The 288358-nt window shown below is 38.7% G+C and overlaps 2 protein-coding genes across 2 annotated transcripts; both read right to left on the bottom strand.

Annotated features, from left to right (window-relative positions):
• Positions 1–22756: 22756 nt before the first annotated feature.
• AUH (AU RNA binding methylglutaconyl-CoA hydratase) lies at positions 22757–185091 on the bottom strand. Its single transcript, XM_082841990.1, has 10 exons — positions 184818–185091; positions 165725–165792; positions 165528–165615; positions 129001–129087; positions 99727–99819; positions 97995–98051; positions 32616–32803; positions 29280–29330; positions 27679–27726; positions 22757–23478 (listed from the first exon to the last, which is right to left on the bottom strand). The coding sequence occupies exons 1-10, from the start codon at positions 185077–185079 to the stop codon at positions 23401–23403; spliced, it is 1020 nt and encodes a 339-aa protein (XP_082698116.1). The 5' UTR covers positions 185080–185091; the 3' UTR covers positions 22757–23400.
• A 52381-nt stretch (positions 185092–237472) lies between these two features.
• On the bottom strand, positions 237473–250749 carry NFIL3 (nuclear factor, interleukin 3 regulated). The gene is made up of 2 exons (XM_082842984.1): positions 250523–250749; positions 237473–239280 (listed from the first exon to the last, which is right to left on the bottom strand). The coding sequence occupies exon 2, from the start codon at positions 239102–239104 to the stop codon at positions 237716–237718; it is 1389 nt and encodes a 462-aa protein (XP_082699110.1). The 5' UTR covers positions 239105–239280; positions 250523–250749; the 3' UTR covers positions 237473–237715.
• Between the last annotated feature and the right edge of the window lie 37609 nt (positions 250750–288358).

Here is a 288358-nt window from a genome sequence, read left to right on the forward strand (position 1 = left end):
AAGCCTCTGTCTGGCTCAGCAACTTTATATACATGTATTTAATGTCTGCAAAGCCTGAGTGTCTCCAAAGAAAAGCCATTTCTTCCCTTCAGAGGCAGGGCTTTCTGTTAGTAAGAGTTTGAAATGAATTTAGGAGCAGCCTTGTACCCCCTCCAACAGAGAAATCATACTTTAAGGACTAGAGTTCCATCGATGAAGTGAGAAATGAGAAAACACAGCTTCTCTGGTCGAGAAGATGACCCGGGGTCATGGTCAGTGTCCCATCTTGGAAGTGCTAAGTTGAGCCAGATGCTGGGACTTTATTCACGGAATGATCTCCAGCAGCCTGAGGTGATGTGTCCTCACCCCACCAAGGTGAAGAGCCATTAGGGACCAGGCAGGTATGCCCTGGTCTGGATGTGCACCTGTTCTCTGATTACCTGGACCCCAGACCCATTTTCTGTCCTGCTTTGTGTCCCCAGAGGCTGTCCCATGGGAGTCTTGTGTTTTTGTGACCCCCGGCAGGGTGCATCAGTAAGTGGCATGAGCAGGAGATCGGAGGGCCAAACACGGCGTTCTAAGGAGCCCTTTGACCACGGAAGAGTCACAGCTCTGCTAAACCCTCAGCGTCCTCTGCCCTTTCCTCCTCGGGCTAGGAAGGGAGTGAGAGTAGTGGGTGCAGCCCAGAAACCCACCGGGGGCCATGAAGCTCTAAGGAGGGGAGGCCTCATCTCGCCCTGAAATGGTGCACACTTTGAATTCCTCAACCCAGCTTGGCATTGACTGGGCGGAGACAGAGGGGCGTCTCTAACAATGTGCTGGTTTTGTTTTCTAGTGCAATGCTCTGAGGGGCTTATGATGACACCTCTGCGGAAGGCCTGCTGGGGGGTCTGAACAGCATCTTACCAGCAGCGTTTACTGCCACTAGCAGAAGAAACTCTCCTGGAGGATACAAGAGGGAAACGGGTGTGCCCAGGAACTGTAGACCCAGTTAAGTCATCACTCTAGTCAAACTCAATAGACATACATTTCAACCTCGCCCGGTTTCAGGAAATACAGAACCTTTTAGGAAAACAAAAATAAAATAAAACTGCCTGACCAATCAAGAAGCTAGAAATGGAAAAGCCATGATATGAAATGAATGATGATGAGATCGAATTAATGTCCATTTAGAACTAGAGCTGAGAACCATAGGATTTATGGTTACAGAAATGAAAGTGAATCTTTAAAACTGGGAGGAAAACTAATACAAAGTGCCCAGAGCCTCCTGCTTTTCTGGGCTCTTCTTGGCTAATTACAGTAAAGTACACGTGTTGTGGTGAGCAGAATACCGGTATCTGCTCTAATCTCGGGAAGATGTCTGTGCCCTAATCTATGGAACCTGTAAATACATTAGGTTATGTGGTAAAGGGGGTAGGGTAGCAGATGAAATGAAGGAAATTAAGATGAAGGATGCTAATCAGCTGACCTTAAAATAGGGAGGTTTTCCTGGACAGCCTGGGTGTGTCCAACTTGGTCCCAGGTCCCAGCTGTGGGTGAGGAGGACAGGAGAGACCACAGGTGCAGGAAAAGAACTTGACCTGCTGTTGCTACTCTGCAGAGACGGGTAAGGATGCGAGCCCAGGAGTGCAGGCAGCCACCAGCAGCTCGAAAGGCAACGAAGACAGCCTCCCCTGGAGCCTCCAGACAGAACAGCCATACTGACGCTATGATCTCAGCTCCGGGAGACCCATGTCAGCCTTTGGAACCACCGAACCGTAAGATAACAAATGTGTGTTGTCTGAAGCCACCAAGTTTGTGATGATTTGTTACAGCAGCAATAGAAAACTAATACAACTGTAAAAAATTTGGAAAAGGTACATGTATCGTTATGTGAAAACTGGATTATACTGTGCCAACTGAATTGTAACTGTTTTTTTCAACGTAACAGCACACAGTAAACATTTTTCCGTGACAGTTATATACATACTTCTACAACACGATCTTCAGTACAGGGAGTGCAAGTGCTAGAATGTATTTGCCCCATCTTCCTATTGTTGAGGGTTGTTTCAGAGATTAACATTCTATGCGCACATCCTTGATTAGTTTCTCAGGACGAATCCCCAGGACTTCAACTGCTTTGCCAGAGCACAGGATCTTCTTTTTTTTTTTAACATCTTTATTGGGGTATAATTGCTTTACAATGGTGTGTTAGTTTCTGCTTTATAACAGAGTGAATCAGTTATACATATACACATGTTCCCATAACTCTTTCCTCTTGCGTCTCCCTCCCTCCCACTCTCCCTATCCCACCCCTCCAGGCGGTCACAAAGCACCGAGCCGATATCCCTGTGCCATGCGGCTGCTCCCCACTAGTTGTCTACCTTATGTTTGTTAGTGTATATATGTCCATGCCTCTCTCTCACCCTGTCACAGCTCACCCTTCCCCCTCCCCATATCCTCAAGTCCGTTCTCCAGCAGGTCTGTGTCTTTATTCCTGTCTTACCAAATACCGTATGCTAACACATATATATGGAATTTAAGAAAAAAAAAATGTCATGAAGAACCTAGGGGTAAGACAGGATCTTCTTTTCTAAACGTGTGGCTTTAGATATCTAACATCATTGCTATGCAACCACTCCCTCAACCCTGGATCCTCGCTGACACAGGGTGGTGACCATATACTTACATGACTTTTTAGGGGGCTCAGCGAGATGCTTTCTTCTGAGAGGTCCTCCTCCCATGCCTCCTTGTTTCATTGCCAGATACTTTCTCTTGGGGATCCCATTGCTGGGGGCACAGCTGGGTGAGCTGGGGTGCAGAGCTCTCTGGACCCCAGGAAGCAGCCCAAGGGTAAGACAGTCCTTCTTCCAAGGTTTAAAGGCCATTAAGTTTCATCCGTCTGTTCCACTTAATTTTTGAAGGACTGCATCCTTCCTATTCCCTTTAAAACTTCATTCCCTTTCCAGACAATGCATCTGGGCCCTAGACTTGTCACTAGCACCCTTTCAAATTATTTTGAAACAGTCAAAACCTTTGATTCTCCAAAGTGCTTTTGGCCAGAAGAAAGTGCTGTAAGAATTGTCATGCAGGGTCAGAAACACACACGCAAGTTCACCATGGTCTTTCTTAGAGTCCCCTGCTAAAAGCCGGGGAGTGCACCCCTTAGTGTCCTCAGGAATCTGGAGCCTCTGGTTGGCAAATGGACTGATGCTCCCTTTGAAAAAGTGTGCGCACAGTGGAGAGGCGGGGCAGTTGCGAGGGCTTCCGTCCCAGCTCAGCCTTTGGGGAAAGTGCTAGTGGGAGTCTAGCCTCCCCCCTTAGCACACACAGGCTACATTAATTCATGGGCTATTGAGATCGTTTCATCAAACAGAAACAGGCCGGAAAGTTTCCCAGAGCCTCCAACAGTGTCCTGGCCTGACCATCCCCTGCACCCTCTGTGACAGCCTGATGGAGCCGGGCTGGAGGTTCTTAGAGCCCCTGCAGTCCTCTGACACTGGCCTGCCCAGGCTCGCTCTCTCCATGCCCTCCCGCCCCTGGGGAATCTCGCTTGTCTTCCTTTTTCTCCTCTGATACGTCACCATCCCCATCCCCAGAGAAAGCACTCTTCTCCTCAGCACAGAGTGTGTGTGCGTGCATGTGTGTGTATATCTAGAGTGTGTGTTTGTGGTGCGTGTGTGTTTGGTTTGTGTATGTGTGATGTTTGTGTACAGGGGGTATGTGTATGTTTGTGGTGTGTGGGGGGCACTTGTGAGGTAAGAACTGGGAGATGTTTCCCTTATTTCGAGAAAGCACGTGCAGGTTAAAATACAGTGAAGACTGAGCAGAGAAAGTTTCTAAGCAGCAGAATCCCAAATCCTATTGGTGAGTAGTCTGGATTTGGGGGAAAACCGTTTAAAAAACTGCTTGGCATTGGGAAGTGCGTGCTCAGTGAGCAGAGGCCGAGAGGGCTTCCTGGAGGTGTCCATTCCCTTCCTGCGCTGGCAGAGCCTGCTCCCTGGCTGGGTACCACTCCCTGGGGACCACAGCGAGCGCTCAGCGGGGATGCACAGCCCCAAGAGCCTGCGCTTGCTTGGACCTAAACCGAGTCTGGGGACCACCAGCACAGTTCTCCACCAGGAGAGGTGCCGTTTCCAGCTTCATTTTATTTCTCAGATTCAAGCCAGTCCCTCCCAGGACGAGCAAGGGCTCCATCCACCCCCTGACTTCTCTAGGTTTTACATCACCCTGTTAGCGTGGGAGTCATTTTACAGACAACAGTGCTGCACAGGGGCGTGGAGAGCCTCTACAGGCCTGGCGCACATCGCCCACCAGGCAAGGCAGCACCAGGTACTTTGTGAGGGAGGCTGAGTGCTTGGCGTATCCCCTCAAAGTCCAGTGCTCTGGCCATTTCTCCCTAAATCACGACAGGCATCAGGCCTCCCCAGCCGGGACCTCACTGCCACCTCATCTCCAAGCCCAGTGTCTTCACCGAGGGGGCGACTGCTCCCAGCATCAGGCTTCAAGGGTTCTGGCTGACCTCGAGATCCTGCAACCAGCCCCGCCAGGGGCACAGCGCTGGTCCCCGTCCTCAGGCCCCATTTCTCAGAGGGGCAAACGCCTGCCCCCAGCTTCAAGCTAGGAGCAGGACTCATCATCTTGAAAGTCTCCAGAACAACAGATGGTAATTTGTTGAAACTGAGAGATTTAAGGGGACTCAATTGCAGTCCTACTGAAAAAGCTTTCTCTAAAATAAGAAAGCACACAGATTCCTCAATGCACAGAAATTGCTGACAGCTTTGTTTTCAACCCAGCAGGAGTAAAAAGAAGCTGACAACTTATTTTTGCAGGTTATACTCATTCAAGTCTATTTTTAGATCTTTTTCCTAAGTAAGTGCACCAGAATAGCATTCCGTTTGAAAAATCACCATCTGTTCCGAGCAGTAAGCCCCGTCTCATGGGGTCTGGGGTGGGCATGCCTGGCTGATCAGGGCCGTCCCCGTGGACAAGAACAAAGGGTATTTTTTGTCCCCAGAGTGGTGCGGAGAGAGCGCCCTGGCAAGAGTCACTGGCAGTCGGCATCGTAAATGTCCATCAAACAACCCCTAATCTATTTTATTTATAAATTGAGCACCACAAAAAATGCCCTTGGCTTTTAAAAAGAAGTTCAAATAATCCTTTGTATTTAAATAGATTTCTTATGAAAAGACCATCCAACCTTATCTTGGTTGTTAAGATAAAAATTAACCTATGGAAAAAGAGCCAACGCTTTATGCTATAAAAGGCCCCTTCCCTGCCTTTTTCCGGTTTATGAGAGCCGTTCCCTGCCTCTCTAGCCGAGTTCTTTCTCGAAGCCCCACTTGGGAGTGACTCACGCTTTTCTGTGGAAATGCAGTTGGTGCATGCAATAACATCACGACAGTGGGAATCTGACATATGAGTAACGGGCTCTGGAACCAGTATTGGCATGTGGCACGTCCAGGGAGGGCCAGGGTGACAGCAGGCAGTCCCCAGGCCCACAGGTCTGACCAGGCCGGCTGGTCTCTGGCTATTTTTAGCCTCCACTGGACTTAGCTCACTCCACCCTCTGGAATAACCTAGATCTAAATGCCATTTTTCTCCTACAAGCCAGAAGACATCTGCAAGGACTGTAGATATAGGTGGTCAGTACAGGCGTGGAAGGCGTGACAGCAAAGATGATAAACCCATCCCAGCGAGCCCACCCCGTGGGTTCGGGGATCCCGTGGTCACCATGCAGTGGCTCTTGTGGTTTCTCAGCAGGACTGCCCATGTGCCCAGCACTGAGGGTGCTGTCTGTCTGCACAGAGACCCCGAGACCCGCACAGAGCACAGCGAGGAAGCCCCCTGGCTGGTCATTATTTTTGGCCTCTCTGAACGTTTTCCAAAATAAATACTGAAAGGAAGTCATGCTTGCTCACATACACTCCCTTTCTCTCTCTCTCTCTCTCCAAATACAGAGTCCTTCTTGGGGAAACCAGCACTCAAAATCCTAAGTGCAGTAGTTATGACATAGGATTTCCTTACCCACAGTGGAGTTCAACTGAAACTTAAGCACAGCAAGTTGCCTCTTATCAGCACCTTGTTCCAGGAAGCAGCTCTGTCCTTGTCACCGCCCTCTCCAGAGACGCCGGGCACGTAGGCAGCATCAAGGCAGTCCGGGGACCTGCTTCTTGTACCTTTGCACTGGCTCCGGGATGACTCCTAAGTCAATGTTTACCCACCCTCTCGGCTTTCGATGAAGCCAGAGTGTGGGAAGTCGCATGGACTGGAACCTCTCCGAAGCTCGATTGGTGGACAAATGCGTCCCCTTAGCAATGAAGCTAAAACTAGAACATGCCAGGCTCCCCAGTTGAAGTGGAAAGAAAGGGCCATGAGAGTAGGGCTGTAGCCTGAATTTCACACAGCTCGGGTCCTGTCTGCATTAAAACACTTGCCTGCCACCGCCATCCCGTGAAGCGAAGAGAACAAGGTTATTGTACCAACTGCTCTTCGCAGAGAAGGGAATCAGGGCTTTGGAGGAGAGTGTATGGACAGTGGGGAGGCTGCTAGATTCCTGTTTCACCTCCCTTTCCCTTTTCTCATTTTTCTCATGAGAACATGTGGCTGCACTGTAGGCTAACTAATCTTACATCCCTTCTAAGTGTCTCATCAAACATGCAGGCACTGTGTAAATTGTTCAGGAGAAAGAAAACCAAGCATTCTCTTCTTTAGAAGTTTTATTTACAGAACAGGACGTGTGATTTATTTATTTATTTAGTTCTCTCTCTCTCTTTTAAATTGAAGTACAGTTGATTTACAATGTTGTGTTAATTTCAGGTGAACAGCAAAGTGATTCAATTATACATTTATATATATCTGTTCTTTTTCAGATTCTTTTCCCTTGTAGATTATTACAAAATATTGAGTATAGTTCCCTGTGCTATACAATAGGTCCTTGTTGGTTATCTATTTTATATATAGTAGTATGTGTATATTAGGACGTGTTATTTAGAAAAAATCCACTGGTGTTGCCTAGTCATCCTGCAGCAGAAAATTGTAGAACTGCTCCAAGTGCAATAAAAAACCGGGGCTCCTGTGTCTCTGAGTGTGGACATCATCATATTTTGAGGAGCCCTACATGAAAGTAACTGGACATTTATCATCCTCTTAGAAAACAAATAAAATGACGAATAATAAATGTGGATTAAGTGGTGACTTAAGATGAACCAACTTAAGATGAACCAGCACTTTGTTAAACACAACAACTCTTGAAACACTGGGGAAGCATTGGCATATCTGTGCCAAGCATATTTACCCAGTTGGTGGCAACATGGATTTGTAGACCCTTGTAATAACCAAGTGGTTTCCTGGGTATTTGACCACAGTGCAAGTGCAGAGGTGAACAAAAAAATGCATTAATAATTGGAGACATAGTCATAGGGACCTGCCCAATGATACTCCACATGGCCGTCTGCTGTCATTAAAACCAAGTGTGGTGGGGTTCTCCTGCTTTGTCTCCCCGACTCCAAGCATGGAGTCCTAATGAGGGCTCAAGTCCTTCCCAAAATATCTTCCCAAAATATGGAGGTAAGATCACCCTCCGCTTTGGTAGAAAGGCTGGGAAGATGCAAGCTGGAGACCACCAGGGGCACATCCTCTCCTGCATGGAGAACCAGTTGGTATGGGAGAGGGAGAGACCAGAAGAGACTGAGACTACAGGTCTAGTCGTCACAGAAGCTGTCTGGTCAGCAGATTCTCTTTTCCTGTCTAGTTTAGTTCAAGCTGTGTTTGTGTTTCTTGCCACCAAAAGAGTTCTGACACAGGCCTGGGTGTCTTATCCCGACTGAGCCCCCTCTGTCACCTGACCCCTTTGCCTGCCAGTAGATTGTGTTCTTTACCTACCCGGCTAATTTAGGTCCTTGCTGACAGGGCCACACGCTGGAGCTCGTTATCATCATCACCCTCTCCCAAGCCTTTGATATGCTGTTGGTCTAAAGCAGATGTCGTTAAGCTGAGGTCTAGAGAGAGCAGAATCCCCAAGCACACAGCTTAGGAGGAAAAGTCCTTAGATTCCACCCAGTCCAGGTCCCAAACTAGTCATTTGACCAGGATTATGTTATGAGTTATTAGATAATGGACTGCCTCCCCTGCATTCAATCTATGAAAAGCCAGACACAGTCTTCAGGGGTCTATCCCCAGCCCGTGACAACCTCCAGGACTCTCTACAACAGCACTGACAAAAGTGAATCAGTGAGGGATAAAGACCCCCATGATGTTCTCTCCAATCACCCTTCAGGAGAAAAGCCTATCAGCAGGAACCTGGTGGGAAGATTGCCTAAGGGGTTTAATCTACTGTCAGGGAAGGGGGTCAGAAAATGGACGTCTGAGACCTGCCAGCCCTGTTATGTCCCCCCTGTGACATAGATATTGTGGGGATAGAGAGCTCAGTGTGCTTTGTCCCCATTTGTAAATGGGTTCCCTCTCTCACTGGGTACAGTGTGCTGAGGTGACTGAACAGTATGGAGGCCACAGGCTACCTGGTTCTGTGGAGCCAAACCTCGAGAGCAATGGACGTGAGGTAAGAGGTTAGAGCTGGGCGCAGCTGCTGGGCAGAACCTGGGGTTGCTGTTAGCAAGACACCTGCATTTGTGGACATACAAGGAGGAATGCTTTAATATAAATTGTAGATGTAAAGGAGAAAATGCTTTAAGGCAAGTTGTGGATTGACAAGGAGGAAATGCTTTAAGGTGATTTGGGGGCATCATGGTGAACGGATGACCAGTTGGGTCAAGGTTGACCCTCGGTGGCTGCTGTGATCTTTTGGGCCAGACAGCAGCCCTCCCTTCTGTTGGAGAGGTCCCCCTCACCCACTCATAATGCCCACTTCTGTGGCCATAGGGAGTACATGTGATCTGTGAGGCCCAGCAGAGGCCACTCCTGGGAGATTTTGAGTTGGAACTGAGCAAAGAGGGTTCCTCTTCCTCCCTGGTGGTAAGGTCAGCAGCCTGGAGCTGAAGTCAGGCCCAGAGGATGAAGCCACATGCCTGAGGACACTTGATGAGAAATGGAGAGTGTCCCTGCAGCTCTGAGACCCTGGCTCCCCTGTCCTGTCCACGCTGAGAGCCACGAAGCTCCCTTGTGCCTAAGCAACTTCGGTTGATTTCCTGCCACTCACATCAAAGAGTCCTAATACACCAAGCATGTCATACTGTACTCAACCAAGATTCGAAAATCTTTAACAAAATGTAAAATTTTAATGTACCATTTTAGTCATATGAAATCAATAACAACCATCAGAGTAGCACTCCATCATGCATGGGGATATAAGAGGCATAGCTTTGTGGCCCAAAAATGTTGAATAAAAGCAACTATATATTCATACTACTATATGTAAAATAGATAATCAACAAGGACCTACTGTATAGCACAGGGAACTCTACTCAGTACACTGTAATAACTTATATGGGAAAATAAGCTGAAAAAGAATAAATATGTGTATATTTATAACTGAATCACTTTGCTGTACACCTGAAACTAACACAATATTGTAAATAAAGTACACGCCAATATAAAAAATAAAGAAAAATAAAAGTAACCTTATGTTCAATATTGAGCTCACAGGATGGAGTACTATAAAATAGATCTGACTTTTTCCACAGCCAACTAGAATACATAAAGTTAAAATTAAAATATGGTAGAAGAGTATTCACACATGAACCAATCTCACGAAACCCCCAATCCAAACAAAAATCCCAAATAGGTTTCTCTGTTTTACTCAGTGGCTTTAAAGCAGTTGTTAATCATGGACCCATTAAGGAGCCAAAACACATTTGGTTATTTCTGAAGCACATGATCTTGGAGCTCTGTTAGAATCTTCCATAGTTGTATGATGAGAGTTATGTCACAAAGTTAATCATTCCCAGGATGCTTGCATTCAGGGTAATGAAAAACTTCTTGTGCAAGCGACCATGAATCAGTGAGCATCACATTGCATAATGGGCTCTGAATCATGTGTCAGGGGATCCGAGCCCACGGCTGCACAACGCAGGCCAGGGTTTGTGCCTCTTATTGACATTTTCTGAAGCAGAACTGGAACCACGTGATGCAGGCTTCCTGCCAACCGTCACTTATTGCCAATAATTAAGTTGGATGATATGGAGAAACAGCGCTTCAGTTCCTTCAGAGTTCTAAAAAGAAGACTCTTTGAAGTCCCTGGTTTCTAGCACAGTGTTGTGGCTGGCTGGGATGTGTTACACTTGATCATTGTAAAAACTACCCAATAAAATGAAAATCAAATATTTTGCTCAAATAGTTCCTGGCATTTGTGTTAGAAACAATAGACATAGCCCCACCATAAAATTATTTTACATGTGAGAAAAGTAAAAGGTCAGAGATGCCAGGAGCCAAAGACATACCCGTAATACATCAAATCTCAATCCAACATGTCTGATGTTCTTGAGAAATACTGTTAGCGAGAAACTATTACTTAATCTTGCCAGTATTATCCAAAGAGAACACTTGTGAAATACTCAAGACAAATAAGCTGTAATTACTACATGAATAAAGAGTCTGTGTAGCCTAAACTGTTTTTGTAACATCAATGCAGACTCCAGTGGAGCACACCAGTAATTAGCCACATTAACAACATTGGCCAATGCGTTTGAGGAGCTCTGAGAGTTAACAGTGCCAGTGGAGGTGTGAGGACTCCGTGAAATGACCTGTTGTTCTCAACAACACTGTAACTGAAAAATTCTTCTGAAACTTAACTGAGGGCCAATTATGCATTCTAGGAACCAGCTAGAATATATCTGGCTCCCTAGCCTATATTAGAAATAGTCAATCATCAAATTTAATCTTGATTGTTTTCATTTTACTTTTTTCTTTTTAAGAAAAGAACTCTTGGATTCCATCACTAGTAAACTCTTACTGTATTTGAAATCCTGCCCAAGATCTCTAACAAGTTCAAATTAATAAACTGTTTTGTCATCATTGTCTTCATGTCTAGCAATGGAACATTAATTTAACAGCATGGAAGAAAAGTTTATACTTCTCCTAAAACATAAAACACTTATAAATGCTAGGACTATAATAATTAACTTCTGATTTTTACTCCTTCAATTCTGCATTTATGGATTGATTTGCTTTGATCTATGGCTTTCAGTTTAGCCACTGGTGGTTGAATGAACACAAATCCTCCACAGACCAAGACAACCTTATGACTAGGCAGGGGCAGCCTCAGCTGGAGCAGCAAATTTCTGTTTCCTGGGTCCACCCTCAGAGAACACATTTAAAAGACAACACAGCAGTAAAGCCTATTCTTTTTGGACTAAAAATAAACTTTACATTTTGACTGAAAATATTTGCGGCTGTAATAATAATAAATTTTATATTAATAATAATTATTAATATATTATTTATATTAACAATTAATGATCTCTCTATATATTTTTGGCTATACTGTGCAGCTTGTGGGATCTCAGTTCCCCAACCAGGGATTGAACCCAGGCCACAGCAGTGAAAGCTCAGAATCCTAACCACTAGGCCACCAGGGAACTCCCTGGTAGAATAATAATAATAAATATTATATTAATAATAATGATAAATATATTAGTAATAATTAATGATCAATATATTATCATTGTTCTATTATTACCATTACTCAACAAACATCAGTTTATTCAATAGACATCAGTTCTGATGTACCAGAAGTCACAAAGCCACTCTGAATACCTTATTTATCAATAACATCCCATGATACACATGGTTGCACTAGAATCAGCTGGGTGTGTGTCATCAGTGGGAATGGTGCAAGGAGAATCTCCAAAAATCTGCTCCTCTATGTAAGCAATAATTGTCAAAATCAACTTTTACAGAACGCTGGAATTCAACCAAAAGCTTGTAACAATCTAAGGAGCATTTATTCAAGAAAAATGACTGAATCTCAATAAGAACATCAAGCTCTGTGGTTTTTTAAATTGCTGTATATCCAGCCTCCTTTCCAAACTCCTTGTACAGCTTGAAATCCAACAGCCTCAAAGTCAGTGTAGCCATGACCAGACTACCACCATGACAGAGCTCCCCACAGCTCTATTCCTAGGAATTTGTCATTATCTGACCTGTCTGGCAGCTCCTTGGAGAATCAACTAGTGGGAAAACCCCATTTAAATCAAAGGTCTTGCCTTTATCTGACCTGACTCAGAGCTCCCTCACTGTGAACAGATTTGTCTCTAGAGTATTTGTGGAAAACAACCATTGACAATTGTTTAGCATCCAAATTGTCTGAGGCAGTGATTACAATTGGCATAAACAAGAAGCTGACCAAAACACTGAAAAGGAGAAAATGGGGAATGAGATGTCCACAGGGGCTATGAAAAGCTCTAACATATTCCTAGGAATCTAGAAGGCAATATGCATGTGCAGGGCTGTATGTACACTCAGGAAAGAACTGAAAAGGCCCTAACTCTTACCTCTTGTTGACCTTGAGGCTCTGAACAAATAGGAAGTGAAGACTAAACCAAGGTTGCCAATTCCCTGACAAAGCATTGATGACATGCCCCAACATGCACACAGAGCCCTTCTGCAAGAGCTGGAGACTTATTGGTTCAAGGAATTTAAAGGAATATCAGTCCAGCTAATAGCTGACCACTGAACTAACCAAGCAGAGATTTCAGTGACCACACATAACAAAGAATACATTATTATTTCAGTCAAATCTATAAATAAACAAATAACAACAATAATGGATAGCAACTATAAATACAGGAAGGGGATACAAGGACCTGATTTTCAGAGTTGGACATTATATGATTTTAAATGTCCATAATTCAACAAGATATTATGACATGCAAAGAAATAAGAAAGTGTGACCAATACAAGGAAAAGAAGCAACAAATAGGAAGTGTCCCTGAAAAAGCCAAGACTCTGAACTTACTAGAAAAGATTTTAGATCAGCTCTTTTAAATATGTTCAAAGAACGGAAGTATGAGAACAATGTCTCACCAATCAAGGACAGTTAATAAAGAGATATTGTAAAAAGGGAACTAAAGAACCGTTCTAAAGTCAAAAATATAAACTGAAACAAAAAATTCCCTACACAGTCTCAAGAGCAGTTTTGACACAGCAGAGGAATCAGTAAGCTTGAAAACATATCAATAGAAATCATCAAATTTGAAAAGTAGAGAGAAAAATATCAAAGAAAAATGAACAGACTCTCAAAGACCTGTGGGATATCATCAAATGTACTAATATATATATAATGAGAGTTCCAGAAGGAGAGGACAGAAAGGGATAGAAAGAATATTTAAAGAGATAATGACCAAAAACTTCTCAAATTTGACAAAAGACATGAACTACACATCCAAAAAGCTCCATGAAATCCAGTTAGGATCAACTCAAAGAGATCCACACCAAAACACATTATAATATGTGCCAAAGCCGGAGAATCCTGAAAGTAGCAAGAGAGAAGGAACTTGCCATTTACAAGCGGTTCTCAATAAGATTAACAGCTAATTTCTCATCAGAAACCATAAAGACCAAACGGCAGTGGCATGACATATTCAAAGTGCCGAAAAAAAAGACTGTCAACCAATAACCCTATGTCTAACAAAATTACACTTCAAAAATGAAGGAAAAAATTAAGATATTCCAAGACAAACAAAAACATAGAGAATTTGTCACTAGCAGAACTTCTTATAATAAATATTATAAAGGGAGTCCCTCAGGTTGAAATGAAAGGACACTAGAGAGTAATTCAAATCCACATGAAAAAAAATGAGGTATACTGATAAAGTTAATTACATACATAAAAGACAGTAGAAATGTATTTTTATTTGTAACTTTTTCCCTCCAATTGGAATTCAAAGACAACTGCATAAATTAATCATTATAAAGATATTCTCACAGATTTATAATGCATAAAGATTTAATTTATATGATGATAATAGCACAGAGGGAGGGAAGGGTACAAAGCTACATTAGAGCAAAGTTTTTATGTACTGTTGGAATTAAGTCGGTATCAATCCAAAATAGATTTATAAGTTAAGATGGTAATTGTACTTCCCCAAAAAACCATTAAGAAAACAATTCCAAAGATATATACAGCAAATGAAATGACCAGGGAATTAAAATGGTACACTAGAAAGTATCTGTTAAACACAAAGAAGTAAGAGAGAAAAAAGAGACGTGACATGTAGAAAACAAATAGCAAAATGGCAGATGTAAATACTACCTTATCAATAATTACATTAAATGTAAATGGTTAAACTCCATCAAAAGGCAGAAGGAGCAGAATGAATTAAAATAATATAATCCAACTTTGTGCTGTCTACAAGAGACATGCTTTAGATTCAAAGATATAAGTAGGTTGAAAGCAAAATGATAGGAAAAATATGCCATGCAAAGAACAACCAAAAGAAAGTTGGAGTGTCTACACTAGTACCAGACAAACCAGATTTTAAGATAAAAACAGTTACTATAGATAAAGAAGAACATCTTATTATGATAAAAGTGTTAATCCACCAAGACATAATAATTATAAATATATACGCATAACAGCAGAGTCCAAAATAAATGAAGCAAAACTAACAGAATTGAAGGGAGAAATACACAATTCAACAATAATAGTTGCAGATGTGAATACCTCAGGGGAGCTATTAACATCTGACAGGAGGGGGAGGAGGGGGAGGAAGAGAGGAGGAAGAAGGGAACACTTTCACACTTTCTAAATCATTCTATGAAGCCAGTATTATGCTGACATCCAAATCAGTCAAAGTCAAAGACATCACAAGAAAAGAAAACTACACAATAATATTCCTTATTAACATAGACCCCAAAATCCTGAACAAAATACTAGCAAGCCACATCCAGCAACATAAAAAAAAAAAAAAAAAAAGGGGGTATACACCATGACCAAGCAATTTATCCCAGGAATGCAAGGTTGGTTTAACATCTGAAAATAAGTCAATATAATAGCCATATCAATAGAATAAAAAACTGTAACCACATGATCAAATGAATAGATGATGGCATAAGGAGAGACAATGAAATAGAATTGAGAGTTTAGAAATAAACCCTTACATTACAGTTAACTTATTTTTGGCAAGGTTACCAAGATAATACAATGGAGGAAAGAACAGTCTTTTCAACAAGAGTGTTGGGACAACTGGATATCAATATACAAAAAAGGAAGTTGGGTATACAAAAATTAACCAATGTGGAACAAAAATCTAAATGTAAAAGCTAAAACTATAAAAGTCTTAGACAAAAACTTAGATCTTCACCACCTTGTATTGGCAATGGTTTCTTAGATATGATACCACAAGCACAGACAAAAGGAAAAATTGATAAACAAAACTTCATCAAAATTTAAAACTTTGCAATGTTAAAGGACACCATCAAGAAAGTGAAAAGGCAACCCACAGAAGAAAGACTTACTTACAAATCACATATCCAATAAGGGCCTTATATCCAGAATATATAAAGAACACTTACAACTCAATAATAAAATGACACATAACCCCATTAAATATGGGTAAAGGGTTTGAATGGACATTTCTCCAAAGAAGATATATAAATGGCCAACAAACACATGAAAAGATGTTCAATATCATTAGTCCCTAGGGAAATGCAAATCAAAAGCACAATGAGAGACTACTTCACACCCACTAGGATGGCTATAAACAAAAAGGCCGATAACAAGTGTTGGTGGAATGTAGAGAAATTAGAACCCTCATATATGCTGGTAGGATTGTAAAATCATGCAGCCACTCTGGAAACCAGTTTTGTAGTTCCTCAAAAAGTTAAACGTAAAGTTGTTTTATGCCCTAGTTAAACATAAAGTTGTAAACAAAAAGTTAAACATAAAGTTGTTTTATTCCACTTCTAGGTATATACCCAAGAGAAGTGATAATATATATCCCTACAAATAGTTGTACAGATAGGCTCGTAACAGCATTATTTATAATAGCCCCAAAGTGGAAGCAACCCAAATATTCACCAATTGATGAATGGATAAAAAAAATGTGGTATATACATAAAGTGGAGTATTTTCAGCCATAAGGAGAAATGAAGTACTGATACATGTTACACCATGGATATGCCTTGAAAATATTATGCTGAGTGAAAAAAGCAAGACATTAGAAGGCTATATCTTGTATAATTCTATTTATATGAAATATTTAAAGTAGGCAAATCCAGAGACAGAAAGTAGATTAGTGATTGCTAGGGGCTAGGGGGAGGGGCAATCAGGGTTGACTGGTAATGGGTACAGAGCTTCTTTTTGGCGTGATGAAAATATCTACAATTAGATAGTGGTCATGGTTGTACAACTCTGTGAATATACTAAAACCACTGACTTGTACAGTAGAAAGGGTGACTTTTTTTTTATTTTTTGAAAGGGTGACTTTTATTGTACGTGAATTATAGCTCAAAAAAAAAAAAATTTACCAAGGTGGCTTTTATCTCAATAGCAATTTTAAGGCCCCAAACACAGAATCAATTCAGAAGTTATGGAATGGAGTCCCAAAATATATCTTGAGTACTTTTTCCAGGTGCCAGCAGCTTTGAGAATCCCTGCCCTCAGGTTAATGAATAGACAAGATGAGGTCTTTTTTTTCTTATAGATGTGGCCTCCCTCCATTCTGCGTCATGGTCAGGTAGGACTGGTCCAGGCCAGGACTTGGCTGACTCCTTTCCCTGGTTCTCTTAAACACCACACTCCTCCTCACATTCACTTTCTAAGACTAGCTTATCCTGGGGTAGATTAAAAATGTCAAGTCTATCGAGTTTTTCAGGAAATTCAACATATATTTTCAGATCTACACAGGTGAACTTTTTTGTTTTAATACACACATAGCGAATGAGAGCTCACGCACTCTACCTGAACTCAGGAGTACCAGGCCTGCGGATGGTCAGTCTTTTTAGAAGAGTGGTTGGACAATCACAAATCACGTACACATTCCCACAAAGACCAGAGCAAAAGAAAGTACCTTTCATGTTATGTGCAGACTTCTGTTCGTGTTCTGCAAACATCTCATAGTCACTGACAGGTAATACGAATAAATATACCAATTACACCTTTCCAATAATTACAATTTCTTTCCACCAAGTCAGATGTGAGCTGTCATTTCCTGTGTTTTGTGGCGCATCACACATTTCTTGTATTTTTAAAGCACTCAAATTAGGGCCACTCATGAGCAAGTTCTAGGCTTCGTAAAAAGTCTGTTTCAGAACAGTGTTAATAGACAACTCAAAAGAAATGTTACTCAGTGTAGGAGAGGCTGAGGAGTTGGAACTTTTCTAGGTTGCCAAACTGCTCTTCACTTTCTGTAAACTGCACAAAGGATTCATTTAACGTGCTTTGGAGGCTGAAAGTGAAAGTGACTCAGACTATTTTCAGAAAGGTCAAGAAGTACATTTGCCCATCTTCCAATTCCTCCGAAACCTTGGCCTGTGAACATCACAACTAAAAGAACACAGTTCCCTCCTGAGCTGTCACTCAGTGCCATGGTGATTTTACTGTTTCTCTCAGAAGAGTTCAGGCCCCACTCTGTGAAATGGGTTCACGAGTGTGTGATGTGAATGTGTTTGGAAAATGTGTTGGAAAACATCGGACGGGCAGTCTTTGGAAATGTATTAGGACCGAAACTTGGCAGTGAGATGTGGGGAGCGGATGGTGCAGGCAGCCCACCTTGTTCCTGGCCTGGTCACGGCTCACTTGCCACAGGGGCTGCATCCTCCAGCATCTCCTCTGGGACAGGGAGGCCACCAGGCAGCCATGTGAAAGCCAACAGGGTGATGAGAAAATGGGCAATCCTTTCTTCCCACCCCTCAAAATTGGTACCATAACCGTGGCATTCAGGCCTAAGGATAATTTTTCTTAAAATATTAAAAGAACTACTGCTTAAACTATGGATTATCCCAAGGACCAGAGCTGTTATTAACCACAGTCCCACTTAAGCAGATTACTGCTTTCTGCGCTTCTTTATGACCCAGCCCAACAAGTGAGCTGCCTCTGCAACCATGTATTTCCCATCTATTCAGCCCGTGTGGGAACTGAAGGGGTGCAATCTGGATGACTTCAGAGACCGAGATGAGTTAGAGGAACTGTCCTCTGTCCCACCCCCTTGCCCACTTTCTGTTTCAACCTCAGTGTCAGGGAGCTGCTCCTGGTCCTGGGAGAGTGGAAGCAGCTTCCCCTACTGACCATAGCCCTCATCTCTGTTTGTGGACAGACGCAGAGCAGAGCAGAAGAGGGGTTTTGGGAGTGGGGGGGCCTGTGTGGCTTCTTCTGGACCCTGGCAGCCTCGAAGTTTCCAGTTTCACACTGTGGTCCTAAAAAAGACAGCCACCAGGTTTCCCCTGACCTCTTGTCTCCTGAGTGAATGCCCAGGTTCCTGAACATGGCCCCAAACTGGATGTGGTTGTGAGACCCACCTCCCTGTCCCAACAGTTCTCTCCCGAAACATGAAACAAGTAAAACATCACCACCACTTCTGTAGAAGGCGACCTTACTGATTCCAAAGCCCTTTTGCCTGGACACATCCAGTCTGTCTTTGCAGTTGTCACAAATGACTACGATCCCTTTACAGATGAAGAAACAAGGCTCAGAGGGAGGAGATGCTTTACCTGGTCTCATCACTGGTTTCGGAAGAGATGAAACTTGGGCAAAGAACACCTGTGTGACTGGAGAGAAGCCCGAGCGCTGCAACTAGAGAGAAACCTGAACAGACCCCCAGCTGACCTCGCACTCTAACGAAAAAGGATCCCGCATGCTTCAACAAAGATCCTGTGTGCCGCAATGAAGACCCAACGCAGCCAAAAAATATAACGAAAAAAAAAAAAAGAACTCCTGCGTGCTTTCCAGAAAAGCACAGAGGGAATCTACAGCTACCTGGAACTGTGACATTGAGAAGTGAATACAAGACTCTCGGTGAGCCTGACCAGTGCAGAATAGAGCAAGATGCACATTATGCTTCCCCAAAAGAAGCATGGGGTGCTCTTCACCCACACATGTTTCCTTTCTGATGGATATCCCTATCAAACATGAGTCCTCAGACTCACTGCTCACAGCTGCCAAGATTGGCTCTGTATTCTCCAGGTGTCGTGATGAACGTCGGGGCTCTGAATTCAGAATGCCTGACACAAATCCAACTCTGGCCTCAGCTTCTTAAGCTAGAAAATGACAAACCCATTTCCTAAGTTTTTTGAGTATTGGATGTGAACATGCAGGCAAAGGGCTTGGTTTAAAGGAGACGCTAAGCAGGCATCGCTGTAACTGTCACACTGCCTGCCCATCATCAGATCATTCCATACGCACACTATCTCTTGCCAAGTCATGAGAAAACTAGAACCAATCTGGGCAAAGGTTGACATACACATGTATCGGTAGCCTTTGGCTGTGTTGTTCAGTTGTTTTCAGGCTTAAGAGTAATGACAGGTCAACAGCTCCAGGTTCAATTCCTGACTCCACCACCCACCTGTAATCAGGCTATGCTCCAGCCTCCTGCTCTAGATCCCAGGAATAACCAGTGCCTCTTCTCTCCTGGATGCTATGAAGAAGAGTAAATACAACAGCGCATGGAAACACCTGGAAGTATTTAGGGCTTCATAAATGGTAGTCATTATCATCATAACAATACCCGACCCTGATTCTCTCATTGTATTCACATTAGTATCTTCAATGATATTGTCAAAATGTTCTCGTGATCAAAACTTATAATACTGTGTTTTCTATACTTTTAAGATAGGATTGACATGCTGGTGGCTATGAGCTCACTTTGCTGGTTCCAGGGAATTGTCAGCTGAGGAAGGGCTGTATTCCTACCTTGCCTCCTTTAAGCTGGTGTGTGGACGACTGTCATGAGGGCTGGCTCTGACCACTCGAGAGGTGCATATCTTGGTCTGTTCCTGGGGTCCTTTATTCTATCAGGTGCCCAGCTGGCTCACACTGCCCTGAGGATTGGTTTGAGAAATATGGCACACCACATTGTTTGATTAGGAGCTAACCCTCTGAGGGGTAACTGAATTTTGGGAGGCATTTCAAACAGTGAGTTTTTAGGGCTTGAGACCCACAAATATTTTGAGCAGAGTGTTTGATCCCCCTATCTGCCAAAATACCCCCAACCACAATCTGTAGCATCTCATCTATGCAGAAGAGTGGCTCTCATTTTACCAAAATATTACCAAGTAACTTTAAACTGCTCTATTTTTTCTTTTGTGACACATGTACACATTCTTGTTAAATATAAGAAAATTTCTACTGTCTTTTGATAAAGCCCAATAAATGCTGACATACATTATTTAACTAGGTAAGTAAACAAATAATAACGGCAGGATTAAACATTTAAGAAGTCTGCCTGCCTGCCAGGATTTTTGGACCCCAAATCAGAGCAAATGCAGGGCCTCACTTAACCAGAAGAGAGAGTTAAGATTAAGTGAGGAAAAGGGTCAATGGGTAGCCAGCTATGAGTCCATATGAAAATTAAGCATTTTCTGTAAGTATGGTATACATGAAATGAGACCCCACTACCCTAGTCCATGTCCAGAGTGCTATTCTAAGTATCGTCAGAAAAGTAACACTGTGTGACAAGCCAGATTTCTTGACAGCTAGAGGGGAAAAAAACCCCAGGGAAACCATGTCTATTTTTTATTGAAAACAACACAAACTGGAAATGACCCTTTAAATCACAGAAAATGAATCACAGGAAATCTGAGTCTTCTTTTGGCCATGATTACAAGTCCTCTTGACTCAGAGTCTCTGTCACTTGGAGACCTCTCTTTCTTTCAGAGATAAGTTATAAATTAACCAGCACTACATTACCTCAAGACTAGTAGGTCTCCTGCTCTGAGGTAACATGAAATATTTTTCCCCTGAACTGTAAGTGTGCCCGGTTAATCATCCTCCCTCTTGGTCGCCTTTAACTCATCTGAACATATGGATACATCCACTGTGTTACCAGCTTGCATCATGTGGTTTCAGTGTGAGGACTCAAAAACACTCCAAGCCCGGGAGGAAAACAAAAGGAGCTGCTGGCCCACGTGCTGGTGCAGGCAATCCCTCAGGGATGAGCACCCTCCCCACCCCCGCCAGCACTCAGTCACTGGGCTTCGACCCATGGGGTGTGTTAGGACCACCCCCCAGCAAGACTGCCCTGCTGAAGAGAAAACCAAGGGAAAGGCAAACATCTATACAGACAGCTGGGCAGACACGTTGAAGTGACTACAGGACGAGGTCTTTGCTTTCAGATACACTCCATTGACTTAATCACTCCAGGGACTTAATCAGAACTTGTTAGGAAATTAAATGGCGTTCAATCAGCAGCAGACTCCGAATCCAAGTTAGGAGAGACGAGTCACTCAGCACACTCAATATTTTTCCCCATGAACATAATTATTTCCTACTCAGAATGGAAGTGGAATTTGCACATGTCACGGACAGAGCCAAGGGGTCCTGAAACGTCTGAAGGATCATGAAAACGAGGACCAGCACTTTATTTGCAAATTATCCTGCAGGAAATGAATGGTACAAGTTTATCAGCAAAGTGTACACACCACCAGATACAATCACCACAGAGCCCAATGTAAATTTTAATAAGCTCCTTTCATATGATGGCGATCAGCTGAGCAAACATCATAGTCTGCACAGTGTCAGCAGCAAAGGTGACAAAGAGCACAGCACTTGCTGTAGTACAAGGACACACATAGTAAGCAGGCCCGCCCCCTGGCACGGTGCCCATCAGCTGAGGTTAAGTCCACGCTTACCTCTTTCAAGGATTTTAGAATTGAGATTAAGAGTTCAATTTCTCAAATTAAAAAACAAAAGTTTCGGTGATTTAACAAATTCCAAGTCTATATCCTTTAAAGAGCAAGGAGGCTGTGGTGCAGAGCATGGGAATGCAGGAAACAGGCAGTCACCCATGTGTCGAACTTGACTTCACTGCAATGAAGCACAGCTGCAGCGTTTGGGGACAGTGGGGGACCCCTGGAGCTGGAAAATAACAGGCGCGGGTCCTGGAAAAGGGGGACTTCTCCAGCACTGCTGGACTCAGCCCTGGATGCAGCCTCAAAAGGCAGTGTGGTTTGATCAAATGAACACAAAATAAAGCTAGCCCAAATTCGTTCAGGGAGCTGTACTGTTCCGCTCCCTTTTGCACACTGAATTCTACAGCTATTTCCCACACACTTCCTATCTGTCCCGCAGGCAAGGCTATATAAACTCACATACCCCTGGAGCGCCTCCATTTCTAGTTGCTTGCCTGGCCAGGGGTAGAAAGGCATGATGTTTGTTAGAACGGGGAGAGAGGGGTGATGTGTTCACCTCCTTTCCTTACTGAAATCAGCTGCAAACAGCTTGGGAGAAGGAAGCAGAAAACAGGCTTCACTTCACCCTTAATCCAGGACGAAGCCACTTCTAAGGGCCAACCTTGGATGCACCATTTTTTTTTTTTTTTTTTTTTTTTTGCAGTATGCGGGCCTCTCACTGTTGTGGCCTCTCCCGTTGCGGAGCACAGGCTCCGGATGCGCAGGCTCAGCGGCCATGGCTCACGGGCCCAGCCGTTCCGCGGCGTGTGGGATCTTCCGGGACTGGGGCACGAACCCGCGCCCCCTGCATCGGCAGGCGGACTGTCAACCACTGCACCACCAAGGAAGCCCAGCTGCACCATTTTATTTCTGGGTTAGGCCAGGGGGCCAGGCCACTTGCTAGGAGGGCTTACAGGTACAACAGTTCCAGGCCTCCAGCTGGCCTCCACAAGGCCTTTGGCCCCAGTCTCTGACTGGATTAATTCTCCACCATCCATACTGTATTCTAAGACTGACTACGTAAAGAGGTCACCTGACAGAATCAGCAATGGAAAGGTGGTTTCTTCTAAAATCCAACATGCAATGATTTACTCAATACAAAAAGAACGGGGTAAGAGAAAAATTTCCACGTTTCCTTTTCACTAATTTTACTTATATTTGATAATTTTCACTCAGAATTCTATCAGCTCCTTTTTCAGTATGAGATGTATGTGTGTGGGTGCATGTGTACAATCCCTTGAAAACTTTATTTGGTATAACTTCACATTTTTGGTACATGGAAATAATTTTATTTTCATACGGTAGCACAGGAGACATACAATCAATATTTTTTCCTAGCGTGTGCAATATATAAATTATTCACATTAAGAAAAATTAAGAACAGAAAGCTTCATATGCAGGAGGTATTTAAAAATGTATACCTAATTTTGAATTGGCGTTTTTGACAGTATACACTATTAGCTTTATAAATCTGAATGAAAATGACGATATACATTTGAACAAGTACACACAGGGGTCCACTCCAGATACTTAATTCAGTATATGGCTAACTCGCTCTTCACTTTGGTCGCTGGGATTCCAGATGCTGAGGCATACGTGAATCTGAAAGATACTTCCAGAAGTATATTTATTACACTGGCATTTTGAAGATTTCTCTTTCTTCTACTCTCCTTTATAACGAGGGGTCCTTTTCTCTTTAAAAGCAAGAAGACCTTCAAGTCTGTCTTTTGTTGGAATAGTCTAAGAGAAGCAAAACATTGTTATCTATGCCAAACAATAAAAACAATTGTAAAAGTTTAATAAGCTTTAACTAAGGAAACTACCTGGAAGACAATCTAAAATTTTGAAATCATTTGAACAATTTAAATTATGTGACCAAATTTATCATTCTAACTCTAAGATGCTTTTTTTCCCATTTCAAATATACTTGAATAAAATTGACTTTACTTTTTTTAGACAATTTTAGGTCTACCAAAAAACTGAGCAGAAAGTTCAGAGTTCCCATATACTCCCTCAAGCCCCCCCACTGCTTCCCCTATTATTAACATCCTGCATTAATGTGATACATTTGTTACAACTAATGAGCCAATATTAACACAATATTATTAACTAGTCCATAGTTTACATTAGGGATATTCCATGGGTTTTGACAAATGCATAATGTCATGTATCCACCATTACATTATCACAAAGAATAGTTTCATTACCCTCAACATCCCTAATGTGCCGCCTAGTCATACCTTATCCCCCACCCCACTGTCTTTTCCAGAATGTCATATAGTTGGAATCATATAGTATGCAGGCTTTTAAGACTGAAATCCTTCATTTAGTAATATGTATTTAAGGTTCCTTCCTGTCTCTTCCTGGTAGGATAGCTCATTTCCTTTCATTGCTGAATAACACCCCACTTATACATGTACTACAGTTTATCCATTCACCTACTGAAGGACATCTTGGTTGTTTCCAAGTTTTGCCATTAGGAATAAAGCTGCTATAAACACCGGTGTGTAGGATCTTGCGTGGACACAAGTTTTCAACTCATTTGGATAAATATGTAACAACATGATGGCTAGATCATGTAGTAAGACTATGTTAGAAATGGCCAAACAGCGGTATCTTGTTTTTATTTGCATTTCTTAATGACATATGATGTGAAGCATATTTACCTACGCTTATTTGCCATCTGTACATCTAATTTGGTGAGGTATCTCTTCAGACCTTATACCCAGTTTTTAATGGGTTATTTTCTTACTGTTGAGTTTTAAAAACTCTTTGTATGTCTTGGATACATGTCCTTTATCAGATATATGTTTTGCAAAGATATTTTTCCCAGTCTGTGGCTTGTCTTTTCATTCTCTTCACAGTGTCTCTTGCAGAGTAGAAGTTAATCTTAATAAAGTCAAACATCAATTTTTTCTTTCATGAATTACACTTTTGGTGTTATATCTAAAAAGCCATGGCCAAACTCAAGGTCTAGAATTTCTACTATATTATCTTCGAGAAGTTTTATAGTTTTTCACTTTACATGTAGGTCTATGGCCCATTTTGAGTTAATTTTTGTGAAGGGTGTAAGGTCAGTGTCTAGATTTTTTGTTTTGTTTTTTTTTTTGTAGTTGAATGTCCAGATGCTTCAGTACTATTCCTTTTTAAGACTATCTTTTCTTCATTGAATTGCCTTTCCTCTTTTGTCAAAGATCAGTTGACTATATTTGTATGAATCTACTTCTGGGCTCCCTATTCTGTTCCATTGATCTATGTGTCTTTTCTTTTGCTAGTACCACACTATTTTGATTATTGTAGCTTTACTGTAAGTCTTGCAGTCAAGTAGTGTCATTCCTCCAACCTTGTTCTTTAATAGTGTGTTGGCCAATCTGGGTCTTTGGACTTTCCATATAAACTTTAGAACTGGTTTGCCAATATTAAGAAAATAACTTTCTGGAATTTTTATTGGGATTGCATTGAATCTATGATCAAGTTGGGAAGAAGTGACATCTTAATAATATTGAGTCTTACTATTCATGAATATGGGATATCTTTTTTTTTTTTTTTTTTTTTGCGGTACGTGGGCCTCTCACTGTTGTGGCCTTTCCTGTTGTGGAGGACAGGCTCCGGATGCGCAGGCTCAGTGGCCATGGCTCATGGGCCCAGCTGCTCCGCAGCATGTGGGATCTTCCCAGACTGGGGCACGAACCCGTGTCCCCGGCATTGGCAGGCGGACTCTCAACCACTGAACCACCAGGGAAGCCCCTGGGATATCTATTTGTTTAAATTGTGATTTCTTTCACCAGAGTTCCCTCTTTAGCCTGTTGATATGATGAATTATATTAACTGACTTTTGAGTGTTGAACAAGCCTTGCATATCTGGGAAAAAATCTCACTTGGTTGTGGCATATAATTCCTTTTATATATTGTTGGAGGCAGCTTGCTAATATTTTGTTGAGGATTTCTATATGTATGTTCATGAGAGAAAATGGTGTGTAGTTTTCCTTTCTTGTAATGTCTTTAGTTTTGTTATCAGGCTAATACCGTCCTCATGGAATGAGTTAGGAAGTATTCCTTCTGCTTCTATTTTCTGGAAAAGATTGTAGATAATTGGTGTAATTTCTTCCTTAAATGGTTGGCAGAATTCACCAGTGAAACCATCTGCGCCCGGTGCTTCCTATTTCGGAAGTTTGTTAATTATTGATTTAATCTCTACAACAAACATAGGACTATTCATATTATATTTCTCCTTGGATAAATTTTGGTATATTTTGTCTTTCAAGGAATTGGTCCATTTCATCTAGGTTATCAGATTTGTGGGCATATATAGTTCACAGTATTCCTTTATCCTTTCAATGTCCATAGAATCAGCAGTAATAATCTTTCTTGCATTTCTGATATAATTTTTATCTTCCTTTTTCATTAATTATCCTGACTAGAAGTCTGTCAATTTTATAGATCTTTACAAAGAACCAACTTTTGGTTTTGTTTTCTATCTATTGTTTCCCCTTTTTCAATTTCACTGATTTCTGCTCTAAAGTATTATTTGTATTCTTCTGATTTGGGATTTAATTTGATCTTCTTTTTCCACTTTTGAAAAGTGCAAAGTTATTATTGATTTTAGATCCTTCTTCTTTTCTAATATACATATTTAATGCTATAAATTTCTCTCTAAACATTGTTTTTCATATAGTCCCACAAATTTTGATAAGTTGTATTTTCATTTTGATTTAGTTCAAAATATATTTTAATTCCTCTTGAGACTTTCTCTTTGACAAATGTTATTTAGAAGTATATTGCTTAACCTTATTAAAAAGATTACATCTCACCATTAATAGGTGGGGTTCCATCTATCTTTCTGTGATTGACTTCTAGTTTAATTCCATTGTGGTCTGATGGAATACTTTGTATGATTCCTGTTACATTTGATAAGATGTGGCCAAATATGCTTTTAAATATTTTCTTCAGACTCTGAGGTTGTCCATTTGTAAGAGGTTTGTAATTTAGTTCATTAATGGTATGTGTTCATCAATGACAGGTGGTAATTTATATATACAGACCAGGCGCAGAGTAACACTCTAGCTGTTGCTCCTAATTCATGATACTGCCATGCTTAAATGGGAGCTGACACAGTTTCCAATTCTCAGAAAAGGTAGAACAAAACTCTTTTGCTACTTTAGATGCCTTAAAACAAGCACCTAAAGTATCTTTCATTTTAAAAAGGATGGAAGGGGCTTCCCTGGTGGTGCAGTGGTTGAGAGTCCGCCTGCCGATGCAGGGGACACGGGTTCCTGCCCTGGTCCGGGAAGATCCCACATGCCGCGGAGCGGCTGGGCCCGTGAGCCATGGCCGCTGAGCCTGCGCGTCCGGAGCCTGTGCTCCACAACCACAACAGTGAGGGGCCCGTGTACAGCAAAAAAAAAAAAAAAAAAAAAGGATGGAAGAAAGGAAGGGAGGAAGGAAGATTTGTTCCTCTATAAAAAGCCCTATTAATTTGTGAACAAAAAAGAAAACTGTATATGTAATCAAACTAGTGAACTTTCAGTGGGTAGGAGGAAAGGCTCAGAACATCAGGAAAAGCCAATGAGTCTCAAATACTGATGTTTCCTGGAGGCACGTGCTCACAGCTGCCGTCTTCACACCTCTCTACCCTGGAGTGAGGGTTCAAGACCACACCCAGAAAACACAACATGAGCCAGAGAGACAGCTATAGCACAAATGGTACTAACTTAACTATTCTAAGCATTTTCTAAATTACATAGACAGGAGTCATTAGTATGTGGAACAGAATCAGTCATAAGAGCTGGTAACAGTCAAACAGCAGAAATAAATAATTTCAACCCATCTGTATGATTTTTTTAATAGTGTATATATATCATGGTTCAGTGATATATAATTTAGTTGACTTATACAGAAGGTAAAGGGTATCTGCATTGAATTTGTAGTTGTATTACATACCTGAGCATAACAAGCTTCTTCTATGGCTAATCCTGTTACTAAATCGACCTGAGGATAAAAATATAATTCATTTCAGCAAGAATTACTTTTAAAAATATGGTATACTCATAAATATAAATTCAAATTTAATAACTTTATTCCAAAAGAACAGAATTCTTTGATGTAATACAGCAAATAAGAAGTATGACCAGCACGAGAAACTCTGGAACCAGGTTGCCTGGGTTCAAATTCTGACTCTACCATATGGGAGCTGTGTAACCTTGGTTACCCAGGTTATTTAACCTCTCTTGCCTCGGAGAAGTGTATCTGAACAGGGAGTTAATTACAGTATGTATCAAATGGGGTTATTGTGAGGATCACATGAGTTAATCTAGGTGAAGTCTTTATAAACTACATAAGCTATACATTGGGTTGGCACATAGTTAGGGTCATATAAGGTTTTTGCTATTAGCATTGTTACTATTTTCTCTTTTTAGAGAAGTTTTTTTAATTAATTCATTTTATTTATTTTATTTTTGGCTGTGTTGAGTCTTCGTTGCTGCGCGTGGGCCTTCTCTAGCTGCGGCGAGCGGGGGTTACTCTTCGTTGTGGTGCGCGGGCTTCTCATTGCCGATGGCTTCTCTTGTTGCGGAGCACGGGCTCTAGGCGCGTGGGCTTCAGTAGTTGTGGCACGCAGGTTTAGTTGTCGTGGCTCGCGGGCTCTAGAGCGCACGCTCAGTAGTTGTGGTGCACAGGCTTAGTTGCTCCACGGCATGTGGGATCTTCCCGGACCAGGGCTCGAACCCGTGTTCCCTGCATTGGCAGGCGGATTCTTAACCTCTGCACCACCAGGGAAGTCCCAGCATTGTTATTACTATGTAAGAATTTTTAAAAACCAAATACTTTGTAAATTTTTAAAAATGTATTTATTACTAACATATTTAACCTCTTTTTACTGCTGTGAAGGCCAGGAAAATATAGTGGCTCTGGGTCTGCAAGGAAGAAATATCTTTCTTCAAAATTCCTGTAGTTAATTTATCCAAAATACAACTGCTGCAATGAAAAGCCCAATGTAAATGGGTACCTGCATTGCTCCCTTGCCCTGCTTACTTCTCCCCTGTCCTGGGGCCTCCACTCCTTTGGAGCTATCTCTCCAGAGTAACCCCAGGGCCCCCTGCAGGGTTTATGTGTGTCTCACTGCAGAAAGCACATCAAGAAGTTAAAGATGGTCTCCATCTTTAGGAGGAGCTTTGAGCCAGGAAGTTCTCCTTAGAACATTTTTTTATAATATGATACTGGTGCTGAGAATACACAGAATGCCCTTTTCCTTTGGTTTTCTATGAACTACTAGCCAATAAATCTATTAACTCAATGGCATAAATAATAAGCATGTCATATGCTGCAGCGCATCAGTGAAATTACTGAATTCTGTGATTATGATACTGAAGCAACAACAGATATAAGCAGAATGCAATCGCTGATGTAGCTAAAAAGAACCTCAGTAGCTTTCAGTAATCATAGCAGTGAAACAGCTATATTTTAGAATATTAAAAAATAATGGTTCATTTAAGTTAAATCTCCACTACCTATTCCAACAAGAAACTCAAACTTAAGGCACTCACCTCCATCCCTTGATTAATTGCTAATTTTGCCACTCTCATTGCAACAGGTCCCTAAAATTCAAATTAAAGAAACATATTTTAATTATTTATGCAAATCATGTTGTACATCTCAGTCAAATTCAGAAATTCCCTTTGCTGGATCCATGGCATAGAGGCAACAACGGCTGTAAGATAGTTGACGGAAAATTTATTTTAGGAGTCTTGCAAGGCCTTAATTAAACAGCAATTGTAATAATCTATTGCACCACCATGTTACACAGATTTCATAGCATGCTGTAGCACAGCAAACTATATGCTTGGAGGTCAGCAGGTGGTATGTGTCCAGTAGAGGGCTTTTAATTGTTCAGCAAATTTCCCTACAAGTTAAGTAGGAAAAAGAAAAGGAGATAAAGTGTTTGGCACAATAATATACCCATGAGTGGTTCGACAGAACCCTGGGCTTGAGATGAGGCTGACACTATTGATTAACATGGGATTCAGATATCATCTGTTTCAGGCAGTGGAGCTGTATCTTTCTTCCCTGAGCATCAATAACTAACCACGATGATGATGTATTAGTAAAGATGCGTCCTCCAGGCAGTGCTCCCACATCACACAAAAGCTTCAAGTCCAAATAAGTCCTTCAGGATCTGTGAGGGTCACAGAGGAAAGAATTGGGAGTCCTCTGCGAGAAGGGACACATAACTTTGTCTTAGAAACCATAATCCTCCAGATGGAATTTGATTATTTGATCACATTTTAAATCCCTGAAAATTGTTTATTGGGTGATGAATTAGAACTTAATGGCATGTTTTTTTTCGTTTTTTTTGCGGTACGCGGGCCTCTCACTGTTGTGGCCTCTCCCATTGCGGAGCACAGGCTCCGGACGCGCAGGTTCAGCGGCCATGGCTCACGGGCTCAGCCGCTCCGCGGCATGTGGGATCTTCCCGAACCGGGTCACGAACCCGCGTCCCCTGCATTGGCAGGTGGACTCCCAACCCCTGCGCCACCAGGGAAGCCCCAATGGCATGTTTTAAAGCATCTTTTGAATTAAAATGCAAGAGGCTCTAAATAACAGGCACAACAGAGGACTCCAATAAGTAAATGGATAAATGTACGATGGCATGAAAAATGCCATTTTTCGGTTATCTACTTTAACCTATCTAAATTCTCTTCCTAAATCACATGATGAAAAATCTTTTTCAGAGACTGCAATTTTCCGAGGCTTAGGCCTCGGATTCTTAGTTAGAATCCTTCCAGATGTGATTTGTATGTATGTTACACATACTAGTTTTTTTAATTTCTTTCAAGATCATCAATTCTTTTTTTTTTTTTTTAACAGAGTGCTCCTCTCAACAAGATACTTATCCATTCACTTTTATTACCAGTTGACCCAGACAAGTGCTAGTCAAACTTCCATATGCACACAACTCCCCAAGCCCCTGGTTAAAATGGAGATGCAGATTCAGGGGTCTGGCATGGGCCGGGGATTCTGCAAGTCTAACATGTTCCCAGCGGACGCCTGGACTGCTAGTCCACAGATCACACTTTGGGCAGCAAGGTTTATAAAACTGGAGAAACAGGAAAATGAAAATGCTATTAGATATAATGCTTAATTAGTTTCTCTTTTAAAATAAAAAACCAGTGCCTCTTCTTTATATACAAACTTTTTTCCTAAGATAGAAAAATGGAAGTAACATATAATACAGAAATCACCTAGAAATACTAATTTTATAGAAGCTTTCTAATTATTTAGAAGACTAATCATTTAGTAACAAGGTCTGTAAAAATGAAGATTATTCCACCTCAAATTCTGTTTTGTAACTTTTGTATACAGTTTCACAGTTACACATTTTCCAAAGTCATTTGACATCTCCCTTCACCTGGGGAAAAATTAATTTCAGCAATTAATGTTCTCAGAGGCATGTCCTTCAGATGAAAGAGACGATGAGTTCTGCCTGGTTTACCACGTGGTAGGGTGCAGCCAGATGTCAGGTTGGAGGTGGGGAGAAGGGGGCTCTCGGGCGGGGTTGAGCTGTGGGCAGTGATGGCATTAACAGCACTGCAGTCACAGGAGAAAGAGCCAGTTCCCAGGAGTGAGATAAGGAACCTGAACCACAGAGGTGCCAAGGGGCTAATGAGCCACCTGGGCAGAGCTCTGGAATAGGGAGCTGAACGCTCCCATCCAAGGATCAGGAGAGGCTGTGAATCTCAGAACTCGGGAGCTGTTTTTTTTTTTAAAAAAACTAGTAAAAATCTTTTCTACTTGATCTCTCTCCATCAATTCAGAGTATAAGACTCTGTGTTACCTCATATGGGGAATAAACTATATAAGGTCCCTGCCCTGAAAGAGCTTATAGCTCATAACTTAACTGAGAAGGACTGAGGTAGCATCAACAGCAGGCAGTGTGGTTTTAGAAACCAACTCAAATGAGAGGACCCGTCTGACAGCTCTCAGGGGACAGGTACATCACAGCAGACCTGGGCCTTGTCTTACAACAAAGAACTCCAAGGATGTCTCCCGAAACTGGATGCGAAACTCCAGACAAATGTGGAGGGTGCATGCATTTTTCTAGAGAGAGATTTCATGAGATTTCCCAAAAGGACCCATGGCCTTTGGTTACAAATACTGAGAGGTTACAAATACTGTTTGAGTTAGAGAGGAAGTAATTTTGACTCCAGAAGTTATAAAACTTTACACGCCATTAGGAATAAAGACAAGTCACTAATTGTTTACATAACAAAAATCCTTTAATCCATGATTTCAGAAGAAAGGAATATTTGAAAAATACTCCTAAAAGAGTGAGAGAACCAAGAAACCCCTAATACAGGTCCCTAGATGCGCTGTTGTTAATATTACTCATGAGGATTATGATCTGTGAGTAAATGTGCAGTGAGTCCCAGATTTGAAGTGTGATTGTGAGGAAGCATATTGTGCACAAAGGAGTTAAAACAATGCCTACATCACCATAAAAACAAACACAATAAGACACACAACTGGTGCTGTTCAAGCAGGTTATCTCAGGTTATGGGATCTCAATGAAAGCTCACTTGGCATAATCGACTCTGGGCTCCTTACTTGTGTTTCAGTTTGGGGGCGATCCAGTGTGACAGCCCATCCGTCACTGTTTCTCTTCATGTGTACAGTTCAGGTCAGAAGGGCTAACTTAAGTTGCTGGCAAGTTCTGTCCCACGTGATAAACATGTATGTGATATATTATCAACGTATGGCTACAATAGGGGCCTCAGATTATCTTCAAATCTTAATTTTAATTCTGAAGGCTCTTAATATTAATCTAGTCAATTTGTTATAAAGTTATCTAAAAAGAGTAAAAGAAGGAAATGCAATTAAAGTACCTGAGGTAAAAACTCTCTTGCTAGGTCCAAGGCCTTTCTATAGGCAGCATCACCCTCCTGGTTCTGTTCCAGAACATGGCTGATCAAGCCCACTGCTTTGGCTGCTTGGCCATCGAGCACACGTGCAGAGAAGATGAGCTCTTTGGCCAGGGACATCCCAATGGCACGTGGCAGTCGCTGCGTGCCCCCTGCACAGGGGATGAGACAGAAAATGCAGGCAATGATTTGTCACCCTTTCCTTTTAACACTTCAATGTTTCATTTCTTCTTTTATAAAAACAAACCAGGGCCAGAAGTTTATATGTCAAAATTAGTAACTGGAAAACTACTTCAAGACAGAACCTAATTTCTTAATTAGTTTATAAAATTATTAATATCCCCAAAGTACTTAAGAACCTTATATCATTATTAAGTGATCCTGACACTGACCATTACTTGCACCATGGCTGGTGTGTTTCTGAATCCAATCCACAATCATTACCAAGTCAGGAACCACAGGGTGCACCGCAGTTGAGGGGGTCAGGGGCTGGTTGGGGAAGGAGTTTTCTCTCCCTCAGAAGGTTCACCAGAGGAATGACAGGTCCATCAAGCTTGGTATTTCGCTTTCAGTTTAGATAAAACATCAAATTCTGAGCAATTCAACTCATGTGCTTTTGAAGACTCATTTACAATTTACAGTAAATGAACCATAAACTAATTTTAATTTAACGAAAATAAAAACAGATAATTACTCATGAAAATAGGCTTCGTCCCGGGGTTTTATTTTTCCGTGCAAGTACTAATCATCCCCTGATGCATTAATCCATTAGATCCATCTATCTGCTCACCCCAATATCTTTGAGTGAAGAGACAGGGATCTCATTAAATAGAAAGCTGGACAAAAGCAGGTAATATTCTGACTCGGAGCTTCAATTTCTACCAATAAGAATATGAAAATAGCTGCAAATCCTAAATCTTATCTTATAAGTCTTATCCTTAAAGTGGCGGCTGGACTGCCCAGGAGGCCAAGGAAAAGCTGACTGCGAAGGTTCAGAAGACAAAAAGCAAACTGATGGCCAAACATCGGAACAAGCTCACTGTGTTTCTCTGGCCCATAAAGTTTAAACTTTTTTTTTTCTGCACTAGTTACCAACATTTATAAACTGGATGGGTAATTTCATATAAAAGCTAACTTGTACCTGGAAGTTAACTGCAGCTGCACCTTTTAGATGCAAATGCACTCGAGTCTGCCACAGCCTCCACCACTTCCTGCTACTCCAGTACTACAGACTGAGAAGTTTTGATTTTCTTTAAGCAACATTAAAAGGCAGGCAAAATATACTCTTATTCACATCTCAACCAAAAGTGGGGGGGAGACAAGTTTCAAGAAAGCATATTTCCCTTCAATAATTAAGTACATTCCTACATGTTTAACAAACAAAGCACACCAGCATTGGAAGAACATAGCTTATGATGCTATTATTAAGCAACCATGTTGAGAACGATGACCATGTTTTGAAAATATAGGTGATTAGAAAAAAAAAAAGAAACAAAAATAAACCTCAAAAGGATTGACATTTTCAGTAGGGATTGTTTTTGAACATTAAATGAGTACTGCTTCTGTAAATTGCAGTTACTTACTGCTCACACAGCCCAAGCAGTTATAGATGGTAAGTTTAAAGGTATTTTACACAACGTGGCAACAAACACGTGTGAAAAAATGAAGCACTGACAAATTTAAATCTAACTGTAAACAATGATGTTGCTCAGTGTAGTAAAGATAGGTCTGAAAACTTACGGAACAAGCTATATGGAACAGACAAGTTATTTACGGTGTTTCCAATGGCAGCTGATTAGAACAGAGATGTAAATAATACAACCCAGATAGCTACATTTACTCATGGAGCTGATGAGGATTTTCATGAGACTAAAGTACATACGGATATAGTATTCATGATAAGCACATGTTAGGAAATGATTCTCTGTTGTGTTCTGTGAAAAGTTTAATGTAGATTGGTCGAAATCAACAAATGTGACCCTCAACAGTCATTGTTAGTGCTGCACTTTTTATTCAAAGGAAATTCAATATTTTGCAAGTCCACTTAAGCCCATTCATCATATTATTTTGTTTATGGAATGATTCTCCAGGAATAAAGATTTTATAAATATTTAACAAAGGAACAGTCATGAAACTAACACCATGAAACAGAGCTGAATGGCACTGAACTCTAAGCTTTGATGGATGAAATGGATGCAAACCTAACTGTCTGCTGCAGGGCATGATGTGAGTGTGAGAGGCTTGGTGCTGAAGAGACCTTTCTGTTCTGTTGAAAACACTGCATCATAGGATCCAAGGAAAAATCCTCAACTTGGCTCACCAACTAACACCGCATCCAAGATTTGGCTTTTTTGGTTGACATCACAAGCTATCTACTCTAGGAACCTCATGTAAGTGCAATCATACAGTATTTGTCCTTCTGTATGATGGACAGAAGTATGTGTCAGAACTCCATTCCTTTGTAAGGCTGAATAGTACTCCGTTACATGAATATGTTTTGTTTATTCTTTCATCTACTGAGGAACACTTGGGCTGCTTCCATCTTTGGCTATAAGGAATAATACTGCTATGAATACGTGTACACAAACATCTCTTCAAGACCCTGCTTTCAATTCTTTTGAGTAGATACCCAGAAGTGGAATTGCTGGAACATAGAGTAAATGCGTGTTTAATTTTTTTGAGAAACAGCCACACTGTTTTCCATAGCAGCTTCACCATTTTATACTCCCACCAATAGGGTACAAGTGTTCTAACTTCCCCACATTCTTACCAACACTTGTTACTTTGTGTTTGTTTTTCGATGGTAGCCATCCTAATGGGTGTGAAGTGGAATCTCATTGTGGTTTTTGATTTGCATTTCCCTAACAACTAGTGATACTGAGCATCTTTTCATGTGCTTATTGGCCATTTGTATATCTTCTTTTTAATTGGGTTGTTCTGCTGTGGTTGAGTTGAAAGAGTTCTTTATATATTCTGGATATCAATTCCTTATCAGATACATGACTTGCAAATATTTTCTCCCAATTCATGGGTTGCTTTTTCACTGTTGACAGTATCCTTTGAGGCATGCAAGTTTTTAATTTTGATGAAATCCAATTTATCTATTTTTTCTTTTGCTGCCTTTGCTTTTGGTGTCACAGCCAAGAAATAATTGCCAAATCCAATGTCATAAGTTTTTCCACTGTTTTCTTCTAAGTTTTGTACTTTCAACTCTTACATTAAGGTATCTGATCCATTTCGAGGTAATTTTTGTATATAGTATAAGGTAAGGGTCCAACTTCACTCTTTTGCGGGCAGAAATCCAGTTTCCCTAACCCTACTTGTCAAAAGGGACATTCTTAAATAGTTACACAAATATGTGATTTAATTTGCTCATTCTTACCAAAACTTTATCTTTAGGAAACCTGTTTGGTAAGAAATTATCTGGCCCACTTTCATATGCTGCATTCAGTTTGCAGAAATCAAAGACTGATAGTTTGAACTATATTTTTACTTTATGGAATTAAAGGTAACTGACCCTTCACTGGCTCCAGGTATATAATTTCAACCTTTATAAAAATGATATGACCTGTTCAGTTTGCCTTTGTCAATTAATACTGATAGTGTGAGCAACGAGCCGTACAAATGGAAGTTACTGAACTGCAGTACAATACGACACAAAAAACTGAATATGATTGATGTGGAATCTCAAACTTCTACAACCATCTCAGGAATAGTTACTCCAAACAGAAAATATTTTTATGCCAACATTCTAGTCCAGTTTGGAAGTACTTCTGCTTATGAACAGCTATTTTCTATTATGAAATAAAGCAATTAGCTCATTAGGGAAGCAAGGTTCACTATAGCATTGCATCCTGCAACTCGAGAGACAAGATGTGCCACTGAGACCTGGTGTGGAAGAAAAGGCATCAGATATTTTAAGTTCCAAATACAAAAGAAGTACTAGAGAGAATTTATTTCAATTCATCTATTATTAATTCTGAATACTAAATTCCAATATTAGCTTAGAGTTAGGTAGAAGAGAAGACAGTGTGCTGTATTTCTGTTAGTTGATTTTCTTACACCAGGCCTGCTTCTATAGATCACACAACCTGCTTAGTTCCAATAGGGATTTGAGTTCAGGATCACTAAAGTGCCATCTCTAGATACAGTCTTGATGATTGGAGAAATTAAACAGTAGAACTAAAAATAGGGTTTTCCCCAGTGGAATTAAAATCATTCCACTCTGACAGCCACCCTAATGTATTCAAAATCACACAGGTCTGAGACTCTATTCCAACTTACACTAGTGTCCATCCCAAGAGCTTCCAGCATGGAGCCCTGACTCCTAGTTGGGCCCTGCTCTGAGACTCACAGAGTTTTAGTAACTTGCCCAAAGTCACAAAGTTAGGTTGTAGAAATAGGATCCAAACCTACCTCTGCCTGATTCTTATCTACTACGTGGTAAGACAGTAAAGAGCAACTTATGAAATAAGTTTGTAAGCTGCTTGATAAAAGGTATGGTATATATAAGTAGGTACATAATATAAGTAGGCATATACATATACCAAATGTATCTAGAAAGTTGTCTCTGTGGGATCAGCTGATAGATAATGATCACTTTTTATTCATTTTGCCTGACTGTATTTCAAAACTGTTCTGCAACAGTAATATGACACTGTAATAGGAATAAAAGTGCTACACTAATTTTGAAGAGCACAGTACAAGGAGACAAAGAGCCAACCACCTGGCAAAAGCCTCTCAAGCCACTTCCTGCCTGTGTCCCCAAGAAGTTCTCCAGGATCTGGGAAGCCTCAGCTCTCCTGGGTTGCAATGTTAACACTAAGGGACCATGGTGTCAGGAGGTCATACACTCCCGTGACACTCTTGGCAGGTACCCCACAGTACTACCAAATACGAGAAGTATGAACGGAAGCTGAATCAGCTGTATTTCTGTCAGTTTTCACAATAACTCACAAGGCTCCTGCTAAAATACAAGTAATTTAACCCTTTCCAGGGGCAGTAAATTCAGAGCATGTTTTGCTTCCACAAAAAACAACTACTGTTGAGTCACTTCATCATCTACCAGAAAAAGGCGTTCTGTGGTGGCCCATGAATCCTCATGAAGATCCATCAGAGTAATAAGCAGAAACAGCGTGCCAAAGCCACATTACTATGAAGAGGAAGCATCTTGGACACTGACCCTTCCCTTGCTACTGTGGGAATGCTCAGAAAATGCCAGTTGTTTTCTAAGGCTTTTTGCTTTGGCTCTGTCATCAAGGAGATTCTGATTCCGTGGGTGCTGCTGACCCACTGCTATAAAACATGAGGTAGGAGATGATTCATTTTTAATGAGGCAACAGAATTTACATAACCAAGTGAATATGCACCATTTCAGAATAGTCACCCCAAATGCTGTATACTTGTTATTCAGGACCATTTTAGAATTCCTCTTTTGGAACTCATTTCCAAAATGACACATTTATTCACTCATTCAAGTGGTTATTGCAGCTTCCTGTTCTGGGAAGATGGATACAGCTGTGAACTAAACAAACCCCAGCTCCCAGGAGCTGACACTCCTGTGGGGAAGCCCACAATAAGCAAATAAATACATACTGTTAGTTGGAGAGTAGAGTGTATCAGGGTGTGGGGTGTATACAGTTTAGACAGGATGGCCAAGGAGGGGCTCGGAGGAGGTGACACTAGAGCCAAGAACAAAAGGAACCAAGGAGTGGATACTGCACAGGTCTTGTGGGGACCATGTCTGACTCACAGAGCAGCACAGGGAGACCAGAATGGCTGGAGCAGGCCCAGATCCCATAGGTCCCCTGGGCCTGGAAGGACCTATGGACTACTGTGAGGATGACAGAAAGCCACGGGGCATCTGAGAGCATCTTCTGAAAACAGTGGTGTGGGAACATCAATCACTAGTGGAGATTTGGGTTTGAGGACAAGCTATGGTCATTATGAGCCACGAAGATGGAGGAGGTAGGTAGATGTTCATACTACTTGTGGCAGGGCTCCAACAGGCTCAAAGAGAAATTTCAGAACAACTACCCACATGCTTTCGATGTCTGTCATGTTTCGGCTACCCAACACCCACTGCCCCCCATTAAAATCCTGGTCTTGCTTTTGGAGAACACTCCGCCACATATACCCTGCTGTATTCAACCTGGGACAGTAAAGAATCCCTCCAGTGGAAACCAAGATCCTCCTTCTCTCTGCCCTGGAACAGCAGGGCAGGCATCCGAGTCACGTTTGGTCCACTGGATGTTACTTCTCAGGACTAGGAGTCCTGAATGGGTGATCTTGTAACATGGAGACTTTCTATGCTTACAGGCAATGCAGGGGCAGAGATGTGCCAACCTGGTGATTCTTGTATTGTGTTCTTGCAATGGTGCAGACTGTGTGTTTCCAGGGCCACTAAGGTCTAGTTTGGGCTCTAAGCCTTATTCTCTAGCCAGCTATTGATTCTGGGAACCTTGCAATAAATTTCCTCTTCATGTAGGGTAGCCAAAGTCAATTTCTACTGTGTGCTTTCCAATATCATGAATGATACAGTGACATACCAGGAGTTTTGTTTTTCTCTCTCTTTCAAAAATAGTTAGATGAAGCTGGATGGGAGCTTATTTGTTCTGCTTTTCCCAGGTAAAATCCATTCGTTCAATCTCTTAATTTATTGGTCAAGTGACCCAGTATGTGCCAGACGCTGTCTCAGGTGCTGAACAAACAGTAGTGAACCAGATAGGCCGTCCTAGATCTTACAAAGCTTACATCTTACATAAAGAAAGGGAAGAACAAGACCAATAAACAAGCACATGGACAAGAGAGAACTGAGGTTGTGGCGAGTGTTACGAAGAGAATTTAAGGCCGGGAAAAAGGTTCTGAGATAATCATAAGATGACTAATTTAGATTGGGTGGTTGGGGAGGCCCACGTCTGAATGCTAACAGGGCAGCGACATGATCAGACAGAATACCCAATGATGAGATCAGCCATGCAAGGGCCCTAAGGGGAAGCCAAGCTCAGCACTGAGGAAGAGAAGGAGGCCACTGTTGCTATGGCGAGAAGGCTGTGAGGGAAGTGGCAGCAGTGAAGTTGGACAAGCAGGGTTCAGATCACACAGACGCAGTGTAGTTTTACATCTTACTCTATGTGTTATGTAAAGACACCGGAGCATTTTGAGTGGAAAGTGACATAATTCGATTTGTGTTTTAAAAGATCCTTTGTAAGGCTGGCAGAGAACAGACTGTAGGGGCAAGATCAAAGTGGGGTGCCCAGTTGGAGACTACTGCTGTCCTCCGAGTGAGGTATGATAGCAGCTTGGACTGAACTAGGGTAGCATAGGCAGGGAGAGGGGGAGGTATTTGGGGTGAGTGTCCAAAACTGCCAGTAAAATGGATGTAGGGAGAAAAGGAAATCAATCTAATGCCTACATTTCTGGTTAGAGTGTAATTAGTAAGCAGTGCCGTTTACTGACACTGGGAAAAAGGAGGCAGCAGGGGTGTACTCTGGCCATGTTAAGTGTGGGGTGTCTTTTACATACATAAATGGAGCAGTCGAGCATGTGACTGGATGTTCATTAATGTTCATTAATAATCACTATCATACAGATGGCATTCAAAGCCAGGGGCCTGGATGTCACCTAGGGAGACTGTTTAGATAGAAAGGAGCAGAGGAGGAGTCAGCAAGACGCTGAGAAGTGCCCACTGAAGTGAGTGAGGTAGCAGAAATGCAGGAGGAAGGTGGTGCTCTGCTGGACACCTACCCCCACCACTACTCCCCCAGCCTTCTTCCAGTGAAGTCAAGTCTGTAGGGGTCTTCTAGGAAAGACTTTCCTCACTGAAATAAAGACTCCCAGGAATAAACAGGCTTTCTCCCAGTATGCTTCCATGTCTACATGTGACACCTGGAGCAATGACAGCCACCTTGTGACCATAATGGAAGCCAGCAAGGGCAGAATCATCAAACTAAAGATGGCACAGCAGAAAGACGTCACTAAGCTGCTGAACTTACCAATCCGGAGACTGCCCTATGCTGTGACTTCTTGTGATATTACACTGTATTTTCTTATTGTTTAGGCCTCCTGAAATACGGTTTCCTGTTATCTGTACCAAAAAATGTCTGCAAGTGTAGATGGATTAAGGAAAGAGATCTGAACACACATTTTGGAGAGTAGAAAGCAAACACACTAGGGAAGTAATGGCAAGACTGCTAGGCAAAACCAATTACACACTGGAGATTTGTGGCCATGAGATGACTAGCATGTTTTTTTCTAGAAACTCCTAGCCGACTGGGGGCAGGCACAGAGCAGGCATGTAAGCTGGAGCTTCACGAGACAAGTACAAGAAAAGACGAGCTAGGCCATAGCAATAGTTGACATGTACTGTGCAGACACTATGTAATAATACCAGGTCAACTGTCCTAAGCACTTCATAGGTATTTAATTAGCTCATTTAATCCTTATAATTCCCCTATGAGGTGGGTGCAAAGGTAGTTAAGGTCATTTGTAAGTAAGTCATGCCACAAAAGACCATGAAATCTAAACTGGATGAGGAGAGGAAGGACTTGGCTGAGAGTGAAAATGTCCATGGACGTGATGATTCAATGAGATCCAAAAAGAACTGGAAAGTTAGGATGTTGCAGAGTGACATGCAGGGATCTAGATTCAGAATGGAGCCATTACTGATGATGCTGAAATCTAGGGTACAACCATGAGGGTACTGGGCTAATAAGATAGATGGTAGGAGGTGAGTTAAGAGGTAAGTTGGGTCGTGACAGGAGGAATAGCGAGAGTCACTGCTGCCACCTGATGAGCGTGGAAGTCAACAACAGCGTGCTGATGACAGCAAGCAGACCTGCAAATGCCTGGGGTTTGTTCACATGCAAATCTAATTCTCTTTTTGGCACTCAAACTTGGGAAGCAGGTAGCTCTGAACCACTGTCTGAAGCCACAGACAAACTAACAGGATGAAAACACTCAAAATGGTGTCTGTCATATCTTTTGCATGTGACCTATCAATACAAAAATGAGTTTTCAAGATCAAAAGGCGGTTCCCTAGCATCCTCCAAAGGTGACCAAGAAATTTTTAATCTTTGAAACCACCACAAAACTGACAACTTTTAACACAGTTGAAGTATTAGACTCCACTGCAGTTTTTAATCTTTACTGATGCTCAAACTACCCCATCTTTGGTCAGTGGGAACTTACTTAGATTGGCTCTAGGGTCCTACTGACATGACCTTAATAGTCTTTGATAACTTGTTACTTGGTATCACAAAAATGTTCTAAGCTCAACTTGAACATCTCCTCCCCAGACCTTGAATCAGTCACTTTCCCAGAGCCCTGATTCCTTTCAGTGGAGCTGCATTTAAAAATTTAACACTTCTACTCATATCGTGACCAAGCTTACCTAAAAGAGCCATGATTTCATATGCATGTTCTGTATATTCTTTTAATGATTTTGCATTGAGTTTCAAGATTCTGCTTCTTCAAACAAATGAGCATCAAGGATGAGCATTAACAAATGAACACGGGAGTGAGTTCTTTGGTAGTCAGGAATTCGCTATGAATGCTAACAGATCTTTAACATTTTCACTGTCCACTTTATTAAAGACAGCCTCTTTAAAAAGAGCTTTAATTTTATTACTTTGATCTAACCACTTCCTTGATACCATTAGAAGTCAACCACAAAACCTGGGGGCCAGTTTTCTCAAGGCTGCACTTCTTGCGGAGTGTTTGCCATTGCATAGGGAATAAAACTGGGGCTCTATTATAATGAAAAAATGAAAATGGGTGCTAACTCAAGTGGTCAAACTGTTTTAATCATGTAACAAAATATTTTCATCTCTATGTATTATTTAGACAGAATGAAAATATATTTGAAATATCACATTCCTTTTAAAAAAATTTCCATCATTTTAATCTATCATTTTGAGAAGGCATCAAGAACCATCGCTCCCCCCCAACCCCGCCCCAGGCAAGGTAATCCTCTCCTGGGATTATAGCACTTTTATTAAAATAAGCTTAAAGTAGCAACCTCTATATCAGCAGTGGCTTAAACACAGAAAGCCTGTCTTTGCAGAGAAGACAAGAAAGGAAAACTATCTGGTCTCCTCCCACTCCTCTGTATTCCCTGCTGGCAACAATCTGGGACTGCCACCCTTTTCCTCCCAGACCAAAGTCCTAACCTGATTAAGCCAAGTACAGATGCTATTTTCCTTCTGCATATTTACATGTATTTAAATAATTTAAAGCAAGCTTTGACATTTCACAATCAATTACAATGTAATATGTAAATAACTGAACATAATTTATAGTTTTGGATTATAAATTATGTTTTAGTAATATGTACAAGGTAGAAAATTCCAAGTTTTTTTGTTTTTGTTTCTGGGTTTCCTTTTAGCCTTTGTATTTCCCTCCTCTTACGACTTCATGGAGAAAGAAGCCATGCTAATAAAGGGGGATGCTTACAACAAATACTTTAAGTTGAAAAGTTATATAGATACTGCATTCAGGGCATTTTGTTGATACAATTGGAAGTGATCTCTGACTCTTACTTCTTAAGTAAATATCGCTTTTGATTTATTTCTAAATCCCCTCTCATAAATAGGAAGTTCCACTTAAGGTTGTATTTTCCTTCAACTGTGGAGGAAACATTACAGTAAAATGTTAACTTTGGATTAAAATGCCTGTTTCAACTGATTACTGTGCAACTCTGTCAGAGGGCTTTAGGCAAGAGCTTTCTTGACAGATCTGGGCTAGATGCTTTACAAAACTGACTTCCTCTCACTTTTACAAAGAAAGAGAAGTGTGCTATGTGAACAAACATGGCATGATTACTGGTCTCATAATAGATCATGTCACAATCTTAAAAAAGCATAAAAATATCTATTCTTCAATTTGTGACCAATGTTTAAAGTGTTGTAATACTTTCTGTTTCCTGAGGCTTTTTACTTTTTACCATGTTGCAAAACAATAAGAACACACACACACACGCACACACACACACAGAAACAAACAAGACAGGAATAAATGAGAAGGAAAACCTGACTGGCTAGACCCAGCAGAACCTACCTAAAATACATCGGCTTGAGCTCTGCTTGGCTTATGCTAAAGGAGCACTTATGCTAAAGGAGCAAAATCTTAAAAACTTTTTAAGAACTGGGGCACAGAAAGAAAAATTGTACATCAAATATTTTTTTTTCCAGAGCAAATTAAGCTGACTAGCAACAAATTAAAACCTTTGTGATACAGCTTTCATTAATATTTATTCTAGAAAGTTTTCTTGACTATTATCCCATTCACTGTTAGAGAGACAGATTAAGAACAAAACTTTATTTTTAAATGTTTATATATACTCTTTTTTTTTTTTTGCGGTACGCGGGCCTCTCACTGTTGTGGCCTCTCCCGTTGGAGAGCACAGGCTCCGGACGCCCAGGCTCAGCGGCCATGGTTCACGGTCCCAGCCGCTCCACGGCATATGGGATCTTCCCGGACCGGGGCACGAACCTGTGTCCCCTGCATCAGCAGGCAGACTCTCAACCACTGCGCCACCAGGGAAGCCCTACGTATACTTCTTACATCAAGTATCTGAAGCATTATTATATATTTTTTAACTTCCAAATAATATATTGTTATATACTGCATGAAACAAAGTACCTTACTTTTTAAAATGACTTGTCCATTTTGGGCCATGCAGTGTCCACCAACAGTGCTGCATGCTCCTCTGCCACTCTCTGCAGCTGCGGAGGTTCTGAACTCAGGTCCCCTGGTGGCTCCAAGGGGGTTGCCAGAGCCTTCCTTTACAGGAACCTGTCTCCCACCCCGGCACAGACAAGGGGTAGGCAAATGACTTAAGTCAGGCCAATCAAATTATCTCTCGCAACTTGGATCACAAATGGAGCCATGGAAGAATGGAGGAAATGGTTGGATACATCAACTCAAGCAAAGGCTTCCAGGCAAGCTTATCTAAAGTTGTGCTGCCAGATATAACTTTCTGTGATGATTCTGGGCTGTCCAACATGGGAGTCACTAGCCACACATGGCTACTGAGCATCTGAAACGTGACTAGCTTCAATTTTAAGTTTTAATTTTAGTTCATTTTAATCAATTGAAATTTAAATAGCACATGTGGTCAGCAGCCACAGTACTGGAGAGCCCAAGTATAGAGTTTCCTGCCCTTTAGCTTCTCCTGAGCTCATTTTTGGTTGCAATATTTGTTTCTGTTGCAAAACCAAAGGAACTTTGATACAATCTACGGTTCATTGCAACATGTACAGAGTCTTAGTGACTGCAGCTAAGGTGCAACGTCTGCAGACTTCCCCACAGCTCACCTTTCCCACAGGAAGAGAAGAGGCAGCACATGGCTAGTGAAAGACGTGTGTTCTACAGTCTAGGTAACCTCTGTCATGCCAAAATGAGCCAGAAACCAAATGATTCATCTGTTCTTACAATGCTGTTGAGCCGTATGCAAGAAAAGTGGGTATCACAAATGAGACTGAAACAGATATATTGCTAACAGCCTTCAACATAAACCTATCCTAGGCTTGATTAAAGTTAAATATAGTAATTGCTCAGAGAAAATAAAACTAAAAGAAAGAAGTGATCCAATGAACTCTTCCGTATTTTGATTTCCATCTCGTGGCATACATTTATTAGACAATTTACTGTTGCCATAGTAACAGAAATTTCCTACCTATAGTAAAAATTTTGTGCCATAATATGCCACTTATGCATGACTGTTCTATATGTAATATATTTTCTATTTTATCCCTAGTTATTTATATAAGTATGCTTTATATATTATATATGACAAATATATTCTATTTGGTTTAGCCATAATAGTTATTTACAAGTATATCACAAGGATTATGACCAGGCTGGATATCTCCTCCCTCTTGAGATTACTTATAAATATATGTATATAATCGTGGTGTCAAATGAATATAAATACATATACATATATGTATATATGTGACAGCCTTAAAGAAAATTCTTGATTAACTTTCTTTAATACAGTGATATTTACTAAAAATACAATGTTTCACATTTACTTCAGTGGATGAATCATGTAATATAAATTAAATCAAGTATAAACAAAATCAAATTTAACAGCTTGATATCTCTCAAACACTGAAAACAAACCAATTACGCAGTAATGTTCCCTAACCCAAATGGATGGTGACTATGGTAAAGCATAAACCAGGTAGTCTGCATTTAAGAAGACAGAGTTTCATCATCTCTAATGATTAAATATAGACTATATTAGTTATTTCACGTGCATTGCAAGTCACCTCAAAACTCAGTGGCTTAAAACTACAAACATTTACTCTTTCTATGGGTTAGGACTGGCTCTGGGTCCCTCGTGAGGCCGCAGTTCTCTGTTTCCAGGCTCATTCACGTGGTTGTTGACAGATTCCCTTGGTTCCCTCTACATGAGCCACTCCACAGGGCTACCTTTTGACAAGGCAGGTGGCTCCACCCAAAGTGAGTAATTCAAGAGAGAGAATGCACAAGATAGAAGCCACAGACTTCTAATAACCTACCTGAGAGGTGATTTCCCACCTCTTCTGCCATATTCTATTAGACAGAAGTGAGTCGAAATGCCCAGCCTTCACGAGGAGAGGAATCACACACGACATGAACATTTAGAGGCTGCCTACCACAGGGTCTAAGATTGATTGAGCAACACACACTGTAAAAAGGTCATCTTTTCTTCTGCCCATCTTTCCTTTACCAAAAAGCAGTTTTTTTCCCAGAGCACATTCAGACCATTTCCCAAAACTTTAAAATCATCTTTCATTATTTCAAAATCAAGGAGATGAACAGAACATGTTAACCATTATCTTGAAAAAAATAATGGGGGGGTGGGGAATAAGGAGAGTATAAAATGGAAGATGTTCGTTCTGTAAAGCTCACTCCATTAAAAACAGTCTCTGCCAACTACGATCAACAAAGAAAGTGACACCCACATATCAAAGGTATTTCTAGACTTTCTAAAATGCACTGATTTATTAACTGATCAGCAAAAAGAGTGGACACTCTGTACTTCATAAAAATTGGACCCTGACATTTTCATTAAATGGGGGGGGGAATCTAATAAATGGCTTAAGATCTTCAATATCCAGATGTTTTCTCTCTGGATAACAGAAAACTTCTGGACAAGTAAAGTAGAAACTTATTGATAAAAGAAACAATATGTATAAATATTTGACTAAATGACTAAACAATGGAGTGAACATGAAGATCTGAATACTTTTGATTTTTCTTATCAAAAGCAGGTCACATGATAAAAATTTGAAGATTCTGGCACAGCAGCACCATTATTTACTGAGAATTTACTACGTACTATGTAATTTAACAAATTGTTTCTCATAATTTTTGCAAGAATCCTAAGAGGCTACTACTATTACTATTCTTATTTGATAAATCAGGAAATCAGAGGATCAGAGAGGTAAAGTAACCAGCTCATGCCCACTAGTAAACCAGCGGGTGTGAGTGAATTAGGTATGTCTGATTCTGCAGCCCACCTGCTTTTCCTAATGGCAAGCTACCTCCCCCTGGAAGAGACCAGATGCACAGCTCCTCAAATAGTTATCCTTTGGTAACTGCAAGGCCTTGGTGGGAGTTAGTCAGCATAACAATATAACTGGGTAACTGGAACAAAAGGAAAAATGAACCCACTGGGTCTGGTATCAGAGGCAATGAACAATGGCAGAAAGCTTCAAATCAAAAGCACCACACAGTGGTCAATTCCCAGTGGGAAAATGTGGCTGAAGAGAAACTAATTACAACACAAGGCCCACAGGACGGAAGGCACACACACTTCTGCCATCCTTCCATTTTGGTGGCAGATCTTCCTCCCCCTCACTCTCTGCTCTCTGATACTGGCCTGTCTCTACTTTATCCTGTGTTTTTTAGGGCTAGTGTTACATAGGAAAAGGCCAGAGGCATAAAAGATGTGGAACTGACCACAAGGCACAAACCCTGAGATGAAGGTGCCTCGGCCAGTGTGGCCATGCCTCCACCCTGGCCCTTTCTGAGGTCTCCTGTAGGGAACAGCCCACTTTTTCTTTTTTTTTTTTTTTTTTTTTTGTTAAACTGAACAGAAAAAAAGCATAATGAGCAAAATAAATTAAAAAAAAAGATATTTCATAGTGGCTAAAACTATAAAGATGAACTAACTAGCATTATTCCTCACTGGGAGAACCACGAAACATTTTGTGAAATGACAGTATAAGATTTTATTATTTAGAGAACTAGTCAACAACTGTTTCATATTAAGAAAGTGGGATGAACCATTCTTCAGAGCATATCCAAGCAAGATGAAGCAACTCTAACTTACTGGAAACAAATTACTTTTACAAAATATATCCAACATCTAGTCAGTTTTTCATAATTCTAAGTCATGTCGCAAGAAAAACAGAAAACCTGTAAAAATATAAATAATCTTCTCCCCACACCCGAAACAAAATAAAACAAACATATGCTATAAAACAACTAAAATCCCTCCCTAAATGAGGGACAGAAACTACCCACAACATATTGTAATAACAGATATGTATTCACTCACATCTATTGCTTTTTCATGTCCAGTAGGCTGATTTACAATTATCTGATATGTACTTTTTAAATGGTCACTATATAGGATCAATAGAACATCAATTAAAATAACAAATCTGTCATAATAAAATACTGGGGAAACCCCCAAACACTGGCCACCTGTAGACTTCTTGGTTACCCATCTTGCTCGTAGTTCCTCAGCTCTTTCATAAATGAACAAAAACCACAGCTGCAGTTTTAATAAACATGTTTTTTACATATTAAAAACATATTAAGTTTCATATTTCAAACTACACTAAGGCACTGCTGGGTGTAAAATATATGTGAAATTAACTTGTCTAAAGGCTGACACTCCTTTCCTTCTTACCTGCATCTCACAACTAGCTTCTTATGTGCACTGCTGAGTATGTGGGCAAATGACCAGGATGAGACAGGTTGGCCACTGCCCTTTACTCCCTCTGGCATGTCCTGATTACATGCCCACACATGGGAGGCTCCAGAGGTAACCTCTGTCCTCTCCCTGTTCCAGGAGAATATTTGAAGGGAACTTTCAGACAAAACAGGTATTAACTGTTGCCATCCCAGCAAGAACAATAAAAGTTCTGTCACAACCACTCTACAATACGTGGCTTATGTCAACAATGGATTGACACAGGTGTTGTTCTGAAAAACTAAGTTTGAGATACAAATATTAAAATTAAGCCATACTGTCAGTATTTTAAATGAAAAATTCTATACACACTGGAGATATAATATGCATTGATTACAAATTAATATACATTGCAGATTTTTCTAGGGTAGATATTTGGCTAGCTCAGAGCTAATTCCTCAACTCTCTTTAAAAAGCAACAAAAACAGTTGAAAACCAGTGAGAGAGGGAATGAGAAGTGGGAATGGAAAGACCAATGAGAGAGAGGAAGTGGCACAGTCACCGAAAAGCAGAGGCCAGGCAATGCACACTACAGATTTCAAGTATGGCCGCAGCATGGTGGGACTCTGAACAAATCTCAACATAGAAGCCATGTGGGGCAATGACGGCAAATGGGCAAAACCTTGTGTCAATACTACCACAAACCCCTTTCCCATTAGAAGAAAAAGCACCCCAAGAAAATTTTAAAAATCTAATAAGCACTTTTTGAGGGACAGGGTCCCTCTTCTCATCAGGCTATCCTACAGAATAGGGAGATAGCCATTTTGGTTTTTATCTGATAAGAGGAAAGCTGGAGAAAGAAGGCAGGAATTATCATGCTCATCTAACCATTAATCATCTTCAACAATTAGCAAGGATTTAGTAAAAAGGAAGGCAAAAGTGAAAATAAGATCAGAGAGATCAGGATAACTGAGTAGGAAAAGTGCCGAAGTGAGAAATCTATGAGATATCAATTTCAGGTTTACTGGCTATCCAGAAGTAGAGTGTTCCCATGAGACCTCTCATAGCCAAAATGGCTTCATAAAGCAAAGAAGCAGTTACCTTAGGACACATTATGCTAACGGATGCACAAAATCAATCAAGATAAAGCACAGATGCTCACAGACACAGCTGAAAGCTATGGCAGCTTGATGCTGAGTGAGGTTCCTGAGGAAGGAACTTGGCGGGGCCACTGTCGCTGCTCGGGGTACACGCCACCTCTGTCACGGCTGCTGCAAAACAAACCCTGAACGCTATTTTCATTTTTCACCTTTTTTCACAAAAGTGAAAACCCTCTTCAGATTTCTTTTTGGTGAGCGAAAACAGGTACTAATGTAGGTCTTTCATAAAAGTGAAGTGGCATAAATGGAACTTTCAAAAAGTGGGGTATACCTGTACTTGGAGTTGACACCTGCTCAGAGCAGCAAACTCTGCTGTTTAGTGACTTACAGGTATTATCTCATTTAATCCTTCCAACCTCCTTATGGAGTAGGACTATCATTATCCTCCATGTAGACAGGATAACAGAGGACCCAAGTCAGGGCTAGTAAGGCAGGAGTCAGAAAGTAAACCTGGGCAGCTGTTCCACCTACAACCCTCTCACTCCATGTTATCTCACTCCATGTGCACATGTGTGGTTTTTACCCAACCTCTCTATCTCAAGCTGGAAAGAGAGTACACACAGGGTCTGGGGGTGGAGAATGGGGATAGGAGCAGAGCTGGTGTACACCCGGGACCTGCTGTCCTAAGATTCCAAGGCCCCTGTCTCTAGCTGGGGAACAAAGGGCGTATCTCATGGGAAACAGTATGGCCCTGAGTAGGTGGAGGGAGCCCTGGGAAAGGACTTTTATAAAGCTGCATAATGGACTGCCTCCAGCCCCTGGTGGGTGATTCCTGCCACCCCTCATCTTCTCCTTTCATTCTCTGAGATGAAAGGAAAACACAAGCAATACTCAGCCCTCAACCCACTGTGTAACCGAACAACAATCCTGATAGAGACTCATGATAAAAAAACATGTGGAGATGAAAAAGACATGTCATTCTAACAATACAAAAACATACCAGCATCCTCACTGCCCAAAGGAAACCAAACAAGCCACCTGTGGAAGACAGCAAAAGCACACAGCATGCTTAAAGACACAGTCTTTAAGGAAGCCCGATGCAAGCACTAACGGAAAGTTTAGATAATTTAGAGAAGACATGAAATCAACAGATGAGACTCAAAGAGCGATGATAAATCAAGAGACTGGAAATGAAAAGTGAGATTGCAGAGCTAAGAAAAATACTGAGGAACAAAATTAACATTATTACAGAACAAATGCATTAGAAATAGCATCATAAAAGAATTAAGGCTAAAGACATATAGCTAAAGGCAAAATGCTTGCAAAAAAGGTAGTATATGCACAAGAAGAAGTTAGAAGCTAAACAAATAAATGTAGACAAATATAATAGTGTCTAAACAAATAGACAGTATTTAACAAAGAAAAATTTGTTCCTAACACAACATAAGACAACGAGGCTATGGATGAAAAGCCACATGATGGTGGCAAAATAGAAAGCTGGAACAAATGTGGAACCTCAAAGTCATCCATAAGCAGCTAAACGATGCCACCAACCGCCTCCCCCAAACTTCTTACATGAAAACATCTAAGCCCTCATTTAAACCAGGTTCTCTATCACCTGACTCCTCCTCTCAGCCCTCCCCACTCCTTCAGCCCCCTCACACTGTTCTTCCTTTCCATGCGGCTACTCTTCCCATTGCCAGAACCCTTCAGACACATTCTTGCCAGGATCCTTAATCTTACTGTAAATATTCTCTTTAATCTTGCCATTCCCTTAATCTTTCATTGTATCCAACTGGCAACTCTCAACTGTGCTCTAAGCCACCCCGTTACCTTCTCTGATTCTGCATCTGAACAGTACAACACCCTGCATGGAATCATGAGATCTATGGAATGGTACTCAGAGTTCAGTCCCCAGTGCCAGAGAACAACCCTGGTCAAGGGAAGTCCTGGTGGGCAGCTAACTCTCTTGTTCCTGTACAGATGGACCCACATAGCACCACTCCCTTACCCCGCCTCAGCACAGGCAAGCATCTCTCATCTCTTCTCTCTGGTCACACACACACCCCGAAGGATTTCCTCCCTCCCCCTTGGTCACACACACACACACATGCAGGCAATACCTCAATTCCCGGCTTCTCCATCTCCTGCCCCTTTCCTCATCCACCGATACCACTGGTCTCAGAAGGAGGAAGTACTCCTTCTCCAGTCTAAAAGGAATCCCTCTATTTCCTCCAGGATCGGAGACCTAGGGTCACCATACTGGAATTATTCTCTCTGTATTATCGACCCCTCCTGCTTACTGTGTCTTCCTTCTCTGACAGTAAGCACGGTCCCTTCATTTCCATAGATGAAAGATTTGCTAAAGCACTGTCCTTCAGTTACAGGAAACCTGATACTTAAAACATAATGGCACAAATCAACATTTCAAGAATGATTTTTGCTTGTCTACCTGACAGCAATATCACACATTTTCCTTTAAGTAAGCTAATTTACTAAACGCTAAATTCACGTGTTTTAAATGTTGATTTTAATATATGATCTGTCATGATAACAAGAAACATGAAATATCTCAGGTTGAAAGAAAGCACCTGTTTCAGGGACAGGAAAATGTTGGCTAAAAAAAAAGTTTGTTTTTTTGTTTGTTTGTTTTTTGCAGTACATGGGCCTCTCACTGTCGTGGCCTCTCCCGTTGCGGAGCACAGGGTCCGGATGCGCAGGCTCAGCGGCCACGGCTCACGGGCCCAGCCGCTCTGCGGCATGTGGGATCTTCCCGGACCGGGGAACGAACCCGTGTCCCCTGCATCGGCAGGCAGACTCTCAACCACTGTGCCACCAGGGAAGCCCCCGTTTGTTTGTTTTTTTAAATTAGATTTCTCAAATAATTCTGAAAAGTTTTCCCTCAAAACAAAGAAGTATACCAACAATTAACTCTGGATTAAAAGCAAGAATGGTGTAAAAGAAATGTTTAATAAGGAGTGTCCAAGTAAAAGAAGTAAAGTAAAAGAACTTCGGCTGCTATCCTGAGGGTCTGAGTCCAAGCGCCACACCTTCCCCACCTACCCCCTCTGCCCTCCACCCCAGGCAGGGCCAGTCCTGTGACCTACATTGGCCAGTGGTGCAGAAAGCAGGGGATTCACGAGCACCTGCAGGTCTCCGCCTACACTCAGAACATGCTGGAACCAGCCAGCCTGCGGAGGATGGAAGACGAAGGATGGAGGGGAAAGACTGAGTCACCCTAGTCATCCCAGGGGGGCCATTCTGGACCAAATAAGTGGGCTAGCTACCAGGCATGTGGGAGGGCCTGCAGGATCAGACATGCCCAAGTCTCCCAACCTAAATCACTCATGCGCATGGGCACATGAGCTAAATAAATGGTTATTGTTCTGAGCCACTTACTTTCCAAGTGGATTGTTACACAGCATTATTGTGGCAAAAGACAGCTGGAACACAGATAAAATCTCTTGGAGGAACAATTGCTAGATATAAAGAGAGGCACAACTGTATTTAATTTTTCTGAAACGTACTGAGAATATAGAGAGTAAATCCACAGTAAGCAAGGGAAGTTTTGATCCATCCTATCAGAAGCCAATAGATGAAGAAGACAAAACACTGGTAAGGACATAGACAGAGTCCCGATCTTCACTGCCACCTGCTTTCAACACTTTAGTCTTACTGGGACACAGTCACCATTAGCAGCTGAGACAGAGACTGCATGGCCTGCAAGGCTTGACGAATTTACCACCTGGTCCTTCACAGAAAAAGTCTCTCCACCCGTGATATACATTATTGGAAAAAATACAAATAACAAGTTTGATCCAAAGAACACTGCACCCCATTTATTACTTTCCAATGTATAGGCAATATGTATGAAAACTAACTGTATGCTAGGTCACAGAGAAAATCTTATAAAATACAAAGCAATTCATACTAGACAGTCTGTATTCTTTCAGAGATCAGATATCAAACAAAAATAGCCTCCAAAGTCATCTACAAAGCATACAGATACACTAAATGACAGCTAAGTATAATAAATAAGACAGTTAAAAGCCATATAAAACTTCTAAACAACTGACTTACGTACGAGAAAGTACCTAATATGGTGATATCTCAATCCTTCTAAAATTTATCTATAAATTTAATAAAAAAAACAAATTTAAAAAGTATAACAGGTTGACTATAGCTCTGAGATAGGAACTAGGTTATTTGGATCAGACAATTTTCCCAACGAAAACAAACACACAAAGATGTTAGGTTTCCGGTTAAAAAAAAAAAAAAAGATTATCAAGTTAAAAGCACTGGAGAGCCAAAAGAACAGCAATGAACTTTCAGGCCATTTTAGGGATGAAAACCAGGAATCACAGAAGTGAGCAGAATACAGGAGCCCCCAAGTCACGTCTGTCTCAGGTAACTTACAGCTATTACAGTTCAGGCTCTGGTCCCAAGGTTCCAGGGCCACAGGGATGGGGAAGAAGAGAAGTCAGGGCTCAGAGCCTGAACAAGGAGGCTAGAGGAGACCCACCCACTACAGAGGTGGGACTTCAGAGGGTACTGTTCCAAGGGGAAGGTAAACCAGATCTCTATCCTTATAACCACCAAGGACTGCATAAAGGGCTGCCTTGGTGCTGAACGGAGCAAGAGAGGGAGGGGAAAAAGAAAGAGAGAAAAAACTCCCTGCCACTGTGTAGTTCTGTACACCAGTGCCACAGAACTTGGATACTTGTGTACCCTGAAGAACTGAATGTGATCTGAGGGATCTAACTGGCATTGTCCTAGGGCAAATGGCAGAACAGATGCAAACCTCTGGGAGGAGGGGAGGACAGGGAGACACACATTCATTCTCCATCAGAGAGCCTATGAGTAATTTTTCAAGGGGAATGGTCAGCAAGCAGTATAAAATATTCAGACACAGAAAGAAAAAGATATGAATAAGAACCAATAGAAACAATAAACGGAGTAAAAAGACTAACACACACTTCAGAAACTCAATGATCAGATACATACTTTAAAGCAACTACATTTAGCATATGTAAATAAATGACAAACTTGAACATATTCTTAGGGAACAGAAAACTAGAAAAAGTGACATGGCAGATTTAAAAATGAACCAAACAGAATTTCTAGAAAGTGGAAACTTAGGAACCAAAATGAAAAACTTGACAGATGTATTAGGCAGCAGACAGAACACAGCAAAACAAAGCATAAATAAACTGGAAAATGGATCTGAAGAATTATCTAAAATGCAGCATAAAGAGAAGAAAGAAAAACAGTGATTAGGTCTAACATAAATTTGATCAGAGTATAGGAAGAAATGAAAGAAGGAATAGGCAGAGACAATAATTCAAGAGATAATGGCTGGCTATTTCCAAAACACTGAAGGATACCAATTCGCAGCAAGAGTGCCAGTGAATTAGAAGCAAGATAAATAAAATGAAAATCCACACCTTAATAAATAAAATGGAACTCCAGGAAGGCAGACATGAAGAAAAAAATTGTTAAAACAGCTAGGCAAAAAAAAAAAAAAAAAAAAAAAAAGGTAGATTATCTTCAAAGGAACAAAAGCTAGACCAGAGCCAACTTCTCTGGTATGGTAGGAGCCAAAGGAGAGTGGGATATCTTCACTGTGCTGAAAGAAAATAAATGCCAACCTAGAAGCCTATACTCCATGAACACATTCTTCAAGAATGAAGGCAAAAACATGAGAAGAAAAGACAAAACTGCATTGATTTCTCTCAACATGTATCAGGTTAAATTCCAAATAGATTGAGATCTAGAAGTAAAACATGAAGCCAACAAAGGGCTAAAAAAATAGGATGAATTATTAATAACCTGAGGCTATATCTCAATATCTGTAGGTAATAAAAAACATTACCGCGTTAAAAAAAAAGAACTTCATAAGGAAAAAAAGAAAAGAGAAAAATCCTAAGGAAAGTTAAGAGACAAATGGCAAAAAGGGAAAAATAATATTTGCAATTGGAAAAAAAATCACAGCTAAAGAGCTAATTCTTAATAAAAATCGAGACTGATAATTTAATAAAGGAAAAAGGCAAAAGTTAGACAACTGAAAATTCAAATGGCCTGAAGGAAACCAGAATATACTACTCCAAAATATGTCTCTTTGACATAAGGATTATTCTGAGCTGAAGGCAACTGAGGAACAGCAGACGTAAGAAAGATCTAAAAATAAAGCGCACGTTTTTCTTTTGCAAAGGAAATGTATAGTTATAAAGGAAATTTCCATTTGTAAAGATGTTTCCCTCTCCAGTACCAGGAAAAGGAGGACCACCTTTAACAACGCTTACCAGTGGAGAAGGCACAGACTTAAATATGCATTATGAACCTGACCAAACAACCTCTGTTTACCACGCATTTCCTGATCACTTTCCATAACCTAACCCCAGCCCCCACCAGAAACCCCAATCCCCTTTTCCTTTTCCTAGGAAATAAAACGAAAATCCACACCTTAAGAAATAAAATGGAACTCCAGGAAGCCAGACATGAAGAAAAAAATTGTTAAAACAACAAGGCAAAAAAAAAAAAAGTACCATCTTTAGGCTAAGATGGTACATATGTCCCCAAATTCTAACTGCCTCCCTGAGTTACTCATCACTGAGTTTCTCCTACATGTATGTGTGCTGCACATGTTAACAAACTGTTTATTATTATTAGAACTGTTTATTCTTATTAATCTTTTATTAATTTCCAGGACCCTAGCCAGAGAACCTAGAGGGTAGAGGAAAAGTGTTTCTCCTCCCCCACAGGCCCTTAAACATGTGAAAACTACCAACCCTGCTTATAAAGAGAAATGCAAGTTACACAGCCTCAAAATGCCCTACCTCACCTGTCTGACTGGCAAATATCCCAAAGACCAACAATTCCGTTAGTGAGGGGGGGTTGCTATCCTGCAAACTGTTATAACCCCTATGACAGGAAGGTTTGGCAATATCTATGAGTAGCTACCCTTAGCTCCAGCTACTATCTCACTTCTAGGATTTTACTCAAAGACAGTCTAATAAAAATGGGAAATGGCATGACATATGCATGAGGTTTTTCATTGTGACATTATTTGTAATTACAAAAGAACAAAAACAAGCTAAATGTTTATCAATAAGGCACAGGCTGAATGGATTACAGTACACATACACAATGGTGGGGAAAACAGAAAGACATCAATGCAGCTGCAAAAATAACAGATATATATATATATATAAACTGCTATCATGTCTTACCATATGGGTCATATGGTAGGTGTATACTTAACCTTTTAAGAAAATGCCAAACTGTTTTCTAAATTGACTGTACCATTTTTTTACATTCCTATGTGTGGTGTATAAGAGTTCCAGATGCTCCTCAACCTTGTCAACACTTGGTATAGTTAGTCTTTTTAATTTTAGCCATTCTACTAGGTATTTAATGGTGTCCCATTATGGCTTTAATTTGCATTTCCCTTATGACTTTGAACATCTCTTCATGTGTTTATTTGCCATTCATACATCTTTGGTGAAGAGCCTTCTCAAATAACTTGACTATTTTTTAATTAGGGTGTTTTGTTTTCTCACTATTGAGTTCTGAGAGTTTTTTTACATATTTTAGATACAGGTCCTTTATCAGATATATGATTTGCACATATTTTCTCCCAGTCTGGGACTGGACTATCTATGCTATTAATGGTGTCTTTTGACAACTAATACTCTTAATTTTGATCAAGTCTAATATTTCTTTTTTTTTCTCATATGGATTGTGCTTTTGGTAACTTCCCTAAGAAATCTTAGATATTTAACCAAGAGCATAAACCTTCTTTTCCTAAATTTGTTTTTGAAGTTTTATATGTTTAGTTTTCATATTTTGGTCTATGATCCATTTTGAGTTCATTTTTATATATGGCAAGAGATATGGATTGGAGTTAATTTTTTGCATATGGACAGTCAATAGTTGAAAGACCATTCTTTCCTTCGATGAACTGCCTTTATACCAAGCCTTATTTTTAAAGGTTTAAATTTGTATTATTTATTATTTTTGTCTTTAAGGGGCCTACTGAGAATGTCTCAAATACATATCTCCTTCCTAAAAATGTGTAGAAATATAGTAATATAAGAAAGAAAAACTACAAGCATAACTTCTTAACAATGTTGGATTTTTGACAAAGGACACCCTAGCCTAAAAGCTATAATAAAAAGGACACCTGTGGGAGTTGGGAACTGCTCCAGAGGTAGTAGATATGTAGCCTAGGACACTGTCAGGACTATGGGTTAGGACACAGGAATTTCAAGAGCTGCCAGGTAAGCCTTACGTTTTGACCGCCTCTCACACAATACTAGTTATTGTCTTCATTGCTTCACATTAAAATGTAGCTATACATTTGTACACACATGTTATAATTAGCAGGCTAGCATGGCATTTTTTTGCTCATGGTCAATAGTGTAACAAAGCTCTATGCCTGTAGTGGAGAGCTCCATGTAACTGATGAAAGAGAGAAAAATAGAAATAAGTAAAGAACGCAATACTTCTGAACACAGGCCTAGAGTTCTGTAAGAGCTCTGGTGGCTCTGGGAAGACTAAAGCCACAGTGGCTCTGTGACACAACTAAGGAAACAATATCTCACAAACCATCATGTCAATCCCCCTCTTCCTGTTACCTTACCCCTGAGGCTATTCTTTCAGCTGACTACACAAAAGCTGTTTGTTCAGTAGATTTTTTTCCCTAGCAGTAACATAAAATCAGCAATGTAACAAATATATTAATATATACTTAATGCTCAAATATCTTTTATATCTTTGCTCATGATTATGAATGTGACAGATAAAAGTATACTTAATGACCATGTTCAAAATATGTTTATCAACCACTCTTTTTCTTAATTTTAAACAAGAAAGTTATTTAAATTTAAAAAAAAATCAGGGGTTCCTTGGGAGTTGCAGTCCCCACTAACCTCTTCTTTCAAAAAGTGGGGAAATAAAAATATTGTCTCCCTGAGAAGGTAGGCAATACATGGCCACCCCACCACGCGGTGACCCAGGGCACCCTTCAAAATTCAACCTCCCCAATGTGCCCCACCCCCTCCTCAGGACTGGCCTAGCTCAGCCTGTCATGGTGTACAGGTTTTCTCACTCCTCTGTAAAATTGTTTTAATACCACAATCATATCAAAGCATTCTACAAAGGGACATAAAGGTTACTGTATCACTTAGCGAACATTTATTAAGTTTTTAAAGTTCTTTCTCTGCCAGGTCTGGTGTAAGGATCAGAAACAACAGGAGAACTTTCTCCTCACTCTTTCCACACACAGATGCAGTCGAATCTCCTGATAACCAACCCCCGCTCTCCCCCACTCCCCTCTCTTCCCCCCCGAGCTGCCAGATGCCTGACCCATGCTTAAAGAGTATGTGATTTTAAATCACTAATAATCTAAAAGAGAATGTTGATAGCATACTCATTATGCTTTTTTCTCTCTGGAAAACAGTATCTGTAACTTTAATCGCATTAAACAGGATACAATTTCAAGTTTCCAGTATCTAATGAATCACTGATTTTCTCCTCGATGGCAGACTGACAGTCACCCCCTAAGACAAGCCTATCAGACTGTGGACTGACTGTGGACTGACTGTGGACTGAGATGTGCTAACATGCCACCCAAGAGCTCTTTGTTTCCGTCAACTCAGAAAGGGATACAGATTTCAGTTCTAGAGGACTCCTAATATGATACATCAACATGCTCCTCTGGGTGAAGGCCAAGCTGTGTCTCATAAAAAGAAGAAATCACTAGTAAACAAAATGATGATTTTCCTCAGTATATGGAGAAGCTGTGAGCTCATCAACGTGTCTGCAATGACCTAAGTGAAAGGGCACTGTCCTGGGGTCTGGGGACAGGGGGTTGCAGGGTCCCCGAAGGGATGGCATTTTACTTTAGTGAATCTCAGTTTCATCATCTTTAGGGGAAGAAGATGGATGACCCTGCTGCTGTAAATATTTTGCAAGATCAAACACATCGGCTCCTGGCCAGTCACCCTAAGTGTAGCAGTGGTGTTCCAAGGCCCCACAGCAACAGGAAGGGTCTCGCAAAGTTTGGGGTGCACCAACACACGTGTAAGTGCTGGGCTCTCAGCCAAAACATGAAAGTGAGTTCTTCTAATTCCATCTCCAGTACAGAACTTTCTCCTCCTCTCATAGGTCCTTCTATAATGCAGAGGCTGCCAAGGTGTCATGCTTTTTGGAGTATGAATACTCATAGATATACTCATGTTGGATCTTTACTACTTACAAAGTAGCTGGGTTTCTGAGAGGAGTCACTGGAGAATGGGAAATACAAGTCAGTCACTGGCTGATCGTGTATTCACTATAAAAGCCAGAAGCTGTGGTTTCCACTGATATAAGCTCCCAATGAGCCTGTAAAAGAAAAAGGAAAAGGGAGCCAAATGTCGACTGCAGGCCAGGATAGAGTCAACTTTCCCTGTGTTTCTGCGCCTCCTCAACATTCGACTTCTTCCCTGATAATCCTACAACCCCCGCATACATTCCATTCAGTAAATCTTTTGATAAATTCTTATACTGCTCAAGCAAAGAATATTTCACACTACCCCGCTAAGTGCCATGATTATGCAACTGTAATTGGTAAGGGGTTATATAAATATTGTCACTATTCCAGTTCCTTCAAAGTCCTCTGTGCTCTTACTTAAATGGTTCTCTGATGGCTAGGGGCTATTTCCCTATCTCTTTTGTGTCTCTGATGGCCACAAAGACTGGGCAGCTGTCCTCGCTGGCCCGATGGGCTGCAGGAGCACAAAGGATAGAGGACACCTGAGGTACCAAGGAGGTCACATACTGGAAATAAAAAGCAAAAGAATACTTGAAGTCAACATTATCAGGAATAAGATACCACTGGATATGGATATAATACATGTTTTGACTAAATTGGAACAAAGGTATCATAAAACCCTAAAGGCAAAGAAATAAAGCCATTAATATTGACCTTTTAATATGGAGGTAGCAAAACAATCTTTCACTTTTCACATTTTTACTACAGGACTATACTTTAATCACACATGGTACAGATGAATATTTAATGAGAACAGTCAAACTTTTTGTTTCTATACCAGTTTTTATTACTAGTCGTTTTTTGTTATTTATTTTTTTCCTTTAAATCCACTGTACGATTTATAATTTTTAAAAGTATACCAGGGTCTATTACTCTTCAGAAAATAATTCATCATACAATTCCTTAAACAAGGTCCTTTTCATTGCTTGAAATTATTAAGTTTACAAAGACTACAACAGACCTTCAGAAATACAGAATGAAAAGCAAGCCTGTACTGAATGAACATTTCAACCTCAGGTTACATGTAAGTGATTTCTTCTCCAAGAGAAATTTGGAAAAATGAATTTGGCAGGCACCATTCTCATGTTCCACAGAATGCACACGTTAGGGCTCTCCACATGGTATAATGTGAAGTGAGCAAACTACAACTCTCAGAATTTATCAGCTATTTTGATTTCAGATATTCATACTTATCAATAAATCATGACTTATACCTCCTAAAAACTAAGTCTGTAAATAATATCTTCCTCTGTATTATGTTAAGTTTATAAACACATTTCACAGAACATCTGTCAAAGCAGAAATAAATTATGGGGTATGATCAAAGATGCAGTAAGACGGAAATCCGTGAAATAATTATTAACGGGATGGAGATGGCCCTGTATGCCTTATCACAGTGCCTCCTCACCCAGAGCAGGTATCTCTCTGCTTCAGTTGAACCAGATTCTTGTCAAGTATGGTGAGGAGTTGGCTTTCGGGACTTTGTGGCTCTTCTGTGATCCTAAATCTTGGTGCTGGAGAGCCAAGGAGGACTGCAGGCAGCAGGCAGCTTTGTAAGCTGCTTACTAAAGCAGTTTCCTTATCCCCATCCGAGCTGTGTGTGAATTAACACTCAGAACCTCTTTTCTGACCAGCCCATCAAGGTTGTCTAAATACATCACTATACACTGGATAATCTTTGTATTCCTTAAAGTTAAGTACGACAAGCAATTCTCCTGCATATCAATCACATTTTAATAGTATTAAATAAAGCATAATTCAGAGAAACAAACTATAAAGATGTAAAAATATTAGCATAAGAAAGTCAAGAAGCTAAAGAGTGAAAAGAATTACATTTCAAACTAATTAAAATGGAAATAAAACTAATGTCCTTTTTGGTATTCTTAAAGGTCCATACACAAATAAATTAGTGGAAAGGAGGTAACAAAAGAAATGTGGTTTGCCTTAAGTGCACAGGCCTACAGTAGAAACCAGACAAGAAAAAAGTGCAGAAGTGTGAAGAAGGTAATCTCTGGATGGTGTGCACACACTTATTCTGTTTACCTTAATTTCCTAGATTTTGTGATTTGGAGCTAAAATTATTAGGTACTCTAAGAGGTATAAATCAAGCGCTATGTCAGGGAGCAGGGAAAATCTTCCGGGAGGAGGGGGTAAAGGGGCTGCGCTGAGATGGGGAGCAAGGAGGGAGGTCATCCACCTGTAGCTCAACTCAAGGCCCTCCCAACAACAGGTGAGGTTTCACATGGGGCACAGATATGGGATGGGAAGGGCAAAACTGAGAAGCAAAATTCAAGTCTTCAGTGCCAGGATGAGTTTCTGCTTCCTTTGATTAAGCAATGTGAGGTACTGAAGGTTTTGGAGTAAAATTAATCTGCCAAACGTCATATGGACATAAACATACCAAAGAGAGGCTAGAAACCCAGAGACTAATTACAAAATGCTGGATTAGCTCAGGTGGCAGGTAATGGAAATCTGAATTAACAGAGCAGCAGCAGAAACAAAAATGAATTAAAAGATGGTTAATCTAAAATAGCAAATTGTTCAAGTATCTCTTCAGTTAATACAAAAAGTAAAGACCTGTCTATATTGATGACCATTTATGTGCTGTCAATGCAGTATGTTTCCACTGTGAAGATTATTTCCTGAATATCGGAGAACTTCTCTTAACTAACAACAATCCTAAATGACGGAGTGAGGTAATCAATACATTTACTAGGATCAAATATCCTTAATTAGCTATGTGACCCTGGAGAAGGTTCTGAGATTCAGTTTCCACATCTATGATATAGGAGTAATTTACCTCTTAGGCTTGATGGAGAAATACGAGACAATGGGATAATGCCTATCCCATTTGTAGATGCCACAAATGGACCTGGAATCTAGCACAAACTCAAAGGTCAACTAAATCTGATGTTTATGCAAACAGTAATGTTTCAAACTGTCACACAAAAGTTGCCGTGAGATTTTAAGTTTAGGCTTATAAAGAGTTTATATATTCTAAAAGTTCCCATTTGGGCCAAAGGTTTGGAATTTTAGACTTCTGACAGTCTTATAAATTCACTAAATGTATAAACTAATATGTATACATTTCTCAGTATCAGAGCAAACTAATTAAATGTTGGCATGCTATTAACTCTCAGAATAGTAAATACAGTCATAGTTAAACCCAGCATAAGACGTTTCATGGTGGAAAGCACCTAAGAGTGATAATACAAAATCCTGAGTATATCTTTTGTTATGATTAAAAAAAAAAATATTATCTTCAACTTAACTGGCCTGAAAGAGTAGTTTTTCCAGGAAGGTATGAATTATACTGACATCATGTATTTCATCTAGTTCTACAGTTTACTTGCCTTTAATTTGCTGCCCAAATGTGTAATATGAGTGATGGCAGCACTACAAAAGAATGTAGTTTTTAAAAGAAAAAGCTTTACACAGCTGCTTGTAATAAAATAACAAAACCTCCCAGCAAGGGCTGATTAGATAAAGATAAATATAGTAACACATGCATAAGTCCGAAATAGATCTGAGAAAAACTGTTACAGAGGACATTTCCATGACTATCCTGACAAGCAATTTTTAATGATTAAATATGCCTATGCATGTATATGTACATGTTTTGTATCTAAAAGCTATTTATAATGCTCCCTTACAGAATCATAAAGTAGAATTTCTTATTTTAAACTATCAAATGCTAACTTGATACATGTTGAAGTTATCATTTAGAAATAACCTTTAGTATTTAAAACCAAAAGTATAATGTGACAACTTAGAAAATGTCCTTTTTTAATTTCCCAAAACAAGTTAACTGCTCATGAATTAAAGCACTATAAATTATGCAGCTCTATTTAAAAAATAAATGAAAGACCAGTTCTAAGATCTGGCATTTTATCTGCTGTTTTACAGAAACTAAATATAATTAAATTTAAGTAATGTCATATATACATTTTATTTCACTTTCATCTTATTTTAGAAACAATAAGGATTGATCATTTGTAATATATGGAAGTATTTGAAATTGCTTTTGGCTAGTCTATTAAGTCAGTTAGTGAGGCTTAAACTGTAAAACAAATATACATCTACCCAGACTGCAGCAATTAAGCTTATGATTTATTTAGTGGAATAAAATAACACTTCATAAAATCCATCCTAAAATAACATTTGCTAATAAAACTATGACCAAGATTATTCTGAAATTCTACACTTCTTATAATGAGATGACAAGTGGAACTTCTATCGCTGCCCCTCCCCACTTCTGTTCCCTGACCATGTATGTGTGAGTCTATTTCTGGAATTTCTATTCTGTATGTCTGTTCTCATACCAGTATCATGCTGTCTTGATTTCTTTATAGTAAGTCTTGAAATCAGGCAGTGTAATTCAGCCAACTTTGTTCTTTGCCTTTCCATATAAATTTTAGAATCACCTTGCCATTTTATTAAAAAAAACAAAAAAGCTGCTAGGATTTTAGCTAAGATTGACCTAAGTCTACAGATCAATTTGTGGAGAAGCGACATCAAAACAATACTGCATCTTCTGATACATGAACATGTTATGTCTCTCCATTTACTCGTCTTCTTTCATTTCTCTCTACCATATAGTTTTGAGTGTACAGATCTTACATATACTTTGTTAAATTTATTCCTAAATACTTCATGTTTTTTGATGCTACTATAAATGGGAGTGATTCTTAAATTTCATTTCCCAATTGTTCATTGCTAGTATATAGCACAACTGATGTTTATATGTTGATCTTATATTCAGCAACTCTGCTCAATTCGATTACTAGTTCTAATAATGTTTTTGGTAAACTTCTTAGGATTCTCTCTGAACATGATCATACGGCACCTCTGAATAGAGAGTTCTTCTTTCCAATCTGTATGCCTTTTATTTCTTCTTCTTTTCTTACTGTACTGGCTAGAACCTATAAGTACAATGTTGAATAGAAGTGACGAGACTGGACATTCTTGCCTTGTTTTCATTATTTGTGGGAAGGGGTTCAGCTTCTCATCATTGAATATGTTAGCTATAGGTATTTTACAAAGGCCGTTTTTCAGAATGAGGAAGAACCCTGCTATTCTAATTTACTAAGAGTTTTTTTTTAAATAATGAATCAATATTGAATTCTATCAAATGCTTTTTCTGCAAATATTGAGATGATCACAGAATTTTTCTTTTATTCTGTTAATATGAGGAATTGTATTGTTTTATAAATCAGATTAAATTCCACTTAGTTACATTATCTTTTCTAAATTAAAAACAATTTTAATTAATGTTTATTGACTACTGACTGAGGACTGGATCCATGTAGAACAATCCATGTCACTTAGTTCAATATAATGTTATACAATTTAATCAGGGTGGGTAAGCGATGAAGCTACAGTTCATACAACAAAAAAGTGGCAGAGCAGGGCGGATAGGAGGTCTTCAAGCTCCTGTAGCATTACATCAGAGTTGCTCAAGTCAGAGTCATATCCCCCTACTCCCGCACCTTTCCCCCAGCCTCTTGGCATTTCAGACACAGGAAAGCAAAAGATAGAACAAACACAACCATAGATTCCTGACTCCGAGAAGCAGAAGTCCTTCTTCCCAGCATTCGCAGTAACATTCCTGAATGGAACATCCATCAGGGGCTTGCTTCTGTAACAGGCAGTTTACCTCCTATACCCAACTTACCTTTTTATATATTATTGGGTTTAATGTGCTAAAAATTTGTTAAGAATTTCTAAGTCTGTGTTACTATACATAGAAAAAGATGCCACCAGAAAACTACTAGAGCTAATCAATGAATTTGGTAAAGTTGCAGGATACAAAATTAATACACAGAAATCTCTTGCATTCTTATACACTAACAATGAAAGATCAGAAAGAGAAATTAGGGAAACAATCCCATTCACCACTGCAACAAAAAGAACAGAATAAACCTACCTAAGGAGGCAAAAGACCTGTATGCAGAAAAATATAAGACACTGATGAAAGAAATCAAAGATGACACAAACACATGGAGAGATATACCATGTTCTTGGATTGGAAGCATCAATGTTGTGAAAATGACTATACTACCTAAAGCAATCTACAGATTCAATGCAATCCCTATCAAATTACCAATGGCATTTTTCACAGAATTAGAACAAAAAATTTTACTATTTGTATGGAAAAACAAAAGACCCCGAATAACCAAAGCAATCTTAAGAAAGAAAAACGGAGCTGGAGGAATCAGGCTCCCTGACTTCAGACTACACTACAAAGCTACAGTAACCAAGATAGTATGTTACTGGAACAAAAACAGAAATATAGATCAATGGAACAGTACAGAAAGCCCAGAGATAAACCCATGCACCTAAGGTCAGCTAATTTATGACAAAGAAGGCATGAATATACAATGGAGAAACGACAGTCTCTTAAATAAGTGGTGCTGGGAAAACTGGACAGCTACATGTAGAAGAATGAAATTAGAACATTCCCTAACACCATACACAAAAATAAACTCAAAATGGATTAAAGACCTAAATGTAAGGCCGGACACTATAAAACTCTTAGAGGAAAACATAGGCAGAAGATTCTTTGGCAGAAATCACAGCAAGATCTTTTTTGACCCACCTCCTAGAGTAATAAAAATAAAAACAAAAATAAACAAATGGGACCTAATGAAACTTAAAAGCTTTTATACAGCAAAGGAAACCATAAACAAAATGAAAAGACAACCCTCAGAATAGGAGAAAATATTTGCAAATGAAGCAACTGACAAGGGATTAATCTCCAAAATATACAAACAGCTCATGCAGCTCAATATCAAAAAAAAAAACCCAATCAAAAAATGGGCAGAAGAACTAAATAGACATTTCTCCAAAGAAGACATATAGATGGACAACAAGCACATGAAAAGCTGTTCAATATCACTAATTATTAGAGAAATACAAATCAAATACAAATGTGTCACCTCACACCAGTCAGAATGGCTATCATCAAAAAATCTACAAACAATAAATGCTGGAGAGGGTACGGAGAAAAGGGAACCCTCCTACACTGTTGGTGGGAATGTAAACTGATACAGCCACTATGGAGAACGGTATGGATGGAGCTTCCTTAAAAAACTAAAAATAGAACTACCGTATGACCCAGCAATCCCACTCCTGGGCATATACCTAGAGAAAACCATAATTCCTAAAGATACATGCACCCCAATGTTCACTGCAGCACTATTTATCATAGCCAGGACATGGAAGCAATCTAGATGTCCACAACAGAGGAATGGATGAAGAAGATACGGTACATATATACAATGGAATATTACTCAACCATAAAAAGGAACGAAACTGGGTCATTTGTAGAGACGTGGATGGATCTAGAGACTGTCATACAGAGTGAAGTTAAGTCAGAAAAACAAGTATCGTGTAATATCGCTTACATGTGGAATCTAGAAAAATGATACAGATGAATGTATTTGCAAAACAGAAATAGAGACACATAGAGAACAAATGTAGGGATACCAAGGGGAAGGGGGGGTAGAATGAATTGGGAGACTAGGATTGACATATATACACTACTCTGTATAAAATAGATAACTAATGAGAACCTACTGTATAGCACAGGGAACTCTACTCAGTGCTCTGTGGTGACCTAAATGGGAAGGAAATCTAAAAAAGAGGGGATATATATATACGTATAGCTGTTTCACTCTGCCATACAGCAGAAACTAACATAACATTGTAAAGCAACTATGCTCCAATAAAAATTAATTAAGAAAAAAAAAAGAATTTTATGTCTGTTTTCATGAGGGATACTCGTCTATAGATCCCTTTCAATACCTTTGTTTGGTCTGGCAGGAAAGTAATGCGGGCCTCATAAAATGAGTTGGGACCTGTTCTCTCCTTCTCTATTTTCTGAAAGAACTTAGGTAGGATTGGTAATCATTCTTCAACAAATGGTCGATAGATTTCGCCAGTGAAGCCATCATGCCCAGAGTTTTCTTCCTGGAAAAAATTTTCATTACAAATTTAATTTCTTTAAAAAAAAAAAAAAAGTAGAGGTATTCAGATTTTCTATTTCTTCTAGTGATAGTTTTGGTGTGTTTCCTGCTATAAAGTTGTTTATAATATTCTCTTATAATCTTTTAATATCTGTAGGATTTGTAGGGATGACCTATCTTTTAATCCTGATATTGGTAATTTGTGTCTTCCTTTTTTTGTTTCTTTGTTTCTTGATTATCAGATTAGCTAGCAGTGTTACTGGCTTTTGGTTTTACTGATTTTTCTCTGTTGTTTGCACAAAGTCTTTTTCACTAATTTCCTCTCTTTATTAGAAGTAGATGTTCAGTTCACTGATTCTAGATCTTTCTTTTTGCTTTCTAATATAAGCTTTTAAAACTGTATTTTCTCTCTAAGCATTGCTTTAGCTACATCTCACAAAATTTAATGTTTTCATTTTCTTTAAGTTCAAACGATTTTCTGATTTTCTCTTGTGATTTCTTCTTTGACCCATGGATTTACTTCGTATGCTTTTAATTTCCAAGCATCTAGAGGCTTTTCTCATATTTTTCAGTTACTGATTTCTAATTTAACTCTGTTGAGGTCAGAAAATATAGCCTGTATTATTTCAATCCTTTAAAATTTATTTTATGGTCCACGTTTCTGTCTATTTTGATGAATATTCCATGTACAACTTTAAAAAAGGATGTGAATTTTAGAATTGTTGGGGGGAGTACTCCGAAAAGAACAATTAGGCCTAGCTGTTTCATAGCATAGTTCAAGGTTTCTATATACTCACTGATTTTCTTTCCATTTGCTTCATTAATTATGGAATCTCCAGCTAAAAATAGTGGGTTTCTTTACTCTCCTTTCTGTTTTGAGGATTTCCGCTTCAATTATTTTGAAGTTTTGTTATTATAAAATGTCCCTCTTTGTCACTAGTAAGATTTTTCACTCTGCAAACTATTAATATAGCTATTCCAGCTTTCTTATCTATTGTTAGCATATATCTTCTTCCATTCTTTTAGTTTTAACCTATCTGTATCTTTATAGTTAAAGCATGGTTCTTATAAACAGCATATAATTGAATCTTACTTTTTTAACCAATCTGTTTTTAATGACAATATAAAGAAAATTTTACATTTAATATAAGTATCAATATGGTTAGGTTTAAATTTACCGCCTTGATATTTGCTTTCTATTTTTCTCATCTGACCTTTATTACGTATTCTTATCTTCAAGATTGAGCATTTTAGTATTCCATTCTATCTTCAGTACTAGTTTATTAACATTTAATTTTTTTTTAAGTGGGTGGTAGCCTTTCTCAAGTAGGGTTTTGTGAGAGAACAAAGCTAACAGGAAGTGACATGAATGAGTGTTTTTAAATGTCCCAATGACAGTACACTGCTCTTAGATGCAGAGGATAGAGGTTAATTCATTATGTACAATACACTTTTCTCTGCCCTTCCACAACTCACCTTGGGTCAGCTATACTTTTTCTTTAACGAAATAAAGACTGTACATTCATATCTTGAAGTAAACAGTAACCAAACCTTCTTTACCACAGATTGGTTCTAAAAGTTGAAAATCAACAACCAGCATCTACATTATGATGTATAAATATTATTTAATGTCAAGCCAAGAGGTCAGCTAAAATTACACTTCATTCTTTATAAATCCAATGTCATGATCTCCTGACCACACCAAGAAATTTAAAAAATTCTAGTTTTAAAATTAAATAGACCCATTTTTCTCACTGATTGCTTAAAAGCATGGCCTTCCCTCCCATATTTAGGCCACAAGAGGAGTTTTACCCCGGGGTTTCTAATTGTTTTCTTTCTGGGAGGGTTGATTTGGTGGGGGCAGGAGAAGGGGGGCAGTGACAGAGGCTTTCCCCAAGCTATCAATCCTTGCTTTCCCTCATGTGTCTTATATTCCTCTAATTTGTAATGGTTGTTGTCTGGACCTATTTTATTGCCATTATTTGTGGATTTGCTTTGATGCCCAATTAGGTTGATTCCTCTATCTCCTGAAGGCCAAGTTATTTCTTAATAAGGGTACTTGGGAAGCTAATTTTTCTAGTCCTTGTACATCTGAAAATGTCTTTATTCTGCTGTTACAACTGAATGGTAGTTTGTCAGGTACAGAATTTGGGGTTAAAAGCGTGTTTGCCTTTGGATTTTGTTGGCAATACTTACAGCATCTAGCGTTGAGACTGATAAAACGTTGATGCGAGTTTGACACTTCTTCATACTTGGACAATCTGTTTTTCCTCCTCTCTGAAAATTTTTACAATCCTCTCTTAATCCTTGAAGCACTGAAACTTCACAAACATATACCCATGGGTGACTTGTTTTCATTATTTGTGCTGGCTCTCAATGGGTCCCTTTAATTTAAAGACGTGTCTTTTCTGCCTCTGGGATTATCTTCCCTTCCTTTTTTGATAATTTCCTCCCCTCTTTTTCCTTTTTTCTTACTTCTATTAAGCCAAATGTCAAACCTCAAAGATTAATTTCCCATGCATCTCTTCTTACAGTTTTTTGGTCTTTGCTCTACATTTTGGAAGATTACTTCAACTTTATTTTCTTAGATTTTCATTTCAGCAATCCTTTTTAAAAATAAATACATAAATCTAATAGCCCTTTCTTGTAATATCATTGCTTGTGTATTAGCTGCTTCCTTAAGGCTCCATTTTTTTTCCTTTCAAATTTTCCTCATAAACCCAATGACCCTTTGGTTGTCTGTTCACTTAAGATGGAAATACAGAAAGATGGGAACTGCTCTCCTCTTCTCTGTCAGTTGGTCTATTTTCTTCTTTTAGAAAGGCTTCTTCGCTAATTGGAAATTCTAACTCTATGCTTAACCAGGATAGACAGGCTTTACTTGATGTGAACAGAAAAGAACCTGACTGCTGAGCAGAAAACCCCCCCAAAATACGGAGAGCTTTACTGTGGTAGAATCCTTATCAGAAGTCTTAGTTTTCTGAATTTAGTTTCATATCTGAAGCAGAATCAGTTTTTGCCTCTTTTGCCTAATAGTACATGCCAGCTGTTTTAAGTGTGTGTGCACACGCGTGTGAACATGTGCACGTGAGCGTGTGCACTGTGCATTGGGAGAGTGGGGCAGGGGACTGATCTGTACTACAATTTAACAAACAGCCCTTCAATTGTATGCTGTTTGTGGAAATCTCATATCTAAGTTACAACCTCTGAAACAGCTGCTGACTCTCAGCCCCTCTGGGATTCCCTTAGAAAGACTGCCTTCCACTTCTTTGGAGGCACCCCTGTAGTACATCTAGGTTAGAGTTTTTCAATCTGTCTCATCTCCTACATTACAAAAAAGTTGTTAAAATCTCTTTGTTTGTTGATGACCCCTCTCTCTTTGCTTTGCTATTTATTGGTTAATGATTAAACGTTTTTTTCTCTTTTACAGTTGTGCTTTCATTTTGATGAGGCCTTAAAATGGGCAGATGGCAAATGATAGTGCTCAGTGCCTAGTCTACCTTCTTGACCAGAAGGCTTAAACATTTTTAAGCTTATGTGGAAAGTTATACTCACATACAAAAGTAGAGAGACCAGCATAATGAAATGCCATGCACTGATGACTAACTTTCAAGGATATTTTAAGCAAGTAAAATTTGATCATTTGCAGCTTCTATAATAATAAATTTCTGTTGAGCAAAGTCCTCTGTGACTGGCCTATATGGATAAGAATTACACAATATCTAAAAACCATTTTGAAGAATGAGTTTGTCATATAATTTGATTTTGTAACCAGGGCAAGAGTTCCTTACAATATCTGCTACACAGGATTTCACAGAATAATTGCCCAGAAGGGGACATAGGCCCCACAGAGTCAATCCTCTTCTTTTTCTTTTTTTAAATAAATTTATTTACTTATTTATTTTTGGCTGTGTTGGGTCTTCATTGCTGCACGCGGGCTTTCTCTAGTTGCGGCGAGTGGGGGCTACTCTTTGTTGCGGTGCACAGGCTTCTCATTGCGGTGGCTTCTCTTGTTGCAGAGCACGGGCTCTAGGCGCGCGGGCTTCAGTAGTTGTGGCATGTGGGCTCTAGAGCGCAGGCTCAGTAGTTGTGGTGCACAGGCTTAGTTGCTCCGCAGCATGTGGGATCTTCCCGGACCAGGGCTTGAACCCGTGTCCCCTGCACTGGCAGGAGTATTCTTAACCATTGCGCCACCAGCGAAGTCCCAATCCTTTTCCTTAACAAGTAAGAGGAACCCAAGAGTTGGGTATGTGTGCTATGTCTGGGGACACGCAAGTCACAGGCTGGGGCAACCCCATCTTGCCCACAATTAATAGAACAGGAAGGACCCCCTCCCTCTTCTTAACATCTTATTCATAGGTAACTTAAAAGGTATATCTAGTTTCATATATTGTATAGGCTAAACTGCAAACTTTACATAAAACTGTAAAATAAAATGAGATTTTAGAGAAACTATGAGCATGTGACAGACTGTTTGGGAGCCCTGAGTGCATGTGTTCCCTTTTAGGTCCACTTTGGTGGGAAGTTTTAGAAGCACAAAGCTAGTCAGGAGTAAAACCAGCTCTCCAGCATCACGACGCAGGTCTCTTTAGTATCAGTCCAGATAGCAGAAAAGGAAGTGCCCCCCTAACCCACTGCTGTATCACTAAGACTCAGAGTTAGCAATGCATGTGCTACAAAGGTACCCCAACTTCCAAATGTAAAACTCCATGGAACAACTAGCATTTGCATGGCACTTCGCAGTGTACAAAGCAAAGGTAAAAAGGTAACAAATATACTAAACCTTACAACAGCTTTGTAATAGAGATTTATCATCACTCTCATTCACAAAAGAAGAAAAGCTCAGAGATCTAAGTAACCTGCCATAATTAATAACCTGCCACACAATTAGTAAATGACTTAACCCAGTCTCCTTTAACTCCAAACCTTCACAATGTAGAACATAGCCTCTCTTTCCCTTGACTGTTCACCTGCTCCCTTTTCGTGGTGTCTGGTTGTTGTTTAATGGCTGTAATAGCCAAGTAGAATAATCCGAGGTTTTCAGATGTATATTTTCAGTTGTCTGCATTTTTTATTCCTTTGGCCCTCGTCTACTTGCCCCACACAGTCCTCCACAAGTGGAAAGTGTATGTGAAGCTAATGCTAGGAGCACACACCCTCCTCCCTTGGTCGTGGCTTCAACTGAAGTGATCAGCACCTTCAACTGCCATGTCCCATTCCTGCTCTCAGTGGTTCAAGGGAGCCCGAGTCTCACATGGGTGATATTTGGTCACCCCTTCTCTGGTGCAATGGGTACTCCAGGCAGGCAAGATAGAGGAGTGATAAAAGAAATCACATCCCCCTTCCTAGTCTCTTTTCCCTACTCTATAAATGCTTTCCTCCCCTAAGGTTACTACCACCTTTTCCATACTAGTTCTCAGAAGACAGACAATAGGGTAGTTTGGCTGGTTCTGACCCTCCACCCACAAATATCACATTCCTGCCCGAACCCCTATTCCTGGACTCACAAGTCTGCCCACTAACTGCCAGCTTTAGCTACGAAAGTTCTGGTCACCAAACATCAACTCCAGATGACTCTGAGGATGCCCTCCAGGAAGGTAAAATGAAGACTAAGTCCATGGAGTCAACCTCCTCTTGACAACATTACCATTGAAAGTTTACTCACAGAACACTGTTTTCTTTTATACTTGAAAGCACAAAGTACTTCATCCAAACTTTGAATTAAATTAGGCTTTAACACTATACCATGGGCCTCCTCATCCCATGTAACATTTCTACAAAAAGAACATCCTCTGGGTTAAAGTCATTCCAACATAACTCACTCTTGTATCAGGAAGGGGACAAAATGTAAAGTGTGTGCAAAACCTATGAATATGCAAAGAACAGTGCACTTACACTGAGAAAAAAATGACGCTCCATATACATATTTTTTAAAACCCCAAGCTTCTATTTTTATGCTAATATACCAGTTGCAACTATTTCGGTTTTCTTTTGAAAGCTGGGATACCTTTCTAGCATATGCATTGCTAAATCTAGGTCTTTTGAGGTAAATCCATACATATTCAGTTGTGATGAGTCTATATTCAAAGCTATTGTGCATAATACATCTAAGCATAGAGAAGAGAAGAGAAGCATATATTTAATAAACAAGAGTACAAAACAAGATGCTGGTCTGACTACCCTTTCACCAGGTTTATCCTATTAAGGTGATATCATTCAGATAATTAACCCTTTCCAAATGCTGAGAAACTTCCCTCCTAAGAGATGGATTAGCTACAGAAATGCTTGAATATCCAGAAGGCCTAATGTGAAAGGATGTGACAGAGTCAGAGAGTGATCTAATACAAAAACCATGTAGTGACAGATCTAAATATAAGTGCTCAAATCTTCCATTTCACTAGTTCACAGTGAATGAAAAAAGTTCAATTTCTTTTCAATACATAATTCACCCAGCAATATTTTAATTTTTATAGAAAACAAATGTCTTCAATGATAAAAGTATATTTTATTCTATATGAGTGAATTTGAAAATGTAATGCTTCAAGTTTAGCCATCTTCTAACCCTGAAACTGTCACTTTAAAATTACAAGAGAGAAAATGAAGTACTTATTTTGCTTATCTTTTTTAAAAACCTACATTATATAAAAATCAGTTGAGGAAACATTTTTTTCCGGCTGCCCTTTTACGACATACACCATCCAGTAACTAACTGGCTTTAAACACTAGGGCACTGGGTAGCATTCCTACGATTTTAAATACAATTCAGCAAACAGAAAAATACTGCCAAATACCGTTATAGCCTGCTATCCAGACCTGTGCAAACCATGCCTTCAAACACTAACTAAAAAGAGACAAAAAGTGATCACCTGGCAGGGTCTACAGGGCAAGTGTTAGGACTGTCTCTGAGCAATGGAGTCTGAAACTGCCACCAACTGTATAATATGAGAGAATGGGACACATTTACTAAAATTAAAATAGCACTTTAGACTTGCAAAGGATATGCTTCTTTAGCCAATTAAAATTCTGGTGAAGGTGATAAGGAACTAAAATTGACTCTGATTAGCATAAGGAAAAGGGGATTTCCGGAAGGCTCTCAAGGGAGGCTCTGAAAGATAACAGGCAGACAGCAGTCAAGACCAACTGCAATGCCACAGTCAGGGTCATGCTGCGGGAGCTCCACCTCCCCCTGGAGGCTCCTGTGGGAGGGAACCCATGCTGCAGGAGCTCAAGGTTCCCTGCCCAAGGGAGAGGAGGGGGGACTCTGGCTCCCTCCCTAGTGGGAACAGGCCCAGTGATCTCCTCATGGAAACTGGAGTGTTTCAGAAAGGAGAATGGATGCTAGGCAGCCAAAAAGCAACAACAGTCTACTTGCAGATCATCAACAGTCTAGCAATACTGAAATATTTCTCAGTGATATTTGATGAATTTAAGCCATATTCACATGGTTATGGCTCTCGGAGGATTCACACTCAATGTTCCCTATAGGGCAATAAAGGAATAAACACCTTCTGTTTGGGCTGTACATAGAATTTTTGTTCAATTCAGATTATGATCAATGTAAATAAAGAATCAACCTGTGACAGACCCTAGTGAGGCCTATCTGGTGCCATATATGGTACCTGTCAAATCAAACACTGTAGCTCTTCAGCAGGAAAATATACTTGTAATTTCCAAATAAATACGCAAACTATTCATCACTTTGATATAGAAAATAGGTGTGCCTCAACACTTTTCAAAAGACCTAAACTTTATGAAGATTAAATGTTAGTATTTATAGAAAACTCAATTGAAGGTTGCTACCTTCCAACTAAAAAGGATAAAAAAGAAAGTAAAAGTAAACATTCTAACATTCTAAAGTAAACTACCTTAGTAAAAACATATTAATGTATTGGGCTTCCCTGGTGGCACAGTGGTTGAGAGTCCGCCTGCCGATGCAGGGGCCACGGGTTCGTGCCCCGGTCTGGGAAGATCCCACATGCCGCGGAGCGGCTAGGCCCGTGAGCCATGGCCGCTGAGCCTGCGCGTCCGGAGCCTGTGCCCCGCAACGGGAGAGGCCACAACAGTGAGAGGTCCGTGTACCGCAAAATAAAAAAAATAATAATGTATAAATTGGATTTCATATATCTAGAAAAAGTTAAATATTAATAGTTCAAAAAGGGTAGATACATAAATCTTTATTAGAAAAATGTTTCAAAACACTTCTTTAAAATAATAATATTTATAAGTTCCCCTTCTCTAAATACCCAGTATTATGAAATTTGGAAACACCACTTCATAGAGTACTTAGAATTTAACTGAAAGAACTTCTGTTTGTTTGTTTGTTGGAAATGATGCAAAAAATAAATCAGAAGTTACAGCAGCATTCACCCAAACTCAATCATGAAATACTTTACAACAAATTAAATACCAAAAAGGATGCTCCCAAATGGTGGCTGTGTTATGTGCATTTGCTCAGACACAATTAATGCATGCAGCTGGTGCTAACCTTCAGTAAGTTTCAATCAAAGCTTGACAGCTACCAGTTATATTTCACACAGGGTAATTATAGCAAATGGCATTTAGGCTTAATGTTCTGCCATTTCTTCTTCTTTCCGGAATGTAATCAACAAGATATTAAGATTGCTTCTGCTTAGCTTTTCTTTAATCTTCACACTGACAAAAATAAATATTCAATCATAAGGCATTTAGTGAAAGTATAGGTGGGGAAAAAGACCTGACATTCAGTAAAATTTTCCTATGATAATCACTTCAACAAATGATATATTTATAGCTTTTCTGCATAATAAAATATATTAGTCCTTTCAAAATGAAATATATCTTCACTATGCTTCTCATTTTCTACAATGCCCAGACTTTTCAACATATATTGTACTAGCATATAAGCATCAGTGTGAAATACTTTTATATGTTCACTAAGGAAAAACTATAGCAGCTCCTCCGGAGGTTATGCTATTCTAAAACCCCATGCTCCTACACATTCTTTGTGTGTGGTAGGACAGCTAAAAAGACACTAGGATGATGGGCATATGGTCTAGATTTAATAGAACAGGTGCTTAAATTTTTATAGTAAAGTATTTCAAATGCTAACTCATATCTGAATGTACTTTTAAAACAATATTCTACAAAAAACTGCATATATATATAATCTCATTACGCATATACTTGCTGAAATGAATTTAGACTGCTCTTTAAAAATTCTGCCTATCTGCTATCTGTGCATCTGCCATAACTGTCCTGGACCAACCAGTACATCTCAAGAATCAAAGTGGTCCAGAAGCTATGAGTGCTCTGAGTTGAGTCTTGCTCTCTCCTGGGCCTCCAAATTGTTCCACCAGAAATGGAGCTGGGGTGCCAGCACTCTCCCTACCTCAGTTGGTAAGACCAACCAGGACATCTCATTGTAATGGCCTTTTGGTTCAGAGCTCCTTCTCTCCTCTCTTGCTTAACTTTGTCATCACATTTATCACCATCTACATAACTACATATTTTATTTATTCAACAGTCTCCTCAAATGTAAACTCCATGAAGGCAGGGGTTTGGTCTCTTTTACTTACTGCTATATTTTTTCAGCCACTACAAACACCTGGGACATAATAAGCACTCAATAAAATATTAAAAAGATAAATAAATGAATACGTCTCACAGACCTATAAACCAAAAAGAATACTTACTGGAAAAATCAGGTCAGACATACTAGCCATAGAATATATTCTGAAGAAAAAAGAGAACAAAATTCTGAGTACATTAACACTTGCACTTGACCATCAACTATACCTCACTGATGTGGAGGCAGATGGATAGAATAGGGTAAACTGTATCAGTCAGACTTCTTAGCTGTTGGCAATGGAAATGAACTTTGGCTGATTTGCACACAATAGAAATTTACAGAAAGCTTTCTGGACCACTCCAAGAATTACTAAGAACGCTAATGAACTATGTTTAATAAACAGAACCAAGAGTCACCGTTAGCCAGGATGGCAGCCCCAGCCCACACCAGAGAGGCTTGCAACTAGTAAGGACACTGTCTCCCAGGACTTGGACAAAGCCCCCACCATTGCCAAAAGGAAACCTTCACTGTCCCTACCTCTGAAGGTCAAATTTCAACTTCAAACTCCTCGGCAGAAACCTCTGCTAGCAGGGACCCACAGACTTCGAAAGAAGGGTTCGTACGCTGGGAAGGCCAAAAAAAAACAGATAAAAAGGTACATTAAAATAGTGGTGTAAAACAAACTTCACTTGGTATAAATACCAAAGGAGAAAGTTCTTCTCTGGAACGCATGTATATCCTAATATCTGCGTTAAAAAGGACTCTACTATACTGGTGTGAACATGTGAGGTGGCTGTTCATTAACACTGTGTGTGGCAAAAGTTTAAAACGAATATGCTAAACTTCACATATTTGAACAATTTAGATTTCTGCAATATCAACTGGCATTAGAAATGTTACACTTACTTAAAAGTGCACAAAATAAAGGCACCAAACTCAAGTCTTTTAAATCCTCTACATCCCTATAACTCAACTGAAATGTTTTTTAAGGCAGCAAAAATAACATGCATGTGTGTACGTTCATGAGGCAAATTAGCAAAAAATAATTGCACAGTGACCCAAATAACAGGGATTGGGAGGGGCTGACTGCTCTAGTTACAGAGCAACCACTGACTCATGAAAATTCAGTTGTTTGCATTTTAAAAGGGTCTTAGCTCTGACTAACACTCTGGTTTTTTTCTGCAGCTTTATTTTGTGCAGCCACATTTTTTAAAACTCCTGAATCTTAATCTACTTTCTTTTCTCTCTTCTCAAAGGTGTGAAAGTGCTGGCCAGGTATGCTTGAGTTTTAGAAAGACAATCTGTTCCTTTCTTCTTCAGCCTCCTTAGGCTCAAATGATAGGCATTTGAAGCCCCTCTCACGGTCTGCTATTCAGAGCAGGGAAACAGTTTTTACAAACTCCCTGGAATCTGAAGAATTTGTCCCCAAAGTGCACTGAAACACGCTTAGTTAAAAACAAACTACAATAAGGAAAGCAACAGAAGCCAAAAACAAATGTACTAAACACACTGTTAACCAGCAGAAACACATCCAAAAAACATATAAACATAATTTCTGGGTATACTGCCTAGAAATAAAACATTCAAAGAAAACCAATTTATTTCATTCAAGGAATATTTACTAAGCACCTATCATTCCACAAACACTGAGCTAGATAGCTGTTGCTGACACAAGTCAACAAAATCGAACAGTTCCTTCCCTGGTAGCAGTCGGTGCTGAAGATGCACGGAGTACATAATCAAACCAGCAAAGAGATATAACTTGTTAAATTAAGTAAACAAGGAGCCCATTAGACTAGGTGGCTGTAAATGCCTTGGTAGCCTATGTAAGCAAACCAAAATCTAAGTCGTAAGTGCCTCAAAGTTACAAAATCAAAAGGCTAAGAAGAACTAATCACAAAAAGCCAACTAGGCTTTCAGCTATATAGCCAATCAATAATTTCCTTCCACCTTTTCTCTATAAAAGTCTCTCCCTAACCTCCTGTTGGTGGAGCACTCCTAACCACTTCTGGCTTGGTGCTGCCCAATTCAAATTGATTTCTGCGCAAATAGACTCTTAAAATTTTAATATGCCTCAGTTTATCTTTTAAAAATTATAAACTGGAAGAAGACAGGATATTATAAAGTTCTTATTTCAATACCTAATGATGTGATTGTATACAGGTTATATAAAAACATTCAAATCCTTTCGGATTTTATAACTTATTTTTCACTGAATTCTCAAAGTTGTGAAATTTATGAATAAAAAATTAACAAAACTTTTATAATTGCAAAGTGTATGAAAACGAAGGGAGAATGAAGTAAATATCAGATTGGCAACTCTTCATGTTTCTGAAAAATAAAGAACTTAAACTCATATTAAATAAATCTACGTAAATTAACAATAAGATGAAAGTGGATTTTAAATAATGCAGAGAAGAAAAACATCTACTAAACAAATAATGAAACTGAAGCACAGAAAATACCCTAAATCTGCAAACTTCCTTACCAAGCTTTACCCTTTAATTCTACAGTTTGGAAAAGCTCCTGCTCAATTAAGCTAGGCTATATAGAAAATCCTACTGGAATACATTTCCTGAGCAGGTCAAATGACGCTACTCCCAAGACTTGCTCTCTTGGCAGAATTAAAGTGAAGCAGGTACCCCTCCCTAACCACACGGAACAGAGTGACAATATATCTGGCAAAGAAGGGGCAGGGGTAGCAAGAGAAAAAAGGACATTTATAAACACAAACACATTAAAAGGATACTGATGAAAATGAATGTATTGCATGCTCATTATCTACCAGAACACTTTTAATGCATGTCCATTTACTGTTTTCATCCCCATAATGCCGTTATAAAATACCCATGACTATTATCACACTTTATGCATTAGGAGATGAAAGCACAGAGAAGCAAGCCATAAACCCACTCCAGAGTCCACACTCAGTGAGGTTTTCCTCAATCTCTTTCTCAAACACTGAACTGATACATAACTGACTTCAAAGTAGCTCATTTTAAATTTCAGAACCTATAGATAATTAATTTTAGAGGAGTCCTATGGTTACCCCTTATTTTTCAAGTACTTGCTCCTGTCCAGTGAATGGAACAAGGAACTTCCCCAATTATGTTTAAAGTTGGTCAAGGTAAAACAGAGTTCAAAAATACATACATTAGATGAGTTTTCTCAACCCCTGGAGCCGGCAAATCCTACATGGCATCAGGGAAAAGTTTGTTTAATAAATAGCTCCTTGTTTTTCATAAGATATCAACTACTTCAACAAGCCAAACCTTCAAGCTGAACAGAAACCCCATAATTTATCACCTAACAGGGTGACTATGACCATTTCCAGATACTTCCTCTGCCTCTGAAATGCTCATGACCAAGTGTAACTATAAACAGGTCAAGAAATAAATTAATTCCAGGGCACTGGAAATTATGTTCATGAAATGAAAAGTGGCCTTGCTGACATTGCATCACTATTTCTAGACAGTGCACTTCAACATCAAATAAATATCACATCATGGAGATGTGCCAAAAGCCAGTGACCTAGTTTCATTAGGGTGGGAAAGGAATAGCAATCTGTCCTTTGAGACTAGTACGAAAATAGCTTCCTTAAAGCACAGCTTCGTGCTTTTTAAAAGTTTTAAATAATCTTTTCATACAAGGGCAAAAATAATAGACAGAGCCAATATCAAATATGAATTTCCTTTATGTACCCCCATAAGTTAATGCTAGCTCTCATAATGTTATCAATATTTTCAAAGCTTGGAAAAAATTAAGGATCAGAAAAATTAAGTCAGAAGTTGTTTCAACATCTAATAATTGCCTAATATAGGCAATCATACCACACCAGTAGAGTAAGATTATTTTTGAGAAACTCCATAAAGATAATTGGCTGACTCTGCCAATGCCACACCCAAAGAAAAATGCAAGTAATAAAACACAAAACTTTTTTTAAAAGAAGTATCTTTGTATTATATGTATTTAAAAATATAAAGAAATACTGAACTTATGCACAGTACCATAGAAACAAAATCTGGCACAATATACACTGGCAAAAATGAAGAACAATTACTTTAAGAAGGGCTGGGCACGAAACAAGTCTGAAAGACGCTGGGCCTATGAAACCTATTTACTATGGGATTTTCTTCCTGAAATAAAGAATGAGTTAGGGGTTCACAGTATCACAACCAGGTAAAACAGAATTCAATGTAAAAACATTTAATGGGAAAATAGGGGTATGTCATACTGAAGAAGTGGTATAAACCATAATGAAGATACACATGACCTCTTTAGGCACCAAAAATGGAACTGAAATATATATAATACAGTTGACCCTTGAATAATACAGTTGACCCTTGAATTGTATGGGTCCACTTACATAAGGATATTTTTTCAATAAATGTGTAATACAGTATTACACGATCCGTGGTTGGTTGAATCTCTGGATACGGAACTGTGGATATGGAGGGCCAACTATAAAGTTATACGCAGATTTCTGACTGCATGGGGGGTTGGCACCCCTAACCCCTGAGCAGTTCAAGGGTCAAGTGTTCAAGAAAATCTGAGAAAAAAACAAGAAACTGACAGAAATACAATAGCAGTGGATACATTAACATAACCTCTCTCCAATCTGACAGACAAAATACAGAAAAACTAGAAAAGAATGTAATTAATAAATATATTACATAAAACGATGTCTAAACCCTACAATCAAAAAGGATACTTTCTTTTCAAAGGCCATGCAATATATTTACAAATACTGGCCAACATAATTGTTATATACAAAATGAAACTGCAAGCACTTCCTAAAAGTAGTACTACAGAAAACATTATCTGAATATGTTATAATGAAACTAGAAAGTGTTAATAGAAAACACCAAAAATAACTTGGAAACTAAAAAAAAAAAAAACAAAAAACACACACACAAGCAAACAAAAACCCTACTCTTAGGTTAATATTTAATAAGAATAAAATACAAATCTAGAAAATAATATGTGCTATATGAAAATGAATGTTAAACATCTAAAATTAGCTTTAAAATACAAACTTTTTCATCACTAAAAATGAAGATAAACAAACTAAATTTTTAAGTTAAAAAAGAGCAATGAAAGCACTGAGACAAAGAAAAGGTAGAAATATCACAAAAGCAGGAAGTCATACATCAGAAAAGAAAAAAACAGTAAAAGGGGGGGAAAAAACAGTAAAAGGGGGAGAAAAAACCCATAAACCTAAAAGCTGGTTCTTTCTGTGGAAAAACAAATCATGAAAAAGAGAAGAGAACAAAAATATAAATTAAGGAATTAATAAGGGCAAACACCCAAATATGAAAGAAAATTAAAAGAATTATAGGAACACATGATATACAAGTCTATGTCAGTATATCTGAAAATCTGGGTAACTATATTTCCCAAGAATTGTGAATTATTAAAAGGGAATTTTAAAATCTCAAAATATATCAGGACACAAAAGTAAAATTAATATAAAATTTCAAGGGTATTATTTAATTCCAGTATTATTTCAAGTATCCCAGAAAGCAGAAAATTAATAAGGCTTACAAATCATTTTTAAGATGCTAATATTTAACTGCTACCAAAGTCTCACAAGATAACATATGAAACAAAACTTCAAACTAATCTCTTCTATAAAAATGGATGCAAAAAGTACCATTTCAATATAGGTATACAGAATCCAGAAGAATCATTAAGCATGAAAGAATAATATACCATTACCAGAGTAGTTCATTCTAAGAAAACCAGAATCTCTCTATAATAGAAAATCTATCTAAATAATTCAAGTATCAAAAAATTCAACACTATCAATATGTCAAGATATTTCCTTCATAGGATTATGGATACATATCTCAGTTAAAGCCAGGAGAATGCTTTATAGTGAAACATCAGAAGTTTCTCTGTACTAGTTATAAATAAGACAGGAAGGAGCGATTATCTAAAATATACCATTAAATCAAAAATAGCAAGTCACAGAACAAAATGTATAATATGATCATACTTTTAGGGGAAAAAAATCTACGCAGATCTGTATTAATACATTGGTAGATGCACTTTTAAAAGTCTGAAATGACAGGCAACAAACCATTAATAATAATTACTTATTGGGACCAATATTTCCCTATTGTTTTCATCAAAATTATGTGACATGAGACAACAAAAGCAACTGCTTTTAAGAAATCTGTCAACTGCAAAAAGATTAATTCAACTTTGAAACTGCCCCAAACTGCTTCCCATTATTATTTTTATTTCTAATCATACATTATTAGTGATTATATGTTTTCCTTTTAAAAAAATAGCAATATTACTTTTGTGTTCAAATGCTCTAGGAGTTAAATTTTAAAGTAATACCATTACTTTCTTATTGACTGAGGTTATACCACCTCTCACAGAAGACTTCCCCAAAGGGACATGGGCTCTGAGGATGGGGTAGTTCAAGATTTCTCAACTGGAGGAGGCATGGTGGAAGGAGTAGGTGATTTTCTAATGGTGAGATATCAGGAAAGAGACAGCAGAAGGTAGAAGGGGAAAAAAGAGTAGGAAAAGAACAAACCTGGCTGCTGGCAATTGGCTACACGTAATAGGATCAACAAAAGAGATGCCACTAAAGGTTGCCATAAATAGTGATCAAAAGGGTCAAAAGGGTATATTCACAAAGTGCCACGGTAAAATGAAAAAGAAAAAGCACAAAGTGAGACATGTGATTGTGAAAACACATCCTAGTTTAGCAGTGTAATCCTACATGCAAAAAGCTTATTTAATAACAGCCAATTTTACAAAGATAAGACATCTGAATGTTAACAGGACGTTTTTCAGTTCAACCACAATCATGACAGATGGTGCACATCTCCGAGTAACAAATAACTATAAACATTGGTGAATCTGTTTCACCATTTTCACCATAACAACAATCATTCTGGGTGTATAGAACTTTTCTGATTATGCTTTCAGTCGTTCGACCAAAATAATGCAACTGAGTTCCAGTTCAAGATGACAACATAGGAGGATCCTGAAACCACCCCTTCCCATAGACACACCAAATCTACAGCTAAATAAGGAACAATGTCCTCTTAACAGAAACCCCAAAACTACCTGAGCAATTAATTCCTCCACATTTGGCAAATTAGGAAAAAACCCACATTGAAACAGGTAGAAGAGGCTGCGGCACAATCTCACCATTAACCCCACCCCCAGTGCGGTGATACACAATCCGGAGGGAGCTCAAAAATCCAAGCTTCTCCCTGAGGAGCAAAGCGTTAGAATCCCACATCAGGCACACCAACTTTTAAGCCCTGCACCTGAGAAATGAAACACAAAATATCTAGCTTTGAAAGTCAACAGGCTCATATCAACGAGAGTGACAGCTACAGCAAACTGAGAAACAGTTCTGAGCTCACACAGACTCACCTGGCTACCCCCTACCAAAGCCAGCACAGAAGCAGCTGCCTGAAAAGTGCCCAGTCTTTCTGTGAAGGAGGCCGATTTAAGGAACAAGCATCTAATTCAATACACATCTAGAGGCCTACTGAAATACTATCCAAAGACAGCTGAGACCACTGGGCACCATCTTTGCACTCTCCCTCTGCCTCACTCCAAGTCACCAGAATCTCCTAAAAATGAGTTTGTAGACACAAATCTGGCCCCCTAATTTTTGCTGCCCAGGAGATACCCCTTGATCACTAGGCTCTGGAGGCCAATGAAGCTTATATTCACGGGTCCCACGAGACTATAACAAATGGAGAAAGAGTTTTTAACCAGCTATATACCCCATGGCACAATGGAGACGTAGCTGAATAAAAGGCCTAGTATTTCTGTGAAAGAAGCCAATTAGCTTACCTTCATAGCTGGGCTCCGAGGGGCAGCTTCTAATTAAACACACATCAAAGGACCTACTACAATCTTCTCTAGAGATAAGAAAGCTGCATACCTTCCCACCCTCCATCTGCCCTGCCCCAAGTAGCTGCTGTCCCTGAGAAAGAACCTTGTGCGCACATCCGTCACCCCAGCTTTTGTAGCTGCTGCCTAGAGGACACATCCCTTGATAGCCTGGATGTGCTGACCAGCTGGTCTTGTGTTAATGGTTGAAAAGGACAACAGCAAACAAAGAAACATTTCTTAACTGGCTATCACCGAAGGGTCAGTGTAGAGGGAACAAACAGAAATGCCCATCTCCCAGTCTTCCCCTGAAAGAAATATGTTTGCATACCTTAAAAGCTGCTGCCTAAGGGTCTGGCTTCCAATCAGCCTGAATCCAGATGCTGAGGTCCTCCCCTCTGAGACACAGACAGGTCCTGGCACACCCTCAACTATTGACAGCCACTTAGAATAAAGCAGGATACTTGCACAAAACCAAAGGTTTGACAGACAATAAAGAGCTAGGGCAAGGCTGAACAATAAGGTTCATCTCCAAGACTGGGAGAGTTAGCTGTTTTAGCTAATGCATAAAAACTAACACAGAATCAGGAAAATAAAGAAACATAGAAATATATTCCCCAAAAAAGGTCAAGATAAAACCTCAGAAAAAGACCTTAACAAAACAAAAACAAATGATTTATATGAAAAAAAGTTCAAAATAACAGTCATAAAAATGCTCACTGAGGACAGGAAAAGAATGCATGAACAAAAAGGAATTTCCACAAAGAGACATTTAAGACAGTGCAAACAAAAGTGACAATGTTAAAGAATACAATAACTGGACTGAAAAATACAATAGAGGGGTTCAACAACATGCTAGATGAAGTAGAAAAAAGAATCAGGGAACTCAGAGACAAGACAGTGGAACTCAACCAATCAAAGCAACAAAAAAGGGCTTCCCTGGTGGCGCAGTGGTTGAGAGTCCGCCTGCCGATGCAGGGGACATGGGTTCGTGCCCCGGTCCGGGAAGATTCCACATGCCGCAGAGCGGCTGGGCCCGTGAGCCATGGCCGCTGAGCCTGCGCATCTGGAGCCTGTGCTCCGCAACAGGAGAGGCCACAACAGTGAGAGGCCGCATACTGCAAAAAAAAAAAAAAAAAAAAAAAAGAATGGAAAAGAGTGAAGCTTAAGAGACTTATGGGACAACATTAAGTGTACCGATATTCCCATTATAGGGGTCCCAGAAGAAGAAGAGAATGAAAAAGGGCAGAAAACTTGTTTGAAAAAATAATGGCTAAAAATGTCCCTAACCTAGAGGATAAAAAGACATCAAGATCCAGGAAGCCCAGAGAATTCTGATAAAGATAAACCAAGAAAGACTCACACTAAGACACATTATAATTAAAGTGGCAAAAGTTAAAAAGATCTTTTTAGGAGTCTCTTCAGAGAATCTCAAAAGCAGCAAAAGAAAAACAACTTGCTGCATACAAGGGAACCCCCATCAAGACGCTGAGCAGATTTTGTAGCATGCAAATAAGGCTACCTTGAGTACAGCTGGACAACAGGAAAGTAACATGCTGCTCACAAAATACCAAGTTACTAGTTATTAAAAAAAAAAAAAAGAAAAAAGAAAACAAAAATGAGAACGACAGACATCAATCTGAGGTCAGTCAAAATCACTGATTAATTCAATCCCATTACTTATACAATTTGGATATATAAAGCAATAAGGTGAATTTTAATGAAGAAAAGCATGCAGTACAAGTAAACAAAATATTCCTGTAATAGTTAATCTCTAATTTACTTTGTGTAACCCATCTTTGAAGTTAATTTCATTCTATCTCCTCCAGGAGCAGTACAACGGGCCCTCCAAATCCACGGATTCATCCAACCTTCTCCAAACAAAAGTATTCAGAAAAAACAAATTCCAGAAAGTTCCAAAGAGCAAGACTTGAATTTGCCTCATGCCGCCAACTACAGTCATCCCTTGGTATGCAGGAGGTATTGGTTCCAGGAGCTCTCACATACACCAGAATCTGCAGATGCTCAAGTTCCTTATATAAAATGGCATAGTACAATGAATACAGTTGGCCCTCTGTATCCGTGGGTTTCACATCCTCGGATTCAACCTACTTCGGGCAGAAATTTCCATACATAGTTGTTGAATCCATGGATGCAAAACCCACGAATACAGAGGGCCAACTGTATATTTATTGAAAAATATCTGCATATAAGTGGACCCGTGCAGTTCAAATCCATGTTATTCAAGGGCCAACTGTCTTTACATAGCCCTTACATTGTATTTATAACTATTTACTTAGCATTTACATTGTATTAGGTATTATAAGTAATCTAGAGACGATCTAAAATATATGGAAGGATGTGCAGAGGTTATATGCAAATACTACACCATTTTATAAGGTGTACCATGCCATTTTGAGCATCCATGGATTTTGGTATCCACAGGGGGTTCTGGAACCAATCCCCCTTGATACCAAGGAACAACTATAATTTACACATTTAGTAATACTCGATGGATGACTACCGGACCTGTGGTTTCAAACTGTGGAAATGAGAGAGACAGTCTCTGGCTTTATGAAGCTTCAAAGATTTGTCCGTTTTATATTTTACATTTAAATTTATGATTTGAGTTCATTTTGTACAAATTGTGAGATTTAGGTTGAAGTGGTTTTCTCTTTTCTTTTGCATATGGATATACAACTTTTCCACCACCATACTTTCTCCACTGAATTGCTTGTGTGAATTATCAATTATCAACCAGCCATATTTGCACAGGTCTATTTCTGGATTCTGTTGTGTTCCACAGATCAAAGTGTCTATCTTTTCCCCAATACCATACTGGGTCTGCAGGCCATAAATTCTCTTAGTTTTCCTTAATCTGAGAATATCCTTATTTCACCTTCATTCCTAAAAGACACTTTATCTTGATACAGAATTATGGGTTGACAGTTCTTTCCTTTTAGCAATTTAGAAATACCATTCCACTTATTTCTGGAATCCATTGTTTCTGATAAGGAATCTAAACACTCAAATCATTGTTTTCCTATAAATAATGTTATTTTCCTTTGACTTTAAGTATCATTATTAGTAGTAGTAGTATTTGGTCTTTAGTTTTAAGCATTTTGGTTATGACGTGTCTGGTCCTGGATTTCTCTGGAGTTATCTTGTTTGGGTTCACTCAGTTTCTTAAACCCTTAGTTTATGTCTTTCACCAAATTTATGAAATCTTCAGCCATTATTTCTTCAAATATTTTTTTTCTGAACCACACTCTTTCTCCTTTCCTTCTGAGACTCTTGTGACACAAATGTTAAACATTTCAGTATTGTCCTATAGGTCCCTGAGGTTCAGTTCATTTATTCAGGTTTTTTGTTTGTTTCTCTGTTACTTAGATTGAGTAACTCCTATTCATTAATCACAAAGTTCACTCACTCTTTCTTCTGTCGTCTCTATTCTGAAACTTTCTATATTTCCATTTGTTCATGTGGGTAAGGCCTAAAATTTTGAAGTCCCAATATCATGTGTTGCCTAACACCTAGGGATATCAGGTGAACCACAAATGGCCGGACTACAAGTTCTCCTCTCAACTCTGCTCCAATAAATTAAGTTCCCTAGACAAACAACCTACCTCTCATCAGGAAAACTAGACATGGTTCCTACTTATTCCTGGGGAGAGGGTTCCAGGTTCCTGCCAGATTGTGAAATTATTCAAACAAAACCAATCACATCCTCCCTAAGGAAACAGGGGGCACACCACCCTCTCATCACTACAAAGCCTGCCTCCCACACTCTGTTTTTTCACTGTTCCCAAGCACAACCTCCATGTGGTCCTGTGTGCCATGTGGTGGCTTCCTCTGAGCTGTGAGTACATGTGACTAACAAACTGCTATCAATCACATCTGTCTAGTGTCAGGCATCATGTCATGTGTTTGGCCATCCCCAGAGTCTCCAGTGATCTTTCCATGTTTGTTTATGACTACATACCCAGTGTCTACACCAGTGCATGGGTCAACAAGTATTTGCAAATTAACTGAATAAATATATCTGGAACCCAGCGTGTGAGCAAAGGGGGCAGCAATAGGAGAAGGTTAGAGAAGTGCTGGGGACCCACATTGCATGTCTTATAAACTGAGGCTTATAGCTGACAGAATCCACACTATTTTCTCAAACTCACAATTCCCAGTTTCAACTGCTTTATTCATGTTTGATTCCAACAACTTTATAATAGAGCAGTTATGATACTTGTACACATGTTTAATATCTCCTACCAGATTTCAGATGGGCATTTTAAAGGAACACTGCTGAGTCATCTATATCTGTACCTGTATCTACATCTATTGATATATCTGTTTCCTCTACAACAACTAACAATATGTCCTGTCGACAAATAACTTCCGAAATCCCCTAATTAGAAAAAAGTAAAGTGGTCACTGAATACATTTTAAAAGTACAAAGAAATGAGACTGCATGAGACTGTATGAGGTGTGTTCGTAAATGTACTAGACTTCACAGAGCAGAACGAGTGCTGGCCTTTAGAGGTCACTTAGGAATCAGTCCATTAAATCCAGCAGTGCTATCCATTGCTCACAACACTGGTAAATGTTTGACATTATATAAGCCTCTTAAGAAAAGCAGTCTTATTTTTATTGTTATACTTTTCTTCTTCCGGAAATAGTATGACCTTATTAATCAGATTTGGCACCGAAAGGTCTCTTGCTATTTATGAAAATCAAATTCACCCTCACAGGATCAAGATGAGTCATGCTGAAGATAGTCAAAAGAATAAGCTCAGATTCTGATGTATGTTCTAAGAAGATTTCAACAAAAGTTATAAACAAAACTTTCCAAAATGACTACTGTGTTCAGGACAACACACACACTGGATTTAAAAATCTGTCATTACTTCACAGACGCACCTTAAAATAGAGTTCCTGGACACCATGCCAAGATACTGCCTTATTGCTAAACACAGCCTACAGTGAGACATGCAGTGATGTCCCAAACCCCTCACCCTGGGGAGGAGAAAAAGACAAGACTGGGGACTCTCATTCTGGTCCTGTGAAAACTGAGTGCTCTCATTTCCTTCCTTCCTTTTTTCTTTTCATAAAAAACTCATTTTTCTTTCTTCCTTTCCTTTTTAATTTGGGAAATAGTCAATACCAATGATAATTATTAAAGATTCTTTTCCTGAAAACTTTCCAAGAAGAGAATACTAAAAGTATACCCACAGTTAGTCACCACTTTAACCAAATGATCAAAGTTATTGTCACCCAAAATGGGACAACCTAACTTTAAGTGCCATCAAATGAAAAGAAAATATAGAGTGTGGCCCATTTAGTATTCTTGGCAAAAATTTTTTATCATAAACTTAAACGTGAGGAAATACCTCAGTCAAATCCAGAATGCGCAAACTTCAATAATTTGCTTGACTTCTTTTAAAAAAGATTAGTGTTAAAAAAAAAAAAAGAGATGGAAAACTTACTGAGATTAAAAGAACAAACAAACAAAATTGCAATGTGTGACACTTAAATGAATCCTGAATTGGAAAAGCAAACCAAAAAGACCACTACAAACATTTTGAACCTGAGGTAATCTGAATATTAATAATAATGTTAATATGTTAGGTGTTATAACAGTGTTGTGGTTATATGAGTCCTTTCTTATTCTTAGGAAAAGCATACTGAAATATTTAAAGGTTCACCTTGTTATTTTGAAAGGGTTCGGCAAGAACACAATGGATGTACATATGAGAGAGGGAGGTGGAGAGTGGAAGGAGAGGGAAATGGGCGGGGACAGATCTTGGCAAAGGGTATAAAGAGTTTCCTTTTACTGCCTTTCACATTTCCTGAAGTTTGAATATTTCCGAAATAAAAAGCTAGAGAGAATGAAAGAGAACCACAGAGCAATGGAAATACTAGACATCTTGTCCACAGTGATGTATACCCAAGCAAGAAGCCTTAACAGTTTTCTTAGATATAATAAGGTTTCTTGACATATACCCCAAATCCTCTAGCAGAAGATGTAAGAAACAGAGGCCAGGAATAAAAGAATCTGCCACCATTTTCTGTGCAAACTTACAGAAATTTCCTAAACTGTCAAATAACAGAATTCTAATCCTCTGAACTTGTTTTTATTGCATTCTTATAAATGTGTTAAAGGGTGGTATTGTTTGGGGAGCTATTTCCAAAAGAGAATTTTATTTTCTAGTACTGGAGCATTCTCTCAGTTGGGAAGAAGATAGGAAGTTTAGCTGCTTTCTTAAAGGTGAAAATAATAAAGAACAGAGTAGGGCTATTTAGTGTATAAAAATCCTTAATATAATTTAAGAATATTACAGGAAGGTCCTAGGGTAACAATATTAAGGATTTTTAAACTGGCTTTAAACCATTAACATGGTATTTTATATTTTATAATATCTGTCTATACTTAAATATATATATATTACAAATAAAAGTACTGGTTTAAGTATATGACAGTCAATTACATTCTATTTTTATTTTACCTGATATAATACAACTTAAGGAAGTTCAATTTGGCTTTAGTATGTTTCCACCTTCCTTCACATCTTACTTTTCATAAACTATGTAACTTTAATGATCAAGTAAAAACTGAAATTTAGAACACTAATCTAAAACTTGCATTATAGTAACGGTCCATTAATACGCTCATTAGGACTATTATTATATCTGCAAAATAATCGCTTTACAATTTAACTTTTTTATTTTAAGAAAATTTACAAAATATACCTTTAAAATAATCACATTGTTATTCAGACTCAAGTTCAAGTAAAAAAAAAAAAAAGAAAGAAAGAAAGAAAACTAAATGCCAGGTTTTGATTACATTTTCCCAGTAAACTGTTATCACAAAAGTGCAGAAGTGATAATAATATGACAACTAAGAGCATCAGGTTAACTCTTTTGTGGCTGATCAAACATACAGTAAATCCAAATGGGGAGATAGTTTCACTTGGATTAACATACGGAACCATGAGCCTGTAATGACTTAGAAGAGCATTCTTTGTTAGACTTACAGACATATGTCTTCTAGACTGGATGGAGTTCACACATTTTCCCCGAAAATATTTATTTCATCCATAGTATTAAAAAGGAAAGCAAAGCATTATTTTTTCCACAATACTCTCCCTGTATTTGAATTCTCCCCACTTACATTCTACCCATCTTCTATTCGCAACCACCCTTGTCTGAAATAGATGAAAGACTGGGACCACTGACAGTGAAGAAAGGCTCACTGATGGGGGTCATGAGCACCTGGCTGCTCAATGAGCATCTACAACAGGAAGCAAGTTAGGCACCACCAAGAAGGGAGAAAAAAAATCAGTGTAGTCTACTACGTCTATTATAGTAAGCTCTTCATAACACTTAACAGCAATGTTTACAGTCAAAAAAAAAAAAAAAAAGAGGACATCTCAGAGATCATTTTAGACATAGCAAATTCACCAATTTAAAAACAGTTTTAAAAAAAAAAATAAGCAGTATTTTCATATGAGGATCATCTAAGACAGCAGTCCCCAACCTTTCTGGCACCAAGGACTGGTTTCGTGGAAGACAATTTTTCCACGGACCGGGGATGGGGGGGATGATTTCAGGATGATTCAAGCACATTACATCTATTGTGCAGCTTTATTTCTATTATTATTACATTGTAATATACAATGAAGTTATTATACAACTCACCATAATGCAGAATCAGTGGGAGCCCTGAGCCTGTTTTCCTAACACTAGATGGTCCCATCTGGAGGTGATGGGAGACAGGGACACCCAAAGTGTGTTGCTTATGCCCAATCTACTCCGTAATCTCTTTTTGGTTGCTGTCACTGCAGAAAACCCTGCTTCACAAAGATAGGTTGTTGGAAATGGAAGCAGGGTTTTCAATGTTTTTGTGGCAATCTCAGGATATTCCGCCTTGACTTTAATCCAGAATGTATGGAGATTTGAAGTTGTCTCAAACATACTTTTGAGGCCACCCTCATTTGTGACCTCAAGCAGCTGATCCTCTCCTAGCACGCACAAAGTCAATTCACCTGGCTTATTCACAAATCGTTCGCGGATCTATTCCTTCCCAGTTCGGGGGTCTTCTGTGGTTGGGAAGTAATGCTCAAACTCTTGTGAAAGGTGAGATAGGTGATCATGCACCAGCTGGGAGAAAGAAGGCCCTGGCTCAGTCTCTTTCAAAATCTCTGCTAATGTATGAAACATGTCAAAAATCCCAAAGTGCACTCGTTGCCCCCATAATTCCAGTTCGGCTTTGAGTGCAGCCACTTTATCTGCTGACTTGAACACAATTGTCATTCTCCCCTGAAGTGACAGATTGAGTTTGTTGAGGAGGTTGAATATGTCACACAAGTAAGCAAGTTTTGCGACGCATTCTGTGTCACTGAAATGTGCCGCCAGTGGTGACTGTTTTTCTAAAAGAAATCTCTGGAGCGGCTCTCGTAACTCAGAAACTCTGGCCAGTGATCTACCTTCAGAAAGCCATCTCACTTCCGTGTATAAGAGAAGATGTGTGTGCTCTGCGTCCATCTCCTCACAGAGCTGCATGAACAGACGTGAGTTAAGGGCACGTACTTTAATGTGGTCGATAATTTTAATCACATTCTGCAAAACATTGTTAACTTCAGGTGACATTTTTTGGCTAGCCAGCATTTCTCTGTGGATGACACTGTGCGTAGACTCACATTCAGAAGTGACCTCTTTGACCCGAGCAGTAAAACCAGAAAGCTGTCCAGTCACGGCAGCCACTCCGTCCGTACATATACCAACACAAAATGACCAATTCAGTTTTCCTGATATGTAATCATTCGAAGACATAGTTCTGCAGCTGTGGTGTTGGTTGGCAACAAAAGTGCACATAACATATCTTTATGCACATCCTCCTGAAAAATATGTCACATAAAAACAAGCATTGTTGCCTTGTTATCAACATTAGTAGACTTGTCAACCTGGACTGCATACCATGGTGACTCATTAATCCTAACTATTGTGCTTCAATATCCTCTGCTATTTCATCAATTCATCTAGTTATGGTGCTAGCCAAAAGAGGAACATGTGTCACCTTTTGAAATGCAGCCTCTCCTGAAAGTTCATGACAAATGTCCTCAGCAGCAGGCAGGATCAACTCTTCACCAATAGTAAAGGGCTTCTTAGCTTTACCAATGCAGTTAGCCACTAAGAATGGTGCTCTCAGAGCAGACACATTTGATGAAGTGGTGGCCTTCAATAATTGCTTCTGTCCTTCGTGTTCACATTTTTTTTTTCTTTTGAAAAATTCCAAAGGCTTGTCTTCTGATGCAGGGTGCTTGGTCTCCATGTGGCGAAGCAGTTTTGAAGGTTTCATGGCTTTGCTGGATAGCCAGTCACCACATATTATACAAAGCGGGCTTGGAGAATGTGAATCACCTGTTGCAATGAACCCATAATTTAAGGACTCTTGGTATTTTCTTTTAAATGCAGCTTTCTTTTTGTTGGCAGTCTTAGGCTCTTCTGCTGTCTCCTCATTAGGTCTCTCCCCCTTTTCAAAGAAGCTCTCCAGTGATGTTTGTTTTTTACTCATTTTGGCTAGGGTTAGCTTGTGGGCTTACATGTGACTGAGACAAGTGCACAATGTGGCAAAGAGGCGCAGATGGAAGTGGTAAATAAAATAATGGGCGGGCCACACACAGACTAAAATAAGTATCAGATTCGACTTCAAGCCTGCCACCAGATACAGCTGAAGTACATCAACTCACTTGCCACTATAAAGCCTGCTACCAGATGCAGCTTGATTGTCACTTGCCACTCACTGATAGGGTTTTGATATAAGTCTGCAAGCAACTGATTTATTATGGTCTCTGTGTAGTCAAACCTCTCTGTTAATGATAATCTGTATTTGCAGCCGCTCCCCAGTACTAGCATCACCGCCTCAGCTCCACCTCAGATCATCAGGCATTAGATTCTCATAAGGAGCGCGCAGCCTAGATCCCTCACATGTGCAGTCACAGAAGGGTTTGCGCTCCTATGAGAATCTAATGCCGTCGCTGAGGCTGTATGCGAGCAATGGGGAGTGGCTGTAAATACAGATGGAGCTTCGCTCGGTTGCCCACTGTTCACCTCCTGCTGTATGGACTGGTTCCTAACAGGCCATGGACCAGTGACAGTTCATGGCCTGGGGTTTGGGGACCCCTGATCTAAGAGAAAGGGGAGGAGAGAAATGAAATTGGAGAAAATATCTGTGGATCAAAAAAATTCTTCTATGCATAGGACAGAAGAGGATTTTCTCCATAAAATTTTCAGAAATAGCTCCTTTAGATACAATTAAAAAAAAATCCTTACTTAAAACAAACTGTTCTGCTATTATTTAAAAAAACAAAAAAAAAACAGGCTTTACTTGGGGTACTTTGATAGCCATAATGCTAATATAAAACTGAAGCAAAAATTGTGCATGCACCTCTTATTATCTAAATGTGAGTATGTGGCCTTATACAAAATTAGATTCATTTTCAATAAAAAATTCAGTACTACATAATTACATGCACTATGAGCTATAAACTTGAAAACTTCATTATATTAAAGGAGCAACCAATATTCCTTCAGACTCACTTAGAAAAAAAGGAAAGAAAACAAAAAGACAGAAAACTATCTTTTATAAACAAATGGAAAATGTTAAAGCGTTCTGAGTTTTATAACAAATAAATTTGTTAAGGACCCCAGAGAACTTAAGTACACTGTGAAGAAAATGCTAACTTCTAGACCTAATATGACACAGGCAGCTCCCAAGGGAAGATGGAAGGAGCTAAAGCTACCACCCTCATTTCTTAGTATAATCAATTAAGCTTTTTGCATCTAATCAAACCCAACTATACTCTCACACAACAGTATTATCTTCTGGTGGTTTTAATACAAAACATTTCATATCCGGGACTTGGTAAATATTCAAATTATCAAGTTCATTTTCCTTCTATCCCCTATCTCTGCCACCTACTAATTCCCTTTCCAAGAAACTTACTTAAACATTAAAAACCACTGTATTAGTTTCCTAGGGCTGCTGTAACAAAATTACCAAACTTGGTGGCTTAAAACAACCGAAATTTATTCTCTCATAGTTCTGGAGGCCAGAAGTCCAAAATTAAGATGATGGCAGGGTTGGTTCCTCCTGGAGGCTCTGAGGAAGAATCCCCTAGCTTCTGATGGCTGCCAGCAATCCTTTTTCTTCCTTGACTTGCAAATGCATCTCTCCAATCTCTGCTGTCTTTGTCTTCACAAGACCTTCTTCTCTTTGTTTTTTCTCTTTTTTGAATCTTCTCCTCTTCTTATAAAGATACTTGTCATTGAATCTGAGGTTCATTCAGACAATCCAGGATGAAATCATCTCAAGATCCTTAAGTTAATTACATCTGCAAAGACCCCTTTTCCAAATAAGGTCACATTCATAGGTTCCAGATTGACATATCTCTCAGGGGGCCCACCATTCAACTACAGTCACTATCTTTCTAGGCTCAGTCATATCCTAATTATGAATAAATGCTTACTTCTTTAAAAGAATTTCAGAAACACATCATATCATCCTTTTTCTAAACCTTGTATTATTTCACATATTTTTATCTGATAATTCTTTTCAATTGGGTCTATTTTCTTATAAATCCTTTTAGGGTTTTCATGAGTCACTGTGAAGAAGATTGGCATGGTAAAACAGGTAGATTAGTAAATGCTTTTACCTACAAGAATATTATTTTTGCGGATTACCAAAGTAGAAAACTCAGTGAGTCTTATATATTGATCTGGGTAGTCTTCAGTTTCACTGAATTATGTTTTTATCTCTACCTATACACCTTAACCAGGATAAATATTCTTATAATGATAAGGTTAAACATATAATTTTAACCTAGGTACAAAGGAAGTATTCAAACACTGCCTTTAATTTTTACATTATTACTGTTATTTCATTCATAAACTAATGTTATCAATGTGCACATCCTTAGGTGAAGTCAACTTTTTGAAAGAATGACTTCACAGAATGGGAATGTCTCCAAATTCTCTGCATCAGATGAAAGAACAAAAATGTCAGATTTATCTGGTGATGCAGATTTCATTATCAATGGTGGAAAAGTACTTTCTTAAATGAGTCTTCCAACAGAAGCTGCTCACCTGTTTTGTAGTAACAGAAGAAACAACACCTCCTCAGCTCAAAATTCAGGCTACCCACCAACCCTAACCTTTGTCCAGCTGCAGAGAAACACAGTAAGCTGGCACGAAGCCTGGGAAGCCCTGCCCCCTCCTCCACTGGGGTCTGACTGTGTGTATAAAGCTCTCTGAGGATGCACACATTTACATACTGACATAAAAGTTTCAAAATATCGGTGTTATCCTTCAAGAATAATGTGACTGATGCAATAATTTTAAAGTTCAGAAATCTAACAGAAAAGCACAGGACACAGCACAAAAAGAGAGCAACAGGCAAGAGGTCTGCAATCTTCACACCTACGGAAGCTAAAGAATGCATTCTGAATAAGGACTCTGCTACAGAAGCAAACAACACAGCATTAGTCTCTTTACCCAAAATGTTGCCTTTTCAACTAACACCTTTTTGCCTTATGCTCTGTTTTGAGGAACAAATCAAGATGGGCGTGAACAATCCATACCTCCACCAGGAATAATTGCCAACTTTGTTTCAACCAGGCCCATTTTTGCAGAAGAAGCTAAAAAGGAAAGAAGAAAATTAAGTAACATCCACATCATCAAATTCAAATATGATGACCTGAAAAAGTTAGGAAAATAAGCTACAAATATTGTTTACTAATTAAATTTGTGTCACAAATCTTTTTAAAAATCACTTCAGAAGGCATTTAGTTATGGAAATAAGTAAACATTCTAAATGATATATATTAAGAGATTCACACAACATTTTCTGTTAAAAACTGCTTGGCAGAGAATTAATTTTTGATGCAGAAAGACCAGGGTTGTGACTACATAATTTGACCTGATACTGCCAAGTCATGTTTGAAGGCTTAGATCTCATTAATTATTCAGGATGAGGAGAGAGGCTGTGTTTGACAAGTATGAATTCTTTAGCTGCCTGAACAGCCCTCCAGATCAAACAGCTTAATATATCATATCAGATATGGCAACTTTTCAAGACCAAATCTCTAGTTACTTTTGACAAATGGCTTTGCTGTTCTGACAGCTGGACAGGGTTCCTCTTTCCATGTTTGTTTTCACGGCTACTTTAAAACATCTTAATTATTTCTTTATTTGCATATCCAAATGTACTTGGACTACTTCCCATATCCTGATTCCCAGAACTTGCATTCTTTCAAAAATGGATTGCATGTAACTTGGCTTTTCAGTATAAAACCCAAAAATCTCAGTCAAGAAAACAGAGATCTAAAATAAAGTGAAATGGGGGAAAAGTACACATGGATTAGCAAATGCAAATTCCAAGAGCCAGTTACCATAAAATTAGTAAAAACATAATTATATTGACTCTACATTTAACAGGCAGCTCCATCAGAAGAGACAGTGGGAACCAGGGGAAGAACCATGACAAATACTTGCTGCCTACCTCGCCCAGTCCTTGATCCCAGAGCCCCTGTATGTCACCCCTATAAGGGACAAGGATACAGACAACACTGTGACCATACAGAAGATAGTGTTGAGGACAGCACTGGCAGCATGCAGTACGTTGGCAGGATAACAGAAGTGAGAGCCGTGACGCCAGACTGCCTGGGTTCAAATCCAGCTCATCACTGATCTGGGTCTTGTTTCTTTACCTGTCTCTGCACTAGCTTCCTCAAGCACCACAGTATGTACCTATCTCACAGGGATGTTAGGCAGATTAAGTGAGCTAATATGTGTCAAGTATTAGCTGAACACCAAGTCAATACTCAGCACATGGTTAGCACTAATTGTTTCCTTCATTATTTTCATAAACACTTCATCCAGTCTCCAGAAAACCATGCAGGAAGAAAGTGTGCCTCAAAGAGATTAAGCTATTACTACTATAGCTAACAATAATTATGTGCTTAGACTAGTCACATGCTGTACACAAACTCATTTAATCTTCACAACAGTAACCGTCATTTCTCCCATTTCAGAGGAGGAAACTGATCTAAAAAGGGCAGGACCTAAGATCCAAATTCAGTCTGTCTGACCCAATTCCTGTTCTCCTTTCCTCCTGCTAAGACTGAACAAGATACTACAAAAGACTGTTTTCTTAACTGGGAATTTTAAATACTTCATTAAGCCCAACAGGTGATTTTTTTCTACATGTTCTATTCAGCAACAGGAAAAAAATAAAATATTTGGAACAATCTGAAGAGTAAGCACAAACCTCATTTTTAAAAAGTTATGTTTTTATATAGGATTAATTCTCACCTGCTACTCTTATATCACATGCTAAAGCCAGTTCAAGTCCACCACCTAAAGCGAGTCCATCTATTGCTGCAATGGTTGGCACTGGAAGATTAGCTGAAATAGAAAGAAAGATTTTATGCTCCTTCAGTAAGAGTGTTACCTTACTATGCAATTTATTTTACATTTTTTTCTGTGAATATAATTTTAAACGAAATATCGTCTATAGACTTTTGTATCCCTTTTACTTTTAACTAAATAAGCATTTCATTCTTCGTTATTCTAGAAAATGTAATGATTGTATAGGGTTTCATCACATAAATATGCAGTAATATCTTTAAATCTTACCATATTATTGAAATACATTCATAAACATTTTCTGTTGAATTAAAAGAATCATAGTTCTGATTCTGTATTCTTCAAGCCTGAAGTCTTTTATGAGATGTCTGGTTCACACAAATTTCAAGTTCAAATGACTTAGGTATAATGCAAAATTCATGACCCTTTATAGGTTACCCTGGTACTCAGAATGATAGAGCCTCATTTAAAGAAGTAATACATCTACTCAAACAAGACAGAAGCAGTCCAAGTGGCTGCTGGACGTCAACCCACTAGTTCTACCATTTGGCAATGAGTATGATGAACAGTAGCTAGAAAGTGATCAGGCTCTATCAAATACCACACACTTCAGATGGAAGAGATACTGAGAACCTGCCCAAAGGCATGACTGGGAAGGGGTCAGCCAATCACAGAACTCAAAGCCAGATTTTCTTTAGTCCAGAAACACTATTATTTTAATGAAACTTCTGTAAATATACAGATTTCATTTTTTACAAGTAGTTCCAAAACTAACTGGTTAATTATTCCGTGAAGCAGAATCCTTTCTATAAATTTTATTTTGACTATGGGAATGTGAAGTAGGCTGAACAAGCTTAACATATGAATAAAATGTGGATATTAAAAAGGTACCATCTCCTAATTTGTTCTCACCACAAAAAAGAAATAATAATTGTGTGACATGATGGAGGTGTTAGCTAATGCTACAGTGGTAATCATATTACAATATGTAAATACATCAAATCAACACATTCACCTTAAACTTACACAAGTTATATGCCAATTATATATCAATTTAAAATAAATAAATATATAAAATAAAAATGAATAAATAAAAATAAAATTTAAAAATACCATCTCTAGAAGTCTCTCTTCCATAGGTATTCTGATATGTGAAATTCCTCAGATAGAGAGCTTTATTCAAATTTGTTGAAGTACACTGAGTTTTCTTCATACATGAAGAAATTTATTAAATTTATTCTAAGAGCAAAGCTGAAATGGCTGAGATAGAGCACATATAGATGCTGCCACCTGAGGCAAAAGCACTACTGATAGAGCAGGGATGAACGGGGCTTGGGAACAGGGCATATTTCACTATTTGCACCTGTCTGAGCATTTTGCGGGGAGGTGGAAGCTTGAAAGGACAGAACAAATTCAAAGGTGCTCCACACAATGTGCTTTACAGCACACCTGGTAAAAAAATGAATAGACAGCTATGTCAGTGTTTACAGTCAGGAAATGAGTTTAATGAAAAAATAAAATCTAGTTATTTTATCTGACAAAAAAGAAAAATTAATAAAGTAATATAATGGCAAATAATCCAACTGGCTCCCAAGGTCACCTCAAGCCACTACAAGTACAATGGAATTACTGTTACACAGCTCCCAATCCTCCTTCCTTTCTACAAAGCTAGCTATAGAAATTATCATATTTCTAGACTCCTTCAATCTGCTACCTCCCCATTCTCAAGTCTCTCCCATCAAAATTTTTCCCTAGGCCTCACTATGGCCTTGGCTCACCTCCATCTAAGACAAGCGTCTAGAGGGAACAGAGTAAACGCGTTTCATCACTCCCACTCATCTCCACCTCACAGCTCTAGTCCCACTCATCTCACCGAGACCGTTCTTGCTCCGCTTACCAGTGACACTATGATATTGTCCCATAACCAATGGGCACCAGTCCCTATTAAACTCGTTGCCTCTGAATATCAGAGACATAAATCCTGAACACTCCTCCTCCTTGAATTCCTCTCTTCATTTGCCTTCTGGATTCCTCCCCCTCATTTTTCCTGCCTTTCTTTCTGCCTCTGGTTATATCTCAGCCTTCTTCCTCTCTAAATAGAAGCTCTGCCCAGTAGGTCTCTTTCCTATCCTTAACTTTTCCCATCTGTAATACCAATGATATACAAATCACCACTTCAAACCCAAACTTCTCTCTAAACTGTATCTCTACAGTTACCTGTCTGTTGGACATCTCTACTTAAATACTTTATCATGTTCAAATCAACTTCCTGTCAATCCTTCTTCTAGATTCTATCTCACATTCACCAAGCATCTCCATTCACCAAGTTACTCAAGACAGAAACCCAGAAGTCATCCCAGATGTCCTCTTTTCCAATGATCTTACATCTAATTGTTTTCTAAGTCCTGTCTAACAGGTCACAATTTGGCAAATCTCCCTCCCTTTCATACAGCCAAAGTTCTGGGCCCCCTCATTTTGCACCAGCAGGAGATCTCTAATTGACCTCCTTCACCTGCAATGTGCCCCTTCCAATGCAACTTCCATATTTCTTGCAGGATAATCTTTCTAAAGTGCAAACAGTGTCATGCTCTTCCCCTACTTAAAACAGTACAATGATTTATTCCACATTCAGGGTAAAATTTGTGAAAATTTTAGCATGGCACAGGAGGCACCTGATGAACTAAGTCTGCCCACCTGCCCAACCCCTTCTCCAACCTCACACACCTACTCTGTGTTCCAGCCCCAAATTACTTAAAGCACCTTCAGAAGTCATTTGCATCCAAACCTGTGTACAAGCTGCCCTCTGCCTGGAACGCCTAGCTAGTCCCGAATTATCTTTCAAGGCAATGCTCAAAAGCCCCTTGCTTTACGCTTCCATGGCACTCTGTACACACTTTTCCAGGAGAGCATTCACATTCACCTTCTGAATGGACAGTTCCATTCAGAAGTAAAGATTAACATCACATCAATGCTGGTCAATAACATCCTTCCTACCACTCTGGAACAAACCGCAAGATTTTTCATTGCCTCTTCTAACTCCATTAATTCTGGTATTCTCTCTACTCTTCTTCTTGTTATTAACTTCTTTCATTTAATACTTTAATGGAACAACGTGAATATATGCAGCCCAATGGAGCTACAGAAAAGAAAAACTGCAGAGTTCCTAAGATGGAGAGAGCAACAGGAAGAGTGGGGTATTCTCTCCTTGCTGTGTGAAAATGCTGGTCAACAGTGAGTGTCTTCAGCACTCACTAAATATCTGCTGGAAGCTGACGTGTCAGAAAACAAATTAACAAAAATGAGTTTAAAGGCTTCCAAAACCAAACCCAAGCCTGAAATATGTGTACCACCAAGTTCCAATTTCTAAAAATTTCAACTCATGGTAAATAGGAGTTATTTCATATTCCTTAGATTTTTTCCCCCTAAAAATAGCAACAAATTGATGTGATATATATGGAAAAGAATTTTTCTTCACATCAAACTGTGCATTGAAAATGTAGACTAAATAGAAGGGTAAAAGGAATAAAATGAATGTAAATTACAAAAGAAATACTCTATCACTTCATAATTTCTAAAGCATAATGGAAAGAACACAGGAAAAATTCCTGGTCATCTGTAATGTTCTTAATACTGCAACACAACGATTGCCTCAAAAAGACATAAAGCTGGGCTTCCCTGGTGGAGCAGTGGTTGAGAGTCCGCCTGCCAATGCAGGGGACACGGGTTCGTGCCCCGGTCCGGGAAGATCCCACATGCCGCGGAGCGGCTGGGCCCGTGAGCCAAGGCCCCTGAGCTTGCGTGTCCAGAGCCTGTGCTCCACAACGGGAGAGGCCCCAACAGTGAGAGGCCCGCGTACCACAAAAAAAAAAAAAAAAAAAAAAAAAAAGACATAAACCTTTGCTCTACATTTTTATTAGTTAATATTCTCAAATAAATATTACACTTAAAAATCACACTTAGCCAATAGAAAGTTAAAAAGCACCATTTTTTCAGAAGTATAGAATGTCACTAAAAGAAAAAAAGTAAAAACACAAATGAAATTAATGTATATATACCCTTTCCCTTCATTGTGAGAAGTCTATAACAAACATTACTTTGACAAAATAAAATGATGGGGGAAGGGGCATGTTCAACAGACAGGTTTCAGGTTCTACATGACTTGAAGTATGAGGATGGAGTTTATATAATGCAGTGGTAGGAAAGGAGAAGAAATAAACAAATGCAAACATGTTGACCTGGGAGATGAGGGCACTGGTGGGAAGGGGCTAAAATGAATCATCTCGTGCTAAAGTTTTTCTTAATTCTGAAGTTAGAAAACAATACTTTTCTGTTATATGCTTTACTTTCTGGAAGTAAAGAAAATTATTTTTAAATGTGACAGTTAAGAACTTAAGGTATTTTCTCAAGGAAATAAAAGTTTTTAACATTGCAACTTATATAAAAATATATAATAAAAATGACAAGAAATGTGGGGTCCTTATATTACAAAGAATACAGAAAATAGGGTATTAATACTCTCAAATCATTAAATAGGTAAACTCCTTGGTACTTTTGAATATTAACATAAATTAGCATTCTGTAAAGCTGACTATAAAATTTTTCCTACTAAAAGAATTATTTAAATAGAACAACTGAATTAGCATTCAATGAGTAATTAAATTTCAATCATTTTATAATATTATAAGTTCTGAAGTTCTATATCATCCTAATTTTCCCCTGAAAGATGTTTTTCTTGTAAACATTTTTCAGGAAAATATAAGTGACCTCAAAGTACATGCTAGTTTCATAGTTACCTAATATGCTTGTTTTTATACATAGTGTTTCTTCTACTTGGGAGCAGTTAATAATCTTAGAGAAAACTCAATAAAACAAACATCTGAAAGGCAGATTATCAGTTTCAAAGAACCAAGAAATATCAAATTGGCAGTTGTATCAGAGTGAGACTGAATGAAACGGGAACCGCCACGAGCAGTGGCTATTCCCAACAGCAATAGGAAGAAATGATGACTCAATGTGTTATGCAACCAACAGGATTAGATACTATTTTGAGTTTAGCACCAGGAAATGAGCCAGGTATGACAAAGAAGATAATCATCCTTTGAATTCTCCTAAAAATATAATTAAAGCAAACAATTAAAGTGTTGCTATTTTAAGAGAAAATAAATGAGCTACAAGGCAGGCCCTGTCTACTCCAGAGTCTGCAGGACACCCTCTGCGAGCATAACGAGTCAGAGGCCACGAACGTGGGGGAAAGGCAAGTGAGGGGCTCCTTTCAGCTCTGAGATAAATACAGTACATAATGTAGGTTTTCAGATGTTTCTAGAAAAACATAAACAGTGCGATTATTAAGGGACTGCTAGTGTCACTCATGAGTTTTAAATTTGGTTTTGCTTGAAGAATAGTGTTCTTATAGAAAACACAGAATTAAATATTTCAAAACAATGCCCATTTAGTAATACCAAAAGTCTGACTTTATTGAAATCATTGAAGGAGAATAGAAATAAAATCAAGGTTAACTGAAAGTTATAATAAATTCCAAATTATCCCTAATTTCAGCTAAAACTTTACCTTCAGGTTAAGCTGCCATCATCAAGTTTCAAAGGAACCACAAAAAAACAAAATAAAACCACTCCTGCCCAAAGCCTGCATGCTGGCTGCATGTTGGCTCTCCGGAGGTCCAGTCTGGGCCACTGAGAAAGGAACAGGCCTGACTAGACGCCAACAAACACACTCTCCTCACCACACCGGGGGCTGGAGGCCCACAAATGGGAGCCACCCTTCCCAGGACTCAAAAACGTGACCACTGTGCAATCTGAGAAAAGCTGCCTGAATTTTCTAAGCTACCACTTACGCAGATGCCTTCCTGTCTTTCTACATAGCTACCTATGGATCTAGCAAAATAGTAGAAAGTGCTTACTATGTCTGGCCACTCTCCTAAGCACCTCAGAAATATTTAAACCTCCTACCAGCCTTATGACATCAGAACTATTACTGGGTTGAGGAGTTGCCCAGGATAGCCACAACTAGAGCACAGGTGGTCTGGCTCCAGGCTCTCCCCTGTACCCATTATTGTCTATCACCAGTTCTTACAGCCCAGACCCAGAGTCCCTGAGGAAGGACTCAGCATTGTTAGCCATCCTTTCCAAAGGATGTGCAGCCATGTACCTGAGGAAAGGGAAATGCTGAGACTCCTAAGAAACTCCGACAAGCACACTGGTTCTATGCTCTTCTAACTCTTGGAAACCTAGAGCAACACCACAGTTCGGTGGATCCAATTGGGGAAACCTCAGGAGCCAGATGCAAGGCACCAGTTGACTGTAACAGAGTTCTGACTCGAGTTTTCCCTGGGAACCCCCAACCCAGACTTTCCCTAGTATATGACTATATAGGTTATTAAAGTAGGAAGAGCCAACACCTGAGCATCCCCTTCCTACCAAAATTCCAAATCAAATAAAGCCTCCCTAGGGGAAATGCAGAGAGGGGATGCTGCTGAGGTTAAATCCCCACATGCTCCCACTCAACAGCCTTGTCTGGGAGATTATAATAAGTGTAACTGAGTAATGACTTCCACTGTCAACTGCTACTTCAGATGGAATAGAGCCCCTGGCACTTCAAATGCTGCTTGACAGGGCAAATGTAGTTATTTTGTTGCTAATAAAAGTATAACACTAGAAGTAGTTTACTTTTTGACCTGTAGGAAAAAAACAGCTTTACTGCCTTGCTTCATTAACTCTCAGGGTCTATATCCTTGCCCTTCAACGTGGGGTTGTGGACCAGCAGCATTAGCATCGCATGGAAGCTTGTTAAAAATGTAGAATTCCAGGTCTCACCCAGACCTACTAAAACAAGGATTTGCATTTCAAAGAAGATTCCCAGGCAAAGCTCTGGACACCTCCTCTAATCCCCAGAGAACCTGACAATCTCATCAATCCACAAAACTGACAGAAAGAAGCAGTAAGGACCTTAATTCTTTGGGGAACAGTAGTAAAGGTAAAGATGGTCAAGATTTACATACAAATATTTGTAGCAGCTTTATGTGTAACTGCCCCAAACTGGACACAACCCAAATGTCAGCATGTGGTACATCCATACAAGGGAACAATACTCAGCAATAAAAATGAACCAACTACTGATCCATGATAAACATGGATGAATCTCAAAAAAGCGTATGCTGACTAAAAGACAACATACAAAATTAATGCATACTGTGTTCCATTTATAAAATATTCTCAAAAGTGAGAACTAGTCTCTAGTGTTATGAAGCAGTTCAGTAGTTTTTCTGGGGACAGGTGCAGGGCAGGGAGGTGAAGAAGAAAAGGATTACCAAGGGCCATAAGGAAACTTCTGGGGGTGATGGATATGTTTACCATCTTGATTATGGTTATGTTTTCACAGGTCGCAGTTACCACACTGTACACTTCAAAGTTGCAATTTATTATATGTCAATTATACTTCAATAAATCTGTTTTTAAAAAGTATATGACTTGATTAATATAAAAATGATAAACAAAAGAAAGTACACTAGTTCCCTGATCTTTTATAAACAATAGAGATATAATTTAAAATTGATAAATCAAGTAATACAGGTATGATTCAATTTAGAATTATAAAGAAAACAGTAAGAAAATATGATGGGATAAGAGAAAGGTTGGAGGAAAGAATTTAAAACTGGAAATACGCCAATTCCATCACTGCTCATAGTAAGAAGTCAACAGAACTTTCTAAAGGAACAGAGGACCAAGTACACTACATAAAGTTCTAATAATAAAGATAACCAGGTGACACAAAAATACAACCCTTTCCCATTACTAGAATAAACCTATACACAGAACCATGAAAACACACAGCATATTTAAGATTATTTTTTAAATGTAAAATCACCAAAATCAGAAGGCATGGAAATCGTAATGACAGACCTAACACCAAACATATCAATACAGTTAAGAAGCTATAACCATCAAGTAAGAAAACGACTCCAACTGGATCACAAAACGAAACCCAGCTAACAAGCAGAACAACAGAGAAACATCTAAAACAAAACAGAAAATAATATTTTAAAAATATGAAAGATGTCAAATACACAGTCAAATACAAAGAAAACATCTCATAACCTTAATAAATAAGGGAAACACTGGGGTAAAAATTAAATAAACACACAAAAAAGGTACTTATTAAGGCTTAATAAAGCAAAAATCCACAATAAGGATCTAGCAGTGATAAAATACCTATACACCAAATAACAGCATGCACAAAGCAAAAACACAATAAATTCAAAACAGTACAAATGTCACAGCCATTCTCTGACCAATATGCAATAAGTAAACTAGAAAATAACAACAAAACTACTAGCTAATTATAGACAAACACATATGGGTGGCCTGGAGGCACATTTTCTTCCCCATTTTAGTAACCTAGCAGACAGTTGGCTCAATGTGTGAGGATCAGTTTAGCAGGAGTGCAGGCTCCAGCCACCTGTCTCCAGAGGTACTTTCTAACAAAGCCACTCACTTTCCCATCTGGAAAGTGTCCAGTGTACATGGTCATACAGATGTTCTCCTCTCCCCTGACATACTAAATATATACAGCATTAGAGAGGTGGGTTCTACTCTCCTATAACTTTTGCCCCAAAATTTCTTCTACCCTAACAAATTATTTTTTATCTAATTGGCTAATTCAAAAATGAATAAATGGGCATATTCTTGGCTCAACTATTCCCTCCTTCTTCCTTCTTTTGGAAATGCACCTGGCCTCCAAGAACACAGGTTCTCCTTGATGCCTACGTGAAAAGTGCCCTGTGAGTTATGCGACGCTGCATCTGGGCCAACTGCTGTAGGAGGTGGCCAGAGCTTCAGTGTAGCTCTGACTGGGGTAAGCCGGTCTAACGCTGGCGATCCAAATGAGCAAATCTCATCAACAGATCTAAAGCCACAACCTTCAACTGAACGGTAATAAAGTAATAAAGATCATATCAGTAATAAAGATAACATTTTGCCTTTTTTGCTACTTTTTATTTTATTTTTCAATTTATTCCAAACCTCAGAGAGAAGAATGATTTCTATTTATTAAGGCTCCCTCAGATACCCTAGTAATATGTATAATGATATTTTCTGCATTGTTGTTTATAATAGTAAAAAACTAAAAACTACCTATAAGCCCACCAATAAAGGAATAATTATATACATTATGGTATATCCATAGCAAACAATACTAGGAAGTCATTTTCTAAATTGCAGTGATAAAAATCCACATTGGAGAAAACTAGATTCTAAACTATTCCCAGAAATAATTTTTCAAATACAGTGTCTATCACACAGCCAAAGAATAACCAAGGAAACAAGATACAGTAAGAACCAGTAGAAAAAAACAATTAAGAAGAAAAATATCCATGTAAAATTGAGATCCAAAGTCATCAAACACTGATTGTCAAAGACATAAAGCCAAGCAGGAAACTGTAGACTATAAAAAGTGACAAAACAGATTTTTTAAAGAACGAAAACAAAATGAAATAAAATAACTCAATGTTTATAACAAATCAGGTGCAGCTTACAAGAAAACTAGTGAGCTGGTAGATGGGTGACAAGAAACTATTCACAGACAGGTAAGGAAAAACAAATATGGAAAAGACAGAGATAAAGGATAAAGCAAGAAGGTCTAATATATGTCTAATTGGAAGAAGATAAGTGAAATAAAGATCCACCTGAATGAGTTTAAAATAAAGCAGTGGTTTATATCTACTAATCCCAAACTCCCAATTTATCCCTCCCCCACCCCCTTTCCCCTTTGGTAACCATAAGTTTGTTTTCTATGTCCGTAAGAATAAGAATACACACACACACACACACACACACACACACATGTATATATTAATATATAACTGAATCACTTTGCTGTACACCAAAAACTAACACATTGTAAATCAACTATACTTCAATTAAAAAAATAAACTAAAATAAAGTAGCAAATTAAACCTGAATAAAAAAGAAAGGAATTAATAAAAACCAGAATAGGGATTAATAAAACAGAAACAATAGAGAACAAAGCCCAATACAGATTTTTTTTTTTTTTTTTTGCTGTACGTGGGCCTCTCACTGTTGTGGCCTCTCCTGTTGCGGAGCACAGGCTCTGGATGCGCAGGCTCAGCGGCCATGGCTCACGGGCCCAGCCGCTCCGCGGCATGTGGGATCTTCCCAGACTGGGGCACGAACCTGCGTCCCCTGCATTGGCAGGCGGACTCTCAACCACTGTGCCACCAGGGAAGCCCCAGATTTTTTTTAATGTATAATGAAACTGAAAAGCGTCTGGAGAGACTGATCAAAGAAAAAGAGAAGACATGAATTACCAATATCAGGAATGAAAAGGGGACATCATTGTTGGTTCTTCTGATATTTAACAGATAAAAGAATATTATGGATGACTTTAAACCAATGCATTTGACAATCTAAATTAAATGGATAAATTCCTAGAAAACTAAAAATTTCCAAAAATAAAATTAAAAAACCTGTTTATGTGGTTCTTTTCATATATACATATATGTTTGTACATAATCAATGTACATTATCAATGTATATAAATATACATTATCAATGTATATAAATATATATTCAAGTAAAAGCCAGGAAAAGGCCCCAAAATATACATATTAAATTAGCATATTAGCAGTAATTACTTATGTGGAGAGAAAGGGAATGAGGGAAAGCTGCTGAAAAGGGTTTTAAATTTTTACATTAAACACATACTTAGATATTGCCTGTGGAATTAAAAGCTAACAACCATGAAAAAGACATAAAAAAATTTTTTAATGATTTTTGGGGGGGAGCTTGTCAAATTCTAGAATATTCTAGGTAATATTTTAGAGTAAGTGACAGAGCTTGGTTGAGAAGCCCATTACTCCTGCTATAGTTAGGAAAACATTGTAATTTTCACAAAATTACAGTTATAATGTAATTAACACCCAATGAAAGTCAGCAAAGGCAATAAAATTCCAAAAAGAGAAGAAAAACCATCAGTTGCAAACTGTGATGTGTAACTATTCTATTCTAGATTACAAATCAATAAATAGGGGATGTTAACAACTCATAAGGGAAAACAACTGATTCCTAGATACCTGTGTCAGTTTTCCATCATTCTTGGCAAGAGGATAAAGGAAACTAAAATTGAGATCTGTAAGTTACTACTTGGAAAACTAATAAAGGTAGCTAACTAGAGTGTTTCATTAATCAATCTTTCACATACTATAATTCAGTACTTCCAATTTCTAATTTGTAATAACATCAAATGGGGGGGGGGGAGAGTAAAATATAAACTGGATTGCATCCAATCTAACTAAATTAATTACTGATTTTTAAACAGCTCAACCCGCTGACCAACAAATAATTCTGCAAACTTTGAAAATGTTCTTTACTAATCAATTCTTAACACACTACATATAAAATAAAAATCAAATAATCATTTAGGCAATAGCAAAGAAAATATAACAAGTGCATAATCTCTCAAATTGTATTATAACAGTCACTGTGGTAACAATTAAATATTTTCAGAATCAGCTTTATTTCAGATAAAGTAAAACAAAAAAGAAATCTGAAAAAGCTTTGAATTCTATAATTGTGAAAACTTAAACTGCAGGAAAAAGAAAAATAAAAGAAACCCTCTGGATTTTTCGTGAACAAGTATCAGATGCCTCTAAATCAAATGGAAAGCTTAAAGCGGATATACCTAGAATTTATGAAAGCTCTTTTGTATTCATTACTCAAGAATCTCTAAATCCTGGGAATTCCCTGGTGGTGCAGTAGCTAAGACTCTGCACTCCCAATGCATGGGGCCAGGGTTCGATTCCTGGCCAGGGAGCTGCATCCCACATGCATGCTGCAACTAAGAGTTCACATGCCGCAGCTGGGGAGCCCGCCTGCCGCAACTAAGACCTGACACAACTAAATAAATAAATATTTTTTTAAAAAGATCCATTTGCTTTAAAAAAGAATCTCTAAATCCTAAAATGGGATACTAGAAAGAGTTTTAGGTGGATTTATAGCTTTACAAGCACATTTCTTAGCTTAATGTTTTATGTAATTAAAAAGAATATAATTACTAAATGTATGAAGTAACAAATACAACACTTTAAACTTTGGCAAAAAATTATTCATGCTTTATTCATATTCAAAAACTCTGAATTTACACCAGAGATTATTATTAAACCATGATAAATTAGCATCAGAGACTAATATTAAGCCACGATAAATCAGACATTATGTTTCACAGAGAGGTGTATATATATATATATATATATATAAATTTATATATATATATGTTTTTTTGTGGGTTTTTTTGAGGAAAACTTTTCCAAATACTCTCATTTGTAGTTTACTTACAAGAAATCAAATTATGGGAAGTATTGTCCATAACCAGGATAAGTTTCAGACAACTAGTTTTTTCTAAACGGATTTACAACCAAAAAGTCCAGCAAGCCAAATTAGGATGCCTCCCAAAATTGCTTTGGGAGCTTTGCTAAGGCGATGGAGCTTTTTCATCGTTTGCCAGCAAATAAGCAGCTGCCCATAGTAGCCTCAACACTTGTTTCCAAAAGGGTACATGGTGAAAGTCACCAGTAACGACCATGTTGCAAAATCCAAGTCAACTCTTTAGCATTCACCTTACCTGACCTATCAGCAGCTTTTGATCAATCAGTCTTCATGAAAGACTTTCTTCGGTTGGGTTTTCAGAATACTGTTTTCTTCCTACCTCCCTACCCTGGCTGATCCTTCTCAGTCTCCTTCATGGTTCTTCTTTTTCATCCCAGACTTGACACATTATAATGTCTCAGGTTTGGCAGACTTCTTTCCTCTCTACAGTAACTTTCTAGGTGCCTCACCCATTATCAAGTCTTCACATAGCACCGACATTCTGATGACTCCAAAATTCACAACTCAAGCCTGGACTACTTTCCTAAACTCCAAACTCCTATCTTGTTGCCTCCTTGACATCTGCACTTGGATGTCTACTAAGCATCAACTAACTTCACATTTCAAACTTGAACTCCTAAGCTACACCTCCAACTCTAAACCAGCAAATTGGCACTATCCTAATTTACGAATCACAATAACTAATCAAACTGCTCCATCCATGTTCCTTCTATCATCCTCAGTCACATCCTGGAAACAACATGAACTGGGATGGAAGAGACAGAATCAAACTCAGGCCAGTGCAGGCATAATTCTTTGAATTTTAGGTACAGGCAGACAGAAAGGTATTCCATGAGAGAATCCAATCTGAAGATGAGAGGAAAGCAGTACAGCTTGGGTCACCTGTCTACACCAATGGGATCCCAGTCAATTTACTCTTTCAACTGGGGATCTACCATGCCAGTTATTATGCTAGATACTAGGTACAGGTGGAGGAAAAAACCCACTATGTTCTCACAACAGAGAGGAGATAGGAAAAGTACCATACAGTAGAGAGAGGACTAGAATCCACATCTTCTGCCTCTACATCAAGAGATTTACAAATGGAATGCCTTAATAAACATATATCAAAACAATTCATAGAAACTCACTAGATTTTAGGAACGTACAAAATTTAACTTTTCTACAACAAAATAAGCATCTATGGCAATGTCTCTGAGAAATGTTATGCTGATCTGATATTCTTACAGAAGAAAAACTTTATATTATGAAATAGAATGTAACTTCTAGCTTAAGATAAAGATGACAGAAAGAAAGATAGATCATGTAGTTACCAAAACATTAAAGAATACTCTCTTGTACAAAGCTAGCTAGGCTGGGACAGGCAAAGAGTTTGATTCCAATAACAAACCCCTGCAGAAAGGCAGCAAAGATAAAAGTCTGACAGAAGAGTGTTTCCACTATATTGTGGTGGGTTTTTCTTTATTTTTTAATTATGAGTGACTTGTTTTGTATTGCTTCGAGGCTTTCAATTCTAAAATTCAAGTGAAGTGTGTCTCAATTCTAAAATTCAAAATCATGCCAACAAAAGTAAAATAAATGAGAAGCACTACTTGAGATGAGGTTTATCCCATAAAATTTACATAAGATTTTTCATACAAAATTTTTCTCTTCTGTTGTACAAAAATATTTTCTATGTATTTGACACAGAGAGACAGTTTTTTCTGATAGAAAAATGCATAAGAACAGGAGATTTTTCAATCACATGAAGAAAAGCTAATCAGAGAATTTGAAAACTTTCAAAATTAAATTATTTCCTTTTATAAAACATTACAGTATAACAAAATCTTAAGGAAAAAAAGATGTTTGTTAGATAGATGAATTTTGTGATCCAGCCTTTTAACATAATTACCTGTATTTCAATGCAAATTCAGCTCTGTATTTACATAGCTAAATAAAAGCTTTTGCAATTTTATTTCATCAGAAAAAAAAGGAAAAGGAAGCCAGAAATGCCTAACATTTTAAAGAATTACTGTGGAAGATTATTTACAAAAATATCATCCACATCACACTAGACTCTACAACTTAAAATTCTGGTGAAAACCTATTTTAAATATTTATTTTTTATTAGATAGCAACTCCTTGAGGCCTCAACTTGAGAGAACTGGGTCTGCCCCCTCAGAGTTTCTACTTCACAAAGAATTCTAAAAATGTTTTCCAGCTCTTCATGAAATACCATCTAATTACAGAAAGACTAGTCAAAAGTAGATAAACACCTCTGCTCTAGAACAGCATATTCTATACTGCTAATTTGCACAATGGAGGTCCCAGTAGTGAGGTACCCACATCATGCACCCGGAGGAGGGATGGTAAGTTCAGGAACAACAGCCGTTATTAGATTGGGATCATCTCATGTTTGTGCAACCATGCTGACTTGTTCATGCCTAATATTTCAAAATAGTCAGTTAACTGCTTTCAACCTACACATCCCCTACCTGAAGGGGGGCAGTGAGGACTTCTAACAATGAGAATTTGTTTAGAATAAAACATCTCAAAAAAGAGCCATAAGAGGTTTTTGGGGGTTTTTTTTCCTTTGAAAAGAGCAAAAGACCTAAATTTTGTTCTAGGATTTTGGAGTTACTTTTTAAGAAGACGCTTTCCAAGAAGCTAGGAAAGGTAAAGTAAGGAATTTAGTGACTCAAAACACAGAACTTCTTTCTGACCTCTATTTTAATAAAATAGCTTTCAAATGAGTCTAGTACCTCTAAGTTCCTTATAGACTCTCTTTTATTAAAAACAAGCACAGCATAATAGTCACTATGGCCAAGAATAAAGTTCATTCACCCTTCAGACCACAGAGAAAGATACTCTAAATGTGGAAAATGACAATATAATGAAACAAAAGGGGAAAGTGGTATCAAACAGGTAGGATATATTCTGATTTGTACTATTACTGATACTGCTACAATGACCAATTTCAAGATATGTATGGTTGTTGAAAACCAGCTCACAAAATTCCTGAAAATTTAACAATCCTCGAGTCCATATGAACAGGCGCCAGCACATGTACATATAGAACAGTCCCAAGAGTACAATGCAGGATCCTCCTCCACCAGCATCCATTAACATCCACCAGACAAACCATTTCCTCCCATGGGAAAAATAGCCCCAGGAAGCCCTTCTCTAGGAGAACTATAGCATAAGGACCAAAAAGAAAGCTGGAGGCCTATGTGCAAATCTGGTCCATAAACCAATTTTGTTTGACATTCAAAGGGTTTCTTCTCAAGAAAAACCTTAAAACTAGGAGATATTTTCTAAAAATCTAGAATTCTGGCTTCTCTTGAAAATAAGAAAAAAAGAACATAAGAAAAAATGCAGAAAATTATTCAAGAAATAAAGTAAGAAAGGTTTGCAGAACTCAAGATATATGAAGCTACTAAAAACACTGATCTAATTTGACAAATATAAAGAATATACGTAGCATGTATATATAATGAAGCATAATAATAACAAACTCCCTTAAAATCACCAAAGTAAGAAACAGGTCAGAACTAATACCCTATCTGCCCAGGTGTTCTTCACCTATTCTTCCACCTGCCTTCTCAAACCCAAAGTTAATCACCGAAGTCTGTGTTTATCATTCTCATATTTTTCCTCTGTGTGTGCGTGTATATGTATGTGATTTCATTGCATTTACACATCTCTAAACTATATACTGCTTTGTATTGCTTTTAGTTTTACAAAATATTATATGTTGTTTTAATTCAACATTTTTCAAAGATTTATCTTTGCTGCTACATGTGTAAGTTATTTATTTGCAAGGCTGCCCATGTCCAACTGTACAAATATACCAAAACATCTATCCATTCCCCTGTCATTGATATTTGTTTGTTTTTAGCTTTTTACTATGAACAATATTGCTACTATAAACAGTATTTTTCTTATATCCTAATATAAGTAGTTTCCCTGGACAAGTGCAAAATGCCTATAGCATAGTGCTGTTTCAAACTCTAAGTAGCAAACCACTCATTAGAAGACCAAAATCAGGAAGTTTTAAAAATAAAATAGGATAGTATCAAACTGCAATGCACAAAGAAAGGTGATTATTTCATGAATCTTTGATACCCACCCACCCCTATGTGTTTACTGGACCAAATTGTAAGTATATTTGTTACTGTCTAGTAAAAACAGTCTTAAAGTCACCCTTCTAGGTAAATACCCCATAAAAATGTGAACTATTGACTCTTTTGGGATGTGGATGCCCAACTTTGTAAGACAGCACCAACAAACTTTTCCTAACCAGTTACACCAATTTATACTCCCATGGAAAATGTATAAAAACTTCCTGGTGATCCACTACCCCGCTAACTTTGGTTATGTCAGGCATAAGAATTTTCGGTTAATCTGGTAAATACAAAATAGCATCCCACTGTGGTATTAATCTGCATTTCTGTGATTGCATATGAGGTTGATCATCTTTCCATATGTTTACTTCCGATTTCCCTTTCCTCTTGTGTGAAACATTTTTCTGTCTTATTGACTTGCTGGCTGCATGTATGTATGCACGTGTTGATCCATGTCTGCATGTATATATACACGAATCCTTTGACAGCTATGTGTTTCAAGTCTTTTCTCCCAGTTTGTGGCTTTTCTTTCTCCTTTCTTCACAGTGTCTTTTAATGAACGGATGTTCTTAATTTCATAGAACTTATCAACCTTTCCTTTTGTTTTGTATTTTGTGTTTAAGAAATTTTTCACTCCATCAAGATCATATAAGTTTGTTTTACCTCATAAATGTAGTCAAATCTTTGCCGTCCCCAGTGATCTCAATGCCTTCTCTCTCCTTATCAGTTCCCCTACTTCTGTGGGTCTGTTTTGGGTTCTATATTCCACTCCATCGGTCAATTTGTCTATCTCAAAGTCAGTAATATACCATCTTAACTTCCATATCTTTAAAATAAGTCTTGAGTACTAATAAGGCAAGGACCCTCATTTTCTTCTTCTTTAGAAATGTTCGGCTATTTGGGGGCCTCTTTTTTTTTTTTTTTTTTTTTGCGGTACGCGGGCCTCTCACTGTTGTGGCCTCTCCCACTGCGGAGTACAGGCTCCGGACGTGCAGGCTCAGCAGCCACGGCTCACGGGCCCAGCCGCTTCACGGCACGTGGGATCCTCCGGGACCGGGGCACGAACTCGTGTCCCCTGCATCGGCAGGCGGACTCTCAACCACTGCGCCACCAGGGAAGCCCTGGGGCCTCTTTATGCTCATCAAGTTTCTCACAAAATTAATGTACTTTTAAGTTAAATCTGTACATTGAATCATTTGTGAGAATCATCTTTTAGATACTGAATCTTCCTATTCAAGAAGATAATGTCTCTATTTAATTTTTTAATGTCTTACAATAATGTTTCATAATTTTTCCATACAGCCTGCATATGTTTCTAGATACGTTTTTCTTCCTACTGTCAATAATATCTTTTTCTGACTGATATCTTTTGTCTGTTGCTATTGGAAAAAAGGCAATTGATTATTTTTTAATATGGATCTTATATTCAGCCATCTTGCAATACTCGTTATTTCTAATAATTTGTGGATCCTTTTAGATTTTCAATAGAGACAATCACTTGAGAAAGATAGTGTTACATTTCTTCTTTTTCAGTCATTATTTTATTTCTATTTCCTGCCTTTCCACAAATGCCAGGATTTTCAGAACAATGTTGAATAGAGGTGGTGATTGCAGGCCTCCTGTCTTTTTCCTGATTTTAGGAGACCACTTTTACATTTTACTAAGAAATACCAGGCTAAGAAAGCTCCCTTCTATTCCTAGTTTACCTTTAGTTTTATCTATGATAGATTTGACATCTCTCATTCTTTTTATCAATCTACTGAGAAAAACACATGACTTTAATGTGGTATCTTTGTCTGGTTTTGGTATCAAGGTGATGCTGGCTTCGTAGAATGAGTTCAGAAACATTCCTTCCTTTGCAAATATTTTGTAATAGTTCACAAAGAGTAGGTGCTAGCGCTTTTCTAAATGTTTGGTAGAATTCACCTGTGAAGTTGTCTAGTCCTAGACTATAGTTTGTTGGGAGTCTTTTTATTATGGATTCAATATCATTACTGGTAACTAGTCTGTTGATATTTTCTATTTCTTCCTGGTTCAATGTTGGGAGATTGTACATCTACAGGAATTTTTCCATTTCTTCTAGGTTGTCCATTTTATTGGTGAAAAATTGTTCACAGTAATCTCTTATGATCCTTTGCATCTCTGTGGTGTCAGTTATAAATTCACCTTTTTCATTTCTGACTTTATTGATTTGGCTCCTCTCTTTTTCTCTTGATGAGTCTGGCTAAAGGTTTATCAATTTTGTTTATCTATATCTTTTGACTTACATGTAAAGTGATTATTGATGGGTAAGTAATTGCTGCCATTTTTAAAATTGTGTTTGGGTTGTTTTTGTAGTTGTTTTATGTTCTTTTTTTTTGCTCTCTTCCCTTGTGATTTGATGATTACCTTTAGTGTTATGCTTGGATTCCTTTCTTGTTTTGTGCGTGTGTAACTATTATAAATTTTTGGTTTGTGGTTACCATGAGGTTTATGTATACCATTATATATGTATTAAGTAATTTATTTTAAGCTGCTCCCCTCTTAAGTTCAAATGCATTTTAACAACCCTGCATTTCCATCCACCCCAATATTTACTGTTTTGACATCATATTTTACATCTTTTTGTTTTATGTATCCCTTTACTACTTATTGTGGATATAGGTAATTTTACTACTTTCATCTGTTAACTTTCCTACTAGTTTTGTATTTGGTTGATTTACTACCTTTACTATATAGTTGCCTTTACCAATGATATTTTTTTCTTTCATAATTTTCACATTTCTAGTTGTGACCTTTTTTTTTTAATTTATTTTGAGGTGTGTTTATTACCCTTTGGACAAGTAAGCAGAACGTCCAACTGACCAAGATTCAAGGAGGGATGGTCAGAGCTGGCTTTAGAGGAAGACTGCGAGTCATATATGGAAATTTAACAAGGATCTAAGGAGGCTCCCTGGAGTGACAATGTTCATGGATCAATGAATATATGGGCCTGTTGGTCGGGCCTATTTTAGAAAAGTAAATTTGCTTTCTTGTAGGTAAATTCCAAAACCAGCTAATGTGGTCTCCAGGATCACGGGGATATTATTAGAATCCCAGACAATGCTAAATTAGCAACCCCTTTCCCTTACTAATCTATCTAAAGACAAAAAAAAAAAAAGTACTGCCCAAAACCCTCTCCTCATGTTTTCATTTTTCCCAGTGTCTTTTCAGGATGAGCCCTGACAGATAGTTGAACAACTGCCCTCTGGACGGTGGCTGCAGAGAGCTGAGCAAAGGGTCTTGGAATTCTGAAATACAGATCAGATGACGTTCTTATAACTTAATTATCTTGAATTCTCTAACATTCTTTTACCTGTTGACATTATCATATTAAAATTTTATCATGCCTGAAATGTTTATTCTTGCAGTGAAAATCACTCCAGGTTACAATTTTTCCCCTTCTCAAAAATACTGCTATTTCTCTAGATGGTTGTTTTTATTCCATCATCCATCATGATAAAAACTAGATAGCTAGTGGGAAGCAGCCACATAGCACCGGGAGATCAGCTCGGTGCTTTGTGTCCACCTAGAGGGGTGGGATAGGGAGGGTGGGAGGGAGACGCAAGAGGGAGGAGATATGGGGATATATGTATATGTACAGCTGATTCACTTTGTTATACAGCAGAAACTAACACATCCTTGTAATCAATTATACTCCAATAAAGATGTTTAAAAATAAATGGCCTTTTCTTTTTCACTTACAGAAATCCCTTTAACGTTTCTTGTGAAGTTGGTTTGGTAGTGCTAAAAGCTTTTCTTGTCTGTAAAAGTTTTGACCTCTACATCAAATCTGAATGAAAGCCTTGTGGGTATTTTAGGTTGTAGGTTGTAGGTATTTTAGGTTGTAGGTTGTAGGTTTTTCCCTTGCATCACTTTAAGTATGCCACTACTTTCTGCTCTGCAGGGTTTCTGCTGAAGTCAGCTGATAATCTTACGGAAGTTCCCTTTTAGGTAACTTGTTACTCTTCCTTGCTGCTTTTAATATTCTCTATTCTCTCTTTAGTTTTGGTTTTTACCGTTTTAATAATACAATGAATTGTATCTTGGTGTGGTCCTTTTTGGGTTGATGCTGTTTGGGGCTCTCTATGCTTCCTGGGCCTGGGAATGTCTGTTTCCCATCCCAGGTTAGGGAGGTTTTCAGCTATTATGTCTTCAAATACGTTCTCTTCCCCTTTCTCTCTTCTCCTTCTGGGACCCCTATAATGCAAATGTTAGTATGCTTGATGCTGTCCTACAAGTCTCTTAAACTGTCCTCATTTCTTTTTATTCTTTTTTTCTTTTTCTTCAGCTTCATTGATTTCCACTACTCCATCTTCTAGCTAATTTGTTCCTCTGTATCATCTAATCTACTGCTGATTCCTTCTAGTGTATTTTTTCTTTCAGTTATTACATTCTTAACCTCTGTTTAGTCATTTTATATTTTATACTCTTTGTTAAAAAATTCTACGTTTTCACTCTGTTCATCCAATCTTCTCCTGATTTCTTTGCTATGTATCAATATTTGGTAGTTCGGTTACATTTCCTGACCTTGGAGAACTGCCCTTTAGTAGGAGATGGCCTATCTGTTCCAGCAGCACACTCCTTCCTATCTGGTCACCAGAGCTGTATGCTCCAGGGGTGCCCGTTATGGAGACTGCACAGGCCCTTCTGTTATAGCAAGCTGACCACTTTGAATGGTCTGGCAGGCATGGCTGACCCCCAGTTCAGTTGGTTGCCAGGTCCTGCCTTATGTAGAGGCTGTCAGCTGCTGCTGGGTAGGGCTGGGTCACAAGGCAGCTGGCTGTGGATCCCCAAGGGGTCCCGAGGCTAATGTTGGCTCACTGGTGGGCAGAGCCAGGTTTCAGGGTGGGTTGTTACAGGACTTGGGTCCTTGGATCTAATGTTGATCTGCTGGTGAGTGGCGCCAGATCTTGACACACCTGGCTACAGGGCCCAGGGTGTCCCAAAGATGGTGTCGTCCTGTTGGTGAGTGGGGCTGGATCCTAGAGAGGCCTGCTGAGGGGTCCAAGGTGTCTTGGAGCTGGTGTTGGCTTGCTAGTGGGCAGGACCAGTACCAGGGCCTAGGGTGGGATGGGGGGTGGGGTGCACCAGGGCAGGTCCTGCAAACGAGTTGGTGAAGTCGGTCTGGGGCTAGTGCCGGCCCACTGGTGGGCAAAGCCAGGTCCCAGAGTCTTTGGCTGCAGGGTCCTGGAGGTCCTGGAGTTGGTGTATCAACCTGCTGGTGGGCAGGGATGGGGCCCAAGGTGACCTGGGGCTGGTGCCTGTCTACTGGCTGGTGATGTTGGTCTAGGGTTAGTGCTGGCCCACTGGTGTGTACAGCCAAGTCCTAGGGTCTCTAGCTGCAGGGCCCTCAGGTGGAGGGACTAGTGCCGGTTTACTACTGTGCAGGGCTTGGTCCTGGGCCCTCTGGTGGACAGGGCCAGGTCCCAGGATGGCTGTGGGCTCAGGGAGTCTTAAGGCAGCTGGCAGGCTGGTGGGTGGGGCTGTGTCCAGCCCAGCTAGTTGCTTTGCCTGAGGCATCCCAGTACTGGTTGTGAAAGGCTGGTGGGTGGGGCCAGGTCCTGGAGCTAATAAGCTAAAGGGAGAATTCCAAATTGGTGCTTGCCAGCATCAGTGTCCTAATGGTAGAATGAGTTCCCAGAAATGTCTGCCACCAGTGTCTATGTCTTCAGAGTGAGCTGCAGTTGCCTCCTGCCTCTCCAGAAGGATCTCCAAGATCAGCAGTTGCATCTGAATCACACTCTTCTCAAACTACTGCTTCTGCCTTAGGTCCTGGAGGATGCAAGACTGTGTGTGTACCCTTTAAGAGTGGAGTCTCTATTTCCCACAGCCCTCTGGCTCTCCCAAAAGTAAGGACTGCTGGCCTTCAAAGCCAAACATTCTGGGGTCTTGTCTTCCCAGTGTAGGATGGCTGTACACCAAAAACTAACACAACATTGTAATATATATATATATATATATATATATATATTCTTTTTTACATTCTTATCCATTATGGTTTATTACAGGGTATTGAATATAGCTCCCTGTGCTATATAGTAGGGCCTTGTTGTTTATCTATTTTACAAACAATAGTTTGTATCTGCTAATCCCAACCTCCAAATTTATACCTCCCACTCCCTTCCCATTTGATAACCATAAGTTTCTCTTCCATGTCTGTGAGTCTGTTTTGTAAGTAAGTTCATTTGTATCATATTTTAGATTCCACATATAAGTGATATCATATGATATTTGTCTTTCTCTTTCTGACTTACTTCACTTAATATGATAATACCTAGGTCCATTCATGTTGCTGTAGACTGCATTATGAAATTTAATGAAGATTTTAGGATCCAGCACATGATACCTTTTTATAAATATTTCACATGTTCATGAGAAGTATACATACACTCTAATCTGGGGTTAAGAGTATATTAAACCAAACTTGGTACTCAGGTTGTTCAAATCTTTATTTTTAAGCTTTTTCTTTTGACCTCATTGATAAGTTGGGAGAGATGGGTTGCAATTATCCACAATGACAGAGGATTTGACAGTTTCTCCTATATACATCCAATATAGCTTTATTTGTACATTTTGAGATCTTTGTTTTCAGGTGCATACAAGTTCAGTATGACATTTCCTAAGAAATTTAAACTTTTATCATATGCAGTGACTATCTTACTAATAATCCTTTTTATCTCAAAGTATATATCTATATACCTCTTTCCTTTGGTCAGTCATCTCCTGGCATAAAAAGAACTATACCAGATGTGGCTATTATTAACAATACACAGCCTATTTACATTTTTTAATTAGATCTAAACATCTCTGTCAACAGCAAGTTTAATCAACTGACATTAATGGTAATTACTTATTTCAACATCTTACTATTTAATTTGTCCTAAGATTATGCTTCTTTTTATATTTTTTATGGATCTGATGAACTTTCTTTTGGTTTTTGTTTTGTTTTGTTTTTCTTACTACTCCCTTCACCCTCCAACTCATCTGTAAGCTTTATGCTCTGTTTCCATGAAGAATATCTTAGGACCCCTATCAAAGGATACACAGGCCTTAAAACCTTTCATCTCTGAAAAGCAAAAACCAATGAAAAGCCCTGAGCCAAGCGTGAAGCAATGTATCCAAATTAGAACTGAAAGTCAGTAGATTTTTTTAAATATATAAATTTAAAAAGTGGAAGACTAGAATTAATTCTAAAAAACAGAAAAAATAAAAAAGCTAGAAGACATCTGAGATGGATGGATAGATGGATGGCAGTGAGGGAGGGAGAGAGAGAGAGAAAGGGCAGGTGAGAGGGAGAAAGGAAAGAAATCAGGCCATGTGTCTGCTTCAGCACAACCTGTGAGCTAATATGGTTTTTCTATCTTTAAATAGGTAGAAAAAAATCTATTTAAAATACTATTTCATAACCTATAAAAATTATATGGAATTCAAATTTCACTGTGCATGAAATTTTACTGTAACAGAAAAACACACATTTTTTTACACATTGTGGCTGCTTGAGCACTGTATGTCAAAGTTGAGTAGCTGGTACAAGACAAGGATGCCTCCTGTCACTAGTCCTTTTCAACATCATGCTAGAAGTCCTTACTAATGCAATTAGACAAGAAAAGGAAATAAAAGGTAATACAGACTGGGAAGGAAGACATTAAACTGGCTTTGTTTGCAAAATATACTTTCATGCATGATGTGCAGAAACCTGAAAGAATTAACAAAAACATTCCTGGAACAAATAAGCAATTATACCAAGGTTGCAGGACACAGGGTAAATATACAATAAGTCAATCATTCTTTTATATACCAACAACAAACAAGTGGAATTTGAAATTAAAGACACAATATCACTTACACTAAGACCCCAAATAATGAAATACTTAAGATATAAATCTAACAAAATATGTACAAGATCTATATGAGGAAATTAAACTAATGCTTGAAATCAAGGAAGAACTAAATAGAGAGAAGAAATTCTGTGTTCATGGATAGGAAAACTCGATATTGTCAAGATGTAGATTCTTCCCAATTTAATCTATGCAATGCAATTCTCAATCAAAAGCACAGCAAGTTATTCTGTGGATATTCACAAACTGATTCTAAAATTTATATGGAGAGGCAAAAGAGCCAGAATAACCAACACAATATTGAAAGAACAAAATTGGAGGACTGACAGCAACCAATGTCAAGAGTCACTATAAAGCTACAGTAATTGAAGACAGTGCGGTTACTGGCAAAAGAATAGACAAATAAATAAAGGAACAGAACACAGAAACAGATTGCATAAACACAGTCAACTGATCTTTGACAAAGGAATAAAGGTAATATAATGGAACACTGATAGTCCTTTCAACAAATAGTGCTGAAACAACTGGACATCCAGAGGCAAAAACATGAATCTAGACACAGACCTACACCCCACAACAATTAACTTAAAATGGATCACAGATCTAACTGTAAAGCACAAAACCATCAAACCCCTATAAGATAACATAGGAGAAAACCTAGAAACCTTGGGTATGACAATGACTCTTTAAATACAACACCAAAGGCACAATCCATGAAAGAAATAATGGATAAGTTTGACCCTAATAAAATAAAAAACTTCTGCACTACGAAAGATAACGTCAAGAGAATGAGAAGACAAGCAACAGATTAGGACAAAGTATTTGCAAAAGACATACCTGATAAAGGAATATTATCTAAAATATACAAAGAACTCTTAAAACTCAACAATAAGAAAACAATCCAATTAAAAACTGAGCCAAAGACCTTAATAAACACCTCACCAAAGAATATATACAGATGGTAAATAAGCCTATGAAAAGACACTCCACGTAATATGTCATCACGGAAATGCAAATTAAATCAACTACGATCTACCACTACACACCTATTAGAATAGCCAAAATCTGGAACACTGACAACGCCAAATGCTGGCAAGGATGTAGAGCAACAGAACAGAAACTCATTTACTGCTGGTAGGAAGGCAAAATGGTACAGCCACTTAGGAAGACAGTTTGGCAAATTCCTATAAAATTAAACAGACTCTTACCACATGATCCAGCAATCGTGCTCCTTGGTAGTTACCCAAAGGAGTTGAAAACACGTCCACTCAAAAATCTGCACACAGATGTATATAGCAGCTTTATTCATAGTCGCAAACACCTGGAAGCAACCAAGGTGTCCTTCAGTAGGTAAATGGAGAAACTGTGATACATCTATACAGTGGAATATTATTCAGCAATAAAAAGAAATGAGCTATCAAGGCATGAAACGACATGGAGAAAACTTTAATGCATGTTACTAAGTGAAAGAAGCCAATCTGAAAAAGCTACATATTACATGATTCCAACTATATGATGGAAAAATATGGAGAAAGTAAAACATGGTTGCCAGAGAGGGCAGAAGGGACGGATAAGTCAAGCACAGAGGATTTTTAGGGCAGTGAAAACACTCTGGACAACACTATAATGATGGGTACATGTCATTTTACATTTGTTCAAAGCCATGGAATGTAAAACACCAAGAGTGAACCCTAACATAAACTATGGACTTGGGTAATTATAATGTGTCAACATAAGTTCATCAACTGTAACCAATGTGCCTCTCTGGTGTGAGATATTAATAATGGGGGGGGGGAGACTATGCATATTGTGGTGGCAGGGGATATATGAGAAATCTCTTTACCCACCCCTAAATTTTGATGTGAACCTAAAACTACTCCTGAAAATTAAAGTCTTTAAAAAAAAGAAAAGTTGAGTTACTGCAATAGAGACCATAATACCCCTGCAAAGCCGAAAATATCTGCTATCTGTCCCTTTAAGAAAAAGTTTCCTAGCCCCTGGTTTAATGTACTAAACGAACAAATTTGATCAAGACAGTTTTTACCTGCCCTTCAAAGTCTCACTAAGTCACCACCAAAGACATCTTAAAAATTTTATGTCCATTGTAATGCTGTAGTGAAAAGTATCATTACCTAATATTAGGGAACTCATGGAATAGGAAAAAGAGTACTGGATCAGGATCCAGAACAGAAATAGTACAGCTTCAACCAGTGAAAAGAAAAATCTACTACAAAAAAAGTAGTTCTTCATTTAAAAAGCATCAGAAAAATTCCAATTTCAGATTCAATAAAATAGAAAGAGGCTGGGAACAAACATCAATGTAATGTTTATAACTGAACCAGTCTTAGCCATTCATCCCAGCATATATAGAGAGTTACAGACAGCATCAACTTCTACTTCCAAGATCAAGTTCTCTGACCAACATGGAAACCAAATCCATGCTCTGCCTCAGAAGACATCTATCTCACCATATAGTTGAAGCTGGAGAGAGAAGCAGAGGAGAGTCTTCAATAACACTGGCAGAGGATAAACAAAAGTCATGAAGGTGACAAGAAACATTCTAGAAACCAAAACACATATATTTTTTAAAAACTTAGCTCTAAAAAAAAAAGGAAACAACAATAACAAAACCACACAAGACCCCAAAAGATGCCACATGGTCAAATTCTAATCTTTCAAATAACAGATGATTTCCCTGTATAGTACAGAAAAAGGTGAAAAACTTTTCACTTCATTCTATGAAGGTTGTATAAACATGATACCAAACCAGAAAGGGTAACACAAAAAACAAAATTAGAAGATTCCCATCTCGTTTATGTTTATATCAAAATATATAAAATTAAATCCAGCAGTATATATTAAAAACCACCATAACCACGAACCACAATGACCAGGTAGTGTTTATTCTAGTAATACAAGGCCAGTGCAGCATCAGTAAGACTATTAATACAATTCAGTATAATAAAATCTGAGACAAATTTTAATATATACCATCCTGACACATAACAAAAAGGCAGCTGACAAACTTTAACCCTTATTCTCGATTAGAAAAGAGTAGCAAACTCCTAAAGAAGTTGAAATAGTAGAAAACTCTCTGAACTTGATATTTATCGGCAAAATATTAAAAGCATTCATTAAACTCAAATAAAGGTAAGGATGAACATGATCCCTTCAACAGCTGAATATTGTACCAAGAACCTTAGCCAATGTGAGAATATATGAAAAATATGTTAAGATTAAAATGCTGGAAACAGAAGAGATTAAAATTGCATTTTTTATATATAATGAACTTTTTTTGCTTTCTGGAAAACACAAGAAAATTAATTGAGAAAAAACAATGGCTTATACAAGTACAAGCACATAAAATTTACCAAATTTCCTACGGACCTACAACAATAACCAGACTTCATCAGAAGTACGGTGAAAAGATCCCATTCAAAGGAATAAATGCTATAAAATAGCTAGGGATAAATCTGAGGGGGAAAAAAGATACAAGACAAAGCCAATGTGAAGAAAACTTCTTTGATGAACATTAAAACATGAATGACCACCCCCTCAAAATAAGAGCCATGCATATCATGGATGGAAAGATTTAGTATCATAAAAATGTCAATTCTTTATAAACAAGATTTAAAAAAATCCAATCGAAGTCTCATAAGAGTATTTTTCTTCTTCACTTTAAAATTAATAATTCTAAACTCATTTGGAAGAGTTGATGTGTGAGAATTAGCAAAGAAAATCTTCAAGGAAAAAAGAAAAATAATAATGACGGGAACTTTGTACCCTCTAGATATTAAAGCTCCTAGAAGTGAATTAGGGTGGAACATTAAGAGGCAATACCTGTAATAAATTTAACAACAAAAGATTAATACAAAATTGGCTTTAGGTAAATAGTTATTAAATAATGCTATAGAAAAGAGGATAAAGAATGTGAAAAGGCAATTTACAGGAGGGGAAAAGCAAGTCTAATCTGAAAAGATATACTAGCATCTGAGAAAGTGAAAATTAAAATGCTAAGATTATTTTTTTCTTCAACTCTGGCAAACTTAAAAAATAACAACATTAAATGCTACAAGACTATAAGGAAACAGGTACTGTCATGTGATTGATGGGAATATAAATTATTACCATCTTTTTGCAACATAATCTGGTAGGATTTATTAAAATGTAAAATGAACACATGATACTTAGAACTGCAATACCATGTTTAGCAATCTTATAAATATACATACTAATGTTCTAAAAGACTTTGTACAAAGATAATCACTGCTTTATTATAAATAACAAAAATGGCAAAACCCCACAAAAACAAAACAACAAAAACATCCTAAGTGTTCATTAATGAAGAAATAGTTTCAAATTTTGGATAAACTATGCTATGGATTACTATGTAGTAATGTATTAAAGAGTATTAATAATAAATTGATATACACTGAAATATAAACACTACACAGAAATTTATAATTCTAAGGAGATAGTATGATCCCGTTTATGTAAAAAACAAAAAAAATCCCAATCTATAAATATGTCTGTGTATGCAACTATTTAAGAAATATAAATACTTATGTCAAAGGCTTATGCCAAATTATTCTTTGTTTTCTAATAATTACCTCTATATGCCATGTCATCATAAATAGGAGCATCTTTAATTATAAAAAAAATTTTCACAACTTTTCAAATTAAATATATTACATGCTGTTTTACAACCAGCTATAGGTCATGACTATCTAACTATATAAATATTTTAGCCAAAGCTTATACATAAAGACAATGTGCAACTTTTAAAATCTGACATTTAAGGTCACCTTCAGCATGCTAAAAGGAGAATTTAATTGTGCTTACCGATTTCATTAATCACTGCTCTTATTTTGGAGACAAAAGGACCAACTTCACTGGAATTCATTTTGACTCTTTCCTTAAGGTCAGCACCTGCAAAGTATTTTATTTACAAATATAATCTAGTTATAAACAAAATTTTAAGGCAACAAACTGAACATTTACTTAAGATTTATATATAACTTGAAGACAGACTAGATTTATCTATCAAAGGAATTACAGTATCTAAGTTTTCCTTCCCAAAGACCAGCACCAGATTGAATATAATATTTGTTTGTTCATGTATCTACCATGTGCTTAAAGTAATGCTTCTCAAACTTCATGGTCTCAGAACCCCTTTATACTCTTAGAGAAGGAGGCATTGTTAACATTATATATATCTACCAATAGTTATTCTATTAGAAAATGAAACAAAATTTTTTAAAATATTTATTTTTTCATTGAATAATACAAATAAACCCATTCCTGTTAACATAAATGATTACAGACTGATGCCACTTTCTTGGTTCTTGAAAAGATGCTGGCAGTTCTATCCACCACTGCTTCTGTCCCATCAGTGCAAATGCCAACCCAATGAAAAGGGCAAATCACACCTTCCTGCTATGAAAATCATTGTGACTTCATGGATGCCCACCCTGGTGACTGCAGATCACATTTGAGAATCACTGGCTTGAAAGTATATGCAAATAGACAATTTCATAATTATGACTTTATCACAGAATCATAACTTTGGAACAGATAAAAATAAACATAAGGAATTCCTTAAGGGATTAAACTGTTTACTCTGTGGCTCAACAAAGACCTTCTTTTTAATAAAATTAAACTCACTGAGAAAAGGTATCCCCATTAAAATAAACAAACAAAAAACAAAGTAAAATTACAGCATAGATAGTATATACTCAGCTACTTATTTTCTTATTAGCCCATTATAAATTGATCATGACTAGATGTAACATCAAGTAGCAGCTGATTCTGAGCCCATATACTTCCTCTGGAAGTGACAACTGCAGTTGACAAAACACATATCCTACAACCCATCAGTTCTTAGGTATATATACCCTAGAAAATCTCTCAAATATATGCCCAAGGAAATACATACAACATTCAATACAACATGTATAAAAATAGCAGAAAAGTGGAAAAAACCTAAATATCCACCAAAAGGATTAATAATAAAACTGGGACATATTTATACAACAAAATGTTATATGTGCAGCATGAAAATGAAGGAATTAGAGTATAAATATGGATAAATCTAATGATGTTGCAGGATTTATAATTATATAAATAAATACAATATATATTTATCATTATATATAATTACTGAAAGATACACAGGATAATAACCATTTAAATAAGTTTTTAAAAGAAGAATGCTATGTAGGGATATAAAACATACATGGAAATGATAAATTCCAAATTCAATTGGTGGTGACCTCTGTGGGGGAGGGAGAGAGATGTGATTGGCAATAGACACAGAGAACTTCAATCTTATTTGTAATACTGTGTTGCTTAAGTTAAGTGGTGGGTACTCAATATGGTAGGTAGTCATGATTTTTGGATGTCTGATACATGTCTTCATAATTTTTTCCATGGAGAATTAAAATTTAGCATGGAAGAAAAATGTTAGTAGTGTCAAAAGAATTCTAAACTAGTAGGATGTATTTGTTAAAGAAATAATGTTTCAACTCACTGTCATTTAACATTAAGAATATAATTTTAAATTGAGAATATAAAATGTTGCCTAGTGCATGTTAGCTAACACATATTGGTTAATAAAAGTAGCTAAATGTAGTGTGGTATGGGGGAAGGCAATAGACGAAAGAGGAGCCAAAGCAATGAGGAACTGAAAGCTGATGGGACACATAGGGACTCTGGATGAGGTGGTCCTGAAGGAGCCCCTGTAACTGTATCATGGGATCCATCACGTCCTCTGGCCTCAGGGCACCATTAGGGTACCCTCTAACACAGCTCTAACTAGAGCTCCAATAGGGGGCTTTCACCAACATTCTGCCCCTGTGACCACACAGCAGGCTTTGAAAACCACACTCAGGTTAAAGAGACTAGGCTGCTGGAAGCCATGCCAGGACCTAAAGGGAATCAAGGTTTGCTCTTAACGCGTGTGGCCCATTAACTGCACACTAGTCCCAGCAGAGAAGTGTAGAAGATGTGTCTCCTTATGGAATGCAGCTTTATCCACACAATGGTATGAGACAGAAAATGAGTATCTTTAAAGTGAAGAAAGAAAATAACTGCCAATCTAGAATTCCAAACAAATCAAACCTATCCTTCAAAATGATGGTGAAATAAAGACATTTTACACACTCACTCACAGACACACACACCCACAAACAACAATTTGTCACCAGCAGACCCACGTGAAAATAAACGCTACAGGGAATTCTTCAAGCAGATTATGAGAGTAGAGTTTTAAAGCTTATTTTATACTCCTTACAAGTGATACGTCTTAAAATATAAGGGCACAGACTGGCTAAAAGGGTAAAAAACTTGCAAACATTAAGCAAAAGAAAACTTGTAAAGTTATCTTCATCTCTGACAAAAGAGAAGTAAGGCAAGAAACATCACTCAAACTAGAGGGTTATTTTATAATAATAAATATGATGATCCATTAAAAAAGCCATAAGAATTCTAAATTGGCATACATAAAAAAGACAGCCCCAAAATACATAAAGCAAAAACTAACAGAACTAAAATGAAAAACTGCCAAGTCTACAACCACAGTGGATTTTAACAGACCTTTCACAGTAACTGATAAAGCAAGCAGTCAAATATCCTTTCAAATATTCCTATCAAGAAATAAAAAATCGGAAAAAATTAATCCCAAAGTAGAAACTGGAGCAAAAAAAAACTTTTAAATAGAAAACAAATGTGCGAGAGAAAATCAAAATAGTTGGTTCTTTGAAAAAAAACTAAAATAAATAATAGACCTTTTAGCAAGACTCATCATAGATAATCAGAGAAGGCACAAGTCCCAATCGAGAATGAAAAGGAGGATAATACTAAGGATTTTACAGACAATAAAACAATATTATTAAAAACTTTGGCCCAAAGGATTTGAAAAACGACAGGAAATGAACAAATTCCTAGGAAAACACAACTTATTAAAACTGACAAAGAAATAGAAAATCTGAAAACACAAATACATATTAAAGAAATTGAATATGTAATTAAAAACTTTCCTACAAAGAAAACTGCATGCCCATATGGCTCCAATAGTAAATTCTTCCAAACATATAATGAAAAACATTTACCATCAATCTTAAAAATGCTGACATGGAGAACAGCAAAACAAAAACTTGAACAGAACATTGTAAGAAAAAAACATGACGGGCCAATTTTTCTCATAAATAAAGTCTCAAAAAATCCTAAACAAAGTATCAGTGTATCATACCTAGTAGTAACATAAATAAAATATATCAAGACCAATTTATACTCAGTCAAGATTTATGACTGGACTTACATTTTTAATATTAATTTTTTTAATTTATGAAATTTTTAAATTTATGTAATTGAGAAAGGTGAAAAACATAAATTTTCAGTAGGGTCAGAAAAGTAGTTGATAAAATTCAACACTCATTCTTTAACATCTTCACTGAGGTATAATTTACATAAAATAAAATTCAGTCATTTAAAATACACAATTCAATATTTTTTAAGTAAATTTACAGAGTTGTACAACCATCACCACAATCCAGTTTTAGAACATTTCCATTATCATAGAAAAGGTCCCTCACACCCATATGCAGTCACTCCCTGTTCTCACTTCTAGCCCCAAACTAATCTACTGATATTTTCCTATAACTTTGCCTTTTCTGAACATTTCATACAAATAAACTCATATAATATATGGTCTTCTGTTTCTTTCTTTCACACAGTGTAGTGTTTTTCAGGTTCATCCATGATATAAAGATGAATCAGTATTTTTTTTCTTTTTATTACCAAATAGTATTTCATTGTAGGGACAGACATTTTGTTTATCCATTCATTGGTTGATGGACATTTGGGTTGTTTCTACTTTTTTGGCTATTATGAAAAATACTACCATGAACGTCTGCATACAAGTCTTTGTGTAGAGAAATTTTTTCACTTGTCTTGGATAGAGTGAAATTGCTGGGCTATATTGTAAATTTCTATTTAACTTAAAAAAGAAAAGAAGGAAAAAAACCTGCCACTGTTTTCCGTAGTGGCTGCACCACTTTACATTCCTATCAGTAATGCCTAAGGGTCTCTATTGTCCTACAAGGTCACCAACACTAGTCTGCCCTTTTATCATAGCCATTTTAGTGGACATGAAGTGGTATTTATTATGGTTTTAAATTTGCATTTCCCTAATGACTAATGAGGTTAGCATCTTTTCAAGGTGCTTATTAGCCATTCATACAGTTTCTTGAGTGAAATGTCTATTCAAATCTTTTGCTCATTTTTTTGATGGATAATTTATTTTATTCTTACTGGGTTGTAAGAGTTATATCTTGCATGCAAGTCCTTTTTCAGAAATATGATTCACAATATTTTCTCCCTGTGGCTTACCTTTTGATGATTCTTGATGGTTTTTCAAAGTTTAATTTTAATGAAGTCCAATTTATCAATTTTTTGTATTTTATTACTTGTACTTTTGGTGTCCTCTCTAATTAACACTCATTAATTAAAAATTCATAGCAAAGAAAAGAATCTTTTTGATTTTATAAAGAGTAATTACAAAATACCTATAGCTAACACCACCTTTAATGGTCAATTACTTCCTCTCAGAGACCAAGAATGAGAAAAGGTATTCTTTATCACTTCTACAGATGGGAACAGATGTACTAGTCTGTGTAATAAGAAAATTTTTTTAATTACAAGGAACAGAAGGAAAAAATAAAACTGCATAATTAGCAGATGACTTAATTATACATGAGGAATATCCAAAAGAATTTACAAACCATAAAAATAAGTGAATTTAGTAAGGTTGCTAGATACAGGTTCAATATTAAAAAATCAACTTTCTATGTACTAGCAAAAGAAATTTGTGAAATTTTAAAAAGATACCATTTATATTAACATTCAAAGATCAAAGAGCCAAGGAATAAATCTAATAAAAGATGTACAAAATCTTGACACTAAAAACCTACAAAATCTAAATTAAAGTCCTAAATAAATGGAGGAATATATCATTTCATGTGTTAGAAGATTCCATACTAAAAGATGTAAATTCTCTCCAAATTAATAGATTCGGTGTGGTTCCAATCAAAATCCCAATGCTTTTTAGCAATTGACAAAGTGGATATGCAAAAGCCCAATAATAGTCAAGATAATCTTGAAGAAGAAAAAGCTGGAGAATTTATATTAAAATAAGATGTATTATAAAGCTACAGTAATTAAGAAAATGGGACACTGGCTCAAAGATAGAGAAACAGAGCAATGGAACAGAATACCAAGTCCAGAAAAGACCTGCTTGATTTATGACAAAGATGGCACTGCTGGAACATTCCAATAAATGGAGCTGGGACCACTGAAGGTTCATATGGGGAAAAACAATTCTTGACCCTTCATATCATATACACACACAAATCAGTGCATTACAGCCTAAATCTGAAAGGTAAAACAAATAACTTCTAAATGAAAATATCCAAAGATATCTTTAAGATTTTGGTATAGACAAAGATTTTTAAAAGGTTTTTCCAACACTTTTAAAAGGAAAACACTAGAGTTCTTTAAAATTAAAAACTTCTGTTCATCAAAGGACATCATTAAGCAAGTGAATATGCAAGTAAAAGAGTGGGAAATGGTATCTTAAATACATGTGTCCTGTGCATGTAAAGAACTATAAATCAGGAAGAAAAATATAAATAACCCAACTATAAAATATAGGCAAAAGATTCATACAGATAATTCACGAAAGAGAATATAACACTGGCTAATAAAGAGATGAAATGGAATACAACATGACTAATCATCAAGGAAACACCGATTACAAACACAGATAGTTGGGGCTTCCCTGGTGGCGCAGTTGTTGAGAGTCCGCCTGCCGATGCAGGGGACACGGGTTCGTGCCCCGGTCTGGGAAGATCCCACATGCCGCGGAGCGGCTGGTCCCGTGAGCCATGGTCGCTGGGCCTGCGTGTCCGGAGCCTGTGCTCCGCAACGGGAGAGGCCACAACAGTGAGAGGCCCGCGTACCGCAAATAAAAACAAAAAAAAAAACACCACAGATAGTTTTATAAGCAGTACAGTGCTAAAGTGTTGGTGAAGGTATAGAGCAATGAGAACTTTGATTTAATGCTGCTGGGAGTAAAACTGGTAAAAAAAAAATCACCATCCCAAGTATACACATCCAACAGAAACACATGATATGTACACTAAAGGACACGTATAAGCATATTCACAGAAGCATTATTCAGAATAGCTGAAACCAGCAACACCCCAAACATTCATCAACAGCAAAATGAATAAATTGTGAAATATTCCCACAAATATGAATATAACTATTCCTAGACGAACAGTACATACTGAATCCCACAAACGTGTTGAGAAGAAGTCAACCTTAAAAGATACATGCTGGATAATTCCAGTTACATAAAGTTTGAAAACAGGCAAAATTAGTATTTGGTAATAAAAATCAGAAAAACCTCCACTATCTTTCGGTTGAGAGATGGTTAATGATAGGAAGAAGCATAAGGGATGAATTATGGTGTGCTGGTAATGGTAGTGTTCATTTCTTAATTTGGGTGGTGATTGCACAGGTGAGTTCATTTTGAAGAAATTTAACTTACAGTTTGTGCAATTTTCCCTATGTATATTATAATTCAATTTAAAAATTTACGTTAAAAAAAATTCCTTCTGCAGCTAATCAGGCCTCTTTTCTCTGTGGAGGCCTGGTGTGCAATGGCTGCAAAAAGCAGCCACACACACACCATTGTAAAGCAATTATACTCCAATAAAGATGTTAAAAAAAAAAAAAAAAAAACAGATAACTAAGGCACTAACAAAAAAAAAAAAAGCTGCTTCCTTGGTAGTGCATGCAGCCTGTTGCTTATATGGGTTGCCCTAAAGGACCTTCGAGACAGCCCTTACCAGTGGACATTCATGTCTGACATCATGCTCTGCCCAATCTAGGCTCCAGACAGGTATACAGGGTGCCTTTGGAAAGCCCCAGCACGCAGTGGCCAGGGTCCACACTGGCCAAGTCATCACATCCATCCGCACCAAACTGCAGAACAAGGAGCAAGTGATTAAGGCCCACACAGGGCCAAGTTCAAGTTTCTGGGCCCCAGAAGATCCACATCTCCAAGTGGATGAATCTGAAGACATGGTGGCAGAAAAGTGGATCATCCTGGATGACTACGGGTCAAATACATCCCTAATCGTGGGCCCCTTGGACAAAAGGCAGACCCTGCACTCATGAAAGCCGTGGTGCTTTCCCTTCCTTACTCATGCCCACCAATAAATCCAACTTTCCTGCCCAAAAAACAAATGGAAAAAAATGACAAAAAAAATTCCTGACTCCATACACATTACCTGCTCCAGCTACCACCAATTTCTCTCCTCTTTTTTTTTAAAGCCAAACTCCTCAAAAGGGCTGTCTTTCTGTCTCCCACCCTCTCCTCTTACACTATGTCTCTAAACAAGGGGGACAAAAAGATACTAAAAAATAAATATAATAAATAACCAAGATAAAAAGTGATAAATGTTTGGGAGTAAAAATAACAGGAAAGTGTGACTCTAGAGTGCAGAGGGAAGTAAAGTTGTGAACCACGTTACAATATTAAATAGTATGATCACACTGGTCTTACTGAGAAAGTATAATAAAATTCAGTAAGATCTCTGTAGTCCATATATTCCTGAAAATTTAATATTTGGTTCTAAGTTACATATTTTTAATTATTTGTATTGCTTTTGCAGTATCTACCGCAAACTCTTTTCAACTAAATATGTAGTAATCAGAAACATAATACCCCAAGTAGACAATGCATGGAGTTAATATACCATTTAACAATTCTGAGAGAATATAGTTCATTTAAATATTGCCCACTAAAATGGTCCTCTCCTAAAATACTTGGACCTTTTTTTATAAATTCCTTCTTTTGAATATGCTTTAGGATTACTATGTAGTAAATTTCTACCTACTTATGTTTGTCGCGGACTAGTCCAGTGAGTAGAAAAGTTATGTAAAACAATGATAATATTCTTTGTTGTACACTGCAGGATACCTAGCTTTCTTGGCCCCCAGTAACCAAATGATAGTAAAGCCTCTAATATCTTCCCCAATGAGTGTTACCATCCCTCTTGAGAGCTAATGCTCCAAGTCAGTGGTCTTCAACATTTTTTGTTCCCATTACAGCTGAAAAGAATTTTGAAAAACGATGCATTCCCTTGAACAGTTTTATATTGACATCTAAAATTTTTCATAATTTAAATAGTTGCAAGGATTGCCGTGCACTATAAACACTGGCACCTTAAAATGCAACTGATATATACCATTGTCAATGCATCCAGTGGAATCTACATACCAGCGACTTGACTCTCAAAATCATTCATGTCTAAAACAAGAAACAAATCCTTGCTTAACGATAAGAAATACTATGTCATTTATTTTCTTTATGAACAACTTTATGAAGTGTTGTATTTCTACAACACTTTGCTGCAATTTTTTTCTGATGCAATCAGCTTTTATGCTTAAAATTCTTCTTTTGACCACTGTCACATTTCTTTGCAACAAAACATATATATTGTATAAACTGAATTAATTTTTATTAAATTCCCTGTAACCATGAAGCACTAAGTTTAGAAGTTTTCCTCTGGACTAACTTTTAATTACAAGCATTATTAGCATAAAATTGATTAAATATATTATAAATCTGATAACAACTAGACATTAAAAGTAAACTTTTTTGGGAAAAGTATCTCAATGAGATAGATAAGACGACCTCCCCTTCTTCCATTATTTCATATATCTATGCATGAAAATCATTTATTGCTAGAATACTTCAGCAATGTCACCCAATTCTTTCAACTCCTTTAAAGCCAGCTCTTGAAAAATCACATAGTAATCAAGAAGCATTTAAAAATTCCATAAAAACTTTACTGTCCTTAAATTATGCTGAAAGCAATGAATTGGAAACTGCCAGAATAAGAATAGGATCCTAGTTAAAATTCTCAACATTAGTATTTTAAAATACCCCTTTTATAGCAATTCAGACCCTTCTTCATCCCTGGGTCAAGGAAGCAAAAAAAGGCAAAATCAGGATTGACTACTGTAAAGTGCAAGAAGAGCAACTATGAAAGAGAAGATGGTAAAGAGTAACTTAACCTGCAGATCAGCCTGAAAAGTTCTACAAAAAAGTACATATAAGTTATCAGCTAGGTCCCTTTTAAACAATCTGTATCTCCTGAATGCCTAGAGGAGAACCCAACCTCAGTCTGGGGGATAATTGCTTTAAGTCATTTCCCTCGGAGTACAGGTGCTGGAATTACCTGTTCCATGAAATGTCTGGATAGAATGTTCCTCTGCAGTCATGGAGACCAAGTGTTTTCATTGTTATGGGACCAGTCAGGTTTTCTATTTAAATCAGTTTTGGTTAAGTTTTATTTTCTAATAATTTACCTATTCCACTTAAAATTTCAAATTCACTGTTATCAGTTATTCTTAATATTATCTTACCAGATTAATCTCTGTAAAGTTTATACCTATGAGATCCTTTTTCAATTTGAATATTGTTTAGTTATTCCCTCACCCTTGATAAATCTTGTCAGAAATTTGGCTATTTGACTTTTGAGGAACCAACTTTGGACTTTATTATCCTATTACTTACTGTGTATTTTTCCAAGTCATAAGTTTATGTTCATCTTCAGTTCTTTCCTTCTACCCTATCTGGGTTTATTCTGTAGTCACTTCTATCATTTTTAAAAATTGGATTCTTAGTTTATTCATCTTGAGCATTTATTCTTTCTTAAAGTACAATCTAAACTATATTATACAACTTTTAAAGTATTTTGTTAGAATTTAGTTCTGAATATGTTCTAATTTCCATTAAGATTCCTTTGTTGAGCTGTAAGTTATTTAGAAGTTATTTTAAATTCCCCACTGTAGGGGACTTTTTCTAATTACCTTTTGTAAATGACTTGTATCTTATCTGCCTGTAGTCACAGAATTCAGCCTTTGAAATCTGTGCAGGTTTTACAGCCAAGCAGATGGTTAATTTTCATGAATATTCCACGTGTGCTTAAAAGAGATGCACAGTCATCAACTGCTGAGGGCAATGATCCACACAGGTACATTACATTAACCCTCAGTAGGCCAGGAAAAATAATCAACACCCTTTATCAGATGGGCTGATAGACTCTTTGTATTAATATTTTATTTAATATTTAGGTCATTTTATAAATAATTTACAGAAAAATAAAAGGATAATAAAAAATCAAATTAGTTGGAAATTTCAGTCAAAATTTAAATACATAAAATCCATATATATTTATATTTTCCTGGTATGTGCATATATGTGTATTACACATATACATACCTACAAATGCATAGTGTATGCATATATGCACTCACATACTTACATATATCACACACACATACACACACGAACACATATGAAAAGGGTTATATCATTTGAATGAAACTGGTCATCAACTGACACACATGAACCTGGGACACACAGTTTTATAAAATCTGATTCCAGATTTCAAATATAGCTCTACTAAATGATCATTACTTCTGCTTCTTCTTGAACTTGCATTGTAGACATGCCGTGCTTTTGAAAATTTGGATGGTCCATAAACTTGTTGAGGACAGCCATATTCATTGTTCTCTGATTGTAAATATTCATTTTTAGATTTATAAATATCCATCAGAATGATCAATGATTTGTTTTCTTTTCTAAACCATAGAGTCCCTTCCTGTCACCTCTGTATACATACCTGCCTTCAACACTCTTCAATTACAAGCTGTATCAAGTAAATGCTCATGTACATCATCATATGAAATGCAAGAATATGTCACATATCCTTTTGGAAAAACTGAATAGTCCAACTTCTTGTCACAAAATACTGCATGGTGAAGTCCTTCCTACCTAATGACTAACTGGATGCAGATTCCATACTTCCTTTATAGAAACCACAAAAATATACTGCTCACTCATCAATTCTTGAGTTCAAGAAAATTAATCTAGGATATTGTCATCTGATGACTCACAGTCTAAGATTTCACTCATAAGATCAAGTTCACCATCATGATTAGGGCCTACAGTCTGCTGTCTCTTTTGACCATTATTTTACCCATCTAATAACTGTGAAATGTCTTCCTCTGTCAACTTTTCTACTCTTGTACCATTATGTGTAGAAAATGAAAAATTCTAAATTCTCAGCTGTGTTCAGTGATAACTAAAAGAATGACTACAAAGATGGTACCTCCAGACTTCAGTTATATTTTCTTAAAATATGTGCAACTCTTGAGGCAATGCAATAAAAAAAAAAAAAGCTAATGCAATAGCAATGATTTGACCTCTACAACATCTTTCTAGACAATTCCATCTTTCTTCCATTTTATTTTAGTTTTTCATAGCATAGTTGGGAATAATTAAAGAGTAATGATAAAAATCATTCTTAGGATGATGAAATTACCAATATAAAGATACAGTGATATGAGATAAGAACCCACAGCATCTTAGATTCATAAAAAGCTCCAATGAACTCATACAGTAACTGCAAGAGAAAAGGAGTTTTAATTTTCTTTTTTAAATTTTCTGTTCTTCAGAAGACCTCTAAGAAAGAATGAAAGCCATAAAACATCAATCTATACAAGCAAAATTGTTCAAAAAAGAAACTAGTAAATTAAATCTGGGTCCAGGGGACTCTGACGATATAAGGGTTAAGTTTACTAACTGACATATTCAAATCTCCTATAGACTTACTTTTTCCTTGTTTAATCTATCATCAACTAAGAAAAGTGCTAAAAATTCCCATTATGGTGGTGGATTTGTCCATTTTTCCTTAGGGTGATATCAATTTTTGCACTGTATATTTTGAGGCTGTTTCTAACAGCAAAAAAGCTGAGAATCATCATATCTACAAGGGAAATTGAATCTTTTATGATTACGTAGTGACCTTCTTTAACTCTAATAATTACTATCTCTAATAAAAATTTGTTTTAAAGTCTATTTCATTTGATATCAATATAGTTATACCAGCTTTCTTTTAGTCAGTATTAGACTGGTATATCTTTTTCTACTCTTCAACTTTCAATGTCCTTATGCTTTAGGTGTTTCTTACAAGCAGCTTAGTGATAACTTTTCTTAAGCCAGCCGTTGGCTTGTGTTCTAATTCAAGAATTTAGTACACTTACATTCACTATGATAGGTAATAAATTTGAATTTATTTCTACAATTACATTTTAGGATATTTAGCCCATTAGTTCTTTTTTTTCTCCCTCCATCTCCCTCCCTATTTTTTAACCATCTTCTGGATTGACTGTTTTACTTGTTCTTATTTCATTTACTCAGAAGTTTAAATACCACCTGTATACCAATGTCAAAATTTTTACCTCACGCCCAGACCTCTACCCTGAACTAACTACAGACTCCTAAATTCAGCTGTCTATTAGACATATCCAGTTGAACGTCTAATATGTATCTTATAAACACAATAAACCCTCCCCTCCCCCAACTATTAAATTTCCTCCCCAGAATATGCTCCTCTTGCATTCTTCCATGCCTCAGTTAATGCTAACCCCATCCTTTCAATGTTCTGATCAAAACAGAATCAACCTTTATTCTTCTCCCTCATACCCCTTCCTTTTCATCAGTAAATCCATGTCTCCACCTTCAAAATACATGTAGAATCCAATAATTTTTCACCACCTCCACTACTACACTGGTCCAAGTATGATCTTACCTGCAGGGGATCAAAGACAGAAGTTCTGGAACAGTCTATTCTTGACACACAGCCAGAGCAAGCCTTTTAAAATTTAAGTCTTTTCAGGTCACTCCTTAGCTTAAAACACCCCAGATTCTCTTTTCACTCAAAGTAGAAGTGAAAATTCTATGTCACTTGGACTCCTACTACTTCTGTGACATCACCTCCTAGAACTCATCTTGTCCACTGGGCTCCAGAGACACTAACCTTCTTGCTCTCCCATTATCTTGCAAAGTGTGATGTTGCCTCCAGGCTCCGTTCTTTTTTTATTTTATTTTTTATTTTTTAACATCTTTATTGGAGTATAATTGCTTTACAATGGTGTGTTAGTTTCTGCTTTATAACAAAGTGAATCAGTTATACATATACATATGTTCCCATATCTCTTCCCTCTTGCGTCTCCCTCCCTATCCCACCCCTCTAGGTGGTCATAAACCACCTAGCTGATCTCCCTGTGCTATGCGGCTGCTTCCCACTAGCTATCTATTGTAGTGAGGTGGATAGTCCTAGAGTCTGTCATATAGAGTGAAGTAAGTCAGGAGAAAAACGAATACCGTATGCTAATACATATATATGGAATCTAAGAAAAAAAAAATGTCATGAAGAACCTAGCGGTAAGATGGGAATAAAGACACAGACCTACTAGAGCAGGCTCCGTTCTTGCTTACCTCTCTGCCTAAAACACTCTTCCCCAGGTATCCACAAGGAAAGTTTACTTCTTCCAGTGAACTTCTTCAGGACTAGTTCACTTCTTCCAGGAATCTACTTATTTATCTCCTTCTCAGGGAGGTCTTCCCTCTTCACCATATATGAAACAGCAACCCTCCATGCCAGCCACAAGAACTCATTCTTCTTGCTCAGTTTTATTTGTATTCAGAGCATTCATCTGACACAGTACACATTTACGTTAATTTTTTTTTCACTGCCTCCCCTACCCCCATGCCTATGGAGGCTTCACAAGAGCAGGTGATTGCTGTCTTACTTACAGCTGTATTCCCAGATCCTAGAATAGTCCCTAGCCCATGACAGGCTCTCCTCCAAGAAATATGATGAATAAATAAATGAATAAATGAAAGAAATCCATGTGTTTTCTTTATAGCTGGCCCTAATGAAGACAATTTATAGTAGGAATTTTAAAACTCATGAATATTGGCTGTCTACTTAGCATCTACCGCCCTCCTCCCACCTCCTAAAGGTGGCCTTATTTTTGTTGTCTGCCTCTACCGTCCCCACCCCCCACATTCCATGTACTTTGAAAGAAGTTAAATCCATTCCCATAGCACATCAGCATAGTTTCTTCCTCTGAGAGGTCAAATCAAGATCAATCTGAGGGTTCCAGCTTGGATTTGGGCAAAAGTGTTCTCTTCATTTCAACATCGTCATACATGGATAGGAGGCCCTGAACTACTGAAGCTTCAGGCTACCAAGCTGGATGAAGGTGGCATATAGAAGACAGTGAAGCCAAAGGAATTTCGTAACAGCCCAGAATCACTGAATTAGAGCAATCCTAACTACCTTGTAGTTTAAGTCAACTTGAATCAATTTTTCTGTAACCTGAAGCTGAGAGATTCCCATCTGATGCTTATTATCTACTAGATGATATATTACAAATGATAACAAATGGGTCAGATTCACTCTACATCTGTTCTCAAGGAATGGGACTGATTGATGAGGGCACTGGTTAGCCCTAATTATTACATGGAATTTCTAGCCAAGGTTTAGCGTGGGAGAGAACCAAATCAGGTTCAGGAACATAATCTTCTTGTTATGACTACCTTCATAGCTTCTAAAACTTTAATAGCAACACTAAATTCTCAAGTACTTTTAGCTTAGATTTCTTCATCCTGGATCTGAAACCACCTTTTATCCAATTAAACATAAAATTTCAATCTATAAAAAGTTACAGGGACTTAACAGTTTCTGGTTCCACATACAAGGAGCTTAGAAGTTGTCACTCTGTCCTAACAACAAGTAAAAAGCTGAATAGACTGAATCAACAACTCTTCTAGGATCTGAAAGAGAGGTGAGGAGGACACAGGGCAAACCACTGCTCCCAAGACTGAAGAAACAAACAGACAGATACAGAGAATCACAACATACCAGAGCAGAGACTCAGGATGAGTGGAAACCAGTGCCAGGGTCAGAAAACCTGAACTGCAATTGATGAACTGCTGGAGGCTCAGTAGGAACAACTCTGAGGGTTAAAAACTCTAGGGGTACCCCACAGTTTTCTGAGGTTTACCTCCAAGAGCCTAGCCAGCTTCTCAAAATAAATACTGGAGAAAAATCCCCTCCTCCTTCTAACAGAGGAAGGGGCAAAGGAACCATTTTGAAATACCAGAGCACTCTATTCTTAACAAGGCCTGCCTTCAGGGAAAACTGATAAACCAAAGCCTAACTGACCTGGAGGAAGGGAAACACCAAACTCCAGCCCACTCTAGTCATCCAGTCCCACCTAAGGGGGCAAAAAAAACCCTGAGAAACACTTGTGAAGTTCACAGAGGCATAGGCTCACTAAAAGCCTGAAACTAATCATAGCACAATAGAACACTTCCCCTCCCCCCAGCACCTTACTGCATTACTACAGGCCTATTCACAGCCTTTACCCAGTACATCATGCCAGGCTATCAAGAAAATATTAAAAGGCATACCAAATCACAAAAACACAATTTAAAGAGACAGACCAAGCACCAGAACCAGACGTAGCAGACATGTTGGAATTATAAACCAGGAATCTGAAACAAATTGTTAAGGGCTATAATGAATAAAGCAGACAGCATGCAAGGGCTCCAATGAATAAAGCAGACAGCATGCAAGAACAGATGGGCAATGCAAGCAGAGATGGAAACCCTAAGAAAGAAAAGAGATGCTAGAGATCAAAAACTTTGCAAAAGAAATGAACACTGGCTTTGATGATCTTCTCAGTAGACAGGACAGAGCTGAGCAACCAATCTCTGAGCTTGAGGATGTCACAATAGATTCCAAAGATGAAAAAGGGAACAAAGACTGAAAAACAAAAAACAAAAACACCAACATCAAAGGACTGAGGGACAACTACAAAAGGTATAATATGTGCATAATGGGAATACCAAAAGGAGAAAAAAGGGAAAAAGAAACATAAGAAACATCTGGAACAATAATGACTGAGAATTTCCCCATATTTATGTCAGACACCAAACCACAGATCCAGAAAGCTCAGTGAAAACCAGGCAGAGAACACCAAGAACACCAATGCAAAAACCAAGCAACCAACGAATAAAAAAGAAACTACCTAGGCATATTTTCAAACTACCAAAAGTCAAACATAAATTCTGAAAGAAGCCAGAGGAAAAATACATCTTACCTATAAAAGAACAAAGGTAAGAATTACATCTGGCATCTCCTCAGAAACCATGCAAGCAAGGAGTGGAGTGAAATATTTAAAGTGTTGAGAGAAAAAGAATACCAAACCTAGAATTCTGTACCTGTGAAATTGTCCTTCAAAAGTGAAAGAGAAATAAAAACTTTATCAGAGGTGCTTCCCTGGTGGCACACTGGTTAAGAATCTGCCTGCCAATGCAGGGGACACAGGTTCGAGCCCTGGTCCAGGAAGATCCCACATGCTACGGAGCAACTAAGCCCATGTGCCACAACTACTAAGCCTGTGCCTGTCTAGAGCCCATGAGCCACAACTACTGAGCACGCGTGCCTAGAGCCAGTGCTCCGCAACAAAAGAAGCCCCTGCAATAAGAAGCCCACGCACCACAACAAAGAGTAGCCCCCACTTGCTGCAACTAGAGAAAGCCCACGCACAGCAACAAAGACCCAACGCAGCCAAAAATAAAATAAAATACATTTATAAAAAAAAAACTTTATCAGATAAACAAAAACTGAGGAAATGTGTTGCCAACAGACCTGCCTTGCAAGAAATATTTAAAAAAATATTTAGAGGGAAGGAAAATTATATAGTCAGAAACTTGAATCTACATAAAGAAAGTGCATCAAAGAAGAATAAGTGAAGGTAAAATAAAAACTTTTACTTTTCTTATCCTTAATTGACCTAACAGGTAACAATGTGTTCAAAATAATAATAGTATTTGATTATGTTTACCTATGGATATATCTTACATATATATGAGTATGTGTGCCTATATGTGTATAAACATATATAAGAGAAACAATTAATAGCTATTGTAAAGGATGGAAGGGAAGAATTAGGATTATTTTGTTATTATAATGTATCACACTACCCATAAAGCAGTATTATTCTAAAGTGGACTTAGATTAACCATAAATGTATATTGCAAACTCTAGAGCAACAATAAAAAAAAAGGAAATATAACTGACATGCTAAGAAATGAGAGAAAATGGAATTACATAAAATGCTCCAATGCCTTTTGAAAACCACAAAAGGCAAAAAAGAGAAGAAATAAAAAGGAACAAAGAACAAGGGCAACAAATAGAAAACAGTAACTAATATGGTAGATATTAATTCAACTATATCAATGATCACTCTGAATATCAATGTCTAAATGCAGCAATAAAAAGACAGAGATTGTCAGAGCTGATAAAAAAAAAAAACACTGAACTACATATGACTACAAGAAATCCACTTTAAATATAAACACACATATAAATTAAAAGTAAATGGATAGAGAAAAACATACCATGCTAACACTAATCGAAAGAAAGCAAGAATAGCTATATTAATTTCAGATACACATACTTCAAAGCCAAGAAAGCTATCAGCAATAAAGAAGGACATTACGTAATGATAAAGGGGTCAAATCTCCCAAAACACATACCAATCCTTAACACATATAACAACCAAGCATCAAACTACGTGAGGCAAAAACTGATAGAACTGAAAGGAAAAACAGAAGAATCCATTACCATAATTAAAATTTCAATATATCTCTATCAGAAATGGACAGATCCAGTAAGCAGAAAACCAGTACAGACGTAACTGAACCTAACAACACCATCAATCAACTGGATATAACTGACATTTATAGCCTACTTCATCCAACAACAGCAGGATACACATTCTTCTGAAGCTCACATGGAACATTCACCAAGATAGGCCCCATTTGGGGCCATAAAGCACACCTTAACAAATTTTAAAGAAAAGAAATCATACAATGTCTACTCTCAGTCCACAAGAGAATTCAACAAGGAATCAAGAACAGAAAAATAACTGGAAAATCCCAAAACACTCAGAGATTAAACAACACACTTCTAAATAATACGAGTCAAAGAAGAAATCTCAAGCACTATAGAATTTTAAAAAACATTTCATTCAATAAAAATAAATGAATAAATAAAAGAAATCTCAAGAGAAATTTTAAAATATTTTGAAGAAAATGAAAACACAATTTATCGAAATCTGTGGTATACAGAAAAAGCAGTGCTTAAAGGAAAATTTATACACCACTGAATGCATATGTTATGAAAGAATATCTAAAATCAATACACTAGAAAAAGTGCAAATCAAATCCAAAGTAAGCAGAAGAAAGAAATAATAATAAAACAGAAATTATGAAATTGAAAACAAAAACAGAGAAAATCAACAACAAAAAAAGCTGGTTCCTTAAGATCAATATAATAATAAGCTTCTAGCCATACTTATGAAGGAAAAAGGAAAGAGGACACAAATGATTTTTAGTATCAGAAATGAAAGAGGTGACACTGCTACAGATCCCACAGATGTTAAAAGAATAACGAAAAAGAATACTATGGGGCTTCCCTGGTGGTGCAGTGGTTGAGAGTCTGCCTGCCGATGCAGGGGACACGGGTTCGTGCCCCAGTCCAGGAAGATCCCACATGCTCTTCCCACATGCCATGGAGCGGCTAGGCCCGTGACCCATGGCTGCTGAGCCTGTGTGTCCGGAGCCTGTGCTCTGCAATGGGAGAGGCCACAACAGTGAGAGGCCCGCATACCGCAAAAAAAAAAAAAGAAAAAAAGAAAAGAAAAGAATACTATGAACAATTCTATGCCCACAAATTTGATAACCTATATGAAATGAACCAATTCCTTTAAAGATGCAAACTGCCCAAACTCACACAAGAAGAAACAGATAATCTGAATGTGACTATGTCTATTTAAAAAATTGAATCAATAAATAACCTTCCAAAACAGAAAGCACCAGGTCCAGAAGGGTTCAGTGGTAAATTTCTACCAAAAATTTTAGGAAGAAATACAGTTGACCCTTGAACAACACAGAGGTTAATCTGTGTATAATTTATAGTCAGCCCTCTGGACCCACAGTTCCTATGCATCCATGGATTCAACCAACCACGGACCACATAGGGCTTTACTATTTACTACTGAAAAATATCTGTGTATAAGTGGATCTGTACAGTTCAAACCCGTGTTGTTCAAGGGTTAACTGTATTCCAATTTTCTACATCTCTTTCAGAGTACAGAAGCATAAGGAATACTTCCTAACTCATTCTATGAGACCAGCAACACCTTAATACCAAAACCAGAAGGACATTACAAGAAAACTACAAACCCATATCTCTCATGAACACAGATGCAAACATCCTCAACAAAGCATTAGCAAATTGAAACCAACAGTGTATAAAAAGAATTAAACAACACAACTAAGTGGGATTTACCCCAGATATACTAAGCTGCTCAGCACTCAAAAATCAATTAAAAGAATCCATTACATCAGCAGGCTTAAAAGAAAATTACATGATCATATTAATAAATGCAAGAAAAGCATCTGACAAAATTTAGTACCCATTCATGATACCCAATCTCAATAAACTAGGAATACAAGGGAACTTCCTCAACTTGATAAAGAATATTTATTAAACACCTACAGCTAACATCATAATTAAAGATGAGACACTAGAAATTTCTGCACTACGATCAGGTAAAAGGCACTCCTTTTCAATGTCATACTGGAAGTCCTTATTAATGCAATAAGGCAGGAAAAGGAAGTAAAAGGTAATACAGACTGGGAAGGAAGACATAAAACTGTCATTGTTCAGATGATACGATTGTCTACTACATAGAAAATCCAAAATAATCAACAAAAAAATTCCTGGAACTAATAAGCAATTATACCAAGGCTGCAGAATTCAGAGTTAATATATAAAAATCAACTGCTTTTCTATATATCAACAGTAAACAGGTGAAATTTGAAATTAAAAATGCTTACATCAGCATCTCAAAAAATGAAACACTTAGATATAAATCTAACAAAATATGTACAAGATCCACACAAGGAAAACTACAACACTTATGAAAAAAAATCAAAGAAGAACTAAATAAGCAGAGAGATATTCCATGTTCATGGATAGGATGACTCAGTATGGTTAAAATGTCAGTTCTCCCCAATTTGATCTATAAATTCAATGTACAGATGTGACATCAAAGGCACAATCCTTGAAAGAAATAATGGATAAGCTGGACTTCATTAAAACGAAAAATTTATGCTATGCAAAAAACAAAGTCAAGAGAATGAGAAGACAAGCAACAGACTGTGACAAACTATTTGCAAAAGACACATCTGATAAAGGAATATTATCTAAAATATACAAAGAACTCTTAAAACTCAACAATAAGAAAAAAAAATTCATTTAAAAACTGAGCCAAAAACCTGACACCTCACCAAAGAAGATATGTACATGGTAAATAAGCCTATGACAAGATGCTCCACATATATGTCATCATAGAAATGCAAATTAAAACAACAGAGATACCACTACACACTCATTAGAAAAGCCAAAATCTGGAATACTGACAACACCAAATGTTGGCGAGGATGTAGAGCAACAGAAATTCTTTCATTGACAGTAGGAAGGCAAAATGGTACAGCCACTTTGGAAGACAGTCTGGAAAATTCTTATAAAACTAAACAGACTCTTACCATACAATCCAGCAATCATGCTCCTTGGCAGTTACCCAAAGGAGTTGAAAACTATGTCCAGTTAAAAATCTGCACACAGTTGTGTACAGTAGCTTTATTCACAATCACCAACACTTGGAAGCAAACCAGGTGTCCTTCAGTAGGTAAATGGATAAACAAATTGTGATACGTCTATACAGTGGAATATTATTCAGCAATAAAAAGAAATGAGCTATCAAGGCATGAAACGACATGAAGAAAATGTCAATGAATAGTACTAAGTGAAAGAAGACAATCTGAAAAAGCTGCATACTGTATGATAACAGCTATAGGACACTCTGGGAAAGGTAAAAGCATGAAGACAGTAAAGAGATCAGCGGTTGTGAGGGTGAAAGGGATGAATAGGCAGAGCACAGAGGACTTTTAGGGCAGTGAAAATACTAAGTATAATAATATAATGGTGGATACATTTCATTTTACATCTGTCTAAGCCCATAGAATGCACGACACCAAGAGTGAACCCTTGTGTAAAGTTACTCACTTATAACCATGTAGGTTAATCAATTGTAACAAATGTACCACTCAGGTGGAGGATGTTGCTAATGAGAGAGGCTATTCATAAGTGGAGGCAGGGGGTATATTGGAAATCTCTGTACTTTCCCCTCAATTTTGCTGTGAACCCAAAACTGCTCTAAAAAAAATTTAGTTTTTTAAAATCTATATAGCAAACTTTCCTCAAAGTCATTTATAGCAACTCCCCATTTAAAGAAAAGGATTTTATCAGAATTCAAGGCTCTAATAAACAGGGCTTCATTCTTCCTCACAGTGAAGCATTTGGTTGGTTTTCATCAACCAAAACCCCAAACCTCCATTCTGCCCGGCATCCCAGGACCCCTGGCTTGCTTAAAGACTTCTTTTTTTTTTTTTAAAGCTGCACCGCATGGCATGTGGGATCTTACCTCCCCCACCAGGGATGGAACCCGCGCCCCCTACAGTGGAAGCACGGAGTCTTAACCACTGGACCACCAGGGAAGTCCTTGAAGGCTTCTCTTCTAAAGTCATGTCATTTCTCCCTCTCAACAGGATCAGGATCAGTTTCATCAGCAAGCAAACTGGGAGAGTATCTCCATCTTGAGAAAGTCTCATTAACCCACTTCTAGCTATCATGACACTTCTACGAACTAATATGGAATGATTTCTAGGATATACTGTTAACTGAAAAAAAGTAAGTGCAAAAGAGTACATATAGAATCCTACTTGTACAAGAATGGAAACAGGTAAACAAGTACATCCTTAATTTTGCAAAAAGAAACATAATGGATAAACTAGAAACTAATGAGATTCATTAACACCCTCAAGGGTGGGAATTGGAAGGGATTAGAGGGAGGAAGTGAGTAGTGACACTTCCATGAATAGTTTCGACTTTTGAAATTGTATTGATACTTCAAATACTCAAACAAGAGTGAGGAAATCTAATTTTACTTCATATGAATCAAACATAATTAACTGAAGGGGAAATAACGTAAACTTTTCAACACAGTATTTTTACTCTATACCCTCAGTCTAAAGACATAAATACTCTAACAAACTCTAGTTAGAAAGTGTGTTTATCACAGTGGTATGGATCAGCAATTTTCTGCATTACAATAGGACTGAGCAATTGAGTAAATATACTGTATATGATACATATAGAGAATAGGAAAGAATGAGAATGAATCCTGTGGTGAACTGGAAATGGAGTTATCAGTATGAACTCATGGCTTTCAATATATAAATACAGACCTTGACATAAGTATGTGTGTATATATATATATATAAAAAATCTAATTTATTTATCTACATATTTCTTAGTTCTGCCCAGTAAAAGGGCCAAGAAGCAGACACCCAAGGAACAATGAGCATGTTTAGCACCCAGATGTTGGTTCTTAAATACCATTCCCCATTAAAGGAACTGGAGACTTCCATTTCTGACTATGGGGAGTGAGTGGCACTGGACTACTAGCCCTTCTTCATTCAATATATATGAAATATCTTTCAGATGTTGATCAACAGGTAGTGACAGACTGATCTGGGAGCCCACTGACTGTTCCAGCTTTCTTTCTGAAGGCACTTTACAGGCTAGGGTGCAAGGCAGGGAGATCTAAACAGAACAACACTGGTCTTGCTTGTATCACACGGACATGAGAGGGCAGGGGAGGCTGGTTGGCTGGAATTTGCAGGACAGGGAACCAGAGAGGAGACAGCCTCTCACAGAGAGAGTGCTAATAATCTGCATGGGGTTCCCTTAAGCTTTAAGCTAAGGCAATTATCACTTCATAGGTAATTATCAAAGAAAGAACATCAACAGGGAGCTGTGGTCTGAACAACTCCTGATGTTCACGTATGACCAGCAAGAAGCAAGAAAATGTACAGAACACCCCAGGCATTTAGTAAAGACATCAGAAACTTTAAAAACAAGCCTCAAAAGGGTCAAGCAGATCCTCCAGGAGAATAACTGCCTGCTAGAACAAAACAACACTTTAAGAAAGACACCCAGTGAAGGCTGTCCTATCTGTAGAAAAACAAAACCAATTTACAGAAGTATTTCATAGAATTCAAAAGAAGAGAATGACCAGAGGTTTACAGTTAGGAAGAGATAACAAGTCTATAATAGTACCACAGATATTAAAATGAATAAATCATATTGTTACTTAATGTGTTAATCATGTTGGCTTTATTTTTATTTTAGAGAATACGAAAATACTACCTCCATCTCTCAAATCTTATTTTGCCCTCCAAAGTCCTAAGTTATTCAAATGGAAATTCTAATCAGGAGGTTTCCAGGAACCCTAAACCTCAAAATAATCCTAACTGGTAGTGGCCTTCAAATCTAGCATTCATCTAAATGATGATATCAGTGAACAAAATATTTGTACAACTGTGAGTTGCAGAGTTGTCTGCAGGATCATTCATCAATCGCGCAAGAGAAAAAGGTACTTTTAAAGTACGTTAAGAGACACAACACAGCTTCCACAGGTCAGGCATCTTAACATCTTCCTGTGGAGCTCAACGGAACTCAGCCTGGCTTCTCCAGCTACAGGTGAGGGGCCAGGTCTCAGGAAATGGACTCAGCCAAGCAGAGGAGAAAAAGGAATCAAGTCTGGACCAGGGGTAAGAATAGTACAGCCTGCAGACCACTCTGCACCCAGTTGTTGCTTGGCTCTCAAGCTAAAAACAGTCTACTTTTTTCTAAAGCACTGTGAAAAAATTTTTTTTAATTCTTTTAAATAAAGTATGACAAAGACTGTAAGAGGTCCACAAAGCCTAAAATATCTGGCCCTTTACTGAAAAAGTTTCCCTAACCCTAATCTAGACTAACTCTGGCTCCCAAGGGACCCTCTCAGAAAGCAAACTGTGCTGCTAAATATCAATTGCCAGAAGCAGACTGATAAAAATTCAGTTTTCTTTCTAATATTTCCAGCTCTGCCTTTCTAGCTGCTGGTGCTCTACCGAACCTGACCCAGGATCACGGGCGAATTTTATACTCCCCTGGCCCCTCCCCTGTAGAAGAGGGGCCTTCTACACTGAGGACCTCTTGTGGCCTTCAGTGCCTTCCAATGCCCCTCCCCGCCAAAGGCTGCACAACCTAACTGGGCAGGCCTGGAGAGGGGGGCTAAGGGAGAACAGCCAAGGCCAACTGTCTCTTCATCCTATAAGCCACCTGTATATGTACTGAATCCAAAAATAAGCTTGTTTTATTTAATCTTTGCCAACATTACTTTCTCAACAACCAAAATTTTTCAATTCTTCATCCCATGAACTATTTGTCAATGGACTAGGCACTCTTCTGATAATGGGCACCTGCCCCAATTCCAGGGAATGAGCTTATCTGCAGAAGAAGCAGATTGATGACAAACAAGTAAAAAATAAATTCAGGAACTAAGAAGTACAAAGATGAGGCTAAAATAGGAAATAGTAACAGAGGGTGAGAAGTAAGGAGGCCTGTTTTGGTTAAAATGACAAGGTAACAACTCTCTAAGGAGATGACATTTGAGCAGAGACCAAGCAAAGGGAACACTGAGTAGTCTGAGAGGAGAATGAGCACTGTCTAACAGAGAACAAGGGCTGCAGGATCAAGTGGGATGGACAAGGGCAAGAAAGGTGAGAGATGGAACAGGAGAAGGTGAGGCAGCCAGAGCAGCAAGACCTTATACATTTGGTATCAGTTTCCCTACAAATAACTACAACCTTAGTGGAATTATCCTACAGTTCTAGGTCAGAAGTCTAAAATGGGTTGGCAGGGCTGTATTCCTGAGGCTCTAGAGAATGAGTTTCCTTGCCTTTCCCTGCTTCCAGAAGCTGTCCACATTCCTTGGCTCAGGGCCTCTTCCCTGCAAACTTCTTCCTATCCTCATTTCTCTTCTCAAATTCTAATCCTCCTGCCTCTCTCTTAAACAGAACCTTGTCTTTATATTGGCCCCACTACATAATCCAGGATAACCTCTTCATTTCAAGATCTTTTATTTATTCATATCTGTGATGTCCCTTTTGCATTGTAAGATCACACATACACAGGTTTCAGGGATTAGGACATGGACATCTTTGGGAGTCACTATTCAGCCCATCATACTTTATTTCTGAGAATTATTTGAAGTAGGGGAATGAAGTGATTCACACTTTATTTCTGAGAATTATTTGAAGTAGGGGAATGAAGTGATTCACACTTTATTTCTGAGAATTATTTGAAGTAGGGGAATGAAGTGATTATTTTTTAGATTACTTGGGCTGCACTGTGGGGAATGTACTATATATAGTGGGGCAAGAATGGAAGCAGAGAGATGAGTCAGCAGGTTATTACTAACATATACTTCCTGTTTCTTAAAAAGAAAATAATATCTACAGAACATAAAATATTATTTCGGTAGTATTTTTTAAAATGGAAATAAGGTCAGAAATGAATTAGCAACAACCAATAATTATTAGTTCCACAAAAAGGCCATGAGTACTCTGAGTCATTTTTAATGGCATCTCTGGCACGCTGAAATGAAGAAATTAAAATAATAATACTAAAAGTTTGTATTAGGAAAGAAGAACTAAAATCAATGATCTAAGCTTCCACCTTAAAAAGCTATAAAATGAGAAGTAAATTTAACCCAAAGCAAATAGAGGAAAGAAAATAAAGAAATTAATGACACAGGAAACAGAAAAAAAAAAAAAAAATCAATGAAACCAAAGCCAGTTCTTTGAAAGGATCAAGAAAAATAATAAATGTTCTGACAGACTTTTAAGAAAAAAGACACGAATTATCAATATCAAAAATGAAAAAGGAACCATCATTATATTTAGATTCAACAGACATTAAAAGGATAATAAGTGAATATTATGAACAACTTCATGCCAATGAATTTGGAAACTCAGATAAAATAGATGATTTCCTTAAAAGACATAATTTATCAAAACTTAAAAAGAAATGGATCACTTGAATAGTCCTATATCTACTAAAGAAATTAAATTCATAGTTAAAAATCTTCCCACAAAGAAAACTCCTAGACCAGATGGTTTTGTTGGTGCTTTTTACCAAATAAAGAAAAAATATCAATTCTACACAAGTTCTTCCAGCAAAATAGAAGAAACAAAATTGCAACATTTTCCAATTCATTTTATGAGACCAGCAATACCTTGACACCAAAAACAGACACAAACATTGCAAGAAAAGAAAGCTACAAACAAATTTCCCTTATGAGCAAAGTTGCAAAATTCCTCAACAAAATTTTGGCAAATCAAATCTGGCAATATATAAAAATAATAATATATCATGATCAAAAAGGGTGCATTCCAGGAATACAAGGTTGTTTCATATTTGAAGATCAATCAATTCACCATATTAAAAGACTGAAAAACTATATGATCATCTTAATAAAAGCAAAACAAAAAAAGATTTGATAAAATTCAACACCAATTCATGATTTAAAAAACAAACAAACAAAAAACCCTCACAAAATTGGGAACAGAAACTTTTTCACCCTAGTAAAGTACATAAGTGAAAAAACTACAGCTAAATTATACTTAGTGGTGAAAGACTAAATGCCCTCCCCCTAACAGTCTCACCACTTTTATTCAACACTGTAATAAAGGTCCTAACTGATGTAATAAGAATAAAACAAAAGGCCAACATAATGGAAAGGAAGAAGTAAAACTGTCTTTTTATTTGCAGATGACTTGAATATCTACATAGAAAATCCCAAGGAATCTACAAAAAAAATTCCTAGAACTAAAAAGTGAGTTTAACATGGTTGCAGGATACAGTCAACATATAAAAATCAATTGTATTTCCATAGCCTAGCAATAAAAATCAGGAGTCTAAATTAAGAAAGGTCATTTTACAGTATCATCAAAAATATACAATATTTAGGAATAAATTTAGCCAAGCATGTTCAAGACTGTACACAGTAATTGAGACAGTGAAGAGCATAGAGAGCCTGGGTATAACTCAAACATATATGGTCAACTGATTGTTTTAGAAAGGTCCTAAGATAATTCAATGGATGAAAAGCTAGTCTTCAATAAATGGTGCTTAAAGAATTGGATATACTTTATAATATATAATAAAAATATATTTGGTCTTTGTCATGGGATCCTGGCACAGAGCTCTTAAAACCCTTGGAATTTCCTGAGTTATAGAAGTATTTTCTATTTTTATTCATACTGAGCCCCTCTCAACCACACCTGAGCTTATGTTAATGAGCTAACTGCCAGAGGGCCCCTTAATAGTTTTACGATGGAGGCTGGTCACCAGAAGGACCAAGCCATGATTAGAGGTTGGAACTTTTATCCCTACCCCTCAGTCTCTGGGGAGGGTAGAGGAACCAGAGATTGAGTTCAATCACTAATGGCCAATGATTTAATCAACTGTGGCTATGTAATGAAACCTACATAAAACCCATTAACAATTGGGTTCAAGAAGCTTCCAGACTGTTGAACACATGTTTGGGAGGGTGTCATGTCCAAGAGGTCATGGAAGCTCCTTAACCCCCTCCAGCCCAATCTTGCCCTATGCATTCTACCATTTTGGCTGTTCCTGAGGTGTAGCCTTTATAATAAACCAGTAATAGTAAATAAAGCACTTCCCTGAGGTCTATGAGTCAGTCTAGCAAATCCTATTCCTGACACTAAATGCGGTGGGGGGGGGGGGGGGTAGTCCCCTACACCAATTCACCAATTCTCTGACACCAACTGGATGTCCAACAATTCAATTCAATTCTAATGCTAATGCCCTAAATTAGCATAGACCCTACAGGTTAAAGCCTCAGTCCCATGAGACTTCTTTCACTTTAGATGCCAGTTATAAGTTCCAGAGATCACCCATACTTCTGACCAACCAGCTATAAATTCAGGAGTTCCCCACACACCCCTCATCAGATTCAATAATTCATTAGAATAACTCACAAAACTTAAGAAATCACTTTACTTACATTTTCCAGTTTATTATTAAAATACAACTCAGGAACAGCCAAATGGAAGAGATACATGGTGCAAGGTACGGGGCAGGAGGGACACAAAGGTTTCACCCTCCCAACACTTCCATGCGTTCGCCAACTTGGTAATTCCCCCAAACCCCATTGTTTATAGGTTTCTATGGAGTTTTCACTCTATAGGCACAATTGATTAAATCATTGGACAGTGGTGACTGAACTCAATCTTTGGCCCCTCTACTTTCTTGAAGTTGGAGGACTGGGGCTGAAAGTTCTAACCCTCTAATCCCATGATTGATTTTTCTGTCAACCAGCCCCATCTGAAAGTTATCTAAGGCTCCTGCTTTGAACCATCTCATTCACTTGCAAAAGATACTCCTATTACGCCAGAGAAATTCCCAGGATTTTAGGAGCTCTGTGCCAGACACCCGAGGCAAAAATCAAATACATATTTTATTATACCACATTACCTAAATCCACACCTTGCAACAAAAATTAACTAAGAATGCATCATAGATTTAAATATAAAACGTAAAAACTAAAAACGTTCTGAAAGAAAACATAGTGTGAGAAAGTCTTTGTGACTTTGGAGTAGGACAAGATTTCTTAGGTACAAAAGAGGAACAAACCATAAAAGAAAACAAATTGAGTAAATTGGACTTCAACGAAAAACTTTTGTTCTTCAAAACAAACTGTTAAGAAAAAGACAAGCCAAAGAGTAGAAAAAAATACTTTAAAAACATGTATCAGCAAAAGGTCTTGTATTAAGAATATATTAGAAACTCTATAACCAACACAACTTTTATTTCTATTAAAACATGGGCAAAAATCTGAATAAACACTCTCCAAAAAAGATATACAGGTGACAAAAAAGCACCAGAAAAGATGTTCAAAATCATTACTCATTAGAGAAATGATATCTAAAACCATAATTATATATTGAATATAACTACGTACCCATTAGGTTGTTTAAAATTAAAAACTGACAATATCAAGTGTTGACAAGGATGTGGAACACCTGGAAGGCTCATACATTGCTGGTAGGAATGCAAAATGGCTAGAAAACAGTAGGAGTTTCTTACAAAACAAAATGTACAGTTATTATAAAACCCAATAATTCCACTGTTAAGTATTTATCCAAGAGAAATGAAAACATGTTCACAAAGTGGCTTATATGTCACTGTTCATGGAAGCGGTAGTTATAAAAGCCAAAATATTGGAAAAACCCAGATGACCATTAACTGCTAAACAGATAAACAAATTGTGGTATATCTATGCAATGGACTACTCAGCATATAAAATGAATACTCAGCAATATAATGAAAATCATACTCAGCAATAAAGTGAAACTACTGAAACATATATCATGGGTGAATCTCAAAGCATTATGCTAAGTGAAGGAAGCAAGATACAAAAGGCCACCTACAGAATGATTCCATATGTGGGACATTCTAGAAGAGGGAAAACTATGGTAAGAGCAACGAGATCAGTGTTTTAAGGGGGTCAGAAAAGACTGACTACAAATGGGCAGAAGAAAGATTTTTACAGCACTACCTACCAGCAGGCTAGTACGAGCCCTAGGACAACCTGGCCCTGAAACCAGCTGCCTCAGAACCCAACCCCACCCATGAGGCAGAGCCTGGCAGCCAACCAGGCCAGAGGCCAGTACCACCTACCAGCACAGTAGTTAGCCCTGCCACATAGGGAGCATCCCTTGAACATATGGCTCTGGTGACCAGAGGGGAGTGTGCTGCTGGACCCCGTAGGACATTGCCTACATAAGGCTACTTATCCAAGATCAGGAAATGTAATCAACCTACCTAATACACAGAAATAAAAATAGAGAACTGAGAAAAATGAGGCAACAAAGGAATATGTTTCAAAGAAACAAATTAAAATGCCAGAAGAATTAAGAAAAGTGGAGATAAGCAAACTATCTGATAGAGTTCAAGATAGAACATAAAGCTGTTCAGTGAACTAAGGAGAACAGATGTAAAGAAATGTACTGTCACTGTTTGCAGATGACATGATACTATATATAGAAAGTCCTAAAGACACCACCAAAAAACTATTAGAACTCATCATTGAATTCAATAAAGTTGCAGGGTACAAAATGAATATACTGAAATCTGTTACCTTTCTATAAACTGACAACAAACTATCAGAAAGAGAAGTTAAGAAAACAATCCCATGTACAATTGCATGAAAAATATCTAGGAATAGGGCTTCCCTGGTGGCGCAGTTGTTGAGAGTCCGCCTGCCGATGCAGGGGACACGGGTTCATGCCCTGGTCTGGGAGGATCCCACATGCCGCGGAGCAGCTGGGCCCGTGAGCCATGGCCGCTGAGCCTGCACGTCCGGAGCCTATGCTCTGCAATGGGAGAGGCCACAGCAGTGAGAGGCCCGCGTACCGCAAAAAAAAAAAAAAAAAAAAAAATCTAGGAATAAATCTAAACAAGGAGGTAAAAGACCTATACTCGGAAAACTGTAAGAAGCTGAAGACAACACCAACAAATGGAAAGATATACTGTGCTAGTGGATTTGAGGAATACTGTTAAAATGACCATACTACTGAAGGCAATCTACAGATACAGTGCAACCCCTATCAAAATCCCTATGGCATTTGAACTAGAACAAATAATTCTAAAATTTGTATGGAGACACAAAAGACCCCAAATAGCCAAAACAACCTTGAGAAAGAAGAACAGAGCTAGAGATATCATACACTCTGATTTCAAACTATATTACAAAGCTACAGTAAAACAATATGGTACCTGCACAAAAACACATACACAGGTTAATGGAACAGAACAGAGAGCCCAGAAATGAACCCACACTTTTATTAGCAATTAATCTACAACAAAGGAGGAAAGAATACAAGATTTAGGAATAAATGGTGTTAGGAAAACTGGAGAGCTAATGTAAAAGTATCAAACTGGACTACATTCTCACACAACATATAAAAATAAACACAAAATGAATTAAAGACTTAAATATAAGACCTGAAACCATAAAACTAGAAGAAAACATATGCTCTTTGACATTGGTCTTAGCAATATTTTTTTGGATATGTCTACTCAGGTAAAGGAAACAAAAGCAAATATAAACAAATGATACTACATCAAACTAAAAAGCTTTTGCACAGTGAAGGAAATATCAACAAAACGAAAAGAGCACCTACTGAATGGGAAAATATATTTGCAAAGGATATATCTGATAATGGGTTAATATCCAAAATATACAAAGAATTCATACAACTCACATCAAAAACACAAACACCCTGATTAAAAATGGGCAGAGAACCTGAATAGACATTTTTCCTAAAAGATATACAGATGGCCAACAGATCCATGAAATCATTAATGATTAAGGAAACATAAATCAAAACCACAGTGAGATATTACCTCACACCTGTCAGAATGGCTATTATTTTTTAAAAAAAAAGAAAACAAATAACAACTGTTGGTGAGAATGTGGAGAAAAGGGAACCCTTGTGCGCTGTTGGTGAGAATATAAATTCATGCAACCACTATGAAAAACAGTATGGATGTTCCTCAAAAAACTAAAAACAGAACTATCATACCATCCAGCAATTTCACTCCTTGGTATCCTTCCAAAGAAAACAAAAACACTAATTCAAAAACATATATGCACCCGTATGTTCATTGCAGTATTATTTACAACAGCCAAGATATGGAAGCAACCTAAGTGTCCACTGATAAATGAATGGATAAAGAAAATGTGATACATATACCTATATGTTCAGCAGAGTATTACTCAGCCATGAAAAAGAATGAAATCTTGCCATTTGCAAGAACATGGATAGACCTAGAGGGCATTATGCTAAGTGAAATAAGTTAGATAAAGAAAAATACTGCATGATTTCACTTATATGTAGAATCTATAAAGCAAATAAACATAACCAAACAAAAACAGAGTCATAGATAGAGAACAAACAAGTGGTTGCCAAAGGGGCTGAGGGTAGGGAGATGAATGAAATAGGTGAGGGAGATTAAGAGGTATAAACTTCCAGTTACAAAATAAATGAGTCACAGGGATGAAATGTATACCATGGAGAATACAGTCAATAATATTTAATAACTATATGGTGACAGATGGTAACTAGAATTATCATGGTGATCATTTTGTATATAGAAAGAATGAATCACTATGTTGTGCACCTGGACCTAACATAGTATTATAGGTCAATTATACTTCAATTAAAAAAGAAAAAAGAAAGCTTTTTAAGGGATGAACATGTTCTATATCACAACTGTCATCACGGTTTAAACATGTCAAAATTAATCAATTACATATGTACTAAAACTGGTACATTTTACTGCAAGTAATTCATACCTCTATAACACACATTTTTTTTTTATTTCCAAGAAAAGAACCCTATGTTAAACTAATACAAATTTGTGGATTATCTATCCTTTCTGTTTACTTATCAAACTCTCTAAGGGACTAACATTCAGATATACAAATGTAACTTAACCTAAGATTCTGAAACAATACTGACTAGATAACTTTGTTAGTCAGAGGCCTCCATAAATCCAACCATGTCATGACATCTACAACCATTTGAACAATACAACATTCAATAAAGCACACTGACATTTTAGTGAGAAGTTTTTAGTCAGAACATAATTTACTAGAACTCAAAAGCAGAAGCAAAAGTACCTTTACTTTTTAAAAAAACCCACACTAGTATAATTCAGTGAAACACTCAATTTAGAGTTCTACACACAGGAATCAATTACCAAGAATTGTTTATACTCTATTTCAGGAATTTCAAGAGAAAAAATCCTCCCTCTCAGAAATTTCTCATAAAATTTTCATGATAAAAGCAATGCATATCTACTTTGCTACTTAGTGTTAGAACACTGAAAGAACAAAAATAAACAGATGACTAGGATTAAATGTTTACTTACAATGCAATAGCCTAGTCAAAAGGTCTTTTTCATAATTTCATTATAGGTAATATATTAAAATTTTGACTCCAAAATATTTTGAAATAGCAAAATTATTTCAGTTTTTCTTTGTGTGTGTATGTGTTTGTGTGTATGTAAAAAACAAGATAAAATTTTTAAATGAATAAAAGAATAATTTCTAGAGTATGCAGGGGAGACAGCACACATTCAGGCCAATCTCTAATACAACCTATGTAGCCAATGCTTCACAATGAGCTTTGACTATCAAAATGATATTTCTCAGCATTCTAAGAGAAGTATAGGTAAGCTATAAAACCCAAAAGCAATGTTCGAACCCACAAGAAAGAAAACGTAACATCGATTCCCAACCTGGAGTCATGCCTAGGGTATGGAATGGTATCTGAAAGCATATATGTATAGAAAACTTCGTCTACAGCCATGATAACTATGATACAAATTTTTCTGTATCTAGATTATCATTGTGGTTAGTAAAAGAAAATTCATTTAAATACATTACTGTAACCAAAGTGGCATTCTGACATTACACATCTTCTCAATCAACATAGGACCACTACAATGTGTAAGTGCATGAAATTTTAAGAACTTAAAAAGGAGACCTCATACCCCAAAAGATTAAAAATCACTGGTATTCATGACCCAGCAATCCCACTATTGTGCATATACCCAGAGAAAATCACAATTCAAAAAGACACACGCACCCCAATGTTCATTGCAGCACTATTAACAATAGCCAGGTCATGGAAGCAACCTAAATGCCCATCAACAGACTAATGGATAAAGAAGATGTGGTATATATATACAATGGAATATTACTCAGCCATAAAAAGGAACGAAATTGGGTCATCTGTAGAGACGTGGATGGATCTAGAGACTCTCATACAGAGTGAAGTAAGTCAGAAAGAGAGAAACAAATATCGTATATTAACGCATATATATGGAACCTAGAAAAATGGTACAGATGAACCAGTTTGCAGGGCAGAAATTGAGACACAGATGTAGAGAACAAACGTATGGACACCAAGGGGAGAAAGCGGTGGGGGCGGGGGGGGTGACGAATTGGGTGATTGGGATTGACATGTATACACTGATGTGTATAAAATTGATGACTAATAAGAACCTGCTGTATAAAAAGAAAAAGAAACTGACGTCTGTGTTGATAAATGAAAACAAATGTCAAAAGAAAAAAATTAGAATTTTTATACTACTATTTTTATAGGCTATAATAAGTTTAAATATTTGTTTTAAGTATGTAAAGAGATTCTGTGTATCTAAACATACAATACACTTAATGTGTACATATTAATAAATATTAAATATAATATTAATAAAATATTAATAAAGACAGACATACTAAACTGCCTGTTTCAAATATACGTAAGAAAACCTTTCAGAGAAATCTGAAAGAATGGTTTTATTTATATACTCTAAGTTACTAAAATGATTTGCCCCAATTTTTCTATAATTCACACTTTTTTTTGGACAAAATACGGCAAAAAATCTTATGTTAAAACATAGGAAAAAATTATCCTGATCATGCAAAAGCACACAGAACAAAGAAAATAGATTTGATAAGCCCTTGGAAAAAAGTATTCAATGCTAATTTGTTAATCTGATAAAGCATTTGGTATATTACCTAGTATGTCCCCAAAAAGGCAACCTATAAAAGATAGTTGTAACCTGTACTAAAGCATTAAAGCCTTTTCCAAAGAACATCGGTAATGTGGAGACACAAAACCAATGGGCAGCAAAGGAATAGGTAAAACAAGAAGAATTCTACCAGTCATTATAGTGTTATAATTACAAAACCCATTACCAACAGAAAGACAGTAATGCTAGTTATAATCAACTCTTTCTTTCTTAAGCGTTATTCTGCCACTATCACTATCACTCCTCAAACATTCACATAATTGGGCCTTCCTTAAAAGCCCCCAAACTGCTCAACGTCTTCCCAATAAGCCCCTCACCAGCCCTCAGAGGACCTGAGTACAGTGACCTCAGAGCCATTGGTCACGAAGTTAGACTCAGTCACCCAGTCACCTGATCCTAAGGTCACAGATACAAGAATTCTAATTCTCTCAGTGTAAGTTTTTCATACTGTTTAAGAAAACATGTTTAAATATATGTAAAGCCCTTATAAAAACTATTAACAGCTATAATTTATTGACTACTGCACTGTGTTTTATGTACATTGTCACATCAAGCCTCCAACAATCCTACCAGGAGGATAGTGTTACTCGAGTTGGACAGATGTAAAAGCAGAAGACTGTACTGCAAATTGTCATCACCCAGGCAGTTGAGCATAATAATCCTACTCTCTTTGACTGCCAAACAAGTTAAAACTAATCCTTTTACGTATGGTACATTATATCAAAAGCTAAAATATAACTCATTTACACTGAATGTTCCTAAATACCATAAAATTTTGCAATATTTTAAGGTGGAAGCTATGGAGTTCGAAGCTTGGAAAATCTGAGGACCTTTAACAATGAAACTGAAGAACATCAGCCTCAACTAAGACACCTCGAAAAACATTCTGTCTAGAAATGCTCCTCCAAGTCCCAGCATTGCTCTGGGTATACTCTAAATGCTCAAAAAATACTTGTTGAATGAATAAAATACTGTATGTTGTTCCCTCAAATGTCTGATTATCTCAAATGGATTATCCCATTTATATTTTTACTGAAAAAAATTTTTTTACGCCTCAGTCAACATCTGCCTTCATTTACTTATTAGTAAATTATAATGATCCGGTATATTGTCAGCATTTTTTATCTTTTATCATTTAATCATCTACATTTTTCACTAATTGAAACAGATTCATTCAATCTCATGACTTAGAAATATTTACAAATATGGAAAATGCAAGACAACTTAATCTTTGGCTTTTGGTAACACAGTACAAGCAGAAAAAACATTTCGCTGCTGTAGATACCAATTTAAAAGTACAATTCGTGGACACATACTTGAGTGGGCACTACTACAAACACGAAAGCATATGTCTATATTTAACATTCCATACTGGGGTAGCTACTGCTAGTCAATTAAAGCATTTTTTAATACAGAGCACACTTGTGAGTAGGAGATGTGATTTTTCCTGCACAGCTCATCTTTCATAAATATTATTCATGTACTACAAACATATATTTTAATGGCTCAAATTATTTTTCAACTTCCAAAACAACTTTTTCCACACGCAGCAAAGGTTTCTTTCTAATACTGACAAAGCATTTTTTTTTCTTGTAAAACAGTAAAAAAAAAACAAAAAGGAATTGTTGGTAATGGAATTCAAACCACAGAACACTTTATAATGGAAAATAGGCTACTACTAAGGAAAAATTAGACTCATTTTAAAATTTTAATCTATTTACATACCAGCACAGAATATCCCTGGGACTTCACTTCTGACTATTATGGTCCGTACTTTCTTATCAGATTTTAAAGCATCCACAGCTTTTGAAAGCTAAACAGAAACAGGAGGGTAAGAAGGAAAAGGGGGGAAAATCATTTTCAGATTGATATCAACACTGTATCTTAATATTAGAAGCAAATAGTTTAATCTTTACACTCACCATTTTTATAAGATTTGTACTCAATGAATTTTTGGCATAAGCTCTGTTTATTCCAAGCACCACAATTCCTGGTTAAGGGGAAAAAAAAAAGTCATTTGAGTTAGTGACGTATTCAGGATACAGACTCCCGTATACACAGCCAGTTGACTTGGGACTTAGGAATCTACTACCACCTTGAGGTTCACTTCAAGAGCTTTACCCTAATTTTCATGTTTACCTTCCTTTTCAAGCATAATTTTGAAGAAGTGGTATATATATTTATAAAATCAATCTGATGCCTAATATTCACCACTCTTCTACAGCCTTTTAAAGAAGAACTTTATAACAGCATGTTCCCTTCAACTCCTCTCTCCTTAAACACCACCAAGGTAATCTGCCACATTTTACTAAATTTTACATCATTAAATCAGACTAGCTAGTTGAAGGCCACGCTTACTGGTGAAAATTCTAAGTTACAGAATACTGTTTAAAATATGGTTTTTTATCTTCAGTATATACAGAAGTACACAATAGCTAACAATTCCTTCTCACAGGCAAGCATTGTGGGATCAGCTTTTTTGCTAGTACACCAGGTGTTAATACTCTTTTTGTCCTACTACATAGCTTTCAGTATTTTCATCCTAGGTTTCTCTCCTGGCTCTGTCCCATGTACTTAACCTGAAGCCACCTCCACTTAGAACTCCAAAAAGCAATTCAATCTGAATCTATAGGAAGTTCATTCTTTCTCCTACAAAGCCAAGCTCTCCCTCCTAACTTCCCTAATCTTATCAGAGAGCATCATCTAAATCCAGCCTCCCATTCCGATTGCTGTAGTCGGATCAATTTTCTAAAACCAATTCCATGCGTAGAATTCACCCCGTTTAAAATCCTTTATTTCTTATTTCCAAAATACCCGAGTTCAAAGACCTTAATTTGATATTCGAAGTCCTCTAAAATCTGTACCCGACCTTCTTGTTCCCCAAGGAAACTCAAATTTTCCTTGTATAACAAAAATGCCTTCCACCAGGTGGGGCGAGGTGGGGGAGGGGCAGGGGTTGAGGGAAAGGGGTAATCCTTATTTGTAATTGGGTTAAACGAAAGACAACAAAATGTGCGCATGCCTTCTCTATGCAAGAAACTGCTCAAACCCATTTTTCAACGAACTTAGGCTCATAGCAGAATAAATATACAAGAATTCCCAGTGATCTCAGCAAGGAGAAAATCATGAAGGAGAACTGGTTTCTAGGGCAGGCTCTGCATTAAACAGCTGAATGACCTTGGGTAGGTCCCAATACTAATGACAACAGCTACCACTAACTGAGTCCTTTATTATGTGTTGAACACTGTTTCCAGCGCTTTACATTTATTGACTTACGTAATCCCCAAAGCAACCTAAGAGGTAGGTACTGTTTTTATCCTTGTGGAACAGATAAAATAATTGGGACTTGAGGAGGTTAAATAACTACCTTCAGCTAGTAAATAGCAATCTAACTCCACACTTGAAGGAAAAATGAGACTTGCTACACTGTTCATGCTTTAGTTTCCTCAGAAGAAAACCAAGTGGTTAAGACTAGATATTAATTCATTCAAATGTACTGAGTACACATTATGGCGCTCAGCCCTCAAGGAACTATAGTCTAAAAAGGAAAGACAAACATCAATTAAAAAAATCATAGAAATATACAATTTAAAAAGCTTTACATGCTCTGAACGGTGCTACAGTAATTTGTAACCAGAACTGATACGGTCTGGGGGCAAACAGGGATAGTCAGGGAAAGCTTATCCAAGACAGTGCTATCTGAGTTGAGATTGGGAAGATGAGTATTGGGGGAGAGGGGGGTGCTGGATTACAGACAGGAACAACATAGGAGAAATCATAAAATAGTCATGCCAGAAGGAGGAGAAGAGTACCCAATGAGAGGAGAGGTCAGCACCAGCCAGATAGTGTCATTACAGGCCCTGTTAAAAAATAAGGAGTAACCATTGAGAGAGTTTTAAGTATTGTATAAACACACATATACAACCAGTGGGGAGGATTCGTTTCTATATTTGGAGACCATGCCAAAGTGTACAGGGCTAGACACTTCCAGGCACAAGCTGCAGTCCAGTCAACAGATAATAGGTTTGGCTGAGGTTAGCTGAGTTAGAAGTAGAAGTGAAAGGACTCAAGAGCTATTCAAGAGGTAAATGTAAAATGAGTTAATGATTGACTGGATTGAGGACTGAATGCATTGCAAGGAGGTATTAAGGAGTGTCTAATAAAGTTTTGGCTTCAGCAATTGGATGAAAAGAAGATGACATTCAATGAGACAGAGAACCATAAAAAACACCAAGGTGAGGGTGCCGGGGGATAAGGTTCATGAGTTCAGTTTTGAATTAAAGTGAATCTGAAGTGCCTTTGAGACACCCAAGCTGGTTATCAACTCTAAGGGTACAGGCTAAGAATGCAGACTCTGAGGTCGGACTGCTGGAACTGAAACCCCAGTCTGCCACTAGCTATGTGACACTGGACAGTCACTTAACCTCTCTGACCCTCAGTTTCTTACCCTGTTAAGTGAAGATACTAATAGGTCCAAACTCCGTGGGACGGTTGTGAGGATCATATGGCAAGACATATGTAAAGCTTTCAACATAAGCATTTAATTATTATTGTCCCTTCTGCAAACACTTTGATGCAATAATTAAAGTGTTACCATAATGAATAGATGCTAGATAGGATACTGTTGACAATATTACTAAATTGTAAAGTGCCATCAAAATGCTTCTACCATAGTTAATTCCAGTGGTTTTGGTCCCATGTTTGAGGCCTGATGTTTTGAGCACTTCTACCTCAGACAGTTGGAAATCAGCTCTGTAATTTAAAACGAATCATCCTGTGCCTAACAACTGTCCCACCAAATGTATCAGTAAGCTATTGATACCCCAAAATGGAATAAAACCTTACTTTATTCTGCAGGGCCTATTGTTTTCATTTTGTAACTGCCCCACTTTATTTCACATTTAATAGCTTCTCAATAACTCAATTATCATGCATCCTCATCACATAACCTAGCCAGGAAAAGTTTGCTAGGTTATTAAGGTTATTAAATTCCTGTTTCAGACTTTTCCTGTCTTTTGACAAAATATCATAAAATTCTTGGTGAATCTTCAACAAGTTCATATTACAGCATCAACCCTGCTCTACAGAGCTCACAAAACTGAAAGATGAACAAAGTGACTCAGCTGGGACTTAAAATATATATATATATGAATACATTTTACTCATACAAAATTGAAGTGATACACCCCAAGTGAAAGTCCTCCTTCCCTGGACCCATTCCATTCTCCTCCCCAGAGGCAGCCATAGTTATCTGCTGATATGTAACCTTCCACAAAATATATTTACATACAGAAATAGAGTTGTGACTATAGTTTTGCTTATTGTTGCTATTTTACATAAATGGGACCACAGAGTATTTTCTGTTGGCGCTGTTCTACGTAAATAGGTTCATACATATTTCCTTTATTTACTTAATTTGGCCTTAAAGATCTTTCTATATCAAGACATTCCTTTTAATTCATAATATTATCTGAAATGAATTTCCATTATTTACTTTCCTTTTCATTAGCATTTTCCTAAAATACTGCAATGCTGCAATCAACATTCTTGAAGATTTCTTTTCTGTACAATAAATATCTCTCTGACAGGTATCAAGAAGTGGAATTTCTAGGTCCAACAGAATGTGTATTCTTAAATTTTAACAGATAACTCTCAAAAATACAGATACTGTCCAGCCAAATCACCAGTACCTATTTATTCACAGTAGCACATCTTAATAGAGCTCCAATTATGTGTATTACCTGCACAAGGACACTTCCTTGCCCACATATTTTAATATTCATATTATCACTAATTCTCAAAAAATATATAAAATCAATCTGAAATTAAGATCACTTCTAATATATTTTAAAACTACCTCTACATTGTACTAAGACACAACTGTACCACCAAATTAGTCTTACATTATACACGTTAACTTATTTATAAAGAAATAAAGAAGTTAGGACACTGGAACTCAGCTCCTTCAGGCCATTTAGAACTTTCTGTGGCAATTCTGTGTACCACTTTGTATGGAACCACCAGACTTTGTTAGACAAGATGCATGAGATACACTAGCATAGGATCTATTACACTGGAATACACAAAATTCATAACTTTACACAAAGATACATACACTCTTTTCGAGTACAAGGTTTTTGACCTAAAATTATAGGAATTTTAATATATTCTGTTTTACATGGTACCCATCAAACAGAGAAAAAAAAAGGTATGTTAAGTCTAATTATATTCACTGCATTTTCAAGTATATTACTGGTAAGAGAGAACTTCCGTTTGACTTGGTGTCAATGAGAACTGAATCTTACAATTTACTCTGTCACCACCCTCTCCCACATCCCAGTAGAGAATTATTTTGACCCAAAATAAATAAATAAATAAGGTATGGCTCATTTGTGAGAATACCACTTCCGCTCAGTTGAAAATTTACCTTCGCATATTATCCTTTTTTCAATTAAAGCTATTGTCTCAGTCTCTTATCATATACAAATAAGTTTGGTCTGTTATTACTAACCCAATACTAGGTTTTATTCTAATATCCCCTTATACCACCTGTTTTTTATTTTCCACTACTTACTTTGTAGAATGGCTTCTAGTCTTCTTACTTCTCTTAAATCCTAACTTATTTATATTTTAATGATCACAGCAGAAAAATTATATATTGAAATAAGTTATTTTGCCATAAATTACCTTCCTTTTGTTTTATTAAAGATTTTTTTAATTATGTGTGTGAGCTGCTTACATTATCTATACATTTCATCTCAGGTCACTAAGGGGACCTCATTAAACATGTTATTGTGAATCACTGGTCTACCACCCAACACTGAATATTATAAATCTCTGACAATATATGGGAAAATAACATCATTATGTATCAAGTTTCACCTAATCTTATGAACCAAAGTTGAGTTAACTAAGTTTAATAATCATTTGTCATTTGTTTTCTGAATTAACTGTTCTCATTGTTTGCCTATCTTATCAGAGTTGTCTTTTGCATTTCAATTAATAAATTTTTAGATTACAGACATTAATTCATTATTTATAAAACAAACCTTTTCCCTATCATTCACTTTTAAAGTTCAACTTGTTTATGGTAATTTTTGGCACCATAGTTTTAACTTTTTATATAGTATATTATTGCCTTTGCAACTTTCGGGCTTAGTATCTCCCTTAAAAAGGGTTTACAATGAAAACACACATCCACACAAATGCACCAAAATGATCACAGCAGCATTATCCAAAATATTCAAAACGTGGATACAACCCAAATATCCCTCAGCTGATGAATGGATAAACAAAATGTAGTATATCCACGCAGTGTATATTTGGCCTAAAAAAAACAACGAAGTATCAATACACGTACAACACGGATGAACCCTGAAAACATGCTGAGTGAAAGAAGCCAGTCACAAGGGAGCACATACTTTATAATTCCATTTATATGAAATGCTGAGAGGAGACAAATCAGAAGGGACAAAGAAGGTCAACTGGTGGTTGCCTAGGACTAGTAGAGATGGAGGAATTGAGCAGTGACAGCTAAAAAGTGTGAAGTTTCTTTTTGGGGCAATGAAAATGTTCAATAATTGATTGTGGTGATAGATGCACAACTCTGTAAAAATACTAAAAGCCATTAAACTACATTTTAATAGGAGAATTTTAAGGTATATGAATTATATGTCAATAAAGCTATTTTTTTTAATTTTTTAAAAAACATGGCAACATTCTCTTAGACCTAGAAATAGAGCGAAATTACCAGAGAACCATGGAATGAGGATGAGGGCAAAAGAGAAGGTACACATTTGTGGTGGAGTGTGAAAGGGAGCCAAACCCTTATCCTCCATTGCAAAAGTCAATAGATAGGTAATACCTAAATTTGAAAATTCCAGTAGAAACACATGTATGTTATTTCAAATGAAATAACATATGAAATAACATATACCCCAAAGAATCAGCCAAAGGGTTTTAAATAACTGCTTCTGGAGTATAGGAAATGGGGTGGAGGAAGGCACTGCTAGTTCTCAAAACAAACCATGTTAAATATTGCTCACAATACTAACTGTATAGATAATTAAGAAAAAGTAAAACTAAACCAATTAAAACAAAATAAAGGATCTCTCTACCCTAATGTTTTGAAACAATTCTCTAATACTTTCTCCTAACATTGATTACTTTCATTTCTGCTGTTCTCAACTCCGCAGGTATCTTATTTTCTCTGAAATGCATAAACATTTTTGGCTAGCACCATTTATAAAATAGTACCCTATTTTCTTTCTGATTTCAAAAATCAAACAACTGTATACTAAATAACTATAAAAATCACTCTCTGGACTCTGTTTTACTGTCAATTTCCTGGGCCACTCCTATTCTAATGTTCTTCCTACTTTAATTATTATAACAATATTGTATGTTTTGTTATCTAATGTACAGTAAGCACCATGTCTACCAGCTATTATTTTTCAAAATGTCTTAAATATTCTTAAACACAACTCTTTTCAATGAAATTTAAAATACACTGTTAGGATATTTGTTGTTTAATATTTAGGAAACTGACATATTTAAAGTATTAACTCTTTCCCTTTATAACATGGTACAATGCTGCAAATTTTCAGGTCTTGGTTTTTTCCTCAATAAAGACTTAAGAGACTTCATCTTGCACATCTTCAAAGGCTATCTGTTGCCCCTTGTGAATGCTTTTATTTCTATATCAGTTATATTTTCTAATCACATATTGAGAGTACGTGGAAAGTTTAGTGTTATTTTATATGAACTTTTTCTGGCAAATTTATTAAATATTAATAGACTTAATAAGTGGTTCTCTTCAATTTTCTAAGACAACAATCAATCATTATCTGGAAATATTGGCAGTTACATGTTCTGCTCCAATGTTAATTTCTCATTTCCTTCTCTTGCTGTTTTACTTTAGCTAGGACTTCAAGTCCAACATAATATTAGCAAAAATAATAAGTTCCCTTATTTTATCAATGCCTTTAATGAAAATGTTTCTAAGTATTTCACCATTTAGTATAATGTTTGCTATGCATTTCTAATAGCTTTTTTCCAAGTTGGGGAAATTTATTTCTACACTCAAACTTGCATTTTAAAAAGATCACTCAGGCCACAGTGCAGAAAACAGATTAGAATAAAGCAAGAATATACTAGAATATACTAGACCAATTTCCCTTATGAATACAAATGTAAAAATCCTCAACAAAATACTAGCAAGCCAAATCTAGCAGCCATGACCAAGAGGGACTTATCCCAGGAATGCAAGGGTGGTTCAGCACAAAAATCAATCAAAGTTACACACCACACGAACAGAATAAAAGAATACATTTGAAAGCTACATGATCATCTCAACTGATGCAGAAGAAACACTGGACAAAATCCAACATGCTTTAAATGATTTTTTTTTAATGATAATTTAAAAACCTCAACAAACTAGTAACAGAAGGAAACTTCCTCAACCTAATAAAGGGCATTTATAGAAAACCCACAACTAACATCATACTTAATGTTAAAAGACTGAAAGTCTTCTCCTTAGGATAAATAACTAGATAATGATGTCTGTTTTCACCACTTCTATTCAGTGTTGTACTGGAAATTCTAGCCAGGGTAATTAGGCATAAAAAAAGAAATAAAAGGCATCCAGATAGGAAAAAAAAAAGAAGTAAAACAATTTCCATTCACAAATAACATGATCTTATACACAGAAAATCCCAATGAATCCACCAAAAACTATTAGAGCTAATAAATGAACTCAATAAAGTTGCATGATACAACATCAATATATAAAAATCAGTTAAATTTCTATACACTATGAATAAACACTCCAAAAATGAGATTAGGAAAACAATTCAATTTGTAATAACATCAAAAAAATACAATACTTAGGAATAAACTGAAGAAAGTTCAAGACTGTACACTGAAAACTATAAAACACCACTGAAAGAAATTTTAAAAGACCTAAGTAAATAAAAATTTATGATCAATTGGTTTTTGACAAGAATACCAAGACCATTCAATGGTGCAAGACTTTTCAACATATAGTGGTGGGACAACTAGATACTCACCCACAAAGGAATGGAGTTGGACCCTTTCCTCACACAACATACAAAAATTATCTCAAAATGGATCTAAGAGCTAAAACTGTAACACTCTTAGAAGGAAGCAAAGGTATAAATCTTCATGATCCTGGATTAGGCAACAGTGTCCTAAATATGACAACAAAAGCACAAGCAACAAAAGAAAAAACAGATAAACCAGACTTCATCAAAATTACTAAGGAAGTAAAAAAAACAAGCCACAGAAAATATCTGCAAATCATACATCTGATATGGGGTTTATATTTAGATTATATACAGAATTCTTACTATTCACAACAAAAAGACAACCCAACTGAAAAACAGGCGAAGGAGTTGAATAGATATTTCTCCAAAGAAGATATATAAATGAAATGAGGCTCAACATAATATGTTATTAGAGAAATGCAAATCAAACCACAATGAGGTATCACTTCATATCCAATAAGATGGCTGTAATTTAAAAGAGGAAACAAATAAGCATTGACAACGATGTAGAGACTTAGGAACTCTCAACCATACTCTCATATTCTCATACAGTTTGGTGGTTCCTCCAAACACTAAACATAAAATTACCACATGACCCAATGATTCTACTCCTAGATACCCATCCAAAAGAATGAAAACCTATGTTCAAACAAATAATGGTACACAAGTATTTAGCAGCATTACTCATAATATCTAAAAAGTAAAAATACAACATGTGCTATATCCAGTCAATGGAATATTATTCAGCCATAAAAAGGAATGAAGTGCTGATGCATGCTATAACACAGACGAACTCTGAAAACATTAGGCTGAAAGAACCCAGACACAAAAAGCCACATATCGTATGATTCTACTTCTGTGAAATACCTAGTATAGGCAAACCTGTAAAGACAGAAAGGAAATTAGTGGTTTCTGGAAACTGGGGGGAGGGGGAATATGGAGAAACTGACTAAAGAGCATGGGCTTGTTTTGAAAGTAATAAAAGTGTTCTGGAATTAAGACAGTGATGATGGCTGTACAACATGGTGAATAACCCAAAAACTACTGAATGTACACTTTGAAAAATTAAAATGGTAAACTTTGTATTATGTGAATTTCACCTACAGTTACAAAAAAGAAAAAAAAAAGTATACTGGAGGATACCAAACAAGAGGCTACTGCAGAGATCCAGATGAGAGATGACAGCACACAGGCTTCAGGCTGTGGAGTGGAGATGGAAAGCAGACTGCTTCTAGAGATATACTGAAAGCAGTACCAACGTAACTATTACCAATAATATTCTAAACCCTGTTTATATTCAATCTATAGATACAGCAATGGACAACTGTAAGAGAACAAAATGTAACTATCATAAACTTTGATGATATAAAGTTACAAATGACAGAAATTGTATGGTTAGAAGATGAAGGATATAGAACAGCAAACATTTTCTGAACTTACACCAAAAAAGTCCAGATACTGTCTATAAAAATAATTATAAAGGTAACACAAACCAGAAAGTGAATAAAATTATGATTCACAGCAAAGACTCAAAATATAAGTTTAAGGTCTTTACTTTTGATGAAACAGTTTGAAAGTGAAGAGATGACATCCTTCCATAGTGTTTTTGTTTGTTTGTTTGTTTATTTTACCATGAGCATATATTGTTACTTTAGAATTTTGTAGACCTCAATAATTTAACTATTTTTACTAACAAGTCACTTGTAATACACAAAGAACTGAAAAGCACTGACAGAATACTTTTGATAAACCATATATAATTCAGTCTCCTTAAAATACTACAGAAGTAATAAGAACCTACAATAAAAACATAATGAACCCAGAACTCCTTCACATGAACAAAAGGAGATATGCAATTTTTATAATACCCAAATTTTAGAAACAATGTGGAAAATCATTAACAGATGATGACTGTAAACCTAGAAAACCCAAAACAATCAAATGAAAAACTACTGCAACAAAAGAGCATTATTTAAAAGACATGAAATTAAATATCCAGATAAAATAGCCTTCATATAGAAGGAAGGAAGGAGAGAGAGGGAGGGAGGGAGGAGGCGGGGGGAGGGAGGAAGAAAGGCAAACACACAGAAGATATACTGAAAGAAATCATCTCATTTTTATGAACAACCAGACAGGAGGCAGGATGACCTGGGGTACACTTAACATAAATGTGCAAACCCTACTGGTGGGCACTTCTAAAACTCCCCTTAAAAAAAAACAAAATAGAATTGCAAAAATGGAAACACATTCTGTGTTTTTAGGTAGAAAAGAAAGCAGTATCATAAATATTTCCCTAATTTTAAATCCAACACAATGTCAATAAAAATACCAACAAGCCTTTTTCTGAAACTATACATGGATATTCCAAAACTCATGTGGAAAAATAACCAGGCAGGAAGAGCCAAGAAAAAAAAAGAAAGAAACAGCAAAGGTGAAGGAGGGAATACCTTGCCCTACCATACACTGAAACACAACACAGCTTTAATCATAAAATAATGTAGAAGTGCAACATCTACAGAGACCATAAAACAGAACAGAAAGACCAAATTTAGCTCGTGATAAAAATGGCCCTTCAAATCAGTGGGGTAAAGATGAATAAGTGGTGTTGGGACAACTGGATACCCATTTGGAAAAAGATAAAGGGTCTGTATCTCACACTGCCATGATAATTCCTTTATTTTTACATTGGTGGTTTCAAAAGTGGTTATTTTCTATCATTCCTACCATTCTTCTATAAAAACATCTTCTTCCCTACCCCACCATCTTGAATAATCACCATGGCTTCACAGATTCTTTACTCAAGGTGCTATAATCCATTATCACTGTATTTTTTAATGTTCAAAGCCCTTGTAAGCTTATATCCTGACATGTTCCTTTTAGTATTTAACATGTTTCTATGTCCTTCTGACATGTTCCTCTTAGTATTTGAACATTTCCTTGCTTTTTGACTCACAAAGATATTCCAGGCTCACCTTTCACTTTCCCTGCTCCAGACCTGAAATCAGACATTTCTCCAAAGAGCTCTGGCTTCTTTCAGTGGGGGAACAGTCTTTAGGAACCAAAATCTGGACATTAGATATGTTCACTGCTACTGTGGTATCATTCCTTTTAGACTGTTTCAATGGTCAGAATAGGAAATAAATATAAACATGTTTGTATACAATATACTTATGGTTCTTGTAAGTTTGTCCTGATAACTCTAATTCAAATCCAAGGTAACAGGTTTCTTCCTCACCTTCCCCCATCCCATATTTGTACTTTCTCTCTCCTACCACAGTGAAAAGTCTGTTTCCCAAGAACAACATTTTTTCATTTACTCTATCCTATAATAAAAAGAAAACATATTCAGAATTATTAAGACCAACTACTGCTAACAACAGACTACTAAGTAAATTTCAAGATTCTTTTTGACTCAAAACTAATTGATGTCAATGATAACAACTTATTCAAAACAATAATGCCAACCATGTATGGGGTGACTGTAACTTACAGAAAAGGGTAATAAATGACAGTAATGTTATAAGGAATGGGAGGAAAGAAATAGGAATATGCATTTATACCATTACCACCATGAAACAGTATAGTGTTATTAAAAAGCAGGCGTGGATTAGTTGTAAATATATATTGCAAACAACAGGGTAACCGATAACAGTTACAAATACATAATAATCCAACTATTTAAATAATCACTTTAAGTATGAATGGTCTAAAATACACTAATTAAAAGACAGATACTGTCAGAGTGGATTAAAAACAAGACCCAGGGCTTCCCTGGTGGCGCAGTGCTTGAGAGTCTGCCTGCCGATGCAGGGGACGCGGGTTCGTGCCCCGGTCCGGGAGGATCCCACATGCCGCGGAGCGGCTGGGCCCGTGAGCCATGGCCGCTGAGCCTGCACGTCCGGAGCCTGTGCTCTGCAACGGGAGAGGCCACAACAGTGAGAGGCCCGCGTACCACAAAAAAAAAAAAAAAAAAGACCCACCTATATGTTGTGTACAAAAAATCCACTTTAAACATAAAGACACAGACTGATTAAAAATGAAGAGATGAAGAAAGATAAACCATGCTAACACTAATAAAACCTGGAGTAGCTACATTAATTTCAGAGACAACAGATCTCAGAACAAAGAACAGTCTCAGGGAGAAAAAGGGGCATTACATAATGCTGGAGGGGTCATTTCTGCAACATAATAACCCATGCATATCCACCTAACAATAGAGCATCAAATTGCATGATTTAAAAACTGATAGAATTACAAGGAGAAATAAACAAATCCCCTAGCATAGTTGCAAATTTCAACTCACCTCTATCACTTATAGATCCATCAGACAGAAAATCAATTAAGGGTATAGCTGAACTGAACACAAACAAAAAAATCAACTAAATCTAACTGAATACTAGATCTACTTGAATATAGAACACTGCATCCAACAATAGCAGACTACTCATTCTTCTCAAGGTCATACTGATATTCACCATGACAGACCACATTCTGGGCCAAAAACACACCTTAACAAATTTAAAATAGAAATCTAGGGCTTCCCTGGTGGCGCAGTGGTTAAGAATCCGCCTGCCAACGCAGAGGACAAGGGTTCAAGCCCTGGGCTGGGAAGTTCCCACATGCCGCGGAGCAATGAAGCCCGTGCGCCACAACTACTGAGCCTGTGCTCTAGAGCCCGCGAGCCACAACTACGGACGCCCGTGTGCCTAGAGCCTGTGCTCCACAACAAGAGAAGCGAACGCAATGAGAAGCCCACGCATCGCAATGAAGAGTAGCCCTTGCTCTCCGCAACCAGAGAAAGCACGCACGCAGCAAGGAAGACCCAACACAGCCAAAAGTAAATAAAATAAATAAATTAAAAAAAAAAAGAAATCATACTGAAGTATCCTCCTAGATGACAATGGAAATAAACCTAGAAATCAATAACAGAAAAACAGCTGGAAAACCTCAAAATACTTAGAGATTAAATAAGGTACTTAAGTAAAATATAAGTAAATGAAGAAATCTCAAGAGAAATTTAAAATACTTCTAACTATATGAAATTGAAAATACAACTTATCAAAATACATGTGATGCAGCAAAAGCAATGCTTGGGGAAAACTTACAGCACTGAATGCACATATTAAGAAACGTCTACAATTGGTAATCTAAGCTTCCACCTTAAGAAACTAGAAAACAAACAACAAATTAAATTAAAATAAGTGGGAAGAAAAGTAAAAATCAGCAGAAATCTATGAAATTGAAAGTAGAAAATCAGTAAAGAAAAATCAATCAAATCAAAAGTTAGTTCTTTATTAAAAATATCAGTAAATTGATAAGCCTCTAGCCCGGCTAGCCGTGAAAAAAAAGAGAGAAAACAAATTACTAATATCAGAAATGAAAGAGAGTATCAATTACTAACATCAGAAATTCATCACTACTGAATCCCACTGATACCACAAGCATAATAAAGAAATATTATGAACAACTATATGCCAACAAATTTGCTAACTTACATGAAATAAACCAATTCTTTGAAAGGCACAAGCTAACAGGACAAGAAACAGATAAGCTGAATAGGCTAAATCTATTGATATTAAAGAAACTGAATCAGTAATTAATAAGCTTCTAAATCAGAAAGCATCAGATGCAGATGGTTTCACCAGTGAATTCTACTAAAACATTCAAAGAAAAAAATGATGCAATTTCTCTACAATCTCTTCCAGAAAACAGAAGCAGACGGGGCACTTCCTAGCTCATTTTATGAAGTCAGCATTACCCGTATACCAAAACCAGACAAAGACATCACAGGAACGGAAAACTAAAGGTCACTATTTCTCATAAACATAAATGCAAAAATCCTCAACAAAATGTTAGCAAATTAAATCCAGCAATGTATAAAAATAATTACACCCCAAAATCAAGTGGGATTTATTTCAGGTGTGAAAGACTGGTTCAATATTTGAAAATCAATTAATGTAATACATCATATCAATAGGCTCAACACGAAAAGGCATACAATCATCTCAATAGATGCAGAAAAAGAATCTGACAAAATTCAACCAGATAAAAACACTTGAACTATGAATAAACAGAGGCTTCTTCAACCTGATAAAGGACATCTACCAAAAAACCCATAGCTAACATCATACTTAATGGTGAAAGACTGAATGCCTTCCCCTCAGATCAGGAAAAAGACTAGGATGTCTGTTGATACTTTTAGTCTACACTGTAACAGAGGGTCCAAAGGGGGAGATTACAGAAGAGAAAGAAATAAAAGGCATCCAGATTGGAAAAGAATAAGTAAAATTTCTTCTGTGTGCAGATGACATGGATCCTGTACATAGAAAATATTAAGAAACCCACTAAAAAACTATGAGAAAAAATCATCAAGTTCAGGAAAGTTTCATGATACAAGATCAACATACAAAAACAATTGTATTACTGTACGCTAGCAATGAACAATCTGAAAACAAAACTAAGAAAACAATTCCATTTACAATAGTATCCAAAAAGAATGAACTAGCTAGAAATAAATTTAACAAAAATAGTGTAAGACTTATACAATGAAAACTACAAAATACTGCTGAATGAAAAGATATTCCATGTTCATGGAATGTTAAGTTTTACATTGTTAAAAAGGCAATATTCCCCAAATTGATCTACCTATTCAATGCAATTCCTATCAAAATACCAGTTGACTTGACTTCCTTGAATAAACTGAGAATTCTTTAGAGATTCTGGTATAAATTCTTCAGAAATGGTACTGACATAAAGATAGACATGTAGATAAATGGAATACAACTGAAAGTACAGAAACAAACTCTATGTTTACAGTCAATTAATTTTCAACAAGCGTGCCAACACAATTCTGTGGTGAACAATAAGTCTCATCAATAGCACTGGTACACTGGATATCCAAAGCAAAAGAATGAAGGTGACCTCTTACCTCACACCATACACAAAAACTAACTCACAATCAATCACAGACACAAACGTGAAGAGCTAAAACCATAAAACTGTTGGAAGGAAACAGTTATAAATCTTTGTGATCCTGGGTTAGGCAACAGTTTCTTAGATATGATCCAAAAGCTCAGCAACAAAAGAAACAAATAAATTGTACTACATCACAATTAAAAACCTAGGGTCTTCAAAATTAACAAGAATAAAAAGAACCCATAGGAGAAAATATATTCAAGTCATGTATCTGATTAGAGACTTGCATCCAGAATATATAAAGAACTCTTACAATTCAACAACAAAAAGACAAACAACCCAATTAAAAAGGATTTGAGAAGACATTTCTCTTAAGAAGAAATACACACGGCCAATAAGCACATGAAAAGATACTCAACATCCTTAAATATTAGGGAAGTCCAAATCAAAGCCACAATGAGATATCACTTCCCAACACACCCGATGGCTATAATCAAAAACCAAACAATCACTGTTCATGATGTGAAGAAATTAGAGCCCTTATACTTTGCTGGTGGGAATGTAAAATGCTGCAGCCACTTTGGAAAACTTCGGCAGTTCCTCAAAATGTTAATCATAGAAGTACAATTACCATATGATCCAGCAATTGCACTCCTAAGTGGAAATAAAAAAGGATGCCCATAAAAATTTATACATGAATGTTCTAAGCAGCATTGTTCACAAGATCCAGAAAGTGAAAATGATCCAAATGTACATCAATAATGAACAGACAAAAAAATCCAAACAATGGAATACTACTCAGTCATAAAAACAAATGAAGTACTGATACATGCCACAACATAACAGAATCTTAAAAACCAAATGCTAAGTGAAAGAAGCCATAAATAACCACATATGATTTCTTTATGTGAAATGTCCAAAGTAGAAAAATCTATTGAGACAGAAAGTAGATGATAAATGGGTCTTAGTCTGGGGGGAGAGGGAGTATTGAGAATGGGGAGACACTGCCAAAAAGAACAGGGTTTCTTTCTAGATTGATAAAAATGTTCTAAAATTGGATTGTGGTGATGGTTGCACAACTCTGTAAATATGCTAAAAATAATTGTACATTTTTAATTTTATATGTGAATTAATCTCAATAAAATTTTAAAATATGTACATCTATCTAAATATATAGCTTTATTGAGATAGAATTCACATGCCATAAAATATATGGAATTAAAGAATGTATTCTTTAAAACATGAGAAAAATGTGAAAGGAATCAACCTGGTTTTTTTTTTAAAAAAAGGATGTAGTAGGAAGATGAGCTAGCTGACCTCTTCAACAGGCCACCTGAGACATGATACAGGCTTGGACAAGAGCAGTGTTGGTAAAGAACATGGATAAAAATGGAAAGACTACAAAGGCACTTGGGAAGACCTGATGATAAGCCAGATGTGAATGATGAGGTAGGAGCGGGCATTAAGAATAACTTGAATTATTCATTTGCTTGTTTGCTCTACTTCTACCAGAAGTTGGTATAAGGTTCACAAAAATGGTCTTTAAAATGGGTCACAATTATGAGTAGAAGCCTGCAAGACTGGGAGAAGGTTGGTATGGAGAAGGGAGAGGTCATTCCAGAAGATGTGTGCAAAAGCACAGACACATAAGAGCAAGAAAAGGTAAAGCTTAGGTGCAGCAGAAGGGAGATGGATGGTCTGTAAAGGCCTGCAGCTGTGAGGGCTTGTAGGCATTAGAGACCACTAGAGGTTTTTAACTGAACAGAGATGTGATTCTTGCTTGGCCTTGAAAAAATAACCCCAGCACCAGTGCAAAGAACAAACTGGGAAGGAGAATGACTGGAGACCAGTTGACCTATAAAGGCAGCCACTGCAGGAAACCAGGAGAGACCTCTGTAAACCATGACCAGGACTGCTGCTCTAAAACCCTGAGGAGGCTGGACAACAATGCAAGAAATAACGACTAAAGAAAGTTGGTTGTCTAACTGTGCTTCCACAACAAATTACAAATATGGAACCCAAGCAACCTATGAGTACGGATGTATTCTGCATTTACCCACCTCCACCAGCCTAAAGAGGCCTACAGGGCAGAGAGCAGTCTGGGGCTCCTCTGACCCAGTGGAGTTGTCATATTCCCTGCAGGCTGCTAAGAGCACCAAATTTTGGACTCGCCTCTAATAAGCAAAGGCACCAGGGAGATTCCTTCACCTGCACCAGCCTTGAACTCATGTTTTTCTTTGCACTGCTTATTGCTGGTTTGACAGTAAAGCAAAGCAAAGTAAAGCATATATAATGTTAAACAAAACTGAGTTGTCACCTTGCCAATCCTGAAAGGAAGCAGGTCAATTTTCTTTAGAACCCGTATTCCCTAATAGCTGATTTTTACATTTCAAGTGACAAAACATTCTGAATTTATCAAATTGACTTATATTCTGATTTCTTCTCCTTGACCCATTTGAAACCTAACTGAAGGACTTTCCAGACATTTTATAAAAAGTTACGTTCAATATGCATTCATTTAGGTCAAAAAAATACAGAATATGGTGCACATTACTAGCTGTACCTGCAATGCATTTGAATCTAATGTACTGCTGGTTCACCTAATGTAACTGAAATGCTGGCAAGACTAAGCTTACCCAAAAGATGGTAGCGTTCATGGCTCTAATCACTCCAGTGCCAATCTACTTTCCAGCTGAATTTCTCAAAATTCTGCCTGTCTTCATGCCTGCCTTATGCCATTTCCCCAAAACACCACACATGTTCCCATGCCATGCCTTTCACCATGCTCTTGTCTGTATGAAATAATAAACAAATAAAAGAAAGAACTCATCATACTACAGAAGACCCCCTATGAGCTAGATCGATACTCAGTGAGCAAGTTATATTACCCTCTCGTCTAATCTCCACAGTAGGCATACAAAGTTGGTATTATTTTTCCTATTTTTGCACGGAAGAAAATTGAAGCACAGAGAAGTTTGCCTAGGAACCCTCACTAATGTCACATCCCATTGCAAAGAATGCCTTGGACCCCTTTTCATCTGGCAAAACCCTAACTTAACCCTCAGAATCCCCTTCTGGAGTCTTCCAATCTCCCCAGATATAGCTATCATATGAACCTTGGGGATACTACAGCCCTTTGCTGTCGCCAAGCCTTTAAAGTTAGCATAACCTTTTAATCACCACTATCTTCCTCGCTATACTGGGTGCTGCTTAAAGATAGCAATCATGACTTAACTCTTTTTGCACTTCTGCTTAACCGATTATAGGTGCTCAATAACTGCGTGTCAAAATTCAATGACTACTCTTCTGGCAAACTGCTATTTCCACCTTTCTTGATCCATTTAACTTCTCCCAACAAGGCAAGTGAAAGGAATTGAGCTTTAACAGCAATCCCACCGACTGGCACACATCCTCTATCACAACCCTTCCTCCCACTGTATTGTACTGCTAATGCATCTATCTCCATCCACCCAAGGAGGTAGCTCAAGGGCAAGATCAACATCATCCACAACTGTGTCCCCCAGAGCTCAGCAAGGGAATTGGAAGACCAAGAAAATGCTCAAAATTGTCTAACTGAACTGAAATAGTCCACAAAACTAACCTTCTAAGATAAAATGGGCAAGGGGAAAAATTGTTCCAGATGCACCGCTTTAAATTGAAGAAGACTCAGAATAATAGGGTGCATTGTCAAGGCAGCTTCCAAAACTCTCCGCCTGATAGCTGAGTTGACAGAAAGGAATCACAGAGCAAGAACAAAATCTGGAAGCAAATATCACACACCCGGTTTATTGACCTTGGCTCGTCTAGAGATGAGGACGTAAGCCGCATTTCTGTCTTCGGCGCCGAGTAGGGCCACTTTTACAGGTAAGCTGCTCCGAAGGACACCTTTAGGCAAGGAGAGCACTATACAGCTGCAACGCTTGGGAGGGGGAGGGGAAGGGCCCCCAAGCCTCTCGGCGGACACTGACGTCAGCCCGGACACTCGACCTTGCAACCCCTTCCTAGGACCGGCGGCCGCCCGCGTCGCGCCCCTCACCTCGGTTCTCCTCCTCCAGATACCGCACCCGCAGTTCGTCCTCCGTCTTCACCTCAGAGCTGTAGCCCCTCCGCCAGGCCGCCCCCCCGGCCGCGGGTGTCCAGCCCCGAGCCCAGGTCGCCGGGTCGACCCGCGGGACCGTCCAGGAGCCGGACAGCCTCCACCCAGGGCCAAGCCGCGCACAGCAAGCGGCCACCAAGCGAGCGCGGCCGGCCTGCAAGATACCCAAGGCCCCGGGTGCCGTTGCCGCCGCCGCCGCCATATTGACTGTTTACGGCGTGAGCCTGCGGCTGCTGCCCCGCCCCCGCCGCGCGCAGGCCAGCCCCCCGCACGCCGCAGGGCATGCCCAGGCCTCGCCCCCAGCTCGCCCCGCCCGGCCACGCCCCTAAAGCCTCCCTCTCGCGCCAGGCTCCGCCCCCGAACCCTCGCCCCGCCCAACACCGATGACAGAGCGTTCCAGGTTCCACTTTCTCAGGCCTCCCTTGCCTGACAGGAGGTGTAATGGCTTGTACAGCAAAGGAAGGGAGAAAGTAATTCTCCAAGGCTGTGGAATATTTTAGGGGGAACATATTCTATAAGAACTCCCCGGAGAGGGTCGCCTCCCTACACTCCCTGGGCCATGCCCTGGGGTCATGAGTTAGCGGCAAAGGTGAACTAAAATGTTTGGTCTCAGGTTTGGCTGACAGGGTAGCAGCTCTGCGTGGGACTCCGGTTTACTCATATATATAAGGGCCAAGGGTTATCGGTTAAACATGCCTATAAACATACATGAGGCTTACCATACAGAGTACAGGAAAGTAGTGAGAACAGCCAATCAAAACAAGGGTCCTCAGCCCACCAACTCAAGCAGGTGGCACGGCCCGTCCCGGAGTCTAATCCTAATCAGGAACCACCATCTTAACAAAGAGGCTCAGCCAAACCTTATGCTGAGGTGGGATTTAGAGCACAGAGGCCCTTCCCTCAACCAGAAACGCAGAATATCAACTCAGAGTGTAGGTGGCCATCAAAGCACACTGTATACAATTTTCTCCTACCTAGCTTTTATCAAATCTCAACGGAGAAAAGGCGTGTTTGGGAATATTGTTTGAAAAGCATGCTGCTATGAGAATATTCCCACTGCCACACAAATTTCTGCTGTTGTGCACTGATTACATTTTTGAGTATTAAGCAAAACTTCCTCCAATGTTAGACCCTCAGCTTTATCCAAAATGAAAAGAAAAAGGCAATTGGGTTCCATTTCTGTGTCTCCTGTGAGAACGTTGTTGAGGGCATCTTTTATTCTATCTTCTGTAAAGTGCCACTTGTGAAATCTCTTGAAGTTGAAGACAAGGAAAAACTTTGCTTCCTCTTGTATCTTTCCCCTTTTCTTATAATCATGTTCACTTTTTCTCCTAAGAAACTCAGAATTCTATTTACAGTTCAACTAGTGCAATAATTGCAATATTTATTTACTGTTTAAATATTTAAATATTAATTTAATATTTTATTATTTAATCAATAGCTATTTAATTAAATATTTAATTATTGTTCCCTTGTATTAGTTGCTAATTGTTTTGATATCTTTATGTTGGCTCATCAATAGATTGTAAATTCAAATAAAGGAGTTACAGAACACTTGACACAGTACTGTTTGAAATAATATAACCTCAGAAAATACTTGTGATTGATTAGGACAACTGCAGAAGGCTAATCATAGATTGTTTATGTTATATTAGAAATCGGAGTAAGAAGGATGGCCAATGGTTTTGATGAGCACAGAGCCAGTTGAGAAAACACCACTTAGGGACACTTGCTTCTTCCCTAAGAGTTGTGACTCTGGTCTTTATTGAAAGGAGTCATGTGGATATGCCCATCTGTGAAGAAAATTGATTCTTGAAAGTTAGTGCAAATAACAAATATCACCATGACTGTGACAACCTGTCAGGGGTGACAACTAAGAGAGAATTGCCAAATATCAGGTCGGACATGGCTTTGGATCGTCTCTCCACAATTGCTTTGCTTTGAGACATCCATGAGTTATTTAAACACTCCATGCTTCCATGTCTTCATCTGCAAAATAACTAATATGATATCTATTTCACCTCAGAAATTCTTTAACTTCAATTTCTTCATCTTTAGAATGGGAAGGATTATGCCCATTATGCCCTATTATGTTTTATAGGGTTGACAGCATAAGTATGCGTGAAAATTAATAAAAGGAAACCGCAACTAAAATAGGAGTCTGGAAGGCCTATGGAGGGAACTCTCACATCCTACCATTCATTGTCAATTACCCCAAGCAGGAAGAGGACAATTACCCCAACAGGAAGCTGGTCAGTTATTTACCCCAGGAAGTAACATGCACTCCCAAACAGGAAGTACTACTACTTACTACCACAGGGGAGGAAGGAAAACTTCCTTCTTGCCCAGCAACAAGCCCAGCCAATAGAAAACACCATAGCTCAGCCAATGAGGAGCCAGTGTCACCTGACCTTTTACTTTACTGCAATGAAATTTTATTTTTTCTTTGCTAATAACTTCTTTTCCTTGTCCCACCCTCCTTACTATAAAAGCCTTCTTTGTTGTGTAACCTCTCCAAGTAGCTCTTGGTTTGCTAGATTTCATAAAGCCAATTAGATTTTCAAATTTACTCAGTTAAATTTTGTTTTTTAATACGTTATGCCCATTTTATAGGGTTGATGGCGTAAGTATGTAAAGCACTTGACATCAAGGAATGGGAACAGAACAGATAATGTTAATGACCATTTATCAACTTCCTTTTTAATCCATTCCAGACTTTAGATATGTTATTTAATGTCCAGAAAACTTCAAAGTTGGTTTATTATCTCAGTTTTGCAGATGAGGACACTGAGATTAAGTTACTTACCGAACCCTACAGCTAATAAGTCATGAAGCTGGAATTTGAACCCTGATATATCTGACCTCAGTCCCCAAGTTCTTAATCACTGTTTTGCACAACCTCTCAATAAATCTTAAGGTGTCCAATAGAATTTACTTTCCTTTGGTTCCTTCTACTTTTCAGTAAGAGATGTGATCTGGGAACAATGAGTATCAGTTGGGAGAGGAAGGTAGGGCTGGTGTTTGCAGAATTCTGTTACTACTACAATTACTACCATTGGTTTACAGGATTTGGGATCTTGCCTCCAGCTAGCTCTCAGCTAACAGTCTTTATTCTGCCACATCCTGACATTTTTCTAATGCTTACTTCTATGTAATATTAAACGTGTGCAATACAGGATGACCAACACTGAGCTCCTGGAATACAGCCAACCCCCAGTGGCAGGAGCCATTCCTCCTAGAATACAGCCCTGTGCACAGAACACATAGGAGAGCATAGGTGTCACCAGTAAAATGAAACACTTACCAACATGTGACCAACCACAAGTGGAGAGACAAAAATAGCTTAGCAAACACTATGTGAGGAACAAAGCAAAACTTTTGGGCTTTTTCAGAATGAGGGTATATTTTAAAACTGTCTTACCTGAAACAATCAATGGGAAAGTGGTATATCAGAATAAAGGCTGGACCACCCATGAATAAAATGGCTTAAATAAGAGAGAATGTTAACCGTCCAGACATGGTAAGATGGCTCTGCCATCTTCGACATGGGACTTCACTTCTGGCTCTGGGTCTAGAGTAGCTGCTCCCTGCCACCAGCAAGACAGAAAATATGAAGGGAGCACCCAATTCTATCAAGGCATCTGTTCCTTCTACACACCTCCTGCAACCACACAGTCTCCACAGCAAAGGGGGCCCAAAAATATAACCTTGTGCTAGGCAGCCATATACCCAACTACAATTCTATTACTATATAAAAGGGGGATTACAGATATTCGGGAGCACAATCTGCTACAGAGTCTTTTTTCTTTTCTTTTCTTTTTTTTTTTTTTTTTTTTTGGCTGCATTGTGTCATCATTGCTGTGTGTGGGCTTTCTCTAGTTGTGGCAAGCAAGGGCTACTCTTCATTGTGGTGCGCGGGCTTCTCACTGCAGTGGCTTCTCTTGTTGCGGAGCACAGGCTCTAGGCATGCGGGCTTCAGTAGTTGTGGTGCATAGGCTCAGCAATCGTGGCTTGCAGGCTCTAGAGAGCAGGCTCAATAGTTGTGACACACAGGCTTAGTTGTTCCGCAGCATGTGGGATCTTCCCGGACCAGGGATCGAACCCCAGCAGGCGGGGATCAAACCCTGCGCCACCAGGGAAGTCCCTGCTACAGAGTCTTTTCATTTTTCACTTTTAAACCAAAACTTTCATGAATCCTAAGATTCAAAGCCGTAAAGTATGATAGGTTTCACAAGAAAGCTGGAACTACAAACTGAAGACTGTCTTTCCACATAAGCTATCTAGGAGCAATTGCTAATTATATGTTTCAGAATTGAATGATAATATAAAAGACAAGTGTATGAAATTGTGTATACAATTACAGTCATGTTAAATCTATGAGGCTCTACGTATACAGTGACACATGGGAACAATTGTAATCTATGTGTTCTATGATATAAAACTATGAGAAACTGTGCACATTGACAATGATCAGAAAATGATAGAAATATATACATATAATTATATTCATGGTAAGATAGTTGTCTGTGTAATTTTCTATAAAGCTTTTTAAGTATTAAATAGGCATTTTAAATACTTGTAACTTTAAGGTACAGAGAATGGACAGGGTACATTTCAAGAAGGATACAAAGTTTTACTCATGCTTAGTCCCAAAATAAAAATTAAAACAACAGCCCCCTGAATTTCTTTGGGTCACTTTTTAATCCCCAGACTCTTGGAGGTTTTTAGTGAACCTCTCCCAAGGACATTGTCTCCAGAGAAAAAGTATGGCAGAGGACAGCCTCTTTCATTCTGCCCTGAAGAGGTCTCCTTGACCAGACACCACACTCTATCCCCCACCAAGATTATGTAGGTCACATTTATAGGTGCCAACTACAACCATGTGTGCCTGTGAGTTCCTGAGACCTCTGAGACAGAGAGTGGGTGTTGCATAGACATGGAAACTGAGGGTTTAACTTACTGAGAGTTACATAGCTATATGTTACACAGCTGAGACTCAAACACCTGACTCCAGAAACTGAGTTCTTAATTATTACCTTGTATTATCTACTTTTCCCAAATAATCATCAGGGCCTTACCCTACCCATACCTACCCCTACTCCCATCTGTGAGGAATTTAGTCAATCCCTTCTTATCCTGTCATTTGGAAACTTCACCCTCTGCATTAGATCCTGTGTGATCATGATTTCCCAGATATTGCCTCTTTCCCCTGCCAACCCCATAATCAATGGCATATGCACTCATACACACAAACAGACATACACACCAGACTCTGAGGATACATGCCATTGTTGTCTAGGGATGGGAGAGATGGGGACATTGGGGGATGATAGATAAAGAATATGTGGCTTCTTTTGGGGGTGATGAATATGTTCTAAAATAGTGGTGATGGTAGCACAACTCTGAGAATATACTAAAAACCATTGAATTGTACATTTTGAATGGGTGAATTGTATGTGAATCATATCTCAGTAAAAGCCTGGGTAGATTAGGACTCCTTGAAGACATGGCTGGTTCTATATCTGAGACAGAGAAAATACAAGGAGAGTCCAGAATATCTTCTTGTGCCAACAATGAGTTGCTCAAAGATTGGTGGATCTCCATCAGTGAAAGGACACTGCTTGAAAGGAATCCCACTGGCCAAATCTGAGACAACTACAGCATCAAAGGGAATAATGCCAGTAACGATACTAACATTTCAAATTTTTTTTAAGCCAATGAAAATCTAAGTAAATGGATGGCAGATGGTGGCTGCCAGTTTCTCACTCTTGGAATGGGAGAATACAGATAAGCCAGGGGAGGTGCTAGAAAGATGTATGTGATAAGGAAATAGAGTTGGAGACATCAGTATAAACTCATATTTAGCTTAGTATAGATACAGATGGTTACATATAGAAATATTTAGAAAAGTTTATGTACATGGGTTAGTATACACACATATATTTCCTTGCTCTCTCAGCTGAGTGACTTAGAAGCAATGACATCCCAGTAGCAATGAGCACACTTAGTGCCCAGATCTTGGTTTCTAATACCATTCTTCAGTAAAAGTGGTCCCTGTTGAAATGACTGATTCTAGAACTGGGATAACATAGGAAACATACAAGATAAGCCTGAAGGATGTTGCCAATAGCCAAATCTGGATAGAAAGAAAGAGAGAGAGAGAGACAGAGAGACAGAGAGAGAAATGAAGGAAGGAAGGAAGGAAGGAAGGAGGGAAGGAAGGAAGAAAGGGGTATAGGATTATAACTCAATATCCATGAATACTCACTGATATAAATAAATAAATAAGGAGAGAAGAGACATATCACCCAAGCAAAAGAATTTCAAATAATTTATGTACATACTCTGCCCTCGAGGAGGGAGAACATTACTCTCCACTACTTAAGTGTTGGCTGCATGTAGTAACTTCCTTCCAAAAAGTACAGTACGGAAAGGGGAATAGAAAGACTAACTTTGCAGTGGAGAAACCTGACAAACACCATTCTTTTATTTTTTTCTTTCTTTCTTTTTTTTTTTTTTTTTTTGCGGTACGTGGGCCTCTCACTGTTGTGGCCTCTCCCATTGTGGAGCGCAGGCTCAGCGTCCATGGCTCACAGGCCCAGCCGCTCCGCGGCATGTGGGATCTTCCCGGACTGGGGCACAAACGTGCGTCCCCTGCATCGGCAGGCGGACTCTCAACCACTGCGTCACCAGGGAAGCCCGATAGTATGCATTCTTGATATGATATGATGAAAATGGCATCTTCCCTCCATGGTCTTCCTCCCAAAATCCATAACCACATTCTAATCATGGTAAAAAATATCAGACAAATCCCAACTGAGGGACATTCCAGTAAATACCGAACCAATATTTCTTAAAACTGTCAAGATCATCAAAAATAAGTCTGAGAAACTGTCACAGCCAAGAGAAACCTAAGGAGACATGACAGCTAAATGTAGTGTGGGATCCTGGCTGGATCCTGCAACAGAAAATGAACATTAGTTTAAAATTAAGAGAATCCAAATAAAGTATAGACTTTAATTAACAATAACATGTCAATGCAGGTTCATTGGTTGTAACAAATGTACCATACTAATGTAGGATGTGAATAATAGGAGAAACTGGGAGTAGAGTATATGGGAACTTTCTGTCCTATGTTCTCAATTTTTCTGTAAGTCTAGAACAGTTACAGAATTTTTTAAAAATTATTAAAACAAAATAAAAGATAGATGCCACAGTCCACCTGGACCCTAATTCAAAGCCAATGAGTCTGTGCTGCCCTGGACTGAGCTGGAAACCTGCCTTGGTCAACTGGGCATTGATGCTTCTGGAAGAACTCCATGCCTCTCAGCCAGCCTTCTCTTCTAAGCCACCCGTTTGCCTTACCCTGCCCCTCAGATCCTTTGAAATTCCCTTCCTCTATCAAGTTCCCCCAGACAAACCCAGGGAACGTTTGAATAATGGTGCCTTCCCCACTGAGCCCTAAATCTCTGCTTGGCTATGAGCATGTCTAGGATGAGAATTGGCCATAAAATTCTAAGATTTGAAGGCCAACACCATTGCTCTTTACCTCTTTTAGCCCTTAAAGTTATAGTGTCTCTCAGCCAGGTAAAAAGGGTTCCCACTCTGTCAGAGTGTAACTGGAAAGCTGTGATTTAGCCCATCCTCTTCAGGTCTTGGGGTTCTTTTGCCTTGTTCCTTACACACTTTTTAAGTAGGTAGGAGTTTATTCTGTCCTCTACATCCGTAAAGGAGTCTAAAGAAGGTTTATTAGTCAGCTTGGGCTGACATAGCAAATACCACAAACTGGGCTCGAAGTCCAAGATCAAGGTGTCAGCAGGTTTGGTCTCTCCTGAGGCCTCACTCCTTGGCTTACAGATGATCATTTTCTAGCTATGTCCTCATACAGCCTCACCTTTGTGTGTATGCTTCCTTGGCGTCTCTGTCTCTTCTCCTAAGAACAGCAGTCCTATTGAATTAGGGCCCCACTTTTATTATGTTATTAATCTTAATTACCCCTTTAAAGGCCATATATCCAAGTACAGTTTCATTAGAGGTTATGGCTTCAACATATGAATTTGGGGAGGCACAATAGAGTCTATAACAGAGACTCTTCTTCCTCAGTTCCCTGTAACCAGCTCTGCTGACCTACGTCCCCTTAACCCAGCTCCACACCAGCCTCCTGATTTTAAGCTGAAGATAATTTGAGATTCAACAGATGGAGAAAGAAGCCTTCTAAGAACTTCCTTTATCTGACTAAGCAGGAGCTGCTGAGAAATGAGGCTGTCATAAATCCCCTCTTGGAGGCGGGTCTACTCCCAGGAGAGAGACCAAGATAAACATACTGTAAATCCCTTCCTTGGGAAGTTTCACAGCCATGAAGAAGAAAAAACCACTCACACCTGCTTAAACAAACATTATCAAAAATGTTCTTATCTTTGGTTTGTTCTCCTTAAAACCCATTTGTCCTTCTTAGTGAAATTTTTTTGTTCTTCTCATAGAAGTCCCCTCCCTTTCCCCTTCTAAGTTAGGTCTAAAGCCTCTAACTTTAACCATTTAGGGAGCTAGCTACTTCTTTTGTTAGTTCCCGTATGCACACACATAGAAATAAACCTTTTTTCTCCTATTGATATGTCTTTTGCCAGTTTAATTTGCAGGGCCCCAGGCACTAAAGTAAGAGGATAGGGGGCAAGTTTTTCTTCTCAAACAGTGCCACCAGCTCTCCCTTCTCATTCTCAGAGCAAGCGCAAGAGGAGGACACTGACACTCTCAGAGGAGGACTCTGGCTTGTAAACCAATTTGTCGAAGGTCAAAATACTAGTAAGTTGCAGAGTCCTGTGCAAATCAGCACAAGGAATTTTGTCATAATGTCCTACCTCTCTCTTCAAGTTCTCTTCTTTCCCCAGGACACCTAGCTATCCTCATTAATGTCCTTGTTATATTTAGGCAGGTGGCAGTGATAGTGGAGGCACTGATAGCTTAATACTTTCAAAGAATAGGTATTAGCTAAGCCCTGGCTATTAGGGCTTTCAACAGCTTCAGAGGAAAACAACGGATGACAGTGCAGTTCATCTATCTTTTTGATTAGTGGTTATCCAGAAACAAAAAAAAATTTTAAAAGCAACCAAACAGATACTACTTCTCAAGACTTTGTGGTGCTGCTCTTTTTGCACTGTCGTATCAGGGTCATAATGGTTTCTTCGTGGACAGAGAGGCCGTAAGGCAAGTAATATATATTCAGAGCACTGTGTAGTGCCTCTGAGTGTCCCAACATTTGTGAGGATAGCCATCAAGCTTTTCAGAGGCCAAGTCTCCAGTATGTTAGAAGAAGATTTTTCTACCCTCAGAAAGTGTTTTTGAATCACATTTGTTCTTGTTATTTTCATTATACTAATGATATCTGAATACAAGCTTTCTGTAAGAAGTGATCAAAGCAAGCAGAGGTTTGTAGTAATGAACTCACAACTGATATATGTGGTTTTTTTTTTTGAATCTGTTACTCTCATGACTGAAACCAAGGATCAGTACACCTTATTTTATAACTTTTAAAACATTTATATTTTCTCATCTGCCATATTGGGGTAAGAAGAGCCCGCCTTTCCAGGTGACAAAGAATAAATGAGATAACTTACATAAAAGACCTGCATCATCGGCATTCAAAGTGCCTTTTCACTTCCCCCACAAAGATGCTGGTTACATGGTCAATATGTAAATAGGGGCGGGGGCTAGTTAAGCAGTTTTGAAGGACGAAAAGGCTACTTTGCCCCCATGTCTCTTTTCTCATGCCTGTGATTATGCCAGCACTATTCCTTAGATTTAAGGGACTGGATATTAGAATTGGATACACTGAGTTTAAATCCTGTTTTTAACACTTTAACTGTAAACATGTAACTCAGTGCATATGTGGCAGGGGGGACACACCTTATTTTTCCTGATTGGGAAATGTTAACAGTTACAACGTCTGCCTCATAAAGTTCTTGGGGAGGACTAAATGGGATGGCACCCGTGAGGTGCTTAGTACTGAGCATGGTCCTTCTCTAATTACTAAATAAATATTAGTTATTATGATTAAGACACTGGCTGCCCTTGTTACAGCCGTGCCATGGAACAGTAATATATTGTTAGTGAATAACACATTAGCTTGAATTATTTTATGAAATTAAGTAATTCACAGACACCTGGACTTGGAGATACTGGAATGGAACAAAGCTACACCCAGCAGAAGCACAGAGCATAGCCTGCTTTAAGTTAGAAGGCAAAACACAGGAAGTGGGCTTTTGGTTGGGTGGGGATTGGGGGAGCACTCAAACAGCGGTGGACAGATGCCACAAGCAAAGCACACTTTTGTCTTAATTTTTAACTATAGCCAGTTCTGCTGGTTGTCAGGATTTTGCTGCAGAGCAAGGAATCTATAGGGTTTATTATTCTCCTGCCCATGTAAGAAGGTAAATTATACCTTGAAATGTTGTAAACAAAAGAGAGATACTTAAGATGTGTCTCTTGTAGACAGCAAATAGTTGAGTTTTGCTTTCTTAAAATCTACTGTAACAATCTCTGACATCAAGTAGAATGTTTGCTCCATTTATATATTTTTTAATTAATTTATTTTATTTATTTATTTTTGGCTGTGTTGGGGCTTTGTTGCTGCGTGTGGTCTTTCTCTAGTTGTGGCGAGTGGGGGCTACTTTTGGTTGCGATGCATGGGCTTCTCATTGAGGTGGCTTCTCTTATTGCAGAGCGCGGGCTCTAGACGCACGGGCTTCAGTAGTTGCAGCACGTGGGCTCAGTAGTTGTGGCTCATGGGCCCTAGAGCGCAGGCTCAGTAGTAGTGGCACACGGACTTAGTTGCTCCTCGGCATATGGGATCTTCCTGTACCAGGGCTCGAAACCATGTCGCCTGCATTGGCAGGTGGATTCTTAACCACTGCGTCACCAGGGAAGCCGCTCCATTTATATTTATTGTAACTATTGATATGGTTTGATTTAGGCCTCCCATATTGCTACTTGTTTTCTGTTTATTGCATCTGATTTTATTCCTCTGGTCTTGTTTTCCTGCCTTCTTTTGGCTAATTGAATTTCTTAGAATTCCATTTAAACTTCCCTATTGGCTTTTTAACTGTACTTCTTTTTCCCCCTAAACGGTTACCTATGGATTACAATATACTTTCTTCATATAGTCTATTTAGAATTAATTTTGTACTGTTTCAAATAAAATGTTTAAAAAAATTGCAACTATGTAGGTCTCTTTATATCTTTACTTATCTTTTATGCTATAGTTGTCATACATATTACATCCATAACAAACACACAATACGTGTTTCAATTTTTGCTTTATACAGCAGTATGTATTTTAAAGAAATCAAGAGGAAAATAGTTTTTTATATTTTCCCCCATATTTATTATTTCTGGTACTCTTCATTCCATCCTGCAAATCAGAATTTCTACCTAGTATCATTTCCCTTTGACCTAAAGAACTTATTTGCCAATTCTTAAACTGTACATTTGCTAGTCATGAATACTTTCAGCTTTCCTTTATCTGAAAATGTCTTTATTTCAGCTTCATTTTTCAAGGACATTTTCACTGGATATAAAATTCTGGGTTGAGAATTTTCTTTTTCCTTCAGCATTTTAAAAATGTAGTTCTTCTATCTTCTGGTTTTCATGTTTCTGATGAGAAACCCATTTTCTTTTGTTATTGTTCCCTGTACATAGTGTGTTATTTCTCTGACTGCTTTTAAGATTTTCTCTTTATCTTTTGCTTTTAGCAGTTTGACTATCATGCACCTAGGTATGGCTTTCTTTGTATTTATACTTGGGGTTCTCTGAGCAACTTGAATCTATAAATTTATATCTTTCCATAATCTTTGAATATTGGGCCATATTTACTTATATACTTCTCTCTGCCTCACTCTCTTTTTCTTGGATTCTAGCTACAAGTTTGTTAAACATTTTGATGTTGTCTCCTAGTTTTAAAGTCTTGTGCCTCTGTTCTTTTTCTTTAATCTTTTTTTCTCTGTGTTTTAGATTTGATAGTTTCTATGGATTTACCTTCCAATTACAGACTTTTTCTTCTTTCCTTTCCAATCTGCTATTAAGCCCATCCAGTGATTTTTTTTAATTTCAGAATTGTATTTTTCAGTTCCATAATTTTCCATTTGGTTCTTTTGAGTAGTTTCTATTGCTGAGATTTCTTATTTGATCACTCATTTTGAACATATTTCCATTTTAAAATTTGGCATTCTTTTGATAGCTGCTTTAAACTCATGGTCTGCTAATCAGAACATCTGGGTTGTCTTGAGGTCAGTCTTCATTGCTTATATTTTCTCTTCTGTGGCAGTACTCAAAGTATAGTTAGCAGACTCCTAAGGTTCCTAAGATGCTTTCCAGGGGTTTGAAAGGTCAAAACTATTTTCCTAATGATACTAACATGTTATTTGCCTTCTTCAATATGTCAACATTTGCAAAAGCAAATGGTACAAAAGCAGTTGTCAGTAAAACTCCTAACATTTTAGAATGAATCAAGGTAGTGGCCCCAAGCTGTACTAGTGGCTAGTTATTTAAGAATTGCCTTGATGAAGCCAGATAAACTATGACTTTCTTCAAATCTCAACCTTTAAATACATGTCTTTTTTTTTTTTTTTTTTTTTTTTGCGGTACGCCGGCCTCTCACTGCTGTGGCCTCTCCCGTTGCGGAGCACAGGCTCCAGACGCGCAGGTTCAGCGGCCATGGCTCACGGGCCCAGCCGCTACATGGCATGTGGGATCTTCCCAGACCGGGGCACAAACCCGTGTCCCCTGCATCGGCAGGCGGACTCTCAACCACTGCACCACCAGGGAAGTCCAAATACATGTCTTTTTAATATTCTCTTTAACAAGATGTGAATCATGCATAAATCACTTTTGCTGCATAATGAAGCAGATCGAAAAAGTACTTGTGTGGTTGGTTGAGTTGTGAGCAGAACTAGCTGATTCTTTCATGAAACACCATTTTTAATGGAAAGCACAATGAGTAGACACAGTGGTTATTCAGAATTCAGTATTTTCTAAAAAATGAATGAGAGTTTGTCACTTCAAGAAAATTGACAATATTTATTGCCCACAGTAAAATTTGAAATTTCAAGTGAAAATTGGAATTTTAAAAAACTTGTGTCTACCATTATGAGCATAAGAGTTTCCTGATATCTAAAGACTTGCCTAATGAGATCAGTAATGACATTAATGACTGTGATTTTTAGTATTGAACAATGAAATGAGTCAACACTTGAAAGGTCTGCATAACTTAATGAACCAGGATTTTATAAATGACCAAAGCTAATGTTGTAAAATCATGCGTGGATTAAAGATCCAATAAAAATACAATATAGAACAATGGATTTTAATATAATAGAACATGAAATTTAACAGACTATGGTACAGTTTCAGATTCCACAGTGCAACAAACCTTTGAGAAACTATCATTTATCAAATTTTAGAATAGTAGTAAAGAATATCCACAATTATCTGTGAAGGCTACCAAAATATTTCTATCTCTCCAACTATGTGAGGCCAGATTATCTTCATAATGTAAACCAAACTATAATATTGCAATAGGTTGGATACAGAAGCAAACATGAGAATCTTGCTATTTTTCTATCATCAGACATTAAAGAGATTTGAAAAACTATAAACAATGCCACTCTTTTCATTAATTGCTTTTATTTTGGAAAACATAGTTATTTTTCATGAAAATATGTTACTTATGTTGACATGTATTGGATTTATTAACTAATACATCCAATTTTAAAAGAATTAATAAATTTTATAAAATGTCAGCTTTGATTTTTAATAAGGTAATATCAAGAGGTATAATATGCATAGTAAAACCCTGCTGAGGTCCTCAATAATTTTAAAAAGTACAAAGAGATCCTCAGACCAAAATGTTTGAGAAGCACTGCTTTTAGTATGGGTCATGTATCTCTGTTTCGTCACACATCTAATAATTCTGGATTGTATTCTGGACATTGCGGTGATATATTATAGAGACTCTGGATTCTATTGTTGCTCTGAATAGCACTGATTATTTTGTTTTAGCAGGCGATTAACTTGTCTGAACACAAACTGCCTCTTCTGCCGTGGGCGGTAGCTGAGATCTCCTGTTAGCTCTTTTAGCCCGATCTGTGTTGCTTGGAGTCTGCCAAGCTCATGCACCATTCAGAGGCCAGCCAGAGATTTGGGCAGTGTTTACACAGATAATTTGGGGCATCTGCTCTGTAATTCTCTCCTTTCTGAGATTTCTCCCCTTAACTTTTAGCTTTTGTGGTTGCCCCAAACTTTCTCCTCTGCTTCCTCAGCCAGTACAGGTGCAGGTTTCTGAGTCTTATCCACCATACAAACTGAGGCTTGCCCTAGGCAGAAACCCATAAAAGCAGAAGAATAATCCAGTACTGTACCTTTCTTCTAAGTGTCAATTCCCCTCCAGTTTCTTTCTGTTCTTACCTCTCCAGTGCTTTCAGTTAGTTTTTTTCTGTGGGTTTTGTCATTGTTGTTGTAGTTGTTTGTTTGTTTTTGTCCAGAGGTTACAATTATTACCTGCAAGAAATTTGGTCCAATATGAGCTATTCTGCCATTAACAGAAACAGAATTCCAAACAAGAGGCAAAAAAGACTCAATTGTACTTCTGAGAAAAAAAATGCTTCCTATGTTTCATATCAGAACACCTAAGATCTTTTAGCAAGTCACTTAGAAAATAGAGTTAGGAGGGAAGGAAAACTTTTTCTGTTCCTTTTGTATATACTCTACCCTTAGGGTTTTAAAAAATCATATTAATTTATTATTTTATAATTTTTAGATGTAAGGGAAGAAAAAAATGAAGTGAAATTTAAAAGATGTTGCAGAAACTAAGGTCATGTTTGCAGGTAGCAGCATGGTGATTGATTAAAAGTATGGTCTCTGGACTCAAACTAAATACATTTCAGTCTCAGTGATGCTTCTTAGCAGTGTGTCCTTGAGAAATGGAGTTTCATATGTAAAATGGGAGGAAATAATATTATTTGCTCTCTACAGTTGTTTGAAGATTAAATGAGATAATATATGTAAAGCACTTAAAGCACATTATGAAAGAGCATATTATAAAAATTCTATAAACCTTAGCTGTTATTATCACTTTTAAGATACAATAACTTTAGCATTGAACAATGATGTCTAAGAGAATATATATTGTGGTAGGAAAAAAAACATTAGGACCTCTGCTTATATTTTTACCTCTTCCTATAACTTTTATTTGTGTATGTTTACATGTATGCATACACACATGTATAGATATATATATATATGTATGTACATACACACCAAAATTACATGTTTAAAATTTTTACCCTATTCCTAGTGGTATGTGTGATCTTTTAAAAATTGGAGACTATTGGCTCAGAGATTTAACCAAAACACAGACGCATATATTTACAGCATTTTCATTTTCAAAACAAAGTTTCTTTCATGCAGACCACAAAAAATTTTCAAATCATTCCTTAATTATATAAAGTTTGTCACCCTGTAGTGGGTGAGATGAGAATATTCCCATTTTGGACCAAGGCCACAAAAGTCAGCGTGCTACATTTATCTGCAACCCCAACACTCAATGCAAGTTCCTGTTTCTAACCACCACACCAAGGGCAGTGTGTTGCCTGGGATGCTTAGTTTATGTTAAGCAACTGAATTTATCAATAATTCAGAAAATGAGACAAACTTTGTTTTGATCAGCAATTTTACTCTAAATGTGTCCTGTAGAAAAACCGTACATGTCATCTCACCTGAAGTCACTTGATAATTATGTACCTTCAATATAGAAAACCCAGTTAAATTAAATTGGGCCTTGGGAAACATGAAAAAAAGAACTCTTGACTTTCAATCCCTGATAAGCAGCAACAGTGCGGGACTTTCTGTGTTTGTCCACAAGTTTGTCATGTGTTACATTTGTGAAAGGCTACCACTCAGGAGGCTGCCCCAGAGTACCCACCATGGTGGAGCCTCTGACTTTTTTCTAAGAAAATGGCACTGCCTGTTGTTTAGGAGAAAAGAAGATATCATCAAAGTTTTGCTGGAAATAATAAATTAATCACATTGAAAGAGAAAGAGAAGGAGAAAAACCCAAGAATATCATACATATTACACACATTATTTTTTGAGACAATAGAGATGTCCCCTTCAAGTATTAGGTGCTTTGGGGTGTGGATCCTAAGGGAGGGGGTGGAGAGTCTGGAACCCCTTGTGACTGACATCAGTTGTGTGATAGTCAATCTACCAGAACCCAGCAAATACCCTGGAATCTTCTGGCCTTTGGAGTCAAAAGGCATTTTCAGCTCCAAAGAGAAAGCTGACTTGTTTCATAGTAAATATGAGAGTAAGAACATGTGTTTTTAACAAGCACACCACTGAGGTTATGCTACTGGTGCAGATGTTTAATTACAGAAAATGTAATCCAGAGCCACATGTCAAATTTCGATAGTTGGGGCTGAGCGCTCTTCTTTTTCAAGTGTGTAGGCCAGGACTGAATTCTCAATTACTTTGAAGACTGTCTGTGGCCTTTATGTATTCTCCCAGGATCAACACCAAATTACTGCTACATTGTAAGATCCAGGAGAACAGCGCCTTGTATATTTTATTGGCCGTGGTATCCCAAGGTCCACTACAATGCCTAATACAAATTAGATTCTTGATAATATTTGTTCTTCTTGTTGAACAAATAAAAATAAGGTCTATAGCTTTCCATGAAGTTACTTAGAGCTAGGATCAAACCCCCCAAAATTACTAATTAATTTTAGAAGTATCTCAAGATTCAGCATTTGATTTTTCAATTAGAATTGTAGAGCAGATAATATTAATCTGTTACTGCTGTACTAATCCTTATAGAATAAATAATTATATCATCATTTCTTTAGTCATATATTTTAAATACTTCATTCTTCAATGGGATCCATGAATTAAATGACAATATTTCAAGTTAAAGAACGTCTCTGGGTCTCATTTAAATAAACTGAAAACCACCATTTCAAGCAGGCAAGCATGGGCAAACTTCTCATTTTAAGGTGTTTTTAAGTTAAAAAAAAATTTAATTTTTTAGTTTTAATATCACAGATTTGTTTACCTATAAGTATGTCTGACAACCTAAATTCTATGGTCAGTATATTCTTCTAAAAGTAATTTAATAATGTGATCTCTCATAATAAAATTGAATTGCTCAGAAAGTTCTGCTAAAACTTTGTTGCTAGAAAATGCAACAACTAACCATCTCAACATTATGTATGCAAGCAGAACACGGGGCTCCAGTACCCAGGTACAGATGGGCTCCACATTCAAGAGCTCAAAGCAGATCAAAACACCACTTATTAATATTAAGAATGTCTTTCTACTCTCAATATTGGGTGACTTTGCAAAACTGATGGGCAATTCACACCTTATGTCAGTAGTTCTCAGCCATAGCTGAACATAATAATTACCTAGGAAGCTTTAAAAGGAAAAAAAAGCATAAGACACATGACATCTCTTTCTAGATAGAAAGAGTCCTAGAAATCCTAACTGTCCCTTAGGAAGTCTGTTTGTTACCTGGTACCATTTTCTATTGAGTTTTTTTTTCTTTTTGCCAGTTCTAGAAAACTCATTTTTTGATCTATAGTTTATGAAACCACCTGTGGGTGATAATACTGAATAGCTCTGATTAGTTGATGGTATTTAAATCAGAATGTAGAAGAGTGGAAGCCTCTATTGGGGTATATCTAGCCAATAATGATCCAGAGAGAAGAAACTTGCAATCAATGAGGATACTGACAAATGTCCAGGACCTTTAATTTTTTCATGAAGTACGTGTTATAGTTGTTACCAAATTACAACGGTTTTGTGTCTAAACAAAAGCATCAATTTTTGAACAGTTTTGCCTCAATCATTATACATGAATCCAAGTATGTTCTATTCAACCTGAAAAGTAAACAATTACTAAAACATATTGATAACATTTTATCACCACATAATTAATCAGACTTCTCTCTTTGGATCTGAGAGTTTTGTTTTAACTGTGGACTTAGATTAAGGAAAGGAAATATCAAAAGAAAGTGGTCAAATATTTAATTACAGTAGGATATGAATACATGTCATATTTTTTAAAGACAGGAAATTATTAAGCCAGAAAACCAAGGTTTTAGAAATGAGAGATTTTTGTTTAAAAAGATTCAAGAAATTTAGTGCAAAGCTACCAATAGAGAACACTTTCTTGGAAGGTTGACTTTTTGGAAGATAAGAGTTAGCTGTGGGTTTGTGTCCTCCACAGAACACAAAGAACAAAATTGTTTCCTTTTTCTTTAAAAAGTAGACTGTATATTCAAAGATCAAAATAATTTTTAATCTGAACTATTTGCTCTTCTCTTTATTATTCATAAGCTTTTTCAGTTTAAAATATTTTATATGCATTCTTGTTGCAATACACACAAATACATATATGTAGTTAGTTAAAAATTTTAAATTTTAACTTCAGCTTTTTAAGATAAATTAACTTTATGAGTGTAGTATAAAAGGTAATATATTACACATAAATTTACCATCTTAATTGGAGCTTTGCAGAAAGCAAATATGCATTATAGAGTGATTGATCACTTTTATAATCCATCTATATTTATATACTCTAATCATCAAAGATTTTGGGTGACAATGTTATTCATTAACTTAATTTAATATTACTCAGACATCTTAAAGTTAGTTAAAGATCTCAAAAATTGGGAGAGTTCCTCAGATGGCAGAGTAGAAAGACCCTGAGCTCATCTCTACTCACTGGCACACCAAAATTACAACTATTTACAGAACAGCTATTGATGAAAAAGACTGTAACCTACCTGAAAAATCTACAACTAAAGATATAAAGAAGGAACCATAACGAGACAGGTGAGAGGGCCAGAGACTAAAAAGAAGTGAGGACAATTTCAGAGATCACTGGGACAACATCAACTGTACTAACATTCACATTATAGGGATCCAAGAAGGAGAAGAGAGAAAGAGGTAGAGAACATATTTGATGACATAATAGCTGAAAACTTCCCTAACCTGGGAAAGGGAACAGACATCCAAGTTCAGGAAGCACAGAGAGTTCCAAACAGGATCAATGCAAAAAGGACCACACCAAGACATATTGTAATGAAAATGGCAAAAAATTAAAGATAAAAAGGAGAATATTAAAGGCAGCAATGGAAAGCAACAAGTTACAAGCTAAGGAACTCCCATAATGCTATCGCTGACTTTTCAGCAGAAACTCTGCAGGCCAGAAGGGAGTAGCATGATATATTTAAAATATTGAAAGGGAAAAACCTAACCAAGACTACTTTACCCAACAAGGCTCTTATTCAGATTTGATGGAGAGATCAAAACTTTTACAGATGAACAGAAGTTAAGAGAGTTCAGCACCACCAAACCAGCTTTACAAGAAATGTTGAAGGGACTTCTCTAAACAGAAAAGAAAAGGCCACAACCAGAAACATGGAAATTAGGAAAGGAAAAAAGCTCATCAGTAAAGGCGTATATACAGTAATGGTAATAAATCAACCACATACAAAGCTAGTAGGAAGGTTAAAAGACAAAAGTAGTAAAATCATCTATATCCACAATAAGCAGTTAAGGATTCACAAAACAAATAGATATAAAATGTGATGTCAAAAACAGTAATCATGAAGGCAGGAGAGTACTAAAACAGGGTTGTTAAAATGTGTTTGAATTAAGAGATTAGCAACTTAATCTAATTTTATATATATATATATATATATATAAAGATTGCTATATTTAAAACCACAAATATGTGGACACTAGAAATTATGCTACTAAACAACCAATGGGTCACTGAAGAAATCAAAGAAGAAATAAAAAAAAATATATCTGGAGACAAATGAAAACAAAAACACAATGATCCAAAATCTGTGGGATGCAGTAAAAGCAGTGCTAAGAAGGAAGTTTATAGCTATACAATCTTACCTGGGGAAACAAGAAAAATCTCAAACAACCTAAGCTTACCCTACATGAATTAGAAAAAGAACAAACAAAACCCAAAGCTAATAGGAGGAAAAAATTATAAAGATCCGAGCAGAAATAAATGAAATAAGTACAAAACAAAAATAGAAAAGATCAATGAAATTAAGAGCTAAATTCTTTAAAAAGATAAATAAAATTTATAAAACTGTAGCCAGACTCATCAAGAAAAGAAGAGAGAGGGCCCAAATCAGAAATGAAAAAGTAGAAGTTACAACTAACACCACAGAAATACAAAGGATCATGAGTGATTACTACAAACAACAGTATGTCATTAAAATGGACAGCCTACAAGAAATGGACAAATTCCTAGAAATGTACACTTGCCCAAGACTAAACCAGGAAGAAGTAGAAAATATAAATAGACCAATTACCAGTAATGAAATTGTATCAGCAATAAAACAAAAACAAACAAAAAACCCCCCAGCAAACAAAAGTCCAAGACCAGATGGCTTTACAGGTGAATTTTACCAAATATTTAGAGAAGAGTTAACACCTGTCCTCATACTATTCTAAAAAATTGCAGAGGAAGGAACACTTCTGAACTCATTCTATGAAGCCGGCATCACCCTAATACCAAAATCAGACAAAAATATCACATGAAAAAGGAAATTTCAGGCCAACATCACTGATGAACACAGATGCCAAAATCCTCAACAAAATATTAGCAAATAGAATCCAACAACACATTTAAAGGATCATGCAGGCTTCCCTGGTGGCACAGTGGTTAAGAATCCACCTGCCGATACAGGGGACACTGGTTTGAGCCCTGGTCCAGGAAGATCCCACATGCCATGGAGCAACTAAACCCGTGCGCCACAACTACAGAGCCTGTGCTCTAGAGCCTGTGAGCCACAACTACTGAAGCCCATGTGCCTAGAGGTCATGCTCTGCAACAAGAGAAGCCACCACAATGAGAAGCCTGCGCACCGCAATGAAGACCCAACGCAGCCAAAAATAAATAATTTTTTTAAAAAAGAGCCCTCTTTAAAAGTCATGAGGGATGCAAAATAATTTAAAGAAAAAAAGAAAAAGGATCATGCACCACGATCAACTGGGATTTTTCCCAGGGATGCAAGAATGATTCAATATCTGCAAATCAATCAATGTGATACACCACATAAACACACTGAAGAATAAAAACCATATGATCATCTCAATAAAGGCAGAAAAAGCTTTTGATAAAATTCAACATCCATTTATGATAAAAACTCTTCAGTAAGTGGCCATAGAAGGAACATACCTCAATATAATAAAGGCCATATATAACAAACCCACAGCTAACATCATACTCAATGGTGAAAAAGCTGAAAGCATTTCTTCTAAGATCAGGAACAAGACAAGGATGCCCACTCTCACCACATTTATTCAACATAGTATTAAAAGTCCTAGCCACAGCAGTCAGACAAGAAAAAGAAATAAAAGGAATCCAAATTGGAAAGGAAGAAGTAAAACTCTCACTGTTTGCAGATGACATGATACTACACATATAAATCCTAAAGATGCTACCAAAAACTACTGGAGTTTATCAATGAATTCAGTGAAGTTGTAGGATACAAAATTAATATACAGAAATCTGTTGTATTTCTGTACACTAACAATGAACTGTCAGAAAGAGAAATTAAGGAAACAATCCCATATACAATCACATCAAAATACCTGTACTGGGAAAACCATAAAATACTGATGAAAGAGATTGAAGATGACACAAACAGATGAAAATATATACCATGTTCATGAATTTGAAGAATTAATATTATTTAAATGAACTTACTCCCCAAGGCAATCTACAGATTTTGTAAAATGTCTATCAAAATACCAATGTCATTTTTCATAGAACTAGAACAAATAATCCTAAAATTTGTATGGAACCACAAAAGACCCCAACTTGCCAAAGTAATCTTGAGAAAAAAGAACAAAGTTGGAGTATCATGTTCTCTGACTTCAGGCTACACTACAAAGCTATAGTAATCAAAACAGCATGGTACTGGCACAAAAAGAGATATATAGATCAATGAAGCAGAATAGAGAGCCCAGAAATAAACCCATGTACTTATGGTCAATTAATCTATGATAAAGGAGGAAAGAATATACAATGGAGAAAAGGCAGTCTTTTCAATAAGTGGTGTTGGGGAAATTGGACAGATAATGTAAAAGAATGAAATTAGTCACACCATATACAAAAATAAACTCGAAATGAATTAATGACCTATATGTAAGACCTGAAACCATAAAACTCCTAGAGGGAAACAAAGGCAGAACACTCTTTGACATAAACTGTAGCATTTTTTTTTGATCTGTCTCCTAAGGCAAAGGAAACAAAAGCTAAAATAAACAAATTGGACCTAATTAAACTTAAAAGTTATGCACAGCAAAGGAAACCATTGATAACATGAAAAGATAACCTACTGAATGAGGGAAAATATTTGCAAATGATATGACCGATAAGGGATTATTATCCAAAATATATTAACATACATAAATATATTAACAGCTCATACAACTCAATATCAAACAAGCAAGCAACCTAATTAAAAAATGAGCAGAAGACCTGAATAACATTTATCCAAAGAAGACATACAGATGGCCAACAGGCACATGAAAAGGTGCTCGACATTGCAAATCATCAGAGCAATGCAAATCAAAACCACAATGAGATATCACCTCACACCTGTCAGAATGGTTGTCATCAAAAAACAAAACAAAACAAAACACAAATAACTAATGCTTGCAAGAATGTGGAGAAGAGGGAGTCCCTGTACACTGCTGATGGAAATGTAAATTTGTGCAGCCACTGTGGAAAACAATATAAAGTTTCCTCAAAGAAACTAAACATAGAACTATCTATCATATGATTCAGCAATTCCACTCCTGGGTACATATTTGAAGAAAATGAACACACTATTTTGAAAAGATACGTGAACCCCAATGTTCATAGCAGCATTATTTACAATAGCAAAGATATGGAAGCAACCCTAGTGTCCATCAACAGATGAATGGATAAAGAAGGTGTGGTATATATATACAATGGAATACTACTCGGCCATAAAAATGAATGAAATTTTACCATTCGCAACACCATGGATGGACTTATTTTATGCTTCATAAAATATGTCAGACAGAGAAAGACAAATACTGTATGTTATCACTTATATACGGTACCAAAAAAAAATTAAACAAAATAGGGAATATGACAAAAAAGAATCTAGCTTACAGATATAGAGAACAAACTAGAGGTTACCAGTCATGAGAGGGAAGTGAGGAGGGACAAGGAAGGGATAGGAGCTCAAGAGGTACAAACTACTGCATATAAAATAAATAAGATACAAGGATATATAATATATTCACAGCACAGTGAATATAGTCAATATTTTATAATAACTATAAATGGAGTATAATCTATAAAATTTTGAATCACTATGTGGTACACCTGAAACTGATATAATATTATAAATCAATTATACTTCAATTTTAAAAAGATCTTAAAAATTACATCTAAAATATAAATATAATCATTGTTGATTTTAAAAATCAAAAGGATGACGTTTAAAAATCATATACAGATAGTGGAAGTGAAATAGCCAAGTTAAAATGATTGGCACTATTATTTGAAGTTTATAAGAACGAATTCTTTTATAAAACAATTATTCTTTAATTTAGTTAAATATGTATGTTTATATTTTCATGTCTTAAAATATTTTTTGTAAACAATAATTTATCTGACCCATAAGACCAACAGAGGAAATTTAGAAAGTTTAAAATAATAAGATTAGAGATATGATATGCAGCAATTTTTGAACCCAAATTTGCCAAACTAATAAATTTGTCCAAGGATTCATGTAAAATAGGAGTATTATTCATGCAATTTTCAGTACAATTTATAAACTTCTGCATTTACAGACCAAATTTTAGAGCCGATTTAACCTATGTTTAATAGTACTAACTTTTAAAAGTTTTTTCTCTGCTTTTTGATTTATCTAGTTATGGAATGAATTTGTCATTGTTATGGGCTCTCTCTTGGCCACTTTTGTTAGAGAAAGGCTTATCTTGAAACACCAGCACTCTTCAAACCTTGGAAGTTTATTTTGTTACACACCTTACTTTTTATTTTTGTTTTTCATTTTTGTACTCTGACCTATTTTTCATTGGTGCTTCTTAAATTTCTATTGGCCCAAAATACAACAAGCTAGTGAATATAAAAAAAAGTAAACAGGGCTTCCCTGGTGGCGCAGTGGTTGAGAGTCCGCCTGCCGATGCGGGGGACACGGGTTCGTGCCCCAGTTCGGGAAGGTTCCACATGCCGCGGAGCGGCTGGGCCTGTGAGCCATGGCCACTGAGCCTGCATGTCCGGAGTCTGTGCTCCACAACGGGAGAGGCCACAACAGTGAGAGGCCCGCGTACCGCAAAAAAACAAAAGCAAAACAAAAAAAAGGAAACATACTCACAGACATGGAGAACAAATTAGAGGTTGGATTCGGAAAGGGAAAGGGGGAGGGGCAACATAGGGGGAGCAGAATAAGAAGTACAAACTATTATGTATAAAATAAGCTACAAGATATATTGTACAATACAGGGGATATACCCAATATTTTATAACGATTAATGGAGTATAACCTTAAAAATTGTGAATCACTATATTATACACCTGTACCTTATATAATATTGTATATCAACTATACTTCAATTTAAAACCAGCAATTTCTAAGAAAAAGAAATCTCCATAGACAAATGAGTCAAAGGAACTTCATGTACCTCTTGCCTGGAAAGGAGGGGAGGGAGACGCCTCATCTGAGTGCATGAGCCAGGTTCTCTGTCCCTTCCTGCACTTGACAGCTTAACTGTCCAGTGTGTCTCTGTCATTTTCTGTGTGTCAGCGGGTCCCATTACTGGAGAGAGATGGCTGGACACCTGCAGAAGTGGCCTTGACATTGCAGACCTAGTGGGACAGCAATTGCTAACCCTGAGTTTATAACCACCATGGTGAGACAGTATTCCTTCACTCTGTATGGTATCTGTCTGTAATCTGTCTGCTGTCTCTGGCTCAGTTTACCTCCTCTGATAATTTCATTTCTCCCTTGACGGATGAAGGGCTTACTTCCTTAGAGAGCTGTTAATACAGCTTCCGTGTTTAGACAAGATGGGGTGTGTTCAGGATGGTGCAGCCCTAGACCAGCTTCTTTATTTAAAGGAATGTGTCTGTGTTCTGCTCTTGTTATCAAAGAACTTGTTCCTGAGTTTCCTAAGGCTTTGGGAATTCAATTTGTTGTTTTCTTGGAGATAATGTGTTCTTATCTGATTAGTGTACTTACTTTCTGAGTTACTTTGACCATTACTTCCTGTTATTTCCTTTAATATCCTTCCTTTAATTCCTTTATAATTCCTTTATAATTCCTTTAATATCCTTCCAGATATTTCCTTTAAGGTGTTAATTGGACTACCCTACCATTACTTGGAACTGTTGTGATTTTTAGTTATACTTCTCTACCCTATTGCCATCAGCTTCTCCGTTTATAGTCTGCCAGTTGCAGACCAAATAGTGACAGAGCTTGGTATTGTTTAGGAATAAGTGTAAATATGTTGCCAATTACATCTTCAATTATAGCTTGTAATTGAGCAAACTTGATACATTTCCCCAACCTTTGGTTGACTGTGGTCTCAGTGGTGGGTGGAGAGCAGGCGCCTTCCAGACAACCCCGTGGGGTATCAGCCCAGCACTTCCATCAATAAGCCAGGCCAAAGAGGGCCCAGGTGCCCAGTGGGCCCTCCCCTCTCCCTCTATGAGCTCTGTGAGACAACAGCAAGGCCCCTTTCAGGGAGGACGCGGCTTCACACAGGAATGCAGTGGCCCAGGTTCTGGTTTGGCCTGCTCTATGAGCTACCTCTTAATTTTGTATGAGTAAAGAGCCTGGCTCCCACCAAGTCTGGACTGGGGTATATCTAGCCCATTGCACTAGCATTTGTCAGTGTTTTGGATAGTTTCAAGTTATCGTCTAAGGTTGTTCTGACACCCAACATGTTGTCAGAGCAAATGTGCGCACATGTAAGAAATTGGTGTCTATTTAGATTCAGAGCGGGACAGATTTTTAGTCCTAAAGCCTATTTGTTGATGTGAAACCGAGACAAGAAAACATGGTTATCAAGCATAGTGTCTTCCAGCTCAAGGGAAGGGACTGGTGGGGGTGAAGGGCTTGCTTAGATCATTCAAAGGCCATCTTGCTGTTGTGAGGTTCAAGTTTCCTGGATCTTCCCATAACAGAGGGGTGGCCAGAGGTTAGATATATATCTCCAACATCTGAATGTACTGTTGGCTTTGTGTGGTCTTCTTGTCAGAGCGGAAGAGCCCTCATTTTTATTTTTATTGTATAACATCTGGTAACAAACCCCTTCTTCTGATGATGTCTGAAATTTTTATTTCTGTTTTGGTTGTTTGAATTTTTTTGGGAGGGGGCGTGTCGGATCTTAGTTGCGGCACTCGGGATCTTTGTTGCAGCGTGCAGGATCTTTCGTTGCAGCGCAGGCCCTCTTTGTTCCAGCTCGAGGGCCTCTCTCTAGTTGAGGCCCACAGGCTCAGTAATTGCGGCCTGCAAACTTATTGCCCCGCAGCATGTGGGATCTTAGTTCCCTGATCAGAGATTGAACCTGTGTCCCCTGCATTGGAAAACAGATTCTTTACCACTGGACCACCAGGTAAGTCCCACTTGTTTGGATTTTTTTCCTTCAGTCCCTTTCCATTCTTTTTCTTCCAGGTATGTAATAAGTGAAAGAGTTTTTTTGTTTTTTGTTTTTTTTGATGACCAGTGGATCTCCAGAGTTTCCCAAGAAAGAGAGAAAATGAATAAGAAGGAACTACTATATACCTATTAGAATGATTGAAATAAAAAATACTGACACCACTAAGTGCTGGTGAGTATACAGAGCAACTGGAACCCTCAGACATTGCTAGGGATGCAGAATGGTGCAGCTGCTATGGAAAAGGGTTTGACAGTTTCTCGTATAGTTAAACACATACTTCCCACTCCTGGCTGGCAACCTCAATCCTGGTTTTTTACCCTAGAAAAATAAACACTTCTTTTCACACCAGAACTTTCACAGAGCTTTACCTGTAATAGTCAAAAACTGGAAACAACCCAAGTGTCTTTCAGTAAGTGAATGGATAAACAGACTGTGGTACAAACATACCATGGAATTGTGCTCAGCGATGAGAAGAAACACATGACTGATACACACAGGACTGGGATCAATCTCAAAGGCATTACGCTGAGTGAAGGTAGCCTGTCTCAAGAGGTTAACTATGGTGTGATTCCACTTGTAAGACATCCTTGAAAAGACAAAAACTATAGTGATGGCTTGACTTGGAGTAGAATTTGTTTCTTTCACTCGGCTAACTCAGTATGCTGCTTAAGATTTGACTAAATTCTTTATGCATTTAATTCTGATCTGGTATAAGTTCCTCATTTTTCTGATGAGTGATGGGTCATGAGCAGTATTTTCAGGTTTTGCAGAAGCTATTTTGCTCGATCATAATGTTCCTCCTTGTGTGTTCTGGGGAACTGGGAGGTTGGGTATAAGAGTCCTCCAGGGTCGGCTCCCAGGGGTGGGCAGTTGCAGCCTCAGCTTGATTTCTGCCACGCACCTCTGCTTATTCACATTAGTCACAGCTCCCACTAACACCGAAACCATGTCCTTTGATTTGGGATTTGAGTTTTTTTGTTTTTTGTATTTTTCCTTACAGATTTGACCAGGCCTCCATTGAGTTTTGACCTGGATTTATTTCTAATCTCTTGTGTAATGCCTTTTCTACACTAGACCATGAGTCAGTTTTTCATAGTCCCCTTAGGTTGGAGGTTTTCCTCTTAAGTATTGCTTTAATTTCAGAGAACATTTCTCCAGTGTGAGCTGGTTAACTTCATGGAGAGTCATCCCATATTCATTGCCAACTAGATACGACCAGCCAAGTTGTCCCAGAGGTTCCAGCACAGGCGGTGCCAAATGTAACTACTCCAAGCACTTCATTTATTGAGTCAGTTTAAAACACACAGGGAGAAGCAAGGGGGAAGATAGAGGGTTAGTTAACGGACTCGGGGTAAGGAGCAAACAAGTTGGGAAGGCCACACTCTGAATCCTGCTGACACAGTGTTCATGTTGCCTGTCTCTGTGGTGTCAGTGTCCCTGTTGTGATGCTAGAGGACTGGAATCGAGAGTTAAGCAAGGAGGTGCAATCAGAGAAGGTGGCTGTGGCCAGTGGGACAAGGATGTCTGGCCCCATTATTGTTTGCCAGTTAGTTTGCTGAGCAGCTACAGGTTTTAGCTGCATTTCTTAGACTGAGGACACATAGAGCTATAAAGCTGTAAAACCTCATGAATCTTTCATGCCTCAGGGCCTCATGGATATTTATAGTCATGAATTTTAGGTTTCTCTGAGTTTTTCCATTCCTTCCCTATCTGTGTTTAGCACACACAGACTCTGCTTGGGAACTTCTTCTCGTTATCTACATATCCTAGGAAGTTTGCCAATATCTTCCACTCTACTTGCTTACTACCTACTTAACTATACTTATGTCTTACATCTATACTTATTTGTCTATCTTACAGCTTTCCTCCTCTCCATTTACTTTCTTGTCTTCTATAGCATCATTGAATATTAACAAACAATACAAAAGTGCACATTACACTACATTACCCCCAGCCCCACCTGTTGAGACACGGGGCAGGGGCTAGGGAGTCAACGTCCATGTTCGCGTTATCTTGGGTTTTCCTCTGTTACAGTATTCTGATCACTGTTAGGGCTATTAGCAAATATGGCTTTCCATCTGCAGCCCAATAGGCTTGCCAGTGCTGGGCTCCAGAATGGGACCTACTTACCTGTCAGTACTGGACAACTGGTTGGCTGTTATAACTATTTGCCTCCCCATCTTTGGGGGGACCTGGTCCCCTAACACTCAAGGAACTGAGAAGCAGAGAAAGCACACTTCTCAGATAGGTAGATCCTAAAGAGAGACAGAAAAGGAAGGGGCTAAGCCACAAACCCTTAGTTTCTTCTCCCCAAATGACCATCAGATGACTTTCCTCCTCTTCCCTGGGGCAAAGGAAAGAGTGGGGAGGTGAGAGAGGCCAGGTGTGTCGTCCCAGTGAGCTCCCTCCACATAGAGACCAGAGGAGTGATGATGGGAAGTGTTTGCTTCCAACTTCTGGCCCTTAGTCACCACAGAGTCTTATCAAATCATATTATTCCACTGAGGTATTTTATTGATTGCTATTTATGTTCAAGTATTTCATTTATTGCCTTAAAATAGCATTCAAGTCCTATTTTGACATTTAAAATAGCTCCAGCTTTCTTCTTAAGAATAAGAGCTTTCAACATCACTAATCATTAGAGAAATGCAAATCAAAACTACAATGAGGTATCACCTCACACCAGTCAGAATGGCCATCATCAAAAAATCTACAAACAGAGCTTCCCTGGTGGCGCAGTTGTTGAGAGTGGGCCTGCCGATGCAAGGGACACGGGTTCGTGTCCTGGTCCGGGAAGATCCCACATGCTGCAGAGCGGCTGGGCCCGTGAGCCATGGCCGCTGAGCCTGCGCGTCCGGAGCCTGTGCTCCTCAACGGGAGGGGCCACAACAGTGACAGGCCCGCGTACCGCCAAAAAAAAAAAAAAAAAAAAAAAAAAACTACAAACAATAAATGCTGGAGAGGGTGTGGAGAAAAGGGAACCCTCTTGTACTGTTTGTGGGAATGTAAATTGATACAGCCACTATGGAGAACAGCATGGAGGTTCCTCAAAAAACTAAAAATAGAACTACCATACGACCCAGCAATCCCACTACTGGGCATATACCCTGAGAAAACCATAATTCAAAAAGAGTCATGTACCACAGTGTTCATTGCGGTTCTATTTACAATAGCCAGGACATGGACGCAACCTAAGTGTCCATCGACAGATGAATGGATAAAGAAGGTGTGTCACATATATACAAGGGAATATTACTCCACCATAAAAAGAAACAAAATTGAGTTATTTGTAGTGAGGTGGATGGACCTAGAGTCTGTCATACAGAGTGAAGTAAGTCAGAAAGAGAAAAACAAATACCGTATGCTAACACATATATATGGAATCTAAAAAAAAAAAAAGATTCTGAAGAACCTAGGGGCAGGACAGCAATAAAGATGCTGATGTAGAGAAAGGACTTGAGGACCCGGGGAGGGGGAAGGGTAAGCTGGGCCAAAGTGAGAGAGTGGCATGGACATATATACACTAGCAAATGTAAAATAGATAGCTAGTGGGAAGCAGCCGCATAGCACAAGGAGATAAGCTCGGTGCTTTGTGACCACCTAGAGGGGTGGGATAGGGAGGGTGGGAGGGAGGTGCAAGAGGGAGGACATATGGGGATGTGTATATATGTATAGCTGATTCACTGTGATATAAAGCAGAAACTAACACACCATTGTTAAGCAACTATACTCCAATAAAGATGTTTAAAAAAAAAAAAAAGAAGAAGGGCTTTAAATAGCCTTATCTTTCTAAGTGTACCATGTACTGAGTTCTCCCCTCTGGCTCTGTGCCTCTTCGAGTGTTTGTAGGCACTGGTTCTTCCTATGGCATATTATTTCTGGCCAATGTCTTGAGATGGTAAAACAGAATTTACTTGCTCTTCTCCCCCTAAGTTTCTTAAAAAATTGTTCCTTAAGCAGTGCATCTACGCAAGAAATAAAGTTAATACGATCAAGAATGAAATTTAAGTTCAAGGAGAAGGAAACATTTAAAATCAACTGTGAATAATACATGTGTATATGTGTATATTCACTTAAAAATAATTGGTATTAAGTACATAAATTGTTTAGTCATACCATTTTGTAAATGGAAAGTACCTTAGGGGCTGTCTTGTCTAAACTCTTCATTCTTTTTTTTTTTTTTTTTTTTTTTTTTGCTGTACCTCGCTGCTTGCAGGATTTCAGTTCCCCTGACGAGGGATCGAACCTGTGCCACCTGAAGTGGAAGCACGGAGTCCTAACTGCTGGACCATCAAGGAATTGCCTAAGTCCTTCAGTTTATAAGGAAGGAAACTGAAATCTAAAGAATCTGATTCTTGTCAATCAGAATAAATTTGAGAAGCAGTATGTGGTCCTGACTCTTTCCAATTTACCAAAATATTTACTCTGACAATATGGAGTTGGCTCCAGCATCACAAAACAAGGCGTGAATAAGCAAAAATCTCAAAAGAATTAATGCTAGTGATATAGACACTCATTTTCAAAGAAAGTTATTATTTAGACTTTTTATTGTAAAAAATTTCAGAAAAGTAGAGAGAGTAATATAATACACCCATCACTTAGTTTTAATACTTGTTAACTGTAACAGTCAGAAAAGGCTACCTTATACTTTAGTAACAAACAACCACAGTGGGTTTACAGTGGCCTTTAAAGCACATTTTGCTATATGTTTAACATAGGTTGGTGGGAAGATCGGGGCTTTGTACTTCATTTAGGCATCACTTGGGGGTCCAGGTTGACAGAGGCTCCATAATGTTGTGATACCAGCATTAAAACAAGAGGCTTCTGGGTTTGCTCTGACACAGGCTAAGAGCAGTCTGAGAGTCGATACAGGTGATTAAATGTTTGTCCCTGAAGTACCTCATTACTTCTGCACACTTTCCATCTGCCAGATCTAATAACTTGGCCACTAATATATTAGCTTCAAGAACGTGGGGGAGTGTAATTCTCCAGGCATTAGAAAGTAGGGGCAACCAGATATTGGTGAACATTAGTGCTGTCTGATTATGCTCTATTTGCTTTACTAATTTGTTGGGAGCAGGTTGGAATATTTTAATGTAAGCTATAGACATAGAATTTACCCCTAAATATTCTACAGAATAAGGACATCTCCCCATTTTTTTTACAGTATTACAATGTGAATTATAGTCATTATGGCAAGTCACCTCTAAATACTTCAGTATGCATTTTTTTTAAATTAAGCTTTCACTTTATAATCACATAATTATTATCATACCTAACAAAATTAATAACTCCCCAGTATCTCCAATATCAATTCATAGTTAAGTTTTCCAATTATCTCAAAACCTGCCTTTTTGGGTACACACTAGGATACAATTAAGGACTGTACATTACATTATTATGTCTAGAATAATCCCTCTTAATAAAACATAGACCCCTCCTGTGCCCACCCCAACCCCTTTTCATACAACTTTAACTTTTTGAAGGGACAGTTATACTGTGTTCTGTGTACTGAATACAGTTGTACTGTAGAAGGTCCCACCTCCTGATTTCATCTGTTTGTTTCCTGTGGAGTCACTTCCCTTTCTCCTTTACCTGTATTTATCCATAAACCAGATGGTAAGTAGAAAGGCTTCATTAAACTCAGGTTAACCATTTTGGACAAGGACACCTCCCAAGTAATAGCGTAAAGTTCATATTGTTCCACCAGAGGAGGAGCCACTGTCTGGCTGCTCACTCTCAGCGATGCTAACACAGATCACAGCCAGGTCCTTCCATTGAGTGTTGCATTGCGCCCTTTCCAAAAAGAAATCTGCACAGCGATGTTTTGGCACCATGTCTGTTCCCCACTAAGCCTCACAGGAAAACATTTTAAGATGCAATATTCATTTCCATTTCCAACTCTCCCAGGGAGTGACATTTCAAAGAAATACAGAGAAGCTGTGTTTATTTATTTGCTGAAAATTAGGCAAGTCAAAGTAGAGAACTTGCTGTTTGAAAGTCTCAAGTCAGCAAGGGGAAAGATCTAAATTCTGTTTAAAATGCCTCTCTGTCCAGTGTTCTCATGTGGTTGTGCCCTGGCTTTTGTGACACCCGGGCCTCTTGGTTTTGCTCCTCCCTCTCTGGCCTCTCCTTCTAGTATTATTTACAGACTTCCTGCTGATGCTGAGTGGGCACCTCAGGGTGCTGCCCTAGGTGCTGTCTCTTTGTTCCTGACATACCCTCTTGGGAAGATATTATCCACATCCATGGCTTTAACTGCAGCCTTTGCACTGCTAAGTCACACATTTCAGTGTATTAGTCAGGATTCTCTGGAGAAACAGAAACAGAACCAATAGGAAGTATATGTATGTATATATATACACACAAATATACACACACATATGGAGGGAGATAGGGATATATTATAAGAATTGACCCACAAAATTATGGAGGCTGAGAAGTCCCAAGATAGGCTGTCTGCAAGTTGGAGACCCAGGAAAGCCAGTGGTATAAATTCCAGTCCGAGTCCAAAGGCCTGAGAATCAGAGAAGCTGATGGTATAATTCCCATTCTGAAGACAGTAGAACAACCCCAGCTCAGGTAGTCAGGCAGAGAGCAGATTCTCCCTTCCTCCTCCTTTTTGTTCTATTCAGGCCCTCAATGGATTGGCTGAGGCCCACCTGCATTGGGGAGGGCAATCAGTAAAAAGATCAGTGGTTTTCAGGGGTTAGGGGATAGGGAGCAATGAATAGGTAGAGCACAGAGGATTTTTAGGGCATTGAAACTATTTTGTACGGTACTATAATGGCGGATACATGTCATTAGACATTAGTTCAAACCCATAGAATGTACAAAACCAAGAATGAGCCCTAAGGTAAACTATGGACTTTGGGTGATTATGATGTGTTCATATAGGTTCACTCATTGTAACAAATGTACCACTCTGATTGGGAATGTTGATAGTATGGGAACCTGTGCTGTGTGTGGTCAGAGGGTATATGGGAAAACTCTCTGTACTTTCTGCTAAATTTTGCTGTGATGTAGCTGCTCTAAAAATCTGCTCTAAAAAATAGTCTATTTTTAAAAACTAGAAAAAAAATTAGCCCAATCCAATAATTTGAACAGCCCTTCTTAGCCTCTTGGATTACCATCTCCTCCTTTCTGCCAACATGGCATCCTGTGTGGGGAGAGATCTCCAGAAGTCATGGCAGAGGAAAGCGCTGAGGTTGGCCGTGGTAGTCCTCAGTGCCTCCTGGTGTTTGGAGTGGTGTTCTCTTCCAGAAACTGGCTGGCCTTCTCTACGGTGCTTTATGTGGGTGCCCTTGTTGACCTCCTGAGTTCCTTCTTGGAAAAAAAGAAGGTATCAGGCACAAGATAGAACGTAATCATGCCATGGAGCAGCCATACCTGGATGACTCTGTGTTACCTCACTTCATCTAAAATATAACAAACTGAAGAGAAGGCTAAAAAAAACCCCAAACTGAAGAGAAAGGTGATCAGCATGTCAAAGGGATGTGGTAACATGCAGATGCATTTTTTTAATCTTCTCAGCATCTTTCCTATCTAAAATCTAATGGAGAGCTGGTCAGTTTTTGTTTTAAATAAAAAATTTTGAGACAGAGGTCATCTATCTTATCTATGTCTTTTCCCCCACAAATAAAACATCTTTGCTGTTTATATATGAAGGTAAATATTCTTACTTAATTCAATCAATCTTTTTTAAAACGATATAACATCATGAAGAATGTTTTATATGTATTTGTTCAGATTTTAATAAAAGTTGCTACTATTTATTCAGGGCATTCATTATTTTAACTTCTTAGGCACCCCACAAGAAAACCGAGACTTGGAAAGATGAAATTAATTACCCAAAGACACATAAGTAAAAAGTGATGGAGCTAGAATTGTATCCCAGACCTGTTTGATTACCAAGGTTGTACTTTCCTCGAATACCCACCTTTCGATTACGATTTCTCCAGGCTGTCTCTCCCACCAGGCAGGTTATTACCTTCATTTGATATAGCTTGCATGGAGCTGTAACTCCAGAGAACCCATTTCTGCCTAACTTTGTAAAATGTATCTGTGATCATAACAGCAGTGACTGTTACACACTTATGATTCAGGGTACTTTGTTAAGTGTTTGATGTACCTCTCTCAGCAACCTATGGATATTTGTATTTTAATCCTCTTTTTTGATAGAGGAAGGGAAACTGGAAAAATTAAAGGGAAGAAACGTGCCCACAGTTCTATGGCCAGTGAATCCCAGAGCTGGTGCCTGAGCTCCTGAACTGTGCTGCTTCTGATCACTAAACATTTTCAGTGGTAGTTTTCCAGAGTACGGTACTGTCTCCTTCTCGCTTAGCGTGAGAGCCCTGTGCCTCTGTACATGCATTTGGGATCTGTTCTCACCTTCTCTCCTCTGCCTTTATCCATTTACTTGCCATCTTGTTCCTTCTCTGGTTTTATACCCCATTTCTCTACATTTTTCTTCATTTGATCAGAACATGGAACTCAGTCATATATTTGGCCCTGTGAAATATTTCTCAAATAGGGTGTTATGGCCCATATTGTTTCTAAACCATATTTATTTTTTAAACTAAGTTTTATTTTTAATCATATGGTGCTTTGAGATTCTTCTCTCTAATTCTCTTTTGAAAAATTTAAAATCTACAGAAAAGTTGAAAGAAGAGTACAACAAACACCTGAATAAAGTTGAAAGAAAAGTACAACAAACACCTGAATATACCTTTTACCAGTTTGTTAACTGGTAAAAGGTATATTCACCAGTTGTTCGAATTTGTTTTTCAAAGTAAATTATAGACATCATGACACTTCACTGCTAAATGTTTAAACATGCATTCCTTAAGAATGAGGAAATTCTTCTGTCTCCATATATGTATCCAATATCACATGTCAAACCTAATTCCAAAAGATCATATGTACTTAGAATTTCTGAGCATGTCATCCATAGCTTTTTCCTATTTAAAATTCACACATTGCACTTGGTGACACCTCTTTAGTCTCTTTTAATTTAGAACGTTGACTTTTTTTAAGGAGTCCAGCAGGCCAGTTGTCCTGTAGAATGTCTGGATTTCAGTTTTCACTGGTTATTTCCTGAGGGTGAAGTTCAGGCTGCGTATTTAGGCAAGCATCCTACGGCAGTGCTGTCATCTGGGTACTTGCTTTCGGGTCGCATTAGGAGGCTCATAATTTCACCCTGCCTCACTCTGCTGCTGCTGTTTGACCACTTGACTATGGGAGGTTTATATTTGCTTTTTGTTGTGTTGCTAGATTGGCATTCCTTTGATAGAAGCGTAAACATTTCTGGTTGTTAAAAAGCTTGGATGTAAAGAGAACCAGAGAGTGGTAACATCAAGAAGCAAAGACAGCAAATCCAGCTTCACCCAGAGGAGGCTGTGCTTGCCACCTCCTGCCAGGCACAGCATCCTTTTTCTCTTTCCTACAATAGTGCTTCTCACGGCTCTCCCTACCAATCTCTTCCCCTTCACCACCACTCTGGTTTATCCTATGGGCTCTTACGGCCTAATCACATCACTCTTCTGCTGAAAAATCTTTACCAGCTCCTCATTTCTTACAGGGCAAGTTCAAATATTTTCTTGGGGCACAAACTTTCCTTCCTCTGTTTTTCAGTGTAGTGTCTTTATCAGTAAACTTTGTTAGTTGAAGTATAACAAGTGTATAGGAAAGTGCAGAGTAATAAGTGCACAGTCTATGAGTCTTCACAAAGTGAACCTACCCAGGTCAGGAAACAGAGCTTTGCCAACATCCCAGAAGCCCTCCTCATTTCTTCTCCCAGGTGCTACCTCTCCTTCCTCCCCAAAGTCCACCACCACTCTCCTGACTTCTAACACCATAGAGTAGTTTTGCTCCTTTCAAAAGAAACTGTATGTAAATGGAAATACACAGGATGTATTTTTTTAAGTCTGGCTTCTTTTGTGCAATAGTATGTTTGTAAGTTTCACCCAGGTCATTCATGTGTCTTCATTGTATGAATATATTGGGATTAATTGATCTGTTCCACTGTTGAGGGATACTTGGGTTATTTTCAGTTTTTAGGTGATGTGAGTTGTGTTGCTATCAACATTCATGTACAGGTTTTTTTCTGTGGGTGATGTCTTCATTTCTATTGGGGATGTATCTAGGAGCACAATTGCTGGTCATAAGGTATGTATATGCCCATCTTTAGCAGCTACTGACAAGTCATTTTCAAAGTGATTGTACCAATTTACAGTCCTACCAACAATATATGAACGTTTCGCTTGCTCCATATCTTTGTCCATACTTGGTATTTTCAGCTTTAAAATTTTAGCCACTCTGGTGGGTGTATAGTGTGTCTCATTGTGGTTTTAATTTGCATTTATCAGATAACTAAGAACTTGAGCCAATTGGATATCCTCTTTTGTGAAGCCTGTCCTTTTTCTTATAGATTTGTAGAAGTTTTTAATATATTCTATGACTGTCTTGTTGGTTGTATGTGCTGATAGAAATCTTCCCCCCCTGTGGATTGACAGTACATTCACCTGGTGTATTTTAATGAACAGACATTCCTAATTTCAACATAGTGCAATTGCTGGGGAACTCTTCTTTTGGATGTCAGAGCATGACTGTGGTTTTCCTGGCCCTCCCTCCTGGGCCTGATAGCCTCACAAGACTTTATCTAATGACAGAGAAGAGCATTTGTGGGCACCTTCCCTTTTATCAGGAGGAGAAACAGATCATTCTCAGCAGTATAAGTGACTTCCCTTACATTTCACTGACAAATCAGGTCACATCTCCACCCCTAGCTGCAAGGGAGTCTAGAAAAGTGAGAATCTCTTATGTTACTGACTCTATATTCTGAGAATGGCAAGAGGGAAGGGACTGGAAATAGGCATTGGGAGGCCAATGGGCAAAGTCTACACAAGAAAGGAATTGAGTGCTGGGGCTTCCTGCTGTTACTGGCAAGTGGAAGGCACATTATTTGCCCCTCCCCCCCACACTGAAAAATGTTGATTGTCTGTAATGTTGAGCCATTAAATGAATTCCACTGAAATTACATCATGAAACTGGGATACTATGATGGGTTACTGATGAAAGTGAAATGGGTGTGAAAATACCTCCATATGGAATCTCCATATATGCATCTCTTTTAGTGTAAATTTTCATATAGAAGCATTTTTAATATGAAAAAATACAAACTTAACATTGGTCATCTTAGGAGGATCATATTAGTGGAGGGAAGCCTTAACATTTTCTTTCTATACTTCTATACTATATTTAATTTATATTTTTATAACTTTAAAAACATTGTGAAAACCCATACATTTGAGTCATGTTAAAATCAAATCCCGTTTACCAAGGATGAACTGCCTTGGCTCACCATTGTTAATTTAACATTGCCTGTATTTCTGAAATGACATACTGTTGGAAAAAAATTAGAAACTCCAACAATTGGCTGGATTTGTGGAGTGGATAAACCACATAGGAGATACCTTAGCTTTATTAAAACTCCACCAAGTTCTTACTATGCAAAGTTAAATACGTCATTTATGGGCTGAATGGTCTCAAAATGCATATGTTGAAGTTCTAACTCCCAGTACCTGAGAATGTGACTGTGCTTGGAGATAGGGCCTTTACAGAGGTAATAAAGTAAAAATGAGGTTATTAGGGTGGGTCCTAATACAATATGACTGGTTTCCTTACCTGAAAAGGAAATTAGGACACAGACATGTACAGAAAGGATCATGTAAAGACACAGGGAGAAGATGCCATCCACAAGCCCAGGAGAAGGGCCTCAGAAGAAACCAACCTTGTCTGCACCTTGACTCAGACTTCCAGCCCCCAAAACTGTGAGAGAATAAATTTCTGTTGTTTAGGCCACTCAGTCTGTGGTGTTTGTTGTGCAGCCTGCCCTAGCAAACTAGTACAGTTACTTAATATGCATATGTAGTATATTTCTATTCTTTTTTTCCCAGCTTTATTGAGGTATAATTGATAAATAAAATAGTAATATATTTAAAGTATACAATATGATGATTTGATATTCATATACATTGTGAAAGGACTCCCACCATTGAGTTAATTAACACATCCATCACCTTTCATATGTACCTTTTTATTTTTTTTCTTTTTGGTGAGAACACTTAAGTTCTACTCTCTTAGCAAATTAAAAAATTATACAATACAGTATTGTTAACTATAGTTGCCACATTACTCATTAGATACTCAGAACTTATTCATCTTATAACTGAAAGTATGTTCCCTTTTCCCAGCCTTTCTCTATTTCCCCCAAACCTCCAGCCCAGGCAACCACTTTTCTACTCTCTGTTTCTGTGAGTTCAACTTTGGTACGTCTTCATCCTAGTGGGATGATAAAAGAAAGAGTACTGCTTAATACTTACATCTAACTATGTGTTTAATGTTTTAGCTTTTTTTTTTTTTTTTTTTTTTGCGGTATGCGGGCCTCTCACCGCTGTGGCCTCTCCCGTTGGGGAGCACAGGCTCTGGACGCACAGGCTCAGCGACCATGGCTCATGGGCCCAGCCACTCTACGGCATGTGGGATCTTCCTGGTCCGGGGCACGAACCTGTGTCCCCAGCATTGGCAGGCGGATGCTCAACCACTGCGCCACCAGGGAAGCCCCCTAATGTTTTAGGTTTTAACTTAAAAAAAAAATTTATTGGTGTATAGTTGCTTTACAATATTGTGTTAGTTTCTACTGTATAGCAAAGGGAATCATCAATATGTATACATATATCCCCTCTTTTTTGGATTTCCTTCCCATTTAATGGTCACCACAGAGCAGTGAGTAGAGTTCCCTGTGCTATACAGTAGGTTCTCATTAGTTATCTATTTTATACATAGTATCAATAGTGTATATATGTCAATCCCAAGATGAATTGGGATGAATTAGCTTTTAACTTTTAAAAACTCTTTCATAATTCTTTGCTTTTCCCTGTCATAATAATTCAGTGAAGCGAGTTAAAGCAGGTATTCTTGCCTTACAAATAAGAAAACTGAGGCACAAAGGGATTAAATGATTCAACCAAAGTCACGTAACAAGTGAGGGTCAAACAGAGACCAGATTTGGAGGCTTGTTCTCCTGGACCAGTAGCCTTTCCATTAACCATTTTCTTCTTATCGAATGGAATATTTAATGATAACTGTCTCAAATGGGGCTTATTTCCAAGTACGTCAAAGCCACCCAGCAAATGCATATTGAGCACGTGTGTGTGTCAGTCTTTCTTAGGAGCTGAGGGGACAGTGATGGAGAGAACATGGTGTCTGCTTTTGAGGAGCACGCAGTCTAGATGTGTTGACAGACCCCTAAATGAGCAATATTCTTTTTGTTTTTGTTTTTGCGGTACGCGGGCCTCTCACTGTTGTGGCCTCTTCCATTGTGGAGCACAGGCTCCGGACGCGCAGGCTCAGCGGCCATGGCTCACGGGCTCAGCCGCTCCGCGGCATGTGGGATCTTCCCAGACCGGGGCACGAACCCATGTCTCCTACATCAGCTGGCGGACTCTCAACCACTGCGCCACCAGGGAAGCCCTAAATGAGCAATATTTTACACAGTGTGAAAAGTACTACAGTAACAGTGTGAGTAAACCATTGTAGCAACACCATTGAGGAGGACTTCACAGGTGTGGTGGAATTTGTTCTGCGCTTAAAGAAAGTGAAGGAGCTTGTTAGATGGAGGTCAGGTTTCCAGCAGAAACTTCACTTTGGGAGTTGAGAGTTGTGTGATGTGGAGCCCAGAACATGGTGGCTGGAGAATAGACTGAAGGACAGTGGTGAGGGGTTGGGGGGTGGTCGGGGAGGGGTGACAATTCTAAGAGCCTTCTATGCATGTGAGGGAGTTTGGCCTTCAACCCATATAGCAGAGGTTCTCAAGATTGTTGCACGTCTCTTATGAGGTAAAGAATTAATGGGGGCTTCCCTGGTGGCGCAGTGGTTGAGGGTCCGCCTGCCGATGCAGGGGACGCGGGTTCGTGCCCCGGTCTGGGAGGATCCCACGTGCCGCGGAGCGGCTGGGCTCGTGAGCCATGGCCGCTGGGCCTGCGCGTCCGGAGCCTGTGCTCCGCAGCGGGAGAGGCCACAACGGTGAGAGGCCCACGTACCACCAAAAAAAAAAAAAAAAAAAAAAAAAAAAAAAAAAAAAAGAATTAATGGAAATCTGTCATAAGATTGTTGAATTTTTATTTTACTAAGTAAAAACCAAGCTTCTATCATCTGAAATTCAACATCATTTTATACAAGGAGCAACACCAAGAATGTAGGCGAGTCATATTTCTACTAAAAAAAAATGTTGAATACATTTAGCTTTATGAAAAACTGTATTCTCCATTTTTCACTAATTTCACCAAGACAGAGTTTGGGGGGGGGGCACCCTACAGATCACACTTCTCAAACTTTAATGGGGATACATGAATCACCTGAGGATCTTGTTAGAATGCAGATTCTAATCCTGGGTGGGGCCTGAGAGTCTCTGGCTCTAGAAGCTTCTATGTCAGGTCCTTGCTGCTGGAGCCTCGACCACACTTTGAGTAGCAAAGCTTAGTCTACACAGCAAGAAACCAGAATATTGGCTTGATCGCACTTGTATTTTAAGAAGTTAAACCAGAAGTTAAACCGTGTGTAAAATTGGTTGCAAATGAATTGCTACTTCAGTTAATCACACAACAAAAGTTCTGCAGATATTTGTCCTCTATGTTATAAAAGATAACTTTAATTTAGATTTCTGGTCCGCTGATTCATTGTGGGAATTCCTCAAGGAGGCAAGATTACCTCAAATAGTCACAAAAAATGCATCCTTTGAATTTACTATATATGTCTACCCTAATTTAATAGTTTAGCCTTACTATAGAAATGAAATTTTGTGGGATTCTTATAAGCTGTATGTTTCAAGAAGAGAATATCTGTAGCCAAAAATAAAGTGACTTAAAAATTGTATAAATTGAAGCAGCAGTAGTTGATTTGGTGCCATCTTTTCTCAGAGACTCAAGCAGTGATTGAGTCCCGTACATGAAGAACAGATTGTTACATGTGAGGCCTATTAGAAGTTAACTCCAAAGCAGATGTTCCTGAAGATTCTGTTACCATTATAGACAAGCTGCTCTCATTTTATAGAAAAACAAATATGTAATAATAAATTATCATACTTACCTTAATGGCTTAATAAGACTTCCTTAGTAAACAGTCACAAATGGGGATAGGAAGTTTAAAAATGTACTATTTAAAGTAACTAGTATTTTTATGACATCAGAAGCCTAACGTATAGTGAACAGTAACAGATGGTGAATCTTACAAATATCTTATAATTATTGGGAAGGCTGCTGGAATCCAAGGCAGAAAATAGCAAAGGAGAATGACTTTGGGGTCAGTTGTCATTTTACAGAAGCTCTAAGTTCAGAGACCAGATGATATTCTTTAAGAGATTAATTCAGAGATGCTCCCCACAAAAATCTTTAATAGGTGATTATTTTCCCAAAGCCTATTTGAGCACCAGCCCTCAGAGGACCTACAGCTTTTAAAGGGGTTCTTATATTCTTTGGCCTTTTATTCCATAATTGGGTGTCCAGTACCTTGAATAAACACGACTCCTGATGAATTCAAAGCCCAACTTTATGTAGTTCCCACTGCCTCATTAAATTTGTCTCAGTGATTCAGCCTTTCCCTGACCCCTGGGAGAGACTCAGGCAGGCCCATGACTCTCCTGCTCACTTTAGTAACAGACCAGTCTTAGGCACCTTATGAAACTCAGCCTCAATTCCAAGATATAGTATAGGCAACCAAAATAGTTCAAACTTTTAAAATATTTATAAGGCTATATTACCTCCTAAAATCCCAGCTAGTGAGAAGAAATAGAGGGAAGAATAAATAGGGATGTGTGTATATCTTTAAAATTCAGAACATCGAAGAGTTTGAACTGAGGTCCTAACATATACATTAAACAAAATTAAAAAGAAACTCCCAATTGGTTCATCAAGTAAATGAAGGGCTATTATTATCCCTCTACCTCTGTGCCCCCTCACGCAGAGCACTGGTCTTTAAGTGGGACCATAATGCTCAGGATGTTACAAGATTATCCTCTGTGATGCAGGGAAAATATTGGAATTTCTTTTTACTTTTATTTGTCCAAAATAAGTTACATTAAGCTTGACTATCATTTAATGTTTTAACTGACTCTAGTACATGCATTCTGAGTGTGTGTGTGTGTGTGTGTGTGTGTGTGTGTGTGTGCTTGTGTGTGTCTCGGAATTGGATTGATAGACGGATGGATAGACTGATAGATAAATGGATGGATGGATGTACTTTTTTTTAAAGCTAGGACTGTGAGATAAACAGAAATCTCTGGTCTAAAATATTGGGTTGGCCAAAAAGTTCATTCAGGGTTTTCCTTAGTCTGGAAAAACCTGAATGAACCTTTTGGCCAGCCCAATACTAGAACAGTTTTGTTTTGCATTTTCAGAGCCTGATCGGTTTACTTAATTTACTCAAGTTTTCCTTAAGGGGTACAATATCAAAGAATTAATTTTTATCTTTTTTAAAATAAAATTTATTTTTTATTGAGATATTGATATAATTGACATATTATATTAGTTTTAAATGTACAACATGAGACCTAATTTTTAGATGGAAAAATCAGTAACAGCAGTAATAGTACATCATAGATATTATCTAATTTACAAAGTGATTGTCTTGAAAACTTAGTTCTAATTTTCTTGTATCAGAATTTATTTTTAATAGTGCTGACCTATAATGAGATCTGTTTTACAGCATGAATGGAAACATATAAGGATATCTGTTTCACAAAACCAGGGCTACTCTTATACATATGATGTATTGATGTTATGTTGTCTATTCCTTCCTTTGAAACGTTGACTAGTTTCTATTAAATTAATGGTACGATCTATTATGGTTGCAACCCACAGTTTGAAATTCACAGGGCACCTGTGGGACTTCTCAGGCCCCATAATTTCATGAGCCAATTCCTCATAATAAATCTCAATCAATGTCTCTGGATAGATAGATAGCTACATAATGCTAATGGCGTTGTGTGGAAGCCCAGCGCACCCATATCCTTACTCTGGCCAGCCACATTTCCTGAGGCAAAACAATTCCTGTCAGTACAGGCAGAAAATGCCTCTGAATGGAGCTTTGGCATCTGCTGTCACTGAACCCTGGTTTCCTCATCACCCTGTTCTCCAGTCTTGCTGGGAGTGAGGAAGGATGAGGTGGGGATGAGAAAGGAGGGTGTAGAGGAAATTCTGCTTGTGCTCTTAGCTTGGCACACACCATAATTTTATATGTTTAAAGCACACCCTGAGTTCTTATAAAGGCATACTCAGGAAAATGACCTATTATTAGTTCTCTATTATGCTTTCATCATAAATACATATTACTGTATTTTTAAGGCAGAGTTCAATTTTGGCACCCTATTCATGTTACTTAGGCATCAGAGAACTTGGCAAAAATGGTAGGCAGTGACAAACAAAAAGTAGTAGGTTCTAGTAATTGCTTGTATTTCCTTCTGCTTAGCCATTGTTTATTTCTTTCATCGGTTATTATATTACATTTTTCTCCATCACAGAACATTCTGGCCTGAGGTTAATTTACTTTCAAACTCAATGAACACAAGAGTGACACTGTCCTCCTTTCTGCTTTATTGCATGACTCTAAGGAGGTGCTAAAATGATTCCTCCTCCCTGAGGAAAATGAGTTTTCTGTGTGTTTTGCAAGCTTTAGGCCTAATTTGCATATTCATGGCAAGGCAATTATCTTGATTTTTGAAGAAGACATTCATTTACAATAACAAAAAATTCAGAATCCTTTCACTTGAATTATCTAAATAATTATCACAATTTCTCTCAGCAGTGATGTAGATGTGATCCCAGATGCCACTTGGCCTACAATACAAAAGCAACTACAAATCAAAGAAGCAAAACATAATTTATTGTGACATTTATCCTACTTTATAGAAGACCAAGACTAGATTCATTGCAATCCACCTTCTCAGTAACCCTGGTTGGGTCAATTCATTACTGGTGAGGCATCCAGAAAATGCTGATGATATATGTGGTCATGTCAGAGCTTTTCAGCTAAATTTCTGACTCGTATTTGTCATATCGTTTGGTGATGTGATTTTAAGATTGTAGGAGAAAAAAGAAGCGATTTTATGACTGCCTGCTGGAAAAGGCTGGTGGTGTGGCAGCTTAGGAGTTCTGGGTAAGTTCTTTTTTAAAAAAAAAAAATTTTATTAGTTATCTATTTTATACATATTAGTGTATAAATGTCAATCCCAGTCTCCCAATTTATCCCACCCCTCCCCCACTTTCTCCCCTTGGTGTCCATACGTTTGTTCTCTACATCTGTGTCTCTATTTCTGCCTTGCAAACTGGTTCATCTGTACCATTTTTCTAGATTCCACATATATGTGTTAATATACGATATTTGTTTTTCTCTTTCTGACTTACTTCTCTCTGTATGACAGTCTCTAGGTCCATCCACATCTCTACAAATGACCCAATTTCGTTCCTTTATATGGCTGAGTAATATTCCATTGTATATCTGTACCATATCTTCTTTATCCATTCGTCTATCAGTGGGCGTTTAGGTTGCTTCCATGACCTGGCTATTGTAAATAATGCTGCAATGAACATTGGGGTGCATGTGATTTTTGAATTATGCTTTTCTCTGAGTGTATGCCCAGTAGTGGGATTGCTGGGTCATATGATAATTCCATTTTTAGTTTTTTAAGGAACCTCTGTATTGTTCTCCATAGTGGCTGTATCAATTTACATTCCCACCAACAGTGCAAGAGTGTCCCCTTTTCTCCACACCCTCTCCAGCATTTATTGTTTGTAGATTTTTTGATGATGGCCATTCTGACCACTGTGAGGTGATACCTCATTGTAGTTTTGATTTGCATTTCTCTAATCATTAGCAATGTTGAGCATCCTTTCCTGTGTTTGTTGCCAATCTGTATGTCTTCTTTGGAGAAATGTCTATTTAGGTTTTCTGCCCATTTTTTGATTGCGTTGTTTGTTTTTTTGATATTGAGCTGCATAAGCTGCTTGTATATTTTGGAGATTACTCCTTTGTCAGTTGCTTCGTTTGCAAATATTTTCTCCCATTCTGAGGGTTGTCTTTTCGTCTTGTTTATGGTTTCCTTTGCTGTGCAAAAGCTTTTGAGTTTCATTAGGTCCCATTTGTTTGTTTTTATTTCCGTTTCTCTAGGAGATGGGTCAAAAAGGATCTTGCTGTGATTTATATCAAGGAGTGTTCTTTCTATGTTTTCCTCTGGAGTTTTATAGTGTCCAGTCTTACATTTAGGTCTTTAATCCATTTTGAGTTCATTTTTGTGTATGGTGTTAGGGAGTGGTCTAACTTCATTCTTTTACATGTAGCTGTTCTGGATAAGTTCTGAGGAGGAAATCTGCTGTCACTGACCTCACCGACTCCATCCCTGCTGAGCTGCCTGGTGTCGCACGCAACTGCCACTACCTCCTGGAGTGCAGGACCATAGCCCCCTTCACCTACCAGGAGCTGCCTGGTCCATTTCTTCTTGGCAGGTCCGGACCAATTGTCTCACAGAGAACCTCCTGCTTTTCTCGGGTCTCTGTCTGTCCTGCACTACTTTTCCTCCCAGCACTGTCAGGTTTTCTAAACTTTCTCCCATCCTTTTTCTCCAGAGAATTCAGTGCACACCTGGGCAGGACTAGGGGATCTGCGGGGAGAAGCTATGAGTCCATACTTCAAGAGTGAGTGGAAGTTGGAGGCTCCGCAGCGCCCTTAGGACATTTCCAACCTGGCGACACAGATGCGTGAAAATGCTCTGTCACTTTCAATCACTGCCCAGGCTGGGCACAAGGGCGGCTCAGAGCGGCAGGTGAGGTCAGTGACCTCGGCAACTGCTCAGGAGCAGGGAGGGCTCACACTGTCCACTCTCACCTGCCCAGTGGACCTCTGGGAGCCCACATCCCAGCTCTGCAGGACTTCAGCCCAGGCCCCAACCTGGGAGCTTCGGAGACCTCTGCTCATGCCTATCCACAGCATCCTTTCCTGCTCACCCTTTACACACCGACCGTGAATCCCTCTCCCAGATTCATCCTGGCCTTCCTCAAATCTTTCCCTTCACCCCCGCCCACCTGCTCTCCTGACCTCACTTGAATTTGTCTTTCAGTGGGCAGTTAGGAGATTACGTTTTCCTCCAGACATTCCTAAGTGAATCAGGGGTAATTCCAGGACTGGAACTCAAAGTCCTTAGGCAACTGGTTCTACACTTACCTATTTTTTTTTTTTTTTTTTTTTTTTTTTTTGCAGTACGCGGGCCTCTCACTGTTGTGGCCTCTCCCGCTGCGGAGCACAGGCTCCGGACATGCAGGCTCAGCGGCCATGGCTCACGGGCCCAGCCGCTCCGCGGCATGTGGGATCTTCCTGGACCGGGGCACGAACCCGTGTCCCCTGCATCGGCAGGCGGACTCTCAACCACTGCGCCACCAGGGAAGCCCTCTACACTTACTTTTGACTTTTATTTCTTACCAATCTTCTAAATGAATCCACTTCTCCAGGGATGCAGAATACCTGCACACACACACACACACACCCCAATGGCGGTGATGATGATCCCTGCTCTCAGCTTTTCCTGGTGGTCCAAGTTCTAACTCCCCCTTCAGCCTGTTCTTTTCTTGCTGGGATGTCCCTCAGGCCCTCGTGGTGGCTGCAGTCCACCATCCACCTTCTCTCACAGGCATACTCTTTCCCACACATTCTACCTCTTGGTAATGTCTACCGGTTGTTTCCACTTTTAGTGTCTTGGTTTTTCTGTTACAAGCAAATTCAAAACTCTTCAAGAGGAGATACTGTCTCTTTTTGCTATGTTTCCTCCATAGTACGCAGCAGAAAACTGGGTGTCTAGAGGCAAATCGTATTTATTGATAATTAGCAGGGCCTCCATAACCCCCGAGATCCCAGTAAGGCGGTCTCCCAGCCTCAGTTACGTGGGTGGTCAAGGTCCAAGTCCCCTTCTAGATTCTGCAGGTTCCTGGGGGCATCAACCTTCCCCATCCCCCTACTCCCAGGTGAGCTGCCTTGCTCTGAAGAATGCTGATCCAGATACAAAGTCCAGCAAACAAACAAAAATCCATTCACAAAAGCATCTGAGAGCCTAGTAGGACTTACTGACAATTTGAGAAGGAAATGTTAGAAATGTTTTTTCTAACACACATATTCATCAGTGGCCTACCTGGGCCTCCTCCCTCCTCCCTCCCTCCTCTTTTCTCTCTACCTCCATCCTTTCAAAAGTAGCTTCCTGAGAAGCGCAAAGCACTCCCCACCCCATCTCCTTTCACTTTCTCTGCAAAGCAACCTACCTCTTTCTCTTGGTGCCCAGTACCTACTGACCATTGCTTTTAGGGCTTCCCTTGTGACCCCAGTAATGCATCAAAGCTATTTTCTCAAGAAGAAAGTTCTATCTCTCCTGGGAAATCTGGTACAGCTGTTAGAATAACTTTTTTAAAAAACTTGTTACATTGAAATATCTGCTCACTTCATTCTGAGGCTTCTGCTGTTCCTCCTTTCCCATTTGTTAAATTGCCGCGTATTGTTACTGAATGACCTCCTCCCCCCCCCCTTTCCCATCTTCAGGATTTCGTTCCTGTGCGCTTTCAAAAGGGCCTTATTCTTGACCTCCAGAACCTTGGACTTCATTCAAGCACTTTCCCCAAAGTAACCTTTTCCTTCTCAAGTGGATAAGGCTGACAAAATGGAGATATCAAAAATGGCAGTGATACCTGTCTGGGTTACTTTGCTTATTTAGTTTACTTTATGAAGTACTTCTATTCGTCTGCCAGTAACATTATCAATACTCAACAACAGCAATGATGCCTTGGCAATCTCCAACATGATGACTCAGTGAAGATAGCTGCACGCCCTCCTGACTTTTTAAGTAATGCTCTTTGTCACCTTCTAATGTCACCTGTTCTCCTTTGCCAAGACTGCTACCACTTATCTCCATTAGTTCTTGAATCTGTTTTTTCCTTACATCCATTAGAATCAGTGTAAACTAGCTCTGCAGAAAATGCCGCCAAAGTCTTTAAACTATCTTACCTTCCCATAAGACATCCTAGTTCACGTTCCTAATTCAACTATAGCTCATAATTCTAAATTGTTTCTTATTTCTGTCTTCACTGGAATCTTGAGTATCGCATAATTTCACAGCCTGGGTAAGTTTTTCTTAAACATTTCTGGTGCGAGTAGTTCGTGGACACCGTACAATGTCACTCCAATGGTTGTACTACTTCCTAAACAAGCCCCAGTTCCTGCCCCTCAAAGTGTGCACACACGCGCACACACACACACACACACACACAAAATCAAATGGGTGCTGCCAATGATTCTCATTTTTGAGAGATAATTTCTAGTTTTCAAAAGTGCGTTCAATAGCTACCATTTTTTTAAAAAATCGAGCATAACTTTTTAGCCCTACCCAGATGTTAGCTGTTTTTATTTGGGAATATTTGCCCCTTGAAGATTTGCCCCTTGAAGATGGAAAAGAGTTATTACACAGCTATGATGCCAGACAAGAGTAGATGCTTACATAGCACTTTCACTAATTTGCAGAGAAAAGGCACTTACAGCTTGGACACCTCCTTAGATTGCTCCCTTCTTTCCAGCAGGCTAGAGAAACTCTCTAGTCTCATCTCCCTTGATTATATCAGGGGAAAAGCTAAAGTGTCAGACAATACTTGGCTGGCCTGCCTCGTGCTGGTCCCACGGGGCCTGGGTTCTGGCCACTGTGAGAGTTTTCGGCAAGTTAACCTCTCAGAGTCTCAGTATTCTCCTTTATAAAGTCGGCACAATAATAAAATAAGAAGAATAACGAGATACTGCTGGACACAGGAGGGATGTGCTGTCTGCATTCTACGTGTTGGCCCTGGGATATAGCCTGCCTCTCTGAATCTGCCCCACCACAGTCCCTGCTCTGGCTCACCTCGTCCTGGGCTGGTAGAGGGGAGATTCAGCTGTTTCTGCTGCAGCCTCCCCACCAGCCCCACTGCTAACCATTCAGGCTCCCCTCCCTCTGCTTGTGTCCAGTGACTCACGTGGGCCTCTGTGTTTTCCTGGCTGCAGCTTCCTCCCTATCCAAGCCTACCTGATAGCCATCTTTCTAGGAATTCCCACGAAATCATGGTGCTCCAAGGCTTCCACCTCTTACTTTTTTAGTACAGTCATAGATTTATTTGGCTTCAAACACATTTTCTGTCATTCTGGGGAATGATGTGAGTGGGAGGGTGAGGCGATAGCATTTCCTCAGTTGACATCGTGAAACAGAAGTGTCACAGTATAGCTGGACTTTTTCTTTGGTTCCTAGTGAGTTTGGAATTGCTTATGTCATTCTTTATTTTTAAGGAGTAACATCTTAAACATCATCCAAGCTACATCTTAGATCCTTGAAATTATAAGACAAAATGACTAAGGAAGAGGGCATCCAAATGTAATATACTCACCACAATGGCTAATATTAGCAATTAATAGGGGGGTACTATGGCCTCATAGGCAGGGTGCTTTGCTCCTGCAGTGCTCTGACAGATGCATAATTCTTCCTTAAACAACTCAAGATTTACCTTTTTTGCTATTATCCACTTGGACCCTCACAGTAAGTACCACACAGTGTAAGGTTTGTCCATTTTCGAGGCAGTTTATCAACAGTTTTGTTCATATTCGCTCCTATTTCATGGCTGCAAAATCTTCCATCTCTGATGGGTTCCTTTGGAATGTTTACTACTGCATCTCTTGGCACACGTGTGCCCAGGAGAGCAGGACAGTTGTCCACGTGTTTGGACACTGTGTTGACACAATCCAGCATTCCACTGGGCACTGATTCACATTAAGCTGGAGGGAACTAAAGCTTTTCCCCCTCCATATGTAGTTATTGTTTTTTGCCAGTTGTGAACTTGGACAGCCCCTTGTTTTGCCACTTCGCATAGGAACCTGACTTTACCCTCTATTCCTATTATAATTCATTGTGTTAGATTCATTCCATACATTCTAGGCTGTGAAATGCTTTTGGATCTCAACTGTCTCCCATACCTTAGCCCTCTTCTGCTTTATAACATTTGCAAATGAGATGGGTTTCCCTCGGGGCCTCACCCAGTCATTAATAAAAAAGAAAAAAGGCCAAGGGCCAAGACCGGTAACACATTCCTCTGAGTCAGGAGACTTCAGAGAGAAAACTGGTCACTGTGTCCAAAAGGACAAAGTGGATGGCATGTGTGCGTGTTCTAGCATTCCCTTTAACTCCAAGGATCGTTTTTTAAAATATAAAAGTGCAGGAAGTTTAAGATATCAAAAATCAGGCTTTTATTCAAACCAGGCAGTCAAAAACGCTGGAGACCCCCAAACTAGGATGTTATAACTGGGCCCTTCTTAGGTGCCACCACGAGATACGGGTGACAGAGTGAGTGTTAAGTCATCCTGCACATGTTTTAAATTTTATTTATTTATTTTTGGCTGCGTTGGGTCTTTGCTGCTGCGCACGGGCTTTCTCTAGTTGCGGTGCGCGGGCTTCTCATTGTGGTGGTTTCTCTTGTTGCGGAGCACGGGCTCTAGATGTGCGGGCTTCAGTAGTTGTGGCACGCGGGCTAGAGTAGTTGTGGCACGCAGGCTCTAGAGCGCAGGCTCAGTAGTTGTGGCGCACGGGCTTAGTTGCCACGGCATGTGGGATCTTCCCAGACCAGGGCATGAACCCATGTCCCCTGCATTGGCAGGTGGATTCTTAACAAATGTGCCACCAGGGAAGCCCCTGCACATGTTTTATGAAGCCTCCAAGTCCTCCCCCTTACTTCTAGAATACAGAAAAGGTCAGTGTGAGAAGAAACAGTTCTGGAGAGGGCTTTGGTGAGGAGAAGAGCTATGGGGAAAGCTGTGCTTGATCAACATCCACCCATTCCTTCCACCCCACTCAGAAGCCAGTCCCGCCTTGCAACAGAAGACACACTTGGTCTGTATTTGAGGACACTTACTTCTATGGGGCAACTGAGGATCCTGGACAAATGATCAGTCATGATCATATCATCGGTTTACTTAGAATGATGCTTTCTTCTGGACTTCTATATTATAAAGAGTTTCCAAACTGGAGCTATTATTTATATTCATCTTTAACAAATAGTGAAAAAAAAAAACAAGTCATTACATAGACTGAATGTGGTGGAATGTGATCATTGATGTGTTCCTTGAAATTTTGGAAACTAAATAAAACAATATTTCACTAGCTTAATTCCCTAGACTTATATTCGAGAACTGTTAAGATTTACAATAACATAAAAATGACTTCATCCTTAGTCTTTTATCCACTCTTTTAATGAACCTCTAAATAATAAACTGGGTCAGTGATTCAACTATCCACATCCATGTGTCATACTTAAAAGAGAGATGACTAAAGAGACAATGATGCTAAACAAGTTGGATTTTTCTACTTAAAAAAAAAAAAGGATAGAGAAAACGTAACCTTAAAGAAAAATAGATAATGGGGAGTAATTTAGTAAATTACTAGTCTCAAATGCAAGAAAATGCATTCCCCACCCCCTCTTCCCTACTCTCCCTCTTTGGAAGGTTTTCAAACTTATCATAGCCTGGGCCAAATTAGAAAAAGAAATATTATGTGTTGAACTAATGTTTTGGTTTTCCCTTACAGATGGGAGAAAACTCCCCCAAATAAGTAAAATGCAGAATATCTTAATACAGTATCTACTTTTGTAACTTAAATTGCTCTTTCTTTCCCATAAAATTAAGTGCAATGGAGCAGAAGTTCTGTGTTTGTCACCAATCCTTTATTGAAACTGGTAACTTACACACTTTATAATAGAACAACAAAAATAATGTTCAATATATACAGCCTTTGCAATGGTCTATTTGACTATACACAAGGCAGAGTGATAACACAGTCTAATCTTCATAATAATTTGTGCACAGAAAGACACCCAACAGTCAACATGTGAACATTACAGTGAAATGACATCACAAGTCCAGTGAAAATTCAGCCTAATACAAAATGTACTATCTATTGCAAATGACATCTCTAAATGCCCAGAGCTTGTTCAGTAGTAATTTTACCCAGAGTCCGAAGCAGAGATTTGGTGTGTGGCTATAAGTCTTTTAAGTGAGACCACCTCTGCAGACAAGTTGGCTATCCCCTGCTTCAAAAACAAATTCTCTGGGTCAGAGACTTTGTAACCATTGTCTTTCACTTCGACCACTCCAGTTTTGTAACTACTCTGAGTTTTGCCATTAAGTTCTTTTTGATGCCAGTGTTCAGATTTGAGAGACCAATCTTGAATGTTAGTCACTTGCACTGAAAAGGGAGTGAGAGAAGAATGTACCAGATTGGGGGCATTATGCTTCTCAAGTTCGAAATGTCTCTTAGACGTCATGTCAACAGGCGAAGAAAGTTTTTGTGTGCCATCAAATTCGTGATCGAAGGCTTCCACTTTTATCTGCATGGCTTTGGCTTTAATCCGAAGCTTGTGCGGCAAGGCAGAAGAGTTCACTTCTGGAACTTTAACCACTGTGGCGTGGACACGCTGAAGTTCGACGGGAGAGTGGATTGGGCCCTTGGGAACCTGCTGCTCATCTTCTCCATCGGATGACTTTCCTACTGCACCTTCATCGGTTTCTGATGTCCTTGGAGAGTTACTGGAGGATCGGTTGACCTGCAGCAGAGGGGGAGAGTGTGAGTAGCCAGGAAAAGAATTCCCCATATAGTTCTGGTACACGGCCGCTCGGTAGGTGCCCGGGTCATCTCTGGGCTCCCTGGCATAGCTCTCCAGTTCCATCGGCTCTTGCTTGATGACCTGGAACTTGCTTTCTGGGCTTCTGCAGCCACTCTGCCCAGGGCCCTCCTGCGAATGTTCTAGCGAAGACACTTCCGAAACATCAGACAGAGAGCTCTGTGGAGAGTGCTTGATGACAGAAATGCAACTGCTGGCCACCATCGAGGGCTCGTGCTCATCCACAAAGGCGCTCACGGTGGATTTGGAAGTCTGGTAGTCTTGAAAATACACAGCTGTAGAATTACTGAGTTTCTGAATCTCCTGGGCATAGGCTGTCGAGCTAATTAAACCAAACTTTAATTTTAGGGAAAGCAGTTCAGCTTTTAAAGTGGCGTTTTCTTCTCCCAGTGCAATGAGTTTGTTCTCCAAAACCAGGTCATTCAGTCGACGCTTCTCCCGAGACCTCTTGGCAGCTTCGTTATTTTTCCGCCTCTTTTCCCAATACATGGCATCTTTCTTCTCGTCGGGAATGAATTCCCGTTTCCTCCGACATGCTGAAGATTTGTTTTTCCCCACACTTCCTTCATTGAGAAGGAGCTCTTCCCCTGTCGTCAAGTCTTCGGAGACTTCGGATAAGGCAGAATTAAGCACCATCATCTTGTCCACGCTGCTACCAGCATCAAGAGATGCCTGCTCCTTCTTGATGCTCTGCATTTTTCTCAGCTGCATCAGAAACAACCTTAACCTATATATGCGGTGCAGGAGAAGAAGTTATTTCCTCAGTAATCTCAAATGCTTTAAAAACTGCGGTTTAAAATCCATCAATATTCTTCTTTTTGTTCTACCGTCCAGGATAAATCTCTTCGGCTTCTCTCACCAAACGGAGTAGGGGTCTTCTAGGTCACCTGCAATACATGAAGAGAAACAGTTATCCATTTGGTAAATATTTATTACCAATTATGTACAAGAAAGTACATGAAGCATTGAGGGTCAATATCTCTGCCCTTCAAAGAGTTTACAATCTTGCAAGGAAAATAAGTACCCAAATACCTATATGGTAAAGTTGTAAAGGAGAAGTCCACAGTGAGACCTGTGGTCCAGGACAGTGAGAGAAAAAAAAACATCTGCCCCAGGGAAAAACAGAGGAAGACTGTGTTTCAGGAGAAAAAATGGTGGGGTGGGGCATGTGGGGATAGGACATTACAGGAAGGAAATGACAGATCGCCTCTGGTTGGTAAGTTTTTAAATAGTACTTGCATCTTGTGGGGCTTCTGAATACTTCTAGATAGCACTTATATCACTGCCAAGCAAACAAGCTCACCTCATAAAAGGAACTTTTCCAAGTAAACCCCTTTAATATCAGTAAACAAATTCTGTAATTACATGGAATCAAATATAAAGGGAGCTAAATTTTTATTGCCACAAAAATAAAAATAAAAGCCACACAAACAACTGAGTTGTAGTTGTTTAATCTCTTATGTGGCTGATGTCATGGTCATTCTGCCAAGTGACTCAGCAAACCTGAAAAGGACTCTTTTCAATAAAGCCATCTCTTTTGACACATTTGTGCTATGAGGTTAGAAATGTTCTTTTTTTTTTCCGGTTCCTTCAAATTGATTTATCAAACATTCACTTAAGATTGAAGCATCCACAGTGCTTTTTTTGGTCCTGACAATTCTGTCATAATAGATTTCATTGATAAAGTAGCTTCAGACTAAAATAAACGCTTATTATTCAAAGGGATTTTTTTTTTTTTAAGTACAGTGCCTTCTTGAAACTTAAAATTATTTTAAACCAAGAGAATGTAATTATGGAAAGAATTTCTTTCCATTTTACTAATTAGTTTCAAACAAAATATAAGAACTCAAAAATAGAACCATCAACTAGCTTCCTTTTCCACTGATGACATATTTATAATCTGAACTTGGCCTGACAGGAGATAATAAATCCATATTAAGTTCCAATAACAATCTTCTCGTGGTCATTTTGGATCTGTCTTCCTGGACAGGGCTTCTCTGTCTAATTTTCCAGTAGGTAATACTTTCATAAAGGAGATATGGTAAGACAACTGTTCATTCGGCACTATCTGTATATGGCACTCTTCCTGCCCTATTAAAAAGATTTAATGTTTTTGTTTTAGGTCTCTCTTTCTTTCTTGTGCATAGTTTTATAATGACTAATGACGTTTAATTTTATCAGCTGGAAAAGACTGCCAGCTTCCTGTGTCTTTTCCAGAAGGAATGATGTAATAATTTCAGGATCATCAAGAATAAGGTTTAATGCCATGTTTCTGTCCATCAAATTGAGCCAATGGAAACAGTGAGTTGCAACTTAGCAAAACTTGTGATTACAAATACCGAGCTTCCGTTTGTTTTTGAAAATATAGCTTTAATGGGAAATGAAGGCAATGAGTCTGCCACAGCAGGCCGTGATGGTGTAGAAAGGGGAGCTTCCTAGTTATCACTTAGTAAACAACCCTGCTTCCTATATTTCCAGTTAGGTTTCTTGTTCTGATATGAAAACCCCTTTTCCTTCAATATACTGAATGGATTCTTCCCTCCTGTCAAGAATTTGTATTCCCTAATTCAGTTAAGTCTTCCCCCCTGAAATCAAATGAATGTTGAAGCAAAGAGTAAAAATTCCAGTTCCAGGAAGATAATTACATTGAATTTTTCCAAGATGCTTTTTAAATCTCCACTGTATCCCCAGATACTACTGTTTTTTAAAACATTATGCAGTTCCTTGCACACTATTATTCTGAGTATTTTCTCCACTTGAGACTCTTTCTCTTCCATGCATTTTTTAATTTGTCCCTTCCTTGGGGAAAAAAAATTACATTCCTTTTACATTTCACCTCACCTAGGAGTTTTTACAGTTATGCTTTTGAAATGCCCCACCATTCTGTGTTAGTTACTCTTCCTAAACTTTTCATTCTTTCATCATTTCATATTGTTTCATCATTTCAAACGTACATTGAGTGAGTTGGGACTCTCTTCAATCTCCTGGTCCAAAGAATCGCGCTGAGTCCAGTGTGAGTCAGGGCGGGCAGGCAGCCCTTGCCACACTGCATAGAGAAAATAACACTACTTCCATTTAACAAAAATATCCCACTTGTCCTAAAATCTCTTAACCCATTTCTTCTGGGTGTCTAAGTACTTTATGTCCACTTTGTCGTCTCTACAACTTTGTTGGTACATTCAAAACCTGCAGAAAAATCTCATTTCTTTTCAGTTAATATTCTTCCTATTTGAATTTCACTATGTGTACTAGAATCTGGTTCTTCCTTCATCCGCACATATTAACTGCCTCTATGATTCCACCAGCAAATCAGGCCATAACGACATTAGGATATTTTCTGTAATATTATTTATCAAATAACCTTGCAGTGTTGAAAAGAGTTTATCAGCAGTGCGAGATACTGTAGAGAGAGGTGCTGATTTTGTACAATGTGTATCTTCCTACATGTTTGTTTTGTATGTCCAATTAGACTGCAAATTAGTTCAGGGCTCAAATTAATACATTTGTATCCTAGCAACAAACTGAACCTATTAGGTGCTCAACGTCTGATTGACAGTCACTCATTTGCCTTATATAAGAGAGCTTTGTGCCAAAAACACTTTGTTGATACATTCTTTTAAATCTGATTATTACATAAATTCTAAAAAAGATATTTAACTTAGTAACAGAGAGCTTCTCTTATTCATTCCTTGACTTATTCAACACATATGGAGCACCTACTGTATACCTGGCACCGAGCCAGACTGGGGGCACATAAAGAGTGAAGGAAGAATCAAAGTCCCAAGAGTCAAGGGACCCCTTAGTCTTTGGTGGGAGACAGGCTTGTGAATACAGCGCTCATCCAGGGGTGTGCTAGGAGCACCGCCAACAAGGGGTGTTGGTGCACATATCACATTGTTTCTAGCTGCACTGCCCTTTTCTTTGTATGGTGATAATAAAAACAATTATAACAGGTGCCATTTACTCAACACTGACTATGCAACAGACACTGTGAGCCTGGCCTGTCATTATTTCACTGCCCTCATAATAACCACTTTCAGATGAGAAAACTAAGGCTCAGAGAAGTTAAGCAACTTGCCCAGTGTCACACAGCGAGTTAAGGGGCACAGCTAAGATTCCAGGACAGCCCTGACCCCAATCCAATTCCTCTAACAGTACCCATTCCTGTACTCCCAGAGGGTTGTTCTGGTGTATATCCCTGCAATGCATCTCATTTACATACAGTTCCTTTCTGTGTTACTCTCATTTCTGGGTAATATATGCCCACTTACTAAGTGACTTTGGGGGCAGTAAAGCACTATTAGATGCTGCCAGAACTTCTTTAAGACAACAAAGGTACCATCTGGAACTTTTCTCCAGCTTCCACAGAGTTGTATAGCCTGCAAGTATTTAATGAATTGAGAAAACATTCTAAATTTTCATATCTCTGCTAAAATTTTAATCTCCGGGCAAACCTACATGCTAAAATAAATAGAAGGAAAAAAATTAAAGCTATTAGCATTGTCACCTGTGATTTTTTGGTACACAACCAAAATGTATCCATTTTCAACATGGTGGGAGAGGGCAGTTAAAACACAGAAAGACTGAGTGACTTTCCCAAGGCCATGCAGCACTAGAGGGCAGAGGTGTTGAGGGCAAAGAATCTATTTGTGCCCTTCAACAATAAATTTAAATTAAAGTGAATGGAAAGGTGGTTTACAACGCCTTCTAAGGACATCAGTTTTTATGCTCAACTAACTAATGACTTTATTTCAGTTCCAGTGTTTTCCCTTATGATTAATTGAACAGTCATTTCACCTCTGCCTCATGTTTTCAGATCACCACTAATGCTGTGTTACATCAGTCACCACTAGTTTCCTTTCTGGTGAATAACTGACACTAAATGACAATTCTATGATGCTGGGGTATTCGGCACGATCAGCTTCATTACACGCATTAGATAATATGGGTGCTTCTTAAAAACACAAATAAAAGGAGAAATTTAAGAGCAGGAGTCATCACATTCTAATGACATATTTTCCCACACCTAACTCGGATGTACCATTGCTAATTAATGCTTTTTTGTAGTACATCACACTATTTCTACAGGCAGGAGTTATGTTTCATAAACCCAGATTTTAAAGTCTATTTAAGTCAGATGACCTAAATATTGTTTTTAATTAAGATAAATTTGGTTTAGGAAATTCTCTAAAAGAATAAAGCTTTACAACACAAATTCTAGCCCAAATTTCTTTTTGAGGAGGGACCTTATGACTTATGTTTACAATGACAGACCTGTATCTTCTCTGGCCGCCAACACATCTCTCAGAGAAATATTGGTGGACAATTCAAACTTGCTACAAAACAAGAAGAGAAGAAACGTTTTGTTTCAAACATCTAAAATCTTACTAATAGCTTAGATGTTAAATCTACTATGAGAAAAAATCATTATTATTTCTTTAAAGAGATTGCAAATTGCTTCTATTTGATACTTTGATTTTAACATTCTGTCAATACAAGATGAAATACTATTTGATGTGCCCAATGATTTGGAAATATTTTGATAGAACTATCTCATTTTACCTCTACTCTCTGAATGTACTGTTTACACCCTCAGAGGTATAGTATAGATACCATTAAAGAAAAAAATTATTTTATGTTAAACTACAAACCATCTCTCTACTAAGAGGCAGTTGCTTATTTTTGAGATAAGTGCCATTTTAGTGAAAAAATAAAGTTAATGAATCAATTCACAGCTCTTTAAACTAGTAATACTAGCAAATGTTAACCTACATTTTCTTCCCGTGGGTAAAATCCATGACATGATTGTTTCAATAAAATGCTTTACTTCTTTTCATGGATGAAAATAAAATCTAGGGGAGAGTGGGGGATGAAAAAACTAAGGAAACACTGAAGTTGCATGAGGATTTTCTAATCAGGCTGAAAAAATGCTTTTTAAATTAAGAAAACTATGTTAAACCTCTTTAAGAACCAGTGAAGTGCCTCCCATTAATAATATAATTCTGTATCTAGTAACACAGACTCTGAAGTCAGAGAGAAATGTATACTTGATCAAGCTATGAACACACACATAAACAGACTTTCACACTTTTCCAAAATCTATCCTATCATAGCAACAAACTGGCCTACTTTTTCTATTCGGGTGCTTCTGTAAATGAATGTGTCAAAACCAGAGCAAGTTTATGATAAATGAAAATATTTCAAGTTTCCTGCCCTTTCATCCTCAACAAAGGACCACTTGAAAATTAGATTTAAACTTAATAAATATGATGACAACACTGCATTTTACTATAGCATTGATATAATTTAAGGGATTGAAATATGAAATAGTATGACCTGACGTTCTTTTATAAAAAGAGGCTACTGTTTGTAATCTAACTCTCAATGAAAATATTCTGAAGACTGCTCAGGGCAAATGCATAGATGCTAACACATCCAAACAACTTCAAGGCTTGAGGGAGGGGAACTGGGAGGATGGGGGTGATGAAATACTAATGCCTTATGAAAAATTCTGCATTCACTTCAAAATGGGGACCATTTGTTTTCTTGAAAGTTTCAAAAAGATAATTTATCAGTCTAGCAACTAATTTGAAATCTTAAGGAACATGGGTAATTATGAAGTTACCCAGTTATAAGAAATTCTGCAACAGGTAATACCAAACTACATGCAACGTGGGATAATGATGGGAAAAATGGGGTGCATGCAGAGTTGGCTGAGGAAATGGTATGGTAGGGCAAGGTTTTGAATGTCCCTAATTATACTGAAGGATCATTCCAATTTTCCTCAGCTTGACTTTTTAATTTCTTGTTCACTTTCCTTCCCAGTGAGCAAACGATTACAAATGTCATTTATTATGTGCCTCATGAATAGAAGAAATTATTTTAAATGTTTATTTTTAGTGTTTATTTGAAGGCTACTTAACTCCAGCTTTAGATCCCTAGAAAGTTAATTAATAAAAGACACCATGTTCTGATAACTAAAAGGCTTATAAACATCATTCTGCTTCCAATGAAAATGAGTCCTCAAAGCACAGATTATTACGAAAGGCATCTAGTAAATCCCTACTAAACTTTCTTACCATAAAAACAAGCTAGCATACTCTAATCAAAACCATATGAGAAACAGTAATTTTTTAACTACAAGAAAGGTATTTGTAATGAAATTTGAGAGATAATTGGGGGTGGTGGCAATACAAGCTCATTTTGAAACTGGAAAACTCTTATGTAATGTCTGTGATCAAAGGTCAATGTCTTTCGACATTCTTATACAAGTCCAATCTGGATAAAAATCAACTCAAATATAATTTAGAAAAATAACAGGATATCAAACAATGTGTTAACCCTGTGAAATACAGGCATACCTTACAAAAACAAGAAATGAATATTAAAGGAAACTTCAATTACATTGTTTCTGTCATATTTTGAACTGAATCCCAAGTGTGCTCTCATTCCTTAATACAAATTAAAAATAAACAACTTTGAACAGCATCAATGCCATCTGGATTACAATGGAAATAATGAAGTATGTGTGATTTTACTAGGGTAAAAATAAAGCCTCGGCAATATGACTGCACCTTTTCCATTCCATGCTGCAATCACATTCACGTCTCAGAACTGACTCTATGGACCAAAGCAAGGTCAACTAGAAATATCCACTCAGCTGGTGAGTCAGGCACATTGCTCAACATGGGAAAGGGCCTGAACAAAGGGTTTTAATTTTCAGCTTGTTGCATCATAGTGATGTTATAATTGCACTGCACAAAGATAAGTCTTTAACACAGAAAAGGAAATTGTTTCAAAAACTCCAGTGAGCTTGCACTCACACTCAGGGAAGGGACAGAGACAGAGGGTCACCCCACCCCCCCAATCCCCTTTTCAGGCTCCTGGCCTGGGCTGCTAATCAATTTCTCTTAGCCTCCACTTCCTCATGTCTAAAATGGGGACGATAATAGAAGAGTCAGCACAGTGCCTGGCACAGGAAGGGTACATGTTTAGCAAATATTAGCTCTTCACCTCATTTCTGAAGAATGAGCAGCATCAAGGAAACGATGATGATGATTAGTTCTAGGCCTAATTTTTGCCTCTCGTAATTCGTAGTGAAGCACTGCCCTATGTTGCAAGTGTAAGGGTAAACCAAACGAAATTTACTTCTGTGTTAGTCAAAAGGCCAACCATCAGCAGTTGGGGCATGTCCTACCGTTTTAACCATACAGGCTGCACACACTTCCTCCCAACACAGCTCATCTGTGAGGTCTAACCAGCCTCTGATCTCAGACTAGAATTTTAGATAGAGAGATTATCCAGGACCAGGAAAACCATCACAGAGAGGTAAAGGGAACTGAAAAAGGGCAGCTGTTTGGCACTTTTTACACCATTCCTGCAACCATCAACTCACCTCTCCCTGTTCCTTTAAACAGTTCCCCCAAACATTAACCCAATGACTTGGGTAGTCTGAGGTTCTGCAATCCTGTCAAGAATTCCCTTCAAACTAAAATTACCATCAAACGTAATAGCAAATAGTTTTGAGAAAGAAATTAATCATTATTAGAACAGAAAAGTACAGTATTTCAAGAGGAATCTTTTTTTTTTTAAAGATTTTTTTGATATGGACCATTTTTAAAGTCTTTATTGAATTTGTTACAATATTGCTTCTGTTTTATATTTTGGTTTTTTGGCCCCAGGCACGTGGGATCTTAGCTCCCTGGCCAGGGATGGAACCTGCACCCCCTGCATTGGAAGGTGAAGTCTTAACCACTGGACTACCACGGAAGTCCCAAGAAGAATCATTAACTATAGGCTTAGTGCAAACTTTATTCCTTATTGCACAGAGACTTAGGCAGTGAAAAATGAAGGTGAATATCTTTATTAAAAAATATATATATATATAGTTCCTGGTCACTTTTACAGGAAACATTTACTGAGCTCCCCACAACTGCCCAGCTAAACAGGTTTTATTCCCTCAGTTCACCCTGGAGGCCTATGGAAATCAGGGCAGTGCCCAAGATCACAGGCTGGGGCCTGGGACCCATCTCTTGTGAGCCCACAGTCTGTGTTCTTTTTTAGCACTTCACTGTTTCCTAACTACTGACTGGCCTGAAACTCAAGAGAGAAACCATTAGGGATGGGGTGTAGGATTTGATCCCACAGAAGCCAACTTTTCAACAAAGCACTGCGCTGATGCCCTTTTAGAGAACATCTGTGACGCTGCCCTGAATTCACTGAGATTTATTGCAAGAGCACAGCCTCAGAAGACTTATTGCCAGGATGAAAGTACTATATACTCTTATATAGCAGGACAGCGGCATCCACACAAGTGTTTTGATTTTTTAAAATTCTGAACTCGGGGGATTTGAGTTCTCTCTACTCTAGCCTTTGACCACATAGACTAAAGGTTCAAAAAAAAAAAATACATCGACTCGACTGGCTACAGTCAAGATGGGGCTCTCCTCGTCACCACCACCAATAGTGGACCTCCCCTCCCCCCAATTTTTGTGGTCTGTTGACATTTGGAGGTTTCCTTAGGTCTTTTTCACTTCACGAAAATCAGAAGCCCTCGGCTCCGACATACAATGAAGCCTCCCCGAACAAAGGTTCCTGCGGTGCTCAGAAGCTCAGCGCGCAAAAAGCAATACGGCAGGCCCCTGGAACTGCGGAGCGGCCTCGCCCTGGGTCCCTCCTGTCCCTCCCGCTCTCCTGGCTCCCCTCCCGCCGCTCCGGCTGCCCTTGCATCCTCCCCCTCCCTCCTCCTGCCCAAGCGAACCCAGAGCGCATCGCACTCTCGGGTCCCGGGCGGTCCCTCGGCGCCCCCCCCACGCACCTCCCCAGGACCCGCCCCCGCCGGGTGGGCGGCGCAGCGGGGCCTTGGCGCCGCCAGGACCCCCGCGCCAGAACAAAGGAATGTGAGGAGGGGGCGAGGAGGAGCAGCACAGGCCGCCCTGCAGCCCCCGTCCAAGCGCCGCCCAAGGGCGCTCCCTGCTGCTAACCGAGGTCCGCGCCCGCCACCCCCACATCGCCCCCAGACCCCAAGGGCCCGCAGGAGGGAGGGGTGGGCCGGGAGGCAAGGGAGCACCCCTGAGGTCGCGATCGGAAGGTGGCGCTACGCGGCCCCCTGCAGGCCCGGGGCTCCCGGCCTGCGCTCCAAAGTAGGTCGGGGTCTGACATTCGGGGCCTGGAGCAATATTAGCTTCTTGGAAAGCGACTTCAATTACTTGGGGTAATAAATTTGTTCCAGAGGTGAATCTCTGTAATACGTCCCCTCCTCCGCCCCCCTCCCACCTAAAAACCGTCCACAACCCTGCTTTTTAGTTATTTTAATAGTACATTAGGGGAAAACAAATCTGACATACACACGCCACCATATACATATATTCACATACACACTACGTAAGAGTCCAGGGACAAATTTAAAATCTGGGTATATTATATAGTCATATAATCCTCACACGAATAAAACTAGGACATCCACCAAAAAAATACAATCTACTAACCTATATCTGTTTCCCATAAATCATATCTGGTCTGGAGAAAATAAAAATACGATGTGAAACAAATACTGTGACCCCATTCGCTGTTGTTATTTACAAAAGCCAAGACCAGAAGATGACACTCGGCCATCCCCTGCTGTTCTCAGGGAACAGCACTTTCCTAAAGTGTCCTTTAAAAAGATAAATGGGAGTCAGCATTCAGCAAGTCACCGGGCTCTGCGAAATGCCTTCCTAAAAATACAATCTTATCAAAGGTCTCCGAAGGCGTGGAGTTAAAACTACAGCAAATGGCCTTGAACTTGTATTTGCACACAGCCCTGGAGAAAACGCCAGAAATAGCGCTGTGAGGCCACAATTGTTAAAATGTGATAGGGCTAAATTTAGAAGAACGCACATTTCATTTAGGGCAAAAGACACACATTCGGCTGCATGAGCAAACTCAATGCTTACCCAGTTGTCTACTTTCCTGTTTAAAATATCCTTAAAAAAAAAAACTGTTACAGTGACATTTTAAAGGCTGAAATCGTCCTACTTTCTTTGTAGCAAGATTATAAAATCACGTAATTAGCTCCCTCTTCCTGTGCTCACTGCCAGCAAATTCGTCCGTTACATAATACAACATTTCCAGGAAACTATTATGTGATCTGTCTTGTGTCTGAAAAAGCAATGACAATAAGGTGAGAAAAAGGGCTGATCGAATGGAATGCATTAAAATTAGGAAGGTGGGGAGGTGAACGTCACAATGGTTCGTCCCAGGTTTAAAAATAATAGCTCAGAACACCTAAGGGACGAGCTCGGGTAGTATCCAAGATCAGAATACAAACCGAGGAATTCTTCCTTTCATGTTTTGTAGAAGTGTTTAAAAATACATCTTTTTTATTTGGGACGTAGTATACAGGTAATGATCCAGTATCCAACGCGGCGCTAAAATTACCAAATCATTGCACACGTACGCGCACATTCCCACATCAGCCCGTAATCCTTGCCAATATTTCACTGTGGGCAGATTATGCAATGTATGCAAGTACAAATCCCACAACCTCCCCGAGCGCTGGTAAAACACGCTGACGACAAACAGGGTGGAAAACGTCTGTGCAGACTCAGCCCCGGACACAAACAAACGCAGCGCAGGCATTCTCCGAATGCCGTCACCATTCACGCTACCAACGCTCTTTCTCAACGAGAAAATCAAGACTCTTCCCCATTACTCAGCTCCCCTCCTCTCCGCCGCCGCCAGCCCCGCAGAAGGGACGAGAAAGAAAAGAGCGCTGCCCTTCCCCACGAGAAGGCTCAGCCTCGGCTCAGCCTCCCCGGCGCTCTTCTCTATCAAAACATCAATTTTCCTGAAATCAGGAGACATTATGCAACAGCAGCAGGGGGAGCGCAAGCGAGCCCGGACTACGTGCCGGAGCGACGGCGCTGCAATCAAAGCAGCCACCTTAAGGTGGCGAGTCCCCCTCCTGACAAGGCAGCAAAAGTTTATGTAATGAATGCCCCGCGCACACTCGCAGCCGACGGCCAGCTCCGCGCACAACCGAACCCCGCGCACAGCCTGGCCCGCGCCCCGCGCCAGCCGGCCGCGCGCCCCGGGAGCGGGCGGGGAGCGGGGCACCGGGCCCGGGCCGGCGGTGGGCGGAGCGCTTACCGTGTTCCTGCTCTCAGGGCGGCGAGCTGGGGTGGCGGGGAGAAAGAACGGGGGCCGTGAGCGAAGCCGGTGGCGTTCGGGGATCGGGGTCCGGCTGGGCCTCCGGGTCGGCAGGCGGAGGCGAGGGCGCGGCGCGGGAGACGGGCGGCGCGCCGGGTCCGCGGGCGCCGTGGCCGCGCCGGGAGATGTGTGTTAGTAGGTCAGTTCCGAGCGCGGCGCTACGTCGCCGACCGCCAGCCCGCCGTGACGGGCGGCCCCGGCCCCAATCGCCGAGTCCGCACCCGCCCCCAGCCCGCCTCCAATGGCCGCGGCCAGCGGAGGCAGGCTCTCCTGTGCCCCGCCCTCGCCACGCCCCCGCCCCTCCCCCTCCCGGCAGCGCCACCGGCAGCCCGCGTCCCTTCCCGGCCGCGGCCACCGCCGCCGCCCGAGCGCCGGGACGCCCAGCGCCTGGGGCCCCGCGCCCCGCTCCAGGGTTGCGCAACGGCCGGCGCGGCCGTCTCGACCGGAGCGAGCATGGGGAGGGGCCCGAGACCCCTGCCTCACCGTCCCGCTCCCCTCACCGCTTCCTTCGCCCTCTCGGTCACCGAGGTGCCTCTCTGAGCCCAGCGACCCTCGCTTACTCGCAGAGGCGCGCGTTTCGTCTCCCCGAGCGCGCAGCCGGCCAAGCTACCTGTTGCCGACCGAGTGCCGGGCCGAGGGCCGCAGGCTGCCGCGGCCCGGGCGTGGCAGGGACCTCCGCCTTCCCCCTCCCCTCACACTCCGGGAGGACCCCTCCTCCTTGGGGTGGGCGAGAGGGGAGGCGGGGGGCTGGCGAACGGCCAGAAGCCGGGAAGAGCAGCAGAGGAGAGGGGGCCGGGCGGCCGTTCCGAGCCCCGCGGTGCTGCGTAAGCAGAGATTACAAAGCTCGGCGCGTCTCCCCTGAGCGCGACTGCCCGGAGAGAGGGGGCGGATGGAGGAGAGAAAGCGCAACGCATGAACACCGCCCCCTCTACTATTAGGACGAAGATGATGGCTGCAAAGTTGTTGCGTAAGACGACTGGCAAACCAAGCTGGCCGAGGCCCATCGGCACCCACCCGCCTCGTCCCTCGGCCATGCCGAGTGTGGCTGCCCGGGGTGCGGGTCCGCGGGGTTCAACCAGCTGGTACGCCCGCTGGCGTTTGCTGCTGGGGTTTGAGACGGCCGCTCAGGATCTCTTTTCTTAATCTCGAAGCTAGGAGCAAGTCTGTCATTTCTGCCTCTAACTGGATGTGGTTGTCTTCTCCCCCAAATTCCCGGGCTACGTAAGAGACCTAAAGAAATGGGAGAAAGGGCACCTCGCGGCGACTTAAGTCATAGAGCTAAAGACTGTAAAGGCACGTGGCACACACATGGCGCATTTACAGATAAAGCGGCAGTGCCTGCCTTTGCTAAGGGAGCCATATTCCTGACAGTGACGCACCGACTTGCCCAAACAGAGAATGTGGCAGGTGCAGAAGGACCTCCTGTCTGCTTGGACTATGCGGGAGCTGGTCTGAATGCCTTCCATGACTTTCCACTTCTTTTTCCTATGATAAAAATACACTTTTTTAAAAAAGAAAAATTTGAACTAAACACCAAAGTAGAGTGAACACCCCCGTCCCCCAGTTACCATCACCGACGTCCATCATCAATAGAAAATATGCTTGCTAATTTGTCTCTTTTCTATCTTCCCCATTCTCATATTACAGAATTATAAGTATCCAAAGACTGATGCTTAAACATGCTTATCACGTATCAGGTTTCTGGAAGGCTTCACATTTCAAACTGTTCTCCAAGGACAATGTTGTGGTTCAGAACACACCCATGTTCACAATTCATCTGATAAAGTGTAGGTTTATCAACAGGGCTCTGAAAACGTAGACATGCAATATGAGTTTTAGCGTCTTTCCCAAATCCACCTTTCCAGATGCTTGCCAATTCAAGAAGCACATCTCTGTATGGCTTTTGAGTCAGTCACCTCTATTAGACATTTATTCCAAAGAGTTGACTCCTTTGATGAAAATGAATCCTGATTTTGGTTTATATTTTCCACTTTTCTCACTTTTACTAATACATTTCCTTTTTTCCATTATAGCTTTGAAAATCTCTCTTAGATGAAATTAAAACCATATGCATGTCAGTTACCTTTTCAGGGTTAGAAATGCAGCTAGTTCCTAGAAATCCAGAGCCACCCAGAGCGTACCCCCCCGAAAGATATTCTCCACATTGTTCTGCTTTTTAAATAATTTCATAGAATTCCAGAGCTGTTGTAGAATGAGTAGTAAATGGCTTTATAGAAAACAACTTAGAAATTCAAGAAAGGTAGGTAACATGCTTGGAGTCACCCCAGTTGGTGATAGTGGAGGAATTCTCTGAACCTGGAAACTGGTTCTTTATGCTGAATTTTGAAACCTGATGCTCCTCTAATTACTTGAGGGTATTCTAGATTGTGCCTCTATCATATTTGTGCATCATTTTAAACTGCCATCTTACTTGGAAATCAGGTGAGGTGTAAAAGACATCTGTGATACCAACTTAGAAAATAACTCTTTAGCTCCTCCTGGTGATTAGGAAACCACCAAACAATACGACGATGGATCTGTCTGCATGACTCGAGGTGATGTGTCCAATGTTATATCCTAGAACATTCACAGACTAGGCAAGCACTTGCAGATTAATACGAGTAAATGGAGCATAAAACCTGAAACACAGGAAACAAATTATTCAGGTTGGGGAGGCTTCCAGTAAGACATCAGCATGGGCCTGAGTGTAGAGCAGGGTTGCCACCACGTCCCTGGGAGGAGGAGGAAGAGGGCTCTGGTTGAAGTGATGAAGTCAAAACTTCCTTACCCTCAGCTCCTTTCAGTGCTGCGGGGGAGGGATGAGGGAAGAGAAGGTCAGGACCGTGATGAGAACTTCTGGCAGAAGACAGTCAACCACATTCAGCCTTATCTGACTACACTACCAACACACTTTCTGATTAAGCGAATATAACACCAATAACTTGAGAGAGGAATGACTAAGAATGTGGCCTCTCCTTCTTGAGATGGGAAGCACCCTATGACTGCAGATGTTTCAAGGGAGAAAATACCTAAGAGGACATATGTATTCAGAAGTTTTTACCCTGGGCCTCTTCAGGCAGGGGTAGCTGCAAACTGGGATATCTAATGAGAATTCAGGTTCGCTGAATGGGAACTGTGGCAGAGAGAGAGAAAATGCCCCATCTAAGGGAAATGGAGTCTGCCCTCAGTCTGCCCTCTGATGGACGAGTTCGGCAGCAATGCCCCTGGGAAGAGAGGCATTGGAGGCTGAAAGTCAGGCTCCCTACCTAGTGATCCAGATTGGACAACTCCACCTCATGGGTTCTAGATAGTGGCTTCTGGATTTCTTTGCAGAAAACTTTCCACAACTGAAAGTCCTTTGGTGACCCCTGGGGCACCAGGGGCAGCATCGGGGCCCCTATGTCTATGACCCTTGTCTTTCCACTGCACTGTGGTTTTTGGGGCTCTTCTGTCCTTTTATTAAATTTCATGGACAGAAGGTGAAAAAATTCTAGGAACCCATAGGTTTCATTTATTTATTTATTTATTTTTACATCTTTATTGGAGTATAATTGCTTCACAATGGTGTGTTAGTTTCTGCTTTATAACAAAGTGAATCAGTTATACATATACATATATCCTCATATCTCCTCCCTCTTGCTTCTCCCTCCCAGCCTCCCTATCCCACCCCTCTAGGTGGTCACAAAGCACCGAGCTGACCTCCCTGTGCTATGCGGCTGCATCCCACTAGCTATCTATTTTACATTTGGTAGTGTATATATGTCCATGCCACTCTCTCACTTCGTCCCAGCTTACCCTTCCCCAACTGCATGGCCTCCAATCCATGCTCTACATCTATGTCTTTATTCCTGTCCTGCCCCTAGGTTCTTCAGAACCATTTTTTTAGATTCCATATATGTCTCAGCATACGGTATTTGTTTTTCTCTTTCTGACTTACTTCACTCTGTATGAGTCTGTAGGTCCATCCACCTCACTACACGTAACTCAATTTGGTTTCTTTTTATGGCTGAGTAATATTCCATTGTATATATGTGCCACATCTTCTTTATCCATTCATCTGTTGATGGACACATAGGTTGCTTCCATGTCTTGGCTATTGTAAACAGAGCTGCAATGAACATTGTGGTACATGACTCTTTTTGAATTATGGTTTTCTCAGGGTATATGCCCAGTAGTGGGATTGCTGGGTCGTATGGTAATTCTATTTTTAGTTTTTTAAGGAACCTCCATTCTGTTCTCCATAGTGGCTGTATCAATTTACTTTCCCACCAACAGTGCAAGAGGGTCCCCTTTTCTCCACACCCTCTCCAGCATTTATTGTTTATAGATTTTTTGATGATGGCTGTTCTGACTGGTGTGAGGTGATTCCTCATTGTATTTTTGATTTGCATTTCTCTAATGATTAGTGCTGTTGAACATCCATTCATGTGTTTGTTGGCAATCTGTATATCTTCTTTGGAGAAATGTCTATTTAGGTCTTCTGCCCATTTTTGGATGGGGTTGTTTGTTTTTTTGGATATTGAGCTGCATGAGATGCTTATGAATTTTGGAGATTAATCCTTTGTCAGCTGATTCATTTGCAAATATTTTCTCCCATTCTGAGGGCTGTATTTTTGTCTTGTTTATGTTTTCCTTTGCTGTGCTAAACCTTTTAAGTTTCATTAGGTTCCATTTATAGAGTGTTCTGCCTATGTGTTCCTCTAAGAGTTATATAGTGCCTGGCCTTACATTTAGGTCTTTAATCCATTTTGAGTCTATATTTTGTGTGTGGTGTTAGGGAGTGTTCTAATTTCATTCTTTTACATGTAGCTGTCCAGTTTTCCCAGCACCACTTACTGAAGAGGCTGTCTTTTTTCCATTGTATATTCTTGCCTCCTTTATAAAAGATAAGGTGACCATATGTGTGTGGGTTTATCTCTGGGCTTTCTATCCTGTTCCATTGATCTATATTTCTGTTTTTGTGCCAGTACCATACTGTCTTGATTACTGTAGCTTTGTAGTATAGTCTGAAGTCAGGGAGCCTGATTCCTCCAGCTCTGTTTTTTGTTCTCAAGATTGCTTTGGCTATTCGGGGTCTTTTGTGTTTCCATACAAATTGTGAAAATTTTTGTTCTGCTTCTGTGAAAATTGCCATTGGTAGTTTGAAAGGGATTTCACTGAATCTATAGATTGCTTTGGGTAGTAGAGTCATTTTCACAATGTTGATTCTTCCAATCCAAAAACATGGCATATCTCTCCAACTGTTTGTATCATCTTTAATTTCTGTCATGAGTGTCTTATAGTTTTCTTCATACAGGTCTTTTGTTTCCTTAGGTAGGTTTATTCCTAGGTATTTTATTCTTTCTGTTGCAATGGTAAATGGGAGTGTTTCCTTAATTTCTCTTTCAAATTTTTCATCATCAGTGTATAGGTATGCAAGAGATTTCTGTGCATTAATATTGTATCCTGCTACTTTACAAAATTCATTGATTCACTCTAGTAGTTTTCTGGTAGCGTCTTTAGGATTCTGTATGTATAGTACCATATCATCTGCAAAGAGTGACTGTTTTACTTCTTTTCCGATTTGGATTCATTTTATTTCTTTTTCTTCTCTGATTGCTGTGACTAAAACTTCCAAAACTATGTTGAATAATAGTGGTGAGAGTGGAAAACTTTGTCTTGTTCCTGATCTTAAAGGAATGGTTTCAGTTTTCCACCACTGAGAATGATGTTGGCTGTGGGTTTGTCATCTATGGCCTTTATTATGTTGATGAAAGTTCCCTCTATGCCTACTTTCTGGAGTTTTTTTTTAAATCAAAAATGGGTGTTGAATTTTGTCAAAACCTTTTTCTGCATCTATTGAGATGCTCATATGGTTTTTCTCCTTCAGTTTGTTAATATGGGTTATCACATTGATTGATTTACGTATATGGAAGAATCCTTGCATTCCTGGGATAAATCCCACTTGGTCATGATGTATGATCCTTCTAATGTGCTGTTGGATTCTGTTTGCTAGTATTTTGTTGAGGATTTTGGCATCTATGTTCGTCAGTGATATTGGCCTGTAGTTTTCTTCTTTGGTGACATCTTTATCTGATTTTGGTATCAGGGTGATGGTGGCCTCATAGAATGAGTTTGGGAGTGTTCCTCCCTCTGCTATATTTTGGAAGAGTTTGAGAAGGATAGGTGTTAGCTCTTCTCTGTTTGAAAGAATTCACCTGTGAACGCATCTGGTCTTAGGCTTTGGTTTGTTGAAAGATTTTTAATCACGGTCTCATTTACAGTGCTTTTCGTTTTTTTTGTTTTGCTATCTTTTGTTTTGTTTGTTTTTGCGGTATGCAGGCCTCTCACTGTTGTGGCCTCTCCCATTGCGGAGCACAGGCTCCGGACAGCAGGCTCAGCGGCCATGACTTACGGGCCCAGCCGCTCCGCGGCATGTGGGATCTTCCCAGACCGGGGCACGAACCCGCGCCCCCTGCATCGGCAGGTGGACTCTCAACCACTGCGCCACCAGGGAAGTCCTACAGTGCTTTTGATTGGCCTGTTTATATTTTCTATTTCTTCCTGGTTCAGTGTTAGAAGGTTGTGCTTTTCTAAGAATTTGTCCATTTCTTCCAGGTTGTCCATTTTATTGGCATAGAGTTCCTTGTAGTAATCTCTCATAATCCTTTGTATTTCTGTAGTGTCAGTTGTTACTCCTCCTTTTGAAATTTCTGAGTCTTTTGATCTGAGTCTTCTCCCTTTTTTTCTTGATGAGTGGCTAATGGTTTATTAATTTTGTTTGTCTTCTCAAAGATCCAGTTTTTAGTCTTATCAATCTTTGTTATTGTTTCCAACATTTCTTTTCCATTTATTTCTGCTCTGATCTTTATGATTTCTTTCCTTCTGCTAACTTTGGGGGGTTTTTGTTCTTTCTCTAATTGCTTTAGGTTTAAGGTTAGTTTGTTTATTTGAAATGTTTCTTGTTTCTTGAGGTAGGATTGTATTGCTCTAAACTTCCCTCTTTGAACTGCTTTTGCTGCATCCCATAGGTTTTGGCTCGTCGTGTTTTCACTGTCATTTGTTTCTACGTAGTTTTTACTTCATCTTTGATTTATTCAGTGATCTCTTGGTTATTTGGTAGTGTATTGTTTAGCCTCCATGTGTTTTGTATTTTTTACAGGTCTTTTCCTGTAATTGATATCTAGTCTTATGACGTTGTGGTCGGAAAAGATACTTGATACAATTTCAATTTTCTTAAATTTGCCAAGGCTTGATTTGTGACCCAAGGTATGATCTATCCTGGAGAATGTTCCATGAGCACTTGAGAAAAATGTGTATTCTGTTATTTTTGGATGAAGTGTCCTATAAATATCAATTAAGTCCATCTTGTTTAATGTATCATTTAAAGCTTGTGTTTCCTTATTTATTTTCAGTTTGGATGATCTGTCCATTGGTGAAAGTGTGATGTTAAAGTCCCCTACTATGAATGTGTTACTGTCAATTTCCCCTTTTATGGCTGTTAGTATTTGCCTCATGTATTGAGGTGCTCCTATGTTGGGTGCATAAATATTTACAATTGTTATATCTTCTTCTTGGATTGATCCCTTGATCATTATGTAGTGTCTTTCTTTGTCTCTTGTAAGAGTCTTTATTTTAAAGTCTATTTTGTCTGATATGAGAATTGCTACTCCAGCTTTCTTTTGATTTCCATTTGCATGGAGGATCTTTTTCCATCCCTTCACTTTCAGTCTGTATGTGTCCCTAGGTCAGAAGTGGGTCTCTTATAGACAGCATATGTACGGGTCTTTTTTTGTTTCCATTCAGCCAGTCTATGTCTTTTGGTTAGAGCATTTAATCCATTTACATTTAAGGTAGTTATCAATATGTATGTTCCTATTACCATTTTCTTAATTGTTTTGGGTTTGTTATTGTAGGTCTTTTCCTTCTCTTGTGTTTCCTGCCTAGAGAAGTTCCTTTAGCATTTGTTGTAAAACTGGTTTGGTGGTGCTGCATTCTCTTAGCTTTTGCTTGTCTATAAAGGTCGTAATTTCTCCATCAAATCTGAATCAGATGCTTGCTGGGTAGAGTAATATTCGTTGTTGGTTTTTACCCTTTCATCACTTTAAATATGTCCTGCCACTCCCTTCTCTCTTTCAGAGTTTCTGCTGAAAGATCAGCTGTAACCTTATGTATGTTATTTGTTGTTTTTCCCTTGCTGCTTTTAATATATTTTCCTTGTATTTATTTTTTGATAGTTTGATTAATATGTGTCATTGTGTGTTTCTCCTTGGATTTATCCTGTATGGGATTCTCTGCGCTTCCTGGACTTGATTGACTATTTCCTTTCCCATATTAGGGACGCTTTCAACTAAAATCTTTTCAAATATTTTCTTAGTCTCTCTTTTTTTCTCTTCTTCTTCTGGGACTCCTATAATTTGAATGTTGGTGCATTTAATGTTGTCCCAGAGGTCTCTGAGACTGTCCTCAATTCTTTTCATTCTTTTTTCTTTATTCTGCTCTATGGTAGTTATTTCCACTATTTTATCTTCAAGGTCACTTATCCATTCTTCTGCCTCAGTTATTCTGCTATTGATTCCTTCTAGAGAATTTTTAATTTCATTTATTGTGTTGTTCATCACTGTTTGTTTGCTCTTTAGTTCTTCTAGGTCCTTGTTAAACGTTTTTTCCATTTTCTTCATTCTATTTCCAAGATTTTGGATCATCTTTACTATCATTACTCTGAATTATTTTTCAGGTAGACTGCCTATTTCCTCTTCATTTGTTTGGTCTGGTGGGTTTTTACCTTGCTCCTTCATCTGCTGTGTGTTTCTCTGTCTTTTCATTTTGTTTACCTTACTCTTTTTGGGGTCTCCTTGTCGCAGACTGCAGGTTTGTAGTTCCCGTTGTTTTTGGTGTCTTCCCTCAGTGGCTAGGGTTGGTTCAGTGGGTTTTGTAGGCTTCCTGGTGGAGGGGACTAATGCCTATGTTGTGGTGGATGAGTCTGGATCTTGTCTCTCTGGTCAGCAGGACTGCATCCGGTGGTGTGTTTTGGAGTGTCCTTGACCTTATTATGATTTTAGGCAGCCTCTCTGCTAATGGGTGGGGTTGTGTTCCTGTCTTGCTAATTGTTTGGCGTAGGGTGTCCAGCACTGTAGCTTGTTGGTCATGGAGTGGAGCTGGGTCTTAGTGTTGCGATGGAGCTCTCTGGGAGAGTGTTCGCCGTTTGATATTATGTGGAGCTGGGAGGTCACTGGTGGACCTATGTCCTGAACTCAGCTCTCCCACGTTGGAGGCAGAGGCTTGACACCCAGCCGGAGCACCAAGACCCAGTCAGCCATATGGCTGAAGAAAAGGGAGAGAAAAAGAAAGAAAGAAAGAAAGAAAAGAAAGAAAGAAAGAAAGAAAGAAAGAAAGAAAGAAAGAAAGAAAGAAAGAAAGAAAGAAAGAAAGAAAGAAAGAAAGAAAGAAAGAAAGAAAGAAAGGAAGGAAGGAAGGAAGGGAGGAAGGAAGAATTTAAAAGTTATTAAAATAAAAAAAATTTAAATTATTAAAAATAAGAAAATTTTAAAGTAATAAAAAAGAATGAAAGAAAGAAAGAGACAAGAGCAACCAACCCAAAAATCAAATCCACCAGTGATAACAAGAGCTAAAAACTATACAAAGAAAATAAATAAACGGACAGACAGAACTCTAGGACAAATGGTAAAAGCAAAGCTATACAGACAAAATCACACAAAGAAGCATACACATACACACTCAGAAAAAGAAAAAAGGAAAAAAATATGTATCTATATATAACAAAAAAAAAAGGAAGAGAGAAACCAAATCAAGAAACAAATCTACCAGTGATAATTAACTCTAAGTACTAAACTAAGATAAACATAAAACCAGAAACAAATTAGATGCAGAAATCAAACTCCAAGTCTACAATTGTTCCCAAAGTCCACTGCCTCAATTTTGGGATGATTCATTTTCTATTCAGATATTCCAGATATGCAGGGTACATCAAGTTGATTGTGTAGATTTAATCCACTGCTCCTGAGGCTGCTGGAAGAAATTTGCCTTTCTCTTTGTTCGCACAGCTCCTGGGGTTCAGCTTTGGATTTGGCCCCGCCTCTGAGTGTAGGTCACCAGAGGGCGTCTGTTTTTCTCTCAGACAGGACGGCATTAAAGTAGCAGCTGATTAGGGGGTTCTGATTCATTCAGGCTGGGGGTAGGGAGGGGTACGGAATGCCGGGCGAGCCTGGGGAGGCAGAGGCCGGTGTGACATTGCAACAGCCTGAGGCGCCCCGTGCGTTCACCTGGGGAAGTTGTCCCTGGATCACGGGACCCTGGCAGTGGCGGGCTGCACAGGCTCCCGGGAGGGGAGGTGTGGATAGTGACCTGTGCTTGCACACAGGCTTCTTGGTGGCTGCAGTAGCAGCCTTAGCATTTCATGCCCATCTCTGGTGTCTGTGCTGATAGCCACAGCTCACGCCCCTCTTGAAGCTTGTTTAGGTGGTGCCCTGAATCCCCTCTCCTCGCACACCTGAAAACAATGGTCTCTTGCCTCTTCAGCAGTTCCAGACTTTTTCCCGGACTCCCTCCCGGCTAGTCGTGGCACACTAGCTCCCTGCAGGCTGTGTTCATGCAGCCAACCCCTGTCCTCTCCCTGCGATCTAAGCTCCGAAGCCTGAGCCTCAGCTCCCAGCTCCCGCCCACCTCGGCAGATGAGCAGACAAGCATCTCAGGCTGGTGACTGCTGGTCGGCACGGATCCTCTGTGCGGGAATCTCTCCGCTTTGCCCTCCGCACCCCTGTTGCTGCGCTCTCCTCCGCGGCTCCGAAGCTTCCCCCATCCGCCACCCGCAGTCTCCACCTGAGAAGGGGCTTCCTAGTGTGTGGAAACCTTTCCTCCTTCACAGCTCCCCCCCGTAAGTGCAGGCCCCATCCCTATTCTTTTGTCTCTGTTTTTTTCTTTTCTCTTTTGGGCTACCCAGGTACATGGGGAGTTTCTTGCCTTTTGGGAAGTCCGAGGTCTTCTGCCAGCGTTCAGTAGGTGTTCTGTAGGAGTTGTTCCACATGTAGATGCATTTCTGATGTATTTGTGGGGAGGAGGGTGATCTCCACATCTTCCTTCTCCACCATCTTGAAGGTCTCTCTGTTTTCTTTTTGCACTAAAGCTTTAAAATGTGAGTGTGGCAGCAATTGTCAGGGCTGGTCACCCATGGGAGGCCTGCCCCCACCCATCAGTATGTGATTTATGCTGGTGTTTTGCCTTTGACCTAATGAGTCATTGAGTGTTTGGGCAGAAACTTCCTGGAATGGTATTTCTTTCTTTCCCTCATGTAGTTTGTTTTATTTCTACACTTCATGTTATTTCTAGTCCTTAGCCTTGTCTACTCCTTCCCTTTTAATCTGCCCACTGTTGTTGAACTTTATTCTTTCTGCATTTTTTTCTTTTTGCATTTTCTCTTTTGATTTATTTGATTCATTCTTATTTTTTTCCCTTTGACATTTCCTCAATCATCAAATCCTCATTACTCCTTTGGATTCTTTCCTCTACCAAATTTCCACCCCCTGTTTTCTCTCACCCCCTACCTGGCCCAGTCACAACCCAGATATTGTGAGTGATCAAAATTTCCACTCTGTCTTCCAGTCTCAGCAAGAGTCCCCCAGCTTCTGCCACATGGTTCCATTAGTATGCTTGGCCTTATTTTTCAAAAACTAGTTTTTGTGGGAAATTGGGTAACAGAAAATGGTGAAATAACACTCCCCAAAAAGTACAGACTTTATCGTATGGCAAGTTGAAAAGTGTCCTATTAAATGGCGCTTGCTCAAGCTAAGAAAGAAATTAGATCTCTACACCGACTATATGATTTCCCCAGACAAAAGCAGCGGATGGTCTGAATACATTTCAAAGCATTTCCAAAAAGACTCAGGAAAAAGACCAGAAAGAAGTGATTTTGCAAATGAAGAGAGAATGTTGCAAGTACACCATTACAAAAATTGAAACATGTCTTTAAATTCAGCCACCACAGATGGCACACATTTCAATTAACATTTTTTTTCATTCAGATTAAATGGTATATGTGAGTAAAGGTGTCAAAATAAAGGAAACTAACAAAAAAGTGGATGATAGGCAGGGGAATACACTAAAAGCGGTCAAGACTTGGGAAGCAGCTAATTATGTTCATTGCAAAACCTCCAGTGATGGAGCAAGCATGTGGCAGCAGTTAGCTGGCGACTGGGACACAGTTAGCAGAGTTACAAGAGTGTGAAATATAAAATTGTGAAATGTGTTCTAACAAAAGTCATTTTACTAAGAATAAGAGATGACACGTCCACATTGCAATGCAGCTTCAGCTACGGAGGCAAACCTTATCTAAACATTTCTGCAAAGTCATGCACAGGGTAGTTCACTGGGAAGAACCAAGGCTGCAATTCAGGAGGATGGGGTTCTAGTGAATTCCTTACCCCAGACTCACTAAGGGAATCATTCCATCTCTATGAACCTTGTTCCTTCATCTGAGACCCAAGGGAGTTGAAACAGATTCTCTATAGCATTCCTTCTGGCATTGCAATGGGGTGATTCTTCAGCACAGGCCACAGACATGCAGTGCAGAAAGGGAAACCTGCAAATTTGGCATTTACAGAGAAGCAGTCCCAGGTTAATGCTGGCTCAACCATAACCTTCACTTTGCCTAACTGTAACATGCACCAGAGGAAATTACACTGTGAAATGTACACAGTGATGGATTTTGAGGCAAAAAATTGTCTTCTGCAGGTGAGGTTTCTTTCAGCAAGAGGTTAAAATGAATGTTATCAGTGTGGTAAATGCACTAGAAGCCTGGAAATTGGGTGCTTGACCACATTTCTGGTCTTCTGAGAAAGTTCCAGTTTAATAGACTCCAAGAAGAAGTGCTTCAGATGATAGCTCAGCGCCTGCAGTGTGATAATCTTCTCAAGCAGTGCACACACATTTGTGGAGGGTTTTGCTGTGTCGGTGACCTGTCAGGACGACAGGAAAGCAGGCTCTCAGCCAGTCACACAGTCACCCAGACGAGCCAGCCCAGTGGTAAGGAGCAGACAGGGGTGTGTCTGAGTCCCAGCTCCACCACTCACAAGCTGTATGGCTGGGGCAAGGTACTTTCCTTAACTGCATTCTGCCTCAGTTTCTCCTTCTGGTAACCATTGATAATAATAGTATCGATCTCAACAAGTTGTTCTGAGGATAAACTGAGCTAAGATCTGTTAACTGCTTAGGAAAGTGTCCAATATGAGGTAGTGATACATATTAGGTATGATTATTATTAACCCAGTCAAAATCAGCCTGCATCAGGGAAACGGTATCATCAACCAAAGATGTGTATGTACATGTGGGACTCCGTGACTGTTGAATGTGTGTGTGCAGAGTGTGGGTTCCTATTAATTGAATGTGGACAATGAATTCTGAGGGACAGTCAGTCCTTCATTCCATTCAATTGAACAAGTGATTGCCTACCTCTTGAAGAGAGCACACCAGAGGTGGATAGGGACGGCAGTTCATTAGTTCTTCCATTAATTAAACATCATTTATTGAGGCATTCCTGGAAAAGGTGAGTGAGGTCCTGTGCCTGTCTTAGACTATGAGCTCATTCACTCATTCCTCCACTTATTTTATTTTTTGGCGGAGGGGTTGTAACACAACTTTACTGTAGCAGTAGTTAATAACACAGTGCCCTCAAATCTTTAGGTTTTATCTCGACTGATTATACACTTCTCAAGAACGATAAATTCTCACTACTATCAACATGCACTCCTCCACTTAATGCATATTACCTGACCAGGGGCCAGGAACTGAGGCTTAGAGGTCAGTGGGAAGGTTAGAAGCATCATAGCAAAAGCATCACAACATATAACTGTCATTCGAAAGTCCAGACCACGTGCCAAGGCAGTTGCAAGGAGAGAAGCCCACATCCCACTGAAGGGAGATGGTAATGCTTCCTGAGAGAGGAGGAATATGACCAAAGTTTGTAAAGATGGGTGGGCGTCTGACAGAAAGGTCAGATTACTGAATGGAAGGACCTGTCTATCAAAGGACCAGAGGTTGGTGATCCAGGGAGGCCAGGGGAGCTGCGAGGCCAAGGAAGAACGTGATGGGAGCCTGAGTTGTGTGAAGTCTGGCAGCAGGAGAGCAGGAGAGGAAGGCAGACCAGTCCCGGGCCCAGGGAACCCCAAGTGGTCACACCAACAAGGTTTCTGCATTATTCAGGCAGGCAGGAGCATAGATGGCTCGGGAAACAAGGTCTATACAAAAGTGACACAGTGTTTTACACACATTTTTGTGCAAAATGTCACACATGAAGAATCAGTGTGGGGAAGTGGTTGAAAGCCTGGTTTCCAGAGCTCGACAGCCCTGGATTCCACAAGGCTCTGCCTCATGCTGAGCAATCCTGAATAAGTCATGTGAAACCCCAGTGCCTCAGTTTTCTCATCTAGAAAGTAGTACGATAGTGACATTGTACTTGATCGTAACGTTGTTGACAGGAGAAAGTGAGGGGATTGATGGAAAACCCTGAGTGCAGCGCCTGGCATACAGGCCACTAGCATTGGTCAGGATAGAAGTAACTTCAGACACGCGCACATATGTAAAGATGTGTCTTAGGATGCCAAGCCACAGGACTCTGGTTTACACCCTGGCTTTCTTACCCAAATGTGGCAGAGAACGCTCAGGCCTCACTGCTCCCTGGATAGCCCCTCTCAGCTCTCAGACATCCAGACCTGCAGTTCTGAAGGAAACAAAGGGATGGGTGTTTGCTTAGAGCTGGAGCTGTGCACTAGGCGGGGCCAGCTGGGAGTGGCAAGCAGGGTCAACTCGGATCTAGAAACGGGTTCTTCATTCAGGTATAGAGAGCTGAGGTGGCAAGGCATGGAAAAATGGGGACAAGGAAGATGACATAGTGGACCTGGTGAAGACAGGCCTCCCCAAGTCATTGCCTGCATCAGGAAGGGGGCAGGGGAGCAGAGACCCATGGATTGGGGCCAGGTGAGCGTGGTCATCCCCGATGACCAGGGAGTGCCAGATGTCAGACACCCTGGGGTTTTGAGCTGTGGGCCTCCTTCCTACGTGGGGTCTCCCCTGAGATGCTCCTGTTTTGCTCCAGGGAAGGAAGCTGTGTGGTTTCTGGAGGGCAAGTGCAGGCACCACCATTCGGGCAGGGAGGAGGTCCCCCTGGGGATTTACGCCTCCCCAGAGCTTCCTGAATTCATCAAGAGGTTTGTCCTTGTGAGGGTGAAATCTTGGTGCATGAGTTGGTTTACTGTCCCAGAGCTGAAAATTCTTCAGAGAGGCCCCAAACCTAGGCAGGAACTAACATGTATGGTGCATTACAAGATGCCAGCCACCCAGTGCCATGCTTTGTGAATGTCATACAAGTTCTTCTGTCAATAATAACAGATTCCCCTAAGGCAACACAGTGTGCCCACACTGCTTGGCAGGTGTCACCCGTTTTAAGGTATTTCACCTGTGCAGAGGTGAGAGGTGTTGGGACCAGGAGTCAGACTCCGGCTGCCCCTGCTGGACTGCCCAAGAGCTCAGTGTCATGTGGGAAACCTGCCATCCTGTGCAGTTACACAATATATGATTTCACCCCACGTGGGGACACAGCCAAGTCTGAGACTGTACGGTGCGGAACTGGACTTGAAAGTGTTAACCAAAGCCGAGGCCCACCTGGCTTCTGCCTCCAGGCAGTGTTCTTACTTGGGATGTGCTGTACCTTGACCTGTTTGCTTCTGGCCATCTGTGGGTGGTTCCCAAAGGACTCATGCTGTCCCATGACTTGAGCCACATAGGACTTTTCACCTAAAGTGCAAGAAGATATTCACTCCCCTTAGAAAAACAGCCGCCGTACAAGTCCCCGTGTGGGCTCCTTCTGGATTACCTCCGCCTCAGCTACCCCAGCCTTGGCTGCTTGCCACGTGGAGAAGCCCTGTCTGGGGGACCTTCCCCTCTCCCACCCACTAGCTGTCTCCGCCCCCCGTGGGGGCGTGGCTGGCTTCATCCTGGCTTCTTCCATGCACCAGGTCTGCAGATCCTAAAGGCGCTTGGGCTCCATCACTTAGGAACTCAGACAAACATAGAAGCCGAAACCTGCTCTTCCCAGAGGCTGCCTGCGGGGCAGATAACACAGCCCCAAAGTGCAGGGGAGTTGGTGCACCGTATGGTGAATTCTGAGCGGTGAGAGGCAGGAGGTGGCATGGAACCCACAATGCTTAGCGGCACGCTGCCCCGCATCACTGAGCGAGGGCGGGGTTTCCTTGGGGAGACTCTAGCCAGCTTGGTAACACATCACCGCCTATTACTTTCCCTGCTTCTCTGCGTCCCTTTCCTCCCCTTCTCCCAGTCTTGCAGTACTAGGGTTGTACCTCCCAAGAAAGTCTTCAGGCTCCAATTTCTCAGAAACCCAGACCCAGACAGCCCGTTTTTTCTCTCTTCCAGAGACTGTAGAAGATATAAAATGCAGTAATATTCTCAAAGATAGGTTTCCTGATAATATATACCTCACTGAAAGTAACAGAGAAAAACAATGATTTAAGTCTTGCAGAGAAATTGGTAACCAGTTTTCCTACCTCTTACAGGACTAGAAGTGTCCTCTCCTATATACCCCAGCAATGTTGTTTCGTTTCTTGTCAGGAGGTAATGCTGCTGTAAGTAAGCAGAGCTGAAAAAAAAAAAAAAAAAAAGCATGAGATTTGCCTGGAAAGTGTCCGACAAGTCCTCTCCAGCACTCTTTGTGGGTATGATATGCATTTGTTTACTGGAGACTAGTCAGAAATATGGATGCTTGTGATAAAAGGAAAACATTTTAAAGCATCGACTAGAAAAGATTTCTTGTCACTGAAAAAATATCTATTTTTACTATTGATTATTTGAAGAGTATTCTTTTTCAGGACAACTTTAATCACTTACTTAACAGTGAAACAATAAAACCTTCCCTTTAAATAGAATAATAAACAAGAATAACCATTATTATTTGACAACAACAATGAGCAATGAAACAGGAAGAGAAAGTATTCTCACAATTACAAGAAAGCTATGACTCAATATGTCCGTTTACCTAAAGTAGGTAGGAAAACTAAACTTTGGAGAAATAAAAGGAGAGTTCAGCAAGGTAGCTGGACAAAATATTAGTATTTAAAAACAATGGTTTTCCTATATTAGGGGACATTTATAATAGAGTGGCTAAAAGCATGCACTCTGCCACTCACTACTGCATGATTCCGGGCAAATTGCTAAGACTCTTTTTGCTTTGGTTTCCTCAGCGGTAAACATGGGATAATGATCCTGCTGCTCTCAGAGGTTTTGGTGAGGATATCGTGAGTGGGAGTTTTTTTTCCTCACTCAACACGCAATTCCAAGCTCATCCATCTAGTCCTTGTCTACCTTGGGATTTGCAAGTGTCACATACTTTCACAGACTTCCTTGGAGGTAGGGTGGCTATTTGACACCATTCTGGTCAAAGAGATGGAAGAAGCCACAGGTGCCTCCTATTTTCCTTCCCTCCTGCCCTTTTAAAAATGGATGAAACGCTGGAACTGTGGCACTCATTTGACCACGAGGGAAAAGGTCAATGTCAGCAACTGTTTACCCACATCTGGGCTTCCTGAGCATGAGAAAAACAAATCTGGATTTGTTTAAGCTAATGGGTGACTATTTTGTGAACTACAGATTTTTTCCTTTGTATCTGAATGACATGTAAAGCGTAACAAGTAACATTTCTGGTGCCTAGAAAGTATTTAATAAATGTTACTCTTTTTATTATATTTTAAAATATTATATTTAAATATATTAAAAATATAATTGGGAAAAGTGTCTTATTCATAATAAAAAGCAATTAAATAATTAATACTACATCTAACAAAAAGGTACAAAGTATCTACTCATAATGGGAAAGTGCATTATATTGGGATCATTGATCTATATAAAGAAAACTAAGTACTGAATAATGGTGTGATAGAAGACATATAAGTGAAGAGACTGAACACATTTCTGGATTAAAAGAGTCAATATTATAATGATGACAATTATCTCCAAATTAGCCAGTAAAACTAACCCCACTTAATCAAAATTCCAGTGGATATTTTGAGAAACTTGAAAAGTTTATTCTCATTTTCCATTGGATGGATAAATATTCCAAAATAACTGAATAGACTTGGAAAAAGAAGAAGAAATATGGTGAACTTATTTGATTTATTAAACCAGATATTAGAGCTGTACTAATTAAAACAATGTGGCATAATTGGAAGACAAATTGATCAATGAAATGCAACTGAAATTTAAGAAATAGATTCACATCTAAATGTAAAACCATATATGATAAATAAGATCATTTAAATCAAAGACCATACCAGTCAGCATTGAGTTCAGGAAATAGAAGTTGCTCTTGGTATTTTGGACAGAAGGTGACTTAATATAGGACATTAGATATTTACAACACTGTTGGGAGGGCTACAGGAGTATTTTTAAGGCTGGAATGACTCAGCAGAAACAGGACTGATTCAATGGGAGCCACTGGAGCTAACTTAGACATTGCCACTGAAGCTGTGCCAGAGACAGGAAGCCTTACCTTTGCAACTGCCTCTCACATTCAGGAAACTGGACCATGGTGTCCAAAGCTTGGTTTGGGAATAAGAAGTCACATTAAGAAGCTGTTCTTAACACATTGCTTTTTGATTCCCAGGAAGCTGGTAGATAGACCCTGGAGCACTGATGCAAGAAAGCCTCACATTTCCTGAGCTCCCTTGATAATGGAAACATTCAAGAGTGGTAGGAAGATGACTCTCTTCTGCCTTCCAAAATCTCTTATAAGTGCATCTAAATGATGGAAAAGAGTTTTCTTCCAGAACCTCAGTTTAAGGGAGTCTAGGAACTGTTTTCTTTAGCATTGCAATCTCCCCAAATAGAAGCCAGATAAATGGTGGTTGAGAGAATTGATTCAAAGTATCTACTCATAATGGGAAAATGCATCATATTGGGATCAACTGGTCATTCCCTCACCTTGTTCCAAACATAAAAATATTGTCATGTGATTGAAGATTTAAGTGTTAAAATTACACATAAGATTACTAAAACAAAATATGGGAGAAAAGGTTTATAATCTTATGGTAGGGCACACATGAAACCCAAAAGATACACATATTTAATTAAGTGAAAATCAAGCAGTTTTGTTTGATAAAGGACACCCTAAACAAAGTTAAAAGTAAAAAATTGGGGAAATATTTATAACTCTTATTCTAGTTAAAGGGCTAATATTTTTAATATGTTGAGTTCTTATACAGCCAAAGATAAGATCAACATCCAACAGTAAAACAGGCAAAAGATATGAATAACTCATTTTTGAAAAAATCAAATGCAAATAACTTTGAAGCATGTGGAAACATGAGTAACTTCATTAATAATGAAGAAAATAACATTAAAATGAAAATTTTATACTTATCTACTGGCAACGATGGAGTGCAATAATATCCATTGTTGGGAGGAGTGTTAGGGGAATCTAGTACAAATGGATATAAACTGTAAAAGTGAATTTTGGCAGTATGTATCAGCTATTAGAAGGTCCTCACCTTTTAACCTACAATTTTAACCTACAAGTTTAACCTACAAGTTTAACCTACAAACTTCCTAGAATTTGTCTCACAGAACTAGCAACACACTTCTCAGAATCTGTCCCACAGAAATAATCACATAATCACATCGTGAGCAAAGACACACCATGCAAGGATATTGACTGTAGCGATTTTCATACAAGGAAAAATTGGAAACAATTTTTAATGCCCAAAAGCAGGTCATTAGTTAAACAAATGATGATACATTCATACAACGGGCTACTTAGCAGCTATTAAAAAGAAGTAGCTCTATTTATATTGATATTGAAAGATGGCAATACTGTAGTAAGTCAAATAGATCTGTATAGGTAACATGATCCCACTTGTTTCTAAAGATAAAACACGTGTATTATGTATGCAGAAACCTTGAGGGAGTTGTTCATGGTGGTCATTTCTGGGCTACAAATGTGGGCAAAACTTTCACTTTTTATTATATGTACTTCAAGATTTAACATCATTTGACAAAAGATATATATCACAAAAAGACCTGTGTTTTTTAAAAATGAAGATCTGTAAACAAGCAAACTCCCAATTCAGTCATTTGACATATAAGCAGGGCAGCAAGGTGACTTATCCCCATTAAAGCCAAAAGGAGCTTAGAGCCCACTTGTTGACAGATGTGGAAACTGGGGCTTATGCCTCATTGGTCCTGAGTCTGAATGGAAGGAGTAGCATTATTTCCTGAGGCCATATTTCTGAATTCTAAAACTAGAATCAAAGACTGCTTTGGCATTTTAAAGTTGCATTACACCTTTGCACATTCCCCCAGAGAAGCTGCTGCTCCTGGCTTAGGGTGATTAACTTTCCTTGCCAAGGTTGTCTTGTCTGTAAGACCAGCATCTGCCAGGCAACCTTGAGGCAGGCTGTGTGCAGGATTTCTCTCCTGATTAACACCTGTAGTTACTGCCTCTGGCACTTACTGTCTGCCTCTTGCTTGAGATATATATATATATATATATTTTTTTTTTTTTGGCTTAAACTTAGTCGCCTTATCTTGGCTTGTTGCTTGCCCCTGCAAGCTGTTGCAATTGGCCTATTGCTGTAATTTCCTGAATATAATCATAGATGTTACATTGCTTAAAAGTTTCCTTTGACAGATATACTGAGATGATAGAAGAGTAAGAGCGGAGATCACCTTCCTCCCCACAGATACACTAGAAATACATCTACACGTGGAACAACTGCTACAGAACACCTACTGAATGCTGGCAGAAGACCTCAGACCTCCCAAAAGGCAAGAAACTCCCCACGTACCTGGGTAGGGCAAAAGAAAAAAGAAAAAACGAAAACAGAGACAAAAGAATAGGGACGGGACCTGCACCAGTGTGAGGGAGCTGTGAAGGAGGAAAGGTTTCCACACACTAGGAAGGCCCTTCGTGGGTGGAGACTGTGGGTGGCGGAGGGGGTAAGCTTCGGGACCGCGGAGGAGAGCACAGCAACAGGGGTGCGGAGAGCAAAGCGGGGAGATTCCTGCACAGGGGATCAGGGCCGACTGGCATTCACCAGCAGGAGAGGCTTCTATGCTCACCCGCCGGGGCGGGCAGGGGCGGGGAGCTGAGGCTCGGGCTTCAGTCGGAGCACAGGGAGAGGACTGGGGTTGGCTGCGTGAACACAGCCTGCAGGGGGTTAGTGAGCCACGGCTAGCCGAGAGGGAGTCCGGGGAAACGTCTGGACCTGCTGAAGAGGCAAGAGGCTTTTTCTTCCCTCTTTGTGTCCTGGTGCGCAAGGAGAGGGGATTAAGAGCGCTGCTTAAAGGAGCTCCAGAGATGGGCGCGAGCCGCGGCTAAAAGCGCGGACCCCAGAAACAGGCATGAGACGCTAAGGCTGCTGCTGCAGCCACCAAGAAGCCTGTGTGCGAGCACAGGTCACTATCCCACCTCCCCTTCCAGGAGCCTGTGCAGCCCGCCACTGCCAGGGTCCCGTGATCCAGGGACAACTTCCCTGGGAGAACGCACAGCATGCCTCAGGTTGGTGCAACGTCACGCCGGCCTCTGCCGCCGCAGGCTCACCCTGCACTCTGTGCCCCTCCCTCCCCCCGGCCTGAGTGAGCCAGAGCCCCCAAATCAGCTGCTCCTTTAACCCCGTCCTATCTGAGCGAAGAACAGACACCCTCCGGCGACCTACACGGAGAGGCAGGTCCAAATCCAAAGCTGAACCCTGGAAGCTGTGCAAACAAAGAAGAGAAAGACAAATTTCTTCCAGCAGCCTCAGGAGCAGTGGATTAAAGCTCCACAATCAGCTTGATGTACCCTGCATCTGTGGAATACATGAATAGACAACGAATCATCCCAAATTGAGGAGGTGGACTTTGGGAGCAAGATATATTATTTTTCCCCTTTTCCTCTTTTTGTGAGTGTGTATGTGTATGCTTCTGTGTGAGATTTTGTCTGTAGAGCTTTGCTTTCACCATCTGTCCAAGGATTCTGTCCATCTGTTCTTTTTTTCTTTTTTTTTAACTTAAAATGTTTTTTCTTAATAATTATTTTTTATTTTAATAACTTTATTTTATCTTTATTTTTTCTTTCTTTCTTTCTTTCTTTCTTTCTTTCTTTCTTTCTTTCTTTCTTTCTTTCTTTCTTTCTTTCTTTCTTTCTTTCTTTCTTTCTTTCTTTCTTTCTTTCTTTCTTTCTTTCTTTCTTTTCTCTCCCTTTTATTCTGAGCCGTGTGGATGAAAGGCTCTTGGTGCTCCAGCCAGACATCAGGGCTGAGCCTCTGAGGTGGGAGAGCCAAATACAGGACACTGGTCCACTAGAGACCTCCCAGCTCCACATAATATCAAATGGCAAAAATCTCCCAGAGATCTCCATCTCAATGCCAAGACCCAGCTTCACTCAACAACCAGCAAGCTACAGTGCTGGACACCCTATGTCAAACAACTGCTAAGACAAGAACACAGCCCCATCCATTAGCAGAGAGGCTGCCTAAAATCATAATAAGGCCACAGGCACCTCAAAACACACCACCAGACGTGGACCTGCCCACCAGAAAGACAAGATCCAGCCTCATCCACCAGAACACAGGCACCAGTCCCCTCCACCAGGAAGCCTACACAGCCCACTGAACCAACCTTAGCCACTGGGGACACACACCAAATACAACGGGAACTACGAACCTACAGCCTATGAAAAGGAGACCCCAAACACAATAAGATAAGCAAAATGAGAAGACATAAAAACACACAGCAGATGAAGGAGCAAGGTAAAAACCCACCAAACCTAACAAATGAAGAGGAAATAGGCAGTCTACCTGAAAAAGAATTCAGAATAATGATAGTAAAGATGATCCCAAATCTTGGAAATAGAATGAAGAAAATGGAAAAAACGTTTAACAAGGACCTAGATGAACTAAAGAGGAAACAAGCAATGATGAACAACACAATAAATGAAGTTAAAAATACTCTAGAAGGGATCAATAGCAGAATAACTGAGGCAGAAGAACGGATAAGTGACCTGGAAGATAAAATAGTGGAAATAACTACTACAGAGCAGAATAAAGAAAAAAGAATATAAAGAACTGAGGACAGTCTCAGAGACCTCTGGGACAACATTAAATGCACCAACATTTGAATTATAGGGGTCCCAGAAGAAGAAGAAAAAAAGAAAGGGACTGAGAAAATATTTGAAGACATCATAGTTGAAAACTTCCATAATATGGGAAAGAAAATAGTTAAGCAAGTCCTGGAAGGACAGAGGGTCCCATACAGGATAAATCCAAGGAGAAACACACCAAGATACATATTAATCAAACTATCAAAAATTAAATATAAAGAAAACATATTAAAAGCAGCAAAGGAAAAACAACAAATAACACACAAGGTAATCCCCATAAGGTTAACAGCTGATCTTTCAGCAGAAACTCTGCAAGCCAGAAAGGAGTGGCAGGACATATTTACAGTGATGAAGGAGAAAAATCTACAACCAAGATTACTCTACTCAGCAAGGATCTCATTCAGATATGATGGAGAAATTAAAACCTTAACAGACAAGCAAAAGCTAAGAGAATTCAGCACCACCAGACCAGCTTTACAACAACTGCTAAAGGAAATTCTCTAGGCAAGAAACACAAGAGAAGGAAAACACCTAAAATAACAAACCCAAAACAATTAAAAAATGGGAATGGGAACATACATATCGATAATTACCTTAAATGTAAATGGATTAAATGCTCCCACCAAAAGATACAGACTGGCTGAATGGATACAAAAACAAGACCCATATATATGCTGTCTACAAGAGACCCACTTCAGACCTAGGGACACATACAGACTGAAAGTGAGGGGATGGAAAAAGATATTCCATGCAAATGGAAACCAAAAGAAAGCTGGAGTACAATTCTCATATCAGACAAAATAGACTTTAAAATAAAGACTATTAAAGAGACAAAGAAGGACACTACATAATGATCAAGGGATCGATCCAAGAAGAAGATATAACAATTGTAAATATTTATGCACCCAGCATAGGAGCACCTCAATACATAAGGCAAATACTAACAGCCATAAAAGAGGAAATCAACAGTAACACAATCAGAGTAGGGGACTTTAACACCCCACTTTCACCAATGGACAGATCATCCAAAATGAAAATAAATAAGGAAACACAAGCTTTAAATGATACATTAAACAAGATGGACTTAATTGATGTTTATAGGACATTCCACCCCAAAACAACAAAATACACATTTTTCTCAAGTGCTCATGGAACATTCTCCAGGATACATCATACCTTGGGTTACAAATCAAGCCTTGGTAAATTTAAGGAAATTGAAATCCTATCAAGTATCCTTTCTGACCACAATGCTATGAGACTAGATATCAATTATAGGAAAAGATCTGTAAAATATATAAACACATGGAGGCTAAACAATACAGTACTTAATAACCAAGTGATCATGAAAGTAATCAAAGGGGAAATCAACAAAATACCTAGAAACAAATGGCAATGGAGACACGATGATGCAAAACCTATGGGATGCAGCAAAAGCAGTTCTAAGAGGGAAGTTTATAGCAATAGAATCCTACCTTAAGAAAGAGGAAACATCTCAAATAAACAATGCAACTGTGTAACCTTGCATCTAAAGCTGCAATGTAACCTTGCAGCTAAAGCAATTAGAGAAAGAAGAACAAAAAAACCCCAAAGTTAGCAGAAGGAAAGAAATCATGAAGATCAAATCAGAAATAAATGAAAAAGAAATGAAGGAAATGATACCAAACATCAATAAAACTAAAAGCTGTTTCTTTGAGAAGATAAACAAAATTGATAAACCATTAGCCAGACTCATCAAGAAAAAAAGGAGAAGACTCAAATCAATAGAAGTAGAAATGAAAAACGAGAAGTAACAACTGACACTGCAGAAATACAAAAGATCATGAGAGATTACTACAAGCAACTCTATGCCAATAAAATGGACAACCTGGAAGAAATGGACAAATTTGTAGAAATGAACACCCTTGTGAGACTGAACCAGGAAGAAATAGAAAATATGAACAGACCAATCACAAGCACTGAAATTGAAACTGTGATTAAAAATCTTCCAACAAACAAAAGCCCAGGGCCAGATGGCTTCACAGGCAAGTTATATCAAACAGTTAGAGAAGACCTAACACCTATCCTTCTCAAACTCTTCCAAAATATAACAGAGGGAGTAACACTCCCAAACTCATTCTACGAGGCCACCATCACCTGATACCAAAACCAGACAAGGATGTCACAAAGAAAGAAAACTACAGGCCAATATAACTGATGAACGTAGATGCAAAAATCCTCAACAAAATACTAGCAAACAGAATCCAACAGCACATTAAAAGGATCATACACCATGATCAAGTGGGGTTTATTCCAGGAATGCAAGGATTCTTTAATATATGCAAATCGATCAACATCATACACCATATTAACAAACTGAAGGAGAAAAACCATATGGTCATCTCAATAGATGCAGAGAAAGCTTTTTACAAAATTCAACACCCATTTATGATAAAAACCCTGCAGAAAGTAGGCATAGAGAGAACTTTCCTCAACATAATAAAGGCCATATATGACAAACTCACAGCCAACATTGTCCTCAATTGTGAAAAACTGAAAGCATTTCCACTAAGATCAGGAACAAGACAAGGTTGCCCACTCTCACCACTATTATTCAACATAGTTCTGGAAGTTTTAGCCACAGCAATCAGAGAAGAAAAGGAAATAAAAGGAATCCAAATCAGAAAAGAAGAAGTAAAGCTGTTACTGTTTGTAGATGACATGATACTATACATAGAGAATCCTAAAGATGCTACCAGAAAACTACTAGAGCTAATCAATGAATTTGGTAAAGTAGCAGGATACAAAATTAATGCCCAGAAATCTCTTGCATTCCTATACACTAATGATGAAAAATCTGCAAGTGAAATTGAGAAAACACTCCCATTTACCACTGAAACAAAAAGAATAAAATATCTAGGAATAAACCTACCCAAAGAGACAAATGACCTGTATGCAGAAAATTATAAGACACTGATGAAAGAAATTAAAGATGATACAAATAGATGGAGAGATATGCCATGTTCTTGGATTGGAAGAATCAACATTGTGAAAATGACTCTACTACCCAAAGCAATCTACAGATTCAATGCAATCCCTATCAAACTACCACTGGCATTTTTCACAGAACTAGAACAAAAAATTTCACAATTTGTATGGAAACACAAAAGACTCCGACTAGCCAAAGCAATCTTGAGAACGAAAAACGGAGCTGGAGGAATCAGGCTTCCTGACTTCAGGCTATAATACAAAGCTACAGTAACCAAGACAGTATGGTACTGGCACAAAAAACAAAATATAGATCAATGGAACAGGATAGAAAGCCCAGAGATAAACCCATGCACATATGGTCACCTTATCTTTGATAAAGGAGGCAAGAATATACAGTGGAGAAAAGACAGCCTCTTCAATAAGTGGTGCTGGGGAAACCAGACAGGTACATTTAAAAGTATGAATTTAGAACACTCCCTAACACAATACAGAAAAATAACCCCAAAATGGATTAAAGACCTAAATGTAAGGCCAGACACTATCAATCTCTTAGAGGAAAACATAGGCAGAACACTCTATGAGATAAATCACAGCAAGATCCTTTTTGACCCACCTCCTAAAGAAATGGAAATAAAAACGAAAAGTAGAACCTAGTGAAACTTAAAATCTTTTGCACAGCAAAGGAAGCCATAAACAAGACAAAAGGACCACCCTCAGAATGGGAGAAAATATTTGCAAATGAAGCAACTGACAAAGGATTAATCCCCCAAATTACAAACAGCTCATGCAGCTCAATAACAAAAAAACAAAGAACCCAATCCAAAAATGGGCAGAAGACTTAAATAGACATTTCTCCAAAGAAGATACACAGATTGCCAGCAAACACATGAAAGAATGCTCAACATCATTAATCATTAGAGAAATGCAAATCAAAACTACAATGAGATATCATCTCACACCAGTCAGAATGGCCATCATCAAAAAATATAGAAACAATAAATGCTGGAGAGGGTGTGGAGAAAAGGTAACACTCTTGCACTGTTGGTGGGAATGTAAATTGATACAGCCACTATGGAGAATAGTATGGAAGTTCCTTAAAAAATTAAAAACAGAACTACCATACGACCCAGCAATCCCACTACTGGGCATATACTCTGAGAAAACCATAATTCAAAGAGTCATGTACCAAAATGTTCATTGCAGCTCTATTTACAATAGCCAGGAGATGGAAGCAACCTAAGTGTCCATCAACAGATGAATGGATAAAGAAGATGTGGCATATATATACAATGAAATATTACTCAGCCATAAAAGGAAAAGAAATTGAGTTATTTGTAGTGAGGTGGATGGACCTAGAATCTGTCATACAGAGTGAAGTAAGTCAGAAAGATAAAAATACAAATACAGTATGCTAACACATATATATGGAATCTATATATAGATTATATATATAACACATATATATGGAATCTATATATAGATTATATAGATTATCTATATAGATATGGAATCTAAGGAAAAAAAAGTTTATGAAGAACCTAGGGGTAAAACAGGAATAAACACACAGACCTAGTAGAGAATGGACTTGAGGATATGGGGAGGGGGAAGGGTAAGCTGTGACAAAGTGAGAGAGTGGCATGGACATATATACACTACCAAACGTAAAATAGCTAGCTAGTGGGAAGCAGCTGCATAGCACAGGGAGATCAGCTCGGTGGTTTGTGACCACCTAGAGGCGTGGGATAGGGAGGATGGGAGGCAGGGAGACGCAAGAGGGAAGAGATGTGGGAACATATGTATATGTATAACTGATTCACTTTGTTATAAAGCAGAAACTAACACACCATTGTTAAGAAATTATACTCCAATAAAAATGTTAAAAAAACAAAAAAAAGCAGCCGCAGCCGTGGGCCTAGCAATTATGTTGCTTGGAACTCACCCTCAGAAAATATCAGGCAAATATACAGATATGCACTGACAAGGACATCACAACATCATTATTAGTATGTACAGAAACCTGGAAACAACCTACATGTTCAAAAATTATAGTACTATATCAATATCATAATAGAACATTGTACAGTCAATAAAATGCTGGTATATAGAGTTACATCTGTCGTTATGGGAGGATAATTACATTATATGGTAAAATGAGAAAGTGTGTTAGAGAATACTTAGTCAGGTTTGTTTGCTTTTTTTTAAAGAACAAAATGGAGATATTTTAAAAGTTTATATTCTAATTTAAAAATTTTCTGTATTTTCTAACTTTTCTATAATGAACATGGATTATTTGTGTTAAAAAAATGAACAAGAAATGACACGTGATAGGCAAAATAAAGGTCCCCCTCCTTAAAATTTTCATGACCTATTTCCCCAAACCTGTGAATATGTGAAGTTACATGGCCAAAGGGACTTTGCATGTGCACGTGTGATTAAGTTAATCATCTTGAGATGGAAAGATTCTTCTGGAGTATCTGGCTGGGCCCAACCTAATCACTATGGTCCTTATAAGAGTTAGGCAGGATGGTCAAAGTCATACAGATTTGAAAATGCTATGTGGCTGATTTTGAAGGTGGAGGAAAAGGCCATGAGCCAAGGGATACAGGAGGCTTCTAGAAACTGGATAAAGCAAGGAAACAAATTCTCCCTTAAAGCTTCTAGAAGGACCCTACTCTGCTGATACTTGGGTTTTAGCCCAGTGAGATTTCTGACCTCCAGAACTGTCAGAGAATAAATTTGTATTGTTTGAAGCCAAAAAAAAAAAATTTCCTTTGAAATTTTGTACTTGAACCTTTGTTCTCAACCCAGCTTCTTCTATAAACCCATTCTTTGGTTCTTTCTTACAAATGATTCAATATCCAATATGTTTCAGTTTTATAAAAAATCATTTTATTTTATTTTTAAATTTATTTTATTGAAGTATAGCTGATTTACAACGTGTTAATTTCTGCTGTACAGCAAAGTGATTAAGTTATACATATATATATATATATACATTCTTTTTCATATTCTTTTCCAATTTGGTTTATCACAGGATATTGAATATAGTTCCCTGTGGTATACAATAGGACCTTGCTGTTTATCCATTCTCTATGTAACAGTTTTCATCTGCTAATCCTAAACTCCCAATCCATCCCTCGCTCATCCCTCTCCCACTTGGCAACCACAAGTCCATTCTCTATGTCTGTGAGTCTGTTTCTGTTTCATAGATAAGTTCATTTGTGTCATATTTTAGATTCTACCTATAAGAGATATCATATGGTATTTGTCTTTCTCTTTCTGACTTATTTCACTTAGTGTAATAATCTCTAGGTCCATCCATGTTGCTGCAAATGGCATTATTTCATTCTTTTTATGGCTGAGTAGTATTCCATTGTATATATGTACCACATCTTCTTTATCCATTCATCCATTTATCAATGTACATTTAGTTTTTTTCTATGTCTTGGCTATTGTAAATAGTGCTGCTATTTACATTGGGGTGCATGTATCTTTTTGAATTATGATTTTGTCTGGATATGCCCAGGAGTGGGATTGCTGGATCATATGGCAACTCTAGTTTTAGTATTTTGAGGACCCTCCATACTGTTCTCCATAGTGGCTGTGCCAACTTACATTCCCACCAACAGGGCAAGGGGGTTCCCTTTTCTCCACACTCTCTCCAGCATTTGTTATTTGTAGACATTTTAATGATGGACATTCTGACAAGTGAGGGGTGGTACCTCACTGTAGTTTTGATTTGCATTTCTCTAATAATAATTAATGTTTTGCATCTTTTCATGTGCCTGTTGGCCATCTGTATGTCTTCTTTGGAGAAATGTCTATTTAGGTCTTCTGCCCATTTTTCAGTTGGGTTGTTTGGTTTTTTGTTATTGAGTTGTATGAGCTGTTTATATAAATAAATCATTTATTTTAAATTTGTCAAAATGGCTGAACCCAGGATCTGAAGAGAGGCAGCAGAGTATTGATTAAGAGCATGCATCTGGAAATGCTGTGCCACTTACCAGCTGTGTGGCCTCAGGCAAATCACTTGACCTCTCTGGGCTTCAGTTACCTCATATATAAGTTCTGTATTGAGTGCTTATGACATTAAATAAAACGTATTATGGTATTTTTGCTTAATTTTCTGATCAGTAAGGCATCTGTAAATCAGACCTTCATTCATTCAACAAACATTACCTGATTAACAGTTTAATGAGATCCTCATGGCTATTGGGTAATGACAGACTCTAGAGGAACCAAAGTATAGCAGGAGGACCTCCAAAACGCATCTTGTATCTAGCCATGTCCTTCTGTCCTCACTGCCATCACCTTGGTCCAAGCCACCTTCATCTTCACAACAACCACACTGCATACAGAATAAAAATAGGCTCTGGTCAGTCCTGCTTCAGTGGCTTCTCTTCATATTCAGGAAAGAAACCACACTCTAACTATGACCCACAAGGGTCTACAAAACCCTGGTCCCTGGCTTCCCTGGTGACGCAGTGGTTGAGAGTCCGCCTGACGACGCAGGGGACATGGGTTCGTGCCCCAGTCCGGGAAGATCCCACATGCCGCGGAGCGGCTAGGCCCGTGAGCCATGGCCGCTGAGCCTGCGCGTCCGGAGCCTGTGCTCCATAACAGGAGAGGCCACAATAGCGAGAGGCCTGCGTACCGCCAAAAAAACAAAAACAAAACCCTGGTCTCTCTGTCTCTCAAATTCATCTCACACTTTTCTTCTTGGTCCTTAGGCACCAGTAGCACTTGTCTTCCTTCAGTTTTTAAAATATTTTAATATCTTTCCCACCCTAGGGCCTTTGCATATGCTGTTCCCTCTGCCTGGAACATTCTACCCAATGCTTTATATGGCTTTCTCCTTCTTTTTCTTTAGGTTTAGCTTAAATATCACCCCCCGCCCCCACCCCAGTGACAGATGGGTGTTTTCTGCCCAGATCCCATTCCTATTTCTACTTTTTTGTGTAGTAGCACACCAAATTTCCTTTGTAGAAATGTCCCTCCCAGACTGTCCATGGGGCTTAACCTGGTGAGACATACAAGGTACAGCAAATATGAAGATATGAAAGTCTTTCTTTTAGTTTCTCCAGAGAAGAATCCTTCAGGCATCCTGGTGATGGGGCAGGGAGAAGCCTGAAGAATAAAAATGACTTTATATCCAGACTTGCAACCAATGCTGTCAGCCAATAGCTCCCTACTTCACCCCCACATGCCTATTGTTGATCCCGAGTCTCCTGGCATCTGCAAAGGGAAACTGAGTCCCTTTTCACTGAACTCCCTTCTCTGGACACCTGTGGGGTAGCCAACTCCACTCTGCAAGCACATTTCCTCTCGCCACTAAGTTTGCTGAAATATTTCATCCTTGGATGATTCTGCTCCCATCTCCTTTGTCTTGGAGGGTTAACACCTTTAGAAACTTATCCACCTCTCACCATTTTCCCGGAGTCTGGGGAAGGAGAAAAGAAAACTTAAAGAGAATGACCATATATCATCAAATCCAACTTCAGGTGGGTCCCTAAAAGTTCTTATTCTCTCCTGTCAGGAGATGACTGCAAACCTTTTCTGCTTTCCTCAGACCTCCTTCCTCATCACCTCCCTGCTCAGATCCAGGAAATGACCTCATGTCTTGCAATCTCACAGAGAAAAGATGAATAAACTCCCTCCATTTTCTACCACTTTCCAGCGCTGCAGGGTTACCCAAATACACACACTCCTTTCTGTTTCTCCATCACCAAGGAAGAGGTGCTTCTCCTGTTTAAGCTGTCCTCTTGAGCTCTGTCTCAATCCCCCTCATCCCCCCAGGACCTTGCTTGGTAACTGGGTGCTCCTGTCTCCAGCATTCAATATTAACCAGATGTCACTAGCATCTGAATTTAGAATGGCCAACCATCCTGTTTACTGCAGAATGAGAGGGTTTCCTGGGCTCATGGGACTCTCCGTGTGAAAACCAGAATGAATTTGTCACCCTATTTTCTCCCATGTTTTGAACAAATCCTCCCTCAACCGTACACTCTCTCTTCATACCCTTTCCTATATCTCTCCTACCTTCACACAAGCTTCTTGAAACAGGTGATTATAATCTGGGTAGGTTTCTCACCTCCTACTCACTTCAATAAAAAAGGAACAGAATCACGTGACTGAAAAAGCAGCTTCAGGAATCTACCTGCCATCCTTGCTGTAGGTTGCCCTGATGTCCTGCAGTGCTAGGGGTGGGATTCCTTTCTCCCCATTCCACTGCCTGCTACCTTCAGCCTCATCATTTCTCTGAGAGTGTTCCTGGCAGAGTTAGCAGTACATATCCAGGCACACATCTCATCATCTTCCAGCTGGATGTCCAGTCGGTGATGCTCAACACAGGTGAGCCTTGGCTTCTGTGCCCTCATACAATCTTAGTGTTCATTGACCTTTGCACCTTTCTTGCAGGGTCCATTATCTAATCATAGAATTCCTAGGCCCTCTCCTCATTCTATACACTTACCCTGGAGAGCTCATACACTTTCCAGGCTCCACTTTGCCCTTTATATGATGGTGAATCCAAATCTTTGGCCAGTTCAAATCTCTCTCCCATGGATGAGAGTGGCATATCCAATGCCTACTGGACATATCCATTTGGATGTCTCTAAGACAACTCATACTCAACTTGTCCAAAATTAATCTCATCGTCACCCCTACTTAAACCTGCAGCAATTCCTATGTACCCATCTCAAATAAGGGGCCCACCATCTACCAGCTTGCATGAGCCACTGGGTATCTAACTCTCAGCCCTGACTCTTCCCTCACCTACGATGTCAGTGAGGGTTCTGAGCTGCTGGCCAGGGAAACCAACTCTGGTTAATCTGAGTCGGAAGGATTTTAGTGAAAAGACTTTCAGTATCTCACAGGTTCTACAGCAAGATTGGAAAACAACAGTGCATTTTAGCAGCCACAGAGCCAGAATCAATCAACCCAGTCAACGACTAGAATTGTCATTGAATCTGGGCACAGATACCTCTGTTTGCATCACTAACATTTCTGATCCTCGAACATGGATGCCACTGATAAAATCACAACCTATGCCACTGTTAACACCTTCACCAGAACAGAGTCTGCGTAGTATCCAATAATTTTTACTGCTAGTTTACAACCAAGAAATTTGGGTGGGGTGGGGAGAAAACAGTACATTTGACTAACAGAGTATAGATCACATGCAAGTGACCTATACTACAAGGAGAGTTGGGAAGTAACTGTCTGGCACTTTTGGCTTTAGGAGTGAAAGTAATGGTCTGTATCAAAAGATGGTAGATTCCCCAAACATAAGAATGACTCTCAGATACCAGGTGGCCAAAAAGAATGGACAAATTATCTATATATCCACGGTCCATCCCTTGACTTCTCAATATACCCTCCTTACATTTTTACAAAATGCTTCTTAAAAAATGCTTCTTCCTAATATAGTGCAGTTCTCCCTCATTAAATACACACACACACACACACACACACACACACACACACACACATCTGTTGTCTCTCCAAAGTCTAATCTTTTTCTGCATGCAGCTCCAAATACAGAATCTCTAGGTAATGACCATTTCTGCCCTATTTCTAAAACGACCACTTCTCTGTTTTCTGTAATCTAAGGACTAAATAGAGCACCAATATGTCATTTTTAAGTTGGAGAAAGAAGATTGAAAAAGAAAACAACACCACAATATATGTAAGTCAAGTCATTATACCTTAAACTTACACATTGTCAATTATATCTCAATAAAAGAAAAAAAGCCTCTTCTTAATGGTTTAAAAGAAAAAAATAGAAAAATTATCTAAAACAATTTTATTTATGCTTGAAACATAAGGAAGAAAATACAGGAAACTTTTATGGTCATTGTTTTTGCAACCATTCTAAAGTTCTAATAAGCAAATCTAGTAAGCGATTCCTAAAATTCTTATGCCCTTTCTCTTGTCATCCCTCAGTTAATCCTGTGGGTGGATGCAAACAGTCATCTCTGAAAGATCTGAGCCTTTGGTGGTCTTGCTTTTACAGACTTTTAGACTTTCTTTTCTATACCATTAGAAAAGAAAAGTCAGGAGTTATCAGACATCCCCAGAAAATTCCTCGAGTCCATCCATACTCTCTACCTTCCTCCCATATGTAACACCGTCCTTCTTTTCCCTTGATAATTTAGATCAGTCCTTGCATCTAATGGCATAGCCCTTCACTTATTATCTTCCAGATATATTAAATGTTTCATATTTCCAATTGCACCCATCCTTTTCTCACCTCCTGGACTTTGTTTTAAGTTTTTATGCTGCTTAGTACTGCCTCTCATTCTTCTTCTCTATCTCTTCACATACAGAATTCTTATTGATCCTTTAAGAGTCAGTTAAGCTATCAAATTCTCTAGGAAACACACTCTGACTACCTTATATAAAACCAGGTAATCTCCCACCCAACTTTTAAAGAATTCCACATACTTTGACACTTATCATAGCCCCTAATGTTCCATATTGGACTTATCTTTTACCTTGTTTGTCTCCACAACTAGAGCCTCCAGCATTGTGCCTGACACACAATAACTCTGTTGGAGAGGCAAGCCACAATTGACCCTGAGTATCTTTGCATGTTCTTTCCGAGTATGCCAAGGATATAAGGCCTTGACCACTCTTTATGTGGGCCACTTCTCAGAGTTGCTTGCAGTGAGTAATCCTGAGATGTGAGGTAGTATCTCTTCCCAGACAAAGAGGAGGTCTCTTTCCACTTACTGTAATAGTGATGACTCACCTAAGCTCTGTGTGTTCCTGTCCTATAACACAACTCATTGTACTTACAGGCATTCATCATGGACCCTTTGTGTTGGCCCTGTGTGATGTGGAGGGAATAAGGAACCCATGTACACCCACTGCTTTTGCCATTGGTAATGAAGTCCCTGTCTCTGACCCAGAAATCTCATGCCTTCTGCTGGCAGCCAAGAAACACTAAAAGGCTAGCTTGTTAGCTTGCAAGTAGAGTAAATCCTAGACTATTCACAGTCTTTGACAAGCTCAAGAGATATTTATTGGTTATAAGAACAAGAACTGGAATTAACACCTGTATTAGTTTACTAGGGCTGCCTTAACAAAGAAGTAGATACTAGATGGCATACACAACAGAAATTTATTTTCTCACAGTTCTATGAGGCTAGACATTGTGATCAAAGAGTTGGAAATTTTAATTTCTTCTGAGGGCTGTGAAGGAGGATCTGCTCCAAGCCTCCCTCCTTAGCTTGTAGATGGCTATCTTCTTGTGTTTTCACATTGTGTTCTCTCTGTACATGTCTGTGTCCAAACTTCCCCTTAGTAGGACATCAGTCGTATTGGATTAGGGCTCACCCTAATGACTGCATACAACTTAATCACCTCTGTAAAGCCCTTATCTCCAAATATGGTCGCATTCTGAGGTGCTAGATTGCAACATATGAATTTAGAGAATAATACAATTCTTCCCATAACAGCACCATAAACAAATCATAATGCATTCATCAGGTTTTATAGCCTAGCACCCCTTTTTATATATAATGAATTATTAACAAAAAATAATTTTGGAGAGATACAAACTTGATTTTTGCCTAGATACTTCAAAAATTGTTCTTAAATCCTTGCAACTTGGCATTTTTCTCATGTGGTCATACAAATAAATCTTTTTGACTATTTGAAACTATGTTTTAAAGCAGGGACATTTCTGACAGTACACTAAAGCAATCAATTACACATATTAATCTAAATTTTTCTATGAAATTAAAACATAGGAATAGAGTGAATTTTGCATTGGTAGATGTCTAATTAAGAAAACTGATAGAATTAAACCATTATAAGTAGTTATAAAATGAGGACAGTCTATATTGACTTGAGATTTATCTTTATAGATTGTAGTATCTCATCGCTTGTTTTGTTTATTCAGTAGAATTAAACATTAGCTTTAGCTGTGGAAAAGAGATCTCAAGTAAATGAGCCTTGAGGAATACAATTAAAGAGTAGAATAATTAAAATAACTCATAATTTATGCTTTTTAAGTACAAGCAAACAAGCCAGTTGGAAAAGAAGCATTATTTCTATTCAATGAGCAATATATGTTAGGAAGTCTTTTTATCCCAACAGCATCTTCTGTTTTTTGTTTTGTTTTGTTTGTTTGTTTACAAAGCACAGGGTCTTTTTCTCTGAAGAAGTACTATGATAGAACCATGGTGTCTTGGTTTTATAGAAGATCCATAAATTTTCTACAGAGGACCATAATTCAGTTACCTCCAAAATAATAATCAAATTTTACTTTCTAAAAACTTCCATAAGAAACATCAGAATTCAAGAGGGGTCCAAGATAATTGGCAAGTAGGAAGAACCTGAGCTCATCTCCTCCCATAGTCACAATAAATCTATAACTATATATAAGCAATTTTCCCTGAAGAAGACCTGAGGGCTAACTGAAGGACCTACTGTACTCAGAAGGTCCACATAGAAATGGGTAGGAAAAAGAGAAACACAGTTTCCACAGGAACACAACCCCTGATGCAGCAACCTGCAGGAGAGAGGGTTATAGCTGAGAGGTCCTAGCACACACTTGCCTGCCTGGGGCCACAGCAAAAAAAAAAAAACAAAAAACCCAGCAGTTTATAGGGCATCTTGACTCTACAGGAAGGAAATCCATTTACTAACCTTAGAACTTCTGCCAAACAGGCAGGAAATTGCTAGAGCCTTCTTTGGAGTTGGAGGCACTGGTGAGTGCCATTGTTTGAGTTCCCCCAGGACTCCCCCCAGACTGAGTCCACTCTAACTCCAGCTACCCCTCCAAGGCAGCCTCAGTGTGGCACTATGCAGGGACTGCCCCTGGCTAGGACCCACTCCAGCTCCAGTCACCCTGCCAAGGTGGCCTTTGGTGCAGTGCTCCCCAGGGATTGCTCCTGGCCCATGCCAATGCCAGCCCAGCCAGTCTGACAGAGTTGCCAGGTGTAGGTAGTCTACACAGGGGATGTTCCACACAAGTCCACTCCTTCAAGATCAGGAGATGTAGCTGTTTCACCCAATTCATAGAAACAAAAATGGAAAGTCAAGAAAAATGGGGGAATATGTTTCAAATGAAAGAACAACAACAAAAAAAAATCAAGAAAAAAACCCTAGTGAAACGGAATTTATTTACCTGATGAAGAATTCAAAGAAATGGTCATAAGAATGCTCACTAAACTCAGGAGAAGAATAGAAGAACTCAATGAGAACTTCAACGAAGATTGAGAAAATAAGAAAGAATCAACCAGAACTGAAGTATACAATCACTGAAATAAAAAATATACTAGAGGGGATAAGCAGCAGATAAGATGATAGAGAAGAAGAGATATGTGATCTGGAAGATAGAGTAGTAAAAATCATTCTATCAGAAGGATAGAAAGAACGACATTTTTAAACTGAGAATTTAAGGAGTCTCTGGGACAACATCAAGCATACTAACATTCACATTATAAGGGTCCCAGAAAGAGAATAGAGAGACAGAAAACTTATTTGAAGAATTAATGACTGAAAGCTTCCCTAACCCATGAAAGGAAATAGACATCAGGAACAGGAAGCACAGAGAGTCCTAAACAAGATGAGCCTAAAAAGAGCCACACCAAGATATATTGTAATTAAAATGGGGAAAGTTAAAAATAAAGAGAGAATCGTAAAGGCAGCAAGAGAAAGACAAC

The sequence above is a fragment of the Leucopleurus acutus genome (assembly GCF_964270905.1).
Source record: "Leucopleurus acutus genome assembly, chromosome: 7".
In the NCBI taxonomy this organism is placed as follows: domain Eukaryota; kingdom Metazoa; phylum Chordata; class Mammalia; order Artiodactyla; family Delphinidae; genus Leucopleurus; species Leucopleurus acutus.

Coding starts and splice junctions, on each gene's coding strand:
- AUH (XM_082841990.1), bottom strand. CDS start 185,079: ATGGCGGCGGCGGCGGCAACGGCACCCGGGGCCTTGGGTATCTTGCAG. Junction 98,052..99,726: donor ATGTGATATAAGAGTAGCAG/GTGAGAATTAAT, acceptor TTTCCTTTTTAG/CTTCTTCTGCAAAAATGGGC. Junction 27,727..29,279: donor CAATTAATCAAGGGATGGAG/GTGAGTGCCTTA, acceptor TTTTATCCTCAG/GTCGATTTAGTAACAGGATT.
- NFIL3 (XM_082842984.1), bottom strand. CDS start 239,104: ATGCAGCTGAGAAAAATGCAGAGCATCAAGAAGGAGCAGGCATCTCTT.